This window comes from Pelecanus crispus, chromosome 1 (assembly GCF_030463565.1).
Source record: "Pelecanus crispus isolate bPelCri1 chromosome 1, bPelCri1.pri, whole genome shotgun sequence".
Classification (NCBI taxonomy): Eukaryota; Metazoa; Chordata; class Aves; order Pelecaniformes; family Pelecanidae; genus Pelecanus; species Pelecanus crispus.
In genome coordinates this window covers 65351324-65611235 of record NC_134643.1, presented here as the reverse complement: position 1 = coordinate 65611235, position 259912 = coordinate 65351324, and the positions used below count along the sequence as shown (strand labels likewise).

The window sequence follows — 259912 nt, the reverse complement described above, 5'->3', positions numbered from 1 at the left end:
GGCTGTAATGGAGAGGGAGGCTGTTTTGCAGACATTGTACCTGAAGCCTACGTAGGAGCCCCCATCCTGCCCTCCCCCAGACATCATTTTGGCATTTGCAATTGCATGGTGGGCGTTCCCCTGCGGACCAGGGATGAGTTCACATGATCACTGTCCTTCTTACCACTGATGTGGGAATGGCTCAGCAGCCTTGAGCCGGTAAGCATCCCCATGGAGGTTTCCTGCCACCGGCCCACTGCCATCCCCTGCTACTCCCCTTTCAGCCACCGATGGTTGCGTAAGACTGAAAAAACAGAGGCAGAGCCGGTGTCTTCCCACCCTTGAGTTTAGTTACTCTGGAGCTAGATGACATCTAGAGGAGCTATCTCTGGGAGATGTCACACAACAGAAGAGTGAGAAGCTGATTTCCATAGCCAAGCTGGCTACATTAGCTAATTGTCAAAATGCTGTGGACCAGACTTAGCTTGTATAAAACTGATCTAAGTGTAGATGTCCTTGCTAATACAGATGCTGGAGGGATTAATGGCAGAGGGATCACCATGCAGCTCTAGCCTGGACAGGGTTAAGGAAGCTCTGCTCTGTTCCTGCCTTTGCAGTGGAATCACTGTGAAATTGGCAGAGTCATTTGAGCTACACAGCTTGTGTGTTCACCTGTGAGCAAGGGCTGTGCTTCCCCTCCTTCCTGGAAACAATGTCATTATCCTGGGCTGCTGCGATGGTACCAGGAGACTGCTTGTTCTGGAGGGAAGGGACAGTGTGACTGAATGTTTTGGTCCTAGCACACAGTGCTCTGTTAGGATCACACATCTGCCAGTGCTCCTCTCCAGCCGGCCACGAGTGGGAACTTTTCTGTGTCAAATACCCAGTGGTTTGCCAAGTGGACAGGAACAGAGGCATGGAGAGAGGCTTGCTCCAACTCTCTGAGGTGTGTATGTGGGGGTGTTTGCTCTTGACACTGGGCAGAAAAGGAAGGAAGCCCCAAGTTCAGATGAATGTGTGCAGGACAAGGAGCAGTCATCTTTTAAAGGCCACCAGCTTGGCCCCTGGTTACTCCTCTTTGATTAGGTGTGCCTGATTTTTCCAGGGGCATTGGACTTCAGAGCAAGAAAGTGCAGCGTTTGCTGCCTGGCTTGGGAAGACTGATGAGGTTGTCCTACAGTGTTATGTGCCTACCAGCTGCATCTTGCCGCACGTTATGGTCCATGGGATCTCTTGGATATAAACCAGGAGTGAGCAGCAAGACAGGATGTTGCTGCTGGGCCCGCCTGAAGAGACGTGGTCCTGAAGATCTGGAAGTGGGCGACAGAGGAGCTACCATGATAATGGACAACAGCAACACAAGGTGGAGGAAGGGAAAGCCCCCTCAGGAGAAAATCTAGGAAGGACTGGAGGTTCAGGGAAGCACGAGGTCTGAAAGACCAGAAATCAGCTTTTCTTTACAAAGAAGCAGCAGCCCGGGTTGGGGCCTCCTTCTCTGAGGGTTTACTCAAGACCAAAACAGATGAGTGTTCTCCTTAGAGCAGGAGGTGAGATAAACTATCAACAGGCAGTAGACAGAAGAACCAAGCTGTGGTTGCTGTAACCCACAAAAAAAAAAAAAAAAAAAAAGAGAGGAAACAACAGCAGACAAACATGAGTGTGAACAGTGCAATACAAGTTGTCACCAAATGCCATTGGCGTCACCATTGACACTCCACCTCCCAAAAGGTAGTGTGCACTGAAAGCCTAAGTCCTCTGGTCAGCAGCCAGCTTTTGAGCTCGAAGCTCAAAACACGGCCCAGTTCCTGGAAATAGCAATGCTGGGAGTGCGAGGAGGTGATGGGTGAGAAAGCCATGGTGCCCTAGTCCATCTTCCATACCTTCACCTCTGGCCAGCTCCTGCTCTTGACTTGCTCCTGGCTGACAGTGGAAGCGCTGATTTCTGGGGAAATGGGCTCATAGGAACAGAGAGATAAGCTTGCAGCAAGCAGACCCATCCGGACACAGGTATCTGTGTCATGCTGAGCAAGCATACCTGCAAGGATTCCTGCCATTAAGCTGTGGAGAGAAAGAAAGGCAGTTTTGAACACTGGGAAACAGCTTTGACCTCAGGAACATGGCCATTCATTTGGACCCAAACCAACACTTACAGAAGCAGAATATGTCACACAGGAGGGGTGAGGTTATAATGAAAAGTTTTTGCTTTTTTATATTTACTTTTCAATTTGGAGTAACAAATAGCGCTATTTATTTGCATTTTATTTGCTTCTCAACTGAGAAGTTGAGGTACTTTCCCATTCCATCACATTTTCTTTTCTCCGCAGGTTTCCAGGTGAGGCAGGAGAAAAGAAAGGAGTCTAAGAAGGGAAGAATCCATTTTTCCCTTGCTTTCTAATTATTTTGTCACTTCTCTGCTCCTTGTTGATGCCTCATTACATTCCCTCCTGTTCTCAGAGGGGTGGATGGGAAGAGAGGTAAAGTTTCCATATATATGTGAGTGGGGCAACAGACACAGCTGGAAAAAGAAATCCAAAGCTGAGATGAGATGGTAGATTCAGATTTTTGTAAACTTCAGCTGTGGTTTTCCATTTGAGACTTCCCAGTAAAAATTACGTGAGTGCTTGGAACAACAGTGGTCACCCACAGGTCCTCACAAGGCACCGAGGGGGCCATCAGGAGAAGGGGATGACTTTGCCATCTGCCTGGCTTGCAGGGGAAGGCTCTGTGGAGGCACGGATACGTGCAGGGTGGTATTTGTGATCGACTGGGAACAACTACTGCTTATTCATAGCTAAATACAGTAATGACGCTCGGAAGCTAGGAAAGCACAAAGGAGAAGTGAAAGAGAAGAGAGAAGATAATGACATTTGAGAGGAAGAAGCAAGGACAGGAAAATGTGACGGCAGGCAGGATTAATGAGCAAATCTATGGGGAAGGGAAAAAGATCACTTTTTTTTTTTCCGCTCTAATTACCTCAACATCTTTTTATCCATAACAAAGGCACAGAAGATTATGATTTCCATAAACCATTCAATCTCTCAACAGCTCCAGAAGTTCGGAGTAAATATTTGGGGGAGCATCCCCTAGCAATGCCGTGTGCAGGCACGCGGTGTTATGTTGTCACGGCATCCAGGTGCAAGGAGCAAACAGTCACTGCTCCCTGCACACAGGCACAGCTCCTTGGGCAGCATCTCTGGGGTTGTAGGGGAGCTGCAGGGCCGAAGCAAGGCATGAGGTGCCCTGGGTCACTGTTTCTGGCTGCACAGTGTCCCCTGAATGGTGCTTCAAAAGTGCCGAGGTTCACGGAGGCTGAGCCGTGGCTGTGTTATAGCCCTGGGTTATACCCTGCTGCATAGTCCCTTTGAAGTGCCAACAGCCTGGGCTTGGGCAACTTTACCAGTTTATATGCTGTGGAGATGGCATGTATGTCAATGTAGTGTCCCTGCATTTCCAGCCTGTTTTGCCACTCTTACTCCATAGAACAGGGATATCTGCAGCTCAGTGGAGGAACCAGGGTTACCAGGAAGGAAAACCCTGGATGAACAAGAGGACTGTGAAAATTCCCACATGAACCTGGGGACTCTGGGGAATGGGATTTCCAGACCAATATTACTTCAGGAATGGGAGCAGTAATGGGCCCCTAGCTTTCAGATAGCTTTGGAAGGAAAAACACTCTTCAAGCACTCCTGTGTAACTGTGGAGGTGTTTGGCAGTGGCACATTTTATCTCACCTTTGGTCTTCCCTTAGATTAAGCTTTTAAAAAGGGAAAGGAAACCCTAAAGAAGATGTTTAGTTTACATTAGCCTCTAGAAAAAATTGTCCTGCGGTAAGGGGTAGTTGTGTACTGAGCAGATAGTGCAGAGAGGAGGCTGTGTCCCTGGGGGGGCTGGCAGATGTTGGGCACATCTGCTAGAAGTAGTGAGCAAAGCTGAGCTTGTCTTAGGACAGGCTGACCCTGCGAGGTTCCTCCCAGCCCAGGTTCCTCTGCTGTTACACTTACTGCTCCGAACAACACTTTGGTCTTCTTTGGAGAAGACCAGCTTGCAGTTGCAGTCAACTCATCTCAGACGTGATTTGGGACACAAGGAGTGTGTCCTGGTGTTAACTAGTAGGTTAACTAGCTTGGCAAGAAGTTATTGACTGATCCTAACTCAACTATTGAGGACACTGTAAGTTTCACAAAAAATGACTTTTCATTCTGCCCACTCACAAAAGAAAAAAGAAGTGTTGCTATGTTGAGTTATTGGTAGGTAAGAGTAGAAAAACAAGAGGAAGTATCTCACATACAGCCTTTTGGTCTAGCCCAAGGCAACGAAAGGATAAAATCAATTATTGTAGTGTACGAAGCAAGAAGAAAAAAAAAAAAACCTGACTACTACATATAGTTTGACAAGTTAACAAGAAGCACAATAAAATATTACTCTGACAGACTAAGAATTGATCAGTGGGGCTAGGAATAATACTTGTCATTTCCTACTCCTATGTACAGCATTGCGTGAACAGCTAGGCGAATTATACAGTGGACTCTTTTGAAGCATGAGCTATTGCCAGAGGCAAATGCAGAAACTGATGAAATGCTTTTATAGGGCGATTTTAGCTACTGAGTGGCAGTCCCACTTCCATTGGAGAAGTGTGGAAGCAAAGGAGTTAGTAAGACAGCTTTGATGTAAGGTGGTTTACTTTGCTTTTAGCAGCTCAGCCTAGACTAATTCAGAACTACTTAGATTGCCATGAAAGGCTTGGATCTTAAAGAAAAGCAAAACTAATAATGGCAAGACTGACTTCCAAGATGATTAGGGGGACATTTTTAGCAAGCTTTGCAAGGAATCATAGCAACCAGTTCTTGTGTCCCTAGTGTCTGTTCCTCAAGCAGCAGAATGCTGTTTGCCTTTGCAGTAGAATTTCAAAGAAATCTGATTATGGCCCTTCCACATTTAGCTGGAGAAGACAAAGTAGTGAGCAATATACCTGTCACCGGCCCCTGAGACGTTGACTATCTCCTCCCTGCTGATGTGGATGGCGGGGTAGTGGGTGGCACAGAGGCTGGCAGCAGCAGTCTGTTGGGGAGAGAAGGGAAGTTAGTGGGAATTGCCCAAGCTGATAAGGCCTGATGTGGTTGATGCCATCCAGACCTGCGCAGACGCCAAAAAAAGAAAAGGGGAAAAAAAAAAGGCAATAATATTTTTTCATACTTAGAAAGAGATCAGCGATTTAAATGAAGCTTCCTGAAAATGAAGCTTGCACTCATGAATATTCACAGTAAGCACATTTAAAACTAGACGACTATAAACACTGCTGATAGGAGCCAGCAGTACACAGACAGACAACTTGATTTTCTTTCAGAGCTGTGTATTCCACCCCCTAAACACATACTTTTGCCAGCAGTGCTGCCACGTTTCCCAGGACTGCTGCCATGCCACCAGAAATAGCAACGGTGCTATACGGTCCCACGAAGAAGCAACTGAGGGCTCAGAGGTTGTTTTCCGTGCCCTTACCTGTTCGTGAGCTCCTGGATGAAGCGAGATGCTCCCTCCCAGGCTCTTGCCACACAGCAGGACACCGTGAGTGCCGAGGGTCACCACCACACAGCGCAGGTGGGCCAGCAAAGGGTGGGCCAGGGCCGCTGCAGTCTGGACAACATCCTCCAACCTGGATGGCAGCTCTTCGGAGAGCGGGGAGGAAAAATTTGTGTTACCGCTTTAAAGGTCCCCAACTGGCCTTTTTATGGGCTGGCAGCCTATTTATGAGCACCACTACTACTATTTATGACTGCTACTATTTATAATCACTTCTGAAATGTGGTTGATACAAATTTTTTTCTTTAAACCATGAGAAACATGGCATTCTCCAGCGTTAGACTTCCATACCATACCTCTATCCTATGCTGAGGAAACCACCCCTCATGGGACTAAACATGTGTCTGTAGGGATCAAAAACTGTCATGAGGCATGACTTCCTTGTCTTAATGCTGTTGGATTTCCACCGGCATGTGGTGGGGGTCTTCCATTTCTGCAAAGGGTGGTACTGTTGGGACAGATGCCCTCAGAGCATCATGCTTCAGAGACATGTTTACAAACCAGAGATTGTTCCTGTTTCACTGATGAAGTGAGGCAAATGGGATCTCCAGTTTTGGACAAGGAACCACCTCAGGTAAACTGTGCTCTTTGACAGATCATCAGTCCAGCCTGGACCCTACAACCCATGCAGAGATGGCTGTTAAGATGGAAGACACTAAGAGTGCTTATGAATCCCCACTGTATTATAACCCAATTTGTTTGAAATGTGGGTTGGAGCAGAAAATGCTCTTCTTCAGGATCTAGCTTATCTAAAAGTGCAACTGATCCTTCTGAGAATTCAGTACCTGCTGGCAGAGGGTTCCCAAGGGTCCGATTTATTGCTCTTAGCTCTTGCAGGTTGGGGGAAATGTATGTGAGCGCTTTCCAGCTGTCTGAGAGGAATGGCTTAGAGGCCTTGTTGTCATCTGTTGGCTCATAGCACACTTCAAAACAACATTGCAATTGGTTAGTTAATTAATTAATTAGTGGTTCATGTCTATGTCAGAGCGGGATGCAGTGCAGAAGGCTTAGCGTGATCTGCACAACTGGGGTTATACATGTAATCTATGAGAAACTTAAATACTACTTCCCCCATGCCTGGGACAAGGTCTCCCAAGGTTTCCTTCCCAGTGCTCAGCAATGACGCCATTGCTTCTGGCTCTGGAGTGATATAATCAGACTTCAGGTTTGTTACTCCTCTTAGCTGGTTTTGGAGCCTCTGCCAGGTTTTAAGAACATTGCCTCCTTCTTCAGGATTTGCTTTTAAAAATGAAGGCATAACTCCAAAAGTTTAGGAAGCCTTGTGACAGGTCCCCAGCATACCAGGGGAGGGTGGTATGTATTTTATGGGAAGTGGGAGAGAAATCCTCTCAAAAGATGCTTTAGCACTTATTCTGAGAAGCAAACTATATTGCTGCTCAAACTGGCAGAAGCACACACATTTGTGCTTGCCTTGAGATAAAAGGCAAAAAGAGCAGCTTTCCCTGGCTTTCTGGCAGTGCCCAAGGACTGTAGCACCTACACTACAGGAAATGTGATTTAGCTGCAGAATGAGAAAAACTCAGAGAAAGCAGAAATGTTTCACCCATTTGAAATAGAGTAGCAGTGTATAGAAAGGAGCGCTAAATAACACAGCATGTCAGACAATAACTGGGTATCTCCAGCAAGCAGCAGCGGAGAACTCTCAGGGGTGCAGAGTGTCTCAGCACACACACTGTTAGGAGCTACGGGGCAAGGGCTGGGTGAGTTCTCCTTACCTGCTAGCTGATGCTCTCTAGCTAGTTGGCAGACATACTGAATAGTGGAAAGAGGCACGTTTCCATCAATGCAAACTAGCGGGGCCTGGCACAGGTTCTCCTTGAACTGGGACACCTAGTGAAAATCCAGGACACAGAGTAGAGACACCTTGAGTCATTGCAGGGGGACAAAATGATTGCTATTCAGAGTCAGGATGTAGGATTTTCACTTGTATTGCAGCCCTTAGGTGCAGGCATAAGCCTGAAAGAGTGATTCCCTAAGGAAAATGTTTTTTTTTCCATTTGTCTCATCTCCTCCCCTTCTTCTCCTTCTCTTGCTCGCTGCCATCAAGAGCTGGACTCAACTTTCAGGGTCCCTCCAGCAGAGAAACGTAGTTGCTGGTCCTCACTAGACTACTTTGGTACCCATGGGTCAGTCAGAGACCTACAGGGAAAGGGACTGCTGCTATTTAATGTCACCGTAGGATTCCCTGTGCTATGCCTGGCTTGACTATTCCTTTGCTTGCTGCACATGTCATTCAGATGCCCTCTGTGCACAATGCCTCCTGAGACAGGTTGTACATCACAGTGGTTTTTTCACTCCTGGACCCTACTGAATTGCGTAGGGATGGGGACAGTGCAGCAGTAGAGTGGGGAGCTGCTGTTCCCTTCTTCGGCTCTCTGAGGCTGCTCAACCACTGCCTGAATGCCAGGCCAGTGCTATAGGCACTCGTGCAGCATCCCTCCCACGTCTCTGCTAATCCTGGTGGAAAGAAGAGCTGCCAGAATGCACTTTGCAGCAGAAGATTGGTTCAGAGTTTCCACTGGCCACAAGTGTTTTGTAAAGCTCAGGAGAATTAATCTGTCATGTAATGGTTTTCTGTGCCAAGGCTTGGGGTGGGGATGGAAGTGGGAGCAATGACCATATTTTTCCCTAGGAAGTCTCCACCTCATGGGGATCCCACTGGTAAGTAAATTGCACTTAACTTCCATGTTGTTGTCAGCCATGAAGCACAGGCATTTGTTCTGTCAACAAAAGACAAGTAGGGAAGGAGGGTGCAGTGATGGAGCTTTCACTCAATCAGTCCTTAATCACTGCTTCCATTAGCCCTGACATTTTGAAGGTTTGGATGTGCTGAGCAGCAGTGCCTGTTAATACAACTCAGCATGTACAAACAGCAGGGATGGTGGGGAGGGGAGGGAACAGCAAGACTTGCTTTAACCAGTGTTCTGTCCACTTTTCTCTTGTTTTTCCCTAAAGGGGGAAATACCATTTCTGCAGGTGGACTGGATTTATTGCTGGCTTTAAGGTGCCAAAAATTATAGGTTAGCTATGGGACTAGTTAATAAAGAGGGTTCTGGCCTACATGTCATGGGATGATAGTAGCAGTGATACTGTATGGAGCAGAAACAGATAGAAGCTCCATCTGGGTCTGCAGCAACAGAGGGCTCTGGTAGCTTGCCACGCTGCTATCTCAGTGGCCAATGTGAGGAGGTTAACTTTAGGATTTCCCATGTTCCCTCTGCACACCCACTCCCTCCTGCTACAGCTTCACCAGTTGCCTTCTGTCACACATCCGTGCTCCTTCTCATAAGACAAAGCTTACAAATCAGATGGTATGCTTACGTATTGCTCCGTTATCTGGTGGTGGATGTCCATATCTCCCAAGCCGATGCTGAGCTCCCCAGCACTAGTGATCACAGCACAGTAAGTGGCTGTGCTCTTCCCCTCCAGCTGAAGGACAGCACTCATGTCCTAAAACAGGGAGGACAGTTAGAAACGGAGCATGTTCTCTTCCCTGCCACACTCAGCTCATTCTCTCTCTGCATCCACCTGAATGGTAGCAGTGGCCCAGCTTGCTGTTCTCCCTTCAACCTCCCTTCCTCCTTCAGATAAGCAACATTTCAGAGGAATCTTGGTCTAGACAATCCTGGCAGATGGCTAGTTTTTAGTATTTGCAATGAAACAGATGCCACAGGTTAAAGAAATCATTTAGGTTGACAATCATGAGGGTGACAGGTCTCTGCCATGCAGTTCCATAGGTTGCATTTCTGTCGTAATGGAAGAGTCATCTGCAGAATGGCTGCAGCACTGCTTGCTCCAGCCATCCATTCATCCATTCCCATAGCTTGTGTGACACTTCGGTGGCCTGCTGACATGCTGTGCACGTCTTGGTGGCACACTCCAGCTGGGGGTTATGTTAGCCACCTTGCTGACTGCACAGCCTGATTTTGAGGGTAGCCTTGGAGCCATTTTTGCAGCAGTGTCGCAGACATAGCTATGAGGTGTCCTTCCTCTGTGGGTCTTTTGAATGATCTGCTTGGAGAATTCAGGGCATTTCTTAGAATATACATGTGGACAGAGAAACGCATCCCCCCCACCCCACCCCTGCAGTTCACAGGGAAGTTGGAGGTTTTAAGGAAAGGGTCCTCTCCAACACTGGCAGTAATGTGTTTTGTTACAGGCAAGGACTGCTTGGCGGCTGGCCAGCTGGTCCATCTTTCCCTGGGAGACTGCTCACTTTGATAGCACAAACTGTGCTGTGCTGGGTAGAGGGGGATTATAGACCTGCCGCTATGAAGCCTTTGTAAACCAAAAAAGAGTTCATGTTCTTATTGCTTCATTTACTGAGTTGGTAGCCAGAACTAAGGCCCCATGTGCTCTCTTTGGATACCAGGGCCCTGAAGGCACTAATAGACCTTAATGGCCCTGACCAGCCTCACCTGGGGTCTCCACCCACACCCCTGGCTTGCCTTCAGCCCTGCCTCTTCACCATGGAGGTGCCTGATGCCCTAGGTTAGGGCTGCCCTCCTGGCTTTCTCTGCTCGCTGGCTGAGGGTGGTGATGCTCTGCCTTGCTGCCCTGGCTGAGCTCCTGCCACTCCTGGCTCCCTGACTTCAGGGGACAAGCTGCTGCTGAAGTCAGGTATTCCTCTGGTGCATGGTTAGAGAGGGGTGTGTGCAGCTACGTAGAGGACCCTGCTCCTCTGAACCTGGGAGGTGTCCAGCCTATGTTCTCAGTTCCAGGTTTTCTCTAACTTATGCTTTACCCAAACCAGGCTGATTTTGGCATTGCTTTGTCTATTCTCAGGGTCAGGTTTTGCATATTTCTGGCTGTGCTTAGGCCTTCCTAGAAGTTTTCATAGTTTTCCCTGATTTATCTTTCTCCTTCAAGCGCCACTCCCTGGAGCTGAATTCAGACCCCATTGTTCAGACTCCAAATGGCACATATGTCTAGCCTGTGTTTTGGGCGGTGGCTCCTTGCCTTCTAATTGTCTGTAACTAAAGGACCATTGAGTTATTCCTACTCCTAGCCTGATGGAAGGTGGCTCCCATGTCTGCCAGGGTTGAGAAGACTTTTCCTTCCATGTAATGTTATCACTTCCATGTTTCTGAGGTGCTATTACTGTGCAATGTACCATGTGGTGACAGTAGTGCAGGATGGACTCTGAATGCTCATCCTTCCCCATGGCTGATAAAAAGAGAGGAGTCTGTCCAAGACGGCTTAAGCAGTCTAAAAGCAAGTGGAAACAGAAGATGTTAATAAATCCATCAGAGTACTGTGAACACAGTGACAGCCTGTGCAGGATGTGTGTCTGTAGGAAAGCCCTCTCCTGGAAAACTTAATGCCCATCAATCCTGGTCTAGAAGGATGTTCAAGATGAAACTCAGCCACAGCTACTGCAAATGACTGTCTGGGGTTGAGTGGGGCAATCTACGTCTGCCTACTGCACTGGCACTCTGAATACTCTTGAGATTTTTTTTTAACATCTGGGAGATAAAAAGAAAGGGGGAGAATATTCTGGACTTCCCTGCCATCATCTCCTTCACCATCACAGGCATGTGGGCTTTCCCACATTGCTTCTGTGCATGGCCTTTCCTGCTGCTGGCCTTCCCACACTGCTGTTCCCACCACACTGTCTTACTAGAACAACTGAATCTGAATGGATTCATGGGAAACCCTTCCTCCTCTCCCCTCAGGTTACCACAAATTATACCTCAGTGGGTGGCGTGGGTAGCATTTCACCCCCCCGCCAAGCTTCCCCATTTGTGATCTGAAGTGGTAGCAGATTTGTGTTAGGAAGGTTTGGGAAAGGTCAAAAAGCTGGAATCATCATAAAATTTTTTTGTAATCTTCCCCTGCTAATTTCAATACCCAAACACTGGTCTGCTGCTGCTTGTGGTGGAGGCACCAGCATGATCCCTTCCTGTTGCCAACAATTGTAGACCTTTCTCTTCTGCAGTAATTCCTGCACTGCAGTTCCTCTTGTCTGTGGTGCATGGATGATCATTTCCAAATAAGCCTATTCCTTTCAAATTCTTGCTCAAGACATACTTCTATTGTGACCATAACCTGGCATTAATTCAACACTGAGGGCCAGGCTATTCAGCAGTCACAGGAGATCACTGATGCTTATTTTAGGGTCACTGTGCTATATACTAGTTAACTTCATAATTGTAGATCTTCCTTTTCCTGACCTCAACTCCCTCCCCTCTTATTTCTTGGAATGGCCCCTGCCTTTTCCAGGCAGTCTGCCCACTGGTATATTGCCTGATGTGTCCCAGACCTTAACAGCATTCAAGAGCTCCTGCTGTTGAAGGAATACCAAAGGACAAATCACAGCTGGCATGCACCCACAGGCAAACTCAAGCACTAGGCACCTGCCAAGTTTCTTCCAACGCCGCCAAAGGTTCGTCTTACTCTTCCAGCATTTGTTTGCCCACCGCCCTGGAAGAATAAATTGTTAATTGGCAAAACTGGGAGGGCTGCTTGGCATAGATGCCACATCTCCGTTAATATGTGAAGTCGATGCTGCTGAAACATAGGTCAGCAATTGGGGCAGAAGCCGTCTAGCTATCAGATTGAGAGCAATGCAAGCTTCCACAGCCCAGCTACACACTTCAACCTTGATGACAAAGGCCCACTTCCTAGGAAGGCAGATCAGTTTGGTCTCCCTATGCATCGCTATTTTGGTCTTATTTGCTAAGACCTCTTAGAACAATGCTAATGAGTGTTTCAGTTGATACAAACGGCCCTCTCAGTGGACCTGCTCACATCAACACTGGGACTCCAGAGCTGCTGACCCAGTCCTGATGGGCTCTAGAGCTGCCTTCCAGGCTTATTTATTTATTTCTCTTTGAATGTAAAATTAGATTTGTTACCTTTGCCTGTGTTGCCTCTGTATTTTACTTGTGGAAGGATTTGTTTCAGTGTCTGAATACTTTTTCACTTGCCCTTCACTTCCCAAATATTTCCCTCATCAAAAATATCCTTTTTTTCCACCTGTGTGGTTATAAACTTCTCTTTTCTCTTGCCTCTGCCTTCCACTCCACTGTCCATCTGTCAGTCTGTCACAAACAGCCAAATTGTCAGAACACAGGCAGTCCCTTACCCATGTCCTCCTCCTAATTCTCCTGCCAGAAGAATTACATCAGTAAATGCTCAGATCTCTTTGGGCTTCATCTGGCTATCAAATGGGTTTAAAGCTCTTGTTTCATAAAGTCACATATTTCCTGACACATATCTTCCATTTCTGAAGACAGCTTGCTGCTGGCAGTCATAATGATCTTCACAGTTCTGGACAATTCGGAGCTTTCAAGAGTGTGTTGGGCGTTTGGGTGGCAACCGCTGAAGCATGTGCATGCCCTGCAGCTCCTGGCCCAGACTCTTTCACTCTTTCTGCCCCATGTTAGCCCAGGCACACCAGAATACCCCAGCACATAGACATTTTTCTTGCTTATAAACACCACTATCTATCCTAAACAAGTAAATGTATTGCCATCTCGCAGTATTAAATATTCTGCCTCCAGCCTGTCACTGTTCTTGGGTGTCCTCAAAACTTACACTGAAGCTCCCCAAGGACTCTTCTTCTTCCCCCATCCAAAGCTGTACATCTGTCCTTTGCATACAATGCTTTCTTCCGCACCCAGCCCTGCGACTGTAAGAGGCTGCTCTCCCACCTAAATATGCTCTTTTGTTACTCTCTTCTGACCTCCAGGCTGTTCTTGTTTGCTCTGACTCTCCCCAGTTCTGTGGTCTGTAAGACTCGGTGTTAATTCTTGATGTCTTTGCTTTTCTGTTTGGCAGTTCTCCAAGCCCTGAGCCACTCAGACCACCTGAGCAGATCTGCCTCTATATAAGCAACCTATGGCCTCTGTCCATCTTTCCACTACTTGTCACTCCTCATTAACCCAAATGCCCCCCCATTACATTTGCTCATGCTCCCTGGGAATCGCCACTGGTACTGCCAGGAATGAGGACATTTCCATCTGCAACCGCCTCCTCTTGCGTGTTGCAGATTTTGAAAGCATTCAGCTTGGTTATTTTAACTGTGAAGCTCACTATCCATAATAGAGGCAGCCAAGGGGAAAAACCCCAAACAAACCCTACTCCAAAGTAAAAAGCAAGGATGCTTGTTTAGGCAAGTCAAACAACATGGCTTTGAACGCTGGCCCCTATTTCAATATTAAAAGAGGGTACTAACTGCTGTCAATAGTGAGCACAAACTCTATTTTATGCAGTTCTATCTGTTTTTCAAAACTGATGCTAGCAGGAATGTTGAAAATACTCACGAGCTCCTCTCATTGTATGGCATGCTGATCTTCTCTTTTAGTGTGTGTATCGTCCCCCCATCCCAAAGGCAGAGTTTCAGTTTTTTTATGCCAAGCCTTGCCCTAACAGCAGATGTACTGGCCTCCCGCTCAGGGATCCAGCTGTGGGTGACCTCAGCTGTTGTACAACCCCAGAGGGCCTAAAAGAAATGAAGATGCTAAATGTCTCTTCAAAGTAGCAGGTGGGTGCAGTGAGAGAGAAACTAGCAGCCTGCTTTTGAAGAAAAAGAAATGACTGGCTCTCATCGCACCTTGCCAGCTCAGCTGCTAACTCCAAGTCTGTTGGGTATCTCTTCTACGTTGTGTTCAGGTGGGGCTGGCTGAGATGAAAGAACTTAGATGAAAATGGGCTTGCTGAGGTGATCCAAAATAGGACTGGGCTGATGCTTTCTGGCAATGTTTCAGAGAACTGAGAGAGTCTCTGGGACCTTCTTCCATGTCCTAAGAGGTTTGAATTACTAATGTAAAAATGAGACTCAGCTCAACTTCTGGGTATCCTGAGAGAGTTATAACCATAATGCTTCTTCCAGCACCTTCTCTGCAGGTCATATAGTTACTTATAAAGCACTTTGCTTCTGGATAGCCTTGAAAGCCACGTGGGAGTTACAACCAGGACAGAATACAGCTACGTTCTTGCTAACTAGGACAGCATGAGGTGTGAGTGGTACTCCAGTGCTCTGCAACAAATCCAACATGCATAAGGGTGGGACCTGCTGGGTGCTGAGCCCTTTGAAAAAAATCCATCTTTAAAAGCCAAAACAAAGCAATGCTGTTGGGGGTGCCTCTTCCTCTGTGCCTAACCACAGCACGTGTCAGCAGGAATGTTTTGGCTGTCAGTTCCCAAATCCTTCTGCAGCTTGGCATTTGGTTAGCTGCCATGATGGACCATCAGCTGTAGGGCTTGCTGCTATACAGAAGGGCAGCTAATGCCTCACTTTTTCATGCAATGTTAAAATCTCCTTTTTCCTTTTCCCCTGTCAGCTGTTCCCAGCAGGGTCTATAGCTGCCCTTGACCCCTCACCATGCCATGGGTGGTCCACGGACCTGCACTCACGTCTGACACGGCAAGGGGTGGCTGCCCACCCTTGGACACAGCTTAACTCCTTGTCCCGATAGCTCAGTGTAGGGTACGTATGTTATCAGTTAGATCACAGCTGAAGCAGGTGAACTTTTGGTTTCGCAAGCCTTCATAGCTGATGCCACAGCATGTGTCACCCTTGACCATTATAATACTGTTTGGGCTCTGCCTCTGTATCACTGAATAGCCAACTTCTTTAAGGACAGCTTCCCCAGCATGTCTTTCCCTATCTGACTGAGAGGACTTCACAGATTGCCCCATCTGACGGCAGGAGTTTCCTGCCTCGGCAATCAGCATAGAGTAATTTGAGACACCAAACAACTTCTGAGCAAGCTTCACCACCTCAATCTGTAGTACTTTATGTCACTCAACAAAAATTGTATAGGCCATGCAAATGGCTGTCATTTGCATGGGGAAGTCCCAGGTCTGTTCCACTTTAGCTTCTTGGTTGTTTCTTGGTCAAACGAAACGGAGAGGGAGAGGGTCTGGTGACATTTAAAATGTTCTATTTTTTAAAGCAATCTTTTTCTTTTTTTCTTCTTGTGACTCAAATCCTTTATGACTGAGGAAGTTGGCTTTCTTGTTTAGCTGTAACTGTGTCAGTACTGCTCAAAGTTTTCTTTGTCAGTACTACTTTTCTTACCACTGTGGGTACTCTGAATGGAAACTCTTGCTCCTATTCATGCTGCTTTCTATAGCTAAGACAGTCCCAGACAGCCAGAGCTGGCTCTTACCTGGGGATTTCCTCCCTATAGGGTTTGTCCTTGAATTAAAGGTTGTCATAGCACAGTGAGGATATTTACCCATTGCTTCTAGCTCTTTGCATATGTGCTTTGAGAGTGCCCTGGGCAGGTCTTCTGTTAAAAGAGCTCTTTGGGCTTATGGCATCAGAGGATAGCCCCGAGGCACCTTAACATAGACTGTAGAGGCCAGAGTCATATGTGGAGATTGTAAGGATGATGTATTGTCTGTCCCTGTCTTGAGTGGTAGGGTTAGTGACTTTCAGCACGGGAACAGAGTAGGTCAGTATGTATCACCCCATTGCCCACCTAGACAACACACCAAATATGCAGCACTATACCTCCCGTGTTTGTGCATGTGTGTGCACACAGACATGTGGATATCATGCACAGATACCACCTTCCCCCCCACCCCTCTTTGGCTTGGCACTCCTGTAAAAGTAGCTGGAAATGGCAGTGGTGCTAAGAAAGCTGCTATAGATACAGTACCAGGATGACAGTGTTCTGCGCCTTGGCTATGAAGTCAACGTTGATACCTCCAATCACCACCTTTAAGAGGGAAGAAAGAGGTAAAACATGGTTGGAAGGATTTGAGGGAAAAGTTTCCAAGTCTTCTTTGCTATGCCTAGTCACTTTTCCCACCCTCTTGAAAGCTATCTAATTTACAGTGTGAAGGCCTGTGCTTATTTTGGATGGCTAGACACAGGTCTGTACAATCCCAATCAGAAAGAACAGAAATCTCTTCTATATGTTGTTTTCTGAATCATGCCTGCTCATAGCTAGCCCCCGCAAGGCAGGTGGGATGTTATTCTGTACACATACGGGTGCTGGCAGTTTCTTGGTGTGGTGATAGAGTAATATAAGAAGTTGCATGGGTCTGGTCATGCCAGTGCCCTTGAAGCCATCTCTCTTGCAACAATTTTTGACATATCAAACCTCAGAAACATTCAAGCACTTCTGAGTAAAAAAGCAAAGAAAATGGGAAAAAGTGGGCAGAAAAATGCAGTCATTTCGTGCAAGCTCCCAGGAGAAATTGCCATACCCAGTGACACTTTATGGATCACTGTCGTCTTGTCCTACAAAGCCAGAAAAAGCAGTACAGCTCCACAAACAGGAAGTTTCCAGATGCCTTGGGAATATACAGCTGTTTTTTCTTATTCCATCAAATGCTGGGTTATTGCCTCTGGAGTCACTGCCCTCTTTTATGTTGACAAATCCTATTGCAAATGGGTTTTAGGAAATTTTTCAGCTCTCTGAAGACTACCTAAAATAGATTTCCTGTACATTATGTGGCACACACAAAATCCAAGATAGTGAACAGAGTATTAGGGTTATAATGGATCTTGTTTGGGATATGCTGTACCTCTTGTAATTTTGGCAATCATGAGCAGGAGGCCAACAAAAAGAGATATTTATAAAACGCGTATGGCTCAGCAGCTCAAAATATCTCCCTCCACCCTCTTCCAGGTCTATTCCTGTAGTCACGAGTTCCCTGGCACTGAGAGCAATACAGTTGAAGTTGCACATAAGGGCACAGTAAAAGGTAAAAAGGTGATTAAAGTTTTAATGGATTTGATGGTCTAAGACTTAATGGGATTAGACCACTGTCAGTGTTTATTCCCTGTAAATGTGGATAGGGGGAGGAGGAGAGGGTATTTATCTGAGAAGAATAAAAAATACTAAACAGAAGATGTCTGCCAGTGTGAAGCAGAAAGATTGGTCTCTGGCTGAGTCACCTTTTAATTTTGGGAATAGATATAAATTTATCTTGTGCTGTCAGCAGAGAGGCAGTATATGGAGGGCAGCAGGGGACTCACTGGCTGAGGTGGGGTTGTGTCTTCTTGCCGAGGCAGGTTCCCCTTCCTTTTGGCTTTCTGTAGTTTGCTCAGGGCCACTGCAATGCAGCTGCCCACTCTAGCATTGTTCTGGATCAGAGCAAGGTCTGTTTGGCATGTCTTTGAGGAAAAGAAAAAATACCAGCAAGATCAACCTGTCAGAAGCCTATGTAGGAACTGCCTAGAGGGAGAAAGCAGAAAATACATGCTGTGAGACTTGATAGATTTGATCCCCCTATGCCATAATCCTGTGGGGGCACATATGCTGGGTTACAATACTGCATGAACACCCTGAAATTTTAAATTTTTTCATCTTCCTCCCCCTGTGTCTACGAAGATGAAACCTGTCATCTCCATTTCACAGATAGGGAACAGAAGCAAAGGCTTCACAGAGAAAAGAGAAAGTGAAGTTAAACTGGAGCTGAGAGTCTAAAAATCCTCTGAGGATCTTGGCCAGCTTTTGCAGAACTAGATGCTTAATGAGATTTTTGCCAAGTCTCTATAAGCCCATTTTTTATCAATTTCACTGAAAGCAGAGTATCAGAGGTTTTGAAAGCCCCACTTTCTGGCTGTGTACAGCTCTAATATCCAAAAATGCCTTTACCAATCTGCCCTGACTGATCAGCTATGAGGAATTCTAGAGGGCTGGCAGCAGAGCCTGGACATGAACCTGGCTCTCCCAAATCCTATGTCAGCATCCCAGCCAGTAGATCTGACTTTCTCTTGCCTGCGCCAAGAGGATTCCTGCTCACCCAGGGGTATTTTCCTTCCAAGTTTCTCTTACTCTGCACCCACATGAAGAGTTGGATAAGGCAGTGTGATGTACAACACAGTGCTCTGGGAAGCCCAGGTGCCTTCCAGTGTGCAACCCCACCACAGGCAACCGTGTCCTCAGACTCCATCACGGAGCAGGCAAACTCAGGGATCAGATGTGAGGGATCTCTTAGGGCTCTGGACCACCTGCTGTCTGTGCTGGCCTCCAATTTTTAATGCAAAAGTGGATGAAGACAGTAAAGGTGCTCCTGAAAAAGCAGGATGTAGTCGCTAAGCTCTCATCTGTTTGCAGATACCGAAGTGTTTGCCCCTTGCTAGACTGTGAATAAAGTGGCAGCGTTTTCCAGCAAGCATTATCAGAAGAGATATGAAGTACACTGGAGTACCTTTTCCGCTCCCCCCCCCCCCCCCACCATTCAATAAAAGGATACTGGAGTCCAGTGATTTCCCATCAGTTAATTCATTGATCTTCTGTAGCATAAAAGGGGTCAGTTCTTTGCCTGTGATCCCTTTGGACCTGCAAATGTAAAGAAAATGCCTGCAGATGAGAAGGACTGAGCTGAAACAGCGTCAGAGGAGAAGCACTGCTGCTAGCAGATACCTTATCTCCATAACCACATACCATAAAATGTCCTGTAAACTAGCTTCAGGTTAGATAAAACTATGGTTTAAAGCATGTTGTGGGCTCACCCATGCCCAAGGTTAAGCTGTGCTACAGTCCCCGCAGCAGTGTCCCTGAAGTTGTTTACTTCCCCAAGACCACCAGGTGAGCAAAGGATAGGGCTTAGGTAGCTTCTCACCTGGCTTCGCTGAGAGCTTGCTGGATGGCCTCTTCGATGACCTGGACTGAGGCAGCTCGCTCCTGGGGACAGGGCACTGCTATCAGCACCCCGCTGCTCAGGCCCAGCCCCAGAGCACTGGCTGGGAGAGGACAGATTGTTAGCAGTTCTCCTTGGATAAATCAAATGCTGAAGGAAAGGACAGAAGAGAGTGGGCACAGGATGAAGGAACCCACAGAGCTGGAGCTCCTGTTCTTAGCTGACCCAAGGACAGGGTCTTTTTCCAGCTACCAATCAATTTACATCTGCCTATTTCTTTTCAGTCTGTCTGTACAATAAAAGGGGCAAAGATTTTTTTTTTTCTTTTTTGAAAAGAAAACTGATTCCACTTCTGAAGGCCCAGAAGCTGTTTTTGTAAATACATTAACATACATGTTCCCTCCACTTCACCAGTGTGAACAAAACATGTGTGAGCATGCCAAGGTAGCTGTAGCTAGCTAAAAAGCTTGCTGTAAAGACTGAAATTCCCTCCTAATTTATTTTCAAAGCACAGAAGCAGGAATCGGGGAGGTGGGATGGCTTGTTTTTCAGGACACACACTTCTCCAAAGTCAAAAAAGAAAGTGCCTCATCCAAGGTGGCTTTTGTGTCCCTCTGTTCCAGGGTCCTACATGGGCCTTTTCTTTCTGAAACCCACCAATGAGTCCAGCTGCCTCCTCTTCGTCCCGGACGTGATATGGTGCCTGGAAGCCGCTCTGGCGTGAGAAGAAGGCTGGGAACTCCCTTGACTCTCCAAAAGCAGCCACGCAGACTCCCTGAGTCTCCTGCAGCAGTGGAGGCGAGACAGGCAGGTAATCAGTGGAGGGAAAGTGGACCCACCAAAAGAATGGGACTCTTTCCTTCTACCCAGCTAGAAACTGCCTTTCTTTAGCACAATATTTGGTTATTTTTATACATTGCATTCTATTCCGTTTTATCGCCAACATTTTTCAAAGCAAAGAGCCAGACATGGTAATGGGTTAGACAGAATCTGGCTTACGGAGACACAGGAGACATGCACGTCCTTTGCTTGTGCTCGGAGCTGATCAAAAGCCATGCAGCTGTCATTAGCGCAATACTGAGTCCAAGGTAACAGTGAGCTGAAGATATGTCATGAGCTGACGGGAATATAAATGAGTTCTGTTTGCGATTGAGAAGTATTGATGTTGGCTGTCACCTGAAGTGCCGGGCCCTGGTGGTTTCCAACATACTAAACATTAAAAAGTGACTCTACTGAAAATCATCTTGATTCCCATTTTAATTCTGATTTTATTTTAGTGTTTGATGGATCTAGCTTGCCTGATCCATCAGTTCTGGAGCATTGTCCCGGAAAAAACAAGTCTAAGGCCAGAGAAAGAGAGCATGGCTAGTGCTGTCTTTGGCCTCAGTTGGAACAGCTGCGGGAACGGCCCTTTGGCCATGGATAGATCTATGTTAGGGAGCAGCCCAGTGCTTGTATAGCCCCAGGACTAGAGAACTGTAAATATGGCTTCACATCCTCTCAATAGTAATTTCTAAAGATGTTAGGCTTAATACCTACCGCAACACCACTAGGCATTCTGTACACAAAGTACAACGTTACCTGCTTTCAGGCTCAGCAGCCCATGCTACCTACCAGATATTCCAGTGTCCTGCCAATATCAAGGATAGACTTGACTCCTGCAGATACAACAGCAACTGGAGTTCGTCCTAGCTCTGTCAAGTCAGCACTCACATCCAGAGCTGTCAAGGGACAAGCGGCCATTGTGTCGGTGATTGTGTTGTACTCCAAGCTGATGTGATCTGCCCTCTTAAGACGCCATAGCTGCCTGGGATGCCACTGCCTGCTTTTGTAACCCCTTAGATCCACAAACAAATATTACAGGTTTAGATCATGCCTTTAGGTGTTGAGATTGAAAGAGATATTGACAAAAAGAAGCCACATGGCTTAGGGCAGAGGTGCAGCCTTGCACTATATGTCTTGACTCTTTGATCACATCGATAAACAGCATGCAAAAATTTGGTAGAAAAGAAAGAAGAAAGAAAGTGTTACACAGCAAGGGCAAAGTTCAAGGAGATGGAATATAATTTAAGTAGATTTTGATTTTGGTATTGACATCACTGGCAAAAAAAGCACCACAGGAACTTTGCTGACCTCAGAAAACTCCCTGGTCTGGAATTTACATCACATCTGAAAGGGATGACATCTAGCAGGGCAGTGCACTTATGCTATGCTAGGAACATATATGGCTAAGAAGAGAGAATGTACTTAAAGGTCACAAACTACACTGCCAAGTGCTTCCAGAGAGGAGCACGCACCTCTAACATGGACCAGGGCCTAAGTCTCTTTTGTGGTGAGACTCTCCTTCTCCTCAGCTGAGAGACAGTCGAAAACAACACTGTGCTTGGTAGTCAGTATCAGGTTATCCAGCCATTACAAAGTGGGAGAGGTACAGTCAGCTCCTGTTGCACCAGCAAACAATATCCATATAACCCCATGTAAGCAAAGGATAAAGAGAAATTCCCACCCTCTTAACAACTGGCCAGTGCTCAAGTGGAATATTTTGAAGTTTCTGGAATGGTGACACCAGGGAGAAAGCAACCATAGTATAGTCAAGAAGAATGATAACTTTACTCTTCTGAACAGACAGTTACTGCAGGACAGACTGGGAAAAAGGAAAAAGATGGAATTAAATAAAACAGTAGCAACACAGAGAAAAGTAGAAAGTATTGATTTTCTTACTGTTCTCTCCTCCCCGATGGACACCTCCTATGCCACCTGTCACAAATACGGGGATTCCTGCTTTGTGTGCTGCAATCATTGTTCCAGACACAGTAGTGCCACCGGACAAGCCCTGTCAGGGGACAACCAGTCAGTCAGCTCCCGGGGTGACACGGAGAATACCACAGGTGGGCACCTATGGTTGTGGTCTGACACGCAGCAACGTCACAACAGCCTGCTGTCACCAGCTGGCAAGTGAAATTCTGATACAAATATTCTATTAGGCAAAACTGCAAAGGAATCATTGTCCCTGCTACGTAAGCTGTTCCTGCCCTGATGATAGCAAAGGCCTTTGTTCTCCAGGACTTTCCAACCAGAAGGCTTCACAGGCAGCTAGTGTCACCTTAAGCTGTCACCTGAAGCTCAGGACGGCCTGCATGTCACATAGTTTACGTGTAATGTGATGATGCCTTATCATGCCAATATGAATATTCTTAGCCAAGTGCTCATGGCTTGCCAGCCAATCCAGAATCACTTTTCAGGAGCCCTATTTCATGGCTGCTATTCCCTTACTCTGTTGTATTTTGACTCCAGATAGGACCACGTTTGAGCTTAGCAATACAAAAGCTCTTTACGTTATATTTTCAAGAAGTTTAAAAGCCACCTGGCTTGAAGCTGGAGAGCACTATACTATTGCTGTATAGAAGATACCACAATAGAAAGTCTGCATACCATACCTGGCTGAGGACAAAAGGAAGATCTCTCCGAGACACTTTAACTACATTTTTACTGCTCGCCAAGAACTCAAGTTCCTTGTCTGTGAGTCCCACGTGGATTCGACCCCTTAAAATACCTACAGTGGCTGGCACTGCTCCATTTGTTGTTACAATTTCTTCCACTTCTCTGGCCATACTAGAATAAGGTAAACAAGACAACAATCACAAAATTAGTGAGGCAAACAATCAGACAAGGAAACTACGTTTGATGGCCATCATTCCCAGTTTCCAGTTTTATACAGTTCTTGTGATTTCAGTTAAGGCCAGTTCCTATTCTGTATCTTCCTAATGGCAGAAGTCTTTGCACTTGAATTTGCAGAAGTGCAGAGCTCCCATTTTCAGGACAGCAATGTCCAAGCTCTGTGCTTCATTTTTGAGAAAAATCACTTGTTTTACAGGCAAATCAGGGATCTTCTCAAAATAGGACCTTTTTGTATCTATTACCTGCTATTTCTCTGAGATCATAGACCTTCACAGAAACCCCAGGTAATTCAAGCCCTGCTCAAATGACCGGGATGTATTTTTCACAATACAAGCAGTTAGATATAGAATAACAACAGTGCCAAAAAGCTGCAGCCTGAGGACACTGTAGGGCTGCAGACTAGGTCTTTCTAAGCTTCTCAGGTTTTATACTTGATCATTCATACACCATCCTTTTTAAGAGCAGCTTCTTCTCCCTTTCTGAGCTATCTGTACATACGCCAGGCAATCTTTAACTACTGAAACTCCCTCCTCCCCAAAACCAAGTTTTTAGAGCTTCATTCTAAGACAGTATGTTAGGCAGAATAATGGCCAGGTAAAAAGCAAGATGGAAAATCAATACCAAAACCTTCCTGTGTTTTCTGGAAGCAAGGATGGAGGAGAGAGTGCAGTGATTTCTGGCACGGTAACTCAATGAAACACAAGTTTACTGAACATCAATAAATAAAGGGTAGAGGTGGGAGGGTTTCTATGCAGGGTACAGAAGGCGAGCGGGACCAGCAAGTCTCAGAGTAGCTGCTCTGAGTGGTGCTAAGGAACAAATTTCACTATTGTGTTCCAATCCTTTTTGCATTACAAAAGATATACCAAAAGAAACTGCAGAGTGTTTTCAATGTCTGTACAAACTATGCAGCCGAAAAGGCTGGTAGCTCTCTCTCAGAGCAAGTGATGACATTATCTGCTGCCACATTTTAAAGGGAGCCAGAAATTAAAGGTGTTGGATAAGGAGATAAATAGGTACCCCTTATGTGTCCTTAAAAGTCCAAATACAATTGTTTTACACCGGAGCTTGTATTCTGCATGCCTAGCAACCTGACATTTCCATTTGCTCTTACAAGGGCTTTGGCTTGACCAAGAATACCAATACCGATCCATCGGTTATATGCCTTGTTCTTACAACTTTGTTGAACGAGGAACATCAAAATCCACCACCTCAGATTCTGAGGATAAGCCATGCCATGTGTAATGATGGTGCTTTCCAGGGCTACAACTGGTCTCCCCTCCATCAGGGCTTCCTGTACGGAGGGCTGAATCCTGAGATAAGCACCTGGGGATAAACACAGAAAAGTGAATTATTTGTGTGGGTATTTGCAGTAACTACAGAGCTGTTTTATAAAAGGAAAATTGTCATCATCACAATAAATTTATCCCCCTCTTCAGCTGTTCTTTGGGGTGAATGCACATTAGCTTCATGAAGACTAAAGCTGTGTTTTATGTAAGTGAAATATTTGCAAAATATCTCTACTGTTAATATGAATAATAATCCTTATCATCATCACTGAGTATTCTTCTGCCACCATTTTTGCAGCTGTGCTGTCATTGGCTCCAGTAACACTACTTTAACATCACTGTGAATGAACCGAGCCCTGCAACCATGCCCAAAGAATATGGTTTAAAAGAGTGTCAACACCAAGAATAGCATAGTAGCACCACATATTGTAAGACTCTTGTGCATCAAGACTATTGCTGCTCTTTGCTTTGCTCCCAGAACACTGCCAGCAAGGTCCCTGCTGCATTCAGATGAGGGAAATGTTTTCTACCCAGGAATCATTTCAGAATACACTACTCACCATGCAGAAATCTTCTCACCTGGGTGGTCCCACATGCCACAGCAGACACATGTCTTCCCAGGCTATAGGTTATCTTCCTAATCATCTTGCGCATATGGAAGGTCCTGAGTTAACAAAAGTCAGGTAAAAATGAAAGAAGTAATTTAGCAGTGATGTGACCAACCTGTGTGAAGCTACACATATCATCTCTTGCCTTGATCTTGGAAGGTAAACAACCCTTGCCCAGGAGATTGCCTGGAGACTCCTGGTCTTTCAAGCATAAGCCAGGGTGTCAAAGCAAAATGTTAAGCTGCGGAAATGGAGTTGGAAGAGTTCACCTGGCCAACTGTCAATGCTGGGCTGAAATTGTGTTGGAGCAGAGGAAAGGATGAGGAGTAATGAACTAGACAGAGTTAAGAAGTAGATAACCTTTTACTTTCCAAAGCTACTTGCTCTTGCTCATGACAAACTGCAGGCTCAGCCACTGCTGCCTCCAACCTGAAAGATCACAAGGAGAAATCTACAAGGTGGACAGAGGCAGAGGAACGCTATCAAGAGATGAACCTGTTTTTTCCTGGTGTCTAGGAGGAAACAAGCAGTTCAGTAAAATAAGGAAAGGAGATGAGAACTGGTAAAACAGACCGTAACTACCAGAAGGAAAGAGCAGCTTTCCCTAGAGCTGGGAGTGCTTTACGTAGACTCACGTTACATCATCCTTCTCAGTGCAAAGCCTTGGAAGCAGAGTGGCAATTCAGCCCCGGCAACAAACTCCAGAACTCCTCTAGTCTCTTAGCAACTCCTATTCACTTTAATTAAATTCATTTCCAGACAGCGAAAGAGGGGGAGAGAGCTGCAAAGCTTAGGAGACTGGTCTGGTCTGGTCTGGGCCTCGGGGCAGTTTCACTCAATGCCTGGCTGCTTCACGTATTTTCCCTGGACATTTGGCCATATCCCTCCAGCCTTTCCATTCCTCACCCCTTCACCAGGAGGAAAGGATTCCTTTCTTCAGTCCTTTGTACCTACTGTTAATTTAGATGGTAATTTAATTAGAATACAGTACTGTGTTCGTGTTACATTTAGCAGAACACAGCTCTGATCTCAGTACAGTGTGTGACACAACAGCTATACAGAACCATCTTACACCCAGGAAAAGGGTTTTTTTCCCAAATCTAAAGACCTCAGCTATACAGGACAGCTTGGGCTGTGTAACATGGGAAAAGAGGGACCCGTTCTGCTAGACATCTCAAGCCATCAAGACAGACATTGTCATAAGAAGCAATACACACCTGACTGAAACTGTAAGACTTTTTTCCACTTTCCAAATCCTTTTAAAGACAAAAATCTTAATTAAGTTTATGGAATCATACCATGACACAAAAGCAGCAAAAGCTCTTAACTTCATGGTTACAACCCCTGCCTGTGCAGTGCTCAGCTCAGCAGCCAGCAGCCTGAGCGGTTCATGCAAATGTTCTGGTATGGCTCTGCGTGTGTGTACACACCCCTTGCCCTCCGGGGCAAAGTCAGCTTTGGAATAAATTCATTAAGCCAACAAGGCTATGCCACAGATTGGTTTTGCTGCTCGTGTTGTGCCCTGAATTTTAACAAACCCACAAACTCTGAAGCGCAACAGCCAGGAGTGCCCGAGCTTGTGCTGGCCAGTGGATAAAAAACAGCTGGTCACCACCTGAAACCCAATACGAATTAGCCGATGTTCGCTGGAAACTCAGCCAACGCTCAGCCCGAGCTGGCTGAAAGATTTTTGAAGCTTGGCAAGTTTTGCAGCGAGACCTGTCCGACCTTTCGCCTTGGAACGCAACTTTGCAGATTCCCAGTGCAAGTTTCAGGCAGCTCTTAGCACAGACCGGCCTTCCTCCCTCCTCCAAACCGTCCCTGCTTGCCTCCCCTCGTGATCGATCCGGCGCATCCGACCTCATGGAGCAATGGCCTGGCGTCTCTCTTACCTCTGGGTGTCCGTCTGGCGTAGGGAGGCTGGGTGGGTACTGGAGCAGTGCCTGGGCAGCCCTGGGAGAAGGCGGGAGGAGGGGGGGCCGGCAGCAGCATGGGGGTACGCAGGCGGGCGCTGCTGGCTGAGAGAGCCCATTTATTATTAACCACAGGCGCAGCTGAGCTCTGCAACTGCTCGCTGCCTGGGGTGCGGGGGGCCATTTCATGACGGGGCGAGGAAAGCTTCCGTGATTATTTTTGTTCACACGGTGCCAGATTTTCCCCTCACTCTTTAAAAGACTATTCTCATTTTTCACATTCCTTGGCTGTTAGATTTTTTTTTTTAAATCTGTGACTTCATTGCTCATTAAAACAATGCCTCTGCAGACTGAGCCCCTTTGTACGTATTCCTAAAAAGCAGAGGAATTGCATTCATGCCTCCCCCACAACTTTGCCAAATGCAGCTGTTAAGTTCTTTCTTCTCAGGGTAAGAGCTCTACCCAGCTCTCAGCCTCCCCAAGTGAGGAAAGCTGTAGGTCTAAAGACAGTTGTGGTGATACTCCGTACGATGCAGACACTTGGCTACACCGAGAACGCAAGCTGGGTTCACAGAGAAAAACTATCGTCGTCTCCTACTGTAAAGACAATCTATTCTAGCAGTTTTAGGTTGGCTTTGAACGAGGACTTTGAAATTAATAAATCTTTGTCCCCTCGTAAAAAAGCCATGATACTTTGAGATCTAATGCATGTTTCGATTTTATGTTCTGCAGAAAGTATAATGGCTGCCCATGAAGGAATTGATTTACGGAATAAAAGACAGACATGATTCTCTGCAGCTTCCACGCGTAACATCAAACTAGCTAAAGTAATTGCTAATGTATTGCTGAAGTAATCAGTGTCAGGGAACTGATTTTACTGCAATCCATTAATCAGGAAATTGTAAAACATAGGTTGTTAAAGCAGTATTTGCACTTTACACTTGTCCCTTTCAAAAGAAGCTTCCTGCAACTTTTGTTTAACTCGACAGTAATGAATGTAATCTTATTTACTACATCCCTCCAATCTTTTCAACTAAACACATTCAAGGAAACTTCAAACAAAGCTTGCTAAGTTACAAAGACGATCCGCCTCTGACTTCTGCTATGTGGTCTGCAGGGAATTTAATTGCAGGAATGATAGCTTGCATCCTCAGATACCATAAATGGATGCTAAAGATTTTGTGAATGGCATCTTCTTCCTGGGGGGATGGGTAGCAGATGTGTTGAAAAGAATATGTGTAGGTAAAACTCTATTTTTTAAAAATATACACAAATTATAATGACATCATTTTACTTTCTGTTAGATCTATTTGGAAACACTGCAGCACTGTAGGAACCTATCTGGGCTATCACATTTTTGGCATGCTACAGGACAAGAGGATTTAGTGATCCAGCTGGTCACTCAGTTTCCAACTCTAAAGATCAGGATCATTTCAAGATGATCTTACGCAGTGGGCACCCAGTTCAGTCTGCTGTATCAGATAAGTCAGGGGTAAGAGTGTGTTGCCTGATTTGCCATTTTTCTGCTCAAACCAAGTGGAAAACCAGCCTGTTGATTTCTAGCTCAGCTTTCAATAGGGACCTGTAGGTCTCTGAGGCAAAACAGGGCCACTCAAGCAGCTCTCCGAGGGCACTCCTACAGTCTTGCTGTACATCCCAGGTTTTGGATTTGTCTTATGGGTTTATTACAATGAAAATAAGAGCTTATATGAGCAATTTTCAAGGGCTAACCCCATCTTTTGCTCTACTAGAAAAGCCACTGAGGCTTGCTAAACCAGGAAGAGAACGGGCTCGTTTGATACGGCTAGCCCCTGAGAGGCAGGCTGGCCATGCTGTTCCCAGCATATTTCTGAAATGGGACATATGGCTGATGATGGTACAGGGGCTAGGGTGACAGGACCACGGTGCATAGGTGACTGGGAGAAGAGAAAGCCCTGGACAACTGCTGGAGATAGTTTTTGTAGGAAATGGTGGGGGCTGCGTCTAACTCGCTTCCTCTGCTCGCTGCAGCATTAGCTGACTTCCCAGTCCTCTCTGCCTGCAGTGACCCAGAGAGCTTGCGGCTGGTCCTTCCCCCTCTGGGCCTCAGAAGTAGAGGTTAATATTAAACAGGTTGCTGGGTAAAATGGGAGTGGCTGGGAACAAAGAAATCCCTGTGGCAAATTCCTACTGCCTGCTGGGAGCTGGGGCCGTGGGCCACCCTTGCATTTTCTTCTGTGATTCCTACCTGAGTTACCATCTCCTCAGAAACCTTTTCCCTCTCAGGGGCATCACTACTGAAGGTATTAGGGAAATGAGACGCTCCATATTAATTTTGTCACACTGGCACGTCTGCCTTGGGACGGCATTTTCCTTTCCCTGTGTACCCGATTCGTAAGAGTCAACCTGCAGCAGTTCTGTGAGCTGGAATGTGCTTATTGGTGCCTCTCTGTTTCTAGGCTGCCAGTATCCCAGAGATGTACTAGGGACACGCAGAATCATATGGAACACACTTATTTAACCATTCATTTATTTCACCTTTGTGTGAACTGTGGTGCCTGGAACTGGCTGTCTTGCCAGGGCTGCTACGTAAGGTAACAAACAATCTGAACAATACAAAGGCCTGACAAAGTCACTCTTATTTAACCTGTCTTTAAAGGCTTGCATCCTTCCACTTTTATCAGCAGATTTTTCATGATCGTTCTAATGGTTCCAAAACAACTTTCAAGATTATCTTAACGGCTTGGTGGTAAAGTATTTGATTAATTTCTTTTTCCTAATATGAAGTATTTTTTTTTCCAGCTGTTTCTAACAGAATGCGAGACTGAACATACAAACCTGGAGCGGTTTTTTGAACTTAGGTTTGTGTTGAACATTGTATGAAAAATGCTCTGAGATGGAATTAGGTGTGGAAAATAAGTTTCTTCTTATTAATAGGAACTTTTTGAAAAAGTTCTCCTGATTCTCATGGCTCAGTTTTCCATTGAACATCCTGGCATTCTCGTAACAGTGATTTGTGGAACCAAATTTACAAACTATTTGGCATTGATTACTGTGCTGCTGCTCTCAGGAGGCAGTCAGCTGCTGCTCCCAACTATCAATGCTGCATAGAGAACCTGGATCAAGGTCTTTATCCGATGCCAGCTCCTTCTCTTGGGTAAAGGTTGGTCTTATACAACCGCCCGTGTTCATTCCCAAGAACTAAACATCGCCGTGCCCAGACCTCCGTCCACCAAATCCTGTGAAGTTCAGCTTTTGGCAATAATTTTTTCTGATGCATACCATACCTTGGTTTGAAGTCTGTTACAAGCTGTATGCATACTTAACTGCCTTTTAATTTGGAATTCTGTTTGCCCAGGTCACGGCTCTGGATACTCCAGAAGATGCCAGCAAGTGCATTCAGATTACCTCATTCCTCAGGTCATCCGAGGGCACTTAAGTCATTGTTTCAAGGCAACCTGAAAACAGATTTACTTCCTTCTGACCTGTCTAGTGCACTTCCTAAAGTCTTGCTGTCCTGGGATGGTGTCCTACTGTCTACTTTTAGAACAAAGGCTTAATTTCAGTATTTTCTGAAGTGACTCATGGGTTAGGTATGTTTGATTTTTTAAAATGCATTGTCAAACAGATACACAAAATATCAGTAACATTGCACTGACAGACTTCCCTCTTCACCTTGCCCCTGCATCTCTGCTTGTCACTCTGCCTTTTCAGACCGCGTCTAGTACTTGGCTTAAGACTCTTGGCCGTAGGAAGATAAGGACACGATGCAGATCAGACAAACAGTAGTTTCACAACCAGGACTTATTATGACAGAAGGATGTGACGTTTCTCACCCCAAATTAGCTGCACTGAGCTTTCTGCTGGCCTCACGCCAGTTTTCAGTCTGGGCTTTTGAGGCGCCACCGGCTCGTTTTTTCCTCCCCCGCCCCCCCCGCCCCGCAGCCGGCGCCACGTTGCCGTTACGTGTTCTTCCCTCCCGGCCAAGGCCCGTTTCCCGCCGCTGACTCAGCCTGCCCAACCGGCGCAGCCCAGGCCGGCAGCTGAGCGTTTCTCAAGGCCCCACCCGCTCAGGCGAGCGCTGCCGCGCTCACGGCTGACTGGGGCGAGGCGGCCTCTAAGGCCCAGCCGCCGGGCTGCGCCTGGCCCCGGTCCCCAGCGGTGCAGCCGGGGCGGCCTCCCCCGGGCCGCGGCCTAAGGCCCCATCACGCCGTTAAATTACCGAGGCCGCGCGGGGACAACGGCAGCGCCGCGCGGCGCTAACGCCCGCCCCCTGCCCCCCCCTCCCCCCCCGCACGTTCCCGCCCGGACGTTCTCCTCCACCAATCGGAGCCGCCGTTCGGCAGAGGGGGGCGGAGCCCGCCCGGCGCGAGGGAGGCGGGCGGAGCCGGTGCCCGCCTCAGCCGCCCCGCTGCCCGTTGCCGCCCGGCCCCCGCTCCGCCCCGCCGCCGCCCGGCTGCGCCCCGTCCGCCCGGCCGGAAGGATGTGCTCCCGGAAGTTCCGGTGCTGCCGCTGTGTGGGATAAACAGTAATGGCGGAGGCGGTGGCTCTGGGAACAACGGCGGGCGCCGCGGCGGCCGCGGCCCTGGGAACATCCGCCGCAGCGGCCGCGGGAGCGACGGCCGCGGCCTTCGACTTCGGGGTCGTGCCGCCGCCCGTCGTGGGGCCGGGAGGAGGCGGCTGGACCAAGCAGGTCACTTGCAGGTACGCGCTGTCCGCAGCTGGGGGGGAGGGGCGGTGGCGGTCGCCCTTCCCCCCACCCCGTGGCCGTTTCCCTCAGCGCCGCTCCCCTCCCCTCCCCCCCCGGTCACGTACGCGCAGCGCGCGGCCGCAGCGCCCCCCCCCCTCCCCCCGGCCCACCCCGCCCGGCGCCTTGGCGGGGGGGGGGGGCGGCCTGCGGCAAATTGCGCAGCTGGCCGGGCCGCGCCGCGCCCTGCGGCGGCTCCCGTCGGAAACCGGTCGCGGCGGCAGAGCTTGGGGGGAATGTAGTGTGGCGGCGGCGGCGGCCCGTTGCCGGAAGTACCGGCTGGTCTCGAGCGCGCTCCGGGCCTAGCCTGCCTGAGCCGGACCCGCGGGCGGGGGCGGTGCGGGCTGTGGCCTTTCTTCTGCCCCTGCCCTATGGGAGGGTGTTCCCTGCGGCTCCGCCGTGCAAATGGCGTGTGGCTGCCGTCCCCTTGCCGTGCCGGGGAGGGGGTTGGAAGCGTTGCTGGCTCCTTGTGAGGTGCCGTGGGCCACTATTGTGTGAAAATGTGCCCTCAGTGGTCGAGGTGAAGAAGACTGTAGAATGGAAGTCCTGTAACCGCGTTCCAGAAAACGCGATGAAGCAGGAAATAGGAAATGATTTAAGTTCTTGTCCGTTTGAATAAAAATTCAAAAAATGGAAAGGAATGTGTGATTGATATAGCAAGAATAATTTATTAAACCAGGGGATGGAAATACATCATGATAGACGGCAAAATGTAAGGAGTGCTGCTACTTGGTGTTACGTTAAGATTCTATATGCTGTGTCATTTTCTATTTGTATTTTCCTTTAAACTGTGTTTCTGAGAAATCTTTTATATGGGATTATGCAAGTCATGCTGCATGTTGTAAAGCTTGCCAGGTGGACTATTTTTAAACTTGCACTGCTGGCCTGTTTGCAGGCCGAAAGGAATCTGAGCCAGTTTTTGTGAATATAGAAATATATTAGTTTATATGAAAGCAGGTGGTAATCCAAGGTTAGCATCAAGGAGCATCTCCTGATTTTTTTTATTTATTATTTTGATTTTTTTATTTAAATAAAATTGTAAGTTACATTTAACATAAATATGTTTCTGGACAAATTCCAAGTCACTTGGAAGCAAAAAGGAACATCCCTTGGGCAGAAGGGAAGAAGCTCTAGATCTGGATGTGAGATCTAGATCTTTTCTGCATGTTTTTCCATTTGTGCCAATTGCAGGTTCAAACAGCAGTACTAAGAACCGTCGCTTGGTTTTCACGGGGAGCTTGCTTGCTGTGTCTCTTTTGTGCTGTTGAGTATGCCCTGCAGTATTTAAAGCACTCCTGTTAACTGTTGATCACTGTTTATTTTGGTTAATGCACTGTTAACGTGTCCATTTGAGAAGCACCGTTTCTCAGCTCTCTCTGAGTACTTCTGCATACAAAGAGTTTTGCCTGTGAATAACCGGGTTAATATTTGATTCATGGCAGTTAAACATAGGCCAGTGATGAGGAAATGCCCGGGAATGATGCTGAGCTCAGCTTTTAAGTAAGCTACAAGGGTATAGGTTAATGCTCCTTCTATGTAGATTGCCTCATTATTTCTGAAGATCGAAAGGCTCAATTTGGTGAAATGGAGTGCTGAGAGATATATATACATGTATTTCTCGGGTATCAGACACAATCGATCAATTTATTGAAGGCAGTGACTGCTGTAGTACAGAAGTAGTCAAGTTCATCAGGGTCATGCAGTGCAGTGAGTCTGTCTAATGAATATATTTATTTGCAAACACTCAGGACTAGTGGGAAGTTCAAGCTACTCTTTTGTAATGGTTAATGTGCTTTAATGTGAGCTTAAACAAAAATGAAGTCTCAGCTTTAGACCTGACAAACCTCCCCATTCTTTGTTCTTTTTGACTAATCCTCCCAGTTACCCCATTGCTTGCTTGCTTATTTACTTATTTTTAGTGGGCCATTCAAGTTGTAGGGAGACTAGCTTTCCTCAGACTTTTAAGTGAAATTAACAATTTCTACTTGAGCCTCTGGGAATGTGTGATAAGAATTTTGTTTTCCTAAGTTTGGTTTCAATAGGATGTATTTATATTCAAGAAAATATATTTCTTACTAGTAAATCTTGTTTTATCTTTGTAAAAGACCTTGAGAATTTAACTGTGAGATGAAGGGGTTGAATTTTGAAATGCAGGTTTTTATTATAGTACCTAGAGCAGTTTCTGTTTTGAGGAGCACTGCACAATTCTGTTTGTTCCTAGGCTTTATTTGCTTGAATCGTCACATGGGTGACAATAAATGCTGCCTGAAAAACTTCTAGGAGATAGTAGTCTTTTCAGTGTAAGTACTTCACACTCGTGAATGGTGTGAATACTGCTGTTTTATCACCACTGCAAGTTTTAGAGTTGGTAGAATAAGTTCTTGCTGCTCCTTTCAATACCTGATACGATAAATTGGTTGGCTAATGAGTATTACTATGCCAGTGTGAGATCCTTGGGATGGATGATTGATATCTTGGAGCGAGACACACAATGACTAAGATGAAGGACTTTGATTTCTCGTAGACATCTAGTTTTGCAGATGCTACCCTTCTGCTTTTCTTGCAGCTAAAGTTGAGAAGTCTCAGGGTGAAACGTAGGAATTCATCATGCTCCTTAAGAAATGATGAAATGTAATTTTCTTGCATTGCTTCTGTGGTTTAGCAGTTTTCGAGGCTTTTGTGGTGTGTAATAACTTATAATCTTTTAATCTGGAATAAACCGCAGGGAAGTAAAACTGTAATTCATAACTACTTTTTATTTAATATTCTGATCCTTTTGTTATTGATATGTTTGAAATAAGAAAAAAAATGGTGATCCTTACCAAGCTCTTCTGTCCTTGCAGTTTCACATGGATGCGTGGTTGTATTGAGCAGTGGTATAGCCAATGTTTTTTTTCCAAAGACTTGACACTGTTAGGTCCTGATATTTGTGTTTTCCAGATGTCATGCAGTAATAGTTAAGGTCATCAAGTTGACATAAATAGATTACATTTCACTTGTTTATTTAATAACTGAACATAAATAAACCCCTTAGCAACTAATTGATGTATTTTGAGAGTTGTCTACATGTTTGTATCCTCGCTGTTCTTTCTAAAAACCTAGATCAGGTATTTATCTGTCTTCTAATGTGAAGAATCTGAATCAGCAAAGTATGCCTCCTTAATTCAGTGCAACACTAGTGATAAGATGTGGAACACAAACCTTTTGTATTTCCCCTTTCTTAGTTGCTCTGTCCTGGATCCCCTACTAGCTTTTTGCTGAAGGAAGTTCTGGAGAAGGGGGGACAGGGAGGTAGATGCTATTAAGACTCACTTTTTTTTCTTTTCCCTTTTCTCGAGGTTACTAACTCATGTAGAATTTCATCAGCCACTCATGTGGCTGAACGCCCACGTGCTGTGCTAGAACAGCGTGCCCCGCTACCTTCTTCCCTGGGAATTCTCAGTCTCTGTATGGCACCTGAAGAAGCTAATGGATGTAGTTTGCTGTTATCCTGAGGTTCCCTGTCTGCCAGTCACAGCAATGTCTCCGTTTTTGAATGGGGTCTGTTGCTGGGTGTGAAACTCTAATTCAGCAAAACCAGTAGTTTAATAAACAAAATGGGGTTAGCTGAAAGCAGAATTAAGTGGACCTGAAGTAAAGAACAAACTGTACCTGAATAAGCAAACCTCTTGTGAGCTTCAAAAGCTGTGGAAAGAAGTATGGTGTATTGATTTCACTAATAGGATTACAGGGTAAAGACTTAGTATGTAGAAGGAGGCATCTGAAAGAAGCTGGTATGTCTTCGGGATTTTAGACTGCAGTTACATGTGTTTAACACTGCATTGCCTTTTTGATAAAGGCATTGCAAATTCTTTTTCTCTAGCTTATGGCAAGTAATAGAAGTAATATTATTCTAGCAGTGGAAAACAAAATCTTCAGTAGATTATTAGACTTTAAAGCATCATGGAAATCAAGGTCGTTGAAAGCTGGATAAACTTGAAAATTTTAAGTGTTCTAGTAAATTAATTGTAGCACTTTTAACATCTGACTTCTCTTCCAGGGAGCTGCAGAGATTAGCTTTATGGCCTTGGACGAGTGTTGTCTCTATATGTTTCCAAAAAATGCCCACCAGATCTTGTCTACAACTTGAGACCTTTGGATGTGCAAAGCCTGATTTCTATGACCTTTTATTAAGTACCCCGTGCAAATCAGGATCTGCTATTTTGATGAAGGCATCCATGAGTTGAAACGTTTTTCAGTGATAAAATACCAATGCAGGCAATTATTACTTCTGGGTGGTTGTTCCGTGTGTTGGTATCACTCATGTTTTGCACAGTCATGCAATGAACCGAACTGGGGAGATGATCTGGGTTTGGACCCCGATGAGTCCGCTGGTCTTATTCCCCATGCAGCCTCACCAAATTATGCTAGTATATCTGAACAGGAAAGACATAGAGCACTGCTGCCAGAGTAAGTGCTTTTTGGATGACGGCATCATAGACACTCAGAGAAAATCCAGTTATATACTTGTCTTGATCTAATTTTACTTTTTCGGATGAAATTATATGTATCCTCTGACTACTTGACAGAATGCAAATGTCAGATATCCTTCTATGTGTCACTGAGTGAGGCAGGTAACTCATGTATTTCTCAGTTTTAAGGATCCTTTTTTCCTGTGACCAGGAACAAGAGGCTGGTATTGCTGTTGTGTAAAGTTACAGTTAAATTGAATACCCTGTGTCTGTAAAGATGCTGTCTGACAGAAGTTTTGTTACCTTTCACCAAAAAAATGCACTCTTGTTTACTTTTTGACATGACCAAAGCATATTTTAGCCAAATACCGCAATTTCATATGTAAAATGTTAATTTTTTTATGACCTTAAAGTAAAAAAAAAATCTCTGCCTCTTGGGGGGGGGGGGGGGGGGGGAGAGGGGGAAGGAAGTTGGTGTAATCCTTAGAGAACTATATTTTTCTCTCCTCCCACTCCAGCCTTCTTGTTCAAATGATGCTGAGTTTGCTGTGTAGGATTGCAGGCCTTTAAAAGTGACGTGTGAATTAAATTGATCTTGTGAGTGTTCCAGGCTTGGTTTTTTAGCGTTTATAGCCTACCATATTGATGTAATGAATTGTGACAACTCTCAGAATTACACAGAATCTGTATTTGCAGAGGACTTCTAACATAAGCTGGGAAAGAAGGAAAGGGACTTGGAGCTCCATTTTCCGCTGTCTAACAAGCAGTGGGAGAGCCTAATTTTGAGGCTTATGTATTTAGGAGAAGTTATGTTGACCAAGTACTTTCTAACACAAGTCCTCACTTCAGGCTGGTGCCTTTCTCTTAGTCACTTACTTCAGCTGTAGTGGTGTCCCAACACTTTGTTGGCTTAAGTAGCAGTGTAGCTGAGCAGTGATCTGATCTAGATTAAAAATAACCATGGGGGCAGCAGAAGGAATTTCAGGTTACATCTGAAGCCATTTCCTGATCTGAGTCAGCAGGTGGCTGTGAAATCGGGTGCCCCAACACATGGGGGAAGCAGTGCTGTGTGGAAATAAGCAAAGGGTGGAGATAACTTGTTAAAAAGCAAATGTTTAACAACATAAATTACTTTTTACCCAATTGGTGTGACTCCCATTTCTTAAAAGCAAGCCAGAAATTCCAGTTAAGTTCTGGTTCCACGAGTTCGTGGGTGGGTGGGTGGTGGATGTTTTGGTGGTTTGGGTTTTTTTTTTCTTCTTTTTGTTAACAGTGTAGAGTGCTGGTTATGGAGTGTGGGGTTTTTTGTTTTGTTTGTGCAACACCCTCTTCTGTGTGTGTGCTGGCATAGCTGTTTGTGCAGCCACCTGGCAAACCTGACTAGGGTACTCATCTCTGGGGAGGATATCCTGCAGAGCCTCATCTTGGCCTTACACCACTTACTTTTATGTAGGACCACATTTCTTACCTGGTTACTATGCAGCTACAGTGTACAGACAGGTGATTGTTTTGAGTGTGAATTGCAGTCTGATGGCAAGTGTCAGCTGGTGGTTTATAAAACCACTTGGATTTTTTTGTACCTTGAATACACCACTGGTTTTGCACATGGTGGGTTATCGGCCCTCTTAAGATTCACCTCAGGTTTTGATATATCCCTAGTACTGGATTACAAATGTAGTTCTGCTTATGTCATTTGGTGAATTGTTCACTTTGATTTATCTGACATCTTAAAAATATAGCAGACTAAGTGCCTATGCGCAAGTTCATGCAATTCAACAAGTTGACGCCTTTTAAGTTTAGGAATATCGACTTGAATGTGCTGTTTTGTGAAGAGCTATCCTAATCTTAGTCTGGCCTGCTGAAAGATGATCCTTCTGTCTCTTGTGCTGGCTGCACTGCTGCGTGGCTACGCGGTCAGCTGGTTGGAGGACCTGGGTCTGTGGGCTGCATAGTTGTGGCAATACCAACGCAAAGCGGTGGAAGTGTGCAACAGGAGGAGGGCAGCACTGCCCCTTTCAGCAGCAAGATGGGCTTAGAAGGGTATAATCTGCTTGCCAGTCTTCCCTCAAGCGGTGTTTTATGTGAGACCTAAGCCCCAACAAATTTTCTTGTTTACTGGGTTTTGATACTTTCAGTGAGTTAAGAGTTTGCAACTTGGTGTCTGGCAGCCAATGCTTCTCTTTCTAAACTGAAGTGTTGGTAAATGTATTGATGGATTCAGTTCTAACGTGGGTTTGTTGGGGTTTTTTTTCTTTTTTTCTTGGGTAATACTTCAACGTGGATTGGGAAAGATGAACTTAAACTTGTGTTTTCAGTTGTGTTTTTGATGTGAACATACTGAGTCTGAATAGTTACGGTGCCTTGAACTTCAGGAAGCTTGTGTCCTCTAGGTTAAAATTTAAAACAAATTGAAAATGACTGTTCAGTTTTCTTGAATAGCTGAATTTAAGGATGCTCAATTAAACTTGCATTACTTGACATGCTAAAATTTAGTAAACTGTACTCAAAAGCTTTGAAACTGTACAGTTCTTTCAAGACAGGCAGCACAGTATTGAAGCAGGGTGGTTCTACTGATTATTTGGTTCCTATGGCAAAAACTAATGTGTGTGTTTTGTCAGATGTCATTATCTATCACAAACATGTTTTGCATTCTTGGAGAGGAGATTACTTCTGATTGAATTAGTTACAAATTCAATATAGATTTAAGTCCTCAGGAAACTTGTTTAGGGTGTGGCTGACTGATTCTTGGATTCAGTAGTGGGCTTCTCTAAGGTTTTTGTTGGTGTCAGAACACAGGAGCTGCAAGTAAAACTTTGTCCCCATCTACTTGTCCAAGATGCTTTTTGCTCTCTGTGTCATAGCCCAGGATAAAGTTGGCTTTGCAGGTTTTTTTCAGGCTTTTGTAAGTGGAAGTCCCTAAATGTGCAGTGCAGTTCACTGGAATAGCTAAGGCTTCATCTTTTCTCAGATGTTCTTATTTGTATGTTTATACTGGGACATGGTCCCATGAGTCGTTAGTGCTGTTCTTAATTCAGCATACCCTGATTTATAGAATAACTCGTCATCCAAATAGTTTGTTTACAGCTTCAGTGCTTCTCCTTAATTCACAGTAATCTTCTGTCTTACAGATATTTCATGCATGGAGTTTGCAAGGAAGGAGACAACTGTCGCTACTCCCATGACCTCTCCACTAGTCAGTCTGCCATGGTGTGCAGGTATTATCAGCGAGGATGCTGTGCTTACGGAGATCGTTGCAGGTAAAGAAATGCAGGTGACCGTCCTGTAGAGGAGTGATTTCACTCTGAGTCCCTGAGTAGAGAGCTCACAGAAAGGCAATAAATCTTCAAGTGTTTTCCTCTTTCATTGCAACTTCAGAAGTTTATAAAAACAGCTTTTTTCCACAAACTGCCTTCTTTTGCTAAATACTATAGTGTTTGATTTGCTATGCAAAGAAATAAGCAAAGACAAGGAGGGAAGAAAACTGGTTTTCATAAAACTGCTGGTTGTCAGGGTGTGTGTGTGTTTTTGTTTGTTTATTAATAACATGAATAGATGAATTAATTGAAATCTGAGACTACATTCAGACTAGCTGAACTGATGGAACTGACTGACATTTGGTAAGTGGTCATAAAAGCCTGAACAGGTAAGAATTTTTTTTTTTCCCCCAGAGTGTGTGTGTGTCTTCAGGAATTGCTACTCTGACACTTGAACTGCCATTTTGGAAAAGTAACTGGAGCGTAGTCATGTAGGTGCTAAAATGTTGCTTGTACAAAATAGCCCTACATTATGAAAATATAGTATGACTTAACCTATACCTCTAAAATTATTAAAAAAAAAAAAAGAAGTGTGAAGAAAGGAAATGGATGCTTTCCTAGTGTAACAAAGCTGTACAAAGGCTTAGGGGTGTTTGCATCATCTTAAGTTCACTTTATTAAAATTTATCAGGAGTTTTAACTTTCTGTCTTGTTGCAGCTCTAATGCATGATTAAATATTTGCATCATGACTTCATATGGTAGTTCATAGTTAGCTTTACTTTCATGTTTAATATATGGTTACTATGTATAAGAAAGATAGCAAAAATAAGCCTCTCTAGCCTTCCATCTGCCCATGTTGCTTTCTTGATCATGTAGATCAGTGGTCTCCAAACTTTTGATCATGTATGCCATCAGTGAAAAATTTTTGAGCACACCCCCCAATATATCTATATTTATTTATAGGTGTTATATATCTACTACTGTACTAATATATTATGTACATTAAACATGCACAAAAATAAGAATTTAAAAAAGGATGTAATAAAGATGAAATATTTTTATTAACAGTCCAAACCCACTTTTGCTCTCACCCTTATTACTAATAATATTTTTTACTGACAATAGTGTTGACTGAATATGTGTCATTTTTACAAAATATTAAACTAAGATTTTTTTTTAATACAGCAATTTGAAAGTCTTGTTCTAAGTTAGTTTATTTCAGTACTTATGTTTCATGGCTGTCATAGCTGGAAAAGATCTTTCACAAAGATACGTAGATCCTAAAGGAAGAAGTGTGTTGTTGACTGCACTTACTAATGCATGATAATAATTTTTCAATCCTATCCACCAATTACGCAAAGATTTTTGTTAAAATTCAGCTAGTAAATTTCCATCTTCCCTGATGTCAATCAGCTTCTTGCAGACTAATTGGAAGGTGTTGCATTTTTATATTTTTTTTACAAACGGGTCCAAAACTCACTGAAACTCTTTGTTTGGAAGACTTTTAAACATGTTAAAACTTGAAACAGATTTCTCCAAGTGTACAAGATAGGACTTTTTTTATAGTTGACACGCTTGCATCATTTTTGGCAACATAATCGTGGAAATGTTTCGGAACAACCATTTTCAAAATGTTGTCTCCATACCACCAGCTTCTTTCAAAAAGCAGTTACTTGTTCTTAAAATGTCACTTTTACCTTGAAGGGACAGATTAAGCGTGTTTACATTTTTTTAAAAAATATCTGCTAGGTAGCATTCTGCTGGTGGTGACTTGCAATCATGGAAAAGGTCAGCAAATTTGGAACACTTGTCTTTTTGTCAAAGATGAGTTAGGCGCTTTTTTTTTTTTTTTACAACTTTTAAGCACTTTACACAAGATAACCAGCAAATGTCTGTGTGGTACACAAGATTTTCATGGTTGCTCTCCATCTCATAACAAAGTGTTGTAAAGATTCAACTACTTAAAGGTCTTGATTTTATAAAATTGACCATATTATGACACTCTGAAGTGCTTTGTGTGCTTCTGGCTCCATCTTTGCTACAATGTCTTGCCTATGAATGATACAGTGAGTGAATGAGTGAATTTCTGGTGTGGTGCTATCTCTGTAATCTTACCCTGGAATTTTTTTTTTTAATACTAGTCAAAACGACGACTCCATCAGTGGTTACACTTGAACAGTTTTTCCATAAAACGTTTTCATTAAAGAAGTGATTTACTGTTAAGAATACATCTCCTTCAGTACATCTTTTTGTCTTTATTAAAGAAGTAATTTGTTGAGAATATATCTCTTTCTGTACGTCTTTTCTTTAGTGGCTCACAAAAAGCAGTTCTTTGTGTATATCATTATTGAAAGAGAATCCATCAAATATAAGCTGAGACACATTAGAAACATTTGTGCTGTCATCCAGTTGTACAGCAAACTTCCGACACTGCGACATTTGTTCTAATACTTGTTTCTTCAGATCTTCAATAGTATTTTCTATGCGTTTCCCAACAGTATTTGCTGACAAAGGAATGTGTTTTACTTTGTCACCATATTGTTTTCCATGTGTTATTTCAGTCACTTTAACCACAGCAGGAGGAACAAGTGGTCCAATGGTATGTGGCTTTTTGTCTTTCACTATTATGTAAGAGGCCTCTAAACATTTTTTGTGAAGTTTTGTAATATTGCATGACTTGAAACATCTCTGAAAAAATTGTAGAGGTTTGTCATCATGTTCTGGATGTTTAGATTTTAAAGGTCTTGTTAATTGTGATAGCCTCATACTACCATTAGCTAGTATCTCAAGGCAGAATGTACGCTGAGGGCATCGTTAATAAAAGTGGATGTAAATCTGTATTTCAAATAGTCTTCTTGGTAATCTCAATTTATGTATTTCCCCCCCCCCCCCAAGTTCTTGTCAGATCTGATTAGGTTGGCATTGTCTTTAGCTTTACCTATGAAGAGCTCATAGTAGGAGAAGTGTTAGTTCTGACATTTTCTTGTTGTTCGCTTATGCTCACATTATCAGTATTGTCTTCAGTCCATAGTTTATTTGCAGGAATCTTTTTAAGCCACTTTTTTGTTTTGTCAGAGTTAGTTTAGGTAAAACAACATAATATAATCTGTCAATCCATTTAATTGGGCATAAATAAACTGCAGTGTGTTGAAATACGCTGAAAATGAATGAACAAATGAGAGTGCCACTGTCAACCCTGCTGCATGGTGGAACACCCGCTCCTCCTTCAGGACACCTCGCACATACCATACATGGGACCCTCTGAGATATGGACTGAGTGAGGACACCGCTGTCAATCTGTATATTAAATATTAGTGAAATGTAATTTCTTGGGGTTTTAGGGAAAAAAAAAATGGCAAGAAGTTCTAGTATTTTCTTCCTGCACTGCAGTGGATTGTCTTGTGCACCCCCTAGGGTGCATGCATACCACTTTGGAGACCACTGGTGTAGAGGTCTGAAGGCTTGACTTCTAAGTTTGTGCTTCATAGCTTCCTTAGGGTTTCAAAGCTGACATTTGGTTGGGAGCATCTCTGTAATATGCAAGAACTGTGACACTTTGTTTTCAATCTGACGCAAGGTAAATGAGTCACAGTTGCTTAAAAGTTTTGTATGATCTCGAAAAATTCCCTCCCTTTGTCCTTGAAATTAGTCAGCAAATACCTAAGACTTCAAAGGTACAACTGTAATTTATTTTCCCATGTAGTCTACTAGTTGCTGGAAGACAGATTTTTGAGGGAAATGGCGCTTTCCTGTTGTGTTTGGGTGGTAGGGATCAAAGTGTTCTGAGCACCATTTTCCACAGTAAGTTGAAAGAGGCATTAGAAACTACTACAGTTCAGTGTAAAATGTGAATGAGGGAAGATGCTCAGATACAGAAGAATCACTTACGTTGGTGGGGATTTCTGGAGCCTTGCTGAAGGCAGAGCCAGTTTAGGTCAGGCTGCCCAAGGCATTGTCCAGTCAAGTGTTGATTATCTGCAAGGGTGAAGATTGTACAGCCTCTCTGGGCACCCATGTCAGTGTTTGACTGTTCTCACAGTGAATTTTTTCCCTAATATCTAATTGTAACTTCCAATTTCGGGCTTGTGTCTACTGGCTCTCATCTATTGCTGTACCTCTGAGAAGACTCTGGTTGCATCTTTCCTGTGGCTTCCCACAAGGTAGTTGAAGACAGCAGTATCTGCCCTTAGTCTTCTCTTTTTAAAGCTGAATGGACTTGGACTAATTTATCTCATTCAGTAATACTGCACATGCATAATAGGTGCGTCACCAGTTTTGGACATAACTGAAGTTCATTCTATGTAAGTTAAGAATTGTGCATGCTGCTCCATTTCCTCCAAAATCATGGAGTACCTTCTATTTCCTTAAGCAATGCTGACAGATGACACAAGTGGAAGCATGTCTCTGTAAAGGGTCATCAGTGACTTTTTCTTCCAAGCAGTTTCTAGGTCCTTCTTCAGAACAGCATGTTTATATCTTAATCAGTTTATTTCCAATCCCTTGGGCTGCTTTATGGAGGGCTTTTTTTTTTTTTTTGTGAAGAGTTGACATGATGTGTTTTAACTTTTTAGATATGAACACACCAAGCCACTGAAACAGGAGGAAGTGACTGATGTGAATCTGGATGCAAAAATTTATCCCTCAGTATCCTCAGACTTCGCATCGCTCCCTGAAACAGTTGAAGAAATTATTGATGAGATAGAAGATGAAAATATAGATCTGGCAGCTGCAGGAGTAGGTGCTGAAGACTGGGTGAATGCTGTTGAGTTTGTTCCTGGGCAGCCATACTGTGGACGTGGTAAGCTGATCACGGGTTACTAGTAAATTTGTGTCATGGGTCAACAACTTATATGTAGTGCATTTATTTTAATGCTTTTGGTTTTGTTAAATACAGCTGTTCGTATTTATTAATCACTTCAAGTGATCTGTCCTTAAGTTATGCTTGAATTTTCTGATGTGAATAGTCGGACTGTTCCACATCAAGTTACTACTGCTGTCCTGATGTTCTGAAACCAGGTATACTTAAAGACAGTCTTTGCATAACTGGCTTCTTGTTACGGCTCTGAATGACTTGGTGAATCTCCTTCTTTGAAGCTTAGTTTGCATATATGATGGAAGAAGTAAATACTGGTGCTGCAATTTCATGTCACTGCTCTGGAAAGATAACCTGCTGCCTTTGTTTTTTGGGGTTTTTTGTTTGTTTGTTTGGGGTGGGGTTTTTTGCAATCTTTCAAAGGTTTTCCAGTGGAGGTACAGATTCCTGTAGAATGAATTGAATCCTAATGCTTGCTTTCATGAATCCCATGGCAGTTCAGAGGCTGAAATTTATTCTGGTTACCTTTCTGAGACTTTGACTTCCTAATACTGTGACAGCTCATGTTGAGAATGAGATTGAAGCAGCTCGTCATATGGGACCAGATCTGCTTTCCCTGCAGAAAGATAGCACAAAGACTCAAAATTTAAGTGAAAAGTAGGCTGAATGTGTTTACTTTAGCAGAATTTCCAATATTTGTCACTCTAAAACTGAAGGCTTACGGCCGTGAGTACTCAAATAGTTGTTTGAATCCAAAATGGACACCTTGTGTCCAGAAGAGTCTGAAGTACAGTGCTCAGATACTTCTTTGTCTCCACAGTACTACTCAGATTCTCAGATCTGGAAGGAGGAATTACCTTCTTGGTGTTACAGGGTGCTGCTGGGGTCTGTTCTGATCTGATTTGAGGAAGGGAGTGGTTGAGCAACATTAATGTTTTGCTAGCATTGTTGAGAAGTTTGATTATGGAAGTGTTCGGTGTATCTGTGACTTGAGTATAGTCCAAAGGAATGACAACTTGTCTTCTACCTTTTAATATGTCACCTTACTGTCATAAAAGACAGCTTCTGTGTTCATTGAGACAAAGAATCCCTTTTTAAAATCTTCTAATCAAAATAGAATCATTTAGATTGGAAGGGACCTAGATTTCATCTAGTCCGTTTCCTGCTCAAAGCAGGGTCAGCTATGTCAGGTTGCCAGGGGCTTTGTTTAATTGAATCTCTGTCCTCAGAGATGTTCAAAACAGCATAACCTCTGGGCAACCTTTGCAGTGTTTGACTTCTTTCACAAGGAAGAACTCCTTCCTGGTATGTAATTGGATTTTTCCCTGCCTCAGCTTGCCTTCTGTCTCTTGTCCTGTGCACATCTGAGAAGAGTCTGGCTGTGGGTTTTGGGGTTTTTTCTGTTGTTGTGGTTGGTTGGTTGTGGTGGTTTTTTTTTTTTTCCTCCCCCCTATACCTTTCTGTTAGTTGAAGATAGCAATAAGATCACTTCTTAAACTGAACAAGTCCAGTTTCCTCAGTTTCTCTTCATGTGTGTCAGTCCCCTTAATGGCTGGGTGGCCCTCCACTGGAATCAATTCATTGCTAGTTTGAACAGCCAGAGATCTTTTAGATACACCTACTCCTTATAGGAGAGCTGGTGCTTTCTCCTAAATTCCTGAAGTGTAAGACCATTTCATTATACCTTTAATTCACTTAGTTTTGCTTAAGTGGTTCCTTTTTTTAGGGGCTCAGGCTTATTTTTCATGGAAACTCGTAGGTGCCACAGCATTAAGTTAAATAATGTTCTATTCTCTGAATCTTGTTCCAAATTCTCTGGTTTGTATCCTTTGAAATTTGATGTATTTTAACGTACAAACATACTCAGCTGTTTCTGTTCTGAACAGTGCTACATGATGCTAATTCCCATGGTGACTTCTTAAAAGCTGTGTTTTAAAAACTTTACTTTTTTGAAGCCGCTGTCTTTGTTAAGCTATAAAAATGAAGAACCTTGCTGTAGCGATCAGGAGGATGTGTGCAGTGTGTTCCACAGTGTATACTTTAAAGCTTTAGAGGTTATTCTTGTCAAATGCCTGGAGAAATGTACAGGTACTTGGAAACTTTAAAATGGAATCTATTTCTCAAGATTAGCTAGAAGCCTGTGTGTTCTAAATTCTTAGAAACGCTGAAGATTCAGAGTTGGCAGTGTAACCATGTATAGCTTGGGCTGTAATGCTTGTCTTTTACTATGAGACAAGACATTCTGCTAATGCAGATGATTCTTTGATTTGTGACTAAGCCTGATCTCTTGAAGATGACCTCAGGGCCTAGCAAAGACAATAGTGATGATTCTTCAGGTACTCACTTGTTTGATGTACAGATGCACCACATTTCCGTATCTGTTCTGCTGCTACTGCTGCTAAATGTTCTGGAATAACTGAGGGAGAGTAGAAAGGCAGAAATATAAGAGGTACTCTGAACTGGGTGGCTGTTTTCTGCTGCTAAAAGTTGAATGTACTTGATACTAGAAAGTGTGTCCTAGAGTAGAAGCAAGTGGTGTGTGGATTGAAGCTAATGAACTAGGTTTTTTCACTAGTATGAATTTAACTGTGTTGACTGCGAAATGGGCAGTGAGAAGATAGGGATTGGATCCACCTACTGGAGAGTAGTGGTTTTGAAAACAGCAGACAGATTCGTTGAGAGTACATGGTACTCTGTGAGGGATGCTGGATTCAGAACTACTGAGGCAATGGAGTCTTGTGAGTTTCTCTAATCTTGCTTTCAAAGAGGAAGCAAAACTGTAGCAGATACAGTGCAGTAGATACAGGAGGTAAGCATGCAGGGCTTTAGGTTATGGAAGCTGAGATACTCAGAAGTGGAAATACTAATTTAATTTTTATTTCATAGAAATACAGCTCTCACTGAGGGGAAGTGCTGGGACAGCACAGAAGACTGGGACTGGAAAACTAATGTCACTTTTAGCATGTTTTTCTCTTCCATCCTCATACTGTAGAAGTACCCAGAGCCATTATTAAAGACTGACATTCACAGATCTGTATGTTGCTGTCTAGACATCTGGTCACTAAGAACTGGTTGTACTTTTTCATGCAAGGATGGTATTCTGGACTGGGCTGGAATTTAGTAGCTGTACTGTACTTATTGACTTTAGTTGTTGTTGGTGGTGGTTTGTTCATTTTAAGCAACAATTCTATAATCTTTTGTGCCAAGATGCGAAGCTCTGCTCTCTCCTGTGGACCAGTGTAGTAACTAAGTGGGTTTCTAAGTCAATCTCTGGAGGGGTAAGACCTCAAAGCCTTTATTATCAAATAACCTCAAGTAGTAAGTCTTTTGTTGTTTGGGTTGGTTTTTTTTCTTAAATGAACAAAACCCTTACTGAATAAAGTTTTGACAAAAGATATCCTTGAGAGGAGTGCAGGTGGCTCTGGAAAATTTTTCTATTAAGTGAAGCTTCAAACGTGCCTTTTCATTCAAAGTATGCGTTTTCCAGGAAGGTAGGATTGCCTTAAGCAAAGCTCAGCCAGTCCCATTAGAAGAAGTACTGTATAACTTGACACCTTTGAAATTCACCTGTATCTGTCTGTCTAGTAGGCTTCTGCCCATCCATACTGTGGTCTACTAAACTCTCCTTCCTCAGTAAGGGTCAAACAAGATGGCAGAAGTCACGTGGATCAACTAGGTAAAAAATTGTGTAACATTAACTAGAAAAAACACTGGCAAAAATGATAGCTGAGGGACTAGAAACTGACTGGTAGTCGTGATTTTTTTTTTTTTTGTTACTTCTTTTGGAAGTAGAGACCGTGGATTTCAAAGGGAGGGGGAGGAATTTCAGTTAATAAGTACAAATTTTCATATTATGTTCAGCTACTCAGAACAGTAGGTAGAGCCTAGTATATGGTTACTTGTTACTTTTCTTCATTACAGTTCACTGGAACTCATGGGTAATGGAGACTTTTTGGTTGGGAATCTCTTACTGAAAAATGAGCAGGTTGACAGCTGACCTGTTACTCTGTCACTCACTTGCTTTTCAAAAGTATGTTTCTAGCAAACAGACTGATCCAAGATCAGTGTGAGTGACCTCTAAAGTCAGAGATGGTTCAAGAAGCAGACTTGAACTTATTTTGAGAGCTAATATTTTCCTACGCTAATTTTCAATATTTGCTTATCCCCCAAAACTGTGAGCTCTCAGGGACCTGCTTTTTCTTTTTCTCTATATGTCCAAAAGCTAACAGGCTGATATATGCTTATTGTATCTCTTTGCTCCATGGGGATGAAAACTCTGTGAGTGTGCAGCCTCTGATTCTTTTTGAGGAGTAGTCTCTCCTTTACTTTTACTGATTCAAGTATGCCTTTGATCGTTTTTTGCTTACTTCTCCAAATCTAGTGCTCAAACAGCTTATGAAATTTATACTTCCTTATAGCATAGATGACTTTTTACCCTTGTAACAGCTACTGGTTATGTAAATGAAGTTCAGTTGCTGTTCTTCCTGGTGTTTATTCTGAATATAGTAATGCTTTGTTGTTCTCTTGCATTTATTATATCTTCACTTTCAAACTGACTGCTTTTGTCTTGTAACTTTGTTTATCATCCTACTTACGTAATGATTTCAAAAGGCTGTTTGGCTTGTGGTGACACACAGGCCATGTGTTCAAGAGGTGCAGGGAGAACTGTTAAGCAGAAACTGTCTAAATGGGGAAGGGAAATGATACAGATTTCAGTTCAATTTAGAATTAAATAAGGGAATTTACTGAGGATTTTGCAAAACTGATGGCTAGCTTAGAATGCAATGAAAATGCCCTGAATTTCAGTTTCTTAAAGCTACATTTACGTGTCTGACAGGTAGACTGGATATCTGTTTAGGATAGAGTTTCTGGCAAATATCTAGAATAGAGTTAGTTTGAGAGATGTGGGCACAGCTTTTGTATCATTCATACAGATGCATGGGAGTCGAGAAGTGAAAGTCTGTTGTTCCGGCTGAACAACAATATGCTAATTAACCTGCACAGAAAGAACTACTGGTGTGGTGTTTCCATACTAGCGTTTTGTTCTGTTGGATACACCTTTATCACTTCAGCTGTGTAATTTCTGGGGAAAAGCCTGTTAACTTTAGCTGATATGGAATCAATTCTCAAAGCAGTGAGAGACTTGTAACCTTATTTTAATTGCTGCTGAACCAGAGTTTGTATAAAAATGTACTTAAGCTGCTGAGGACTAGTGAGGTTTTTCTAGTGCAGACTTAGCCTGTAAATGGATTTGAATCTGACCACTGAAACCTTGATAGCTTTAGTCTTGTCTGGGCTGAAGGATGAAGAAATTGATTGTGCTTTCTTGAGTGAGAAAATAACTGTTAGTTCAGGTTGAGGGCGTGTGAAACTCGGACTGAAACAAACCTTGGTTGTGTTTATTATTCTCTTTGGATAACTTGAGCAGGGTTACCCAAAGATTACTTTGCATTAAAACAATGTATTCTCCTTCCCAGTGCTCTAAATCTGAATGTATTGCTACTGTCCTCAATTTTGTTCACAGCTGCTCCTTCCTGTGCTGAAGCACCCTTGCAGGAAATGGTGATTGAGGAAGAATACGAAAAGCAGCAAGTAGATGTGGAGATCAAGAAGGAGCTGTGCCCCTACGCTGCAGTAGGAGAATGTCGTTATGGAGAAAACTGCGTGTATATCCATGGGGATGTGTGTGATATGTGTGGACTGCAGGTCTTGCATCCAATTGATGCTGCACAGAGATCTGAGCACATAAAGGTAAGCAAATGACTGTCTGGCGTTAAACAGCTTTAAGTTATTTCTTCCTAGCTCCCCACAATCACTTGTCACCAATTCCCTTTCATTTGAAGATGCATGCAGGTCAGGCAATGAATGACATTCCTGTTGTAAACTGGACTGTTTCCTGTCAGGGCCACATTCAAAAGCAGCTGGGCTTCCTTATCTGTGCTGGGAAAGCAGTCTGCTTAAAGATACTAAAGCTTTGTTCTTTGCCTAGTAAAACTGGATGGTCTTTTAGATTGCCTTTCTCATGTTTAAAAGCAACGCCTGAAGAAAGGAATTTGAACTCTGAATTGATTGTTCCCCACTGTCTGAGCAAACTTGTTTTAGGATACAGATTTTTCAGCTTAATCGTACTCCATTCATTATGCAAAACAGTAGAGTAAAACTGTGCTTAAAAACCTGCTTAGAGTTCATCAGGTGACCAGTTGCCTCTGTAGTCGTTTTCTTTGTCTCTCCTTTTCAGTCTTGCATTGAAGCTCACGAGAAGGACATGGAGCTTTCATTTGCCGTCCAGCGTAGTAAAGACATGGTGTGCGGGATATGCATGGAGGTGGTGTATGAGAAAGCTAATCCTAGTGAGCGCCGCTTTGGGATCCTCTCCAACTGCAGCCACACTTACTGTCTCAAGTGCATCCGCAAGTGGAGGAGTGCTAAACAGTTTGAGAGCAAGATTATAAAGTGAGGCACTTTCCCCTTTTGATTGTGCTTTGTTACTGTGGAAGAACTTAGTAAGTTGTGACAACTTGCAACAGACTTCCAAATGTAGACTGCACAGAGACTGCATTTAATGCATACTAACTTTAGTTTCAAAGTGAAATAACTGTTAGGGATAACATTTACACTCTGATTTGGTTAATGTGGATTAAGTTTGCAAAACTCGCTTAATGGTAGAAAATAACTTTCATTTATTTAGTAGCATGTTGTCCAGTGGTTACTGTTACGGTTATTGTTACTGGTCTTGGACACCCAGCTAGGAATCTGAAAACAGATTAACCAGTTCAGAATGTATGCTGCTTAATTCGTTACCACCTAGTTCATTAATCAGTTGACAAAATATTTCTCCATTTAAAGGCTGTTCTAAAAAAAAACAAAGTTCCAATCAAATAAATACAGAAATCAAACCAAAATAAATTAATTTAACTCTAAAGAAAAAGGAGTCTGTGTGAAGTGTTTTTTCAAGCTTTTCTGAGACAAGCTGACAGCTGTCATTGCCATTGAGTTCTTCAAGAGGAGAGTTTAGGTTATCTTCATGTGTAGGAGAGAATCTAGACTGAAAAGCCCATACAGCAAGTGTGCGGGTACAATACATCTTTAAAGATGGATATATGCCATGACTTGTTATATAGGAGAGAGAGCGCCCTGTAATGTGGAATTTTGCAGCACAGTCTGTTCATTCCCCAGGTCCTGCCCAGAATGTCGGATCACATCTAACTTTGTCATTCCAAGTGAGTACTGGGTGGAGGAGAAGGAAGAGAAGCAGAAACTCATTCAGAAATACAAGGAGGCAATGAGGTATGAGCACTGCAGCCTTTTGTCAAGTTGCGACAGCAGAGATAAAAGCACACCTGGAGAAGAAGGGTGTTGATGTAAAGCCCTCTCACACCTCCTTTCCACCACCACGTGTGAAGTGTGCCCTTGCCTATCTGCCCACAGATGCATGCAACCACACAGTTGCAAAGCTATTCCGGTGTTCTTTGACCTCGGTCTTTCCCTTCTTCACGTAAAATGCTGGTGGTGTAGCCGTAAGGTAGTACGAGCTTGTGCACAGCGAGCCATCAGTGTCCCTATGCATGCATCGACCCACACACGTTGTGTAATACATCATTTCTGCACGTAGGTGTTACACTGACAAAATACCTTCAGCTCCAAATGGTACCTGAGATCCTTTTGGACTACAGGTAAATGCAATTCTGAAGTCTGGTTGGGGTCTGCTGTGAGTAAGGGTTGCGATATTTTCCTTTCCAGCAACAAGCCATGCAGGTATTTTGACGAAGGCCGTGGGAGCTGTCCATTTGGAGGGAACTGTTTTTACAAACATGCATATCCTGATGGCCGCCGAGAGGAGCCGCAGAGACCCAAAGTGGGAACATCAAGTAGATACCGGGTCAGTGCTGCTGGTTTTTTGTCCTTTCTGTACAGAGAGACCACAAGAGGGGTGTGCATGTTATATCAGCTGCCTTGAGGACAGGAAACTTGACTCTTTTTTTTACTTCTGATAGACCTCTGTTATGGTGAATTTGAAGGAGGCGGTGGTCTAAAGTTTGTGAATGCTGGAGGCCAAGATAGAAAGAGTGAATTTTAAAAACTTTCCTAGTACACCAACATACTGAAGTAGGAAGGTTGGGCAGCATTAATAAGGGTGTGTGAGGGTGAATTCTACTGGAGGTCAGTATCTGCCAGAAAGAGAAACACCATTTCTTGCATGTCAAAGTATGCCGGGGGCTGAACCGTCAGCTTCTGGGAGGACTCCTGCCTTGTACCGCTTGGTCACCTGGGGAAATACTTGTGTTCCACTTGCAGGCCCAGCGGAGGAATCGGTTCTGGGAGTTCATCGAGGAGCGAGAGAATGGTGATCCGTTCGAGACCGACGAGGATGAGGTGGTGACCTTTGAGCTTGGTGAGATGTTGCTTATGCTGTTGGCAGCAGGAGGTGACGATGAGCTAACGGATTCCGAGGATGAGTGGGACTTGTTTCATGATGAGCTGGAAGATTATTATGACTTGGATCTATAGCACCTGTCAGTGGAGTGTGGACTGTCATCTTGGCTTCAGGCAGTAGTTATTACCTGTGGTGTTGTGGCAGTGCCTGTGTTTCTCCTAGGCAGGCCGATCAATTCCAGGTGCTGTTGTAATAACTTTTACCCAGGGTCTGTCTCTTCCCATCCCCTCCCACCCCAGGAGTGTTGTTTTTCCTCTGTTTAAACAAATAACAAAAAATAAATCTTTAAAATGTTAGTTTTTGTAAAAATGAATTTAACTGTCAAACAGTTAGCTTAGGTTTGTTGCTTCATCTGTGTACCCAACAGAGTTCACCCAGTTCCAGGGTTAAAGTGTTTACAGGACTTCCACACTCATTTTGAAGAGCCCAGATACAAAAATGAGCAGTGGCCATGCAGTGGGGATGTAAATTGGCTGATGGCCTTTTTTCTGTCTTTGTACCAATATTTCTGACTTCAGGCCAGATACAAATACTCTCTTTCTGGCATCAGCTCTGTTCCAGCCCCCTCATGTACACATCTTCATTTGTGATTTTGGTCTCTTGTTTACTTGCACATTACTATTACTACTGTGTAACCAGAACCAGGTGTGAACGTTCTGGGTTTTTACTGTGTTTAGCATGAAAGGAAAATGTCTTTGTGAAAGGAGAACTCTCTATGTGTATATACAGATAAATGTGGAGTTGGACCTCAAGGATGGGGAGACTCTGTGTAAGTTAAAAGTAACAAAACCATCTTTCATCCCCTCTTGGTGCATGAAGCCTAGCCTCCAATTGGACATGAAACTGGTTTAGTGGTCTCAGCCCAGTCTGTGGCAGTGATCTTAACTATTGCTTAACTTAATAGACGGCACTCCCTAATACACCAGCTCTCTTTCATGTGTATGATTAGGGTTGTCCAGGAGCAGAAATCTGGTTAGCCAAGGTGGGGTCAGAGGAACACCAGAGAGGCCCCTTTAGCTTTATTGCTCTGTAAGTTTTAGAACTTGGTGTAACCACTTAAGCCGTGAGCTTCGCTAGGAAATTGCTGTGCCTCTCAGCTGGTTCAAGGTGCATGTGCCTCTCAGCATCTGAGTTGGGCGGGCTGCCTGGTAAAGCTGTTCAGTTTATGTGCGTTACCGCTTACAAAGGCAGTCATGCAGTTTCTGGCTGTAATTTGCATTGAGATACTACTTTGTCACCAAAGCCCCAGCACAGGAATTTTAACCTTGCATTACATTATTGCTGTTTTTTTTATCGACTTGTGGATGCCCCGTGATCTGTTCTCCTGCTGCTCTTGTCCCTTAGACTGCCTCTCCTTTCACTTTTAAATGGAATGAGAAATTGTTCTGAGGTCTATAATGTATTGTTTTGCAGCTGCCTTTTGTAAGAAGCACTTTTCCCAAATAAAAAAAAGTCAAAAAAATTAAACAAGAAGTCAGTCTGTTCTTTTAAGTTTGAAGCTTCTGTGCTTCAGCTTGATTATTTTTGTGTGTGTGTTTCTGTAAATATAAAGGCATTTATGTCACTTATTCTTAACTCCTGCAGAATTGTGTCACACTAATACAGAATTTTAACTTGATTATAACCTTTCTAGCAAAGAGCCTGTAACATGAGGAACAGAGAGCTGAGACGATTGAACTGTTGAAGGAATATATGGGGCCATTAGTGGGAACAGATGTGGCTTGCTTTCCAAGAAGTTCATTCTGCACTATGGTATTAATTTTATTTGTCCTGAACAAAGTCAATGCAGTACATGTTCTATTGATAGCTTCCTGTCGTAATGCTGTTTGGACAGCAAGTCCGAGCATTGCTACAGGCTGCTTCCTGAGAATCCACATGCTTCTTTAAGCCTATGTGCATTCAGAAAGAAGCATTCTTCTGCAGAAATACATAAAGTTGGAAGTAAACTACTCGAAACCTATTAGATGCTGAGGGATATGACTAAGAAAAGTCTAACTGAACAGTCTAAAACCATCTTTAGTTTGTTCACAATGATTTGAACGTAATTTGCGCAAATGACATTTAAAACTGATACAGGGAGAAACAGAAAAAATGAAAGGTTTTTTAGTAGAACTAGCCTTTCCTCCCCTACATAGTGAACATAAGTTGTTAACATCCTATTGGAAAGCTGCATTCAAACACAAGTTTAACAAAGATGTGTTCTGGTAAGATGGAAAAAGGTAATAAACTTACCAGCCAGAGCACATGCATCAGTTTTCCTTCCTAAGGGGTCAGAAATGGTGTGCTTTACTTTCTGTGTGGGTGTATATGTGGCACAATGGTGGATGCTGCTGCTTCTAAACCTTACTTCTGTACGCATTACAGGGGAGGCTGAGAATACTCAAATAAGTGATTTGCTTTGGTGGAGGCTGTTCTGTCTAGCTGCGAGGTGACTGATGTAGTCGAGTGCATTGTGACAAGTAGTTTCTGTTGATCTCCTGCTTTGAAGTGTGCTGTGGTTCTTGTTCTGCAAGTTAAAAGAACTGCATGCATTTGTCATCAAGCAGTACTGCTGTGTGTCACTTGACTTTGTTCTTTGCTGGTGGTAGGCCTGCTTCTAAGCTTGCTGTTACAATAGGATTCCCACCCCCTACCACCCCAAACTGGAATGACTGAAAAGAGTAGGGACTTCAAAATGAGTAAAGTATGTTAGTAAGCTGCTATGTTATTCCTCTGTAAGAACAGGAATAAATTCATTAGAATTAAGGTGAAATTTTAATGTAAAAATATGGAGGGTGGCAACTTAGGCTGTGCTATGTTTTCTTTAAGCAAATACCTAAGGTACAGAAACTGAAGAGGCCAATGAGAGTAGTGTCAGGGTGAAAAAGATACAAAGACTCCATAAACCTCCACCAGCAAAATCCTGATTTCAAAACAAAAATCTTAAGAAAAAGATGCATGCTGTCACATGAAGTGCCTTGACTTTATTCCCTGTGCAAGAATATATATGTATGGTTTGATATAAAATTTTGCATCTTGTGCTAAGTGCAAAATAAGCATCTGCTGCCCATTCTAGTTGGTCTCAATGTGATCAAGGGAGCAAAGAGCACTTCTTACAACCTCTGCTGCTTTAATTCAAATCGTGATAGCACAAGGTGTATTGTAATCTTGCTGAGGGGATGCCTGGTTCATTTAATGAAATACAAAGTACCTTTTTCCTGTTACAGCAGGTACAAAATAGATTCTGTTTGGAGGATACCATAAGGTATGGGGTGTCTCATGTTTGGAACAAAACTTGTATAGATGGAATTATTAATGCAGCAGCTTAAAACAAGAGGGAATCTGCATGTAGTCCCTTAGGATTGAGATACAAGACTGCTGTAAGGATCAAGTTGCTACAAAGTCAGTTTTACTCTCATGTTCACTTCACATTAGAGAGGCATTACTAATGGAGTTAAATCCAGTTGGTGACCAGTCACAAGCAGTGTTCCCCAGGCTCAGTTTTGGGACCAGTCTTGTTTAATATCTTTATCAATGATCTGGATGAGGGGATTGAGTGCACCCTCAGTAAGTTTGCAGATGACACCAAACTGGGTGGGAGTGTTGCAGGGCCATCCTACCCTCCAGCTGATCAGAGGGACCTGGACAGGCTGGACCGATGGGCCGAGGCCTTGTTGAACCTCATACAGTTGGCCAAGTGTCGGGTCCTGCACTTTGGTCACAACAACCCCATGCAACGCTACAGGCTTGGGGAAGAGTGGCTGGAAAGCTGCCTGGCTGAAAAGGACCTGGGGGTTTTGGTAGACAGCCGGTTGAACATGAGCCAGCAGTGTGCCCAGGTGGCCAAGAAGGCCAACAGCATCCTGGCTTGTATCAGGAATTGTGTGGCCAGCAGGAGCAGGGAGGTGATTGTCCCCCTGTACTCGGTGCTGGTGAGGCCACACCTGGAATACTGTGTCCAGTTTTGGGCCCCTCAATACAAGAAAGACATTGAGGTGCTGGAGCATGTCCAGAGAAGGGCAGCAAAGCTGGTGAAGGGTCTGGAGCCCAGGCCTTATGAGGAGCGGCTGAGGGAACTGGGGTTGTTTAGTCTGGAGAAGAGGAGGCTGAGGGGAGGAGACCTTCTTGCTCTCTACAGCTACCTGAAAGGAGGTTGTAGTGAGGTGGGTGTTGGGCTCTTCTCCCAAGTAGTTAGTAATAAGATGAGAGGAAATGGGCTTAAGCTGTGCCAGGGGAGGTTTAGATTGGATATTAGGAAAAATTTCTTCCCGGAAAGGGTAGTCAAGCATTGGAAGAGGCTGCCCAGAGAGGTGGTGGAGTCACCATCCCTGGAAGTGTTCAAAAAACGGGTAGACGTGGCACTTGGGGACATGGTTTAGTGGGCATGGTGGTGTTGGGTTGACGGTTGGACTGATGATCTTAGAGGTCCCTTCCAACCTTAATGATTTTTTTTTTTTTAATGAAAGTAAAAACTATGAATCTAGCCACCAAGCCAGGAAACATGAAATTAATTATTACTCTCCCCTTAATGGGTTTAGTGGTGGACTTGGTAGTATAGGTTAATGGCTGGACTGGATGATCTTAAAGGTCTTTTCCAACCTAAATGATTCTATGATTATTAAGTTGTAGTTGTGGTGAGCCTCACTTCAGGCAAGCAAAACTAGACAGACTTGGCAGTGAAAACTGTAATAAGCAGTGATATTCATGGACACAGCTGTAGCAAAGAACTGTGGGATTGCAAATATGCTAAACTTCTGCCCCTACTTGCTGTTGTCATCCATGGGTATGTTATTTGTCACTTGCAGTCAAGCCAGAGTCAACACCTGTTTGGCAAGATCTTGATGGGATTGCATAGGCAGAGCCTGTGCAGGCAGCTGAGTTAAGGTTGATTTTAGAATTAAAGCACTTTTTCTAGTGCTGTTAAAGACTTTAAGAAGTCCTGCCTCTCTCAAACTGCAAGTTCCCATTAAAAGTCAAAGTACCCTTAGGTAAAAGGGGCTCTTGGCCTAAAACTACTCTCAAAGGACTCTGATATCCCAGTGTTGCCTGTTGTAGTTCCAGTCCTTAAACACACTTCCTTGAGAGAGGTGCTTGAAAATGGCTTCAGGAGTCAGTACCTGGAGCAATGCGTATTGCAGCCCCCCCTGCCTGCAGCCAAATGTGGTGTTCTGGGAACTGAGATGTATGAAAATCTGCCTGTTGGCAGCCCACAGCTGGGACGGGGCACCTCTAAGCAGTGCTGTGGTTAGAGCACTCACCTGGCTGGGGGAAGCTCCACTTTCAGTTCCCTGTCCAAAAGCACAGGCACTCATCACCTTCCCAAAAGAAGGCTCCAGGATAGAACTCTCTATCTCTGCTCAGGGCCTGAAAATTGCTTTCTCTGTCTCCTTTCCAACTATACTTAAACATTAACTGGAATGATTAGATAAGAACCTCAGCTTTTGTTATTTAGAGCCTGTCCCCTATGTATGAAGAAAAGCTTGGCCACATAGGCAGTGCCATGTGCCTTCCACATCCCTGGGTTGCAGTTAAGTTTGCTTTTAAGCCAGTTAGCTTCTGGGAGGTGTCAGTTTGCTCTATTTTAAAATACTTCTAGGGTTTTTTCTGTTACCCTATTATGTGGATAGGTGCTCCTTCAGTCTCATCTGGCACAGCTGTGGTATCAATGCAAGTAATGTGCCACAGCTAAGATTCAAATATTTCTTCCAAGTAGATAAAAATTTAACAAATGAGCTCATCTTCAAGCAGGATGCACAGCTCATAAAACTGTGGGACAGTAGCAGTTTTTAGAATAGCATTGTAAACAACATCACGATAAGCTACACTTTCTACAAGTGCATTAATGATGCTGTTAAGCACACCGACTTTGTATATGCTGCTGGGGGAACAAAAATGTTAATACAAGGTTCCATAGCAGTTAATGCTATTTGCATTGTCATAGCCACATACTTCCATCTGTTCTGTGATGGTGAAGGATGCAACTGCAGAAGTTACACTGTGCTTGTTTTTTTTAATCTAGTGGTTGCTATCTTACAGTCTAGAATAACATGCTCTAATAAAGTGATTTTTTTAAAGTTTATAGGTTTCTCCATGCATTACCTCATGAATAACACTGTCTACTAATACATGCTCTGAAGAACCCTTTTGTTAGCAACTGCTGCAGTTCACTGCTCATTCACATGAGGACAGCTTAAAAAAAAAAAAACAACCCTATGGAAAACAATCAGTGTAACTGCCCAAAGGGCTTGTGGAAGATGCCAAACAGAACCAACCAAAAGAAGTCACACTCCCATTTTAGTTGCATGGGTTCTTGAAGGAGTAGTAAGGAGCCTGCTATGCCTGTTAAAGGAAAGGGAACATTGCAGCTCAAAGCGCCATCACAAGCCTGTTCTCCCTGATGCCATGCTGCACAGCTTTCTGCCAACGAAGGACTTGCTTTGCAAGTAGCTCCACATGGCCAGGAGGAGAATGGCAAGAGCCCCGTAACCTGGCAGTGCTGGGCAGTTAAGGGAGAATCAGCCTGCAGAAGTCTCCATACTGAGGGTAAGCAAAATAACTTCATACAGTAATCTCTTAATTAAGGCAGTAAACCTAACAAACCATACAAAGGTTAATACTCTGCTGGTAAGATCCTTCCTCTAATTCTTGGGTAATGAAAGAGCATAACTGGAGATGAACACAATACTTTTCTATTAAGGTCTCCTGGAAGATTAGTATTTGCTGAAAATACTCTCTCTGGTATATCTGAAATAGAACCAAGTTTGCTAGCAGTTTAAGTGTGGATACTTAAAAAAAGTAAATAACTGCTACATTACAAACTACCACCACGAGTAGTTTGGATTTTAAACACATAGGAATACTAAACTTAACATTTGACTGTTTTCCTAGACCAAAGAGGTGTAGAAACTAGTTATTTGGAAGCTGAATTGCTACTTGTTCAGCTACTTTGAAAGGTAATGGTGTTTACCTTTGCTTAAATATGCAAACCAAAATGCAACTGCTAGGCTAGTACCAAATCAAGATGAAATTAAGACTTAAAAAGTAAACATCAGAAAGAGGATGCCTGAAGAAGATGAAGCTTTTTCCACAGCAGACTGTAACAAAAGGCTTGGAGGCTAGCATTGAAGGTTTCTCCCTCAGTTTATACATAGCTGAATTAACCCCTGCTCTTTGCATGTGATAGCAAAGAACCTGGCCAGAGGAAGCATTAATAATATAGAAATATTTGCGAGACTATAAATCAATGATTCATTCTGCTTTATTTTTTTGTGCTTCTGAGACAAGATTTTCCAGAAATATTTGCTACGTGGTTTTTCCCTACTTTTCAAGAGCTTGTAAAACATGGGTAGGCTGCCATCTGGTAAGCTAGCAGCGCACCAGCCTTCGCAGGGCTTCTTTGCATGTAACCCAGACTGTATTTTATCATTACAGAGCTCGAGTTCCAGTTCATAGTTACTGTTAAGCTAAGTGATGCACTTTGGTATGTGTGGACTGCCATCAAAAAAACTTCCTCTGTGTAATATTTCTTTCCTCCCTCTCCTTCCCTGTTTCCATCTACTGGGGGAACAAAGAACCCCAGCCAAAACCCCAAACCCTTCATTCAGTTCCGGTACGCAGAAGAAGTGAGCCCCCAATAGCAGAGCTTGCATTTGGGAGGAGCAATACAAAACCTTCGGTTGCTACCAAGATGTTCAGTCTCCATAGCAGTAACATACATACTTGCCTAGTGGTAGCTTTCTGGTATGCCCCATACCATTCCCTTACTGCTCTAAGGCAAGGTTACATGATTAAACCATCTTACCCCTTGCTGAGTTTTCCAGGAGCTTGAATCCCTTCTTCACGTTCCCTTGAAAATCTACAGGCATACTCTCAAGCTGCCATCAGCCCAGCACACAAACTACAGAATGCTTTTGATTAAAATCAGCACATCAAAAGCAAGACAGGGTTGGGGGGAAGAGGGGAGAAAAAAAAAAAAAAAAAAGAGTGCTTTCACCCCAGCATTGATTCATTGATTTAGGCCATTATGGGTGCCTTGGAAGCTTCACTAATCCTAGCAAGTCCATGTAGCAAGACAGAGATCACTACTGAAAACAATTCTTATAATTAGCAGAATGAAAGATAACTTTTCTCACCCCAGGAAGAAGGTTGGGACCCTAGTGCATCGTATTCTGCCTGCTATGAAACCCCAGGGATGTCTCCAGGTTTGTCTGGTGAGGAAGTCAGTACACATGTGAAATCATGTACTCTCTCACAAATGTTACTAGGTTCCTGGGGATGGGTGGCTACATGCCTGTCATCAGGACCACCCCCAAATGACAGTTTAAGCAGCAGTGGGTTAGTGCTGTCCAAGCATGTGTCAGACTTTTTAAAGCTACTGGCAAAGAGTAAAGTGCTTTTGCACTAGGATAAACAACATAGCTTAGAAGGGTCAAATCAATGCAGAGCTCTGGTGCAAATTTATCTTCTGACACAGCCGGAAAATCATTTAAGGATAGAATTAAAGGCAGTAATTTTTATAGTTCCCTTTGGTTAAGGCAATGGCTGGCAGCTTCCTGAGTCCTCTCGGCTCAGAAGTTTGTGTTGAAGTGTCAGCTGCCACGTTCAAAGCAACCTGTGCTACCAAGAGTAACAACGATCTCTGAAGATACTTACAAGCCAAACTGCAAGGTAGAGAGATCAAGAGAGATGGCTTGAGGCCACACAGCACACTTTCATCAATTGAGTAAAGTGAAATCAAACACCCTCAGAAGAATGATGACTTCCGAGTTCTTCCTGAAATCTCCCCTCAACAAAGGCACTGGGACTTCTCCACACTTGGACTAGCAATCACTGGCCTGGAATCAAGATAGATGCTGTTCGGAGGGTTCTCTCCATGAAGCTGTAAAGTATTTCGGGCTATTAGCTCCTTAGCCATTAACGTGAACACCTCTTCTATGTTTTGAGCTTCTTTTGCTGATGTCTCCAGCACAGCTAAGAGCCCATGCTTCTCTGCCAGTGTGCAGGCATCTTCAAACAGCACTTGGCGCTTATCCAGTGAATCAGATTTGTTCCCTTAAAAGAAGGCAGATAATTCAATAATTTAGTCTCTCAAAAATTCATCTTCAGATGCAAGACATTAATTCAATTTTGTTAAACAATAGATTTATGTTAGAAATAAGAGTTACTGGAAGAAACAAGATGTGAGCACATCTGAGCCACAAACATAGAATGTGGGTCAAAACTGCAGCTAATCATATGATTCTATCAAATGATGCAAAAATCCAAAAACCTGTGTTCATCTAATTACTTGCTAGAGGTAGTGGGTGCCAGAGGATTATTTGGAAACAACTGTTGATCCCTATTCCCTAATGTTTTTAAACATTAAGTAGCATTTAAGTTAAATATTAAAAAAAAATAGAAATCTTGTAGCTCTCATGATTGCACACAGTAAACCAAAGCAATGTTGCATAAAGGTTTATTCCTCACTCAACCTTCAGTGGAAGCCCCACATGTTACGGTATTGTCAAGCTACCTTGATACATCTCAAAGTGAATGCTCTGCTCTGACAATCTGGAATGTTGTTACTCTAAAGCAGATCTCCTTAAAAAAACCCCACTACAACCCGGGAAGAACCTGCTCAACTGTTGATCAGATTTTAACATGACCTATTTATACAAGTCAGTCATTTTAAGATGATGTCAAAAAAAGACAAGAATTCACACCAGCTATCTTAATGCTTAAAATGTATACTTAAGAAGTTTCTGCATGTATAGGTTAAACTTTTATTGACGCAGTTTAATCAAATCCTGTCTGGAGTCATGAAAAACCTCAGATAAAATACCTTTGTATATTTAAGTAGTTGCAGCACATGTGGAATTATCATCAGTTCTGGTACATGCAGAATCTAGCTAAAGACTACATTCATAGTTTCAAGACAACCCTTCATCAAATTCAGCTCTTGAATTTGAAGCATCTATAAACCAAGTCCCCTCTCATTAAGTCCCTTTCAGTTTTTCTAAAAGGAAAAAAAAAAACCACCCACCCCACAAAAGAAAACCACAACCCTCCCAAAAACCACCTTGCTTGAGGATTATTTGCCTTCTTAAAAAGAGCCTCCCCCTCCTTTCCTCCTTCAGTTCCAGGTGAGAAAGTTAGACTCATGCTAGAAAGGTGTATAACATGACTACGCGTAATTAAATGTACAAAGACTTCCTAGCAAAGTAAAGCAAACAGCACCAGCTCTGGGAGAAAGCACTGAGCTGGATCCTCGGCAAAAGCTTTATTTTTTACCAATTTCAGAACTTCTTTCTTAAAAAACAACCATCCCCCACCACACACACAGATGGGTCTTGTTCTTTAAATTCACAAAAAAAGTTAGAAAACCCCTACCAAGTTTAGTGATTTCCCCCACCCTTACTCATTCCAAGCACTGCAGTTACATGCAGGTCAGAATTTGTTGTTTGTTTCTTCACAAGAAGAACAGGAAGAACCACCACAGCAGAAGTAAGTAATTTGCTAGGAGCACAAGCAGAAGCTGAGGCCCCACACCTGCTGCGCTGTGGGGCTCAGCACTGCCTATCCTCAAGAGCTGGTCTGGGCTGCTGCGGCTGCATGTACTGCTCTCGGCACAGTGCCACAGCGGAACAGGCAGAAGCAGTGGAATGTAAATAAAAGCTCTGTCATTTTACTACACCAGTTCTCTCATTTACAGCTTCTTCCTTGGGGGAGGGAAGAGCAGTAACAACCTGAAACACAAAGGGAAGGAACCACACTGCTTCCTACCAGCTCCATTCTCAGAAATTTCTACCCATTCCTTTCCTCAAGAGGCAAAGTTTCTTGAACACTAGTGGAGTAAATGAAGAGGAGGAGGAAGAATGCAAGCAGTCAACTTTGTGCCATGTCCCCATCTACCGTCTTACCTGATCAGAGTCCCATTACAGAGCAATGCACATGCATATCAAAAGAACAGAGAGGAAAGATGAGAACGAGGAGTTGTGTCGCTCTGTGCATTCCCCTTTGTCTTGAATTACTGAGCCGCTAAATTCTTGCGCATCAGGAGTATAGGGTCAGAATTACTGCAATTCTAACCTCAATAAGGTTGTCCCTGCTTGCTAGACTAGCAGCAAGTTTGTTGCATTATTCCAGCAGGAAAGGAACAGTAAAAAAGTTTCACTATCTGCAGTGGGCTTGGTCTTCTGAGGACCAGGCTGCGACTTCCCTGAATTTTTTAAAGCTTAGGTCAAATGGATACAATTTCTGATCCATTTCAATTACAACCGCATTCTTCTTTAATGCATAGTTTATAGATGCTTTAAGTAGTGGGGGGAAAGGGTTATATATGTATTAATAAAAGCTATAAAATGTAATATTTAAAATTAGATTCCTACCAATTAACATCATGACCAAGTTTGCAGCACCATACTTTTCAATTTCGTGAATCCAGTGAGGAATGGATTCAAATGTGGACCTCCTGGTAAGGTCATAGGCAAGGATGGCCCCATGGGCACTCCTGTAATAAGACTGGGTTATTGTCCGGAAGCGTTCTTGACCAGCTGTGTCCCACACTTGGATCTGTAAGAGAAAAGGTAGAACTTGTAAAGACCGGAGAGTGCCGCTTCCTAGGTGTTTGCCATCAACATCTACGCTTTTGAAACCCCTTGTCTGGAAGGCAACTAGACCTGTCCCAGCTCACTCCACTACACCCAGTGTGGCTTTGATCTCTCTAGATCTGAAGACACATTTATATGCCTGTAAAGACCATCTATACAGACCAAAGAGAAAGCAGCAAGGGTAACCCCAGCTCTGCAAAGAGGGCAAGAAACCCAGTTTCACCAACTGTACTAGAAGATATAAGAGCATGACAGCCGTTTAATAGGAAAGGAAGAAGAGCCAAGAAACCCTGATGCAGGGCTGGGCAAAGCAAACCTACACCAGGGGCTGGCATCTGAACTTTCATCTGCACATGGAGGTAAATTCTAGCTAATGCTTTCTTCTGGTGTTCATCTTGCAAGTCTTCATCTTCCCTCAGATCAAGCGTGCATCAAAGTGGAGCCTTTGCAACCTAGAGAGTTTTCCCTCCTCGGTGTCCCAGCTCAAACCCCCACATCTCTGAAGGAGGGAAGAGACACCCCCCTCCAAACCAGAGCTGGCTTTCAAAGAACTCCCTGCAGGCAAAGCATGAGCCCTCTCCACAGGTAGATCCAGAGAAGCCACAGGGGCAAGCACACACCCAAATTAGGGTGACTGCATCCCCCAGGGCATCTTCCTGAGGGAGAGCTCCCCTCAGCAACAGCCCTGGCGAGAAAGGCGGCCGGCTTTTGCCTGCTGCCTTCAGCAGGGCCGAGCAGGAGACGCTGTGCGCCCCGCCGCTCCCCCTGCGCCCCACGGGAATGGCGAGACGGGAATGAGGAAGCGGGTGCTGCCCGCTGGGCTTCTGAGGGTGGGCTCCCTCCGGCCACCGACCTTCACTTTCTTGCCGTCGATGTCCATGGAGCGCACGGTGAAGTCGACGCCGATGGTGTTCTGCTGCTTCTCGTTGTACTGCCCGGTCTTGAAGCGGTGCACCACGCAGGTCTTCCCCACGTTGGAGTCCCCGATCAGGATGATCTTGAAGAGGTAGTCGAAGGCATCGTCCGCGACGGAGCTGGAGAAAGGCATGGCGGCTGCCGGGCGGGCCTGCGGCGGGGGAGCGCGGCAGTGAGGGGCGGCCGGGGAAGGAGCCCCCGCCCCGACCAGCCGCCCGCTCACCTGCCGGCACTCACCTGCCGGGACAGGTAGCGCCTGCTTTGTACCCGCCCCGGCCCTCCCGGGGCCGGCGGGAAATGTAGTCCGCCTCCGCCGCCGCCTCCCCCGCCCTGCTCCGCGGGCTCATCTGGGGCAGCGGTGCCGGCGCCGCTCGCTCCCCGCCCCCTGCGAGGGGGGAGGCGGGCAAGGGGCCCGCCGCGCCCGGGGCCAGAGCCGGAGGGCCCTCCCCGGCGGCGAGGGGCGGACTACAGCTCCCGCCCTGCCCGCGGGCCCCTCCCGCCGGAAGCGCCGCCTCCCCCGACTTCCTGAGGGCCGCGCTGGCCGCCGGGCCCGGTACGCGGGGGCGCGGCGCGGCGCGGGGCGGGCGGCGGGTTAACGGCCGCGGCGGGCGGGTGGCTGCGGCGGAGCCGGGGCGGGCCCTGCCGCTGCCGGCGCGGCTCCGCTCGGCTCCGCTCCCCGCCCTACCCCGCCCCGCCCTGCTGAGGACGTGGCCGCTGGGCCACCTGCGCCGGGACCCGGGCGGGAGTTCGCTGAGGGGAGGGAGCCGCGGCTCTTCGTCGTCTGCCTCGGCGGGGGAGCCGGCCCGACCGGGGCCGCCGCGCAGCGCAGCGGGGCGGGGCAGCCGGCCTCAGGTGAGCCCTGCCCCCGGCGGGAGCGCGGCCGGGGCCGGGCCGGGCCGGGCTGCTCGGCCGCCGGAGCTGGGTGAGCGGCGGGGAGGCCCGTCTGCCGGCCTGCCGCCTCCGCCGCGGGCCTGACCCTGCTCGGGTCGCCTCGGTGCTTGGAGGATTCCCTTTTCCTCCCAAATGGCGTCCAGCTGCGGCCGGGCAGTCCGCTTGTGGTGGCTGCGAAGGGCCACCTGCCCCCCGTGTGGGTTTGGGCCTTTCTGTCTGTTTGGAAAGATGGCACAAAAGAGTGTGGTGTTTGTGTTTTGGTTGTTTTTTTTTTTTTTAAATTCATTTATTTGTTTTGCACTTTGGAAGTCCCAGGAATGCTAATTCTGGTCTTTCCTGCTGGCTTTGGAGGACGGCAGGGTGGTATTAAGAAAGTTTATTTTGAACTTAATCTGTCTTCTTTTGACCGTAAGTGAGGGGATAAGGGAGGATGCAGAAAGCTTAACAAAAGCTTATTCAAAATACCGGTTAGCTGAAGGTAAATAGCGCTAAACAAGCAGACCGGGCAGTCTAACACCCTAAAAGCAGTCCTCTTCCTTTCTTAAAGGCTTGTGCTTCTCTGTCTTGAGTTCTGTGATTTATCTTGCCTCCTAGTTCTCACGCCCCCTCCACTACAGATTTAATGTGGTATTCTCAGAATAATTAGAAGGATGTAAGGATGAACTCCTAGTTGCATACTCTTCTAGCCTAGGGAGAATGCCAGTTTTGAATATAAAAAGGACAGGATGAGGAAAGATAAAAAGGGAAAACAAAATCTTTCGTAGTCATCTCTACGCTGTAAATAAGTGAAAAGTGTCATCCTGTGCCTTTCTTCTAGAAAGCTCGCTGAGATTGAAAAGCTCTGAGGAATAGATAATTTCAATAGTAAAATAGATATAGTAAATAGATAATTTCAATAGTAAATGCTATTAAAAAAAAGGTGATTTTAAGGTCAAAACCAGGTCTTAGCTCTAAAAAGACTCGGTATCTTAGACAAATAAGATCTATATTTGCATGTGTTGACACGAAGCAAGTAGTAAATCTCGTGCTTCGGGCTGCGAACTGATTACCTAAGGAAGGAACTTCTCCTGCAGCGTTGCACAACTGGCAGTGTTTTGCTTTCCTCAGGAGAGCTCTGTTATCTGCTGTTGCCCGGTGGGAGGGGAGGGAGAGGTGGGGAAGGAGAACAAACTCTTGTGTTTGACCAACAGACCGCGTGGTTCACAGGCCTGTAAGGACTGTGGTGCTGGGAAATTGTAGTGCCTTGGGTTCCATTCTCTTCTTCATGCAGCTTGTGTGGGGGACAGCCCTGAGCAGTTTCACTGCTGCCCGAAAGGGAGTAGCACCGTGTGATACTTGTGTGGGTGCAGAGTTTTCATTTGTTGATGTTGAGAAATGGTCTGGAACCTTAGATGGACATAGTTTCAAGACTACTTGCGAAGATGCCCCTTCCAGACTTAGTCTTATCTTTCCACAGCTCTTGCTGTAGGTGATTTCCCCCCCCACCCGCCACGTGAACCCAAGCAGCCTAGAAGCACATCCCTACTAGAAGGTGCTGCTGGACCCAGGCAGGCTGTCCTAGCTGGAGGAATGGGAGCATGGCTCAGCTGCATCTGGGCTGCGTAGATGCAGATGGTCTCAGTTCTTGTATAGAGTTGCTGCATTCGTCCTGGATGAGGAGGAAGGTGTTCAAGTGTGGCGTAGGATAAACATTACTCCGGTGCCTCAGAGGTGTAATAGCTGGATCCCTATTAGTCAGAGGATCTCCATGCTCTACTCTGTTTTGGAGGTCAGATGTGGCCTCAGTTTCTGTGAAGGTTAATGTATCCAGTAGTAGCTGGCATCTGTTTGTCAGTCAGGCATGCGTTATCATTGAGAGAACAGGAAAGGAAGACTTCTTACAGTGAAAGTTGTCTTGATGAAAGCTTTAAAGTTATTAGAAGGAAGAACAGAAATCTCAGTGAAACATAGGTTTTCAGCGGAAGAAATTTGGATAAAAGGGAGTCTGGGCAATGACTTCTAGTTTCTCCAAGTGAGGTTATGAAGCTGAACTTGAAAAGTCTTCTGTCAGATTTACAAATCATTACAAAAATCACCTGTGGATATGAAAGAACACAAAGGCATTACATTCCATCTTATTTCAGCTCCAGTTCTTTGGAGGAAGAAGAGTGGTGGGTTATCTTACCTCTCCTCAGCACTCAGAGTGTGTGTGGTGCTTGAATGTCTCTTGAAGGTGCAACTCCCACCAACTGATTTGTCTAGCTGTCTTAAGCCAGCTAGTGTGAACAGAATCAAGTTCTCCCTTCAGCAGCGCTGTTGGTATACAGCGCGTCTGTCCCTGCACTGCTGTCTTGTTGCACAGATGCAAGTGTTTGTGTAGCTGCTTTTTGAGCTATGGTAGGGAAATCTGGCTGAAAAGATCTCTGCCAAGAAAACAAAAGGGAGGCGTGGAGAGAGATTCAGCACCTTGCTGCCCAGCGGGGTTGTTTCCTGGTTTGCAGAAATGGCCCCTCAGCCCCACCAGCAGAGCTGAGGGAGTGGAGTAGCGTGGCATGAGCCAGCACTAAAAAGCTGTGTGTCTATCATAGCCTTTCCTCAGTACTGATAATACCTGGTATCTAGAAGTTTAGGCAGATGTCACCCATGCCCTGCAGGTAGGGACAGGAAAGTATGACCTGCCACATGCTGTACTAATGAGTTGGTGACAGATGGACCTATAATGTAGGGCTTGAGAATGAATAGGCAGGGAGTCTAGCTGTTGGATTTCAGCACTGTCCTCACAGTTACTTTCATTTTCCAGCTGTGCAAGTCCGCTCTTAGGTATATTCTTTCAGCAACATCTTAAAGAGGCAGTTAGGTCCAAAACCATTCCCCACCAGTAACCAAATGCTGCTCTCTTGCCTTATTCACCAGTCTATAGCCAGCCAGGCAGCTGCGGAAAGTGAGTTTATTTATGACCAGTCTGTAGTGCACCGTGTATGTTAAAAGGTGCAGAATGGTCTTTAACATGGGAACACTGGAAGTAGGTGGATCCTGGGGGAACCCCTTTAGTGATGGGCACTGAAGAGGCATCTGCTGGGAGGGGAACAGAAAAGAAGTGTGTTGGAGGATAACCACAGGGGTACTGGGTGAATGGGAGAATGGGAGTAAAAAGATGTTTCTGGGCATAGAAGGTGTCAGGGCATGTACAGGTGATGAGATGGGTAGTGATGTGAAACAAATTGGGAAGGAGTGTCATAGAGTTGTTCCTGCTGAATTCCAGCTGTTTGGGGAACACAGCTGTATTTTATACATGTGTGTTAATTCAAATATGGTTTGGTTTTTTTTTTTTCCCCCCCTTCCCTGCCCACTTCTTTCTGTTTAAGTTGGAAGAAAAATGACCTAAGCACCATCCAGCCTTTGTGGCCAAGGGCAGGAGCAGGATGGCTTTGCCTGGAAGCTTACGGAGGCAGCCTGCGAACAGAGGCCTTGTGTCCCATTGCACCCACCATCACATTGTGGTGTTCCTGCTGACCTTCTTCAGGTAGGTTGAGTGTACCTCTGCACAGAGAAGTGTTCATCTCACTGAATTTGGGGAGGTGAGGGCATGTCCAAAGAAGGAGAATGAAGGTAGGGAAATAGTCTTAACCTTTGGCTGTGATCCTTGAAAACAAACTTAAAAGCTGGCAGTACTAATCGAGCTGGGAGTCATGCAGTAGTGGAGCTAAGTGTGCTATGCCCCTGGGGAATCCAACCCCAAACAGGGCTTGCACCAAAGGTGAGGCTGACTGTGCCAAGCCGGCAGCAGTCTGTTGCAGAAGAGTGAATGTGGGTGGGTGTAGGGAGGAGCTAGCTGAAATGAGGAAGGAAGCAAACCCTGATGCCTGGAACTCTAATGCCTGTTCCGACTGGTGGAATGTGCTGTTGTTGCTTCTGAGGTCCTCTTCTCTCCTGAAAGTGCTGTTTGCAGAGGGTGGACAGGCCTCTAGAACAGAGAGGTCACTGCTTCGGATCTGAAGGTCTACTAGATTTGTTTGTTGAAAGCCTGTCTTTTGCACTAGCTGAGAACAGCTGGAATACCATACTGCCTCTCCTTACAAACTTCGCCGTGCTGATATCCTTTGAACCTCACAGCAATACTGCCACTGACACCTAATCTGTCTCTGGAAGAGCATTTGTAATGGTGGTTAGCCAGATGAGCGCATCTTCTCTTTTCTCTTTATTTTGTTTGTTTTCCTGAGGTACCTAATTGTTGTTGCACAGTCACCTTCTCTTTTGAAAATAAAAGAGGAGGTCCTTTCCAGTCAAGACCCTATTTCACAACTCCCCGCTAAAATCAGTGTGTCTACCCATAATTTGGGGGTTCCAATTGCTGACTGCTGTCTCCAAAACTGCCAGTCCTCTGCTATGCTGCCTGCTTAGACAGGATGTATCTGTATTTTGAGTCCCACCCTTTCTCACTTGACCTCCAGAGAAGATTTGACCAACCTGTGCTTGTGTGTTTTATGGCAGTTATTCCCTGCTCCATGCTTCCAGAAAGACATTCAGTAATGTCAAAGTCAGCATTTCCAGCCAATGGACTCCCTCCTGCCTAAACAGCACGGCTCCTGAGCTCCGGCCGTATGAGGTAAGGACCCAAGGGATAGGCAAGAGCAAAGAAAGATGTGGAACTTCCAGTATGCTGAGCTTGTGGTGCTGAAGAGGCCCCTTTAAGTGTCCATCAGGGATACTTCTCAGAATGTGAGCAATAAACGAGAGCAGTTAATGGGCTTACAGAGATCTCTGTAAAACCCTGGCTGTGCCTTTCTTCTGTGGCAGTGCTGCTCCTTGCTACTCTGTTAAAAGAATAGCCAAAGCAGGAGAGAAGAAAGCCATCTGAAAGTACTAGCGGCTTATCCTAAATTGATACTGAAGTATGACATTTTATCTTGCATCTAAAAGGTCTGATTTCTAAAAATGCTGAACATCCAGTACCCCTTGTCTGTAAAATCCTAGTTTCAGTGAAAGCGGTGTGAGTTTTGGCAGTGTTTGCTTGCAGAAAAGGAAGTTGTATACTGCTTGCACCTCACAAATGGGAATGCAAGAACTACCTCCTGGCTCCTACCCATAGTCCTTTGAGGGGCATGCTTGTTTTTAGCAGTGGCTTGTCCAGATGCTTTTGAGAAGTGGAAGAAATCTTATATTAACAGCTTGGTCGCAGGCCATGAGATCTATTAGAGCAGGGAGTTCCATGTCAGTTACTTGGGTGTTTGCATTAGAAATCATCAGTTATTTGAATGTTTGACTGAGGGATGATAAATGCTGACTTTTTGTCATAACTGAAAACAGTAAATTGGACCTGTAATGTGTTCAGGATTTTATAGTATGACAAAAAGGAGTGAGCATCTTGGGGATGCTAAAATGAACTACAAAGCGTTTATATTTAGTTCCTTAACTGGCATTCAAACTACTAATATATTTTGGAAGCTGTTTTGATTTTTTTTTTTTTTTATATATAGAGGATTTAGTGTTTGCTGGATGTTGAGGTGTATGTGTCTGATCAAGGAGAATGGTCAAAATGGTCCTTTTGGTATCAATTTAGGTTATGTCAGTTAACAGTAAAGTGCGTTCTGGGAAATTGATAGAACAGATGAAGGACATGAACAGAGAAGTCGTGCTATCAGTTTTGGACTTTGGTATATCTTTTTAACTACAGCTGTTCTTTATTTTTATACTTAAAAATATTTTTTTAAAGTATAACAAAATGTTTTGCAATTGTTTTGTGAGTAGGCCCTAGTATCATTTTATTAGAAGGACAACTTAGATCTATGCTTTTCAGCCTTTAAAGATTTGTGAGTTCTGCGGAGGTTGTTTAATGAATTTAAGCCTAATCACAAAAGGTTTGATTCTCTTATCTTTCTAAGACTCTTAATAGCTTGACCTCCAGGGATCTCTGTTTAAAAATTGAAAGCTACTGGTGTAAGTAGGTATTGGTGGCATCAAATGGCTAAAAGTATTAAGGGATTTATTAGTTTTCTTGGACACATGAGACTTATGCAGAAGCTGTGTCAAAGGTCTTACCAGTGTTACAACTTGTAAACTAAGTGGATGTGTAATTAGTGTTGTCTGTACAGGATGCTCTCCTGGAGAGGTAGAACTAAAACTGTTGATATTTGAGTTAGGCGCATCCATAGTCAGGTTTGGATTGGGTTGGTTGGTTGGTTTGTTTTCTAATGGAAGCATGGTGGGGGGGAAACAAAACTTTGTCCTGATTAACTTCATTCTTTCTTCAAGTCATCCTCAAAGCTTGCTATTTTCAGCTGATGTCACTAATCTTAGTTTGCGGACAATTGAGTCTTCCCCCCCCCCCCCCCTTTTTTTTTTTTTTTATCATATTGAAGGTAAAATGAAACTCAGGGTAAATGCAAAAAATCACAACATTAGTGACTGGAGTTCATTGTAAATAGTTTCCAACCAGTCTACTTCTTCCCCTTGTTCCTTTTGTGTTCTTTTCTCTTTGTGGTCTGTCATTTCTTATTATGGTTGCTGCCACAAATACTTGCAGGGAATTATTCATTTAGTGAAGACAGCAAGGTAAGTACAGAAGAGACACTGCACATAAAACAGAATATGCCTTTGTTGTATTATTCATCAAGATGCTCATCGGTGTTTCTGTGTAAGAAGCTGTCTAACAGATGCATGCTTGTTAGAAATAGGGTTTGTTTTGCCAGTCATTTGTCTTGATCCAGGTGGAACGAGCATTTCTCACTTCTGGTTTGCTAGCTTGCCCTTTAGAAGTGAGATGAAGTGGCAGTGGACATTTTCTGCAGTAGATAATGCCAGAATTGTTCTTGATTTGATAATTAAAGTATTGGAGGAATGGGAGGTTGCTGGGGCCAGATGCTGTTCTGCTTTGGAGTTCGGGTTTCCATTGAAAAAGAGTAGAATCAGCTATGCCTCTCCCTGTTTACCTGTTAAAATTTTCTCTCTGTAGCTCTGGAACAGCAGCCATTTATTTCCAAATGCAGAAGCAGCAACTCTCTTCTTGGGGACATTGGACACTATCTTTTTGTTCTCCTATGCTATGGTGAGTAAAACTAACCCAAAGCTGCTAAGCTTTGGTTGAATATTATTGGGATGATCACACCCACATTTGAAGTAGATGAACAGTATCCCCTTCTTGGACTTGCCTAGCACTAATGTGGTTAAAAAGCTTAGTTCAGGAGCAGATTTTTTTCCTTCAATTTCTGTTAGTTCTGTCCATGCCTGTCACCCATGTCAAGATGTTTGTTAACAAATGCAAGAGAAATACTGTCACTTCAGAATTCCTCACACCCCTATCACCAGTGGGTGGGAGGCCTAGTTCTCATCTCTCCAAGAGTTCTCAGCTAATTTGTTTTAAAAATAAGAAATCTAATGAACAACTATGAGCAGTGTTTCTTTGGTGGTGGAAGAAGTGGTTAGAATCGAACTGTAAGTTGGTATAACAGCAATGTTTGGATCAGCATGACCCTTCTACATGACTTTAATTCTTGCAGATAACAGATGCAAATCTCGTGGCTTTATTTAATGCTGTGTTTTGTTCTTAGGGTCTCTTTGTCAGTGGCATAGTTGGCGATCGCCTGAATTTACGCTGGGTTTTGGCTTTTGGCATGTGTTCCTCTGCTCTAGTGGTAAGTCGGAACATACAAGAGTGATCTAGAAATCTCGCTTAGGGTTTCTGGATAGGGTTTTACTTCAGGGGAGAAGGCGCTCTGTTTCTGTGTGAATCTGCCCATGAGCCGTAGCTGTACCTCAGTGGTCTCAAAGTCTGTGTTTAAAACTTTGTCCTGGATGCACTTATTGCATTGTCTAAAGCATAGAGCTACACTAGATGACTCAACTCTTCCTGAAATACCTATTTATGGATACTGTGTCAGAAGGAAATTCCTAAGTTTGAGGCACCGTCTAGAGACTTGATGAACAGCTTTTGTACAAGATTGGTGTATTTGGACTTCTGGGGAGTGTTTTGTATTATAACTGTTTTCCTAGTCCACATACGTTGTCATCAAGACTTTTGCTTCCAAACGCAATCTTTGCTCCGTTCTTGAAAGGACATGCTAACAATACTGAGCATTCATTTTACTTAATTTGTAATTGCTGGGAGGGCATGTGTCAAAAAAAAGTCTGCTTAAAACAAAAGGGTTCTTCAGGTTCAAGTCACTGCAGTTAAATATGAATCAGTTTTATCTCATTGTGGTTTTCTGGTTATTAAAGTAGTGGTAAAATGTGTGGAGTGCTTTTGATTTACCCAGCACCTAGAAACCCCACTATGGCCTATTGTGTTCCGCAAACACATGACCACAGACATGTGTCAAGCACAGTGTGCCACAAAGTGTGTTTATTTTGGCTAGTTTGGGTTAGGGCTCTTAGTAATTTGAGACCTGGCTGTAGTATTTTATGTTAAATTTTGCTAAGATAAATGACTGCGGAGGGTTTTGTGTTTGCATAGAGCCTTGTGGGTTCAGACATCAGTACAACAGCAGATCAAGAGGCTACTGTATTTTTAGTGGTGTTACTGGAAGTATTTGTCTCTTCTCTCCTGTTGTAACTATGCTGTTTACAAAGATAAAAGTCTTTTGGAGTGGAAGTGCCATGACGGCACATTTGTCTCTGGAGTAGTTTGGGCTCTGGAGTCAGTGCTGTGGTGGCTCAGCAGAGGGTGCTGTTAGCTCTGAGCTGTTTCTTAAACAATGCCAAGCTTGCTTCTGGCCTGGCCCCTTCGGGGGACCTTCTCCCTGAAATGTTATTTCTTTTTAGGACCCCACTCCTGCCTGGTTTTCAGCAGAGCCTCAGGGTTTCTTCGCTTTTTTTCCCCTCCCCCCTCCTCTCTAGGTATTCCTCTTTGGCACACTCACAGAATGGCTGCATTTCTACAACAAGTGGTTCTACTGCTGTCTCTGGGTTGTGAATGGCTTGCTGCAGTCCACTGGTTGGCCCTGTGTGGTTGCTGTCATGGGCAATTGGTTTGGAAAAGCTGGGTAAGTTGAGTTTTCTTCAGTGACTCACTTAACCTGACCTGCTGAGTAGCAGATTGAGCTGAAAGTCTCAAACCAAAAAGGCCAACTGTTAGGTCAGAATTCCAGTTATGTGGGACAAAATATGCCATACTTGTTACTATTATCTCTTTTTTTTTGTTGTTGTTTTCTGGAGCCACAGAACAGCTTGGTGTGAACACAGTTGTGTGTGTTAAAGGCACAGGTTCAAACTTCAAAAGTCTCATAGTGCAGAGTGGCTAAATTTGAATTTTCCTGCCACTGGAAAACCTGTTTCTGTCTACTTACCGCTGAAGAGACCGAATGGAAACTGACTTGTTGTAGGTTCAACTCTGTCACTTGAGGGTATTGCAGATGAGCTCTAGCCAGAGCTTGTAACCCTGTTGTTGCCAGTTCACCTCTGCTGTAACACAGACGTTTCAGGATAGAACATTCCTCGCTTATCTATTTGGTACCTCCAAGTTATTCTGTGTTGTGTTTTAAGTGACCTTTGAGTCTCTTTGAAGTGGACTGGGAGAATGCTGTAACTCTATTCATAAGTTTAAGTTCACTCAAATGTTACATCTTTGTCTTGTGAGGAGAGGTGACATTAGGAGCATTGCCTTTTTCAAATTTTCTTCCCCTTCTGCAGGAGAGGTTTTGTGTTTGGACTCTGGAGTGCCTGTGCATCTGTGGGAAATATCCTCGGGGCATTCCTTGCCTCCTGTGTTCTCAAATACGGCTATGAGGTAGGTATTGCTGTCTGGCTTCTAGCTAGGACTGCATGTCTGATTGGGTTATGAGAAACTAGTTTATTATCCTGTCTCTGAGAGGTAACAGGCTCAGAGTGTCCAGTTTCATCTTCCTGAATTCTGTGGTAGCAAGCAGTAGGCAGAATAGAAAGGGTATTCCTTTTCTGACCCTTCCAAGTTGGGAGAAATGAGCCTGAGACTTCTCTGTAAATGGGACTGATGTTATTGAAGAGCCCTAGTGTCATAGTATACCCTCTTCTCATTTGGGTGGCTTAAAGTGCTCTTCAGAGTCATCCATCACGGGTTATCACTTAACTGAAGTCACTACTGCTGAATAGCAGTGAGGTTCTGACAGGCGTGGAGGCATGGCTTCTGTAACTGGGAAGAGGCCAGACACACACTATGTTGCTGTAATGTGGCAGGCAGGCAATTGAATACCAGGAATGTAAGTGAACCAGCGCATCTTGCAGCGTGTGACTTATGAGGACAGGCTAACAGAGCTGAGCTTGTCACTCTGGAGATGAGGAGGCTTAGGGTACCAATAGCATCCTTCCAAAGCCTGTGAGAAGATTGCTGAGAAATCAGAGCCAAACGCTTTCCTGGGTTGCACGGTGAGAGAGCTAAAAAGCAGAGGGTATAAAGTGAAGCAGGGACGGTTCCAACTGGATGTTTGGAAAACTGTTTCACTGTGAAGTTAGTTAAGCATTGGAACAAGGGGCCAGAGCCTGTAGGATCTGTCTTTGGAGGATTTCAAGACCTGATTGAACAAAGCCCTGAGCAACCTGGTCTGAATTTGGTCTTAGACCCTTCTTTGAGCAGTCCCTTCCAATATAGCTGGATCTGTGGTTGTGTTGGGTGAGCTCCTTCCTCACTGCTGTCACCTTAGTACACTAGACCAGCTGTTTCAGTGTGGTCTTTCAGCCTAGATAGAACAGTCTGTTGAGGAGATGCAGAGATCACTTGTTTCCAAGTTCTATGGATGTAGTGTGGGTTGTTGTAGCTGTGTTTACTCTCTGACAAGGCTGGAATGTAAAGAAACCCTCATTAGTCAGGGAAGCCTATGTGACTGAAAGTGTGTTAAATAATAATCTTTTACTTATCTTCAGTATGCTTTCTTGGTGACTGCCTCAGTACAGTTTGCTGGAGGAGTCATTGTCTTCTTTGGGCTCCTGACATCTCCAAAGGAAGTGGGTAAGTAGAAGAGGGTTGTAGCATTTCAGTCCCTTCATGGAAAGCAGATCTGCAGCTTTCCATATAGTACTAAACGCACTGCTCGTTCTGACAGCACTTATCCTCAGGGCTCTTGTAAAATGGTGTTGCACTTCAGTTTATTTAATGGAGCAAATGCTTCACTCGCCAAGATCACACTGAATGCCACTGTGCATCGTGTATAGGGTCTGGATACTTTAAAAAGCAAAATAAAAACAACCTGGCTCTAACATCTCCATTAGGATGTGCCTAATTATCAGTCTGTCTTCACCTAGAAAATCAGTATTTTTTAAAGGAACAATAGGCAAACTGATAACTAGCTATTGTAGGAGAAAACTATGGCAAGCCTTAACTGTGCAGTGGGAAGAGAAAGTACTTTTTGTCTGCAGGGCTCCTGTAGCCGGTTAAATACCTGTCAGGTTGGATATGATCCTTCTCTGAGAAGATGTTAGGCAAGCCAAAGTGTAACAGGAAAACAAAAGAACTTTTGGGCTTTGACAGGGCCATGGAGGAGGTTTCCCAGGTGCCTGCAAAGGCTATAAAGTTGGTAGCACTAAAGCTACCATAAAGAGTGCTCATAAGAGCACTCAGCAGCCCAGCAAGCACAGTGCAGTTTCCAGGGTTTCCATTCCAGCGGAGGCATTAACAGGCAGTAGCTGTCTGAGTAGTTGCTGGTACACTCAGCCTCCATGCTCAAGGGAGGTGGTACCCAGGAGCCAGGTCCGAGGATCCCAACCACTAAGTAAGGGGGGAAATGCACTAATTTGTTGTGTCTTCCAACTAATGGCCAGACACTCAGAACAGAAAAAGCGGACGCCAGGATCAGACAGAATACTTTCAAGAGCGCTAGAAGACAAAGGGTAGAAACTGGCGACACTGCAGAACACCATCTAGAAGAGTTTCTAAGCCAAAGGAGGATGGAGGTATGGGAGAGCAAGGGAATTGCTAGAAGGGAGAATTGCTTAAAAGAAGCGAGCATAGTTTTAGAGTGGGGAGAGGGTGAACAGGCTGTGGTCCGTTTTTTCTGTTGCATATCCCTTGTAAAACTTAGGCCTCCCTGAGCTTGGAGCAGATGAAGATGGCGGTGTGGAGGAAGATGCCAACAGACCTTTAATGGGCAATGATGATGCAGATGATGATGACCGGAATTACTCTATTCAAGCAACTGACGCTGACAACCAGCCAAAGGCCATTGGCTTTGTCCAGGCTTGTTGCCTTCCGGGTGTAGTACTGGTGAGGACGCAGATTCTTGAGTGAGATCTGATTTACGTTGTTAAACATAAAGCAGACTTGTTGTGTTGTCAGCATTTGTTGACATAATTGTTAATATGTTGACCATGTGTTGTAGTTGTTGACATCTGATTTATGCTGTTAAAAGCTTGGGGTTGGGACCATTATCCTTGTGCGTGTGGATTATAACACTGTCTGGGTATGTGGTTGCATGTTGCTCTTCCCATCAGACTCCTGCTTCATTTAGTGCATGTAATGAGCCAACTAAGGGCAGCAGAGATCCTGCCCTTTTTGCTGCTGAATTTAGAAGGGAGGCCATGAGCAAGGGTGGCTGTAGGATGCTTTCTTGGTAAGGTAGCTGTGCTGCCCTGAGGAATGGGATTCTTGCTGCTAGCTGAGCATCACACACAACTCTGTGGCACTGATACTGAGATTTGGTTTTTTTAGTTGCCTTAAAGCAGAAAGCTGGCCTGAAAAGCCTTAGTCAGCATGGTGTAACGTGGCAAAGTAGGTGTGTTTTTTATAAAAAAACTGGAAGCAAGGCCTGGTGATGTGGTTTCCACATATCCTCATCCTGTCCCTTGCGTGAGAACTTGTACTTCTGCATCAGCAGTATTGCTTAATTCATGGATTTGGTTCAGCTGAAGAATTAACCTGCCATTAAAAAACAATGTTAACTTTCTGTGTCAGTGGGCTGTGTGCCCCCTGAATATTAGAACCAGTACAAGAATGGGGTCAGGGTGGCTGGCTCAGTAATACAGTGTGAGCTGCCTGGATTTGATCATGAAGCAGAACTACTGAATGGACAGTATTGTTGGATACCCTTAATGAGTAAAGTGGTTGGTTGTTGTGAGTAAGGCAACACAAAATCTAGAAGGGATGAGTAGATTGTCAGTGTTTAGAGTGCTGGACAACCACAATTCTGTTGTTAAGGCCTTGGTTGAGGGATGGCAAAAGAAAGCATGCCCATCTTGAGTTTTATGAGTTTTCCTAATATGACTAAATGCCGTATAAACTGTGTCTCTGTTTTGGTGGTGCTTAGAATGTGCTGACGTACAAAGAACCTTTAGGCAAAATTTCTTAGTGGTGGAGGCTGCCTCAGTTGATGTGTGACTTTTTTTTCATTGGCCAGAACATAAGTGGGTTACTATACAACTGATGCTGCTGTTTCTGTACTTGGGATTTTGAGGACATGTTCTGTGCATTAACCCAGCAACATGAACACCTTTGGGTCTGTGAGTTTTATCTGATGTCAGATCAGTGCCTAGCCAAAACAGGACACTATGTCAGATGAGTGAGAGACCAAATACCAAGAGAACCTCCAAAGCCTTGTCTACAAAGACTTTATTTGACATTTTTTCTGTAGTTCCTCTCCTCTCCTCTCCTCTCCTGCTGAGTAATATGGTGGAAGAGTTTTCATACAGACAGCTTTACCCTGAGCCTCTAGAAATTCAATGTTTAATCACTCAGACAATCTGGTAGACAGTTTCTAAGCATGTTGTAATAAATATCACTTTGTACAGTGCACTTTTCATGCCCAGAGGCAGGAGAACTCTACCAAACATCCCTGTGTCTTACATGTGTGGTGGAGATTAGTTTGTGTCCTGTAAGAGTGAAAAAACATTAATAATACACCTAAAAAGGATGTATCTATTAATATAAATTCAAAGAGATGACTTTGTGGAGTTTAATATATAAAAAGATCTGCTTTTTGAAATTCAAAGACAAGTGTGTATGTACACATATACATAGAGTCTCAAAAGCTGTGATTCTAACAGGTTGTTTCTTCTGCCATCATCCTTGTTTACCTCTTCAAATATGGGTTCCTGGAACTGCCGTGTCAGTCTTTATCAGGTGGCCTTACTGAAATAGTGTGCCTCATCCCTCTGCATGCTGGGCCAGCAATCCCAGAGAACAAATCTTTGCCACATGTGTGAAAGCTCTAAAGAAGATCTCCTGCTAGCTAAGGAGAACTTGAGCCCAGCAGCCAAAAGCAGGTGGTTGTCTCAGCTGCTGGGTTTGGAAGCACGTGCTTAGCTTTGCCCAAACCTTTCATTTTGTGTCCTGGAATACCTGCCTGGGGATTATGAACGAAGCTTTCTCTTCTGGTGCTGTAAGTAGATGAGCCTTCTGAGCAGCAAAAGATAGCACAGAGGAACTACTTCACATAACTTTTTTCAGCGTGATGTGCAGATGACTAAATCTCAAGCTTGTTCCATGTCACGTGGTTGGCTCCCTTCTCTTCAGAAGGTGAATTAAATTTCCTTCATTTTTTGAAGCCTGGTGTCATTTCCTCTCAAGATTACACTGAAAGCGTTTTAACCCATTGCATTCAGTGAAAAGACAATAACCTTCCTGACAGTGATTTTTTTGTATTCCTGGGTTCCCTTTGATGTTCAGCATTAAGCTTTCATAATGCTGCCTTCTTAGGTGAGATGCAGAAGCACTTCCCCCTGAAAGCTTTAGCTGAATACAGAGCTTTACGGGAAGAAGCAGAAACGCTCTTTGCGTTTCTCAAGTGCTAACTGCTTGCTGGCCCTCTCTTTGTTCCAGTACTCTTTGGCCTATGCCTGCTTGAAGCTGGTGAATTACTCATTCTTCTTCTGGCTGCCCTTCTACCTCAGCAACAACTTTGGATGGAAAGAAGCAGAAGCTGACCAGCTCTCAATCTGGTATGATGTGGGAGGAATCATAGGTGAGTGAGCAAGTGAATGACATCTTCCTGCAGTTGCCCTGCTAGTGTTTGAAAATGAAAGACAGCAAATGCAGCTCAGAGCAATCATGTTCAGTGGGATCTAGCTGTTTACTGAATATATGAAAAGTCTAGTTATGTATGTGGCTGCTTGGCTGGTTTTTGTTTGGTTTGGGGTTGTTTTTTTCTAAAACATAGAGTATGTGAGCCCCCTAAAGAGTCTATGTACAATTTAAAGGGCACTATTGTATTCTTGGACGTTATTCCCAGTGGGCATTTTTCTTTACTCACTGCGACTTCTTGAAAAGTGCTGTGTACGGAATGGTGTACCTGCTGCTTGCCACTTCTTTCTGACAGGTACCTGTAGATCTGGTACCTGTAGATCTGGACTTACTGGGTTCTGTACTGTCCCTTCTGTCCTGTATTTTTAAGAACAGACTCAGCACAGAACTCAGCAGAGCAGGCACAACTGTGTTATGTTCAGAAATAAAATGTAATTGCACTTGTTTCTGCTGGCTGCAAAATTTGACCCTGTTCCTCCAGAATAAAGAACATATTGTATATGTGTTTAGACTTCCACTTTCCTGTGCTCAGTTTCTGCTTTATTACCTTGTCCAGCTTTCCTAGAATGGACATCCTTGTTTTGGTCTGTTCATGGTCAGTTTTTTTGCCCCTCTGGCCTTTTCTATGTTAGGCTTTCTCAACATTCTAGTTCTTACCAGCAGAGCAGTTCCTACAGAGGTAGCAATGATACATAAGATGATTTTTATCAGCTATTGGCATTTGTTGCAATTAGTTGCACCTACCCTAAGTAGGTGAGACAGCAGGGAATGTGAGGCCCCTGTGTGCTAATGCTTTCCCTGTGAAAAAGAACTGCCTCTTCCTGCACTTTCTGTTAAAGAAACCATCCACAATGTTAAGCTTGCTTACCTCCAGAGTTGTGGTGATCCTAGAGCTGTGATGATCCTGTAGGGGAAGGAAAAGGAAAGCAGGAGCATTGGCTAGTTGTGTGCCACAAAAAAAGAAGTAATAAATTCCTGGGAAAACAGTATGAGTAGTTTTCCCTGCTCTGTCTGAGCCACTTAAGTTTACTGTTGTCTCTGTGTCTGGGGCAGTAAGGGCAGGAGACTCAGTTTTTGGGATTTTAGAGAGAATGTGTGTTGATGAGAAGGCAAGAGGCCAGTGCACTCAGTGAAATGAGTTTTGTTCAAGGTGTTAGCAGCCTGAGCCTGATGATGATTTATTTTTTTTGCAGGTGGGACTATCCAGGGCTTGATTTCTGATGTGCTACAGAAGAGAGCCCCAGTGCTAGCAATTAGCCTGCTCTTTGCTGTAGGCTCTCTTTTTGGATACAGCCGTGAGTATGCTTTTGCTGCACAGTGATAAGAGGTTCATTTGGTACTTTTTACAGAGAACCAGAGCACAGCCTGTTCTAATTATGTTTTCTGGTCTTGAAACTGCTTGTGGATCAGGATGGTGCCTTTTGGTCTATTTTGCCTGAAGTGTGGCACTGCGCAGAAAGAAATCTGTTCTCTGGTTAATGAGGTGGAAAAGAATTAGCTGAGTGGTTGGATTTCCCTGTACTGGTGAGTTATGGTACTGATCCTTCTCCAGTGTCAGTGAGACTTTTGGCATTGTCATTGTATCAGCACCACAACTGGCAGAGCAGGAAATCTCAGGTGTGTTCCTATACTAAGAGGAAAGAGAATCTGGGGACGTATCTGTGCTGGAATATATATATATATACACTACAAAGAGGCAAAAGCTTAGACTTCACCACTTAACGCTTCTGTAAGTGGTGAACTTGAAGAGTTTCTGCTTCTTTTATAATAAAGTTCTCTGTGATTGTTTGTTGAAAGGAGTCAGGAAAACTGAGTAGGAGGAGACAGGCAGATATCATTTCTATGAAACATCTATGAAGCTCTTCTAAGGGTAACAGTTTTGTGTCTTCAGACATGGTGTCCTGTGGTACCAGAGTGCTTTAACTCACTGGGGTGCCACTTCACTTCTCTGTGTCTTCCTCCAAAACGGGGTGGCGATAGAGACTGGCTTTTATAGAGCACTTTGAAATCTGTGGACAGAAATCACTGCCAGAGCTGGACATGAACAGTCAAGTGTGCCTTTCAGAAGCATGCTGGCTTACTCAGACGGTCTCAAAGTGAGGTCAATAAAGTATAATCCTTAAATAGCAAGGATTGGGTTTGGTGGAGTTCAGTGGAGTTTTGTAGGCTCTTGTACTAACTCATTACTTTCAAAAGTGAATTGGAAGCAAATATAAAATTATTGCTGTGAAGTTTGAAGTTTGTTCTAGATAGCAGAGCAGCCAGAGGTCCAAGAGTCTTGTGCTTAGCTCTGTCCAGCCAGATACAGAAGGCTCATACAGGTGATACAAAGTTACTGCAGTGTGATAATTAAATTTCCATCAGCCAAACCAGGAAACCTTTTCATGCTCATAGCGTGTTGCACGTAAGAGTAATAATGGCCTGAGAATATGTGAAGAGGGATGCAACTTGCCTTACGCATGGTAACTTGACCACGTGTGGGTCCTGAGTTGAAGCAGTGAGTAAGGAATTTAGGTGATGCCAGGAATTGAGGTATTTGAGAAATCAGTGTCTGAAAAGCACTGAGAGATGGTAGTGGAAAACCAGCTGCACATGCACAGTATGATGCTGTTCCTGGAAAGGCAAGCAGAACCTGTAGATACCCAAGCATGGCTTTGTAAGGAGGAGTGAGGATATGGAGGTTTGCATTTTTTACTTTGTTGTGCAGCATTGTTTAGGCAGTTGCTGGATTACTACCTCCAGATCTAATCTCTGTATTCTAAAAAAGATTTTGGAAAAATTCAGAACAAGCAGAAGGGTGATTCAAGTGCTGAATACTTTATGGTGGGAGAGATTGAGTTGTCTTAACTTCCCCAGAGAGACAGGGGGAGGATTCTCTTGCTCTTCAAATGGACTTTCAAGGATGGTAAATGCAAGCTCTGTGTCATAGAAAGAGGCTGGAATCCAGAGCCAGAAATTTTTTTTTTTTTCCAGAAAATTTTAATGCAAAGGTGACTTTCCTACTGTAAAGTGCTGTCAGGAAACTCTGGGTCTTTAGTCTCTAAATGCCTTTGTGGTAAGACTAATCTCTGTGCAAGTCTCCAGTCACATAGAAGTTATTGTTGTCACTATGTAGTGAATTGAATGGGCAGTTCAAACTGGATGTTTGCATGCTTCTTTCTGATCCTAAATAAGTGGCTTTCTCAAGTTCATTTGTTTTATTTATACTTATCTGGTCTTTCTCTTGCAGGTTCTCCAAACAGCAAACCTATCAATGCTGTGATCATGGCAATAACAGGTATCTTATCAAATGCCACTGTTATGCTAGTAGACATATATACACATTGCAGAAAAAGCAGTAACACCAGCCTCAGGTGGTGGCAATGCATTTGTGTGTTCTGCCATCTCCACTGGTTTTGCAGAAAGAGTTAAAGCTGGGGCCCAATTCCTGTTACTTTTGGAATACAGCTGTAGGAAAACTGCCTTACAGAGGGAGGTATAGAATATAGACTGTATAGAATAACGGATTGGAACTAAAGGACTCTGCCTTGGCTCAGTATGATGAGGACAGGTTTATGCCAAAACACCTAACAGTGATCTGGTACGTGAGGAAGTGTATATGTGGCAAAGTCATGAGCTGCAGCTCAATTTGAGGGTGTTTGTCTGTCAGAACCCCAAATGCCCTGTGTACTGTGAGAGGTCACAAGCTTTGCGTGCTACCAGACATACTATGCTGTGTTACGGAATTAAGATTAGCCTGCATGAATAGAGCCTTTCTTTTCAAACACTCCTACTTCAGAACTCTGTCCTGTTGTGCATATTTTCCCCTTCCATCTCCTTCACCAGTCCCTGGAGACTGAGGCTACTTAGCATGGGGGTGTACTACTCCAAAGTAGAAATGTGTCTAAATCTGCTTCGTGTTGAGGGTTTGTATATGCATGCTGTTCAAAAGTAGCTTTCTGTATTGTTTGGTGTGTCCTGACTCTTCTTGCAGAGCGTGTCACAGCTAATTACCTTGTTTTTGCTGTTGGATGAAAATGTGCTTGTTGGCAATTTCTGTGTGCGTACTCCAGGCGCACAAGGTATGCCGTGACCATGCTTCAGCTGTGAGGGTACACTTCTACCTATATTAGTCTGTGATCACTGTCCCTAGACTTAATCCTTTTCCTGAGCTTTGCATGATAGGAAATCTGTGCTTTGAAGATGTTCTGTTGAGAATCTGTCCTCACGCTTGTTCTGCAGCAAAGCTTTTTTCTTGGCACTTCCAGGATTTTTCATCGGAGGCCCTTCTAACATGATCAGTTCTGCAATTTCTGCTGACCTGGGGCGCCAGGATCTGGTGAAAGGCAGCAGTGAGGCTCTGGCAACAGTCACAGGAATTGTGGATGGAACTGGCAGTATTGGTGCTGCAGTGGGCCAGGTGAGGCTACCAAAGGAAAACAGAGGTCTGGGGAAGGAGGCAAAGAGTCTGTTGTGGTTAGAGATGTTAGCTTGTTCCTCAATCCAAAGCTGCATGGAGGGAGAGAGAGAGAGAGAGAGAGAAGGAGAGGGCTGGGGTGGGGTTAAAATATTATTTATTTATTTAAGAAACAATCAAGGGAACATGTGTGTTTTAAGCTTCCACTGGAAGCAATTTAATTAAGAACTAAGGTAAGTATTCATAGTGCTAATGTTATGGCACTTTCATAATTCAAATTAATTTTAGAGACTTTCATATCCTGAACTCCAAAAGCAAGTAAAGGTCAGCTTCACAAAGAGTGAAAATAAGTATTTTTGAAGTTTGTTTGGTATTTTTTGTTCAAAGGTAATAGCAAAGCCTTTGCTTGCAAGAAAAGATTACCTGTATAACTTGAGTAAAATTAGAATACCTATTATGAATGTTACAGCATTTATAAAGTAATTTAAAATTTGCTCTTAGTTGTTGTTCCCCTTTTTATCTATGGTTGTCTCTTCACCTTGTAAATCCAGCACCACTTGCTTTGATAGTCCTTACAGTATACTGCCAGAGGTCTAAAGACTAGACTGTTGCAGAAAAGGAGGCTGACAGTGTGCCTACTGGGGACATTCTTTCTTCTCAAATACAAGTGTTAACTATGTGGAAGAACACAGTGGTACTTTGGGGAGGGGAGGATTTAATAGAAAGATTGGAGCCAGTTCTATTCCAGGCATCCTCTAGTGCTGGTAAAATACCAAGGGTGCTGGCAAAGCATACAAGTTTCTTTTCTGGAAAGGGATCTGGGTTTGTACTTGCCATTGATTGCCTGATACATGCAATCATTCAGTCTCTATTTCATAGGAAAGATGCCACTTAGCTCCATTAAATATGGAAAATTACAAGTGCTTTCTGGATATCTTAAAGTGTACTGTTACACTCAGTGTTCTTCTTGCATTGTCTACAGTGTTTCTGTCTTTCCACACACATACCATTCAAATTTACGTCATCATAAAAATTGGGTCTTTAGTTCTGAAAAATTCCACCTGCCTCCCATTCTAACATTTATTTCAACAGAGACAACCATGATGTCATTCTGGGGGTGGGTGAATAACAGCAAACGCACAATGAACGTTAGAAATTCAGATCCTGTTTTGTGCTAATATACGCAGTAGCGAAGAAGGGAGGCCCTTGTACAGCATCTGAATATAAATCTGCTAATAGAGAATACATTTCTTTTTTGTAGCCTGTGTAGTCCTACTGAACTAGGATGTAGTTCAGAACAGACTGTAGTCTCAAGTGTCTTGCCTGCAATGAAGGGTTAAGTAGTTAGTGGTTGCACAGCTCTTGAAAATGCGTCCTGTGTAATTTATAAGCCATTCTAGAGCTTTTAGATCTGAGAGTACTTACATCCACTTATGTCCCAGTGTTCTGTGCAAAAACCTTGTATTCAGCGGAGTCAATTTGTCACCCTTTGAAACTGTAGTTCAGTTCTGTCTTTATGCTGCTGTGAGTTACTGTAAAGCTTCAGGATGGCATCTCTGCTTTGCTGAGACTGTGGGTTTTATACAGAAAGGCTGCTGTCCTGAGTCATCTCTTCTGACAGGAGAAGATCAGCTGGAAGGTTTTGTGATCAGCTCTGTATGGAGTGTTAATAGCCCACAAATTCTAGAAAATGAAAGAGTAATGCCTGAAAGTCAGGCTTATCTTCCCAGTTTGAATAATTTTTTTCGCCTTTCTTTTTAGTATCTAGTGTCTTTGATCCAGGAGAACCTGGGATGGATGTGGGTTTTCTATTTCTTTATTCTAATGGTAAGAAATCTCCTTTTTTAAAATTCTTTGTCAAAGTTCAATTTGCAATAGAAAGTTTTTGTGAGAAGCTGGAAATTGTGACTTAGACATGCAATCTATTTCTGCAGCAGCTGCAAACTCTGATGCCATTCTCAGTGGTCTGTAGTGTGCCTTTGCCTCAAGGTGTCTAAATCAGCTGGGTTCATTTTGGATCCTTTAAAGTCACGTTGGCCAACAGGAACTGAGATTGTAGCAGAGGCACAAAAATACTTGCTTTAAAAATACCTGTATGCATTTCCTAAAGCTCATACCACCTGACTGACTTCCAGGGCAGGACTTTTTCCTCCTTCATCTCCATGATAATACATAGTTCCTCATACTTTCAGGGAGCTGAAGTTAAGCTGCATGTTTGTTAGCCCTTGAAGATTAGTGGAAGAAGTGATGAGGATCTTGAAACTAAAATGAAAATGCCTTGCCCTGGTATATGATGGGGGAGAAGCCCATTCAGGCCCTGATCTCCTCAGCATTGCCACAGTGGTGAATGCTGTACAATTCACCTGTTCCTCCCTGCCAGAAGTGCCAGGAATTGTCTTTGCATCTGTGCTGACAAGGGAAAAGGCCACTTTGGTAAGTGGCAGAGGTGGCCGGGAGGAACACCGTTGAGGAGTTGAAGAGCTCATCTTCTTTATGAAAAGAAGATGATGACAGCTGAAATTGTATGAGCTTTCCTGCAAGCTCAGTCCTTCCATCTGCTGTGCCACTTTGTCATCACTTCTCTTAGCCTGTATCTTCCTGGGGAGACCTTGAACGCACATTGGAGCGCAGGATGGCTGCAGCTATGGTTGCTCTGTGCTAATTGTCCTGAATATGCTTCTTTTCACAGACGAGCTCAACAGTCCTGTTCATTTCACCATTAATAGTGAGGGAGATCAAATTGCTTCTGCATGAGCGGCGCCTGCGAATGCTGGCTGAGTGACTTCTGCTTGCCTCTAGAAGGACTGTTGGACGGACCTGACAGCTGGGACACTAATCAAAACTCTGGGAGACTTGTTTCTTACATCCTCCAGGTTTGGACTAATTCAAAATGGCTCTGCAAGACTTGATTGACCTGCCTTTGCAAGCTCAATAGTGAAGTACCAAATACCCGTCCTGAGACCACCCACATCGTGGAGCTGCTGACCTAAGCTAGACAATCCACGGGACTGGTGGATTGTCCCGGCCTGCCAGAATCTTCCACGTCAGCAGTCACACTAGGGTCTTCTGTTGGGTGGTCTCACTGCTATACCCTCTTATTTATTTCTGGATGTCCTGACCAAAGGTCGTCTGTTTAAAACTGACAGTGGAGAGGCTGTCTTGCAATGAATTTTGATGCTCTGTTGTGCCAGTGAAATCATACATTGCATTTCATGGGTAGTCTAAATTTACGATCACTTTAGCTTTTAGAAAGGGCAAAAATAATTATTTGGAATTTGTGCTGTCCAGTTGTTTAAAAAAATGCTGTTGCTCAATCTCTGCACAGACGGACCTCTGCTATCCCTAGCTATTAACTGTCACATATTCCAGTAGATTCACATGGAGAAGTTACCTCCATATTTGTTTTTAGCATTTTTTTTTTAAGAGTAACAATAATGCTACTAATCTCTGGGAAATGAGATTTCGGTTTTTAACTATTTAAGCAGACAAATAGTGTGCAATACTTTGATCTCTGAGACTAAGCCTTAATGGATCCTTTGTGTCTAAAGGATCCTTGAATGGCTTTGGGGATCAGTAATGGGACATAAATACTTTCACTGCTGCTTTGTTATTTGAACTCTGATCAATACTGACCAAAATGGGACTGTCAGGTGACCCTCTGAAGGAAGCTGGTGTCACTGATTATATACTCATTGGACAATTGCTTATCTCCAGCAAAGAGAACCAGAATGGAATTGAAGGAATTTAAGGGACCTGGCTACTCTCGGGCGTGGGCCTCCAGACAGGGACTGAAGCGTACTCATGGAAGAGCATCAATGAGCAAGTGCTGCTGTCTTCCACCATGCTCCTCTGCCTGCGGCTGCGTGGGGGACCTCAAGTGCCAGGGTTTTAAAGCTTTGAGTTGTATCTTGAAGAGAAAGGTAGATGCAAGTCAGCACTACAAACACGTGACTGCACTTAGTATGGTGGTATTTGAGTATTCCGCAGTACTGCGGTAAGCAGGGTGACCGACTGATGCCTCTAACATTTGTTGGTGATGTTAACAGGATCATTGAGTAACTTCTCAACAAATTGTTTTCTGCTTATGCCTTGGGATGTTTCATTGTGATAGGTATGTGTTAACCAGCAGAACTTCTGATCAAATAATCTAATTAGTCAGCGATGCCTGGATTGGGGGAGTGGCAGGAAAATTCTTGGAGCTGAAAATTTGAAACTTTTTAAATGGGGAAAAATTGCCTTTATAAAATGTACAGTGATTTTTTTTCTTTTTAAATTTATGAATGTCTATTTTTAGTCGTGTTGATTATAATGAGTAGAACGTTATTAGTGCCTTACGGTTTTACTGTATTGAATGGTTGCTTGGTGATGGCTGCTTCTGCAGTGATGGCTCTGCACACAGCTTTGCTTCCCGTGAAACTCAGTTGCTCCATTTTATACTCTTTTTGAGAGTCTGTTTCTTTCTTGGTGGAGGTAATTCTTGCATTTTTTTGCTAACCCTTGAAAAATTTGAGTGCTTGGGAAAACAATGCCATTAAGCTGATGAGGGACCTGAATCCTGTTCTTGTCTCTTCTCATTCCCATTCCAATTTTTGCCTGTATAATTAGAGTAGGAGACTGAGAATCTATCATCCTGTTCTCAGAATTATGCCCTGGGGTTAGCGTTCACATCCCAAGCTACTCATTAGCCCCTGTACAAATAGAATCAAAACTCCCTGAAATTTAGTTCTAAAATTAATGGCGGCACCGCTTGCCGCAGCCGTGGTGTCTGAGAATCTGCGGTTTCAAATTCCAACCTGGATGAGCTTTTTGGCCGGCTGTCTGGGTGCTAGATAAGCTTCTGATGAAAGGTGGGGTGGGAAAGGGATGTCGCCAGGGTCCAGGAGGGGGGGAGGAGAGGCAGGCCCCTGTAACAAATGGTTTCCTGTAAACAGTTCTGTCCCCTCTTGAGAAGTGTCAGATGTGTTGTGAGCGCTGCAAACACAGTTGCCCAGCAGCTCGCATGTAAGTGTGCGGCAGTGCTTTGAGGCCACCCTCAATTAGCGAGGTGTGCCTATGGCTTCAGGATTGTTTTGTTGTTGTTGTTGTCCTGGATTTTTTGGTTCTGTGTATTTCCTCGAGGTGCTCAGATGGAGAAAGGTTTTCAATCTGTTCATGTCCAAATTGATCTCACATGAATAAACTTACTTTGACTTGATCTGGGCTAATTCTTCCATGTGCTTTATTCCACTCTTCTCAATGCAGTTCTGCTGAGCGTGCTTCTCTTCCTCCTCAGTATAGGCCTAGCTCTAACAGCTGCTTTTCAGTCAACTGCTGTGAAGACCCGAGCCCTGACTAACAGTGAAACCAAACCCTCATCCCAACCTAAAAGGGGACCATGTTCCCGCATGCTGCGGTTTGGCACTCTTCCTTGATCAGTCCCATGAGAAGCTTTGTGAGAGTCCCCTAACAGAGATACCCATAACGGTGTAATTAATGGTCTTAAATAAATAAGCCAGAACATATACTTGGTTTTATTTATTGATTTGTTGATCTGCATGTTAGAAGTCAGGTGTTCTTCCCTTGAAATTAAATGTGCCATGTGGCTGCTGGCCCTGCTGTGCCTTCTCTCCTGTGGCTTGTTTCTTTAAACACAAATCCACGCCTACGCTTAGCTGTGTTTTAAATGGACACAGTGGGGAACTTTGTAATTGTGTTTGTGTTTTATAGTTTACTGTAAATTCAGCGGTGAGCACAATACTGGATTGCTGGAGAAACCCCCATGCCTGCACATTCTGGTCTCTCAACTCCAAGTAGTTTGGTGGTGCTGTGATGCTATTCCTCAAGAAAAGTAACAACTCATACTTTTACCCCTTTTCTGTCACTTCCCCCGCCCATGAGGAACTTTCCAGCCTACTCTGGAAGTACTCTAAGGAGTAGAGCTTTGCCTGAGTATCTATTTGCTACGGTGTCCTGGTTTTCTTGGAGGTCTGGAACCCAATGGTATGGAAGTCTGCCTGGTGGCAGTATCACAGTGCTCTCCAAAGGGGGAAGAAATTGGGCTTCTCCTCTTAAGTGCTGGGCAGCCTTAGAGAGGACGTGAGCTTCTTGTCCTCGCCAAACCCAGAAGATCAGCTTTCCCTTCTGCAGGGAAGTGGGAGGAGAAGCAGTGGCGTGTTTTAAGGGTTACTGTTTTCTCCCTGAGATAAAAGGAGGAAGTACCTCTTTCGAGATAGTCCCGCAGGTCTCGCCAGTAAAAGCACTGGCTGTTCAGGGATGTTTCGGACACACCACCGATCAGTTACTCTTGTGTAATTTTGCCCCCTACCCAGCGGTGGCCAAAGTGCTCTGCCAAACCTATTTGCAGTTTCTCCCCCCTTCTTTTCTAACTGAAAGTGCCTACAGGGATGTTTTGGGTTCTGTATTGCAAAAGTTTTCTAAGGCACAGCATGCCCACCTTCCTGCATCTTTGTCAAGCCTTATCTAATCCTTTTAGTAAACAGCCTACTGTTCTCTGAAGGCTGTAAATACAAGCTCTTTAGACCACTTTGTGGGGTTGGATCTGGGGGGGGGTGTGTTATGTACAGGCCCATGAAAGCATCTTGGTTCTATCAAAGCCTTTTTTAAATGACAGTCACCGAGATGAATATTTAGAGTAATGCAAAGAAGAAGAATTTGGGCAATTGCTGTGAATGTTCCCTTTGGTTCTCCTGCGCTGGTGATTCTGTGTACATGTCTGGATCCCCGGAGGTTCTCCTGGAATGTCTCCTTTGGCCTCCTCTGGAACAGTGTACAGGTGTCTATGAAAACAAATGCAGTGGGCAAATCACACGTACCCCTGGAGCATGGGAGCAGATAGCAAGCTTTGTGGCTCTCTTGTTGGGTTTAAGATTACTGCCAGGAGAAGGAAGATTTCTGTCTGAGATTACAGAAGCCCAGGGAAACTGTCTGAGGACAACCTATCTTGTTTCGGAATAGTTTTTAAAGCAGCAGATGGCAGCTGATGGACCTCTGGGTGGATTGGTGAAGCCTGTGTCCGTTGGTGGTGTTGCTCAGTTGTGAAGGATGGGAAATCCATACACCACCACCTCTTGTCCTTGTGGACCGCGTAAGTAACAACACAATCCAGAGTGTACCAGTGGAATGACAGCAGATAAGGATGAGATTACTTAGATGTGCTATTTAAATCTTCTTTGCTTATAATGTGGTAAGCAAAGTATTGGGGATGTGGGATGAATTGATTTCTCTGGGCTCCTGGATTTTCCAACACTAGCTCAGAGAACTCCTACACCCAGAGACCTACATCCTCACTCTTCTTCCCGTTTGTCAGGTGGGACCAGTTTCCAGAAGCTCACTCATCTGCTCTGGAGTGCATGGCAGAGAAAAATGACGTTGGGCTGACAAAAGCTGGTGCTTGCCTGCAGCGAGTGCCAAAGATGACAGAGCAATTGGGTAATAGTTGACTGCGCTATTCAGCCAGAAGGATGGGAGTATCCGAGAGGCAATTTCATCAGGCCTGGCTCCACTATCCATTCACCTCTTCTTCAGCCTCCTTGCCCTCTACTGTAACTCTTGCATCCTTCTGGGAATATGAATGTTTTGTTTCTTCCGGTCAGAATCAGGTTCATCCCAAGACTGCTTATGAAGGCAGGGCAAGAAGTAGGACAGACGGCAACGGGGCTGCGGTTCCTGCTGTTGAATGCAAAGGAGCTGTTACATGAGGAGAGGCGCAAAGGTGGGAGCCCTGCCTGCAACAGCAGGCATGCGTCAGCGTTGCGCCAGCACAGTGATCTCTGAATTGGCGCACACCTCCGAAACGTTAGGTGAGCGCGTGTGCAGGGCTGGTAGGCTGTCTGCTGGAGGTGGCTTTTCACTGCTTAGCTTTGCGTCTGTGCAAATTTTGTGTTCAAAAACAGGTAGATGTGGCACTTCGGGACATGGTTTGGTCTAGCCTACCCTTGATTGGCTTAGAGTAGACTTGGTAGTGTAGGTTAATGGTTGGACTGGATGATCTTAAAGGTCTTTTCCAACCTAAACAATTCTATGATTCTATGATGCTGTTCTGGAGCTCCCAGGCCCTTTTTTAAACACCATCTTGGCCCCATGTGCTCAGGCAGTGTCAGGGCTGGTTTCCCTGAGGGAAGGAGGAGGGCATCGGGAGAACGTGGAGCCGTGGCCCCAGCAGCTGGGTGCCACACTGGTTCTGAGGGTGTCTGGCCTTTGCTCCCAGATGGCGAAATCCAGATTGCTTTATGCACCTGGTTCTGCTGTACTTTGCCACTTGCTTCGGCCGCTCTTTTGCTATCAGTTGGATGAGGATCTCTGCCTGTCTTCTGCAGTTTTCTCAGCTGCTTCCTCTTCGTAGGAAGGGAACAGGGAGTTGCTTTTGGGGGTTTATCAGAAGTCAAGGCCTTGGTTTGCCAGACTTGCCCTGTTCTTCCTACTTCTGCTGTTTCACCTCAGGTTGCCTGTTCAGTCTCAAATGTGCAGGCCTGGATTCCTCCCTCTTCTGTCCCCAGTCCGTTTTCTCTGCTCCAGCCTTTGTGGTAGCTTGTCTCCAGGACTAGAAAAAGAGCCAGTATTTTCTGTGCTAACAAAGTGAGCATTGTAATGCAGTTGCAGAGTGGGTGGATGTGATTGCCGACAGACATATTCCTTCTGCTAGGGTGTGGATTAAAGCTCAAGGTGACTTTGTTCCTGCATAAATTCACTAACTTTCCCCGGGGAACTGAAGGAGCAGGGGTGGGAGGGGAGAAGTATGATAAATGAAAGTGTCGGAAGGAAATGCACTTGCATAGCACGCACTACCAAAGCATAAATGTGTGCTCTGTAAGGAGCTTTCAACATAGGTTAAGGTAGCACTCCATGGATTAAAAAAAAAAAAAAAAAACAAACAAACCAAAACCAAAACCCAGGATGACGTTCAGCTGAGAAGTTGAGCGTGGCTCTCTGCAGGCTGCTATCCCAGTGTAATTGCCTGGGTGAGTGGATTAGCAAGCAGCAGCGTGGCTTGTTCAGGGTTAGGCAGGCTTCGAGGGCAGCGAGGAGGGCACTGTTCCTCACAAGAGGATGAGAGGGAGGCAGGCAGCCTTGCTGCTCTCTACCAGTCAGACCTGTTTGACACTGAAAGCTCTGGCAGACGGGTTTGTCATCGCGTGCACTCGCTGGGAAGGGTCCCATGGAAACAGTTCCTTTCAGAGCTATCACTTGCCCTTATCTGCTGCGAGGTGGGTATGGTGACAGCAAATCACATCTTGGGACACTTCTGCTCTGCCTTTGTTGCCATGGGAATCAGTGTCTTCCGCAGTTTTGTCTTCTGTGGAGAAAAAGAGAAGTGCTGTTACCTCCCCTGGCTCAGCCACCAAAATGTGCCAAGGATGAGGGGAGTTGTGGTCAGCCATGTCGTGCCTGGAGCAAAACATCTGTGCTGGGGATGGGACTGCGAGGTCGCTTGTCTTAAAATCTCATCCAGCCACGCACGTCCCTCTGCGGTAGTTACCGCGTCTGCGTTATAGGGCGGCGATGCGGGCGCAAAGCGGTGAGGCACGCTGGCCCGGGTGGCCCTGCTCCGCTTGCCCCGGGTGTCAGGCGCAGAGCTCTGACCTTGCCAGAGTAACAGGGCTGGGACCTGCCCTTGCGCCCGCTTCGCGGTTAGGTAGAAGGATCTGGGTCATGCAGACGTCTGACACGCCAAAACACGACGTCGTTCCAAAAGCCTGGCACGGCCCAGGGGTTCGAATGCCCGTCCAGCGGGGACTCCGGTGGGGTCCCCTGCCTTTGCAGGAGAGGGAGGCTGGGGGGGGGGGGCAGAGGTGTGGCCAGACTCAGGGGGAAAGGTGCTGCATTTCGGCTCCCTCCCCGGGTGACTGAGCAGCCCCCGGCAGGGATGTGGGAGCCGTGCAGCCGGTCCTTCATAACCAGGAGGCGAAGGCACTGCGGAGCCTCCGAGGGGACCCAAGGAGTTTCCAGGGAGCGGGAGCCTAACCCGGGATCTGCATCTCCCCTGCGCTTCAGCTCGTGGCCAAGCCCTGTCGAGTGTGGTAGGCAGAGAAGGGAAACTGCATCTGCAAAGGGAGCCTTAACTCGCAGAAGAAACCGTTCAGTCCCTGGAATTTTCCACGCTGTACGGGGAGCCAAGGCTCTCGCTCCGAACTATCCTGAGGTGATACGAGAAATCAGCTCGCTTCGGAGAGCTCCCCGCCTTCATACCGTACGCCTCGTTCCCTCCTCCCAGCCCTCGCTTGTGTCATTTCTTTAGATCGTAACTGATCTCTATTTTAGCTACGCTTCTCGAGTGGATTCCGATATTGAATTAAAAGATATTTATCTGCCCAAAACTCCTATGAAAAAAAGTGGTGGTGTTATTTCCGCGGTACAAATGAGGAACTGAGTCAGAGGGAGGCTAAATGACGCGCCTGAGGTTACCCAAGAGGGCCGAGCGCTGCTGGGAACTGAATCTGGCTGTTCCTCTCCCGGCTGCCAGAGCCCTCGCCCTCCGCGGCGCCGGACGTGGGGCATCGCCCCGCTCTGCCCCCGGCCTTTCATCTCAGCCTGGGCCCTTGGACTCTGAAATGAGCCATAAATGCAATCAGGTTTGTCTTCAGCCCTAAACTTTTGGCACTGGAATTAGAAGTAGAATTTGAACCGGTCTGTCTAAATAACCGCACAATTAAAATCCAGCGCTTTTGCTTTGACTTCGGTCTTTGCGGTGCCACCTTCTCCTGGGGAAGCGGCTGCGATGCCTCCAATTGACAAAAGGTTCGTATTTGTGCCAAAGTTGACGTGGGTTTTGCAGCTAAAAATACTGCACGCTTTCAAACTGTGCTGCTTCATGCGATGCAAGGAGTCGTCTATGATGATCGGTCATTCAAGTTAGAAGCAGTTAAATGTAGAAACATAGATGAGAAACGTGGAATTCTGGAGCAGCAGGAGAAAAAAGGCCATAGCAGTTTAACCTGGGATGGAAATAAAAACATACAATCCTCTCTCAAAAATGTGTGCAAGTGCTGTGTTTTTAAATATAAAAAATATCGGTGTAATAAGCTGTTTTAAATGAGTCATTAAAAATGCAGGAAGTTTCACTTTCTCGTCTAATAGATGTGTGTTTCTGTGTTTACCCGTTTGCATATGTATGAGTATATACACATATATAAATACATGAAATGCTCACACTGATAGAGCTCGAGCAGTTTTTCTCCATATTTCTCCCTCTTCAAGTGGCGTTGTTTAGTCTTCAGGGATACTCATCACAAAATCCACTTCAACTTGTGCTGCGCTGCTAATTTAACAGAAAGGGGCTTCAATTACAGCTTGAAGCTGTTTTCGTTGCCTTTGACCTCTGTCCGTGAAAAGGCCTTCTTGGAAGTTGCCAAGAATATTGAAATAAAATGATGGGATAAAACCAATGAATAATAGAGGGTGGGCAACTAATGAGTCACCACGAAATAGCGTCAATGGAATATGCTGAGATCCAGCTCGGCTCTCTCTGGCTACCTATGCATCATTGCCGAGTTCTTCGAAATGTGCCACTACGAACGGCTGATGCAGTCAGCTAACCGCAGTGAAATGGTACAACTTCAAAGCTCTGGGAATAACAAAACTCATGTCTGCCACTGTCTGCTTACTCAGCCTTGAAACAAGCTGCTATGAAAGCAGCGGAGAGCGATTTAGGCTCGCAAACAAAATGACTCGCAGGCTGTGATGTGTTAGAAATTAGTCATGTTTCGGTCGGTGCTTCTGATTTTGCTCAGCAGCCGTCTGCGGTGCCTCGGACTCCGCCTGCCGTCCTGGAAGTCAGGCAAGATGGGAGACAGCAGGGAGCGATGGGGGCAGAGGGGCTCCTCTGCGAAGGAAAATGGAGCCCTCTGAGCCGCCCCACCGCACGTGGGGAGCGCACGCTCCGGCGCTGGCAGGCAGCCCTCGGTGCCGGCGTGGCCGTGACCTTGCCTCTGGGCAGGGCTTTGCGGGGTGACCTGCTGCTGAGGGGTGAGGTTAGCCGGCGCTGCCGGCCGGCAGGAGTGGTGAAGGTTGGGAAGTGCCGTCGGACAGGGCATTTGAAGGCATGTCGTGGTTTAGCCCCAGCCAGCAGCTCAGCACCACGCAGCCGCTCGCTCGCTCCCCCTACCCCGATGGGATGGGGGAGAGGATCGGAGGAGTGAGAGTGAGAAACACTCCTGCGTTGAGATAAGAACAGTTTAATAATTGAAATAAAGTAAAATAGTAATGATAATACTAACAATATAATAATGATAATAACAATAACAATATACAAAGCAGGTGATGCACAATGCAATTGCTCACCACCCGCTGACCGATACCCAGACAGTTCCCGAGCAGCGATCGCTGCTCCCCGGCCAACCCACCCCAGTTTATATACTGAGCATGACGCCATATGGTATGGAATAGCCCTTTGGGCAGTTTGGATCAACTATTCTGGCTGTGCCCCCTCCCAGTTTCTTGTGCACCTGGCAGAGCATGGGAAGCTGAAAAGTCCTTGCCTAGCATAAGCAGTACTCAGCAACAACTAAAAACATCAGCGTGTTATCAACATTCTTCTCCTACTAAATCCAAAACACAGCACTGTGCCTGCTACTAGGAAGAAAATTAACTCTATCCCAGGCGAAACCAGGACAAGGCACAAAGGGATGCTTTATTGGCCTGGGGTTTCTCATTCGGCGGCTTCCCCGGCGTGGACACCTCCTCAGGGAGGTCTTTTACCTTTGCCAGAAGAAAGGAGGGAAAGGTTGCCCCATTTTTCTCAGGCTTCAAAACCGCTTCCCCTCCCCAAAACTGTAGGGCTGGTGGGGGGCTGCTTTGGTGGCGTTTTTCTTTCATGTGTCTGGGGGTGGGTCAGCCTGATTTTCAAACACCTTTGTCCAGCCTTTCCCTTATTGTGCAGCCATATACGTCTGCCGCCAGGCAGTAAACCAGCAGCTAAAACCAAATCCCTTTCTGGCCGGCTCTGTTAGCCCCCCATCCCTCCTCCCCGCTGCCGCGGGGCTCAGCCTGTGAGCCCACGAAGCTGCTGGCACTTCCACCCGCTGTCCGCGAGAGTGGAGCCCCCATTTTTGGCAGCGTGTGGGATACCTGCGCTGGGGCGAGCTGTGCTGGGAAGGAGCCGAGGGAAATGAGCCTGGGGGTGCAACACCATGCAGAGGTGGCACTTCGCTGCCCTCGCCCTCGGAAACACGGTGCCCGGCGGACAGGGAGGGAAGAACGACGCTGCGGCAGCGCTGGTGCCACGCTGGGAATGTAAAGGGCCTGAGCAGCGGGTGCGTTGATTTGTTGGGATATATTTTCCCTAGCGCAGCGGGCGTCCTGGGTTGTGAAGCGTGCTGGGACTGCCAGGTGCTCTGCCGGAGCCCGGTTCTTATCGATCGCTTTTTCTTTCTGCCCAGCGCCTGGTCGCAGGGGACACAACCCGAGCAGCGGCGTGGCCGAGCACAGGGGATGCCCGCCCACCCACCCGGCGCGTCCCCTCGGCGCACCCGCCGACAGACACGCGGCTGCGCGGACCCCACCGAAAGCTCGCAGCCGTCAGGGCAAGAAAACCTGCGTTGGCTCCGGTCCTTCAAATAAGAGCTAGGCAACACTGATGGATGGGAGCAGAAGCTGCAACGGCTGCTTTTAATCAGCGGGAGGACATCTCGCAGGTGAGGCCAGCTCCCCGCCGGGGGGGCCTGCAAAGGGACCCCCTCCGAGGGGGTTACCCAGAGCCGCCAGCAACGCCCCAGAGACCCGTGTTGAGGTTGGGCTGCTTTAATGTTTCGCAGGTGCAGGTGCACCTCTGCAACGCAGGCAGCAGCAGCGGCGGAGGCTGGCGGGAGTCAAAAGAGAAGGGGTTTTACAGCGCGTGCTGCAGGCGCTTTTTGAAATGTTAATATCACACCATCTCGCTTCTACTTTTCTGAAGCGGTAAAGCCCAGCTCGAGCAGAAATCCTCCGTTGGAGCTAATGAGAGTCATGCATATCAGTCTTTTCAGCAGCTAGGAATTAATACAGAATATTTTATCCTTTAAAATGTTGGGCAAACATTAACTAATCCCCTCAACACCCTTCTGGGGTAGGTAAATATGACTCTCTCCCAGGTGCAGAAACTAAAGAGGAAAAGTTATGTGATTTGCTTAAAGCCATAGAGGGAATCAGGTGGGGGTAGAGATGGCGGGGAGGTTTTTTATAGCTTGTGCCTGTGCTTGGGCTCATTGCAGGTGCTGCCTCTCAGCCAGCGTTGTTTTATGAAGCCAGTTGTGGTGGCGGTAGGGGAACGTGCTGGTGCCTCCTCGGCACGGCGAGGAGGGGAGCAGCCGACGCGTGTGCAACGCACGCCTGCCGCCCTACAAACCAGCGATGCTCCGGGGCCCGCCCAGAGCACGGGCAAAAGGAAGGGCATTTGGGGACAGGGTTTTCAGGGACTGCATGGCTCTGCAAAAGCCCTCTCGCTTTGAAGTCGGTAAAGTTTTGGCTGGTCGGCTCCAAGGCAGGACTTAATGCTGTGAAAAGCTCGTCGCTTCCAGGCCTAGCTTGCCATGGGTTTGGGGGGGGGGGGCTGCCTCTCAGGGGGCTTAGCCCGGAGTCTCCGGCCTTTAAAGTGGGTGATAAATGTTGTCTGCAGAGCTGGACTTGTTTATCTTTGGGATTTACATAGCAGATACAGTGGCGGGACAGCCCTGTGTTTGCAGACCCCCAGGGGAAGCTGCGCACCCGCTCCTGCCAGCCCGGCCCGAGGAGGGGGCTGCTGCCGGGGGTGTGGGGGTGTTGGGGTGCCGCTGCTGCTGCTGCCCAGGCTCAGCCTTCCCGCAGCACCCACTGGGTGCCCTCGGGTGAGGGTGGCTCTTGGGAAGCCGGCACCTGGTGCTCCTTGGGACGCTTGCCTCCTTTGCGGCAGGGATTTTACATGCCCTCGTAGCGAGGGGTTTCTCTCATTGTGCTTAATTGCACCACGCTAACCTCTCCCTGCTTCCATCCCCGTGGCGTGTTGGCTTGTCTTCTTGCTTGTTTTCTCATCTCGGACCTGGCCAGGGCTTCAGTTCACAGGTGATCAGATAAAATTCAATGGAAACGTTTGTGTGCGGAGCCGCTCTCGCCTGCAAAGATAAAGGTCACCCATGTGCCTGCAAGGTAGCGCTGGGGTTTACCCAGTGTTTACCCAGTGGGCTGCGACCGTGGCCGCTTCAGGGCAGCCGCCGTCCTTGTTTGTCGTCCCCCGATCCTGTTTTGGATCGGGTCCGAGGCAGGGCCGCGTAGTCGGGGTCTGTTCCCCCGTGATGGGCTGCCGGGGAAGGCTCCTGTCTCTGCCGCGTAGTGCCTGGGCTCTTTTAATCAGAGACACATGGTTTATTATTTAAAAGAATATGCTTTCCCGGTCATTTGTTAGGATCTTGTATCCGAGAGGGCTGCAGCTTGAGAGCCTTAAATTAAGCCGTACGAAGGACATTGAGCACCTCGGGAAGGGGGTGCTGCAGAACCGGTGCCTATTGTTCTCGCCCTGAATTGCGGGGAGGCTCTTTCCCCGCGCCGGCTCTTTTACTTGGTAGCCAACTAATACACACGGCGGTTTGTTTCTGTCTCCATCTGTTCCAACTTCAGTTTATTCACGGCTCTGTAGGTATTGTATACTCTGCTGCTGCCTTTTTTTTTTTTTTTTTTTTCCCCTTTTTTATTTTTCTTGATGGGAGAGCCTCCCCTTTTCATGGTTCGCTTATTCATTTTGTAGGTCTCTGGCTTCCTTGTCAAGTTTTCTCTTTTGTTGTATTAATTGGTCTTAAATCTATAGTCAGGTGCTGCACGCGTGCTTCCCGTGTACACCTTAACCGTCTGCTGCGTTTCATCTCCATGGCACCCAGGCCAAATTCCAGCTCTGGTAATGACATCCTGCCTCCCTGCATTTTCCGTGTGCTTTTAATTGGCTTTAGTTCACTTTGTTTGGTTTGTGGGGGGTTTTTTTCCTTTCTTTTTTCCTTTCTTTCTTTTTTTCTTTCTTTTTTTCTTTCTTTTTTTCTTTCTTTTTTTCTTTCTTTTTTTCTTTCTTTTTTTCTTTCTTTTTTTCTTTCTTTTTTTCTTTCTTTTTTTCTTTCTTTTTTTCTTTCTTTTTTTCTTTCTTTTTTTCTTTCTTTTTTTCTTTCTTTTTTTCTTTCTTTTTTTCTTTCTTTTTTTCTTTCTTTTTTTCTTTCTTTTTTCTTTCTTTTTTTCTTTCTTTTTTCTTTCTTTTTTCTTTTTTTCTTTCTTTTTTTCTTTTTTTCTTTCTTTCTTTCTTTCTTTCTTTTTTCTTTTTTTCTTTCTTTCTTTTTTTCTTTCTTTCTTTTTTTCTTTCTTTCTTTCTTTTTTTCTTTCTCTCTTTTTTCTTTCTCTCTTTTTTCTTTCTCTCTTTCTTTTTTCTTTCTCTCTTTCTTTTTTCTTTCTCTCTTTCTTTTTTCTTTCTCTCTTTCTTTTTTCTTTCTCTCTTTCTTTTTTCTTTCTCTCTTTCTTTTTTCTTTCTCTCTTTCTTTTTTCTTTCTCTCTTTCTTTTTTCTTTCTCTCTTTCTTTTTTCTTTCTCTCTTTCTTTTTTCTTTCTCTCTTTCTTTTTTCTTTCTCTCTTTCTTTTTTCTTTCTCTCTTTCTTTTTTCTTTCTCTCTTTCTTTTTTCTTTCTCTCTTTCTTTTTTCTTTCTCTCTTTCTTTTTTCTTTCTCTCTTTCTTTTTTCTTTCTCTCTTTCTTTTTTCTTTCTCTCTTTCTTTTTTCTTTCTCTCTTTCTTTTTTCTTTCTCTCTTTCTTTTTTCTTTCTCTCTTTCTTTTTTTCTTTCTCTCTTTCTTTTTTCTTTCTCTCTTTCTTTTTTCTTTCTCTCTTTCTTTTTTCTTTCTCTCTTTCTTTCTTTTTTTCTCTCTTTCTTTCTTTTTTTCTCTCTTCTTTTTTCCTTCTTTTTTCCTAACGTGCCCCTCTGCTCGGTGGTGGGGAGAAGTAGACTTGAGTGGTAAGGGGCTCCAGGCTGCCAGCACCCACCTGGGGGCAAGGCGTCTGGCAGCAGGCGGCAATCCTGCCTGCAAGGAGCAGCCACGGCACAACTTGGTGACTGGAGAGCAAAACGGGGAAAACATTAGGTTGGAAACAAGATGCACATTTTCAGCACTGAAAGCGGTTGCATGATTTTCGGAGGCACGTAGTGAATTTTGCCTTTCCCTGAAGTCTGGGAGGATGTGGCTTTCTGAAACGAGTGCCATTGCCTCCTGGCTGTCCTTCTGTCCAAACAGATCAGCTGCAGTTCCTGGAGGAGGGCAGAGCAACTCCTGATAACGTTTTACCTCTGGCCTTAACGCTCCTAGATCTTGATAACTTCGGAGTAAAACCCGATGTGTCCAAGTGATCCCAGAGCATATTGTAGCTCCAGGAGCCTCGCTGGTGCTTTCGCCTGGCTTACCTGACACTTTAATAGCACAACAGTTGTTAGCTTTACAGCTGGGTTACGAGAGCATGAGACTGTGTCTTGTGTTGGAAATTGCTCTGTGCAGCACATGTTTTCCTGGGGGAGACAGCAGGTTCTTGCTACTCTTTTTTTTCCATCTTTTTTTTTTTTTTTTTTTAATGCTGGATTCTCATTATTGTTGAAGAGATTCTCTAATGCTCAAAACTCGCTTAAAAGCATGGCCTGAACTTCTTATGCACTTTGTCTATTCCTTGCTGGCCTGGAAGCCTTCTCTTCTCCCCGCTAATCCTGTTACTTCCAGTGACAGCCCCAGCCGTGGGGGTGAGCCTCTGGCAGGGCCCCGTCTCGCCCGCGCTCTCCGACTGGGAGTCCTTAATGGTACGCCCTGGCTCCAGTTGTCACGCCGAATCCTGTACTGATGAGTGTGGGCACCCGGATGGGAGGGCCGGCAGGCTGGATGGATGTCCTCCTGCTGTTACTGCTTGCTGCTTATCATCTAATTTCAGTTTTACTGGAACAACTTGCGCGGTTTCATGTCAACGCCTAGACCTCTGCTACCTCGGTGTGGTTAGCTGCTTGTTTGTATTGTTTTATGTGGGGCAACCTGTCAGGGGGTTTATCCTTGGCTATCACCTTGGTGGGAGTTCAGGGCAGGGACCCTGTCGTGGTTTAGCCCCAGCCAGCAACTAAGCACCACGCAGCCGCTCGCTCACTGCCCCTATCCTGATGGGATGGGGGAGAGAATCGGAGGAGTGAGAGTGAGAAACACTCCTGCGTTGAGATAAGAACAGTTTAATAATTGAAATAAAGTAAAATAGTAATGATAATAATAACAATATAATAATGATAATAACAATATACAAAGCAGGTGATGCACAATGCAATTGCTCACCACCCGCTGACCGATACCCAGACAGTTCCCGAGCAGCAATCGCTGCTCCCCAGCCAACCTCCCCCAGCTTATATACTGAGCATGACGTCACATGGTATGGAATAGCCCTTTGGGCAGTTTGGATCAACTATTCTGGCTGTGCCCCCTCCCAGTTTCTTGTGCACCTGGCAGAGCATGGGAAGCTGAAAAGTCCTTGACTAGCATAAGCAGTACTCAGCAACAACTAAAAACTTCAGCGTGTTACCAACATTCTTCTCCTACTAAATCCAAAACACAGCACTGTGCCTGCTACTAGGAAGAAAATTAACTCTATCCCAGCCGAAACCAAGACAGACCCGTTCCTGCATCCTTCCTAGTGCTGTCCTGAGGGCCCCACTGCTGCCCACAGCGGGGCCTCTGCGTTGGGATTCCCATGGGCATCTGCATGTCCTACTTTCAAGCATCGCCAAACAGGAGAAACGTCAACCATGTCCTTCGTGAGGGCACTGGTCGAGAGCCTCAGGAAGGGGCCATACTCTTCAGGATCCCCCCGAGCCTGCCTCCCCTCCTTCCCTTTCCCAGCCGGAAACCCAGTGTGCTCTGCAGATCGTGCTGTGAACTCTCGGAGAGGACCAAAATCGTCACTGTCCCCATCCTCCCCAAATCCAGCGTGCTCTTTGTGTGGATTAGAGGTTCCCAGGCACTTTCTGAGGCCACATGCAAGGGCTGCGCTTTGGACCACGTGCCCCTCCATTTCCTCAGCACTGGGTGGAAGCTGGACGCAGAGCGGCTTGTAGGGGCAAACAGTGCCGGTGGCCAAGGCGAGGGACTAAATTGGACAGCAGGGCCAGGTGCCCAATGAGGGCCTGGGGCCAAGGCGTGTGCTGCAGTCTCTGGCCAGGGCCACCACCAGACTCTTGCCAGCTCTGGCTCTGTTATTAGGTAAATTTATCCATGCTCAATTAACTTCCTCCCTTTACCTTTCATACAATCTTGTGTGCAGGTTACAGGATGGATTGGGACTCTCAGGTGCTTCTAAATGTTGGTAAAATGTGTATAAAATGAAATACCCCCACAGCTTTGTGCCTGTTGGCACCTGGCTACCCAGTAGCACTCTTACAGCTTTCACAGCAGCCTGGGTGCACAACCTGGTGCTGCTGGTGCCCACCAAGAAGGCGGGTGCCTGCTGAGGATGGCAGCAGCACCTGCCTCTTACACAGCCTTTTGTAGCAGGTAAAATCTTCCTGGTTGAGTGGAGGAGCAGCGGTGGAGGCTGGGCTGCAGGCAGCCACTCAAAAGCAGGGCAACCATTGGCATCACCTTTGCCTTGGTGGGCAAAATGTCCGCAGGACTTCAAATGCCTGGTGGTGGTTTCAGCTGCTTTGGAAATGCCAAAGGAAGGATTGGGACTGTGGGAGTATTCCAGGGAGGGTTGCCACATGAAGTTATGTCACCTCCTGGGCTTCTGTGAAGCAGTGGAAGGACCGTCAGGGCTTGACCTTGCAGAAGTCCTCTTGTTCTGTTCTGCACAGACTTTTCCTTGAAACAGCAGTAAGCCGCCTGCACTCCCGTCCTTCTAGCGGTGGCAGATAAAGTACTCGTACCGATGTCTCCCCTAGCAAACCAGCATTGAACGTGTAGGGAGAAAGACCAGTTCTTATCAATGAACAAAGCAGTACAGCTAGCAATAAAACCGCCATCAGTGAATAATCCTGCAACCCCCAATCCAACAAAGTCCTTAGAATATTATATATTATTTGTCTTTTGAGCCTTAAGGTCTTTGTGAAGATGGTGGCCCACCTGGCAAGGTCTTAAGCATGCGCACATGTATTGGATTTGAGTGGCAAGGTTTTGGGAGCAGGAGAGTTACAGGGGTGGCTTCTGTGAGAAACTGCTAGAAGCTTCCCCTATGTCGGATACAACCAATGCCAGCCAGCTCCAAGATGGACCCCCTGCTGGCCAAGGCTGAGCCAATCAGTGACGGTGGTAGCACCTCCATGATAATGTATTTAAGAGTGGGGGGCGGAAAAACCAACCCGGCACAACTGCAGCTGGAGAGAGGAGTGAGAATACGTGAGAGGAGCGACTCTGCAGACACTGAGATCAGTGAAGGAGGAGGGGGAGGAGGAGCTCCAGGCACCGCAGCAGAGATTCCCCTGCAGCCCCTGGTGAAGACCATGGTGAGGCAGGCTGTGCCCCTGCACCCATGGAGGCCCACGCTGGAGCAGATACCCACCTGCAGCCCGGGGAGGACCCCACGCCAGAGCAGGTGGATGTGCCCGAAGGAGGCTGTGACCCCGTGGGAAGCCTGCGCTGGAGCAGGCTCCTGGCAGGACCTGTGGACCCATGGAGAGAAGAGCCCACGCTGGAGCAGGTTTGCTGGCAGGACTTGTGACCCCACGGGGGACCCACGCTGGAGCAGTCTGCTCCTGAAGGACTGCACCCCGTGGAAGGGAACCACGCTGGAGCAGTTCGTGAGGAACTGCAGCCCGTGGGAAGGACCCACGTCGGAGAAGTTCGTGGAGGACTGTCTGCTGTGGGTGGGACCCCACACTAGAGCAGGGAAAGAGCGTGAGGAGTCCTCCCCTGAGGAGGAAGGAGCAGCAGAGACAACATGTGATGAACTGACCGCAACCCCCATTCCCTGTCCCCCTGCGCCACTCTGGGGGGAGGAGGTAGAGAAAAGTCAGTAGAGAAGTTGAGCTTTTGAAGAAGGAAGGGGTGGGGAGAAGGTGTCTTAAGATTTAGTTTTTATTTCTCATTACCCTATTCTGATTTGATTGACAATAAATTAAATATATTTCCCTGAGTCGAGTCTGTTTTGCCCATGACGGTAATTGCTGAGTGATCTCTCCCTGTCCTTATCTTGACCCACAAGCTTTTCGTTATATTTTCTCTCCCCTGTCCAGTTGAGAAGGGGAGTGATAGAGCGGCTTTGGTGGGCACCTGGCGTCCAGCCAGGGTCAACCCACCCTGCACATGTGCATGTAGGAAAGTGTCTGCCCTGAAGTTTTTAGAGTCCAAGTGCACAAGACAGATGTCAAGGGGCAGGGGAAAGGAAGGGCTATGGATCCTGTTTCCCTGACAGGGAGTAGGCTGATTACAGGGCAGACTTTTTTAATAGTATTTGGAAGCACGGAGATGTAGGGAGGAGGTTTCCCTGATGAGTCACTTGCTGGGACGCTTCATAGCATGGCCTTTGGTGCATCTCTGCATGATGAAATGTCCTTGAAAATTTAGTCTTCGCCTTGCGAGGCTTGGGAATTCAGCACCAAGTTTCTGACTCTGAATTTGTCTTTTAACCATGGCAGCATCCTTCATTTGCTACAAGGTAAGGCTTCTAGATCAGCATTGTGTCTGCCCCCCACCCCCCTGCCCCATAGCTCTAATTTCTGTACTGATGGAACAGTTTGTGAATGTAAATGGGTTTATTACTACTCTCACTCCTGTGAGAGAAAGAAGTGTTTTAGCATTTTACAAGTAGATGGTGTGGCACAGAAGAAGTAAGTTTTTTTTTAACTCAGTGTCAGAGAAGAAAGCGTTAGCATGGTGTTAGCATTGCCTCAGGTGGGCAGGATCCTGCCTCCCCCGCAGGAATGCTTACAGCAGGGCGCAGAGGTCCCCTGGTTAAGGACTCAGTCGGTGCTCCCTTCTCCTGCCCCGTTCCTCATTCCCACAGATCGGATCAGCCCTGTGTGCCACAGCCTGCCACCTGATTTATGGGAGCCATAAACTGCAAAGCAGAAAGAAATAAAAATACTAAACACTTAGTTTTTTAAAAGGCCAACTGTGCATTGAAGTCTTGGTGATAATTTGCTCATAAAGAAATATTATGCTTCAGATCACAATCTCAGGCTGCAGATGGAGGCTGAGATCTGGCCTGAGTCTCTCCCACTTAGGCTGTAAAAGGAAGGGAAAGGGATTAAAAAAACCCACATAGCACGTGGGGATTAGGCTTGGCTATCTTGCTGTCCATCACCTCCTGTGCCTGGGAGGTCGTGTAGAGAAGCGCTGATGTTCTCCAGAATAGAACCTCGTCCTCTGCTGGAGGGACAGCAGGCTCAAGGAGATATGGGAGGTGAGGAGAGAGGGAAGGATAAAAATCCATGAGCAGCAGTCAGACAACTGAGATTTATAGTCTGTGTGGAAGTGTCCAACACTTGGGTTGAGGGCTGTTCCCCTTGGACTAAGCAAGGGGTGTTGCCTACTTTAACTGTAATATTGTCAGCCTGGCCAGGCCAAATGCTTGTAGGCGCTGCTTGGGGAGCACTTGCCTAATAATGGTTGCTGAATACCCATTTTTGCTCAGTGCAGATGGATGTCTCTGTTTCCAGTGGTGAAAGCCAGCCCCCAGCCAGCACAGCACCTGTAAGAGCGGAGAAGCAGTAGGTACGTGAGCAGGTTAGACCTTAAGTGGTGTCAGCGTTTGATTACTAGAGAGGTCTCCAGGTTGCCCCAGGCAGGGGCCTGCTCTGGGCGGATAAAATTCCTTTCTGGTTAAGCTTCCTCCTGCAAACACTGTCTGTGCCTATTTACCTACTGGGCTTGCACTGGTGACTGGCACCCGGCGGCTAAAAGCATGCATTTCTCCAAAGGAGATCAAGGATTTCACGGCCAGTTCAGTGCAGCCGTATTTTCTCCTATCTGATCTTCTCCACCTTACCCTGTCAAAACCACCTATTAGTCCACTGCCATCTCAAATGAATCTTGCTGTGACAGTCCAGGGTTGCAGGAGGGCAGGAAGGTTGTCAGCAATTTGTTTGATTTTTTTTTTTTTTCCTTTTTTCCCCTTCTGTCCTTTCCTTACTTCCTGCTGGCAGGGAGGCTGCTGGCAGCGCTGCCTTGCGCCCTGAACAGCACAGAGCTTGGTTCCCTTTTTCAAGTCTTCTTCCTACAAGAAACTTTGCTTTAAAAGAGAACCTTACTTTTTCAGATACACATCCTGAATGTGGTGATGTAGGGCCATTTATAAAGACATGGGAACTGGGAGGAAGTTGTCACTTCTGGTTTTTTTTCCCTTCTCTTTTTTTTTTTTTCCTCTCCCCCAATAATTGAAATGAACAGATTTTCCAGGAAGCCCTAACTCTGCTCTGGGACTCATAATATTCATGAATTCTACTATTCCAGCTCTGTTCCAGGTGCCGCCACAGCAGTGTTGATTTATCACCTCCCCTTGGCCTGCTGGCCATGTTGCCCCTGACATTGCCCGCTGTGCAATTTGTGGTGCTTGCGATGAGAGCGCCCTGCTAACTTGTACACAGCTTGGCATCCCTGGAACCCCCAGGTCCTTTACAGCTGGGCGACTACTCGGCCAGTCTGTTCCCAGCCTGTGCTGATGCCTGGTGTTATTCCTCCCCAGGCCAGAGCTTTGCACTCCCCTTGCTGTGCTTCACGAGGTTCCTGTTGGCGCAAAACTTGAGTTTCTCGGGGTTGTTTTGGATCCTCAATTTGCTGAGAGTATGATCTTGCTCTCATGCTACATTTAAAGGGTTTTTATCAGTCCTTGAGAACTATCGAGTTCAGCCTGGCTGTGTCTTAAAGGCTTACTGGTGATCTCAGCAGACACATGTTAACTGTAACCGAAGGGGCAGGGTACTGCATTTCAACACGGACTTTCTTAATTAAAATAAGAAGGCTTTAACAAAAACAGATCCAAGGCTTAAGTAGGCTGGTTGAAAAGGGAATCTGAAGTATTTAACTTCTCCTGCAGAGATGCCGCTTGGGCAATTCCCCAGTTGCCGGGGTGGTCCTGGGCTCGGCAGCGCCTGTGCTCCTGGGGCAGGAGATGCTCCTGCCCTCCTCGTGCAAACAGGAGAGTTTCACACACTCTTTATCAACCCCAGAGAAGCAAGGGCATGAGTCTGGTTTAACTCCCCCTGGGAAAAAAAAAAATCACTTTTACCTTGTAAATTAATCCAGCCAAGAGTGTTCTCTCCTCTCCAGCCCTTTACAGTATTGAACGTTGTAGGAGAAACCTCTCCGGGAGAGAGGGCTCAAAGGCTATTTCTCCTCTATTTAGAACACGCAGTCCATTACCTTGGAGAAATCAAAACTTTCAAAGCTTCTTGCTGCCCCCATCTTTCCCTTAGTGTTTCCTGAAATGTTTAACAGCATCCTCTTTGCCTGTTTCCCAGAGACTGGGTTCCTCTTTGCGGTCAAGGTTTCTCTTTCCCTCCTCCTCAGTCACTGAGAAGCAAAGGCCTTGTTAGTATGTCTTTGCAGGGAAAACAAATGATCGTGATGGCCAAAACACACCATTTCTTCTGGTAAGTGGCTGCAGAAGTGGAACATTGTTCCTTTCTCCAATTGTATTTGCTCCTGCAAATGTGAGGGAGAAGGGATGCTTTGTCCCACCGGACACGAAGTACACTTGGCAGCGTGGTGAATTTTTAGTGATGCCTTTTAATAATACACAGAAAGAAATCAGCTCTGAACTTCATTTCCCCTAGACCCGGCCTTTGATTAAAAGGCTGCAGGTGATGTGTCCTTGCAGATCTGGCAATAGGCACTGGTACCATCTGAATAGCAATGAACATCTCGCCTCTAATAGGGCTAAAACAGCGGCCCTTTGAGGGTCAGAGCAATAGTTGCATGTTCACAGCCAGTGCCAGAAGTGGTTGATGAATCACTGATCGCTCCAATAAAATGCTCAAAAATGAGGAACACTTCCAGTAACTTTACTTGGATGTTCTTAACTCTGACCTTCAGGGAGTGCAGATATTTACAAAGAATAATGCACAGATATTATAAATGCACAGATTAATTATAAAGTATGTAAATAAAACCACTTTAAACAGAACTATATGCTCTCTGGACATCTGCAGGTCTGGATAAGCAAGCAAGCACGCTTGTGCATCGTCCTTTAAGTTGGTGTAGGCTTGTCTCTTGGTTATCAGACCCAGCACTGTTACGTACACCGGTTTGGGCAGGGCAGTAGCTGCAAAGTGAATGAAACCTGTCTGGCTCTTTTGCTCGTGAGCCTGCAGGGAAGCTGTGGGTAGCAGAGGATGTTTGGCTGCTCTGCTGGTGGGGAGGTAGTTGCAATTGCTGTGTAACCCCTTCTCGCTGGGTAACTTGATCGCTGCAACAGGCGTACGCTGGGGTAAGTAGTGCCGATCCCAGGTCAGCCAGGATTCAAAGCATGCCACCTGCTCAGCGACTCCTTTGCTTTGATTTTCCTTCTGGTGTCATCCTACCCAGTGATACCTTTGAAAGACTACATTCGCAGCTCCATCCATCAGCGCTTCTCCCCCAGGCTTGATCAGTGATGGGCTCTCGTCTTCCTCTCTGCTTTGGTTACCAAGAAGCTCCTTTCCTCTGTGCCTTTCTCGCAGCTCCTCTGCGTGTACCCTGCTGCCACCGGTGGGGTAGGCTTTCTGCCCACCAGAGGAGTGACCATGTTCCATGTCTGCCAGGCCCACTCTCCCTTCCTCTGCCTCCGAAGGAACGGCTCCCTGGGAGCAGGGGTCAGCGCAGCAGGCGGCGGATAGAAAATCGTCCCTGGGATCTCCGAGTTTCTTTTGGAGGTGACCTCGCTTGTGTGGGCTTAATGGCCTGACGAGAGACTGGCTGCAGGAGCCACAGCAGTCCCCTTGCACGTGACTGTCCCCCGCTCCCCGGAGAAACGGCCCCACTGCTCTCATCTGATGCTGAGGTGCAACGCTGAATCTGTTACCCATCCCCGCTTGTCCAGCGGCAAATCAATTAATTTTCCAAGTGACATAGTCTATTGAACACTTCTTTAAATTAGGGCACCAGAGGCATAATTTAGATTAGGGTTAAGTTCCAGCTGCAGGGAAGACACTTAAAATGTGCAGCACATGTGCTGACAAACCCGCTCATCTCACTGGAAAGCGAATAAATCTGCCTTCTCGGGGGAGAATTTCCTCCTAAACCTGAGGATTGTTTCAGGCTTTGCTGGGGTGCAGAGCTGTTCTGTCACGAGAGCAGGAAGGAGCCGTGGCCTGATGGAGACGGGTGCAGCAGCTGAGCAGAGCTGACTCCTCAGGCACCGGGTGGTGAATCATAGAATCGTTTAGGTTGGAAAAGACCTTTAAGATCATCCAGGCCAACCATTAACCTACACTACCAAGTCTACTCTAAGCCAATCAAGGGTAGACTAGACTAAAATGAGCACGGTCTCACAACCCAAATGCACAGCGGAGTGGTGGAGGTCTCTGGGCAGATGGGGTAGGAGATGCTTTCACTGAACTTTTCTTTTATTCCTAGAAAACCTGTGCAATGTGCTTTTCAAGTCCGCTCTTCCAGAAGAGCAACTAAACACGTGCTGAACTTTGATCAGGCAAGCGTTGGCGTTAATAAGTTACAAACTGACCTGAGAGCTCTGCGGGAGCTGAAGGCTGCCTTGGAGAAGTTCCCTGCTTTTCAGTAAGAGGCACCTTGTTACACCCCATCCCGTTCTCATTGGCCTCATTAACTCAGGCAGCCTCTCCAGCTTGGATGCCAAAATGGCTCTTGCAGTCACTTTAGTTCAGCTCCGGTCTGATGCAACCGGCCCTCCAGCTGCTGAAATGCCGCTGTGCAGGAACGCCGGCTCAGTGCAGGCACGGGGCCCGGCAGGGCAGAGCTGCCATGTCCCCATTTGCCCGGGGAAGCAGGGAGGCGTCATGGAAAGGGCACAGAGAAGAGAGGCCAGCAGCTCTGCCACCAACCCACTGCCAACTCTTTCCCCTTTTGCTGACTTTTTACAGTCCAAGATGAAGGCCTTTTGCTTTATCTGGCTTTTTGCTTTAACTACCCTCACAAAGTATCCTCTTAGTGGGTGGCTTTGGGAGCAGCTGCCTTGCTTCTGCAACTTAGACGTTGCTGGGAATCTCCTGTCCACCGAACTCGGTGCGAGTCCTGCTTAAAAAACACGAGCATACTTTACAAGAGCTGCTGAAGCTTCACTAAACTCAAACTCAAAGAAGGAAGTGATACTGTTTAGACATCATGGTTTCCACCCCCCCCCCCCTTTTTTTTTTAAAAGTAGAAATTTTTCAGTTTTCTTTAGCAAAAACTTATTTCTGAACAAAGCTTGTTTGGAGATCTCCTTGCTGATGGCCATAGGAGCTTTTTTGCAACAGCTACATAGAATTTATTTAAAATACACCAAATATAATGAAAAATAAGATGAGAAACTGAACTTTGGATAGAGCCTTCCTCTTTAATGTGCACTCCTTAGTACCAGAAAATGTCAGAAACTGGTTTTCCCAGCACAAAACTGAGAAACGGGCTCTTCAGTTGTATGTGTACAGCTGCCTCCTTACCATCCCTGTCCCTTCTAGACACCCTTCAGGCTCCTTCAGCAGCCTCCGTACAGTAAGTCTCCTGGTGCTCGTTCCTGGACCCTGCTGCTCTCTGCACCGGAGCGCCCAGCGCTGCGGTCCCAGCGGTGGAGCAGTTGCGTGCATGCCAGGGCTCCTTCATGGTCCCAGGCGCCACCTCTCAGGACTAAGCTTTTCCCTCGGATTTGGACCTTACCTTTATTTCTTTGCTTACATCCCGTTGGCAGTATTGTCCGAATGAGACCCACCTTGTGGTTGTTTCCGTGCGTGGCTGAGATGGCTTGTGCGAGCAGTGCCGGTGGGGAGGTGTGAGACAGCCAAGGGCTGCATCCGGATGAGCGGTGCCTCTCTCCGTGGGTCACTTGCCGGAGCCGGCCCATGTGCTGTGGCCACCGTGGGGCTGGGCAGAACTGTGGTCCCTTGGGCAGTGGCACGGGCATCACAGAGTCACCCTGCCCCCCGCGCTGGAGGGACCTGGCTTTCCCCTTCTTCTCTCCATCCCGGTCCCTCCAATGCCAGCGTGCGGTGGCAGTGGGAGGAGAGCCGAGCGGTGTGCTGCAGCTGGGGACTGACCCCTTGGGAGAGCTTGGCAATCATGGATCTGCCCTGAGACAAGGGACTCTGGGTCCCGCCACCAGCCCTGCAGGATCTGGGGGTGGGGTGTAACACCGCAGCTGCAGATGTGGCTTGCACAGGGGGGGCCACGGCCACTGCTTGACAAAGCAGTGGAGGTTTGGCAGAGGCGTCTGTGCTGCTCCTGAGGCCGGGAGGGATGCTGGGGGCACAGTGGGTGCTCAGTGCACACTGAAGTCCATGTTGATCTGCTCCCTAATGCAGCCTAGCAGGGCTTGCCAGCCCTGCACCAGCAGTGTGGGGCGAGGGCAGCCCTCCTGCTCCCCTCCGCAGGACCAGGTGACCATTCCCCACCTCCCAAAGGCATCTCAGGGTCAAATCTCTGGAGGGAGCAGGAGATGCTCAGGAGGGGGCTGCCGGGTGCCCCGTGGGCACAGAGAAACAAACCCCCTGGGTCTGTCTGTCCACGTTGCCTTGCTCCCTACCTGCCCTGTGGGGCAGAAGGAGTGGGAGCCCGTGTGCCAGACGGGCACGTACGGCGGGGCGAGGGCAGGAGGCTTTTCGCATGCAAGGGCTTCCTTCAACAAAGCCGTTTCTGTCCTGCTCCCAATATTTCTGCCTGTGCGCTTGGGGACCGGGCGGGTGGAGGAGCACAAAGGACCCCAGACAATAGGGCGAGCGGGAGCATTCCTCACACCCATGGCGGCCGGCGAATGAGCTTTGTCTCCAGCCGCTGCCTCCCTCCGTTTCGGGGGGCAGTCGCTGCCGTCCTCCCCTGCTCCTTTGTTCCCGCGCTGCCTGCCAGGGGTGAGACAGGCAGGTGAGCGGCGCGCGAGGCAGGGGGCTGGCGACGTGCTGCGGCGGGTGCATATTAATAGATTTCTCCAGCCTGTCGCTGGGTGTTTGACTTGATTCATGAGACTCCTCCGTCTTGGGGACGATGGATGCGGCCGGGAGGGAGAGAGCGGGGAGAGAGCTATTGTCTGCCCGGCCTGGGGCCCTGGCTTCGGTGACTGCCACCGCTGCCCCGAGCCGCAAAAGCGCTTTGCACCTGTCCCGACGTCCTTCCCGCCCGGGGTGTCCAGGGCAATGCGAGGGGGGACCGGCCGATACCCGCACACTGTGCGTGTCCCTGCGGTGTGAAGCCGCGCAGGGCAGAAGGCAGGCGGGCAGGCAGGCAGCATCCCCAACGCGCTGCCTCAAAGTGCAAAAGCAGTCGCGTTCCAGTTGCAACGGGCTGCGTCCAAGCAGGGCTGCTCGTGCAAGTGAAAACGCTTCCACCCGGTGCCTTAGTGGCATCAGAAATCCAACATTTTTGGATCCAAATCCAGGGAAAAGCCTTTCTTTTTTAACGGCAGCCGTAGATTTTACACTAGATTTTATGATTGGCTGTGACTTTTGAACAAAATAAATACGCAGCTGGTGGACAGATATTAGCCAGGCAGAAATCAGCTTCTGTCTTGAAAAGGCTGATTCAGGTTCAGCATTTGATAATGCTCATATGGAAAGGGGGTGTGTGGTAATACCAGGGAAGGAAAACAAACAGGACGGAGCGTCCTCCATCATGCTGACAAAGACCTGGATTGTACATGCACATAGGATTGTTTGCATATTCAGCTGACTCTGTCTTCCCTTTTCCCCATCCCCGAGCATCGGTGGTGCCTGAGCTCCTTTGGGAGCTCTTTGAGTCGGGGGGACAAATGTGCGTGGGGGAGGGGGGGGTGAAGGAGCACGTGGAGGAGGGATGAGAACAGAGAGGGTGCTGCTTTCGGGGGCTACAATGGAAAGGGGCTAGCTTGTGGGATAAAGCTCCAGGGATAGGATTTATCGGACTGAATGTAGGAAGCTCCAGCTGAGCTTGTCTGACCGCTTTCCTTTTATATTCCTAACATGCAGCTCATTCCATCCTGAACTAGACATTGAAAAACACATCTAAATCGCGCTCCAGAGCAAAGTAAAAGTCCCAGGTTTGATTTTTTTTCTTTATTTCTTTTTTCTCAGCTTTCAAGGAATGAAGTTGAACTGAGGGGGAAAGGAGCATTTATTCCCAGTGGGTAAAGAGAGAAAGCCTGCAATTAAGGATTTTCTCCAGTGACAGCACTCCCCAGGTGCCAAACCCCACCTCTGAATTTCCAGTAAACCTACCGGGACTACAAAGCAAACAAATTGAGAAATGTCAAGGTATATTTACTCTCCTGTTAACCTGCTGCTCCTGCTCCCTCTCTGGCTCACGTTGGCAGCACGCAAGGGCGCACCCCGACTCTGCATCCCGGGAAGAGGGCACGGCTGCGAGCCCGGCCAGGGAGACGGCACCGAACGAGGACCTGGCTCCCAACTCCCGCTCTCTGGCCATTCCAGCATGGGAAGGGGGTGCTGGAGGGGAGCCTGCGTTGGGAACAGCGGTGCTCGGGGGCTGTGCCAGCTCTTCGCGCTCTGTGCTCTCAGTGAGGCAGAAAATTGGTTGTAAAAGGGAACTCGCACACACCTGTTTGCAGCTGAAGCCGGAGGAGCTTATGTTAGAGGTCACCTGGACTTGACTGCTGCCAAATATTGGCTGCACGTGAGACGGGTTTCCTGAACATCATGTTTTACTTGGTGACACATTCAGAACCTCTGGGAAGAGGTTTTCAAATAAGCTTGTCCTCAAGCTTTTTGCAGGTCTCTTTTTTTTCTTTTTCCTTCTTATAAAGAGAAGTAGGCAATCACAGCATTTTGATGAAGTTGCCTTTTAGCCTCTTGCTTCATAGTATGTGGCCTTCCTGAAGAATCAAGAAAATGCTGATAAATTGGGTGTAGAAGACTTGCCTGCCCGTTCCTTTCCCCATCTAATGTTCCGCCCTGCGCCGCCCTCGGAGCATGTCCTGCCCCTGGTTGCTCTGTTAACTTGTCTCTACTTACAACACTCTGTACATAAAACATAAGCGGGCGCTTTTCGCTCAGATTAAAATCATGCTGTGTAAAAGAAAATACAAATTAGCTCTGGCCTTTGGGCTCCTGACAAGTTTCCAGCACTGCTTTCAGCACCACAGAGATTGTGTAACTCCGCGTCCTCCGTGCGGTGACGTCCATCATGAGCTGGGCTGGCTGCCGCACATCCAGGTTCAGCTGTTAATACTTCAAGCAGCTTTTGGCACTGAAGGAGGAAGAGAGATTGCCAGCAGCCGGGTGAAATGCAGGAACCTGTTTTTTTCGTGCCAGGGGACAATGATGTGGGAAGGGGTAAGAGGAGGAGGATTTCCTGGGTAATTCCCCAAATCTTGATCTTTGTGCAAATACCTCGTGGTCTAATGTGTGCCGAGCGACTGGGGAGCCCAGAGCTAACGCGTTGTGGTTTAACCACGGTACAGGATTAACCCTCGAAGGAAGAGTACAGGAGCATCTTACACAAACTGTGGCTTAAGTTTGCCAGATCTTTTACGCAATAAAGCACAGGATGCTCTCCTGCCTCCTCCAGGGATTCAAGCCGGGTACGCTATGTTACACCATTTCAGCATTGCTAACAGAAGGGCTGAGGCTGCAGCTATCACGTCGCATTTTCAGCAGAAACCTTTAAGTCTCGGCGACTTCCTCCAAGGGTGCTGAACCAAACGCTGTCCAGACCCGCGAGTGAACGAGTTGCAAATGACATCACTGGTTCGAAAGGGCGCGTGGGCACGACGTGGGCGAATGTTCCCTGCGCTGGGTGTTTTCTAAAGGTCTCTGAAGCATGAGGCATGACTGAATGACTTGTGTTTTCTTTAAATGACGAGTGGGTGAATCTTGAATCGTTGGGCTGCTTTTATTTTTGTTAGATGTGTGTGGGCTGACAACATGACTCAGTATTTTCTCTGCAGATGCAAAGATCACATTGCCAATTCTGGGTATACTTCGGGCAGTTTCATGCAGGGAACTGGAACGCTTTTTTAGTCCAGAGCTTTGCTTTTTGGCAGCCTTAAGCCTCGTGACAGGAAAATAAATAAATAATTTTTAAAATGAGTGCTTTTCCAAAATGTACGAAAATACACTGAAGAAATGACCAAACATGGGGAAACTACCTCTACCCCCATGTTTTCCCAACAATTTATCTGATTATTTTCATGTTATTCTGGAAATGTCCATCGATGTCTGATTTTTCTTTCTGATTCTCCCTAGTCTCAATTGCTCCTGGGCCAGCTCTTTGTCTGCTGAGCATCATCTCTGGTATCTGTTTAACAAGCCGTGCCCTGCCAGGTGAGAGCCACTGTCCTCTGACTGATGGGTGCAAGTTCTCCCCCTGCTCCCAGGAGACAAGTAGGCATATTTGTGTGTACATGTATGTCGTTCAGCCAGTATCCAGAAGTGACAAAAGTCCCAGAAAATTTCCCTTTCTCCCTTCTGGCAGCCTCACGGCCCTGCTCCCCCTTCTTTATCCTCCCTGTATGCCACCTACAGCGTATGGCATGTGCTTTGGGAGATGCACGAGGCCAGGCATGGGCTGTGGATGTTTTTATTGTGCAATGGTGAGTGCTTTCTTCTCCCATCCCCTCTTCTCTGCTGCTGAGCAGAGTGCTGGCAGTCTTGTCCTTGATAAGAATAGGTTGTTTGCCAAGACTCTTACCTCTAATCATAGCCCAGTGTCCTAGAGCCACCGATAAACTAATTTTCCCTGCTGATACCAGCCCTCAACCCACCATGAACCTTGCTGAAGATCTGGAAATGGCTAGACAGTAACAGACTTGTGGGTGAAGGATGTAATATGGCAAAGGTTGTCTTTTGGGAGATCAGAAGATGATGTGCCTATAGATGTATTCTATAGAGCATGCAGGATGAAATGAACTCCATAGACCCTGCTTTTTTGATCTCTAACAGTAACATTAACCACAGAAAAATTCCCACACTCAACCCCTAGCAGCCTTGGCTAATGTGATCTGTACTTAGCACCATGACCCAAACACCACTATGATCCTAACTCTATACTGGCCCGTACAACAGTGAGCCATACCTGACGGATAGCCAATTATAAGTCACATGCACAAGCATGCACTGTAGTGCTGGGGGACCATATCATCTTCCTATCGTTCTAGTTGCTCAGTCCTAAGCTCTAGTCCCTGTTCCTGACATTTTCTCTAGCCTCCACTGTCCACCCATGGCAATAATTCACCCCAAACTTAAGGTTGAGTGCATTTATCGTCCCTCCAGACCTCATGGGAAGCCACCTGACTTGTTTAGCACAAATGCCTTTGCAGCCCTGTCCCAGAATAAGAACTGGGTACCAGATCTTATCATACCTCTGCAATCTTCACATTATTCAGGAATAATCCTAGACTTTCAGCCCTTTTTACCTCAAAGCCTGATTCCAACCTTAACCATAAGCTATCAGCCAACAGTCCCCCAAACATAACCCAAAGCCTTCTGCCTCCCCGAGTACCAGCACTCAGGCTTGCCTTGAGGAGCAAAGAAAGAGGTGGTGCTCTTTAGTCCTTGGTGTCCCGGTCTCTAACGCTGACTTTAGCATTTATAAACCTGCTGCTCTTTACATACAGGCCTGTACCTCTGAGTGCCAGAGCCATTCACCCCTGCCAGCCCCAGCCCTCGTGACTGCGTTTCTAAGGTCTTTGCTGGAGTCCGGGCTGGGCGCAGCCAGTGGGGCTTGCTGGGTGTGGAGGCTGGAAGTTGTGTTTGTCAGGACTTGTGCTCGACGGGCCAGGGCACGTTTCGATGGAGTTAAGGGTGGAAAGATTTTTTTTTGAGCGTGGCTTGAAGGGTCAGCTGGCTTGCTCCAGCTGCTGAGGGGATGGTAGGCTGGGTGCAACCTAGAGCATGAGGCAAGGGGGAGCATGACAGTGTCCGTACATCAGTGAGAGAGCAGGGAGGCATGCGACCACAGAGGAGCAGCAGTGGGTCAGGGATGATTAGAAAAGCCTGAGAATGGCTGATGTGTTTCAGTGACCCCGTTCCTTTCTTTAAACAAGCCTCATTGCTCCTGCCTGCTTACTTCTCACTGCCCTTCCACCGGCTCTTTGTCACCTTCCCCACTCCTTATCCTCCTGCCTCCGGATCTCCAGAGCTACTTGCTCCTCTGGAGCTGGTCCTTCAGCCCTCCCCAGCCCTGCGGCACTGCTGCCTCACCTGCTTTTGGCAGTCAGATCTCATCCAGGGGCCAAGCATATGAACCCTACATTGCTCATTACAAGGCGCTCTGCACCCCGTATTTCACATTGGCACCTCTTGCCGGTTGGGAGCCGAGGACAGAGAGGTCTATAGCCCAAGGTCTCTTCAGGTGTCAGTGTGTTGCTGTGAATAATGAGCTTGCTTCTGAAGTTTTTTTGGGGATTGGGCTCTCAACTGGCTTCATTTATTTGTTTACATTCGAGGCTGGCATTGCAATTTTTGTTTCTAAACTGCATTTAATAAGACTGTCATATAAAAGCTCTCCAAATTTCTGGGAAGAATACTTATTAAAAGTGGTTTTGTAATTCTTACAGTGTGTGGTCTTTGGCTTTTCTGAACTTTTGCTGTGTTACACTGAAGTGTAGTTTAGTGTAGTTGGAAAGGAAGCTTGGAAAGAGAAAAGCTGACAGAGAGCGGATCAGACTGAGAGGGAGATGGAGGTGGTTTATGCTTCTGCTTTTTTACAACAGACGAAGTGGGTATTCCCTTCCTGCTTAAGGAGTGCCCACAGCAGACTGAATCACACACCTGGTTGTGAAATAAATCACAAGAGCGAAAGGATGTTTGTGGCAGTAGAGAAAGTGCTTATTAAACGGCGAGCTTTGCTTTGCATGCTTAAGCTCTCAACTTCTTCCTTTTCCAAAAAACCCTAAATTTGTTGCAGTAATCAAGGCTGGTGAAGGGAAGGTCCCCATGGAGCACTGAGACCAACCTGCTTCCTCATTCTTTGCACTCTCATCGTTGGGCAACTTTCTTCTGTGTCAACTGAAAACTTCCTCATCCAATCCAGTAACACTGGGCTCACCCTGAACAAAACAAGGTCTCCTCCCCACGTAACGCATGTTAGGCAGCCTCACCCCTGCCGCTTACGGGAAAACCCAACGGCGTGCTTTACCAAGGTGATTACGGGATTTTGTCATTTGCAGACACCTCCTGAAATACAACATGTGTGTATTTTTATGGCCACTTTGGATAAAGTTACAGCTGCAGCTGGTAACTGCAACTTCAAGATAAAACTCACCACGTGACAACCTAAGAAACAGCAAACTAAAGAGCAAGAAATTGTTCATTTTCAGACTCCAGTGTGGCCATGTATGCTGACGCTTCGTTGCACAAACATGGAGTAATGACTTGAACAGTTGTCTCTTAGTAGTTGTTATATTACCTGTAATTCTTTCTGCAAGAGCTTGCAGGCCCTGCCGTTAATACGCATCTTCCTGGGTGTGCTCTTGAATCAGATTAATAAACGAAAACAGTATTTTTCATGAGAAAGCCTCTTGGTACGTATTATTTCCAGAAACCCTGAAATTATCATTTGTTACCTTACTGGTGGTTTTTACCCCTATTAAGCTTAACGTCAGCTTTTTAGAGGACTGATGTGTCCATGGCCAAATTCCGAGTTGCTGAAATCCTGGGATGTGTTGGATAACGAAAGAGTACCGAAACACCCACTAACAACATCCTGCAGGTCACAACCGCATGCAGTTTCTAAATAGGTCAGGGTTTGGTCTGAGAATCTGGTATTTCTTGAAGATGTCCTTTACATTTCCTCTATTTCTCTATTTCATTCTCCATTCAGTCACATAGCCTGGCATGCTGGATTTATTTGTTTTACATTTCTTTGCTGTCCAATTTGCTGCCAAATCATCATCTCATGTTGCTGTCTTATATAAATGTTAGCATTAGCTAGCTTCACAATAACAGCCTGGAAAGGAAACATTTCCTTCTGAGCTTCCCCCTGCCAAACAAACGTACAGTGTATGGGTTTTTTGTGGCTACCGGTGGTTAAGGGTATGGAATGTAAAATTATAACGCTGTATGCACACTTCGTTTATTACAGTTATGATCACCGTTAACATGTGCTTCAACGTATTTACTGGTTCACTTTTAAATTGGTACGTTCAGTGTAGAGGACGTGACTCCCCATTCCTTATAAATAATCTCCATGGGGCTTTGACTCTGGCTGCCAGGAGGTAAAAAAAAAAAAAAAAAAATCTCCATTTTAAACTCTACTTTTTTGTCCTTGATGGCATACAATGAATGCATCAGTGTTACTCCTGTGTCCTGAAAGGAAGGGTGATGGCACGGAACGGTGATGCAAACATAATGCAGAGAGCTTGACAGGAGATAAACCGACTGCAAACCCCAGCTCAAGAGCATGACAACACCGGCCTGTCTAGACTTCACAAAATCAGAGGTGCCTCGGCCCTCAGATCCCTCCAGGAGCGAGTGCCACTGCATGCCCGCTGTAGGTCCGTACGGCATTTGCTTTGCGCACCGACGAGCGGGGGGGGCAACCTTCTTCAAAAAAACGCAGCAAACGAATGCTATTGCACTGGCGTTCTGCGACCCTCGGCTGGGCGTTCAGCCGCTTTTATCGAATCCACGCGAGAAGAATTACGTTCAACCCAAAGACGATGACCCCCCTGGAGCGGACCCGCGCGGGTCAGAAGCGAGCAGGCCGCGGCCGGTCGAGGCCCCGGCGGGGCGGGAGGCGGCAGGCCGCGACACCTGCTCGGACCGAACGCTGCCGGTTGCGCGGCGCTGCCAACCGCAGAGGCCTCTCCGGCCAGACACCGGCGCCGGCCTCCCGCTCCGGCCGCCCAGGCCCAGCGCCCCCGCCCCCGCCAGCGGCCCCTCACCGCGGCCGGTGCCGCCTGCGGGGGGTCCCCGCTCAGGGGGCACCAGGGCGGCCGGGCCGGGCCGGGCCGGGCCGGGTTGGGCCGGGCCGCCGGACGGCACCGGTCCGCGCGCGCCCCCGCCGCCCGTGCCCGTGCCCCCGCGGGGCCGCGCCTCGCGCCTGCGCGGGCGGCCGCGGCCCGACAACAAAGTCCGGCCCTTCGGGGGCCTTCGGCGCTGCTCGGCCGCTTCCGCCGCCGCCGCGGTTACATAAGGGGGAGCCGGCGCGCGCGGCGGCCCGCCTTCTCTCCGCCCGTGTCCTCGCGGCACCCTGCCCCTCCCCCTCCCCGCGTGACACCGCCCGGGGCGGGGGGTGGGGGTGGGGAGGGGCAGGGCCAGCGCGTGCCTCCCCCGCGCCCCGCCCCGCCGGAGGGAGGGGAGGGGCGGGGCGGGGCGGGCGGCGGCACGTGCGCGCCCCTCCCCGCGCCCAACGGGAGCCCGCTCCCCCCCTACCCCGCCCGCGCGCACGCTCAGTTCCCGCCGCTCGGCGGGGCCGGGGCGGGGCGGGGCGGGGCCGGGCGGGGCGTCCCGCGGGGCGCAGGCGCGGCGGGGGCGGTCGCCGTGCGGGGAGGGCGGGGGGAACGGGGCGGGGGGGTGTGGGCGGTCCGTGTCCCTCCCCCCCCCCGCCCCCCCGCTCCTCCTCCCGCCTCGGCGGGGGCCGGGTGACGCACGTGCGCGCGCCCCCGCGCGCTGTTGTCCGCTCGCTCCCGCGCCGCCTGCCCGTGCCTGCCTGCCTGCCGGCGGCGGCGGGGCGCGCGCGCGGCGTGTGGGGCTGGCACGCGCGCTGTTGTTATTGGTGCCGCCGGCCGCGGCGGGGGGAGGGGGAGCGGGCGGGCGCCTCAGTCAGTGAGTTCTTTAAAGATGGCCGGAGCGGCGGCGGCGGCCGCCGCGACCCCTGTGTACTGCGTGTGCCGGGAGCCCTACGACGTGAGCCGCTTCATGATCGAGTGCGACATCTGCAAGGACTGGTTCCACGGCAGGTAGGCGCCGGCAGCCGCGCCGGGCCGGGCGGCGCGGGGGGCGGGGGGGGCGGTGGAAGCCGGCGGGTCGGCCGGCCGGCCACCGGGCACAGGCGGTGGCACTCACCCCCCCCCCCCGCCCGGTAAGGGCCGGGGGGACAATGGCTGCGCGGCGGCGGCATGGGGCGGAACGGGCTCCCGTCCGCTCCGGCTCCCCCCCGCGGCGGTGGCAGCGGCCGGTGCCGGCGAGGGCTGCGGTCCCTGGGCACATGGGTCCTCGCTTGCGAGGGGGCGGCCGGGCCGGACGAGGCGGCCGGGCGGGGGGAGCCCGGTTATGAAAGAGCAACAGATGCGGGGCTCCCGGGCCGGCGTTTTCGCTGGCGGGGCCGGCGCCACCCCGAAGTTGAGCCGGCTTCGGGGAGGCGTCGCGCCCCCCCCACCCCCCCCCGCCCCGCTCCCCCCGCGGGTCTCTCCCGGGACAGGGCGGCCTCTTCGCGGAGGGGGGCACCGCGCCGGCTGCCGGGGCTCCCCCCCACCCCAGCCGGGCCCGGGCTCCTGGCTCGCCGTGCGTTTTGTTTGGGGTGGAGGGCTGCGGGGGGCGGAGGAGGGTGGCCCCGCTCCTCTCGCCGCTTTGACGTTTCCAGCCCGCTCCCCAGCGGCCGCCGCCGACTCGCGTGTGTTTTTGCGAGCCGAGCGTGCGAATAATAAAGGCCCGGCGGCAGCCGCCCGGCTGCGAGCAGCAGCGGGAGGAGGCGGCGGCGGCGGCGATTCACGGGCAGTTAAACAAAGGAGCAAGTTGGGGGCCCGCGGCTCAAGCGGCTCGGCCGGGCTGGGGGGCTCCGAGTTGCCGCCCCCATTATGTGGGGAGCCCCGGCGCCGGCGTGCGGGCCGGGGAGCTGGCGGCGGTGTAGGAAGTGCCTTGTGATTGACAGCAGGACATTTAAATACCCCCCGCGTAACAAAAACGGGCTCCCGGCGAGACAGCCGCCTCGCCCTCTGCCGGCGCGGGGCGGCAGAGCCCGGCCGGGCCGAGCGGAGCCGAGCGGAGCCGGCCGCTGCCAGGGCCCCGGGTCCGGCGCCCCCCCCGCCCCCGGTCCCCGAAGTTGCCCGGAAAGCCGTGACCGCAGCGGGGCTTTGCACCTCGCCGGCGCAGCCCAGCAGCTTAACAAAGCGGTGCGCCGGGGAGGGCTTCCCGTCGGGGAGAGGTGTCCTGGGCTTGCCTTTCATCTCCTGCGCTCAGCGCTTGCAGCAGAGAAACGATGGTTGTGTGGTGTCCCCCGCCCCCCCCCCCCCTTATTTTTTTCTTTCTTCCCCTCAATGGCAAAAGAAAAACGCTGGTTAAAAGTAGGCTGTCTATCTAGGTGTTACTTAACAGTAATTATTACACATGGGTGTTTTCTTGCCACGTTTTAGGATGAAAGGAACGCTTTCAGTATTTCAGATGTTGACTTCTACGTACGTTGAGTTGATTTGTTCTTTGTATATGGGCTTCCCTCGACTCAAACCACAGTATAATAGAAACTATGAAAAGGGCTTTGTAAACTGTAAAAACGGGCAAAGCAGAATTGTCGTACCTTTAAAACCAACCCCTCGTTAATATTTTTAACTAGACTACTACTACCCTCACCAGTACTGTTGTTCGAAGCTAGGCGCACAACAGCTTTTTTGGATTATGGTAGCTTAATACAAGTTTGTCAAAACTTGGTCACTGCTTGTAGTAAAGGTGCAGACATTGTCTGAAGGTCTTTGTACGGTTACAGGTTCTCTCTCTTGCAAGTATTTGTCTGCATTTGTGTGCTGCTCTTTCAGTCTGTCTTGGCAATTGCTCAGCTCACATGCAGGCTTAAGTTAAATGCCAGTCTTGTGCACTAATGTTACTGGGGTACAAGTGAAGTAATTTCTGAAATTGTTACAAGGAGGCAAGTCTTGACTGTCTGATACGAAGGTGGGACAGACTACTCTGTGTAGCATTCTCAAATCTTGATCTGCATAAAGATCCACAGTGTTCCTGTGCTTGAGCTCTGTCATGCAATTGGTAGAAAAACTGCTGGCACTGAACTGCTTTGATGGTCTGAAACCGTAAGTGTGGAAAAGCAGGACCTGGCAACAGCTGTATTGCTCTGGGATTTAGCTGCATGCGCACCCAGTCTCGTCACTAAGGGGCAGGATCGTGGGAGACCCTTGTCCTCTCCCAGCTGTGGTCTGCTCTGGGAGTGCCTTTCTCCTTGGTCTAAGAGTATCTGAAGACTGTTATATAGCTTGTGAAAGAAAACATACACTCTCAAATCTTGACTTTTTGGTGAACTCCTTGGTTTCATGCTTTCTTGATCCCTCCAGCCTGTGGAATGGGATTGATGTGACTTCATATTAAGAAACATGTAAACCCCATGCTTACTTAAAGCTGTGGTGTGCTAGCATGATATGTAGTACGTATTATTGGATTACTGACTTTTTGCTGCTTTCCTATGTATAGTCAAGAGAGTGCCTTAGCAATATGCTGGAGGCAGTACAAAGTCCGTTCTGACAGATTGGCACTAGTCCCTTTAAATTTTATGTGATATTTTTTCTGGGTGTTCTTGCACTATCTGTCTTCAAATGACTGTACTTGGGCTTACTATCAATATGTTATCAATATATCAATATTATCAAACATGCGTTTTATTGCTTCTGGCAAATATTTGTGTAAAAGGAAATATTTTGATATGCCTTACAAGGTTGTGAACCTATATTCTGGGTTTTGGTTACTCTACGAGTGGGCCTGATGTCCGGCCGTAATACTGTGTAATTACCTCCTGCTGAACAAAAGAGCATAACATGTGTGTCTGTGTGGTGTTGTAGGCTTCATCACTTCCTTGAATGGCTCACAGGAGTGGAGAGACTACAGAGACTGATATGTGACAAACTGTCAAATCTTTCAGATGGGCAAATCCATTTATATTTTAGACAATTTCTGTATTTTCCTGGTCTTTTTATCTTCTTTAAATGAAAATGTCACATTAAGCTGCTTCCCCCTTTCTGGCTTGCCTAGAATATACTCCAGCTAGAATACAGCAGAAAAACTCCTTTATGCAGCTCTAAGTGTTCAACTTCTTCGTGAATCGGTTCAGTAGCTCTTGACACCTATTTAAGTTCTTGGCTTCATCTCCAAATGATATGTATCATAGCATGATACTTCTCGTTCTGTCCGTATCCCTTTGTTTTTTGATGCTCTACCTCAGTTACTAGGTTAACCACATACTGTCATCTTTTCTTGCTTTTGTTTTCACTGTGATATATGTAACCTTATGCACAGAATATCTTTTTTTTTTTTTTTTTTTTTAGCCAATCTTGCAGTCAGCTCTGTTCTTGGAGCATGTTTGTGGAGTTTGCAGAAATCCTATTGTCAGCTTTGAATTTTTTGTCCTTTTTTCTGTCCATGATACCTGCGCTCGACTAGATTTATGTGCATTGCATAGATGTCACTTATTCTTGTAGACTAGATTTCAGACAGGTCGGAACAAACTTAAGTTTAAGCATGTAATTCGTTTTTTGTCTGCACAGCGTGATGTTGTCTGTAATGCTTCAGGAGTAAATGATTGTAGAGTAAGCTTTTTAAGGCTGTTTGCATTGTAAAGCTGCACTGGTACTGTACTGGGTGTAAAGGAGCATGGAGAAGTCAGTCAGGCAGAGAGAGAATTAAAAATGCAGGTGTCCCTATGAAGTTTTCTGTGTAGCACTTTTCCAAAGGGTGTTTTGTTTGTCAACAAACATACAGTGAACTAGCATGTCTCAATGACAAATAGGGTAAGAAGTTATCAAATGTGTGAATGTCAATTACAATAATGGTCTCTGCCTTTTAAGATGTCTGTAACCTTTTTAATGTATTTTTTTAATGTTGAAAAAAGATTTTTTTTGAAACAAAGGAAGTGTTTTATTCTTCAAAGCCAGAGCAGTGAGGGATAGGAAGGGAAAGTTTTTTTTGTTTTGTTTTGTTTTGTTCAAAATTAGTATTTTTTCCTAAAATTTCATAAAGGTGTCAGCTTTGGTGTCTACCCCTCAAGGAGAAGAAAGAAAGAAAACAGCCCATCCAGCTTTGCTCAGCTTGCATCTTTGGTGTTTTGTGTAAATGAAGCTTAAACTTAGAAGCCATAAATCCATTTTCTTTTACAAATTGTTATGTTTACGGGAATAGGCATTACATTTGAGCAGGTTAGAGGCCAATAAAGGAAACGCAGCACTAATCTGTTAGTAGTATATGTATGTACTTCTGCTGCAAAGCAAAATCAAATTGATTAAATTTATATGGAATTGTTTTTAAATTGATAGCTCTTGCTCTGAGGATTAATTCTGTATTCTGTGTAGCCTTCTTGAAAGAATTAACTTTTTTTTCCTTTCTTAGAGCAGTTCATTGATGGTATATAGAACTTTGCCATTAAGTGTTTGATGTTTTTTACAGCTTTGTCATTATTAAAAAACAATAACATAATTTGAAAAGAAAGGTGATTCACATACATTTTGAGGATGATTATTTAAATTGCAGATGTCTTGAGGCTTTTTTGTCAAATGGAAAAAAATTTCAGTGGCAAAATCGCATCTGAGCTAAGTTCATGTAGAACATAGTTTTCCTGATACTGTATAGATTTGAGCATGTCTTCATTTGGTCTCTGAAGAAATACAAAATTTCTCAACCACTCCTTAATCTGATCTCAGTTTCAAAATCAAGGTTCCCTCTTGCAGCTGTTAGGTTACATGGTACAGGTCCCTCTTAATGCGCTCGTTTGTACTCTGAAGGCAGGCTTTCTCCTTAAGAAAAGAAAGAAATGTGCATGCTATAGTGACTACTTTTCCTGAATTGGTTCTTTGTTTTGGAGCTTTATACATGAGGTTCTGCACGATGGGCTTCGCCAACTCTGTGCTGCTGAAAGAGGCTGTCCCACTCCTGGCTGCGTGCTGCTATAATTTCTCTTTCGCTAGTTTGGTGCTTGTCTGATTGGTTGGTAAGTGAACTCTGCTCAGAAAACTGACAAAACCCATTCTTGTGCTGGGTTAGCTTTTTGTTGGGTTACTGAGCTGAACGGGCTCATCAAGAGCTAGGATGAGTCCCAGGCTGTTGCAAAGCACTAGTGAGGACTGTGTCGCTGGAGGAGATGATAGCGGGTGGGAAAAGACAGCGGCCTTGCCCATTTTTCTTCCTCACTTCCCGCTTTGGGATCAATGGCTCACCCAGTTTTGTGGAACCGTGTTTTTGTGTCTCAGTCACCATATGTGGTTGTGCTTCGAATCCGAAGGCCTCGGCCCAGACCCATCTGCTCATCTAGTGGGGTCCCTAGCAAGCAAGGCATTTCCAGTGCAGCTGCAGCGTTGCAACCCCAGAGCATCATCTGTCTGCAGAGACAGGCGAAGCTCCTGCGTCTGTCTTAAAGGGACTTGGAGGACAAGGTATGGTGATCCTCATATCAAGAAACATGGAGACTGCAAAGAGACTGTTACAAATGCCTTCTGGCGCAGGCCTTCTGTTTACAGAAAATTAAGGCCTTGTAATTATAAATATTAGGGGCCTGAACTGAATCAACAAATCATTGTCTGGTCGCTAGAGCTTTGGTCTGGCATCAGAGGCTCTTGAGCTGACTTTCCAGCTTTTATAATGTATAAGCCTTAAATTCTTCCTGTGGCAACTGGGAATGTGTTAGGGAAGTGTTGTAGACCTCAAGGGAAGGTTAATGTGTTTGTTAACCTTACTTTTCTTTGGTTTAGCCTTGTTTCCTCAGAGGTAAGATGGAAGCCTCAGCTTAAGTCCAATGAGCTGTGTGTCCTCTGCCAAAGAATTAAGTGACTTCACCTCTTCTAACAATACAAAAGCTGAAACAGTTTTGGTTAAACTGAGAAGAAACTAATAATAATAATAAGGATGCCAGACTAGCACTTGTGTAATTGGATGTCTGTTTCCAATCCTTTTATATTCTTCATTTGAACAAGCCATTTTTTCCGTCTCGGTTCCCATCTGTGAAGTGGGAAGACTTATTAATATATATTAAAGTAGGTGTATTCTACCATAATAAGCACTGTAGAGAAGCAAGTATTCAGATTTCTTCAGTTGTTGAAACTGTGTAATAACATGTAGAATTATATTTGCAATTTTTTTTTTCTTTACAGTTTTCTTGAAAAACTGGCTTTATTTGAAGTATGTATCCTTTGAAAGTTAACACTTCTTTCCATTAGATCTGTAATCTGGTAAATTTTTTCATTTGATGTTCTGGAATAAAACATAATAGATGTTTTAGAATGTGCGTTCCGAGGTAGTAACTAGGACAAAGGAAAAAGAAAAAGTATTGTCCAAAAAAGATCTGTAAGAGAACTGAAGGGTGCATAATTCAGCTTTTTAAATTAGAATTGCAATAAGATTCTAGTGAGTTTCTAAACAACTGTTAAATGCTAATAGTTCTAATTTCTAAAGTACAAATTAATTATTGCCTATTCAATGTTACTTAAAAGAGACAAAGGTTCAGAATTAGTGATTTAGACACTACCTTTAATTTTTTGTAATGTTGTAGTTGATCTATATCAATATTTTTGGTATTGTTTTTTTCTTTGGCCATTCTTGACCATGCAAACGAAGGTGCTATAAGTCTTTATGTGTAATTTAGCTGGCTAACAGTGAATTTTTTTATTAGCTAGTTAATTTATGATGATTTTATATTAAAAAATGTCATTTGTTGATGCTTACGTAGCACTTTAGTATCTTCCTTTTCTTTTGTTCTATTTAATACATGCTTGTTTTGACTGAAGAACTAAAATGTTTTCAGAAGGCTCTGTTTTGTGACTTCTGTATCTACAAACTACAGAGGTAGGAGAAGTCTGGGCAGGGGGCTGCTGCTTGGTACTCTTAACTTCTATATATATCTGGTAGGTGCTACAGTGCAGAGCACGAAATATATATTTTAAGCTTTATCTTGATCTGTTTATAATGCTGAGTTCTCTTATGGCAACACAATGGCAATAAAATGGATTAAGCCTTGTGGTGGAGTATCACTCTGTTAACTGCCAGTGGGCAAAAGCACATTAATTTTGTTTTCATTCTTCATTTGTGGTTTCTAGCTTTTTTGTGGACAGTTTTCATATTCATTAGCAGATTTCTTATGCTCAGTGCAGTTTTCCGTGCACTTTCTATATCATCTTCTGAAAGATCGTGCAATACAGTGTCTCCATTCTGTTTACATGACAGTTTGCACGAGTTGAAGATGAACTCGTACTCTTCATGTAAATATTTGTACTTTCCCTACATCATTTTGAAAGAAGATACCATTGTCTCAAAACAACTTGTCAGTAATCAATAAAGACTTTCATAGGTACAATGTGTGTGCCTAAAACCCAGGAAAATGCTGAAGTTTTACATTTGTCTCATTGCTGAAGTATGAAAATTCAATTAACAACATTGCTATTGCTTTATTAGCAATGTAGGAGAGAGATTTTAGTGAAATGTACAGCTTTTAAAATAGCCAAGCTATTTTTCATTTGTCAGTCCTTTCTAATGTATTGTAACATTAGCTCATGAATACACAGAACTAACAATCTATAGAGTATGAATAGTCTTGAGATGTCTGCTACATGGTGGTAATGTGGATTTATGTGGCTAGTTACATCTCCTCAGGTCAATTCTGCTTTTGAATGGAATTAATATTTAATACTGTTTTCTCCATTACTACAGCATTAACTAAAGTAGACTTTTAAACTCGTCTTTCTTTTTGAAAATATTGAGTTCATTGTTGCTCAGGCAGGCATAAATGCTGATGTTTGCCACAAAAGCAAGAAAGCTTTTTTTAAAAACCCTCCCACATCATTCTGTCTTAAAAGCCAACTGGAGTGAGGATGGCTGCTCTGAATTTTTAATATATTGTGGTATGAAGTCTATTTATTTTCATTTGAAACTGTCAGCTGACATTGCAGCTAGCCTGGGAAATTCATTTCATAAATTTAATTGTGTTTGTTCCCTTTGCATTAATGCTTTATTCACTTAAAGGCTCTTAAAGCACTATTCATGAAAATGAGTGCAAGGAAAGGTGACTTTCTGAGAAATGAAGTCTTTGATATTGAGGATATAGGATAGATCTGATCTGTCATTCTTACCAGTTATCAGGCAGTATTTTCTGAACAGACTGACATTTTCCTTTTGGGATATTGATGTTTGACGGCCGATAAACAAAGGCCAAATTGGGTAAATGAAGAGCAACCAAAGAAATTGCTGTGTCTTATTAATTACCCAATAGTACTTGTAAAACTCCTGGTTGGCTTGCTCAAGGTACAGGTTTTTAGTTTTGTTTCAATACCAGAAATATTTGGATCTTTTCACTAAAGGATTATATCGTGCTGTTGACTTGCAAAACTCAGTGTCCCAAACAAGCGGAAGTGAAATGAGGCACTGCAACTTAACATACGGCTTTCAGGGGTACTGATGGGCAGGTCTGTGAGCTGCAAAGTGCAGTACGGGGCAGTCTAGGAACAGTACCAACAGCAAGATAGCCATGCTAATGTGACATTGTGCCCAAGCAAATGTTGCCAGCCTACCTCTCAGGATAGTGTTTTCCCTTTTTATTTCACGATGGTGTGCTGTGTTGACACACCACAGCCTCAAGAACACGCTGACCTAGGCATTTCTCTGTGCTTTATTGCTTATGTAAGATAGGACCAAAAGCATGTTAACAAAAAAGGTGTACACATGTAGTCTGTTAAATCTCACGTTAAGTTCTGACTGCAGTATTTGTCTGCCTGGAGGATACATCAGTGTGATGCAAAGGTGAGCAGCAACTTGCTGCCTCTGATGCTGTGCCTTCCTGTGTGAATTGCTAGGACCGCTGAGGGCATCACTTTGAATCTCTTACCGCTGCAGTGAAATGTGCTGCTCTGATGTAATGAATATAGAAGTAGTTTAGAATACTGTTCTTATTCTTGCTAAGAACGAACAGGGCAGCCGTAGTAGTGAGTGTTTGGACTAGCATCCTTGCTGAAAAGTGTCTTATTTAACTGAGTGAAAGCATATGCCTTGGCTGTGGCTTACAATTCCAGTGTGGTCAGCTGGCTTGTGCTTGGAGCATCATGAATGTGCTTGGAGCATCATGAATCCTCCGGTAAGAAGGATTTAGGTATGAATTAGAGTTAGGAGTATCATTTCAGTAGATCAGAATTTTCTGAAGTGAAGATTGTAACTCTTAAGTGCTTCTGCAAATGTTACCTCCTGGCTTTTATATTTTACTGGTAAGGGCAAATTCTAGTTTCATTTTGTTTTTTTGGAATTGGTGTCTCGGCTAGCATCACCAAATGAGAACGTACTGTGCATTCTATTTCCTGGCCCTTATTTGAGTGTGGAAATAACTTTATTGGCTAATGAAAAAACCACAAAGCCTCCACTTTATAGAAGAATAAAACTTTTTACTCCTCGTTAGTTCTCGTACTGGATACTGAATAGACTTATTACTATAAGAGAGATCAAAATCTTCTATACTGGTGAAGGGAAGGGCTGTTGGTACCAGTGCTTGACCTGTCAGTGTGAGGTGCCATTACCTGTTTCTTACAAAGATGCCTGACATATAAGTGGTCTTTTCCCAGAGGTGGTTTCCTTACATTAAGGAACAGATCCGGGATATCTCTATAATCCTGTTTGTTTATTGCACATTAGTGGTCTTGTGCCTTTTTTCTTTCCCCCCAGTATGTGAATGTCAATGCATGTCTCCACCTTAATTGGCTGAATCTTTGTGCTCCATAGGGTAGCACTGCATCTAGTTATCTTTTTTTTTTTTTTCTTTGATGCTACACACAGTCTTAAACAGGGATGTTATGTGGGGAGAGGGACAAGGAAATGAGACAAAATCATGAAAAAGTAGTAAAACATGGGAAAATAAAGCTTTAACCTTTAACTATGGTTGGATGATCAGTGGAATGATTTTGAGCAAACATCTTATTCATCTGGACCAAAATTCCATGAAACAGGCACTGGTACATTTACATCATGTAACTAAGAGTGAATTGCAATGCATTCCTTACTGCTTTTGGTGCATGTGTACTGAGAATGGAAGTGAATGCACCCCTGCAGTATGTGATGTCAGTTCCCAATGCAAACTACATGGAAAATTCCCAGGGAGTTGCTTGTGGACCATATAGCAGCTTGAAGCAGGAAAGTCTCTACCTGCAGTTTTCCACACCATGCCAGGGCAACACTAGTAAAATACAATATGCTTTTTATAACACATGCTATTAGTAAATGTTTTGAATAGCCTGTATTACTGTTGTATTTTTTGTACAGCTAATGGGGCATTTGGAGACAGAAGTATAAGGTAAATGTGTTTTATATACTGGATTATTATTGGTTAACACAGTATCGTAAAATTCTGTTTCTTATAATGACAACTTGAGGAAGCTAGACAAGTCTCTTTCCAGTGTGAATGTATGTATTGCTCTGAGCCTTTGAGAGATTCATCAGCTTTCCATGAAGTTTGTGCACCATGATACTTTGGAACAAGGTTTTTGTTAGGAAATGTTCTCTATCCCTTAATATGCTTGCCAGCATCATGTATACCCTCATATGTGTTTGGAAGAAAAACTGTAAATCTCTAAATGGTGGTTGTTGGAAACTTACTGGCTATATTGGAAACTTACTATATGTTAAGAGGCTGGGAGTAAAGCAGGTATTTCCTTTTCAAAACTCTGTACCAGACACAAAGTAACTGAATGGGACTTCCGGTTTTCAGGTGTCTGAAAATCAGAACTGAGATTAGGAGATTTTTGTGTTCTCATGGGATATCTACAAAGGGAGTAAGCATCATAGTGAAGAAGAGACAGTCTTCTAGGTGAAAAGCTGGATGGAGAGAGGACAGGAAAGTGAAGACAATGCAGAAGAAAACAGATAACAAAGAATACTTGGAGAATATTAATTTGTACTGTAAGAGTCTGAAGTTTTAAATTTGAATGTTAATTTGTGAGTGAAAAAAGCCTCTGTGCTAAAATATCCCCTGCAATGACCAATTACTCTGAAGTGTGGAAGATCCCATGTTCTAATGCAGCCAGTAGGCTTGCTTATGCTGATAAAGATGCATGGTTGAGTTTTTGATTTGATGGAAACTATTTTATGGTGTGCAGAAATTAAGAAGTGATGATCAGCATTAATTTAAATTTAAAATGTAGCTTTCTGTATCTTTCTCTGAATGGAATCTAACCTGAATCAAATGCATCAAGTCCAACCTTAATTCTTGCATTTTCTGAAGATAAATACATGGTTTGTTTTATGTAACTCTATGGTTTGAACTGCTAAAAGTAAAAACTGTCTTTTTAAAGAAAGCTGACTCCAAGTGTATTTGAATTGATGTACTACAAATTACGTTGTAAGGTTGGGGAATTCTCACTCTTCAAATAGCTTGATTATTTTTTCTTACTATTTTTAGTTTTACTTAGTTTCATAACCAGTGCTATGTAATACAAACAAACAGATAAATAAACTTTTCTTCTGTAATTGAATTGTAAGGAAACGGCTTAATACTTCACATTCAGTGAATTACTGAACTCATTAAAGGCTCTTTAGAGGTCAGTGATTTCTAAATCTTTATCTAGGAAACACTCGTGGTAAAGGATTGTTCTCGTGAAGTATTTACTACTTTTTGCTAATTATTAAAGAAAAACCTTCTCAGCGCTTTCAGGTTACGTTAGCAGAGATCATAAAGAAGAGAAAAACATTACTATCAACTTCAAACCAGAAAAGTAACAACTGTTAAGTATTACTTGTACTCCAAAAAGTCTAGCAGGTATGAGTCAGGTTTTAGGCAAATTTAAAGTCCTTACCAGTTCCTGAAATATTTAGAGAAATGGACAGTTCTGTCTTTTTGGTTGGTTGGTTTGTTTTTTTAAAAAAAAAAAGTGCATTCATAGTCTGGGGATAGGCTCTTATGTTCCTGTAGGAAGCACTATTAAATCAGAAGACTAAGAAATAAAGTATTTCATAGAATCATAGAATGCTTTGGGTTGGAAGGGACCTTTAGAGACCATCTGGCCCAACCCCCCTGCAGTGAGCAGGGACAGCTTTAACCAGATCAGGGTGCTCAGAGCCCCGTCCAACCTGACCTTGAATGTTGCCAGGGATGGGGCCTCCGCTGCCTCTCTGGGCAACCTGTTCCAGTGCTTGACCACCCTTCATTGTAAAGGATTTCTTTCTTATATCCAGTCTAAATCTACCCTCCTTTAGTTTAAATCCATTATTCCTTGTCCTGTCACAACAGGCCTTGCTAAAAAGATTGTCCCCATCTTTCCTATAGGCCCCCTTTAAGTACTGGAAGGCCGCAATAAGGTCTCCTCACAGCCTTCTCTTCTCTAGGCTGAACAATCCCAACTCTCTCAGCCTGGCCTCATAGGAGAGGTGCTCCAGCCCTCAGATCATTTTGGTGGCCCTCTTCTGGACCCACTCCAGCAGGTCCATGTCCTTCTTGTGCTGAGGGCCCCAGAGCTGGACGCAGTACTCCAGGTGAGGTCTCACCAGAGCAGAGTAGAGGGGCAGAATCACCTCCCTCGACCTGCTGGCCACGCTTCTTTTGATGCAGCCCAGGATACGGTTGGCTTTCTGGGCTGCAAGCACACATTGCCGGCTCATGTCCAGCTTTTCATCTGCCAGTACCCCGGAGTCCTTCTCCGCAGGGCTGCTCTCAATCCCTTCATCCCCCAGCCTCTACTGAAATTGGGGGTTGCCCTGTCCCAGGTGCAGGACCTTGCATTTGGCCTTGTTGAACCTCACGGGTTCACACAGGCCCACCTCTCCAGCTTGTCCAGGTCCCTTTGGATGACATCTCATCCTCCTGGCATGTGAACTGCACCACTCAGCTTGGTGTCATCTGCAAACTTGCTGAGGGTGCACTCGATCCCACTGTCTGTGTCATTGATGAAGATGTTAAATAGCACCGATCCCAGTACGGACCCCTGAGGGACTCTACTTATCACTTGTCATTTGTATGTCTTAAGAGCTACAAATGGTTGTGCTGTAATGCATGCTCACTGTATGCATTTATTCACTAATGTCAGGAACAGGGACCAGAACTTAAGATAATCTTGTCAATGTCTGAGTGCCCTAACCAGAAGATTGTTTGGGTCAGGTTTCTATTCTGGGCCCATAATTCTTGGATTCTTTTCTGCAGAGTAAGAGGCCCTAAGTGGGGGAGATAAAGAGTATCTTTACATAAAAAGTAACCTGAAGATGAATATTCCCTTGAGATGTGTGGGCTTGAACTCCCACAACCTGAATAAGCACTGCTGCCATCTCACTGGGAAAAACAAAATAACTTCTCCCTTCCCCAATCCCAAGATATAACCGTGTTTTAGTGCCCAGTTCTTTGAAAGTATGGCAGCTGTGCTTGCCTTCCGGCTTAGATGCCCGGGAATGTGGTGCACGCTGGCTGGGTGCGCAGGGCGAGCAGAATAGATGGTGCTTTTGGAATTTTCAGGTCAAGTGGTAAGGCTCCAGGTGAGTCTACGTACTTCTGTGGTTAGCTGTCTGTCTTGTGAATTTAGATAGGCTTTAGGGGCCAGCATCCTTATTTGGATATTGCCCTGATACCCTTATATAGAAATTTTGTGTGTGTGTGTGTTCTTGCAAATTCTCCCTCATTCCTCTCTACTCTGGATTTCAAAGTAGTTGTTCCTTACAACTGTTCATTCCAAGGCTGCATCCTGTTGTACTTGCTATTTTAACTAATCCACTTAGTATCAATTGATGTGGAGCAAAAGTACTCTGGTAGTTTTACTTTTGGTTTCAAACCAGATCTATAACAATGCAGTGAAAGACCCAAATTAATCTGGAAGATTGTGATTTAGTAAATAACTTTCACAGAACTACTGAGGTTGGAAGGGATCTCTTAAGATCATCTAGTCCACCCCCGCTGCTCAAGCAGGGTCAGCTAGAGCAGGCTGCTCAGAACTGTGTCCAGTTGGGTTCTGAATATCTCCACAAATGGAGACTCTGCAACCTCTCTGGACAACCTCTTCCAATGTTTGATCACTCTAGCAGCTAAAAAAGAAATAAATACATTATTTTTTTCCTTGTGTTCAGATGGAATTTCATATGCTTTAATCTGTGTCCATTGCCTTTTGTCCTGCTACTGGGCACTACTGAGAAAAGCCTCACCTTTTCCCTCTCATCAGGGGAATTTATACATGTTGATATTTATACATGTTGATATTTATACATGTTTATACTATACACATTGATAACATCCTCCTGCACTTTCTCTTCTCCAGGCTGAAGGGTCACAGTTCTCTCAGCCACTCCTCACCTGAAGGATGCTTTAGTCCCTTAATCATCTGACTGGCGCTTAGCTGGACTTGCTCCAGTATGTCCATGTCTCTCTTGGGGATCCCAGAACTGGAGCCAGCGTTCCACGTGTAGGCTCACCAGTGCTGAGTAGAGGGGAAAGATCACCTCCCTCGACCTTTTGGCAGCGCTTTTCCTAATGCAGCCCAGGAGGCTGTTGTCCGCCTTTGCCACGAGGTTGCGTTGCTGGGTCATGATCAGCTTGTTGTCCATCAGAGCTACAAGGTCCTTCTCTTGCAGTGCTGCATTCCAGCCTGTTGGCCTCCAGCATGTAATGGTGCAGATACCCTTGCAGACAAAGCCTAAGACCTGTAATAATGTGTACTTTCACTCTTGAATTGCAAAGACATAATTTACTTAGTTTATATCAAAACATTTTCATATAATCACTTCTTGTAGCATTGATACCCAAAATAAAACGCTTGGATGTGTTGCTCTTTGGCAGACTTCCTGTCTTCTCTCATAGAAACAATTAAGCAAAATTTGAGTCAGAAATTTTCTCCTGAAGAATTAATTTTGTGTTTTTCACAATAAGTGAACCATAATGTCTCCTGTAATTGTTACAGGAATGGTAAATGTCTATGCTCATATTCAGGGGACCTTTTGCAGTAGGTCCCCTGCTTCCCGCTTCATACTTTTCTTGTGCATTTCTTTGAGCTTTCTTGTTCAAATGTTATCGGTGTTTATTATGAAGAAGAAGGCATTGTAAGACCTATATATACATACACTAGAGTGATACATAGATTACATCTTTTTTCCCCCCCATCTAAACGCTGTGGAGCTGAGTAGTGTAGACTGTGAAGTAAAGGTTACCTCCAAAAGTGTTTTTGTTTAAAATCTAGAATAAAATATGTGGATTTATGCTTTTGCAAATAATTTAGATGACTCTAAATAGCTTATAATAGAGTAAAACTGGTTTCAGTAACCTGGATCTGAACTTCTTAGAGTTTTAGATTAAAATCAGTATGTCAAATTATATCCAGAATAAAAATAATTGATGCAGATAAAATTCCTTCTTACTGCTCATATAACTCAACCTCCAAACTCTAGCTACCTTTGTTCTGCACTATTTGAAGTTTTCACGTGGCCTGAAAATTATTGTGCTTCATTAATTTAATCTGAATAGGATTGAACCGTTGCAGTTCTGTAGATGGAGTAATGTGCAAAGATAACTTCTTGATATGTTATGGACTGCATGGATGCAGTTTTGGCCAGTATACCTCTCTGAACCTCTATAAGCAGCTGAGAATCCAATAAAGATCTCTAAATTATGGGCATTATCTAGTTGATTGAAGGAGCTTATTCTACTTGCTGCTCTGCCAGCCAGCCAATGTAACATCTGATATTTAAACTCATTATCTGTGTATCTGAAACAGTTTGCTTGTATCATAGCTTAAATAGAAGTTAATGTAATCAGCTACTCCCATCTGCGTTTGAAATGAGGATGGTGAGCTAGAGATGATGAGCCAGTTTGCTCTCAGATTTCTTCAAAAATGAAGCGCCTGTCTCTGCTTGCTAGTGACTACAAGTCTATTTGCTGTATAAAAGTAAAGTATTTCAAAGCTATAGGAGCCGTCATGTATTATTTTATGTTGCGGTGCAGAAATTATATTGTTTACTAAAAAGCTTACTACAAAGTTCTTAGCAAAGTCTGGAAAATACTGTAAACTGGAGGGGGAATTACACAGTTGAGAAGCAGAGGAGTTTAAAAATGTCTCTGAGGTTTTTTTTTTCCCTTAAAGGAGGAGAACTATTTAATGAGTTGAATTTTGAAGTCAATAAAAGATTCATTTCAGGTACAGCTGCAGAGACTCTGAATGCTGCTGCGAGTGTTCAGGCTACTTAGTAGGAGGCTCTAGGAGGTCTTTAAAACTAATCTGGTTCAGAAATTTTTAAACCAGTTAGGTGATACACTGTATTCGGTGTAAGGAGGCAGTTAAAAGGTGTGTAAAGCAGGCTGAAGCCAAGTTTGCTGTTGTTCCAGTCTGTAAAAGCAGCAAATCAGTCATATAGTAACCCAGGAATAAGGGATTTGCAGCAATGGAGTCTTAAGGTTGTGCTAATAGTGGTTACTGGTGCTAGAACATGGGGTATTGCCTAATGCTGTTAGCAGAAGGTCATATTTTCAAATCATGCCTGATGTAATTTTCCAGTGAAGAGACACAGTTTAAAAACAATCATTAGCTTCCTAATCAATTCCCTCAGGCTAGGTAGCCATTGTGGGTTTGTTACTGTTTACCTCCGAACCTTTTTTTTTATCACTGTGCTTGAGAACAAGACAGATCTGATGGTGTCTACTGACAGCATTACTCAGGATGTCGAAAGCTTTACAGACTATGCATTGCATAACATAACACAGTACTGATAGTACTTGTCATGCTTCATGATCTTTTGAAACAGCTCATCTTTATTAGGCAACCTGATCTTTCTAAACAGCTCATCTTTATTAGGCAACCGGAATAACCAGCTAGTACTCTGTCTGTAGGAGGCTGCGGTCCATGCCCTTTGTTGATGAGGAGCAGTCAACACTTCTAGCTGTTGAGAAGGAAACGGAACTGCTGAAGACATACCAACGAATTCCCAAATGAATTAAAACCTGCTTTTAATATGCAGTGCAGATGGCCTAAAAGAGGTGGTTGGCCTAATGTCTAGTATTGAAGAGATCTGTTTGTTACATAAGAATATGATATTACATAATATAATCTGTTCAGCTTGGAGAATTGAAGGCTGAGGTGACCTCATCGCAGTCTACAACTTCCTCCAGGGGGGCAGCAGAAGGGGAGCGGCTGATCTCTCTCTGGTGACCAGTGACAGGACATGAGGAAATGGAATGAAGCTGCATCAGGGGAAGTTCAGATTGGACATTAGGAAAAGCTTCTTCACCAGGAGGGTGGTCAGTTGCTGGAACAGGTGGAAGTGGTCACAGCACCAAGCCTGTCAGAGTTCAAGGAGTATCTGGACAATGCTCTTGGTCATATGGTTTAGTTTTAGGTAGTCCTGTGAGGAGCAGGGAGTTAGGCTCGATGATCCTTATGGGTCCCTTCCAACTTGAGATATTCCATGATTCTGTAAATATTTTTTTTGTGAGACATGGGTGTAGGTAATTCTGGAATTCAAGAACTGCAGTGAGTGAATATGCAAGAACCATTAGTGTTTTCTACTCAGTCTCTAAAAAATAAACTCCACATAGTATGTCCTGTTGTTTCCCAGCAAGCTCGCATAAAGTGATACGTCTTTTATTGAGAGCAGGTAGATACCTTCACACTTCAGAATGGGCATCACATTTCTCTCAAATTAGGAGCTGGGAATTTAGCTGAAAATTTGTCCTTCTGATATTGTCCTGCTTTATGGAAAGCCATGTTTGATGTGGTTTAGAAATGTGGCTTTCAAACTGTTTGGGTTACTTGTTTATTTTTGGGTTACTTGTTTATTTTTCTGATCTGTTCTAGTTACTGTTGTACTTCAGTGAATTACTGGAAAGCTGTTTTGTAGGCAAATAACATTGGTAGTGGCACAAAGTCATACCTCTGCCTGGTAGCTGCCTCAGCTATTCTTATAGCTGGAGCTACAGATAACTGGTCTCAAGGAACTGGTAAAACTAAACACTTCCTCAAAGAAAAATTGGGATACCTAAAGGCAGTCAGACTAAGACCATCTTAAATGCTGTGCTGTCTAAAAAAAAAACCTTGCTTCACTTAGGGCATCTAGTGCCAATATATGCATCTCTTGGACTTAGTAATGTCTTTTTGGATGTTGTGCAGAGTATATAATTAATTTCTAGGAAGTTTTTTAGATGCAGGGAGGGATGTTCCCTGCAATCTAATTGGTAAGCTATTGGCAATTTATCTATTAGATTGTAGTAGTTCTGAGTATTAGAGAATAACGAGAGTGAAGTTCAACACTGACTGGGTCTAGCAACTTCCATTGCCAAAAGCGGCAGTCCTACTTCTCATATCCCTCTCTCCAGGTTATGGAGTCCCACTCCCTCTCATGGATTGGCTCTGATAGTTGTCCCAGCTGTGCTGTAAGCTAACTTGATAAACAGGCAGAAAACGGGTTAGGTTAGTTTCTGTCATTTAAGCGAGTGAAAACAGGTTGCCTTGTAGCCAGGCAAGTACCAGGGCCATTGCATGGAAGGGGAATGGGAGTGCTTGCTTGGAAGGGAATGCATAACCTGCCTCTTCCGGTGGCTGCAAGCTGTTAGACCAGTGCAAGCTATACCAAGTCATTGATTCCTAAGATTTGGTTGTCATTTTGGATTGAGCCTCAGTTTCTCTTCATAGGCTGTTTGTGATTCAGTTAATTTCTCTCTTCTTTCCTCCCCTTCCAATGCCCTCTCTTAGAAACAAGTAACTAGTATGTCTATTTTTGTACAAAAGGTCCTTGCTACCTAATAGAAAACTCTGCACTGGAACTGAAACTTGTGTTGATTGTAGTCCAAGGACTTGGGATGCCAGTAATTCTTAAAATGACATCATATGCAATGTTTCATTAAGATGACTAGAGAGAGTGATAATTAACAGGAGTCTGTATGCAAGTTGGAGCTGAGGACAATTAAGACAAAAAGCTAAGAATGTAAAAGTTGAGGCAAACAAACATGTAGACAATATATAACAAAAAAAAAAAGCTTATTTAAATTTCATCTTTTATATCTTCGTTTAGGAAAAGGGGTGGCCTTCACTTGCTGTATTACTGTTGTCATAGTTGCTTTATTCCTGAATGAGTAAAGTTTGATTAACTTGTCTACTGACTTCCCTTTTCCACCCCCTTGTTGTCTCTATAGTAGTAGAGCTTAGACTATTTCTTCCTCTTTCTGTTAGGGAAATAATGGTAGCAATTTTGGGTAGTAGTTTGTTCTCAAATAGAATACAACCACACGCAGGCACTCAGTTAAGATGTCTGTTTCAAGAGAGCTATGGCAGCTGTTTTAAATGGGTTGAAGATTTTGTGGTTTGGTGTATTTTAATTTTCTTTTTTTTTTTTCTTTTCATAGAATGGAGACAGTGTTGGTTCTGCCTTTAAAACCTCTCTGGTTTGAAGGTATTATTTTAAAGTGCCTTTTTTGTTGTTTTTTTTTTGCTTGGTTGTAAGGTTTTGGTTTTTTGTTTTGGTTTTGGGTTTTGTCTCATTGTAACCACAATTATAACAGAATAGCCCTGTCTGGGAATTGAAATATGGCAAATTATGTAAATAAGATGCAGTTATCTGTTGGGGGCTTCTGCTAGGTTCTAGAATATCATAGGGGGAAGAAGTGGACTTTTGTTGGCTTGGAGTCTTGAGGAGGAGATAAAAATACATAATGGAAAAACTTTCTTAAAGACCTAGAAAACCTTTGTCATCCATGTATAGGTAGACAGTTAATTTTTGTCATCTTTCTTCCCCTTCCAATGCTCGCTTTCTTTGAACCAAATAATTAATATGTGTATTCTTCTGTGTATGTAAGGTACATGCTACCTAATAGGAAAACAAAGCTGTTGTAGACTGCATTATAAGCAGAACTAAAATTCATGTTGGCTGTGGTCAGATAAATTGGGATTCCGGTATTCCTAGAATTACTTGAAATCCAATGTTAAACCTTTTTCCTGCATCAGTTGTGGGAAGGACAGGATAGCTCTCACTTATTTCAACATGCTTCTAGCAGTTGCAACTCCACTAAGACACAGTGCCTAAAGTAAGATTCGGCTGTTGTTTCTCCTTTTCTTTGGTGTGTCAGTCTGGCCACGCTGGGAAAATAAATGGAGAAAGATGGGAGCCTGAACTGCTACAGAGAATCTTTCTGAATTCCTGAGCCAAGTGCTTTGCTTCATATGTCAAGAGTTGTACCGATTACTGGTTTTAAAGTGCTAAAAAAATTTTCTTCAGGTCAGATTGATGTACATTTTTTTCTTTCCTATAAATGTTAAGTCTTGATTCACTTGCTGGTGTCATCTTGGTTTATCTCATCTAATTGGTTTCACACTGAAATAAGGCCTTCAACTACCACTGCTGCTTTTAAAATGCCTTTTCTCTCTGTTCTCACTGGCATGCTGTTTAGTTTTGAGGTCTACTGTAGTTTTCTTAAATGTTGTTTTTCTGATCTTCTTGAGGCAGTTTATTTTGCTAACATCCACACTGAAAGATCTGGGCTTCTTCAGACCCTAATTTCTGTAAAACAATGATTTCAAAAGGACAAGGGACAAAAATTAATTGTAAATACTCTTTTAAAGCAGCTTGATGCAATCAGTCTGGTTCGGAAGAATAAGTAGAAATCTCAGTTGGCATAGGAGGGAGGGAGAAATTTGGTATGTGCTTAATAGATGATACTAAACAGAAGGAATACATCAGAAGTACTTTGGTAATGTTAACTTGGCCTTGTCAGGAAATCATCATTAGGAAAAGTACTTCTCATAAAACTGCTACACGTGATCCATGATGGTTGATGCTGTTATGAATTAAGCTGGGCTGTGTGTGTCTTCCTAACAGTCTTACATTGTAGTGAAAAGGTGTTTGCCTTTGGTGTATAGTTTTGCATGTAAAGTTCTTTGGATTTCCTGAGCATGTACTTCTTTTGACTGCAGTTTGAACAGTCATTTTACTTTTTTGCTTAAATTTCTAATAGTTACATGAAATTATTGTATGGAAAATAAGCTCTCCACACAATCTTTTCATAAATGTAGATGATTAGAAGTAAGATTATGCTGATTATACAAAATATTCAGTTGTCAAAGTATTTTGTAAAAGTAACGGCCCTTTCTCTCTTAACTTCATTCTAGCAATTTCAATAAATCAAACTTACTGTACTTAAAATCCAGATCTTGGAAAAAAGCATGTGTTCAGTTTCAAAAACATATAAACTCATTTTCAGACTGTCCTGGAATTTCAGAATGGAAGAATCAGTGTACAAGTACTGTACGTCAGTGTTGTTTCCCTGAGATTTTAGGTACCGTGGTGATTATGTTGAATACACGGCTGCATCCCTAAATGTAGGTTGAAGTTTTCCTTGTATCTGTAACTGAACCTGTATAATTATGTAACTTGATAGCTTTGTTCCATTGGTCATAATTTTCCTATTAGGTTTATTATTTTCCAAATCCATTCTGTGGAGTTGAGCTTTCTTTGACAAGTTGTTATGTACTGATTTTATTTATTTTAGCCTCTTTGCTTTGAGGGAGTAAAAAGCACTGTTACTTGTGAGAGAAATAATGCATACTGATTTTCTGGTATAATGGAAGAATGTGCGTGAGTATTGCCATTAAAAGTGTCTTATGCAAGGACAGCACTAGTATAGCTATCAAACTCTTTATTTCTGGAGGTCCAGGAGGTCTGAGCCTTTGGAAGGCCCTTTGGAAATCAAAATAGATCATAGACCTGTCTGCATGTTTGTGTTACTGCAATACCTCATTTCAGAGAAATATTACATAATTTAGAAGCAGTAGGGTTCAATTACATTAGGGAAGTCTAAACCTATATAATGAACACTTATATTTTCAGTGCGCAATGTGATGGTTAATGTAGACTAAGATCTCTTAGGACTTCGGAAGTGTCAGAACAGATGCCTCTGAGCAATCAAAGGTCAGAGTTTTATGTGTATTATGGCATGCAGCATTGTTATTCTTGGGATTCTTATGTGTGTTGTAGGATCGTGCAATATTGAATAAGTTAGTGTATTTTGAGGTATTTGGAGAGTTGGCCTTGCATGTCATTTTTCTGTCCTTAAGAATTTGGTTGGTGGTATGTGTGTGAGTGAATATGTACTAAAACTATGTATGCTGTTGGGCCAACATTCATATATTCTATACAAATCTAAAAAATGTTTTTGGTTGTGGTTTGTTTTTTTTTTTTCTTCCCCCTGGAGAAAATTGGTAGCTCAGAGAGAGTCTATTTTAAAATTATTTTTTAAAAGTGTGTTTATGCATGCTATTTGAATTCTGTTTATACCAGTTATTCCTTTTTAAAAGGTATTTTGTTTTGGAAAGTGAATATAGCAAAACCAAAAGCTCAAATATTTTTATGTTGGGTATTTTTTTCTGTAATTTATTTTAAGGCAGTATGGTTCTGTATCTAGTGTACAGAAGTTTGTCACTTCTTTAAAATTATTTAATTGCCAAAGTAGATCTTTGTAAGTCTAAAATTACTAGTACTGTGATTCCAGAATTGTTACCAGGCTTATTGTGGTAAGACTAAGAGATTGCTGGTGGTTCCTTGCACTTTCTTGTGTTGTTTTGCATTTTTTGGTCAGTTTTATTACTTTGGTGTAACTGCATGCATTTTGAAGGGGGGAGGGAATCTAGCTGGCACTTGAGGTTCAGGTTTTAAAGCTCATTACATTTATTTTAAGTTTTAGACTCTCCTTCAAATAAACTTCATTTTTTAGCTGTTTTTGCCTTATGGGATTGTATGTTGTCTGTAAACAGTACTGTCACACTATGACTTTGTCTTTCTATTCCTAATTAAGTGTTTTGATATTGTCCCTGAATGAGTGACAGATATGGCTATTTGGTTCTGGCAGTGACATCTTCAGTACTTCCATTGTTTTAACTTGTAAATATTGCCTACTTGGCATCCTTTTCCCACTTGGAAAGAATAGGCTTGAATTAAATGACTAACTAGAATACCTTAACATTTGCCAAATTGATTTCCTACCCCATGCTTTCCTTTGCGTTCTTGGGAAGGAGTAGGAGAAGCTGTTCTTTGCATAGCTTGCAAGCTTGCTAATTACTTTTGACAATAAATGCAATAGTATTTTGGGTTTTGTTACACTCAGCCAGGTTAGGACTGAAAGTAGCAACCGCAGACATTGTTACAGGTAAAAGGAAAAGTTTCCTATAATACTTGCCTACTCCTTACAGAGTTACTTGCTCAGTGTATTGATAGAAATATCTCTCATCCGTGATGATTTGAAATTCAGTAATAAGGCCTGATACTAAAAAGGCAAGTGTCAGTCTCTTTCTGTATATGTGTATATTGTCAGTATAAGATTGATAAACAGACATCTCATTCCTATTGTTTAGCAATCATTTTTAGAAAGACAAAATAGTGTAGAGATGAAATAACAGAATATTTTCAAATATCGTCTCTTGAAAGTAACATTAAGTTATAGATCTGGTAAATAACTGCATATAACTGTAACATTTTATTTATTTTTCATTTATAGGAATCTTATCGCTAGGGTTTTCTAAAGCCTATCTGAAAACATGAGTTGAGTGGTGATTAATTTTTTTCCCTTGGATCAGCTTGCTGAACTGACCTGTCATGTTGGCTGCCTGATGGTTTAGATCTGGTGAGAGAGACAATGGAAGTCCATGGTCAGACAGCTGGAGGAAGGAGGGTGGGACCTTTTTTTCAGCAGCAACAACTGCACTCAGTTTAATATGATGTGAAACTGTACCCTGCGGTAGTGACTTTAGTTTTCAGACAATTAAGACTCTCCTGTTACTAATGAATCTTTGCTACCACTAGAATTTACTTATTTAGTTCCTCATCCCTGTTAAGAAACAGTAGGGACTTGCTATCTAGATCTCTTCTCAGCTGTTCTGTGGATAACTGGAAATTGAAAAATTATTTTGGGGATCTGCTTTGTCAGATAATGGGCAGGAGTTAATAGGAAATATGCCTATACCCCTAGTAATCATCTGTAGGCCTGTACTGCTAGTAACAGGGAACATGCTGTAATACCCCTAGTATTTTTTCACTGTTCTAGGATTTTTGTTAATCTCTTCCTACTGGATGTGAAGATGTGTGCTTTTTTTTTTTTTCTCCTTTTACTGGATGAAACCTGCAGTGCTCTCTGAGGCATACCAAGGAAGGGTTATGGGTGCTGATGCAAGGGTGGACTTGAAGAACAGGATGTGCTGAGTTCTTGTTCAGAAATAGAGTAGCAAAGAAAGAATATTACCCATAGTGTTTATTCACGGAGATAGAGGGGATCCTGAAATGTAATTTTCAGTAATTTTACAGCTTGGAAAAGATGCAAGGTATTCTGCCTAATTACACATGCTAGCAAGAGTCCTGAACCTGCATTTTTGCTGCACAATGACAGCAAAAAATTCAAACTGTTCAGGTCACACTGTTGAAAACCAAGAGGTCATTGGGCCTGAACTTTGTGTGTCCCAAGAAGAAAGTAAGAGACTTCGGCTCAATTTTGAGCTGTAAATCAATATCTAATTGTAAAACAGTACCTAACTATCTGTTGAAGGAAGTAGCAGGCGTTCCTGTGATGGCCTGTCATATTTCCTCATCTGCTAGGTGAAGCTTATAGGTACAAAGTGTCACACTGGTGTTGAGAGAAGTGGAAGCTACTGTGGGAAACTTCATAAGAAGTACAATTGCATCTAGAAGGAAGAGTCTGTTAGATTGTTTTCCACATGCTACTGAAAGAGGTGAAAAAGGAGCTTACAGAATTGAAGTAATGTGGGAAAGGAACAGAAGTCAGGATCCAAGAGGATGGTGTCTGGTGTACAACCCAGCTTCTTGACAAATTAACTGATATTTTCCATGTTGAGGATGATCCATCTGTTTTCTGCAGTCCTTTTATTAGTTCATCAAGAATTGCTTATATCTCTCAATTTTCAAGACTTGTATTTTCCAGTATGCCTTGTGTACAGGAAGTCTCAAAAATTTCCTGGTAGGAGTATCTTGCCGAAAATTGATAATCTGGCCTGTTAGTCTCTTTAGCTGTGACAATTAAGTTGGGAAAATGGGCGTCCAAACTTTACTTGTCTTGACTTTTGTAGTGCTATGTGTGTAATCATTCCCTTTTAATACTTGGAATTTTATACAATGGTAGAGTATATACCCTACCTCTTTCAATTAGATAAAATAGCTTTTCAAGTAGTCGTGTCCCTTTAAGGACACTGAAAGCAAGGCCTTGAATCAAGAGTGCTTTGGATTTTTTTCTTAAACCAGGATTCTTTCAGTCATACCAACAGAGGCAGTTAAGCAATATCTAAAATGTTGTGGTCATAGAATCATAGAATCGTTTATGTTGGAAAAGACCTTTAAGACCATCCAGTCCAACCATTAACCTAACACTACCAAGTCCACAACTAAACCAATTAAGGGTAGAGTAGCAATTTCATGTTTCCTGGCTTGGTGGCTAGATTATTTTTTAATGGAAGTAAAAATGAGGAATCATTAAGGTTGGAAAGGATCTCTAAGATCATCAGTCCATCCATCAACCCAACACCATCATGCCTACTAAACCATGTCCCAAAGTGCCACGTCTACCCGTTTTTTGAACACTTCCAGGGATGGTGACTCCACCACCTCTCTGGGCAGCCTGTTCCAATGCTTGACCACCCTTTCTGTGAAGAAATTTTTCCTAATATGCAATCCAAACTTCCCCTGATGCATCTTGAGCCCATTTCCTCTCGTCTTATTGCTAACTACTTGGGAGAAGAGCCCAACACCCACCTCGCTACAACCTCCTTTCAGGTAGTTGTAGAGAGCGATAAGGTCTCCTCCCCTCAGCCTCCTCTTCTCCAGACTAAACAACCCCAGTTCCCTCAGCCGCTCCTCATAAGGCCTGTGCTCCAGACCCTTCACCAGCTTTGCTGCCCTTCTCTGAACACGCTCCAGCACCTCAATGTCCTTCTTGTATTGAGGGGCCCAAAACTGGACACAGTATTCCAGGTGTGGCCTCACCAGTGCCAAGTACAGGGGGACAATCGCTTCCCTGCTCCTGCTGGCCACACTATTCCTGATACAAGCCAGGATGCTGTTGGCCTTCTTGGCCACCTGGGCACACTGCTGGCTCATGTTCAGCTGGCTGTTGACCAACACCCCCAGGTCCTTTTCTGCCAGGCAGCTTTCCAGCCGCTCTTCCCCAAGCCTGTAGCGTTGCATGGGGTGGTTGTGACTGAAGCGCATGACCTGGTCCGTGCTTGATAATGTCAGAAGTAGGGAAGAGAAAGCCAGACTGGATTGAAAGCAAGCAGGTATTAGACTGGAAGGTGCAGCAGCCTGTGTGGTGACTGACATGGATCCAATACTTGTTCATAACGCCATGCTGCTGCAGAAGAGGTGTCAGGTGCCTTGGGTGGCTTACTATGTAGAACTGTGCAGTCTTCAGGGAGAATGCTTCCTGTAAATGTTTTGGACTTCTGCAAACTCATTGTACAAGGCATTCCAGCATAATTGTGAAATAGTTGTTGAATCTGTCATACCGAATTATCTGTACTCATCTCTTAAATTGTAAATTAATAGCAATACTGCAGTAGAGAACAACCTCTGCAGGATTTTTTTTTCCCCTGTGAAAGAAGCCTTGTTTTCCCTTTACAGAAAAGCAGAGGTCCATTGGTATCTATCAGATATGTTAGACAGTCCTCTTCTGATTGTTTTTGATTTACACTTGTTCCTTTTACATAGCCACAAATATAATAATCAAATGGAAAGTTGAAGCTAAATCAAAAACATTCACCTTCTAGTGAGACTTAAGTCTGGAAAATTGGTTCCTTGAACTTTGAGTAGCAAGGCAGTTCTTCAGTTGCCAGGGATGGGCGTGTTCTTTCATGTGAAAAAAACTTAGCACTTCCCTGATTCTTCTACTACCTCTTGCTGACCTTGCCTTGATACTACACACCTTGGGGAAGTTAGGAAAGTCTGACCACTCAGAGACTGATATCATGGAGTCTATTTTCAACTAAATTTTTCTACCTTGCTACTGCTTCTAGAACCGTTTCAAGTAAAATTGGGTCTGTTCAGGCCTTCCACCTTCATGAACAGAATTAGAGATGTATTTTTACATAGTCTCCTCAGTCGGGTTTTTTGTTATTATATTTTATTTTCTATTTTGTAATACTGTAAACTTTTCACCATTCCTGAGGATTAGTCTACAGCCTCCCTGCAGGAGATGAGCAATTCAGAAACTAGGTAATACATACTGAACACATTTCAACCCAAATGGATGGTGAGGTGAAGGATAGTAATGATATTTCATTCAGGAAAACATCAGTGAATTGGGAGTGTTGCTGTGTTTGAGTATGTTAATGCTTTCCAGGCTCTCTGCTACCTCTTGGTGACCTTGCTTTGATGCTTGAGGTCTGAAGTTGCACTTACCACAGTAATTGATTGCTTGCTAGTAGCCAGAATGATTAATGTCATGTGTGTCTGTGTACGCTGGAGAAAGGGACTCAGGAAAGTGGCTTGTAATGGTGATGTATATGATTGATACGCTCTGTGGCGTCCTTGGCAATGCTTGTTCTTGCAGGTGCTGGCACCTCATTTGCCCTTTGCATCCGTCAGGTATCTGCTACTAGGTTCACTTCCAGTATCTCCCAGTTAGTGTTTTGCCTTTCCAGTTAGTTCTGAGTTTAGAGCATAAAAGAGTAGACCAAAAATGTTCGCTTTCTTTATTGAATGGCTATTCCAGCTATTCTCATACCATTCCAGTGTCACCTGCTGTCTCTGTACACAAAGCTCCATGTGCCTTCGTGAAAGGTTATGGAATTAATCAAGTCAGAGAAAATGTTTAGTACTTGACAGAATTCCTGCTTTATTGTCAGGCTATCCGTAACATTCTGTAAGAGGCAATAAAATTAACAATCTTAAACAGAGTATGACAAACAATTGTCAAAGTTTGAAGGTATTTTTACTATATTTTGATGCAAAGTTCTTACTGTTAGTGAGCAAGATAATCTGATTGGGGTGATGATGAATGTATCAGATAATGATCAAGAAAAAGGAAAGGACATAAGTGAAGTTTTCCCATGGAGCACTGTGTTTCATTGAATATATGTGCAAACGTGATCAAGATACAGTCCAACAAAAATATCTTTAGCTGTTCAAAAACCAGAAATTTAGCTAAAATAATGGTATTCCTAAGGATGTATAAAACCAGCCTTCTCATTTGGGGCTTTTAGAGTGTACATTTTAAAACAGTTTTCTTATAATACATAGGATTACGAGTCACTCATCTATTCTATAAAAAGAGAGAGAACACAAGCAGAAGGAAATGGGACATGCATTTTTAAAGAGTGCTTCTGCCTTCCTTTTTGTTTATATGTCAGCTGAATTTTCATGTAATAACAGTTCCTGTAGTTGCGTCTTAAAACAGATACTAAATATTGCAAGAACTGTGATGAACTGTGGCAGCTGAGTTTTGTATTTAGATTTTAAAATAGTATGTATATAAAAAAGCTATATAATTTCTAAATTTCATGTGGTATGTAGCGAATGGAGAAGTAGAAGAACCAGCTGAATCTGTTTACAGAGAATGCAGAATTATGTACTTCTCAATTGATAGTTACATGGGAGATGCTCTTCAGTTACAGATTTTATTTGCTCGCTGGTGCACTTTGAATGCTAGACTCTTTAGTTTATTGTTTTGGCAGCATGTACTGACACTTACTGGAGCGTGTCAGCAGTTTTGGCACTAGGCTGCTAGGGAAAAGACTTCTTGTAGCTGGGTCATTTCAAAGCTTCAGTGTTTAAGCTGTCATTACACTTTTGATATGAAACGGATTACCTGAATGGAGTAGTGTTCAGGTTCTCATGTTACTAGAATGCATTGAATATAAGTACCAAATATAAATATACCAAATGGTGTAACTTTTGTTTGGTGTAAATGTTCTGTGTTTGTAATCTTGCTTCTGTATTATAACGTCAGCAATTTTATAAGTGTCAGTGAACTTTTGAGAGAAATAACTCTGCCAGGATTGCCTAGAGCAAGTAGGGATTACTCTTTTTTTTTCTTGAGAACTTTGTGCAAAAGCACATCTTCTCCAATTAACCTCTAGTGTTTCAACTTCTAAGAGAATGTACTTCATTTTGGCTTTAAAATTGTGTACTGATATACAGCAGTGTAGATGTTTTGTCATGAAATCTTGAGATACGGCTGGAAGTTAGATCATCAGCACTGATGGCTGGAGCACTTTATGTTAGCAGATCACTGCATCTATTTCCTTTCTTGCTGTGTGGTTTCTTCTATTTTTGTTTTAAAATAGCAACAAGTATTTCAAAGAGTACTTGAGAGATGTAATGTTTTCCTGGTGCACACTTTTTCCCAGATAAAACAGTCAAAGTGGAATTAAAATTGAAGATCTTTATAACAGTTGTGACACTTCTACAAAATGATTTGTATGGTCACTTGTGTAACTTGCATAGCTAGTACCAGTAGTGTAAACATTTTGGGAAGAATATGAAAGTATTCTTTATTGATTTATCTTGGGGGGTAGGAGTCAGTTATGTGCTTTTTGCAGGAAAAAAAGAAAAGAAAAAAACAAGAAAAAATGCATGATATCTCCTATAAATTGACAGCACATAGACTTCAGAATTTTTTTGAAATAATAACTTTTATACGGAAAATTGCTTGAATGATTTTGCGTAAACTGTTTCCTGTAATTAGGATCAAAGCTTTTTGGGGGGATGAGGGGTAATGGTATATATTGTGGACTCATTTTTAGAGAAATTTCATTCTTCCTTCCCTTTTATGATTTTTTTTTTTTTAAATGACATTCTTTGTTCAGTGATAAATTATTACTCAAAATTTATGTGGCAACCCAGTAGTTGAGATAATTTGGTATCTCATTATGATTTTGTAGACTAAGCATGTTCTGGTAGAGACTTAAGATTTAATTATTTTTTAGCTTGAAAAAATAAATCTTGCATGTATTATTAACATTTTAAAAATATTATTCCAGCTGTGTTGGGGTAGAGGAGCACCATGCTGTTGACATTGATCTATACCATTGTCCCAACTGTGCAATTCTCCATGGGCCTTCTCTAAGTAAGTATGGGCTATTAAAATTTTATTTTACACTTCCAGTCTGTTTTCTCTCCATGTACAATTGAAAAAGACTGTTCAGAAGAACATCCAAGATGAGTTTGATTATTTAGAAGGTACTGGTTGTACATGACTAACTCTGAGCTGATAAAAAAACTACAAACCAAACCATCCTGAAAGGTTCCTTGATCTGGAGATGCAGATAGAATAAAATAAAAACTGTATCTATAGATTAGAGAAATCAAAGTGCACAGAGCTAGAAGGAAACAATCTGGACTTGACAGAGTGAGAGAATGAAAATTAGGGTATCAATGGTTTAAAAAAAAAAAGGAAAATCCAAAAGATGGCTTAAGGTTCCTGTATTTTAATCATCAAAATTCTAATATCTAGGAAGGCAACTTTGTGAAAACGTAGGATTTAGCTGTCTTACCTTTCTTGATGATTGTAGGCTATATGCCACAACAGTCCAGTGAAATCTGAGAATATGAACTTCCTGTGGGTTTTGTTTTGGGTTTTTTTCCTATTTATGTCCTTGAGAGTTACACAGCTTTGAATTTCAGGTTTCTGATTTATCAACAAGTTTCCACCAAGTTCCTCATGCAATTTTATGAGTTCACAAAAGAGACTATGAAACAGAGCAGCAAGAGAGACCTCTTCTTTGGTTCTCCTTTCAGTAGATAAATTTGCTGTAGAGATCTGCAGTGGAAAGATGGTAACGCTGCAATTCTGAAGAAAACAGTTTTTGTCTTTCTGTAGCTACTGAAAGGATACTGCTTTATCCAGCTCGCTAGATTTTTCCCCATGACTTCTGTTCTCAAAAGGAAACAATGTAAAAATGAATTTCACCTTTCCAACAATGAATTAAGTTTCAGCCATGAAAAATGTATATATGCACTGTGTGTCTTTAACCTCCAAGCACTAAGTCATGGTCATTTGTGTTTCCTAATGTGGTTTTTTTTTTCACTTGAAGACCACATAATGATTTACAGTCAGCAGTGACTTAAGATCTAGAATCCTTTCAAAGCTGAATTTACTTTACCATGTAGAAATAAGTTTAAAACCACTGCACCCTCACTGGTAGTCTTCTGGAGTATGAACAAAGTGATAAATCATCACTTACTGATGTAATTAATGTATGTTACATGATATGTATCTTGTACAGTATGTGAGTTCAGGGTTAGCTACTTCTAGGTTGGGGGCTAAAAGGTAAGATAAATGCTGTTTTACATGCTTGTATTTTTTAGTATTCCAGTTGTCATTTTCAGTTAAAAATCTGCATGTCTCCTGTAAAGCAGAATACAAATAACAGCCATTTCTTTCCTCACCTTTCTGCCTGTTTTTTCTGTGGAACAGTGGGACTAGCAGGAGGAGTAGAAGGGGGATCATATCAGACTTTCAAAATAATAAACTAGTAAATTTGAAACTTCTTTTCTCTTCTTGATTTGGGAGAACTAGGATGCTTTACCATGATGCCTGTGAATAATGTTTTTTGTAATGCAGAGGCTTCTAGCTGTAATGTGAGCACTGTCTCACCTGCAGCAATTTGACAGTGAGATGAGTGATTTTTGTGTTGGAAGTCTTTTCAAAAAGACAAGAATCTGTGGTAAAAAATTACCCTCATTACTTCATATTGCCTCAAGTAAGTAGATCATCTAGATTTAGTATAAGCTTCAGACGTGTCACTTACCAACCTAAGCAGAGGTGATATGTTGAAATATGTCTTCACCTGGGATTGTATTAATTGCTCTCAGCTAAGCTGTCACAATCAAATCTATGATAGTTTGTAGTTTGGGCTCTACTTACTTTAGTGTTTAGTGAGACTGATAATGTCTCATGACTTCAAGTGTTGCAGCAGTGCTCTAGAGTGCTTCAGTCATACGAAATATGTATGTAAGTTAAAAAAGCATTTTTATTTCCAGCTTCATATTCTAAAATCCCTTTGTCTAAAGGAGTTTTGAAAAAGACAAAAATTCAGCTGTTTAAGAGGGCAAGTATATCTGTGATTTCAGCAGACACTTGTGTATTTAATCTCATCTAATCAAATGACATAGTGCAAAAAGTTTACTAAAAATATACAAGAAACACATACTTCATACTATCAAATGGATGGTTACTTTCAGTATCCTACAAAATTATTTATGTAAAAATTCCAATAATGAAAAGAAGGCTACTGCATGGTTAGATGTAAAGATCAAATTAATACAGGAGAACCGAACAATTTCTTCTTGTATTTCAAACAAAGGTAAATCCTCTTCTTGATATGGAAGAGCAACAATTTTACAACACCTTTAGTAAGCAGCCGTGTGTGTAAAATGCTAAATAGTTAATCCTAAAATCCTAAATAATTAAAAAAAAGAGTGATTAAAAAAAAATAGTGATACACTACAGATTTTTCTTAGCTTACTTGGTTTAGAGTCTTCATATTATATTTTGTTATTTTCTAAGTTTTCTCAGTGATCCTTAAGTCTGAAAATGCTCTGTTTGTGTGAATGATGGGAGTCAGGTCTGTCACTAGACTCTAGAATCCGGATCTTTAAGAGAGCATGAGGTACAGTAAATATTAACAGGACTGTGGTTGTCAGGACATTACTTTTTAAATCTGGTTTTACTATCTCAAATTCTGTAAATACCATCCCACCTGGGTTTTTTTGACTGTGGTAGTAATGCCAGTGTTTGATCTGAGCTGACAATTATGAGATGATGTACCAGGCCTCAGAAGTGGTATTCTATGATTTACTGTATGCTCCTCAAAATGTTTCAGCCTTCCTATGCTAACATTTCTCTTGCCTTTTTGGTCACTGGGAATCACCTAAAGGACCGCTTCCAAGACTTGAGGCCTCATTGTACGGATGTATACCTCTTGGTGGTCCCCATTTAAAGTCTAGCATGTGACCTCTGAGACAAACAGACCAGTAGTGTGAGAAGGCAAGGCATAGCGTTTGCCTAAAGTAGGTACAGTTACTGGCCCACTGTTTTCAGTGTAAAAGGCATGTAATTTAAAAATAGCTTTCTGCTTACTTTTCATGAAAACTTCCAGCGCACTCCTTTCCTTCCTCAAGCCCCCTGCAACTGTCTAGTGTGCTTTTGGTGTGTGTATTTTTAGTATTGTCACAGTGGGTTGTGCCTCAGTTTTCAGGAACAGCAAGGCTGAACAGTAGTTCCTTCACTAGTTTGGAGTGATTGGGAGGGGGTGGTGTTATATGTGCATTTCAACTTACATAGTTATTTGGTTTTTTGGTTTTAATTCGAGCATGAGGATCCATTCAGGTAAATTACTTTTCTTGCAACTGTTACTGTAATGTCTTAAGGGGTTATAAAAGCTCTAGAATTAAGAGATATGTAAGCGGAAAAAGTTTTCATTACTGTTTTCTGTTCTTCAGTGTTCTCTTACTTACGGAAGGATGATGTACATTGCCAAGTACTAAGTAAAGCAAAAGAACAACTTTAATTTCTAGTTTTTAAGTGTTGGAAAGACAGATTTTTAAAAGTTTGTTTCATGCTATAAAATCTCCGAAGCAGCTGTATCATCTTAGAATTTTAATGAGCTGTTAAAACAGCAGTGAATTTATGAGAAACTACTCTGTTGCAAATAAGTATTAGCCACTAATTTCTTGTATTATTGTTTATGATGGAGAAAATAGCTTTGAAAACTTCATAAACCTAGCTTCATTATTTATGAAGTTTTACTGTATTTGGGTAGTTGGCTCATTAAGCAGGTGCTTCAGCACTGATTCTCAGGTTAGCAAATAGCTATAAATGTCAGTTTATTCTCTTAAACATCTTCTAAAGGGTACATTTTGTCACACTGTGGGAAACAGCTTATCAATAGGAATCATTACCTCTTATGTGTAATGACTATAAGATGTCAGTTATTCCTATATAACCAACTGTTTTTTTCTGGAGAAGCAGCATTTTTTTTTCTTTTTAGAAGCTACATTTTTTTTTCTTCTCAAATCCCTAGCTTCCTGTTAATGTTAGCTGTGTTTTCAGTATTGCTAGCACTTTTTTTAGATTTTGGGTGCATCATGACTTTGGTAAACTTAAGGATGAGCTCTTGGATAAAGTTCAAATTTGTATTAATACAGTTGTTTAGCTGGGTGTTTATTTGCATTGCAGGCTGCTTTGTATATGCCTGTAAAACACCGTTTTTATTGACAAGTAACAGTAACTTTCCCCTCTTCTGTGTTTCCTCAGCAGATGTAACTAAATTTCTGTTTAATATTAGTTAAATTATAGATCTGGTCTCAGTAAATCTTCTTGGGGCAGTCTTCTAGTAGCAAGTATCTAATGCTGTGGAGCAGAGTTTGGCTTTTTTAGGAAAAACTAAAACGCAACCTAAAAATTACTGTACCCTTAGTATGTTTCTTAGTGTGGCAAATGATACACTGTTAAGTCAATAGAAAGGTAGCAAGTTCAGCACTGTTGGGGTTTCTTTGCCAGATGATGAGATGGTGGTCCTTTTTTGCTGAGGCACCTGTTGGGAATTTAATAGGGCTTCTCAGCCTGTTGAATGTTTGAGGACAAGAGATACAGGTTTATTTTATACACAGAAAGTACTCCAAAGTGCAAACAGATAGATGATACAAACAAGGGCTTCCTTTCAAAGCAGTGAGCTTGTATTCTTTATAAATGAAGACACAAAATGAGTGGTTGATTAAGATGAATTAATGGAAATACCCATTATGAAATAATTTGTCATGAGATAATGAAAATTTGAAGACAGGCAGTAAGTTCACCATGATAATCATAAGTTACTTTGTCCTCTGCTTCACTTAAGGCCAAAAAATTCAAATGGGGAGGCTGCATACAGCTTACAGTGTTCTAAAGTACAGCTTTTCAATATATAAAGCGGGTTTATAAGAAAGAAGACAACTTTTTACCAAGGCCTATAGGGACAGGACAAGAGATAATGGTTTTAAACTGAAAGAGGGTAGATTTAGATTGGATATAAGGAAGAAATTCTTCACTCATGAGGGTGGTGAAGACACTGGAACAGGTTGCCCAGAGAAGTTGTGGATACCCCATCCCTGGAAGTGTTCAAGGCCAGGTTGGAGTGGGGGGTTTAGCAACCAGGTCTAGTGAAAGATGTCCCTGCCCGTGGCAGGGGGGTTGGACTAGGTAATCTTTAAAGGTCCTTTCGAACCCAAACCATTCTATGATTCTATGAAAATAGTTGTGGGGTTTTTTTTTTTCTTCTCATTTGTGTATTTGTCATGGGGAGACCAACACAGCAATTTTTATGAGTATGTCTGGTTTTTCATTTTCCTCAGCCCTTTACGTACAGGGAGCTGTAAAAATGCAATTTAGCTGCTATTGAACTATCAGTTTCAGATTCCCAAAATTGTAATAGAACATTATTTTATCATTTGTCCTTTATTAATATGTTGTAATATGCCTTAAAGTTCCAAACAACTCAGAAGTTGATTTTTTTGGGGTGCAATGCTTGCATTGTATGTATTGTGCTTGCATAGTAAAGATCTCAGCTGCCCAAACCAGTTTATGCCCAAAACTGGGGCTTATGGAGACATAAGCAGTGGATAAAAGAAAGGTGGTTTGGTTTTGAACAGCATATGGTAGTGAATAGTAGCAATATTATCAGACTGGATATGGGTATGCTCATATGCTCATAGCACAATGGGATTAGGTCCTGTTAATTCTGTGTTAATACATAAAATGAAGTCTACAGATCTTGAAGAAGTATGATTCTTCTGTTTGTTTAAAAAAAAGTCTGAGCTTTAGGGAATTAAAGTCCTATTTCTAGTTTTGTTGCTGACTTTTTAGATTTGGACAACTTTCAGGCTGCTGCTGTTTACTTGTGCTGCACTGGATATGAAGTCTTAAATCGTGTGTAATGTGCACTGAGGTTCTCACACAGAAAGAGCTAGAGAAGTATAGAGGATGGCTGTCAGGTGTTCTGAAGATTTCATTTGTTGCAGATAGATAGAGTGTCACCTGCATAAACAGTAAGGTTTGTTAGTCATAATAATGTGACTGAGGCATGTCTGGCTCACTGATGGGATGACTGCTAATCTCAGCCATCTGATTTAACTAATTCAAAGCTTAATCCTTTTGAAACCTACAGTGAAGAAGAGGAGGAACTGGCACAGACATGACTACACAGAGTTGGATGATGGTTCCAAACCGGTGCAGGCTGGAACACGGACCTTCGTTAAACAGCTGCGGGCTCGCTCTTTCCCAAGGTACAGGAGCTTACTTACACATTTCAGCGAAAAAAATAGAGAAGTGTTGTCAGCTGAGTGTATCTTAGAGCAGGCGACTAATATTTCTCTGCTTCAGAAAATGAAGGTCGAGGATGACTTCCTTCTCCTTTAGAATCCCCCCATCCCTGTTTCAGATGGATACATTTGCCTTTTCATGCATTAGCTTGCCCTGTTCAGTTTTGCACTGGGGTATGTTGTCTGTTGGGACTGCTGCAGGGTGATATGAGGGGTTTGAGTTTTTGTGGGTTGGTTTGTTTTTGTGGGGGAAGTAGCAAGAGTGGTTGGTTTTTGGTTTTCTTTTTTGTGCCTGAACTGTCAGAATATTGTCTGTCTACTCCTCTAGCCGAGGAACAGTCCTCAGTTTCATTCCAAATAACAGAACATTTATATGAGCTGGTATCCATTCTCACATGCTTTAGAGGAAAGTGGAGAAATGTGGTCCTACTTTCATCCTGAGCTGTCTGTGATTGGCTGTCTCACTGAAACACAAAGACTTACAATTCTTTGAGTTTGTTGTTGTTACCAAAATGTACTTTAACGCCTTCTCTGAGAATTCCTTTTCCTGAGCCTCTTAAATTACTGCGTTCAGCCATATAGAAAGACTGTGAGTTCCCAGGTTATGCATGACAGTAAATGTTTCCTTGCTCATTTAGGTAGTTTTCTTTGTCTTTTAGTTAAGTGCTTAATGTAATAGTACTGGGCCCACTTCTTTTGGATTCAAATGTAGCCATTCCCATCTGTCCTCCCCCGAACTGTGACATAATTTTTTTTTCAGTAGTGCTTGGAGGATGCTTTTCTGCTGATATTCCATTATTTCTTCCACCAGTGCTGATGAAGTCATTTTGAAAATGCATGGAAGCCAGTTGACACAAAGATACTTGGAGAAACATGGGTTTGATGTTCCCATTATGGTTCCTAAATTAGATGGTCTGGGGCTCAGACTTCCTCCGCCAACTTTCTCTGTTTTAGATGTGGAACGTTATGTAGGTAAGAGTCACTTTGGAGTACTTACAAATGATCCCATCTGTAAATTAAAATAAACATTTGCATGATTGCAAGAGCTTCCAGGGTGCTAAACATATATTCTAAATTGTATTACTTCTAACCAGAAGACTAGCAGAGAGTAAAAGTAAAGCTGTGTTGGGTTTTTTTCCTTTTTTTTTTTTGTGTGTGTGGTAGATATGTGATAGGAGTACAGCTTTACTTTTCATCTTTCAAACATGTTAATTTTGGTGCAAGCTAAACATGGAATGCTGGGGTTTTTTCTGCTACATGTAAACCAATAAAGTATACTGACTTTTAAGATTGTTCTCTTTGTGAGAATTGAATGACTCACTCTTATGATTAATAAAGTTTAATCATTGGTTAGGATATTGCAAAACTTAATGTTTTGGGCTCGGTAAATTGGCATTTCTGAATTAAATCTTTCTTCCTGGAAAATTTCCTACCTTGGCTCCCTTTGGCGGGGGAGCTAGAGCTTCCTGAGGACCATTTCTTTCTTATTAGATCTCACGACACTCTGTTTGACTGATTGAAAAATCGCATGTAAGGGTGCAGTACAGAGAAATAGAGACTGAGCCAACTGCAGCATGAGATTTCCTGTAACATATAGTGCAGTTGAGAAGTCTGTATATGTCCTTGTCTGTGTTCTTGTGATAACCTAATATAATGAAGTGTGCTGAAAGCAGATTTTCTGTCCATCAGCATTTTACAATGGAGGAAATACGTAGTATATGGAATGTTGTTACCATTATGATGATTATAAACAGTAATATGTTCTGCTTTAAAGTGTAATTATCGTTTTGATACTTCTGAATCCTTTCTTTTGGAATACTGCCTCTTCAGATTCAGAGAGAAACTTGGTCTTCTCATTCTCATACGCATATTTTGACCTGCCAGGTTCCCCAGTTTAGGGAAAAAATTGGAATGCCACAGATTTACCTTTCTATTATTGGAATTAAAAATAAGAAAACTGAATAAACACTATTCCAGCTGGAATTTATCAAGGTGATACTAACTTGCGATTTAAAAGAATTACGTTTATAATGTACATCTAGATACATTCCAGCATTCCAAAATTAATTGTCAAACTTGGCTGTTGTATAACTAAATGGACATAAAACAATTGCTGATATAATGCTGTTGTCAGCCCTTTCTCTTGGCTTAAGGTTGCTTCTTGCTTGTCTAGCTCTACAGATATATCACTTTAAAATATGCGATGTGTAAACCAATCCTTGTCTTGAGAAATGAAACACGCTCATGACTTCATTATTCAATGAAATTACTGTGTGCTTAAAAGTTATGCATGTATATAAGGAGGGTGGGGGTGAGCTTGTAGAATGTTTGCAAAGGAGTACCTTCATAGTTTTTAATGTTAAAAACTTACCAATGATGGCACAATAAACTTGCACTAAACGTGCAGTTTCCTAAAAATTACAAGCTGTGAGCAGTAGGATTTCTTATTTGTAAAGAATTCTCAGTGGTCCTTGTGTTAAATATTCAAGTGCTGTGGTGATGATTAATAGGAAGAGTGAGGAATTAGATGTGCCTTGATAACTTTCGCTGTCCTAGTCTTTCCAATTGCAGCCACAAACCCAGGTTTTTGTTTGTTTTTTTTTTGTAAAACTGGTTGCAGTCATTCTATACTGCTCTCTTTCTTTTTGGTTAACCACAGGAAAGGGGATTTATTTTTAGAGTGTTTTCAGTTCTGTCCTTAACTGATTATAGCAATTAAAGTTAGACCTAATAAAAAGTTGGTTTATACTGATCTGTCTCTGTTCCAAGAGAATGCTGGTAGTGATGGAGTTTTTGTGCAGAAATGTTTTGATAAAGGCTACAAAAAGTTAAGTTTCTCTTAAACACCTTAATTGGCTGGTTTTTATCTGTGATAGGTTTAAGAAAGTCATCCTATTTTTCACAGGTGGCGACAAAGTGATAGATGTAATAGATGTAGCAAGACAAGCAGACAGTAAAATGAAGCTCCATAATTATATTAAATATTTCACAAATCCTGACCGACCAAAAGTGTTGAATGTGATCAGCCTGGAATTCTCGGACACGAAGTGAGTATTGACTTCAGTTCCTTGAACGCAGGAAGTGGTTTTCACTAAGTTGAACAGTATGTGTAGGAATATAATGTCTGTAAGTGGGAAAGATAAGAGGCTGCGTATTTTATGTAGACAGCTACTGTGATGTAATGCGGGTCTAAAACATTTTTATTAATTCATAAGTAATAACTTTGTAGGAAACAAAAAATTAAATCTGTCATTTAAAAAGAGGTATGCTTACTCTTGATTATATTTATGGTTCTTTTTTGTTTGTTTTAAAAGGATGTCTGAATTAGTGGAAGTACCAGATATTGCCAGAAAGCTTTCATGGGTGGAAAATTATTGGCCAGATGATTCTGTCTTCCCTAAGCCTTTTGTTCAGAAGTATTGCTTGATGGGTGTCCAGGACAGCTATACTGATTTTCATATCGATTTTGGAGGAACATCAGTTTGGTACCATGTTCTCTGGGTATGAAGGCTTCTTGATTTACGACTGTGCGAAATGAAATTTATTCAGTGTGCAGCTTTTTGCCATGGCATTATCACCTGTTTAGAATTATCACCTGTATGAAATTTTGTGCTTAAAAAGCCAGGGGAGGAGCATGAAAGTGAATGACTGATTGTTGGTGTTGCATTTTTATGCTTTTATTTTAGCATGCTCTTGGTGACTTCTAGACTATAATTGGTTGACTGATCATTTTAGTACACTGGTAGGTGATATAGTGAGGTTTTAGTATGAAAAAACGACTTGAATGAGAACCATTGACATACTGAACTTTTTATTCTTGCAAACTTTCATCATGTATACATCATAGAAGAGCGAAAGTGGTTCCATCTTATGTTTTCTCATTTGGCATGTGTGCACATATCCGTAAATTGTTTATAAAAGCTGGATTTTTTTAATACTCCAATGAAAAGTTTTGGTTGGTTTCTTTGTTTCTTTTACATCACAAGACACCAACTGGTTAGCATACTATTGACTAAGTTTTTGATGGACTACAGTTGTGAAACACTGGGGCGAGGAAGTCCCAGCATTCCATAGTGGAAATGTGGAATACTTACCATTTAGATCAATCTGTTACTTTATTAGGAATGACTCAGAGGTTGTAGTATGCCTCTAGGAGGACATTCATTTATTTATTTGATATTTTTGTTTAATAGGGTGAGAAGATATTCTATTTGATCAAGCCCACTGATGAAAATTTGGCTCTGTATGAGTCTTGGAGTTCATCTGTCACCCAGAGTGAAGTATATTTTGGGGACAAGGTTGACAAATGTTACAAATGTGTTGTGAAGCAAGGACACACTTTATTTGTTCCAACAGGTAAGATTTTACCCTTAATACTAGGACTTAGGATGTATAATCACCCAGGGTTGTGTTATCAACATTTGGTCTCTCCTAAAATTTTGGATAAGAGAATAATAAAAAATTCAGAAATTTTGATTTTCAAAACAAGTAATTAGCTTTTTAGATTGCCTGACAGTAATAACGCTTGTCAGGGAAAGAAAGGGTGTTTGTTACCCAAGTATAAGACAACAAATTAAAGCTTAATTTGGATATCAGGGAAATAGTTCCAATTCATAGAACACACATTGTTCACCATTTGGTAGCTATCCAGACTGAGTTCTTATCTTAATTTTATAAAACAATTTTGTTTTTACAGCTTTTGAATATTGTAAGACCTACTAGGCAAAATTATTACAAAAACATCACACAGACTTCTTATGCTGTAGGCTAGAGGATTAAAAATAAAAGTTTTTTGTTTGTGGGTTTTTTTAATTTTTTGTTTTCTGTCAGCAGAAAATCTAAACTGTGGTTGAGCCTGTGGAGACTCTCTGAATCAAAATGAAAGTGTCCCTAAATAAAACTGAAGAATATATAATTGAATTTATGTGTTCACTCCTTTTATTAAAAATAAAAGTATATTTGTAGATATAGTTTATGAAACTAGAGTTCAAAAATTAATTTCAGCGGCTTCCTTTAAAAATGATAGAGACATGGTCTTTTTCTGATTTTCCTTAACAACATTTTTTGTAGCTGTCACATAATAACATCTGATAAATTGCAGGACATTTTTAAGAAACAAGAAACACCAAGCAATTAAACTTATTTATCTATTTAAAAAAACACAGAAAAATCCTCCAAACAAAACACATACCCCCCCCAAACTCCCAAATACCGTAAACTTAGAAGTCTGTAATAAATCAAACCATATTTTGCCAATAAAGCGAGTGCCAGTTAATTTCTTGTATTTTCACTTATCCAGCCCATCCATATAAATACTTCTTGTTGCTTTATTATTAAAGATTTGTACTGGGCACTATCTTCTTTTTGCGGGGGAGGAAGCTTTAAATACATGAAGAAGGAAAATGTTGCACGATTCTACTTCTGGAATAAGTCTTGAGGGTTTTGTTCAGTACCCTTATTCTGTCATGGACTTCCTAGAATCATAGAATTGTTTAGGTTGGAAAAGACCTTTAAGATCATCCAGTCCAACCATTAACCTACACTACCAAGCCTACTCTTAAGCCAATCAAGGGTAGACTAGACTAAACCATGTCCCAAAGTGCCACATCTACACGTTTTTTGAACACTTCCTAGACTACTACATTTTTCTCATAGCTCAGTTCTCTACCTGCAAGCTTTACTGTTTACTGTTCTAGTTCATGGCTTGTGCAGAATAAATACTACAAGGTAAGGAGCTATATATGCACTTAGCATTTCTGAACACCCAGAGTTTTTTAAAACGATATATTTTTGGCAAGAGATTACATTAATTTTCCATTTATCTAAGTGTAAGGTCATACATCTGTGAACAAAGAATACAGAATTCCAGAATGAAGAACTCTATTGCGACCCATGGATCTTTGAAAATAGTTAACTGCTTCCTAAGTAATCAGCTAAATCTGAGCTCTCACTATAATGTGGCCAGAAAGAAAAAGTGTCATAAAATGATAATTTCTAATGTGTACATATATTTGTGTGTGTATATACACAAAAAATGGTACTTCTTAATGTAAATGTGTGTATACACGTGTGTGTGTTTATACACACATACATGTTCATACACATATGATGGAGTATAGTGTAAGAACTAATAAACTAGGTTTCAAGGCAGGTGTTTAGAAAATGGGAAATTCTGTAAGACTGATTAAAGGCTTTAAAAAAACCCTGACCTCTACTGAAAGCCTCTTTTGCTGTTCCTGCTTGCACTGATGCTAGCGGATGTCATAATTATTTTATAATCTCTGAAATGTGTTCAGTGTGATTTAAAATTAATCTTGCATGTAGATGTATAGCACCTACTGGGAGGCTCTTGAGAATTATTTAAATATTATGCAAGATATTTTGTGTGGCCTACACCAAATTTTCTTGCCTTGTTACATAGACCTTGATCAAAACTACAGCATAAAAATAGCAAGTAGGAATGTAAAAAAAAAAAAAAAAATCCTTTAGTTGATACAGGTATGCCATAAAAATCCTTGATGTTGATGCAACAGTGAGGAGGCTTTCTTGTCAGTTTTATCAGTGTCTGGGGAGATGTGTGTTTAAAGGATTGAAATACATGTATTCCTTGGAGAGTCAGAGGTATTCATCTACTGTGATGATGATGATAAGAGTGGAAAAATTGAAACCATATTAAGAAATGCAAAATGCAACTGGTAATACAAGGCAATCTTCATTGCACTGCACTTCTCAAAGAACAGAAGTAAAACTGAACAATGTATAATATTAATTAAAAAAAAAAAAACCCTTAGGTTGCATGCACCATTGTATTCTACATTCTCTCATATACCATTCTGTAACTTACTTCCTTCCCAGGCTACATAGGAGGCATGTTGCTTAGTCAGCTTCATGGCTAGGTTTCACGTCTTTTAACGTGTGGTACCACGACAAATGGAACTGGTTGTTCTTAACTAAATTAGGGCACTGATATAATGGTAGTTTGCAATATATAGTTGCTTCTGATTTGGTCTGATCTTGTCTCAAGTTGGGGAGCTTCCTGTGTTTGTACATCTTGCCTGCACTCAGCCAAACAATGAAATAATCTGCAAATGTGTGGCCAACTCATCTTTTGTCAAAAGATCACCTGTATGCACGCAAAATCAGAAAAAAAATCTTGAAGGAAGAAACTCTATTTGTAGTTTATTTACATTACAGCTGTACTGTATAAATTTTAAAGGTTACTGTTTTTAATTGGGAAGCTAATATCATATGTTCTTTTGTGTACTTGAAATTTTCCAGTAGTAGTCAGCCAGATTGATAGGATAATGTTGGCCATGCTTTGCCGTGTTGAATAGTGGAGTTCACAAGGAGAATATTTCAATTATGTGACAAATTTATATAGTCAGAGTGCCTAAACTGGGTTTTCAACTGATAATAATTTCACTGGAATTTAGAATAATTAATGGAACTACTTCTGAATTCTTATTTGAGAAACTTCAGTATTGCTAAATGACTTCTTTATGTTGTACAAACAGCTCAGTTACTGCAAGCAACATGTACACATTTAAAGTAATATAATTTCTGTTTTATTTTTATCACTTTATCTTTTGTTCAGTATGTTTTTCCTGACTTGCTTATTTTTGTTGATTGGAGGGAAAACTTTTGGGAATTTTTACTTGAGAAATCACTGGTGGTCTTGCATTACCCCCGCCCCCCATAAAAAATGTCTTAATCTTAACTCCTTCAGAAAACTAGAGTTCCACTAGATTTCTGAAACACTGCAGTTTACATGTTGTTAAAATTTAATTACTTGTTCCCGGCACAGCATGCAAATTTGTTTGCTTTTTTGTTTCCGGGTACAGTGTTTTTACTTATATATGTATTTAAAAACAGTCTTAGAATAATTTATATGTATGAATTAACCTTCAGAATCTGTCATTTCAGGCTGGATTCACGCTGTGCTCACATCTCAGGATTGTATGGCTTTTGGAGGAAACTTTTTGCACAACCTCAATATTGGCATGCAGCTCAGGTTAGTCTCAGCTCGTCCTATACCTTTTCCTCATTAAGTAGGATATTCTTTTAATAGATATTTTTCTTCATGCTCTTAACCAGGATCAGCTCGGTACAGGCTCTCAAACAGACAATAGTGTGGCATTTTCAGTTAGACTGTATCAAGCACATACTCTTATTTCACTTCTGCAAAGTTTGTTTCAAAAGCAAAATGAAGGGTATGCAAGAATTTAAGTGAATAAAAGGAAAAAAAAAAAAGAAAGAAAAACTCTACTTTGGAGATTAGTGTAAGCGAGTAAAACAAAACTGAGCCAAGCCCAGGTGTGCAACACTGAGTTGAAATGAGCATCCTCAAGTCAGCATTGCTCTAAGGGCAGCTGTATTTAGTTTTTGTCCAAGATGTGGAGCTGTCTTCTAAACATATTGTTTTTATTTATTACAGTGGAATCCTGATAAAATTCCATCTGTTAAAAGATCACACATTGGGTTTGTATCCTAGTTTTATGAAGTCCAACTTTATTCTTAGAAGTGCCGCAGTCAAACTTGATAAGGTCAGAGCCTGGATGAGACCAGAGTTCAATCTTGTCTGTGGTCTTGTTGGGATTTAACTATGTGGTACTTGGCTTCTTTTCTTTATCATGGCCATGGTTATTTTATTTTATTTTGGACATTGTGTCAATTTGAATGATTACATAGTTGAATAGTGAATTTGATAATTAAAATATTCACGTTTTGTGATATTTCTATTTATTCAGGTGTTACGAAATGGAGAAGAGGCTAAAAACTCCAGATCTTTTCAAATTTCCTTTCTTTGAAGCCATCTGTTGGTTTGTGGCCAAAAACTTACTGGAAACATTGAAGGGTAATCCTTGTTTTGTTTTAAGAGATATATGTGTATCTGCACCTTTTTTTTTTTTTTCCTTTTCTCTCTTCATTGATAATGGAGAAAATTATACTGCTGTTGTGTGAACAGAGTAAACATTTTAAGCTGGAAAACCAGGCTTGAATTCCTTTTTTTGGAAAAGTCAGATTATTTTTTAACCAGATTTTAGTGAATGCTGCACTGTGACAGTTCTAGATCCAGCAGTTCTGGGTTTCAGTAAATGATCTTTCTGAAAACTACTTTGATTAAAGGTTTCTATGGTAACTTGTGCTGTGCAGAAATCTTAATGCACTCGGTGATGCATGTAACTAGCACTTTGTAGCAAGCTGCTGGAACCTTTGAACTATTTTATTAGTGTTTTTCATCCAATGCTGATGATATAGGTGGTCAATGAAAATATTCTAGATTATCAAGACAGAGTATCTGAGATCATGGCACAGTGCAATTATACTACCAGCCAAATAGGATTAATTTGCCATTATCTGAAGAGATCTCATTAAGGAAGATAGAAACTTATGTCAGTGGCATTGGTTTTTCACTCAGGCTTCTTCCATATCATTTAAGATCTTTGAGTACCCTTTGGTAGCCTTTTTCTCTTTCTTTCAGGAAATGACTCTGTAAATGATCCCACTGTCTTAGATCTGTGTGTTTTTTCTTGGTAGCTTCACAGCTGAAGGAAGAGGTTTTCTTGCACTTCTACAGTTTTCTTTGACCTTTTCAGTCAAACTATCTGTTGTCTTCTGCTCTTCATTGTGAACAAACAGCCAGACCGGTCATCCCCAGGGTACTCAGGCCCCTGAGCTAGAGGATAGGGATGGGGACCAGAATGGAGCCCTCATAGTCCATGAGGAAGCAGTTAATGATCTGCTACGCCACCTGGACGCTCACAAGTCTATGGGGCCAGATGGGATCCACCCGAGAGTACTGAGGGAGCTGGCAGAGGAGCTTTCCAAGCCACTGTCCATCATCTATCAGCAGTCCTGGTTAACAGGGGAGGTCCCTGATGACTGGGGGCTTGCCATCGTGACGCCTATCTACAAGAAGGGCCGGAAGGAGGACCCGGAGAACTACAGGCCTGTCAGCCTGACCTCGGTGCTGGGAAAGATTATGGAGAGGTTCATCTTGAGTGAACTCAACAGGCAAGTGCAGGTCAACCACGGGATCAGGCCCAGCCAGCATGGGTTCATGAAAGGCAGGTCCTGCTTGACCAACCTGATCTCCTTTTATGACCTGGTGACCCGCCTGGTAGATGATGGAAAGGCTGTGGATGTCATTTACCTGGACTTTAGCAAAGCTTTTGACACCGTCTCCCACAATATTCTCCTTGGGAAGCTGGCAGCTCATGGCTTGGACAGGCATACTCTTCGTTGGGTAAAAAACTGGTTGGGTGGCCGAGCCCAGAGAGTAGTTGTAAATGGAGTTAAGTCCAGTTGGCGGCTGGTCACGAGTGGTGTTCCCCAGGGCTCTGTTTTGGGGCCAGCCTTGTTTAATATCTTTATCGATGATCTGGGTGAGGGGATTGAGTGCACCCTCAGTAAGTTTGCAGATGACACCAAACTGGGTGGGAGTGTCGATCTGCTCGAGGGTAGGATGGCCCTGCAGAGGGACCTGAACAGGCTGGACCGATGGGCTGAGGCCAACTGTATGAGGTTCAACAAGGCCAAGTGCCGGGTCCTGCACTTTGGTCACAACAACCCCATGCAGTGCTACAGGCTTGGGGAAGAGCGGCTGGAAAGCTGCCTGGCTGAAAAGGACCTGGGGGTGTTGGTAGACAGCTGGCTGAACATGAGCCAGCAGTGTGCCCAGGTGGCCAACAAGGCCAACAGCATCCTGGCTTGTATCAGGAATTGTGTGGCCAGCAGGAGCAGGGAAGTGATTGTCCCCCTGTACTTGGCACTGGTGAGGCCACACCTGGAATACTGTGTCCAGTTTTGGGCCCCTCAATACAAGAAGGACATTGAGGTGCTGGAGCGTGTTCAGAGAAGGGCAACAAGGCTGGTGAAGGGTCTGGAGCACAGGCCTTATGAGGAGCGGCTGAGGGAACTGGGGTTGTTTAGTCTGGAGAAGAGGAGGCTGAGGGGAGACCTTATCGCTCTCTACGACTACCTGAAATGAGGTAGTAGTGAGGTGGGTGTTGGTCTCTTCTCCCAAGTAGCTAGCGATAGGATGAGAGGAAATGGGCTCAAGCTGCGCCAGGGGAGGTTTAGATTGGGTATTAGGAAAAATTTCTTCACAGAAAGAGTGGTCAAGCATTGGAACAGGCTGTCCAGAGAGGTGGTGGAGTCACCATCCCTGGAAGCGTTCAAAAAAACGGGTAAATGTGGCACTTTGGGACATGGTTTAGTCTAGTCTACCCTTGATTGGCTTAGAGTAGACTTGGTAGTGTAGGTTAATGGTTGGATTGGATGATCTTAAAGGTCTTTTCCAACCTAAACGATTCTATGATTCTATGAAGGGAAAGGTGTCTGTGAGGGCTTTTATAGGACAGATGCATCAGTTCCCATGAGTTGTGTTAAATCATTTGTATTGGTGCTTATCAATAGACATCTCAACAGATGTCTCAGTAGACGTCTCTGGTCCTTTCCAAACTTCTTCATCTAGTCCTGTAATTCCTATATCTGTACCCATGTAGAATGGAGCTTGAGAGAGTGCCTGTCTGACTTCACCTTCTTGTCCTCAAATATTCTGCCCTCTGCCTGCTCTATTTAATCTTAATAATAAATGTCATATTCCAAATGATGTATTTCAAAGGAGAGAAATCAACCTTCAAAGGAGGCTGCTGAATTCAGGTTCTGCTTTGGAAGAGATCAGAATCTCATGTAACCTTTTTCTAAAATGAAAACAGTTACAATTATTGAAAATGATCTATTTTCCTTTCAGCAAATGAAGGCATTGAACAGCCCTTGTTTCCGAAATGAGCATTTAAAGTTTCTGGATGAACCTAAAGCAACTCGGAAATCTTACCAAATAGAACAAATTTGCAGAATATTTTTCCTTCCAAAAAAAAAGAGTATTTTCTTCTTGAAAGCTTGCTTTGGTTGGTCTCATACCTGTGTATTTACAATTTATAAACTCGTCAGAAGACACAGGAGCTGTATTCCTGATGGAAAATCAGTGGGATATATGTTTCTAAATCATCTGGCTAACTGTGTCATGTCCCGTGTCTGTTCCCCCCTGCTTCTCCCTCCCCTTTTTATCGCATTACTCCTTGAGTATATAGACTAGGAGCCTCTTATGACTTGTGTCTTAGGGGAGGGGTATGAAGCTTATTCTCATGTTGTTTTTAATCTATGGCTTAGGAGATATTTTGTTGCAGAACAATGCTATGATCTATAAACCCATCATAAAAAAATCAAAACTGAGGTTTCCATGGCTAGAGTGAAGATTATGTTGGCCTTTGGCATCAAGACTCATGTGAATCAAGTGTTTACCCAGTCAGAATCCTTTGTTTTATAAGTAAGGGAAGATAACAGTTCAGTTGTGAAATGTAATGGTGATGACCAACTTGTAAAATGCTCAGTGCATGGTTATTAGTAGTACTTTATGTGGAATTCAGGTCAGCACAATATATCTTTCTGGTTCTTTTTACAAAATTATAACAGGGTCATAAACATTTTCATTTTGTCTTTTTATTGGCAAGAAGTGTTTTATGATACTATACATGCTATGGCATTCACTTAAACTATTTTTCTTTGTTGTTCTTGGGGCTTCAGAATAGGTAACTTGTTCATCTATCTGATACTCATTCATTTTGATTACTCTTACGTCATGCAGTCTTTTCAATTGCAGCTAAAAATTCCAGTCTGTGGTGCTGTGTTGTATTCTCAAAATTTTATCAGCTGAGTCAGCTGGTGGGCAGAGAGACTTCTGCTGCAATTCAAAGGCCTGCCACTCCTTCTTGTACCCTTTAAAAAATAAGAGGCATCTTAGTAACAGAACTCTACCTTTTTCTGCCAGCAGACTAATACGTTATCCATAAGAATAGTGTTTTATTAGTGTATTCTTTTAAGGGAATAAAATAAGCCAAATAGTTCTAGTGTTGGTCCATTTGCTATTGACAAGTGGAAATATTTGTCAGGAACATGGGGGAAGGTTGCAATCTACTTTTGACTCTTTGTGGAGGATTTGTCTTTTCCCTTCTTTTTTTCCCCATGAAGGAAAAGAGAAAATGGAAAAGGAATTGCAATCACTTGGGAGCACCATCTTTCTTAAGAAGAGCAGCTTCTGTAGCAGAGTGATTTCCACCCCACCCCCCTTTTGATTTTGGGAGGAAAAATGATGTAAACTGTGTGAGGGAGAACTGTGATATTTGGAAGGGTGACAGAAAATGTTTGGGGAGTGGAAGTGTGCTAGTGTGAACCGTTTGCTGTATGTATGTGAATATGCAATAGGAATTCTAATTTAGAGATACATCCCACATCCTTCTGGTCCCCTTTGACTGAAATATTTCTGAATGAAGTAAAAGTGATTTCTTTCTTCAAATATGTTTTCTTTTGCTCTGTATTTTAGATCTGTTTTGTTCTAATTGACCTTTAGTATGTTGTAAACTATCCCTAATTCACCCAAGAGTAAGAAAAAAAAAAAGAAAAAAAAAAGATTTTACGTAGAATCACTTTAGGGTTGGGTTGGGTGGGTTTTTTTGTTACAGTATGCACACAAATACAGGATGTCATGTTTCATTTGCTTGCACAGTTTTTCCTTTTTTGTACTCTTGCATAATGGCAACTTTATTGGCTGAAGGGTAGATATCATTCTATTGCTTTCACTGTTAATGTGTTTCTAAAGTGGTATCTGTATCCTTTTTAGAACTGAGAGAAGATGGTTTCCAGCCTCCAAGCTATTTAGTGCAAGGAGTGAAGGCTTTACTTACTGCTTTAAAATTATGGATGAAAAAAGAAGTAAGTATAAGTGATTTTATTTGCTATTTTGGTGAGCTCTGTTTTGATTTAGAAGTAAGTAAAGGTCTGTGCCCTTTTAAAGTTTAGGATTATTTTTAACTGTTAATGGGTGCTGAAAGACTCTATGGAGAGTATGTACTGCTGATCTGGGGAAGAATCATCATGACAATTTTATATTCCATGATGCTACTAAAGTCTTTTTAGACCAATTAATAAACTCTTGTATTGTAGCTGACAGAAGTAGAATCTTGCTTCACCTTAGGATGGGATAAGCGTGCTAGAGGATAAGCTGATAAGGCGGGGCTTTTTTCTAACAAATCTGTTTATATAGTTGATTTATTCTAGTCTGAGGCAATGGAAGGATGGAATGCCTTGATATTTAGCATTTTCTGTTACTGTTAGTGCTTTGGCGAGCACATTTCAGGTACATCTGTATTGCTGAAGAGTCAGTTTAGATTCAGATCAGGATATTAACTTCAGTTGAATACTGTCCCTGTTGAATGTCAGCTGACTCTTGTAAAATCATTAATGTGTTGTCTATGCTGGCTTTGCTGGTGCTCTGCTCTCCAGGAAAGCTTATTTGTTTTGGCACAGCACTGGATCTGGCCTAACTCCATGTGTTTTTTCATGTGCCTGGGTTAATAAGCCCTCTTGGAACCTGGGAAGTGCTGTTTGCTGACAGGCAGTTTGGTTCTGACTGAGCTTATTAATTCTAGTTTGTTGCTGGCCATGCTGACTTGAACTGGCTCTTGGAGATCTGTTTGGTCTTTCTGTCCTCAAGTTCTCCTTGTATAAGAACTTATTATGCAACAGGTATGATATTTGCACAATGCCGCATCCAACATAATGAGCTTTGTGGAACTGAACACGAGGTGCAAATGCAGAGGTGGTTACTCTGTGTGGAATCAGCTAGGGTCCAGCCTGTGTAGCATTACTGATTCCAGGTGAACCTTTGCTGACCCTTTGTAACACCTCTGAGTTAGTTCTTCAGTGTCTCTTTGTGCCACTCTGAATCAAAGGTAGCTATTAAGCAGTGTAGCAGTATTTACAGGATGTTGTGCCTAAGCTGTCCAAGCTATCTCTGCATCCGTGGCATGGATAATAAGCAAGCTGAGTAATCAGGCTGCTGATAACTGAGATCAACCATAGCCTGTATAAATCCTTATTTTAATTTGAAATTGGATTGGACTTCCTCTTTTCTAGATTGCTGTAGTATAGTATTGTAGCATTTGTGTACTGTCTAGTAGCTGATTAAGTAGTTTGATTAATACTTCGTCTAGAATATGATACATTTCCTACTTTTCTGTGGAAAAAAATTAATTGCATGTACTGCAATCTGAGTGCTTATTAATGAGACCCATGAGTATTCCCAAACCACTGGCTGAACAGACACTTCAATTGTGAAGAAACCGCGCAGCATCAGTGATCTAGCCACAATGTTGTCTGCTGTCCACCAGCTATCATGTTCTGTACCTTGTGTTCATCTTTTCTAGATACTGTTTCATAAGTGAGCTAATCTTTTCTTTGCAGCAGGCCATGTGCGTGATAGGATTGTAGCTGTATCCACATGAAGACAGGAGGAGCTTTGTACGTTGCTACACAATCTGCTCATGCTGGGGATTTCAGACAGAATCTGAAAAAGAAATGACAAATGAATACTCCACAAATGAGAAACCTACTCATGAGGTTTCACATTAGTATCATGGAGTATGTCTTTTCAAGACATGTGAATTACCTTAGTGAATTGCTTTAAACTATTTGCTGGAGAACTTCAAACTCATCTTTAGCAGGACAGCAGTATCTTCATTTCCGCAATATTTAAAAACTGCCAAAAATTACAAGATGCTGAGAATAGAGATTGAGTGCTACTAAAATTATTTTAGTTTTCATATATTGATTTTAATTCAGTTTGTGCAGGGCTTTTATCAGTTACATGTATCCTCTGATTACTTTGGTGCAGATCATCAGTCTGCAGCTTAGTTGATACACACAATAAAGATGATGGCCTATCCAGTCATCCGAGTTCTTGGATTTTAGCTCTGGCTTCCTTCCAGCTTGCATAAGCAACAAGTCTCAGACTCAATTTTTCAGATGTTTGATCCATGAAACAGTAAGATTATTTTGAGCAACTGTTCTGTGTTTTTGAAAAAAAAAATTAATAGCTGTTGTAGAAGAAAAAAAATCAGGCTTTTTTGTAAGGAGGGAGGGATGTGGGGTTAATTATTTTTATTTTATCTTTACTTTTTTGTGTGGTTTCTTTAGTATTGATATACTTCATTGTGATGCTAGTTTCCAAAGATGGGTGGATTCATTTGCCAACCAGGACTTTATAAAATCTGTATCTCTTGATTTAAGACCAGTTTCTTTTTCCTCTGTTTATTTCCAACATTTACATAACGATTTATTGAAGCTCTTGAATGAATCATAGCTTTTTTTCATTGTTTTCTTTACCTGACATACTTAGGCCATTTTGAACAGAATTCCTCAGTCCCAAAGGCTGCTTGTTCCTTTTCCAAGAGGCAGTATGCAGAGACAACTTAAAAACAAGTTATTTAATAATGATAATAATTTTTCAGACATGGTGTCTGTAGGTATTCATATTTCCTGCCCATCCTTTCCTTCTGTCAGACTGTTAGGTTATGTATTCATTTGAATTTGTTCGCATATTTAAGTTGCTTGGATGGATTTTTTTTTTTTAAATAATTACTTTGCCACAGCTTAATTGAGAAAGCTTTGGTGTAAATAGATACCTTTTATAGTAGCAAACAAGTGAGCTTGCCAGTGGAACTTACTTTGCACACAGAGTTACTGTAAATCATACTGGCAAAATAATGTACTTCTGATACAAACTATGTTTGCATTAGGAAGGCTTTTCAGTATTTTTAAACCAGAGAAACTTTGAAGTCAGTGTATTGGAGGACTGCATCAGTCACTTCCTCTTGAAGTCTTCATGGACAGGAAGGCTTCTGGAAGAGTGAAATCCTTAAGTAGAAAGGACTGAATGGTCCTAAAATGACCAGTAACTTGCTGGAAAAATTGTACAGTTTAGTGACGGAGGTGCTGTGTTCCCAAGCGTGAATGTGTAGAGGTGATGTGTTCAAAGAATGAACAATGGTAAATAATAGCAGCCAATTTAATCTTTCCTGTAGAATTAATGGCACTGAAAAGAATGGTTATACCATGGTTATACATCTGTGGTTGTTTTTTTTGGGTTGTTTGGGGTTTGGGTTTGGGATTTTTTGGGGGTGGAGGTGGTGGAGAGGGCATTCATTTTAATGACTGAGAGGAAACCAGGTTCAATGAAATGCACATACAGTATCAAATTGCTTCTAGCAATAATTTTGCTGCTGAATCTCATTTTTGAAATGTGGGTAGCTGATACTGTTTGTGGGATATTTTTCCATTTAAATAGTCGATTAAGGGGATAGCAGAATTCATGTCAGTTATTCTGGTCTGTGTGAATGCAGTTTTGTCTGTTTAATTTTAACTAAAAGTGTCTTGGGGCAGATTTAAACTGTACATACAAAATATTAAACATATTTTTTACTAGATCTAACTTTAGAGTGTTCGGACTTACTCAGATTGGTGATAAGTAAATAGAAAACCTGTCTCTGATACTGTTTCAGAGGATTAAAGGGAACATAAACTGTTATAGCATCATAACTTTTTTATAGGGAATATTTTTTAATTACTTTCTCCAACCTACCAGATTTTAAATAAGCTAAGGTGGCAATTTTTAGAAGTCAAATGTGAGGCAGACATCTAAAAAATCTGCATGTTGGTTACTCGTTATTATTCTTGATTTGCTTCTTAGATTAAATTTTAGCCACAGTGAAATTTCCGTAGTCTTTAGCTGTTTCAAAGGTCATTAATGAGTTTCTGAAGTGTGGCTCTATACTGACTATGCTAAAGGAAAATAAAGAAGCTGAGTACTGTACTGAGGGGAAAAAAAATTAAGTGGTTGTCAGTATGGCTTTGTATTACCCCTCCTTTGGATTCTTAAAGATTCTAAGAGAAGCTGTGGGATGGCCAAACTTGAGGCGCCCTTATGTACCCTGGGCATCAGACACTGAGGGATATCTGCTGCCTTCTAAAGCTTGGACTGGAAGCTTCAGTGTGTGTGTGTGTATCCTGGCAGTTTGCAGTCATTATTAAAGAAATTAATCTGTTTTTTTTCTTTTTAAATTTTTTCCCTGTAGATTTGTTTAGTTTGTATGACTTCCGCTTTTATCTGAGAAAATGAATTAAGTATCTTTTCTTCCCCCTTCGCATACAGCTTGTAACAGAACATGCCTTTGAAATTCCAGACAACATTAGGCCTGGACATCTCATAAAAGAGCTCTCAAAAGTGATTCGTTCTGTAGAGGTAAGAACAGAGGCAACACTACATAAGCCTGCAGGAAAAAAAATCTTTGAATCAGGGAATTCCTTAGTAATTACACTTCTGATTGACTGTATTCACCTTTTAATTTCTTTAACATTCATTTAATAATAGAAGATCAAGAAGAGAACTGTTGGGAATACTAACCTATGGGTATTTCAAATAAAGAAAATGTATAGCAAGGGTGTTTTATGTATTTAAAAAAAAGATTTTTTAATGGTGAAATTATTTGTAGGTCGGTATTTCTAAAATGTTCTCACTTAAAACTACTTAAAATAATTACTGTGAATATGTTGTTAGAGAGTTTAATTTGAAACTCTGTGCATATTGCATTCTCCTACCCTGTTGTTTGTTACTTCTGGTCCAGTTGTCACCTCTTTTGCTCTTTTTCTTATGTTTTGTCCCTATTTGTTATATAGTCAGTGGGGTTTTTCTTTCTTTTTTTCCCTTCTATACCAGTGTTTTGCTCCTTTATTCCTTAATGAATACAAATTCTTGAAAAATTCTGACATTTGCACGTGGAGAGAACAATTCAGAGAACTGAAATGTGATCTGTTGGGTACAATACATGTCTACCCTACGCTGCCTTCCTGAATAAAACCTTATGTTTTGGTGGTAACTTTTGGTGTTAAGCACTACTATTATGGGAGAGTTTAAAAGCCCCAAATGAGAAAGAGGTACAATAGAACCAAGCTTTGTATGTCAAATCTGTAGGAAATATGTAGTACTTCTCTAAAAGGTCTAACAATTTTATGTAACTTACATTTAATTAGATGAATAAGAAGCAGCACTTAAATATGTGGATTTATTCCTCTGAGACTGTTCTGAAATATGTGTTTTTGATTAAAGGAGGAAAACAGCAAACTAGTTAAAACTCAGGGAATTCTTGGTGTGTGTCCAACTTCACGGTCTTCGCATGAAACAACTTCCCCTCACCACTCCAGACGAAGGGTGAGGAAACTGCGAGACCATGCTACCAAAACTCCTTCTAATCTGGACATCCTGGAACTCCACACCAGGGAGGTACTGAAAAGGCTGGAGATGTCACCATGGGAGGAGGCAAGTATTAAGTTATGTGCAAGAAAAACAAAACCAGAGTAGATTTCTAATCTCTGTTGGAAAAGAAAAGCTTTTAACGTAATAAGAATACAGGCTACTACTCTTTGTCATATGAGATTTAGATAGATTTGGTTTTCGTTTCTTTCTTTTGAGTTTTCCTGATAGGAATTTCTCTCTTCCTTGATAATTTTTTGTGGAGGTTCCTTCAACCTTTTGATTCAGAAGGTGCCCTGAACCTGCTACCTACTTCAAGTATGGTTTTTGAATTAGGACTGCTGTAGCTATCAAGTGCTCCTTTGAGTCAGTTCTGTGAAGAAAAAGGAGCTTGCAAAGCCTTGATTTGGTGAGGCCCTGAGCCGCACTGCTTCTCTGTGTGTTTTTAGATAGCTGTTTCTTATAGTTCAGTTACTGTAATTTGATTAGCCTTGTTTTTTGGTCATGTTCCTATGTCCTGTATGACTGTGCATTCCTACCAGTAGGCCTAAGGCTGCCTTTGGTCTCCATTGTGGGGCTGCGGACTTTGTGGTGGTACTACAAAGGTATCATGGAGTGAATGAGCGAAATGTAGTCTCTTGAAAATTTGGCTTTTTTCAGGTTTGATGACCTTATTTCAAAAAACAGCAACAGAAATGGGAGAGGGAGTGAGAGAATGGAAATAAGTAGCTTTCTGAGAATAAGAAAAGCTGACAAATTTAGTTGGGGCGGGATGGACTGTCATAGTGGAGAAATACTGATTTGGGCCCTTATACTGATCTTCATAAGGCATGAACAAGACATTCATTTAGCCCCCAAAGACAGGAAGCTGAACATAAAATTTACCACAGATAGTTAACCTGTGCAGTTCATTGCTACAAACAAATGTTTAGGAGTGTTAGTCATTGTCATTTAATGTAGAAATATATTGTTCATGACCAATATTGACTTGTAAAAACAAATAATATTTTACATGTTCCTGGTTGGGCACATAAGTGTATCGCCAGTTGCTTCAGAGTATATGTCAAATGTAAATTGCTTTGAGCTAAGAAAGTTCTATTTATGGCAGGTTACTTTCCATTATTGATGTTTTACTAAGACAGTAAATGGGACATAATCAGTACTGGGATACTAATTCCAGGGACCAGATACCCAATCCAGGAGTTACCTTATCAGTTCCAAGCCCACCTTTTGGCATGCTTGTGTGTATTGGTATTTCTTTGTTTTGAATGCAGTGATAATTCTCCAAAGCAAACATAAAAGGAGTGTTATAGTGAAGTTGTAGTTGTTTCAGATGTTTCAGGAGAGTATAGATGATTCAAGGAAGGAGAAGATGCAGTCTACTGGTTTTTTACATGCAAACATGTTTTGTCTGAGCTTTCTTCAGTTGGTTATCAGGAAGGTAACCATCCTGGTGCTGAATTTAAGCTTTTGTGGAGTGCAGAAAAAACCCAATTGAATTTACAGAAGGGAATAATAAGCAGTATTGCTTTTACTTCTTTAGGATACCGCAAGCTCAAAACTGAATGGGAGATTTAACAAGCCCTTTCAGCCATCTTCTACAGTACCTGAATGGCGAACAAAAGACAACGATCTTCGCCTTCTGCTGTCAAATGGAAGAATAATTAGGTACAAAGGGTTGATTGTGGATCACTTGTTCCTACTCATTATGGTCTGGAGCATGCTAATTATTAATAATATTTCTTTTCTGTTTGTGGAGCTTTTACCAGTAAGATTCATGTTAGGAATGTAGAAGGAATGCTGTGTCTCTTGTCCACCAATAGAGCCACGGTTATGGAGTGAAGAGGAGGAGATTCTTTGCATGTTCCTTTGTTACAGCATTTCATTCAGTTGCTCAGTGGAGTTTGTACTGAAGGGAATGCTTCAAAGTAGAAACGGTTGTTTTGTATCCATCTATTAGAGTGATTCTCATTTAAAATATTCTGGTGTAAAACTTTGCGCATTTTTATGGAAAATACAGTTGTACAGGGTGTAAAATGGGGATACATACAATTTGGAATGAAGAGATGAACATAAGAGAATGTGTCCTGGTTTCGGCTTGTTGTTATTGTTGTCTTTCGAGAGTGTGTTGTAAATAATGAAAGGAAAACAGTTGCTTCAGGTTTGTAAGAGTAATGATTTTTTTTTTTCCCTTGCGGGACAGAGATGAGAGACGCCCATTTACAGATCGAAGTCTTTACACAGCAGATAGTGAAGATGAAGATGACAGGACAAGGTCGAAAAAGGCGACTGTTAAGGTAGAAGACCAACCCTCAGGATCTGAAGGAGAAGGGAATGCAGATGCCCAGAAACCACTGAACAGTAAGCTTGTCTCTAAGTCCTATCAGTTGAACATTTTGATGATCTTGAAGAGGGTCTAACTATTGTGAGGTCTGACTGAAATTTTACCAAAGTATAAAGAGGATAAACTAATAGATCAGAGAAGTAACATTAGAATTTATAACAAAACATTTGTCAAATATTATCTGTCTACTGAAGAAGCTAACAGGATAGAGTTGAAAAGTAAAACTCACCTTTTTGTGTTAGTGCCATCTTGAATAATATGTACAGCATTTTTCAGAGTGGAGGTTTAATTTGTGTTCTAGATGAGTATTTGTTCCTTTTGGTCTGTTTCATAGTGTAAGAATGTTGATTTTTCTTGACCAAAATATACTTCAGTGTGAAAAGTTCATCACATCATTTACTGTAGAGAATAAAAGATCATAACATGCAGCTAATTTTAAACCTATCTCATATTTCACTTTTCTGTTGCATTTGGTGATTATATATTTGATCATACAGTTTTGTATGTTTTGCTAATGAATAGGTTTATTCCATACAAGTGATCAAACATAATTTAGCATTAATAAAATCTTATACTTTCAACCTTTGCAGTAATCTGCAAGGCTGAGGAAGAATTTAGGTTATCTGTAAAACACTTTAACCCCGCTTCCCAATACTTTAAACCATCCTTCACTAGGTGTTAAACTTTTTTGGTCTTTCTTGTAGCCTCAAGCTTTCCTGTCAAGTGTTCAGAAGCGCTGATCACACAGTGTATTAGTAAAATATCAATATTGATGCCCGTTTTCAGTGCCTATTTTTAATAGCACTGTCTGTGTGCAGTGGCAGATTGGTCCTTGACATAGCTGTTCAGCTCTCTGTTTAATTATAAAAGTCACATCCTTTCACAGTAGAGCTTACAAGGACTCAGAGGGTGTGTGTTAGGAAACTGAGGTCAACACTTAAAACATAACAAGACTCCTCTAGAGACTTACAATTCCCTTAGTTTCCTGCACAACAATTCGTAACAATATTTGAGTCCATCGTCAGCCTGGGTAAAATATTTAATTATTTTTGTTAACAAAGCAATTTGTAATCCCTGTTGACTGTGCTTCCAAAGGTCACAGAGAACAGTATTAAAAAATTTGCCCAGGAAAGAGGTCCCTCTTGGGTACTCAAGAACCAACAAGGCAATTGGCTTGTTGAGTGCAGGCTTAGGCATATGTGGTGTTTTTCCACTTTCAGAATTAAACTAAGAAAATTAAACTAAGTTTTACACTTGAATCAAAGATTAAGTCATACAGAGAAACGGTAGATTTTCTTCAAAATTGTTGCTCTTACTTGATACAGAATGAATATGGCAGTGGGCTAAATGTAAGAAATGCACTTAGAACTAGAAGTGAATGTTGAGGTTGTTCTTCCAGATCAGGGCTATCGCTAATATTTTTAATTGAATAATGAGAGTCTTCAAACTTCCCTATTAAAGATCAACTACATTTGATTATTTTGCCTTAACTGAAGGTCGAGAGAGGGAGAAGATACTCTTTTGCAGAGAATTCCATAAAAGGAACTACCTGTTTCTATAACAGCTGCCACCTTCCATTGTTCTTACTGGGATTTAGGCCAAGAGGCAATGTCGACAGAGAGATGCCTTTAAACAGATCAAACTCTATATAGCTTTGTGTGTCATGCCAATGTTCTGGTTCTAAATGGTGATCCAGTGTTATCAGAGAGACAAAGATCAAGTGCTGTGCTTAACAGAGCAAGATACTTTGTGTGGATGAGGGGAAGGTGATTTAAGATACTTTTTTGAATTTGCAGTAGCTTAGCCTGATCTTACAGATAAACAACTGCTTTCCTTCACACGATTTCTGGAGTATTCCTCCCAGACTCTGGAAGCATGCGGAGCTGTAACTTCATCTGAGGGTAGACCGGTTCATTTTAAAGTAAAAATAGTAATTACCAAGGTAATTCACAAAAACAACAAACAAAAAAAAGCAAAACCCAACTTGTATATTTAGACTGAATTTTTTTAAAGCTCAGTTACAAATTACGTGCATGGATGAAGAGGTGAGGGCTCCTAATAATACATGATGTGTTGTTGGGAAGATCAGTAAATGTATCTCAAAAACCTGTATGTGAAAGAGAAGGGGGAGAAAACTGTAATCTTTTGCAAGGGAATGTAGAAAGCAGGGAGGGAGTGGAAAGCAATTTGGAATTTTTTTTTTTTTTTTTTTTTTTTTTTTTTTTAAGAGGAGTATAAAGGAATGCAGCTTCCCTGCCTTTTTGAACAATATAAGGCAGAAAGAAAACTGGGGAGGTATTCTCTGACTGCTTTGCACAGAGCTTGCAAAATAAAGAAGTGTTAAAAATGGACAATGGTTTGGCTGCATATAGGAATATTGGCATAGCCAAACTGGATCAGACCTGAGGCTCATACAGTGTGTTATGTCGTATATGCTGGTACCCAGCCCCAAATGAACCAGGAATGTCTCAGTAATGTTGGGTGGCTTTAGCTGTTCAGTCTAGATCATATTACCAGGTAGTAGGCAGATGATAAATAATTCGTCTCTCTTAGTAGGGCATCATCAGTTAATCTCTATGAGAAGGCATGAGGGCTTATGAAGCGTGACACTCTGTATTTAGCATTGCTTTTATCAATCTTAGTATTATCTGTGTATAGCTAATTGTGTACATGTCCAGTTTCTTTTGTCTTGCTGAATCATTTGCCACCTTATAGGAAGATTCACATTTCTTCTTAATGGTTTTGTCATTTTAATTAGGATTTTTCAGTTACTTAAGACAGAAAGAAGAAAAATTCCTGAGGAGCCTTCATGAAGTTTGTGTGTTTTTAAATTGTGGTTCATTATTTACACATTGATTTTTGCCTAAGATCTGAAGCTCCACATGTGAGCATATTTAGATACCCTTAATTGTTCTTGCCCCTTCCTTTAAATTGTCTCTGAGTTTGGAGCAGGTTTTTTTTTTCTTTGAAAAAGGCAGTAGTCCAACGGAAAATTCATTTGAGCTATATAATGGTATTATTTTCTGTATTGTGCATGCTCTTGCTTACCCTAGAATCTTGTTTGCCTTTTTGAAATGAGCTGAAGGCTTGAGTTATCATTAGAAATCCCTTGGGTTTTCTGAGCTACGGTAATTTAGAATATTCATTTTATTGTCACATGTTGAGCATTACTTTATTTAGCTTAACTTGATACACAGTGTTGTTGCTCATTTACTGTGTTTGGATATTCCTCACAGTTCTTTCTAATACTATCTTAAGTTTAATTAGTCTTCTCTACGTTTTGGTCCCAGCTGTTCAATTTATTCACTTTCTGATAACCTGTCTCATTCTTAGCTTTCTTCTGACTCTAAAAATAATTTCCTCTTATGCAGTGTTTAGAAATTAATAATATCCCTTGAAATATATTTGATGTGTATTTATGAGCTTTGCCGCAGTCTGCAATAGGAACAAAATCCTACTAGAATTGCAGTGTATATAGGGTTACAGGTACACTTTTTATGCTTGCATAATTAATGAGTTGTGAAGAATTGCGTTCTGTTTATGTAGTTTCATATAAAAGTGTGCTGAAAGCAAAGCAACACAAATCGGAAATTAGCTCTGGAATGAAGACAAGTAAAGCTAAAATGTTGGTGTGCTTCTACCATAGTTTTATATGACGCTATAAGTACTTGAAAACTTGAAAAAGTTATGTTGTTTTCTTTATCTATTACCTTCTTGACACACATTCATAAATTTTTTATTCTATTTGGCTTTCTCCAAAAAACTCTTGCTAGTTAAACTGCATGTTGTAGTCTTTCATAAATTTGTACTTAATCAAGATTTCTGCCAGCAGTCTTGACTCAGGTATACAACCCACTGACCTTGAGCCTTGGATTCTGAAACAAATGTGTTTCCTACTCATGGTTGTTTGGGACATATCCTGTCTTTTAAGAGTACATGCTGCTTAGAGCTGCTCAGCTACTTCATGTTTGAGCTCTTTCCGCACTTAAAAAAGTAAATCATGTGGACTAGGTGGCTGATTTGATTGATTGCTTTGTCATATGACAGTGTTTTTGATGTCTATTTTGACACCTCATTCTTTGATTAGTACTTTATCTTACTACTAGCAAAAAGCATGTCTAAGGTTGGTATTTCCTCTCCTCCTCTTCCTTTTCAGGTCTTTCTGTGATGAAGATCAATGCAAGTACATTGTATATCATCACAGTAATATTTTAATCTTCTTTAACAGGTCTGCATTTTAACCCTGATTGGCAGCTCTGTAGTAGCACAAAACAGGCAGAATATACCAGTAAATTGTGATGTAAAAGTAAAATTGCAAGCAACACAATGATTTTTTCACCTTTAAATCACTTCATATTCTCTGACTTCCCTGTTTAGTGTTTCTAAGTGCTTTTATTTTTAAACAAGGAAATTCCAGGGTCAAAGAGTCTAGGACAAAGTAATATTGAAGATTAATTCTATTAAACTTTTTTGGAGAGCCATTTCTCTGACTCTAGCCTATATACAAAAGCAGAAATTGCCCAAGGTGCCATCTGTGGAGTATGTGCTCTGTGGGAGAGAAAAATACATGCTCCTGCTGCACCTGATTTCTCTTTTTCTGGCTTCATCCAGTGAGCTGCTTGAGGGGTCTGTTGGTCGACAGTAGGCAACTCACCAGAGTTTTAAGCAAACTTGACTTGTGAAACAGATCAGTGTGTGAATGTGCTTTTGTTTAGACTGTTAAAAACTAAATATGTGTTTCTTGTTCTTTACTTCCAAAATAATTGTTAAATATTATATGTAATAAATGTTGGGTCTTATATTTTAATTTTTCTCTCCTCAGTGTTCTTTGAAAGTGTGAAATCAGAACTCAGGAATGGATCCTCAGAGTACTCTGATATTTCTGATTCAGAAGAATCTGAGCCTGATTGCACTACACAGGTATAGCTAGAAAAAGTCACAAAAGTTAACAAAGCAATTAAATATAATTTTGCCCATTCACTTCAAATTTATCTGGTCAAAGTTTGTGTTAAAAGAGCAATAACAAAGTATTTAATTCTTGTTCAAGTTAATATCTCAAACTTACGGTTCTGCCTCATTTTTCATTTATTCTAGTGTTGAGAAAAATTACAAGATATGCTATCTTGAGCCAAATTTCATGATCATCTTTGTCATTAAAGTGGGGCTGGCAAAGGATGAGCCCTGCTCTGGAACATGCAAAGTCTGAGAAAAGTTAGATCCTAGTTGCTTTGTTCACTTCTTCCATAACAAGTCTAAATTTCATCATTAGAATTATGGATATCTACCACACAGTTTCATTTTAGAGCATGGTTAAATGGAAACAATCTTGTAGGCCTTCACTTTTTTTAAATAAGCTGAAGTGGCTAAATCCTATTGAGATGTGTTAGACTATTTGAAATAAATGGGAATCCTCCATTTGAGGGTCTAGATTGTAGTGATTTCTTTACAGCTAAATGAAATATAAATGCACACACACACACACTTGTACATGTATATATGTTTACATGCATGTATTTTAATACAACTTTTAGTGTTTAGAAATGTGTATATGTATATACAAATGTTTTTATGATTTTTTTCCCTTGCAAAATTGTGCTCTGATTGCAATTTTAATTGGATAGCAGTAAAATGCTAGTAGGGTGGCGTGATTACCTCAAACTTTTGTTCTGTGCTTCTGGAAAGCTAATGCTTTGGTGTTTCTTTCAATCGTCAGCCTATTATAAGACTTTACAAGAAGTCTTCAAATTCCTACTTTTTCCATGGTGGTCAAGATCTGTTTTCAATATTTGTTGTCTTCCATCATTACCTTATCTAGATGTTGGAATAAGTGATAGGAACATTCATGATGTGGCTTCTTCTGGTTTCCTGAACTGCATTGTCAGCAACTTTGGCTTAGCAGGTTGTTTTTTTTTTTAAGACACAGAATCAATAGTTATTCAGAAGTGATACATTTTTTCTTCACAGGAGACTGTAGCCGGTTTTGGATGACTTCGTCATTGAGTGAAATGTTTTATATTAATGCTATTTACTCTCTTAGTTCATTTTGGATATATCATTACAAAAGACAAATTTAAACATGCAGAAAAATGATTCCATTCGATACTAGTAGAAATTAAGAAGCAGAAGGATAGAGAAGGAACTATCTCAGTAGCTCCTGTAAATCCTTTTTATGTTTTTATATTGCACCGGAGATCTTCACAAAACAAGCTAATAGCTTTATTACTAATATTGAGTCATAGTTATAATTTAATTGCCCGTTTGTTTCACTTTCCGAGTGTCAAAGATTAACAAGCTGCTCTTGTGAATGACACTATTGTATAAAAACATCCCTTGGCGATACAATGCACTTCACTCATTCCAGTTCTGTTTTTGATGATAGGGAGAGTGGAGTCAGTCTTGAAGGATTATGATTCCTTCATGTCCTAATCTTCCATTTTCAACACTTTTATTGATTGTCATGTATATTGCTTGGCTTGAAAAAATAATTGTGGTGCTCTCTGTACTTGTTGAAAATAGATTAGTCTGAATTACCAAGCTGGAAATATCTAATGTAGCCCTTGCTTCACATAAGGGCATATTGAGTCACATACGGTTGCTCCACCTTTGAGAAGCTCTTGCCCATACAAGCTGTAATCTCAGCAGGAGCTGAAAAGCCCTTTTATTCATTAAATGAGGCTGTGCCATTGTAAGGGAGGTAACAGCTGCTGTGCTGCTGTTTCTGCTGTGTTCTGCATTTACCTGAGAGCTGCTGTCACTCAGAAAGTTATCTTTTGTGAGAGCAGGAACCAGAAACAGTTTGGGCAGGTTGCGTCCCATTATATGTAGTAGGCATCAATTCTGGCTGCTGCTTGGAACCATACTTCCGTATTTTTTCCTCTACCTTGAATACAGAAGATAAGAATAATCAATGCTCTGTTTAAACAGAATACAATGATTTGTGCATGGTTTAATATGTGTGGTGTTTTCTGTAACAAAATGGATTTTGGAGATGCTTTCTATACTGCTGGAGCGTGTACTCATCAGTGTTAGAAAATTTGGCTGTATAGCAACTCAGCTGCTATATTCAAATTAACTGCATTCTGAATACTATATATATAAAAAAGTTGGACCTGGAAGCTTTTGAATTTTTTACTTAGCATAAATTAAGGTAGTGTTTCTATTTAGGAGGCGTGGTGACCATTCTGCATACTGTTTCCTTGTGTTTCAGCAGAAGGATTCCTCCACAGAGGAGTCGGAAAGCTCAGGTGATGAAGAGAAGCCGGAAGTAACATCAAATTTCAAAGAGGAATCTAAGGTCACGAGAGACCTTTGTCAAAATACCCAGAAGCCATCCAGAAATGAAACTCCCAGTAAAAAGTAAGCACATTGTGGGCATTTGTTTATAAACTGTTACACCTTCTTGCACATATTTATGGTTATGCTTTTATACCAATGTAAAAATAATTCCTTCAGAGAAATTGAGGGTTCTGTTTTGAACTGCTTAATACTCCCTTATTTTTCTAGGGAATGTCCTACCTCGACAAGTACAGAAGAAGAAGCTATTCAGGGCATGCTTTCTATGGCAGGATTGCACTATACGACATGTTTACCAGGTCATACTCAAAGCACAGACTGCACAGGTAAAAGAACCTCTCTTCAGGAACACAGAAGCTACCCCAGGAGTCGGCATAAAGATAGACAGCCATCTCAGAGCCACAAAACAGTAGAATGTGGTAGGTGCCTGAACTAATGACACTGCTGCTCTCTGCTCTTGGACAAACTGCTCAGAATAAGCACTTAAAGTTAAATTTTTAGATTTGTAGTCAAGTTTTAAAGCAAATCAGACAACATTTAAAAAGGTGCGTTCTTTGGTTTTGGTTTGGTTTTGGTTTTTCTTCCTATAAAAAGTAAATGTGTACTTCTGAAAACTGGGACAAACTTAGTTTGAGAGGTCATCAGAATACATCTTCTAAATATTGCCATCTAAGAATTTTGTGGCATCCTTACAAGAGTGGCAAAGTTATGGCTAGATTGAAAGTGTAGTCTCCTTGTTGAAAGTGTAATCTTCAGAAAAGATTGACAGAACCTTCATGGTTGCAGCTTTCATGGCATGTTTGTTACTTAGATATCCATAGGAATCTGCTTGGTGATTTTTCATGTGTCTTTGGAAGGCATGTTTGGCTTTACTCCTGAAATTCTGCTATGAATGCAGTGCATTACAGGAGATTCTAATCTTGACGAGGAGAATTCAGAGGTAATTTTTTTTTGTCCATCGCATTTTGATGTCTGTGGAAAAGAGACATCTGTTAAATGCATTTTGGGAACGACAGGCAGCAGAACATTAACGCTAATTCTCTCAAAGGAATCAAAATCACTTCTTGGAACACAGAGTGAGTCATTATGTTTGAAAATTCTTTGTTTGAGAAGGAAATGGAAGAGGATTATAGCTTTGCTGATGTGAAACAAATAGAACCCCACCAACAAATAGGGTGCTAATTCAAAGAACTAGCAGTATGTTGATTTTTGCTTACATGGATAACAGGAGAGCCTAATGTGATGTCATGGACTGTGTTCTGGTAATTGAAGCTGTATGTCCTTAAATCCCACCAAATAAATAAATAAACAAACCCAACAACAACAAACCCACCCTAAGCAGCAAAACACACGGACACATACAGTGCCTTTCCATCTTTGTAACTTTACGAAAAACATAATATCCAGGTTTCTAAATTGTGAGTTGACTCAGGCCAACAGCTAAGCATCCACACAGCCACTTGTTCTCTCCTCCCTCCCTGTGGGATGGGGGAGAGAGTAGAGCAAAAGTGAGAAGATTCATGGGTTGACATAAAGACGGTTTAGGTGAAGCAAAGAGGAAATGAGTGGTGCAAAGGCAATCACTCACCACCTTCTGCAAGGAGACTGATGCCCAGCCAGTCTCTGAGCAGTGACTACCTTGGAAGACTGCCTGTCCCCCAGCCTCTTCCTCTACCCCAGTTTTTGTAGCCAAGCATAACATTATATGGTATGGAATATCCCTTTGGCCAGTTCAGGTCAGCTGTCTGGGCTATGTCCCCTCCCAGTCTCTTGCCCACCCCTAGCCTACTTACTGCAGGGGGCAGAGTGGGAAAAGAGAAAGCTGTGACACTGTGCAAACACTGTTCAGCAACAGCCAAAACTTTGGTGTGTTGTTATCAATGCTGTTCTAGCCACAAATCTAAAATATAGATTTCCTAACGTATGGACTGTTAGGAAAAAATTCCATTCCAGACAGACTGGAATCAAACTCCACGGCTGAAGATGAAACTCTGCTTCTTAACTCATGGATTTTGCAAAACCTTTCGGTCTCTCCAAATTCAACTTGAATTGGTGTCGTGGGATACCCTTAATTTTACAAGTTAACTGTATTGTAAATGTGTTTTCAATGTGGACACTTCTTCTATAAGCCTATCAGCATAGATCTTCCATATGTTGTACCTGAATAGCACATCAGTGCTTAGAAACAATACAATCAATAATACCTGAAAATTAAAGACAATGTCCATCTTTGCATGAACTCCTCATGATACAAAGCCATGGTAGAAAACTGTAGTGTAACAAAGCAAGTAAGCTGTCCTCAACATCAATGCTTTCAAACTGAACGATTATATTTGTCTGACCTTCTTTCTGTGGTATATGGATCATTAATTAGGTGTATTTATATTGTGAGATTGTTTTCCCAATTTAGTATGTAGAACCGAGCAGCTCTGATAACTTTTATTTTGTATCTAGGAAATGTTTTCCATTGTATTTTCCTTTCTTTCTTGTTTTAACTTTAAAGTTATTCAAATGTATAATTAACTTTGTATTCCTAGTTTTTGATTTTAAAATTTAAGCTTGTTGAACTTCTCTTTAGGTAGGTCTGTGAAGGAAGAGGAAAGAGACTTGGGGACTTCAGCATGGGCTAGACACCTGAATGAAGCTTCGAGGATTACCCCTCAGGTAAAACAATACTTTAAACATTTTGAACACAAAAATTTTTATAGGAAAAAGAGATCATGAAATTGTAAGTATAGAAAGCATGGTGGACAGGTCTTTCCACGCTGCATATCTGATAATAGATAATTCTGATGCTGGTAACTGAGTATTACGTTTTTGTCACGCTTTTTTTTGTTGCTGCTGTTTTGATTTTTTTCCTTTCAAACTCTCTTCTGTCATAGTGGCTAGTATTAAGATGCTCAGGGCAGTATCTTGAAAAATAAAAAAATGTTTTATAAAAAAAAGTGTGAATTTACATTCACTCTAACAGGGAAGCACTGTATTGTTTATTCGTTGTTATTCCCAACCAGAGCATCAGAACAAGTGGAACCTGTTGATAGTATTTATAGTAAAGATACTTGCTTAGGAAATTGGTACTGCCAAACTGATACAACCTTTCAGCAGCCAGCAGGTAGGAATATTTTTGCTTTCTGATGTCCAGGTGGAATCCAGCAAGGAATATATATATGAAAGGTTGTGTGTCTTACACACTGAACTTTTTTAGTATTTCTAAACTTGTCTGTATTAGAAGTATTAGAACAATTAAACAATTAAATAGAACAACAGAACAATTAAAGTTGCAAAAGAACAGTGCTATTTAATAGCTGTATTTTAACTGCATGCTTTTTAGGTTTTTTTTCTTTTTGTAAGAATATCTAACTACATGATACTTCTTACAGTTTGTAATTCCCAATTTAGTGTTTGTTCTCTCATCAACTGAATATTGAAGAGAAATTGCCTGTTTATGTAGTCAGTGGTTATGGTATGGCTTGCTATAGTGGCCAGTTTAATCAAGAGCAGTTGCATTTGTTTTGATCACTGCAAACTAAAACCAAAAAGCAAAGAAATTGAGTACACTAGTGTGTGTAATTAATCTATAGCATTGCCCTTAAGCACATATGGAAAAGCTTGTACAGAGATACTATATTGTATTTTATTTTTAAGAGGTATCTATACTAAAAGAAATGATGGAATCATGAAGTGGTCAGACACTGGTGGAACGGAAATATCTTTTTCAAAGATACAGTAGTATAATTAGAAAAACACTTTTTTCTTCTCCTCATTTCCATACTAGGATACAAGTAAAACTCAAAAATATATCAAGAAAGAGGGTGCATCAGAAGCCAATCATAAGGTTCAGGAAAACAGAAGTATAGTCCACAACAACGGCTTGAGTTTTCAGCATGGCAAGTATACACGAGACTCCAATCTAATTCAAGGAGAATGTCGGCTGAGTGATGGCAGCCTTAGCCCTGACAGGCCATATGGTGAAACATCCTTGTCTGTACCACTTCATCCAACAAAGAGGCCAGCATCAAATCCACCCCCTATCAGCAACCAGGCGACAAAAGGTAATGTGTATCTCTCTTGTCCTCTTGCCGGGGGGGCAGCGGGGGAGGAGAAAAAGACTAGGAAGAGGAGAGCTTGTAAACGTCAAAAAGAGCTGTTAGATTCAGAAACTGAAAAAAGAGCAGACTTGGACCTTGAGGAAAAATATAAAATGGACATTCTGTGGATACTCGAATTTTGGCACAGAATGTGTGGAGGTGGAATTAAGAGAGATCTGACTGGGTGTGTGGCCAGATGAAATTTTCATAGTTACCATTGCACCTTTGCAGGTGTATGTGTTACGCATTTATTACAGGGAACAGAACCACAGCTATACTCCGAAACACTGCCCTGAATCAGATTTGTTTGTTGAAGTGAAGGTTTAAAAGCTGTGACACTTCAAAAAATAGTCTGATGATCATAATATTTAGTTTTTAGCTTCTAGTTTATTTTCTATAATTTACTCAAGGGAATAACTTGAACAAAATTCAGGAAGCTCATTTTAGTTTCTCCCGTACCACACCCACTGCCCTTCCCTAGACTGGAAACATTTGTTAATATAATCACTTTATTTATAATAATGCTAGCCAGAGTTTAGGGAAAACAATTCCTGTTTGTTTACAATTCTGATTCCCTGTTTGTTTGTTTTTGTTTTTGGGGGTTGGGGTTTTTTTTTGAAACTGATTCATGTGAAAATTTTGCCTGCTTCAGCTTGAAGGCTAGGTTTCATCTTTGTTCTATGATGATAAAAATTTGTTCTGAAATTCCTGATCTAAGTACTTGTTTTCATTTTTCAGGCAAACGTCCAAAGAAAGGAATGGCAACTGCTAAACAGCGCCTTGGGAAGATCCTGAAGCTGAACCGGAATGGCCATGCACGCTTCTTTGTTTAATGTAGCTGCTACTTCTACTACTGCTGTCTTTCCTACACAGACCAGTATTGAGGTCAACAGAGCCTGGAGCTGCTGTTATTCCTCTGCTTGAAGCAGACTTGCATGTACCATATAAAACACTGCCTGATGAACAAAAACAAGAAAGAAAAAAAAAAAAAAACAACAAAAAAAAAACCAACCCAATGCTGCATTTTCACTGTGCCACACCTGCTCAGCAATAACCATATGGGAATGGGGAAATCTTCAGAGAGACATGGACTGTGAGAAGTAGTCTCTCATCAGGGCTTGAATATCATTTGTTGCTGGTAGTTTCTGACCTAATTAATGAGGGGAAGATGATGAAGGTGGTTTATCAATAATTTATTTCTGATAGATTTTGACAACTTTTAAATTCATTTAAAAAACCTATTTATTTGGAAGACTTTTTTGTGGGGGTTATTAATTTAGATTTAAGAATGTGAAAGTTTTTAATTGTTTGATAATGTATGTTTGGTGCAGTGGAGAGCCACATTAATTGTGATTAGTCTGGACTCCTAAATTTGATATTCAGGTTATAGTCTTAAATAGGGTTGAGATGCATTATTAATTATTTTTTAAATTAAGGCATATGGAATCTTATTTTTTTTTTCCTGCTTTTTGTAAGCTATTGGCTGGGCTTCTGTTGACTTGCAAGTTGCATATTCTCTGCCAGCTTGATTATTTTTTGACCTGTCCTCTTTTATACAGAATTATTTATTTGATGGACTAGAAGAGACTCCTAAAGGCAGAAGAATCTTCTTATGTCAGTCCAGTAGCTAACTTGTTTTAAACTGCACCCCTTTCCTCCAAATTGGACTGCATGCTTTTCCTCCCGATGATCTATCTGTGATGATTTTCTTCTGTAAAAAGGCTCCCTGAAATTGTATTTGTACATGTTATTTAAGAGTTGGTACAAAGGAGGGAAACCTAATATATCTTTTTGGAGGAACGGGGAATCAGTTAAGATAAATGTTTCTTCAGAACAATTACTCTGAAATAACTCATATATTGCAGTCTTAAGATTTGGCATATTACTTAATGTAGCATGGAAGAAGCATTAAAATATTATTGTACTTTAAACACATTTTACTGAAGAGTCAGGAAGGCAGGAGAATGTGTGTTGCTTTCAAAGCTGGGTGAGACAGCCAATTAAAAGTCTTAACTGGTGCATACATAAGCATTAAGTAGCTTACTGGTATCAGAATGATCATTTGTGTCAGGCTTCATACAGAGCTGATAGCAAATGCCAATTCTGAATTATTGTAAATAATTTTGATTTAAAATTTGTATTTTTCTGTAATATAAAATTAAATATTTAACTTTTGGGGGACGGGGATGAAGGCGGAAAGGGGAATACTTTTACTTGATTCTGGAAAAAGGGCATTTTGCAGGGTCCAGCCAAAATGAAAACATTAATATGCTAGTGACAACAATATTGTTGGTCATTTGGGTTTTTTTTTGGTTGCTAAGAGTAAAAATACTCAGGCATAGCTATCCAAGTCATTGGACTGATTTAACTTTCCATACCAGTTTTTCCTTCCTCCATATTCTATACTGGAATTGTTTTCTCTTGTTGTGCTTTAAAAACAAATTCAGTTGGACTTTTCAGAATATTTGTGCAGAGTTATTTTTATCTAGGCTAGATTATGAATCCCTTTACAAATTTATGGAAATAGTTCTGATGTCAGGTGGTTTTGATTGTTGTAGAGTCAAAACTATTTAGCACTATGTTAACCTGTTTCTAAATTGAGAAACATCAGAACATGATGCATCTGCAAGTAAGTCAGGTAGCTTTCATGGCTTTACTTCCTCTGGAGCTTGAAAATTGTAACTTAGGAATGTTTTTTGCAGCCCATTCTTTTACATTGTATTGACTTGACTTTATAGTTTCGTGTGTGTGCATATGGGTGAGGTTTTTTAACCTTTTTTGTTTGCTAATTATGGTTTCACAAAAGCATGTTTTCAGTCTTTTTTTATTTTTTTTTTTTTTTTAATTTAATGCAAGTTGTCAACCTTGTTTAGACTATTGCGAATGGAGGTAACAAAGGATTTCTAAAAAGCAGAAGATAAGCTAAGAGGTATTCTACAGGTGCTGAAAGTGACTATAAGCATTTGCTGTTCTCAGGTGCTATGTTTTCCAGATGGAAATAGTTAAAAGAGAGTATTTTAACTATCTTCTAATATGTTCTCACCAAAGTCAAAGAAATAAACTATGTTGTCAATAATAGTTAAAATTATATACCCATATAAATATTCTCTGTGCTTCAGCTTGAGGAAACTGATTAATGCCTGCCAGGCTTTGGAAACTGTTGAACTGTTGCATATTGAACCAAACTGTTTCCTTTTTGCTGGCTACATAATTTTTAAGAATAGAAAATTCCAGTTTAGGGCAGCAGTCAGATTCAGAGCAGCGTGAAGAATGAGCTCTCTCCTTAAAGTCAGATTTTTGAGAACACTTATGAAATAGAAGTATGCCAGAATAGAATCTGGAGTAAGGAATTTTAAAATATGGAGTGTGCTTTCTTGTACATGTGACTGCCTTATACACAGTCTCTTTTCTGACCATCTGCATTATTTATCTGTAGCTTACTATTGGAACACAGATGTGGCTGGACCCATATATATTATTTCTTCTTGGGTTTATTCTTTCTTTACTCTTTCTACCTTTTTTTCAAAGTGGCTCTCCGCTGTCATGAATTTATGTAATAGTCTCTTCATAGGCTGTCAACAGGCAGAGGTTTATTCCAATTTTCTTCAGATATCCATGCTTCCAGCAGAAGTTAATTCTGAATGTTCCACCTCAGAACAAGTAACTTAAAAGAAATTGACATGATGAGCAGTATTTAAAAAAAAAAAAAAAAAAAGAAAAACCAAAGAAAAAAAAGGGAAAAAAAAAGTCTCCTGGTAGCTCATGAAGAGGATGTGGTGACCTCACTTGTTTTGTGTACTTGTAGGTAGGGGTATTTTTACTGTGTTCTAGATGAAAACACTACTGCACCAATCTTTCTGTAGATGGACTGAACCTTGTGGTGTTGTAGTGGAGAGAAAAAGCCCTATTTTTTTCCTTGCTGTCTCACTTGGGGTGGAAGAGGGAGGGAGTAGGGAATACCAACTGGACAACAAAGAGAATTAAGCCTGCTATGGTAACTCGTTTTCGAGGATAATCTTTTTTTAAAAGCCAGAGAACTTGGATTTGGCATAAAACGTAATTGTGGGGTTTTTTTGTAGACAGAACAATAGGAAATGAAATATTACAGGGGTTTTCCCCATTCTCCAAGTTCTCATGTTCCTGCAATTAAAAAAAAAAAAAAGAAACAAACATGAAAATGGAAAGACCACCTAGAAACTATATCAAAGACTCTTCCAGCAACTTTCCCTTTTCTTCTCCTGCTATACTTGCTAATAAACCCTGGCTACAAGGTAGCCTTCGTTGACCTCTGAGGTAGATTACCTATGCAACCTATAATACTCTACATGAATCCATTCTTAAAGACAATTTTAAAAGGGTTAGGTGTTGAGAGTTAAAATTGTTGCTTTCTGATCACATGGGGGATTTGGGAGGGGTTGGGTTTTGGTGGTTGAAGTCTTTGTGTTACCTTTAGTAGAGAGGTAAGAGAGCACAGTGTCATGATCACATTTTAGAAGCTTCAGCTGTCCTTAGGCTTTGCTATATGGCATAAGCTGCTTTCATTCGCAAGGCCATGAAGCTGTATATGTTGAAAATTTTTGCAGGGTTTTGGAGTCAGAGCTGATGTGAATCTTGCTACCCCCTTTTTGGTAATTGTGGAGACTAAACAGAACTGAAGCTAGAATGACCTGCTACTACAAGCCTATACCTAGTGCCCTGTTCAGGCTCCACATGCCCACCTATCCCTTCACACCCCCACCATGACCCCCAAATCTAGTGTCTTTCCAGAGTTTCATTCACTTAATACTTCCAGACCATTAAAAGCTGTTAGTAGCTCTGGGGTTGAGCGAGCCCAGAGCTACTCTTTCACAGAAGAAATATAAATGGAACCAAGGGCCTTACTATTTGTGGTTAAACAAGATTAAAAGCTGCAACATCCATTTTTCCAAAAAAAAAAAAAAAAAAAAACAAACCCAACCCAACAACAAAAAACACCCTAGTGTAACCCTCTTTGTGGGAGCGTATGAGTGATAAATCATGCAGTGGATGGGAAATACAAGTAGCACTGATAAGGAAATGCATGTTCTTCATAGGCTGCATTTCCGTTTGGAAAAAAGACTTTTTCTACTTTTAATATAAATTAAGCCATAAGAGTTTCATGCTGTGGGAAGGGAATGAAAGGGATCACTTTAAGAGATTATATTGATATGTATTGTCACTTCTGCTGGGAAATGTCTATTGCTGCCAATGCTTTGGTGAATCTTTTTTTAAAAAAAAACATGGAATTTGAAAAAAAAAAAAAGAAAAAAAAAGGGGCTAGTTCTTGGCTATATTTACTAGTTTTGTAGTAACGTTTTGCTGGCCCGTTTGTCTTTTCCTCTCCTTTTTCTACTCTCATAGTCTAATTTCTATCTTTCCTTCTTCTATCTCTGAAAATATTAGCTTGTCTGCTCAGTAGGGGTCGGTGTATGTGTGTCTTCCTTTTTACAGAAACGCACTACTGTGTTAAGTATTTGGCTGGGAAATGGGATGCTGCAGCTTTAAGAGCATTTTTTTCAATTCATAACAGTATTTCCCATCCTCTTTTGCCTGCAGGCAGGGAAAGTGTATGTACAGTATTTATTTTGTTTTGATTTTACTTTAAATTTGTAAGTTTCTATAAGTAGTTCACATTGATTATTCTAGGGGAGGACAAGTGGCTTTGTTTAAATTTGTATTTGATATTCATAGTTTCCACTTTCTGTACTTTAAAATACTGAAATTAAAAAATTGTATTGCTTATGTTTTGATTTTAGCACTCTAAAGCGTTTAATTTCTTCAGACTTCTGCTCATTTGCTTCAGTGTAAATACAGAAAACTGTACAGAATATTGTGAGGAGAAGAATGCTTTTCTAGGTCTAATCTTTGTGCCCTTTACTTGTCGTATTTTAAAGAAGAAATTTTCTGGAGAAATGTGAGAGGGAATATTCTCATACTGTTTTTTTTATTATTATTTTTTCAAAGGGCAAATCTCATTTCAATCCAAGTATATTATATGGCAACTAAATGCATTTTGTGAAGATGTGTATATTCTTTTTGAATCCTAGTATAAAAGGGAGGAAGGGAGGTGGAAGTTTTGTGATCCGTCATATTAGCAGATCTAGAACTGTAAGAAGGGTGTCAAAATTGTATTTTCATGTTCTTGCTCTTGGTTTTTGTTCAGATTTTTCTCATGCTACTGATGACTGACTCATCTCTTGATTTCTTGATTCCGTGCCCAGCCCACCCCCCCCGCCCCCCCACGTGTGTGCAGTTTCTGGAAGAAGAGATTTCTCTTTCACAGTTCCATGTACTTTGTCATACTTACTTTTGTCCTGGATGACTTCTCTGCTGATGTCTCCCACCACGTCATCTTCTGGTTTACAGTTGTCAGTGCTCCCTGTTTTGACTCCATGTGGCAGTACAGTGGTTGCATGTGGGTACTCTACTTGGGGGTAATGGAAGCACTACAGTGTTGCACTCCAACTTCATGTCATGCATTTTCTTCTACAGTGCTCCATGCTACTGCACTGCTTCAGTGCTGTGATGGGCAGGTGCTTAGATTCCAGTGATGCTCATGTTATGAGAGCCTTAGATAAATGATGCAGCAGTAGCACTGGAAGAATCAGGTGGCAAAAGGTGTTTGAGCATCCTCTGCAGCTGCTCAAGTTTACTTCTTAGTCTTGCTTCTAGTTCACACAGAATTATGGTTGACCGTAATGACTAGGAGATCCATTCATGGACCAGGACTTCATTGTGCGAGGTGCTTCACAGACAAAAGAACAAGAATGCTGACCTCATCAAGCCACGTACTGCTTAAGTATAAGATTGAAATAGTTTAAAAAAAACCCAACAAACTAGTAAGTTCTGTGGCCTAAAGTTTAAAACATGGTAGTGTTGTAGATTTGGGGGGCAGAAACTTCTGTGCTGCTGCAAAAACAAATTTCATTTGAGTGGAGTAAGAAATCATGAGGAAAAGTCACGATTTAAGTACAAGAGATGAAGATTAAATATTTGTATGTCCAGAAATCAGTTCCTGCTGTGTTTTGACATGCCTTTACATCTTTTCAGTTAATGTGTTAAAACTGATTTTAAATTTGGTTAGCCAAAGATTTGCCAAAGATCTGAAAGAAGTGTTTGTCTATCAGAGCAACCATGTATTTTGAAGAAGTCTTGATCACTGTGATTGAAGAACAATGCTACAGCCTACGCATTTCCGTCAGACAGACTCATCTGGATTTGTCACACTGAACTCCCTGCTCATTCTAACATTTTAGTCTTAAAATAAAGTGATAGACTTAAGAGAGGACCTCAGTGGGCCACAAATACAAGTTTCATACCCGTATAAAAACCCATATAAGCACCTTTACTATTTGTTGTTTTGTTTTTGCCAGCTACGCTCCAGAGCTTTTCTCTGTGACTGCTGTTTGGTGGATAATATGTAGGATAATACACTGGAATATATCTGAAATATCCAAAAGTGCTGCTTTAAATGCTACTGGATAGCCTTCAGCACCTGGAGCCATATTTCCGTGAAAAGTCAGAGTTTCTGGTTTTCTGCTTTTCTGTTTGGGGAGGATTGGCAAATACTGGATTATTCTTTCCTAATGGACAGATGGATTTTAAAGATTTCAAGGCTACCAAATATGGCAAAAGAATTTAATTTCTCAAGTCAGGGAATGGGCGAGATACCCTTCTTGGTATCTGAAGGTTAAAGTTGTTGATTCTGTGGTTTTTGTTTGTTTGTTTGTTTTTCCCCAACAGTATTCTACTGCTTTTGAGGTAGAGTACCCCCTTGTAAAGTGCCTACAAACTTGGTTTTGTGTACATTTAGTGAAGTTCAGCTCTTTTTCTAGAGGGTTTGTCATGACCTGCTTAAGTTGTGAAGATATTGTGGTGGTGGCTCATTAGTTAACACATTCGACCAAACCTTTTCTTGTTTGTTTTGTTTAGATATAACTTTGGATTGATGATGGAAACCCGAGTAGTAGAATGAATATGGTGAAGTCAATCATGCTGAGTGTTGGTTTCTGTAGAAAGGTTTTTTCTTTGTATAGAAGTATTTCTACTGGGAGCCCTTGAAATTACACTTTTACTGCTGGTAAGTAATGTCAACTGTCTCAAGCCAAAAGTTAATGAGGACTGAAACTGTAAAACCAGAATGTTATTGTCACTCATTCTGATACAACCAGGAATTCTAAATGCCTTTGTTTCTACAATGGTCAATGACTAAAGTCTTCACCTGCAGAAGAAATAGCTGGTGATCAAGACAGTGAATAAAGTCTGTCATAGCCAGAGCTCATAGTATTTCACCTGACAGCTAGCTAATAGGACAGTTTGCTTTGTCTACACTAAGGTCTGATTTCTCTGAAGCCAATTATATTAAGTCTTTAGAATAAGTACTGGAAACTTTTGAAGAATTGTGTTTGGCTTAATAGATCTATTTATCTGTACTGCTCCTGCTGTATTTGCTTTGGTCTTGGAAAAAATACTCTACTTTGGAACATATAAGTCAACTAAAAGAACAGTATACAAAGAGTCTGTTTGTTTGTGATGCTTTGCCCCAAAGTTTATTTCTCCTAAGAAATGTTTTACTTGCTGCAATGAGTGTGAGTAAAGTTCCCACCCATACTTGGCGAATGTGATATTTATCTGGAAGAAACATTTGCCCTTGAATCGCACACCTTGGTGGTAAGTCATAAAGATGCAAGTTGGCTTTTTGTTCTGGTAAAACTAAAAGCCACCAAAACTCTAGAAACTGCTCCTCTGGTCTCCTAAAATAAGATCTGGGCTGTGGAAATGTGGTTTAACTGGGCAGCTTTTTCAGGCTAGTATTAATTTGAAAAAAGATACTAAATCATGTGCTTCATTCTTAAGTTGTTGATTTCTAGTTGCAGATGTTTTTCTTTTTTACAAAATATCTTTGAATAGATCCATTACAGGTCTGGCCCAGTAAGGATTTTCCTGTGCTTGACCAGCACTCATAGAAATTGTTTTGAATTCCTTCATGTGGTGGTTGCTGAACACAGCTCTTGCCATGTGGTTGAAGTGCTTCTCCTGAAGAGGCAGCTAACCCCTGTGTTCCCACCGAGTTAATACCTATCCAAGGAGAGCGTTCAAAGAGTGTATTTACCATGCCAACTGTGCTAAAAGTGATGTCATCATCATCGGTGGCTCCAATGAGGTTAGCACTGAGAGGAACCCTTTTGCTTCTAAGTGTGTCCATATTCAGTCCCGGTCCACTGGGAGTGGGGAGAAGAAAAATCTGTGAGCTGTGCAGCGTGCTACCGCAGAATGAGTTGATCATATTCCAAAGACTGCTGGACAGCTGTGCCTGTCATAAAATTAAGCATCACAAGTGATGCTGAATTGCTGTAGTCTTAGGAGGGAGACCAAGCATTAAATGGGACGTGGCATCTGAATGATCTCTTTCTCCCCAGGCTTTTGCAGCAGCTCAGAGAAGAGGCATTAGTGAGATGTTTTGGGAAAATGCAAAAAACATTGTGCAACATACCTCTTCTGTGGCTATATGCAATTATTTTAGGCACTGGTTCTGTTGATCCATTTTCTTCAATATTAAGAGGATTTCACTTAAAGGAGTTCGGTTTGTACAGAAAGCAGAAAGAGATTTCATGTTATACATCCCACAGCTACTGTATGAGTGAGGTTTGTAAGGGCAAGTGATATGTATTAGACCAACTGACATATTTGGAGAGTGGGAAATAAATGTAATCTTTAGCGTTCGTGGTTTGGATGTAAGACATTTCCTCTCCACACAAACCTTGCCTTATGTACTCGCAATACAGGGCCACTGCTAGAAACTGGTAGCTTATAGACTGCTTTCAGTAATGTTGCCATAAGTAGCTTTTTTATTTAAAAGTACATTTTAAATAGCACTTGCTATAGTAATTGAAGGGAAAAATGATGTCGTTTGGATGGATTGAATGCATACTATACGTAGTGTCTAGGAGGAGATGTAGGAATAAGGCAGAATTCCCTGAGGTTAATGTGTTCAGTACATTAAAAAAAACACAGCAACTTCAAAAAGAGGACCATTCACAGGATTACAAAACTGAGGAAATCAGAAATGCTTTAGCAGGCCACAGGATCTATATATGTATTTTTTTACTATACTCAAACTGTCTTCAATCATGGCAGGTACCATATCAAGTGTGTATGTATGTATACAGATATATATATTTATTTCTTCTGTCCCATGTTTTCTGTTGCCTCTAATTTCAAAGAATTTTAAACAGCATAGAATGTCAGCTACCAAACTCCAGTAATATTAGTATTTTTACCATAACTATGAGTAAAGGAATGTCTTCACTAATCCTTTTATTACACATTTTAATTGACAACAAGATAGTGCTGTCAAGACTCTTAAAATACTGTATTTAAATTCTTTTCCACTTGATTGGGACATTCAGAGATTTCTAATTTTCTTTTCTGCACTGATGCCAACTCTCACTATATTTTACAGTTCATGGCTTGAAGAAAAAACAGAGTATCATTCTGTGCCGGACTCTTGTGGTTCATTGAAAAGGACTCTAAAAGACACACAACACAAAAAGAAATCTCTGCTCTGTTAAATGTTCTGTGGAGCCTGTACCTCCGGTCATTAGCTGAAGCACTAACGCACAGTTTATAGTATAACTTGAGATATTAAAGATGTGGTGTTGACTAATCAGATCAAAATGTACATAGTGGTAGAGAATGGAAGGGAAATGATAGGTATAAAATGAGGTAATGTTTTCTTAATTAGCTGCAGGAATGCTAGATTTTTCACTGTTTCACCTGCATGGAGGAGTTACACTGAATGGGCTTTTTACCTGAAATACCAGACTGTCAGGTGATGGAAATGGCTGCAAGTAATGGGGCCAAAATAGGGTTGATTTCTGACTAAGAAGCACCACAATTTTCTATTTCTAGGGATGAATCTGCTTAGATTTGCACACCTTGGCTTCAGTCCTACCCTTAATTTCTAACCAGTTCAGCTGCTGAAGGTGCATACACTGATTTGAATGAGGTCTAAAGTAATGCCTCAGCTGATGTAGTAACATATCTTTAAATATGTGGCTGTGCTTCTAAGGGTTTTCAGGTGATGCTGCAGTTTGCTCTTTTGGCTTCCTTTGTCAAGACTTCTGATGATTCAGAACTCCCAGTGCTCTCCTGAAAAAAAGTTGTCTTGGTGCTTCCCAGCCCAGCCTACTGCGGGAAGGAGGCAGGGTGATCCTCTCTGCTGCCTGGGAGTTGCGTTCTCCTATGCAGGAATTCATTTAACGGGAAGGCTTTGGATTGTGCTGCTATACCTTAACCTTTGTTTTGCTAATGTGATGAGGGCCTCTGGGGCGTACTGGTGAGGGAAGGGAGCAACGAGCCTCTGAGTAAGTGGCCAGCCAGGAGAGGAATGTGCGCCCTTGAGGCGACTGCAGCAGGAGTCTCCAGGCATCACCGAGGCACCTGCAAAAAAGGCAGAAGGGATTTCTCCCCTTTGGACTGGTTGACGTGCCAGCTCCTGCGGGGCTGTTCTTTTCACCTCTTTCCTCATGTATTCAAACCCTGCCAGCCCATGTGGCGAAGAGCAGGGAAGTGGTAGGACCCCAAAAGATGGACGTCGCCGCTTTCCCTTGTGCGGGGGGAGAAGCAGTAGCCAGACTAAGAGCTGACCAGTCTCACCGGGGTCGTCGTAGAGGAAGGCTGCTGTCCCCAGCCACTGCCCGCTGGGGGCTGCGTCCAGACGGCGAGGGCTCTGCTGTGCTTCCCTGGGCCGGGGGCCTTCCCTGTCCTTGGCACGGATGTCGGGTTTGGAGAGGTTAAGCACGTTTCTGTGATAAACAGGACAGAAAATAATAGGGAGGTATCCAAGCTGAAACCTGGAGTGGTGTGAGCTTTCTTATAAATGCAACCCCTGGGGTCAGCTTGAGTTTGAGTATTTTGAAGGATTATTTAAATCTTGCTTTTCTAAATCAGTCTGTCGCTTACACTGCTGGCATAATATGAAGTGAACCTCTCCATTTTGCAATTTTGGAAAAGCTTTTTCTAAACCACTGTCATTTTGCCATGTTTCATTCCTCAGCTGTTTGAATGAAATTGAGTGGAACGTAGCTTTATCCGATGTTTCAGTCACCTAATAATGTAGCAGCTTAGCCTGGAAAGCCATGTTATCACTGCAGCACTGAATCATCAGTGTTTCAGTCACTGTTGTAACAGGACAGAAGGAGGTTGAACAGGCACGTTGCCTTTTCTATAAAAACATCTAAACCAAATATCCAAACCGTGTGACCTCTTTGAGAATTACTTAAGATCTCTGGATCTCTCTGCTTGAATTTCTTTATCAGCTGCCAGGAAGACTGGATTATAATGGATCCAGATTCTGGCTGGTTTTGCAAAGGATCTGAAGGGAATATTTAGTGACCTTTTATTTTCTTTTTTTTTTTTTTTTCTTTTTTTAGTCCATTTCACTACTCTCTTACGTTTGGGCTTGTATTCTGTGGCAACCAAGTTTGATGCGAGTTAAAAATCACAAGTCTGAAAATCTTAAATGGATTATTTCTATAGATTTTTAGTTTTTGTAGCTGAAGGCTACTAAATCTTATTGGGCATTTTAGGGAGCTATATTGATTTTTATTTTTTTCTCCACTTAAGTTTTTGGGTATGCTTTGCAGTGTTACTGCATTGAAGTACTTAGTCCTTTTCACTGATGTAATTCTCATACGTAAGCTAAGACATCTCTGGCCTTCCTTTTCTACATTTTTCAGAGTCTTCAAATCTTTGAGGGCATTTCTGGGTGCAACTGTTGCTAGCTGATTTTCCTGTCTAAGATTGTACTGATATCTTAAGGTGCTAATTAACGATGCAGTGGGAGCCCAAAGGTTGCCATACCTGTGAATAGCCAATATAATTCAACAGTCCAAAGGGCTTTCAAATCAACACCATCAAGATCATCATCAATAACATCAATAGCTGGGAAATTAAAAAGGTGTAACAGTAAAATTTAGAAAAAGAAGCTTTTCTCTCTTGGAGGTGTTATGGCAAGGGACTTACAGATCACTTTCAAACATGGACCTGCCTCACTATTAGTTCATAAGGCGTCTTAGAGGTATGCAGAAGAAAAGATACGTATTTGTGTGTATGTGTATGCAGCTCATTTACTCCATGCTTTTCCCAGAAGCAGGGATGGACTGCTGAGGCAAGTATAGTCTACACAAGAACGCAGTCTGACACAGGGCCAGCCTCTCATCTCTGGCATAATCCACTTCTCTCTCTGTGTGACAGCACCTGAGCAGACTAGGTTTTGGAAGCCGATGGTCTGCGCTTCTTATGCTGAGTAAGAGACAGTGATCATGTAGAAGCAGCAAAGGAAGAAAAGGAAGGGATGCTGAAGATAGAGGGGAAAAACAGATCCTCTGATGTTATGTAGATCTGCTATTGTAGAATTCCATGCCAAGTCATCAGAAGGATATCCTGGACAAAACATTTAAAAAATGAGCCTTTCTAATGCAAGGTGCTGGGTTTAATAGTTCTGACATGAGGCATTTTGGCTATGTACTGAAAATGGGCAGGATTAACAAAAATTTCTATTATTCCACCCTGAAGACAGTGTCTGATGCCCTGTTCTGATTCAAAGTACGTCAAGTCAGTTTTTAACAGCAAGGCTCAGAGCAGAGGGAGGTCTGACACCAAGATTTTGTTTCTGCTACCTAGCTAGCAGAGTGTGTATAAAGAATTCATATAAATTAATTTATTCATTTATTTACATATTCATATATTTCTATAACTTCATGTTATAAAGAGATCAGAAGATACTCTGCAGTGCCATAATATCATGTCCTAACGGCCAGCTAGAAGGGGAGTGGAGACCATTGCTAGTGACAGTCTTTGCAAAAACTCTTGTATTGTTTTCTTTCCCACCTTTTGTTTCGTTTAGGTGTTACTGATTGTTCACTGATTGTAATGTAACCTTTCTGGGACAGCAGCTGTTGGATGCTGCATGCTTTTGCAGTGCCTAACAAACTGATTTCGTTAACGCCTTGAGCCAGGATTATTTATAATTTAGCTTTCTGTAATATTTTTATCCATGCTATTTGAGTAGAACAGAATTTTCCACTCTATCCCTTCCATCCCAGTCTCAGAAAATGATATGGATAACTCTCCTTCCTCTTTCCCTCTTCCTGCCCTGCAGACTCAGCATGGAGAAGGCTGTCTTGAACAGACATAAATAGTTAGGAAGGATGTATTTCTTTGTCTGTGGGTCATACAAAAGAGTGGAATCTGCAGCAAACAAAATTATTTCTTCTGCTAGGAAGAAAATGTGAAACTCCTGATTTTTATTGAAAAAAAAAAAAAAATCAATGCGAGGTGTAAGGATGTGTTCATTCCTTTTAGCCACATCTGCAAGCAGTGAGGAATACAAGCCTTTACATCACTCTCAGAATAGACGGTTTACTTTCTTTTTCTGTTTTAACATGTGTTGCTTGAGTATAGAAGAAAAGAAGAGAAAAATGTCCAAAAGAGTGCTTTTTATTTTTGAGGTCAGAGGGGAAATTAATACAATATTAATGACCACCAGGAGGAGCTCAAGACACAGCCTGCCTCGGTAGCTTCTTGCTTCTAGCTTGGCGGAATTTCACCAAAGAACGAACTTCAAGTCAAAGCACGGTGCGGGCAGACATCCCCTTAAAGCTGTCAGGGCTGGCATTTGACATAGGGATGCACAAAATAAAACTACATCTGGAAAAGGCAAAGCGACCCTAACCAGAAGGCAGGTGGGACAACTTGCCATGGGCAGATGCTGGGGGGTTAGAGAACGTTACGATCCATCGTGCTGCGAATGGCCTCATTTATAGAGGGAATCCCAGCCTCAAACTTTACTTCCAAAATCTCTATTTTTCCCTTGGCAAAAAAAGTAAGCCGAGGTGGCATAAAGACCAGCCGGCAACCAGAAGCGGGGAGTGTTCACATGATACAGAGCTTTTTAAAGTTTTAGTAAAGTTCTTTATAGGTGGGTGGGTAACTCCACTCCGCTCGCTAATGTGAATGTTCCCAGCTATCCAAGGGTGGCAGACCAAATTTGTAAGTAAAAGGCTGGTAGTTTTTACTGTGGAAGAGATGTTTGATTTCAGAAAGCACAGATCTTCACCTTGCAGCTGCTGAGTTTCCTCTGTCCAGGACAAAGCGGGACAGAACCACCAGCATTGAAATTGCTGAGGAAATGATTTTAACAACCTTCTGCAAAACTCCAGGGTGAATGAGAAGAACCCACTGTCTGTCACATCTGTTCTGCTCTCTGTCTATTTTTGTACTCATTTTAAAATCCAGTATTTAAAATTGCCTCAAGATTAACCAGTTCCCGTTTCACTGAGGCAAGAGACTAATGTCTGTAACCCAGTGACTGTGAGCACCTTTCTTCTTGCTAAAATAAAGTAACACTGAACAGAGTCCTTTTATCACGGCCATGTTCTTATCAGACCATCTCCCTTTATATTCCTTCCTTCCCCAGCCATTGTGGAAACAGACATCCTGCCCAAGGCATCGAAATCCACAATCTGCTGCTTCTTCTATGGAAGCCTCTGGATTTTTGCCAATGGCCCCTTGAGAAGGTCCCAGATGTGACTGCTTTTTCTGTGCTACCCTGAAAATATCCGGTAGAAACAAAGGGCTGCACTCACCACAGTTACCGCTTTGGAGGCCAGCACTTCCTCCACTGTCAGGGATGTACAGTGGGAGATGTTAGTCATGATGTACCCCAGAGTAACTATGACTAAAATGGCAGGGTCACAGTCAAAGGGATGTTCCTACAATAGAATAAAGCCAATCTTTTTATTGCATCTCTCAGCTGTTCCTTGAGTTTACCTCTAGTTCCCTTGAATCCAGGAGACGTGTATGGGATGTCTTTCCCACAGCATTCTTCTGCAGGGAGAATGCAGATTCCTTGCCACCTATGTTGTGTGTGAAAGGAGATTAGGTTTTGATACTGTTTTTCTTAAGGGGAAGAAAATTTAAACAATACTATTTTTATTTCAAAGTAACATTTACTTAAATAGCAAAACAGCCAATGCCTTAAAATAAAACCAAAATGTTTTTTGACTGACTCAATAACTTTTTTGGGAGAAGGTTGGAGGAGAGAGGAAGGAAGTGGAAATACCAACTTGTGACAGTTTTTGTGGCTTGGGTTTGTGGGGGTTTTGTGCTACTTTGGTGGGCTTGGAAAATTTTAGTAGTCCTGTCTATCAGAAACACAAAATTGTAGTCCTGGCCATGTTGAAGATACCCATGAGGAATCATGGGGATGAAGGTATAGCCAATGCATCTTGCTGCTGGGTTTCCCTGTGTAATGTCTTGTAACCTTTTTTTTTTCTTGCTGCTTAGATCTTCCCTGCAGCTTCCCTGCTTTGATGTAAGTTGCCTAACTGCCAGAATTCCCATAGCCTAAGAGTGTGTGCTTGCCTCCATAAGTGTTTGTGCATGCAATAAAACATTCAGAAGGGTTTTAGCCTGTTCATCAATTTTTAGGTATTCGCTCATTGAGGGAGGACAGGTGAGAATCCAGTGTGATCTCTTGTGTGACTCCGTGCGTATCGGTTAAAGGCTTTACTTCAGTATCACAGCAAAGAAAAACTTCAAATGTCTCTTTATTGGGAACCATCTTGCAATGTCTGCCACTAAAGTGAAGGTATTGGAGGAAAGTGAAAAGAAGAGAAGAAAAAAGATGGATCCCAATGAAATCCACACAGATCATGCCTCAGCCACTCTAGAAAGCCACCTGTTCTTCAGTTGGGCTGAGGAGTTGTTACCATTGACTCTGCTCTGCAACTTATTTTCCTAACAGAAAATAATTTGAGAAAGTTGATGTTGCGCTTGTCCCTTGGAGTTTGCAGTGTCTTTTAGAAGAATGTTTATGTAGAACCTGAAATGAATACAGCTTTTCAGGACTGCAACTAATTAGGTTATTCTCCCTCATGTCTCCTCACCAGTCTGCAGGTAAATCCAGCCAGCTTTCCAAGATCCAGATCACGGCTGTCCTCAGGGCTGTGCAGTAAGTTTGTGTCATGTCGGGGATGTGTGGGCATGTTCAGTATGTCCTTCATGTTTATTTCCAGAAACACAAGTGTATCTCTGTGGCATCTGTTCTGTTAAATATTGACTTTCTATCAGCAGTACTGAAGGTAAGGAATCTCCCTGGAAAAATCAGCTCACGGGGATTTGCATGGCATTTCTATGGCTGGAGCACATTTTTTTTTAGTTTGTTTTTTCTTTTAAGTAAATTGGGACAGAGATGCCTTTTGAAGTGTCTCTTCATACAAAGCAGGAACATTGCTTGGACAAAGCACGAGGGCTGGTACTCAGTCCTTTGTATGCAAGACTGATAAAGCAGAGTACCTTAGTGACTGATGATCTGAGATCCATTTTAAATGGTGTCTGCCTTTTTGTTATTACTCTTCAGAAATATCCTGACCTTGCAGACTTACAGACAGGCTTTTCTTAACAATATGTGCAATGTCAGCACCAGCCAGGAACATATCACCCTCTGTAAGGAAATGTCCTGAAATAAAAGGCCAGAGGTGGCTTGAAAGGGTCAGTGAGCTTGAGTCCAAAGCATGATGAAAACTTTCATAGGAGAGGAAAACACAAGAACTAAATATGATGGTGCCTGAAATCTAGGTGATAACACCTAAATGGCTATGCAACCAAGAAGGATGTAAGTATATTCATGCCTTTTGCAAGCACAGTGGTAACACAATACCGGGCTACAATGGTTCTGTGTGGCAGGGACTTGACTTTTTTTGTGTCAGAAGGAAGACTGCCTAGCCTGGTGTTTCATGTAACACACTGTCAGATGCCATTAAGTAAGCCCTGTGACTGTCCCCCTACCTATCACGTGGGCCTATAGCATATCTCCTAAGTAGGCATCTTCAAATGAAGTCATTTACTACTGAGGATGTCCCATATCAATTGGTCATCTTTCTGACAGCTAACCGCTCTCGCTGTTTCAGCACTGGTGCCAAGTGTTGGGTTTTGATCTACAGGCCTGGGTCTGTGCAGCTGTAAGTGAGCATAGGTGCTTATTGGTGAAAATACTTAAGACAGGGAAAGGCAACTGGAGCTGGTTACGGAGATTTTCTATGTAGGAAAAGTCATGCCGATAATTTTGGCAAGTTTGAGTAATTAGATTGTAAGAGGGGCAAAAATAGGGATATTTGTTAGTTAACTGCTTTGCAGAAACTGTCTTTCTAACAGCAGGGAGAACATTTCAAGGAATGGATGTACATATAAAAAGCAGTGTATTGTAGTGCCATGTCAGAGAATATAGATCTTATAAAACAGGAGCTGGAGTACCTTGTCTTTAGACTTCTGCTTGCAGGTGGCTGCTGCCGTGCAGGTGGTGATCTGGTCCATGTGCTGGCACTACACTCTTCACTGTGTTTCCAGAGTAAAAGTAAGCTCCAGTGACGTTGCTGGCTGTGAGATAAGTTTGTGGATAGGTAGTGGAGAGCCCATGTCAGTTGATGGGAAGGGTGGGTCTCGAAGGGCTGACCCATCACTTGGTGAATTCCTCCTTAGCCAGGCTCCTCTCATCAGCTTGTCTTTGTGGAGGTCCCAGGTCTGGGATTGCTGCCAACTGCATGAGAGGTAGCAGTACACGTGTTAGGGCGAAGCAGAGAGAGGGCTCGGGGGCCTGGCAGTCCCCACCTTCTGGGTTGCAAGTGTGTATGTGACTTGGTCCAAGCAAACCAAGCCATTGCATCTTGTAACCAAATATTGCGAGGGGCACTTTGTGTCTCTGCTCTTCCTCCCTGCAAATGGTAGGAGAGAGGACATCCATCTCCCAGAGAACGTTAGTTATGATTTGTATCTTCATAACTGAACTCTGTGTGGGCCATCAGGTACACTGTGCCCACAGAGCTATTGATTATGCTGAATTTCTCTTTGTTCTTTTGTTTTGGAGACTTTAATACTAAAGGCAAGTGTCCGTCTGATAGCTCCGAGAACTGTAATCTCTCTATCCCATAGGAAAGAAAACAAATGGGCCCCCTCTGCCCGTTTATTCCTGAGTACTTCTGCCAAGGCTTCAGTGAGGAAACCAAGCATGTGGGTGGGCGCTCTTGCCCCATTTTTCACGCACTTATGTTCCCCAAACCACAGCAAAGGAGAGACATGCTATTGCCTAGTGTCATAGAAGTAATGCTGTGCCAAAGACACCAAAAGCAGCTGACTGCAGAGCAGGGACCTCTGCCTGCATCCCCGGGTCCCCAGCTTGGCAACCTGATAGTTGGCTGTGGTTATTTCATTTCTAGGAAAGAGGCTGATGCTATTGACCCTGAGCTATTATTTGCCTAATGAAATACAGGGAACTGGGCGGGGGGTGGGTGGTGGGTGGTGGGGGAAGCTAGATGTGAGGATCTGCGGCTTGCTGTCTTTCCTCCCTCTCCTTCCCTGGAACAATTTTGCAAGAATGCCTCAGCACTGCCAGAACACTAGTGCTGATGGCTGGTAGCAATGTCCCCGCTCCAAGGGTGCCATATCCTGAAATGCTCTGCGTTGTCTGCAGCCCTTACAGTTTGAAACCACACAGGTGGAGCTTTCCTGCCTGACAGAGCCGCTACGGTCTTAATACTCCGAGGACCTTTTGCAGCAAGACAGTGTTTTGCCAGATGCCCTCAGCCATTCATTAATGGTCCTAGGCAGCCACTCACCTCTGGGGCACTGCCGGTGACGCTGAGCCTGGCTGTCACCTCGGCTTTGTGGCCCCAGCAGAGCATCCTGCCCATTTTGACAGGCCTGTGCAGCTTGGAGCATTGCACTATAGCAGGCACCAGGAAGGTATGGCCCTGCCCTCGTCCTGCCTGCCTTCTCCCCAGGGTGCTGCCAGGGCTTGGCCGCGAGAGCCGGCTGACCTCAGCCTGTGCTGCCGGGCCAGGTGGGCTCTGCCAGACCTGCCTGCTCCAGCAGCTATTGCCACTGAAGGTGGAGGGAGGCAGGTCATGTATCAAACAGATTTCTGGATAGCATGGGGTCTTTTTCTGTCAGAAAACCCAGTTGAATTTGCAGATCACAAAGAAAATGCCGTCTGCCTCATTAGTGAGCTGCAATCTGTTCCTTCTCTACCCCCTCACTTATATTCCTCACCAGGGATTTATTGTTCCTTTTCAATCTGATGTTTTAATCTCCCACTCCCACATCTTTGCCCCTCTCGTTTCCCTTTCCAGAGCTGCTGCTCTTACTTTTGTCTCTGCTGCCCTTGCCAGCTGGAGTGAGACACTTGCACGGTGTTGCACTCAGAAGCGCCTTTAACTGCCCGCCACTGCAAGCTGCCAAAAGAGAGGAGATGCCCTGTAAGCACAGCAAATGAAAATACTGCCACAAGGCTGCACAAGTCCTGCCCTTTCCACAGCGCTCCTGTGGCCAGGCAATTAAAAATACAAGCTGGCAGGCACAGGCTTTGGGGTTTTCAGGAGACATCATAAACCAGGGGCCTGTTGTATCTGTGCTTGCCCTGACGTCCGTGTAAGACAACTCACATCAAAGCAAACCAAGGAAGGAGAATGTACGTATTTGCATTGCTGTTGCACACACAGAGTTTGGCCAAGGTCTGTGCTATCTTCATCCTCAGCAAGTTCTTGCTCTGAAGAACCTACAGCAAAGCGGGAAGAAAAATGGCCCTGGCTGCTTGCTTTGCAGAGGTAAATAGTTGGTGATAGCTGAAAATGAAGCCTTTAGTGACAAGGCCATCTTTCCCTGCAGGTAGAAGCAGTCTGAGAGAAAGGACTGAGATGTACTGCACTTGAAGAGCTCCCAGAAGAGCTTGTTGATTATGTATTTTGGGACACGTACCCGTATACCAATAACCTAAATAATTATGCCTAAGAAGGCCAGCGACGTGGGACAGCGGGGACATACTGTTTGCGCTAGAGTGCCAAACCTACACCCCTCCTCTGTGTTCCAATGTCTTCGGCGTGTGCTGTACAAGTCCCTTCTCTCCTAGATAGGGATGCGTTTCCCGCGGTTTGTCCTCTGGTGCCTATTTTTCAGCTTTCCCTGCCGAGGGGACACAAGCCTCCAGTGATGCCATCAGTTGGAAGTGAGCGAGCAGCCGCGGCGAGCCCGCGTCACCCCAAGCTTGTCCGTGTTGGCTCCGCAGCCCCGGCGGCGCGTGCCAGGCGGTGTGCAGCTGCAGGGCTTGGCGCCAGCGGCGAGGTCTCTGCCTGTGCCGCAGAATGCCTGATTCAGCAGCAAAATCCCCGAGCTGCCTCCAAGCCCTCCTGGAAAAACCATCTGCAGGCATCCTGCTTGGGTGGGAACATCCCGCGCTGGACGTGCCTGCCAGCTCGCCCCGTCTGCCGTGCGGCATGCAGCTCCCCAGGGATGGGGCAGCCCCCAAAGGCTTCACCTCAAGCATCCCGGGCTCCTCGCGGCTTGAGGACATGAACGAAGTGCAAGGGTTTGTGTTCCTCTTTCCTTCCTTTCTTGTCCTGAAGGTCTAACCCAAAGCCCACTGAAAGCTGTGGAAAGTCTCGTGTTGGCTTTCCTGTGTCTTGGGACTGAAATTGCTGCTTGCTTCTCTGTCAGCTGCACGTCTGTAGTGTTCTGCTAGTGCCTTTTTAAATTATATTTCCTAGGATAAAACAAAAAAGAATATAGGGGAGGAGGGGGGAAACTAACACAATAAACCTCTTCATCTAAAACAGCAGTAGTTGGCTGGGGAGGGATGAGATAGTTACAGCGACTGCCTGAACGCAGTGGCCTGGTATCCGCCATACCTGGCGCCGAGTGGCCACAAAAGCATCTTAAGTAGAATCAGTTAAATGCATCTGGGATAATCTCTTAGTGCTGTTCCTACTGTCTTCTCTCTGTTGATATGCAGGATATGTTGTGTCTTCTTTCTGCAAGTGCTTTATGGAAGTACAGCAAGAGCTGTTTCGCATGTCCACGCAGTTGCACAGTGTATGGCACATTGGTCTGGGGCTGATATGAACAAAATGCACCATTTGATATGAACTGGAAACTTTTTCCCAGCTTTTTGCACCAAACTTGTGTTAGGATGTCTGGCAGGTGGCTGCTAAAGTGACGCCAGGAAAGGAGAGGGTGGCTGTTTGACAACTTTGATGACTGTGATGGGTGAGTCCAGTGAGCAGCACTGACCATCACCTCCCTCTTTGTCCCCATGCCTCTCCAGGGCTCAGCACCGATGGGCCAGGTCAGCTGTAAGCTGGGGCTGCGCCTGGGTGGAAAGCGGCTGGCCCGGACCGGCAGCTCGTGCTGGCTGCGGTGAGGTCTAGGGATGCTCAGCATCGCTGCGGCCTGAAAGCAAGCGCTTTTGGTGGCCCAGAGGTCCAATTCTGAACAGGGCTGAGGAGTATTCCTGACACCTAGTTAACTCACCTTGGCTGATCATGCTTCAGTCCCAAGCTTTGACAAGCGCAGAAACCCAAACTGTGGGCAGAGGCCTTGTGTCTCTGAAAACCCATCTTTGTGTGGCAGGGGAGGCCCGCGGGGTTCACCGGCACTGTGACAGGGAACAAGGGCTTGGCCTTGGCTGCACAGTCGCTCCCCTTGGAAGTGTTTTTCCATCTCTGGAAGCAGTGCCTCAGCTGGTGCACATTGTGCTGCTCCCAGTGACATGTGGAGGCTGTTACGTGCTTACATCAATCACAGCATGCCAGTTTATTTTCTTCCTACTTAGCTGTTTTGCAATGCCTTCCCGATTCAATTGCTAATATTTTTCATAATTACATTTGAGCAGCTGCATCACTCTGGAATTTGTACAGATGTCCTGAATTTTGCAATGTTCTCACTCGCACGGGGCACCTCTCACAAACCAGATCCTTTTGCTCTACAGAAAGGATCCTGCAAGCCAGCCAGCATCGCTAATAGTGCCGCAGCCCCTGCCAGAGCAGTGAGCCTTCCTCAGGTAAACAGCCTCCTCATCCTACCTCTGCCAGGTGAGCGGTAGTCGCCCTGCACAGTCCCCCTGTTCTCCTTGTTTTACGTGGCAAGTCTGCGGGGGACAGAAATGAGCAGAGGTTTGAATTGCCAGTGCCTGCACAGCAAGTATCCCCAAGATGGAGCTGTGTGGAGAGGGCAGGGGCCAGGGATATTCTGGCCAGTATTGTTTTAAGGCACCCAGGAGAGGAGCTGAATTCAGGTCTTCCATGTCCAGGATGGCAGCTCCTTGGTGCTGGCCATAGGAACCCTAAATCCCAGTGCCTCACGTGGCTACGGCCCCATCCTGCAATGGAAGGTCCTCCCTTCCTCTCTCCACATGTATGCTGTGTCCCTGCTGAGCCACAACAACAAAGAGAAAAACCACGTGGTGTTTCTTCCTTTGAGCGGCCGGCAGTAGAGCCTTGCTGGGCTGCCCTGGCATGGTGCTCAGTGCTGTGCACAAAGGAAACCTCCTTCTGAGACGCCCCGCAGTGCTCAGATTTGCCTCTGAAGCAGGAGACGCAGTGACCTCTATTTCAACATGAATAATTGCAACTGTAGTTCCTGCCCCTCCAGTGATGCAGGTCTTTATTAGACCTGACTGGGGTCTGTAACCTCTGCTGGCTGCAGGTTCTCCCAGCTGCTGGCATGCTGTGTGAAGTGCTGTTTGTATTTCCTTCTATTCATGCTAACCTTACCTGCCATGAATGATGCAATCATGCGGACGAGAAGAGATCATAGGGAGGTTCAAAGTCCAGGATGGAAAAAGGAGAGAGAGAAAGGGGGGGGGGGGGGAAGACCCAAAAATAGAGTTTCTAAGGCTGGAGGTCGTTTGGGTGTGGGGCTCAGGGGACATCAGAGACATGCTGGAGCCCATGCTGGAGCCTCCAGGTTGGAGGGGCATATCCACTTTGTGCCTTTCACATGCCTGTAGCTATCTGTGCTTAAGCCATCGCAGCCCGCAGCTGTGGTGAGCCCACTGACTTCAGGGAAACCTGGAGTGAAGTGAGTCTCTGGGGGCTGGTGCAGCCCTGGTTGCTGGAGAGGGAGGGGTGGCAAGCACCATCACCAAAGGCAAGTACAAGCTTATCTGTGCAGGGAGACATGAGGCTGAGCTCCTGTGGGTCTCAGGAGTGGTAGACGATATGGCTGTGGATGACAGCCATAAGCGGTGGCTTGGGATGTTCAGGGCGGACATGGGGAGAAGTTTCTCCCAATGGAGGGTGGTGCAGCACTGGGACAGTTTACCCAGCGAGATCAGGGACTCTCTGATGTTGAGGGGTTTTAAGACTCAGCTAGACAAAGCCGTGGCTGGCCTGAGCTAGTGTTGGCAACAGTCCTGCTTCTTATGGGAAATAGGACCAGAGGCACCCAGAAGTCCTTCCCAACAGATAACTACTATGACTGTACTTACATTAAAATTGAATAAACATGCCCTTGTGTTGACTTAACCTTCCCAGTGAGGGTGTTGATCTGGTTTTGTTGACACGCTCATTCCTAGAATCTGATTCTCACTAAATACGAGCGAAAATGGGAGGTGGCCTGTATGTTACCTGTAAAAACATGCGAGCTGGGTTTTTGGTTAGTTTCTGGTGCCATCCTTCAGGCTCTGCAAAAGCTGGCAGGGGCTGCACACTCATCCCTGTGATGACCTGGTGTTGCGGTTTAAACTGGTAGGCAGCTAAACACCACACAGCCATGCACTCACTCCCCCCACTCCCCCATGGGATGAGGGAGAGAATCAAAAAAAAAAAAAAAAAAAAAAAAAAGTTGAGAAAAAGACAGTTTAATAGGACAGAAAAGGAAGGGAAAATAATAATAATATACAAAATAAGTGATGCACGATGCAATTGCTCACCACATGCCGACTGATACCCAACCAGTTCCTGAGTAGCGATCCCTGCCCCCCGGCCAACTCCCTGCAGTTTTATATACTGAGCATGACGTCATATGGTATGGAATAGCCCTTTGGTCAGTTTGGGTCAGCTGTCCTGGCTGTGCCCCCTCCCAGCTTCTTGTGCACCTGGCAAAGCATGGGAAGCTGCAAAGTCCTTGACCAGTGTAAGCAGTACTTAGCAACAACTAAACCATCAGTGTGTTATCAGCATTATTCTCATACTAAATCCAAACCGCAGCACTATGCCAGCTACTAGGAAGAAAATTAACTCTATCCCAGCTGAAACCAGGACACATGGTGCCAAATGTCACCCCATAGCAAGCTCTATAGTTGCAGTTATTGGATTAAGACTCCTCCTTGTGATCAGGAACCTAATGGTCTTCAGCGCGTATTTCTGCTATGTCTTCATAGCACTTCAGCTTCTGCTGCAGGTGAAAGGGGCTGCAGCTAGAGAGGGCTTGGGGAGTCTGGTGCCAGATGTTTATTCCCTTACCTCTTCTAAACCATGAGATGTCATAATGTGTTTCTGCTTCACTGCAGGCACAAGACAGGACTTGGGGGATTTGTGTGTACAACTGGAGATACTCCTTTCAGACCAGGGGTTAAAGCTCTGCCCAAGCTGCTCCCAGCATGGAGCATGCTCCCCTCCCCTCTGATAACTGCCACCCTTAACCAAACCTTCTCCCACTCCCATGCCCCACCAAGACCCTCGTCTGGCAGCTGCTAGCATAGCCCATACCCACAGTTGGGCTAGAGAGGTCCTGTAAGTGCTGGCAGGGATGACCCTAAGTCCCATTTTCCTTCTAGCCAGAGGGTTTGCTGGCTTTTTACAAGGCACTGCTCCCTCCTACCCAGGACAGGCCACCAGAAACTCTGGATGTCCATTCCTGTATTCTCTCACGGGGGACGAGGTAGTGGTTCTGGTCAGAGAAAATCCTCCCTGTCCCTCTTCCCTCCATCAGAGGGAATGGTGAACAATTAATCTGAAACTCTGTGTAGTAAAATCTAAATCCCCATAGCCTGAGAAATTCTGGATAAGAGCCAGAAAGGGTTAACAAGGAAACATGTTCCCTCCAGTACAATTGTATATTTGGCTTATATTTTAATAAATGAGTAACAGCTGAGCAGAGAGGCCAAAAGGAGAGAGTGCCCCCACCCTGAAGTCCGTTCAAGGCAGAGTTTGGGCTGCATGCGAGTCAGGTACTGGAGTGGGCATTTAGCACAAAACACTGAGGATTAACTATGAATTCGACAGCTATGTAGATAGTGAGTAGCAATCAGAATAAGTGGCTAATGCAGGTGTGAAGGGTTGGGTTTTTTCAATGTTTAAATTTTCTTCTGAATTCCATGAAGGCAGGAAGAGAAGGAACAAAGCCAGGTGCTGTGGTCAAGCCTTAGGGGAGCTGGAGGCCTGGGGTGATAAATCAGCAGCACTGCAGTGAGATTAAGGGGGAAACTAGTGTAATATATCAGGCAATATGGAAAGAGGAGTTTTATTACTACAATCAGCTCTGAAAGGATTCAGTTCCAGATGGTTAAAGTGGGGGTAGATCAGGAACCCCCATCAGATAGGGCCCACCATCTGACATCTGATAATAGTAGAAGCAGAGGAGGCACCAAGAAAGGGTTTCACCTGGAGAGAGCTGTCTCCATAGCAGGATAAAATAGTTTGCATTAGTGGAGAATTTCCTCTTTGTGAGGAAAGCTGGTGATAAGCATGGCCATTTTGTCATTTCCCTCCATTCAGGAAACGTGTCTTGTTCTTGCAGAACGTTTCTGGGAAGGCCTTAGGATTAGTTGGCTGCTCAAAAGCAAATGTGCCAGGTGGTTCAGGATGCTGCTGCTGTTGGCCCAACATTGATAGGTATCTTAGCCTTGATAAAGCCCCCCACCGCGGCACCCCCACAGACCAACAGCCCCAAGGATGGGTGGCAGTTTAGCACCCACTACACCGTGATGGGGACCCGTGTTCCCCAGGGAGTGGCTTGAAGCTGTTAAACTTGTTTCCAATAACTCTCCAAGCAGTGGCTAAGAAGCACTACCTTTTATAGCTCTTGGCCAGGGCAAGAGGTAAAATAAAGACCTGGTTTATGGAGAAATTTCTCCCGCAAGAGCAAGAGCTGTCAGGCGTGGGCACTGCCCAGCTCCACGTCAAAGGAGGCTAACCCTCAGACCACAGCACTGATACAGAGTGACAAATCGCTGGCAGGAAGGGGGATGTTGCTCTATTATGGGATTATTTTTTTTTTTTATTTGAAATGGTTAAGAAGAATTCTCATTTGGGGAAATTTTGGCTGTACTTTGCTACAGCATTAGACTTCTCTGTTGGGTCTCTTCTGGTGGAAATGTTTAGATTTATTTTTGTTTGTGTTCTGTCTTACGCAGCTAAGAAAACAGTTTCAAATAGGACAAATTGTCTTGTTCCAGGGAGGAGGTCTGATCTGGAGAGTGAAAACAGCTTGCTACTTGGAGAGCTGTCCACAAAAGAACAAAGCCCTAAGGACAGTTCCCTACACTGTGCCCCACAAGATATTATAGAGCCAAGATGCAGCCTCGGGAAGCACTAGTATGTAAGACAGTCTCCTTAAGTGGCTTTTTTCCTGGGATTTATGTGTTCCAGTGCCCGGTCCTCTGGGTGCTGCTTCTCTGGGTCCTTTGGGTACGATGGTCAGGGAGGCAAGTGCCTGGGGTATTCCCTTCTCCTGCTTATAAGAAAGAGAAATCATGTTAATTCATTTCACAGGGGTGTTGGTGCACCTTTATGATAGTCTTTAATAGCTGGTGCTGTAGAAGAAAAGTTGAGTCTATTTTAATCAGGTGTGCGTCTTGCCCATATTTGTGTTTTGCGTGTTACTAGCAACACGAAAGGAGGAAATGTTCATGAAAAAGCCAATGTTCCTGCACAACATTCATGGAAAATCAGTTCTGGATGCGCAGAAGTGTGAGTTTCTTGTGGCAGCTGGATGGAGAGTTACTCTTGGATGCTTAGAAAAGTGAGATGACATCATACGATCTGTACATCTTGTGAAAATGAATCAGTGCTACTATTATTAAAACATCTCCACTTGTAATGGCTGCTTTGGCAGACTGGTTGTAATGAAGAATTTTAAACTTGGTGTGGGATATAAATCCTGGTAGGAAGGAACTCTAAAAACAACAGGAATTTTGCTGCTTGAAAACCAGACTCAGCTTAATCTGATTTCTAGCCAAAGAACCAAAGTGTGGATTCAACACTTTTAGGTTCTCAATTAAAAGGTCGTCATCGCATCATCAAGAGGTCCAGACTCACCACATCATCAGTCTGTTTTCCAGAAAAAGTCACTCTTGTCCAAAGAACAACTGGAAATGCCTAAATGAGATGATAAAAGTGGTAAGTGTGACCTGAGCCAAGACCCATTTTGCTGTCAAGGCTTAAAAAAAATATTTTCATTAAGAAAGAAATGCTAGGAAATGGCAGTCTTTTGACAGACGACTCATGAGACTAAGTTTGTGAAACTCTGTAGAAAGAGGAGGCGGTGGAAATTATTCTGACATTTACACCTAAGGCAATCACCCTGGATTTATTATGCATCTCGGGCTGCAAGCCTGAGTCTGATTTATTAACTACTGTCCCTTTCGGTTTCTTATCCAGGGTGGTAAACCAGCTGTAGAAAGCTGAAAAGAAGTTGAGCTGCATGTCTTGTCTTTTCAGTCTGTTTCTTGTGTTCATTTTGGTCTATAAACAAACACCTCTCAGGTCTCCTAAATAGATTTTCTGATCGAGTTCCCAGAACAGACCACCACCAGTCTCATTAAAGCTTATTTATGCTACTTTCATGCATGAATAAAAAAGCTCCCATTCACTGCTGATTTTATTTAGTTAGATCCTGTGCCTTGTGGTGGACATTGAATTGGAGTGACATTTTTGGCACTAAAAAAAAAAAAAAAAAATAGTTGGACTGCAGAGAACAGTTTGATGCCTGCATCTTTTGCAGTATGAAAAGGAAGGGGTTAACCTGTTCTTGGCTGTATGGTATTGATTGAGGCCCACGCAAAGAAAATACAGCTGTAAACAGTTAGGAGTATTCCCTAGTAGCTGGGTTTTTGTTTTTTGGGGTTTTTTTTTGTAAGTAACTGGGACTCTGGAGGTATGATCTGTTTCCCAGGGATGCCACCCGCTTCTTGCGCGATAGGAGGAGGAAGGTCACTAGTTGCTCTAGGTCTCAGCTCCCCAGCTGAGAATGTTACTTTCTCCCTCCTCTGCTTTTTCCAACTTGCTTGTTTATCTCGCTAGCTTTTCAGCAGAGTAACATCTACTCCGCCCGTGTGCCGATCACGATGGGTCCTGCTCTCAGCTGGGGCCTCTAGACACCACTAGGAATAACAAATATGGTTTTCCCTTTATGCTTGCCTCCTTCATCTCCATCCATGCTGCAGTACCTGTGAGGTAAGATTAACAGCTAATTAAAGAAAAAAAAAAAAAAAAAGAAATCAGTAAAGATGAAGAACAAGGGAGTAAAGATCCAGCAGGTGTGAAAAGTTGTGAAATAGGTTTGTTTTCTCCAGTCCTGCTGGCTGACGATCTCATGCAAAGGTACTGCATTTGGGGACGAGAAGGATTTGAGCCTGTCCTCTAAGTCAAAAGGGTAAACAAAAAGCAGCCTTGTGTGTTTCCTTTGTGCTAAGCACATTGTGAATATTCTTAAGCATTGCCACAAGGATTAACATCTCTGCATTTTAATGTGCCTGGTGCTGGAATGTAGCTGGAAAGCAGAGCAGGCAGGAACGGTCTCTCCAGGCAGTGGGCTCTGCTAGGTGTCTCTTTGAAGTGCTATTCAATAGCTTTCTGTTACTCTCCCCCCCCCCCCCCCCCTTTTTTTTTTTTCCCCTCCACTCCTTCAACAGCTTCTGGAACAAATCCTGGTAGATTTCTCATTTCTGAAATTTACTGGACTGGACTGTTTTATCTCCAAATACTTTTGCATGGCAGTAGTATAAAAAAAAAAGCATGTGGACAGAAGTATGGAGTTTGGTATTTACTTTGGATCATTAACCTGTCTGTAAATTTGATTTGAACGCTCCTTTTTTTGTTCCTCCCCCCCTCTTTGTGTAGTTCCAGAGCCCGCAAAGAGACGCTGTGTTTTGCTGCTTCGGGATCCCAGCAAGAAATGGGAGTCTGATGGATTGTAAATGCACCTGCTTTGTTTAAAACCCAGCAAACAGATAAGTGTCCTTTTAATTATCTCACAACGAGATTTTAGACATAGCTGTGTACAACATTTCTCTTCAGTCCGGTTTCAATTTGGTGAGCCCTCCGCGTTTCACTGTTGCAAATGGATGGTCTGCGGTTCTCCTTTCGGCTGAGAAATATCAGACGATATCGGTATTTCATGTAGGCTAATTAATTAGCATCTGAGGGAACTGCAGCTGATGGCTTGGGAAGTTCCCAGGGGTCTTTCCCTGCCCCTCTCTGGAGCCACCATCTCCAGCAGCCCTGTGAGGTTTTGGAGCTCTGAGGAGTAGCTCTGCAGGACCAGACGAGGCTGATGTGACCCATCTGAGCCTTAAGGAGTCCTCCGGGACTCATTAGAGGTTTAATAACTAAACTTGGCTGGTTTGATTGAGAAGATGCTTGTGCAGGCTTGGCGTGATCTCAGAGAAACCAGCTAATGCTGCTGGCAGGAGAGAGGGCTTTCTGCATGTGCTATTCATATGTGTGCCGGGAAAGTGATAACCTCTGCTTCTTCCTGCCGGTTTCCAGGTGGGAAAATAGCCGGGGATGGGGGAGAGAAGCCCTTAATTATACTGAGTTTATACAGAGCATACAAAGAGGTATCGTGGGTGAGCGGTAATAAGAATTGTCTCCTGAAAGTTAGGGGGACATTTCTATCTATGGGTGGAAGATACAGACTATCAAGAAAATAATTTCTGGCTGCTTAGATATGCTTCTATAGGTGACCGCTGCCTGCTCTTGGACACACCACTGCAATTATTAAATAATTTAAGACATCCATAAAATATGGTCTCATGTACAGTGTATCTTTGCAATAGTAGACAGCCATGGGGCTGGGGCAAGTATTCACTGTGCCTGCAACTTACTGCATTAGAATAATGAAAAAAACACTAAAGCTGAGCGTGGGAGCATTGGAGGGGATGTGTGGCAGGAGGAGGGACAGGAGCCAAATTACCTACTCCAAACCTGTCTTGTCTGCTCTACCAGGGTTAGTTAGCAGTGTAAAATGTCTACCTTGCTGTTAAGAAAACTACAAACAGGTTTGCTACAGCAAATTAGACTGTAGTAACTGATGTGAATTCATCTTACCTACCTAAGCAGAAGGTGAGTTTTCTTGGTGAAGGCGCCAGCCTGGGACTGAGAGAGGCTGGAGAGACAAGACAGTGAAGTAGGAGGTTAATGAGGCGCGAGAGAACTGGATCCAGATCAGCTCGTGTGATCCCTGGAGTGTCTGAAGTTCCCTCTTTTCTAGGAAAAACTTCATTCCTGCTGTTATTACCAAGAAAGTTTTTATATTAATGGAAGAAATGACATGTCTGATATTAATGACTATGCTCTGTTTTACAATTGTAAACAGTACTTATTCCTGACTCTTCAATACTCTGATAGCAAAAAGGCTTGACAGTATATTAAGAAGCACTGATAAAATGAAGCTCTAGTAGGAAAATCAGGGTTTGTTCATTCAGCAAGGATTGATAGGAAGTTAAAAAGCTTGTGTACCCCAACTAACAGAGCTCTTTGCTCCTCAAAAAAAACCCCAAAAACCCCAAACCCCAAAAAACCCCAAAATTTTTAACCTCAGAGATCATCAAGGTCTCAATTATTAGGTTTGCAACTTGAAATCTGCTTTCTGCCAGTGTGCTGATACCTATGTTCCCCAAAATTAGGTCCCAGTAAATTAACCCTAACCTGGCTAGTTCCAGTCTGGGCATCAAAGCTGAATTTGGAAATCATATCCTGAAGTGTGGCATGCAACTCGTAATGCTCTGCGCTCCTTGGCAGAAGAGACAGAAAACACATACAGTCCCTCTCAGAAGCTGTACTGATGTGAGAGATGATACTGAGTGTGTCATATGCACCTGTGGTTTGGTTGGTGCAAACAGTTGGGGAGAACAGATTCAACAGATCTTGACAGGTTTCTGTGAAAGATCTTGTCTAGAAAAGACGACCTCCAAATCCCTAACTCTTTCCTCGTCTTACAGGTGAGCCTTGAAGACACTTGGGAGACCGTAGCTCCTGAACGCATGACCTCCCCCTGGGATTAGAAGAAAGCCATGGGGAAAGACAAGAAAGAAAAGGAGGCTGTCTTTCTGAGGAAAAAGATAACTTTGCTGCGGGCTTTCTCGCTCCTCATCGGCAGCATGGTTGGCAGTGGCATCTTCATCTCCCCAAAAGGAGTACTGAAAAACTCCGGCAGCGTGGGTTTCTCCCTGGTTGTCTGGTTTGCCTGTGGGCTCCTCTCAATGTTTGGTGAGTGGTGAACTTTGTCAGTCTTTGCTTAAGTACCTGGGAGGTGGGGGAGCCAGCACATTTTTATGTATAAAAGGGTGGGAGAAGAATAAACCAAAAATTCCCTGTTCCTACTGCAAAAGAAACAAAAGTTTAACAAGCCTGCGGGGGGGTCGTCACCGGGGGTCTTTAGTTCAAATGATTCCCCCAGGGTGATTGAGAAAATCCCAGCACTTATGGTCTGTGAATATAAAATCATGTGCAAGTCCAGGGCAGAGGAACGACAATAACTGCAGATGGAGGTAGCATGGTCTCTGCCTGGAGAGCTGGGAGAAAATGAGAGGACTCATTCTATAAGGTGGAAGGGAGATGCAGACATCTTTTTAGGGCAGTTGTGGGCCCGAGGGCTGTGCAATGCTTTTCATAGGCGCTGTGAAAAGGGCAAGAAGTGGCAGTCTTAATATGCCATAAGGGCCCCCCTTTCTGTTGGTGAGGATAGAGAAGCACCACAGCAGATTGCCTGGGGAGCTGCAGAGTATCCACCAGCCAGGGGTGGGTGTCTGGGTGTCTGTCAGAAGTGGTTTGGGTATGTCTGATGCTGCCTTGGAGCAGGAGATGGAGCAGATCAGTTGAGCCCTGCTTTCTGTGCGTTACCTTTGGCTCGGTTTCTGGCACTGAATACCAGTCTTTTCTTCCAAGGGTTGACTTTTCGATGACAGTTTCATTCTAGTTCTTCTGAAATAATGTAACTCTTAAAGTTACAATGGATAAAACATATGGCTTTTAGTTTCCTTCATTAACTGTATAAAATCACCATCTCGGAAACGCTCTAAAGGTGCTGTTAGGAGAACTGCAAGATCTCACAGCTCTGGGGAGAAATCTGATGTTTATTTTAGTAGGTGACTTTAAAGTTCTTCTGTTATAACCTGTAAAAAAAACAACCAAGAAAGGAGAAATACCCCATGTGGAAAAAGCCACTTTGGCACTGTTACACGTACACACAAGTTTAGAAATTGAGACATTCAGTTGTTAATATGGCAACACGTGTGGTTCTTGCTCTTAGCATATGCATACTGATATTTTGCATTGCAGCCTATGTGTGGTTGTTTGGCCAATGATATACTTCTGCTTAAAGAAAATCTTAAAATAGAATGTAAGCATGGTGTTTCTTTTAACTGAGCAGAGCAATAAATGATAACGTGTGTGCTGATCACATAGCCCGAGCTCTGCAGTTGGAAAGGTTTCTCTCGTCATTGCATCGTTTGATAGACTCTGCTAGAAGGGTCTTGGGAGCCTCTTTATCAATTTATTTTGTAGCCAGATTTGTTGGTTTGTTCTTCCCTTTTATCAGCTTGATTACCTCCCCTGATCATTTCTCTGACACTTTTTTTGCAGTACATTAAAAAGGCTTGCTTTTTTTCTTTCAAGTACGGCGTTTATATGAGCCCCATAGCATGAGTTCAGCAAAACACTTAAACGCACGCTTGAAGCATGTAAAGAGGCCCACTGGAATAAATGAGATGAGGTGTCTGCCTATATTCAACACTTTGAACAGGGATTCTTTACAAATTTGCCAACAGAGAGGCGGGAAAAATTGAGGTCCTCACCATTGGCATGACCTGAATATGACACAATCGCCATGGGACTTGGAGGCGTGGCCATATTACCATGGGTTCCTCTGTGCTCTCCCTCCACAGCCACCCGAGCTGGGCAAAGACGTAGATGGCACAGCTAAAGATGGTCTTGCCCCATAGGGTCACTTCCCAGCAGTGCTCAGCCCCACTGCAAGGAGGGTTGTGCTCAAAGAAGTGAAGTGTTTTATGATTTCTTTTGGTGAACAAAGGATGTTTAACCTAGCAAGCGAATCCAGTGTAGGCAGGGCTTAAGATTCATACTTAGACACGTTCAAATGGCATGATGAATTGCTCTACAGAGAAAACACAGATGGGATTTTTTTGGCACAGGTGGAGGCATACAGGTTTCTATCCATTTGCCTGAAAGTTTTAAGCTGTCTTCTCTGTCACGCCTCTCCCAGGGCCTCTCGCTGTGCCCCGGCGCAGGGGTGGGGAGGCGCAGAAGTGCTTGTCGAGGCAGGAGCAGGCAGTGCCCAGGTCTGTCGGTGCACTCGTACATGAACATGTGAGAAGAGACCGACTGAGCCTGTCATGCAGACGCTTCTCTTGCTCTGCACCATCAGGGCTGTGTTTTCCTCCGGTGGCAGGTCTTCCCTCTCAGAGGAGATGCCCTTCCTGGTCCTCTATCCGGTGTCTTCGAATGAAGGAAGGGATTTATGTAAAGATTCAAGATAAGGACGCAGGAACGTGGTCTGTGATCAAAAACGTGATTGAAATGACCAGTTCAGCCACGGCCTGTCAGCTGAGCTGCTGTAACTGCCTTGTAAGCACCATTTCACCAGTCTAACGGTGAGGAGAAGTGAGAACCCAAACCTCCAGGACATTTTTCAAAGGAAATGTCTTGTAGCTTAGTGCAACATTTCTACTACACACCTTTCCATATAACTTCCGTGAAAAAGTTGTATTATTACCAGAAAATAGGGAATTTCTTTCCTTCTGACAGAGAAGTCAATTACTTCAAAACTTACTTCAAAACACTGTAGCACACAAAAATAGGGAAGAGCAGTTCTGCTAAACCCCTTCTTCTTCCTCTAATTCACTGCTTGTTTTAAACGGATTCATTCAATCCCTGAAAAGTCACACAGAAAAGAGAAAATTAATGGGATGATTTACTCAGTGCATTTCTACCTGAACTTTTCCAGGCGCCTTGTGTTATGCAGAGCTTGGAACAAGAATCACCAAGTCTGGAGGACATTATATCTACATTTTGGAGACACTAGGACCTCTGCCAAGTTTCTTATTCCTGTGGGCAGAGTTTTTTGCTATCAGGTAAGAGATTTTCTTTGTTTGCCTTTTGCTGGATGTTGTGATGATTTAAAAAAACAAAAGTTACGGTGCCAGGTAACAGTCTAGGCAGTTTGTAAAGGAAAGAGTAGAAACAATCTGAAAAACTTTGAAAGATTTTCAGTGATAAAAGGAAGAAGGCATAATGAGTAAATAGTTACACATGTTCAATGTGATCTGTACTGGAAGAATATCTCTGTTCTCCCCTGGCAGCTGGTATCCTCCAAGAGCCATGGTATGTTTCAGAGACTGACAATAGATGCCAGATTTATTTCAGATCTTTTGTTTTCATTGTGAAACTTTTTTGGATTCTCCTGTGGAGACAACTTTCTGGCTTAGCCCTGAGTTAAATAATATTTTAGAAAATTGTAAATTACTTCTTTTTTAACTTGAAAAGGAAAGTCCTCACCTCTCAATAACCTGTGTCCTTCATGTAAGCTGAGATGAAGCAGGACATATGAACCACACTGCATTGCTCAGTATGATTAATCTCAACTTTTCCTTTCAAGCTGGGAATTAATCTTTTTGCAGCATGTGATTTTTAACCCATTTACCAAGAAAAACCTACAAAAAAGACCCTATGGGAATTTACCATCTGCATGGGAGAGCATGATTAAGCTGGGTGGGGAAACTTCCCCCCCCCCCCCAAGTTTTGTGCAGTTTTATATCATGCCGTTTTTTGGCCATCTGCAGACCACAGCTTGTGCTTCGTTCCCCCCCAGGCCTGCCAACAGCGCCGTGGTTTCTTTGGCATTTGGACGCTACATGCTGGAGCCATTTTTTGCCCCCTGTGCAGCCCCTGTCCCTGCTGTGAAGCTCGTGTCTCTCCTGGGGTACTGTAAGTACTAACTTTTATGGGACTGCTGATCTCGGAGCCTCTCTGCCCCAGACCAGGGGCACTTACAGGGTGTTAGCCTTTGGGAAAGCTGCGGGATTGGGGCCCCGTCTTACCTCCTTGGCCACACAAAACTTCCTGATCCAAGGCACTCATTTGGGGCCACTATATTCTCCAAGAAGGGGAATGGGCCTCCTTGTTGACCAGCTGGAGCCCTAGGTTGGGGTCGGGGGGATTGTGCCAAGTATATCCTTTCCAACCTTAATGATTCCCAGTTTTAACTTTCATTAAAAAAATAATCCAGCCACCAAGCCAGGAAACATGAAATTACTACTCTATTGGTTTAGTGGTGGACTTGGTAGTGTTAAGTTAATGGTTGGACTGGATGATCTTAAAGGTCTTTTCCAACCTAAACAATTCTCTGATTCTATGTGAGTAGAAACTCTTCATGTATAATTGTGCAAATGCCACTTGGGTTGAGGGTGTAAGGCTCAAGGTTTTGGACTCCTGTCCTGGTGCACCCAGCCTGTGAAGCTGTCCTGCCTGCTCCGGGCTGGTGTGTGCTGGGACAGGGACCACTGTGAAGGGGGCTGCTGAGACATCCCTGCAAACTCACACCCTCCCCTCCAGGCAGGCGTGCATGTCCCAACAAGAACCAGGCTCCTGGTCCCTCTTAGGAGCATAACTCCTCTTCCCCTTCAAACGCTATACACTGGGCCACACCTGTAATGTTTTCTGACATCTCTTACCCCGAGCACCCTCTCTGTAAAGACGCAGCCTTCTCCCTGGCATCCCTAGAGTGAGGAGCGCTGCTGTATTTTTCCCTGCATCTGTTGAGCATGGGCTACAGCTGCAGCAGTGTGGTCTCCTCTCCAGACATGGTCCTCACCCTCAATTCCTGGAGCGTCACCTGGAGTGCCCGGCTGCAGACAGCTCTCTCCATCGTCAAACTCCTGGCTCTTGCACTCATCATCGTGCCAGGGATGATGCTGCTGGCCCAGGGTACGTGGGTACGTGTGCTGCTGCGTGGCTGAGGGAGGTTGCTCGACACGCCTGCCTGTCACGGCTTTTGTCAGCCCCTAGTGACCAGTGTGGCACTCCTTCAGCTGGCAGGAGCTTTCTCTGCCTGTGTGGTGGATGTGAATTAACTGGGAGCTGAGACCAGGGCAGTTGGCACGAAGCTGCATCATTGCACAGGGCTGATGCAATGGGCTCAGCTGTGCTTTCTCCAAAACTGAGCGAGTCTCAGTGCCTGCGGCTGTGTGAGCCTACCCAGGGTGATACAGGCGTCTTCCTCTGCACAGTCTTTCTTTGGTGTCAGACTTGCCTGTTTTAAGCGTGGCTCAAAATCCTTCCAAAGAGGCACAAATTCAATGGACATCAGGGATGTCTGACAGCATCCCATGGTGACCCGAGCCAGCCACAGTTGTGTAATGAGTTACCAGCCCTCAGCTGGGCCCTGGTAACTGCATCTCTAACCTTCTGTGGCTTTTTACCTGGTTTTTACCTCCTAATTGATATGGGTGGTAACTTAGTAAACTTAGAATGGACTTGCACGGGATTGCACACTGACATCCAGAGTGGGGGAAAAATACCCTACCAGTACTATCTTCTGGGAATGATGCAAGAGTATTGGCTTTAATCCAAACCTCCGTCTATAGAAAATCCCAAGGCATTCCCGCTCGAGGGATGAAGCCTGCTCCCTCTTCACGCTATTACCTTCCTCTGTGGAGAAAACAACACAGGCAGTAGGCTCCACGTTCATGTTTCTTTCTGATGTCTGGAGCTGGCTCCTTTGAACATGCAAAGATCCCCTCAGGCTGGCAGCACTTCTGAACGGAAGGACTGCCCTGCAGCTAGAAATCCTGAGCCATTATTGTTAGCAATGCCTTCAAATGACAATCTGGAGCCCTGGCACCCGTCCTCTGTCCTCCGCCGAGGAGGATAAGTGCTGGTGACATCTGGAGGGAGAATTCACCACGAGACCCCAGTATGACAGGTTGTATTTAATGTGACTCATGGGGGACTGTAAATCACTCATTAAAGTATTGCAGACAATAAATCCTATTTATGTGCCATCACTTTATCAGCAATCATTTTAGAACATAAAAAGACTACCTCGATAGGCCCACTCCCGTATTTTGGTTTAGTTTTCTTCAAATCTCTTTTCTTTTTTACTTGTTTTTTTTGTGCTTAAAAAATCAGTTTTGTGCTTTTAAATCAGTTTTCCTGATTCCCCTGCCTTGTTCTACTTTTTTTGGTTACACTCTTGTCCTTTCCTCTGCCATTACCTTCCCATTGGCTCAGGTTTTTTTTTTTTAGAGATTTGCTGTGCCAGTGTTTCAAACCCAAATGACCAAATCTGGTCACAGAGCTCCTTACAGAGGAACCTCCACAGAACTGGCCTGACTTTCTCCATGTGCTCCGTGCCATTTCATCCCTTTCCTGGAGAGGCCCAACTAGGCGAGCGCCACACCTTTTTACAGAGACTGTGATATGGAGAACTGAATATAGATGTAGAACCAAATCTTGGGCCATCTGGATTTGAAAATGTTGGAAATACAACTCTTTTTGACTGTGTTTTCTATTGGTCTTCCTTTGAATGAGACGCAATTAGGTGTTTCTCCCTTCCCTACATTTTTCTGGGGTTTGATAAAATACGGTTCATACCTAAAACCCTGACTTTGATTTTGTTGTTGTTGTTATTTCAAGCAGAGAACTTTTAGGAAAATTGGGGGAGTTGGTAAAACGAGGTTTCTATCTGAGCCACCTCTACTTTTTTAAATTTTATTTGCTTTGTCCTCTGTGTCCTCAGTTCCTCCTCCTGCAGGCAAGCCATGGTGGCTGGCAGGGGTGGCAGGCAGGGAGCGTGCCCGGAGCAGGGAGCCAGGCTGGCGGTCCCCACTCCCTGCTCCCACTCCCTCCTCCGCCCAGTTCCCATGCTCCGGCCAGCATGGGGCTGGGGTCAGTGCTCCGGCAGTGGGATCAGGAGGGAGCACAGCGAGAGCTGAATTAGCCGCCTCGCTGGCTGCACCACATCAAAGAGGAGTGTGCATCCAGCTGCTTAGGGGGCTGGGGGGGCGGGAAGAGGAGGTCAACCTCACGAATTAATTTTGGGCCTAAAGAAAGGATAGGACAACTTGGGTCCCCTCGTCTCCACGATCTCCCGTTCCCACAGCAGGTTCTGTCTGAAACAGAACCAGCCACTGCTGTTGCCCTTCCTGAAATGTCTCCTGTAGCTGGACGGGGAATGGATTTGTTCTGTCACTGTTTGTGAAGTAAACACGTCAGCACAGCACTGCAAATTGAAGCCATGAAACAAATCTGAATACCTGGCTCCAAAGAAGTTACAAACACTCTTCCCAGGTCTGGGCAAGAGGTACCAGGGGGGTTATCCTGCGGGAAGGAAGCCTGTCTCTGATGTTTTCCTGCCCATGTCTGTTGTTTATCTCTTCTGCAGGCCACACCGAAAACTTCCAGGACGCTTTTGACAGACAGTCGCTGGTTTTGGATAAGCTGCCCCTAGCTTTTTACGCAGGCATGTTCGCATATTCAGGCTGGTAGGTGTGACGGGAGGGTGCTTCATGGGCAGCAGACTGGTGCCTGAGACATGGCTCAAACTCTCCCTGTATCTTCCCACCGTGCAGGTTTCAGGCCAGCTTTGTGCGTGAAGAATTGGTCAGACCTGAACGGTAAGGCTGGGAAGAAGTTGTCTTGGGTTACCAGCCTCTGGGGTACTGCGGCTTTCCCAAATGCAGTATGGGAGGAAATAAGTTTGTGGGTCCACCTAACCAATGCCAGCTGCAGTCTGCAGTAATACTGTGCATAACAAGGGATAACAGCTTGTTCTTTGTGTGCCTCTCTTCCCCTTTCTGGTAGAAACCTCCCCCTGGCTGTCATCGTGTCTGTGATCACGGTAATTGTGGGGTACATGCTCACCAATGTCTCTTATTACACGGTCCTGGGAACGCAAGATGTTCTGGCATCTCCTGCTGTGGCTGTGGTGAGTCGTCACCCCTACCGTTACCTTTCTTTAGTGCAGTTGGCTTATGCTGAAGGGGTGGTCATGGCAAGTGTTTCGGAGACGGTTTTCCTATAAAGTGCTTTATTGCTTTGTCATTTCTCTGGATTATTGGGCAACAGTGACTTCTTCTAGTCTTGCCTAAAAGATAATGAAAAATAACCTGAAAATGACAGTAGAAAAGGCAAGATTTATATTTTACTCCTTCGATGGAGGAAGTTTTCTTTCTTTTGAATCTGACTTTGTCTAGAGATTGCCACATGTTCCTAAAGTCACACTTGCTCTTCCTGCAGAGCTTTGTGCAGCGAGCCTTCAAAAGCCTTATCTCCGTGGTCCCTGTCCTTGTCGCACTGTCCTGCTTTGGAACCATGAATGGAGGAATCTTCACGTTTTCAAGGTCACTTCCCTAAGAATTTATTACTCATTTGGGTAACTGAGTCAGAGGGAAGCACCAGCAACCTGTGCAACTGCCCACCCACGTGATGGCATTTTAGCCACTCTTGTGGGAAAAATAAGGCCTTTGACTCCCAGGATGTGAACTACAGGATGATCCCTGTTGGCTAAGAGTCTACCCTTTCTATTTCTGGCCAGGTCCAGACTTTGGTATCTAGGGCTGGTCACAAACAAAGATTTTTATCTTCTCCCCTCACCCTTCAGTTTAAATCCCCAGTTTAAAGTGAAACATCAATGTTTCTGGTGAACTAGAGGCTTTGTTGACGTTGGCAGCTGCTCAGTGAGATCGAACCTTCTTTTGCTGGGTTCACCCAGCTGCTCTCCTGCAGGGCACAGGGTGCCTCTGTTGTGAGGATCTCTGGCCAAAGGCAAACTCTCCCTCGAGGACTTTGCTTTGAGGTCAGTGACATGTTATTGGGGATGGGCTATTTCTAAAGCAATAGCCAAGGCTCAACAAGACTTGTTTTAGCAATAAGAAAAGCTTTGTTCCATGGAAAAATTATCTTGCCAGCTTCATTGGCTACTACATTGCATGTCCTCATGGGATTCTTGAAATCGGAGAGGAGGGCAGAGCTCACAGAGAAGCACATCGTGCTGGTCCCGAGGACCTGAGCGAACTTTCTGGAGCTGGTGCTGTTTCACGGTTTTGATTGCAAAAGAAACAATCAGTTGATATGAAAGGGATGTTTCACAGCGCGAAAGCTAATCAGTTATTTGATCCACTCTCCTGAAATCCTGTATTAAATACAGGCACGGAGAATCCTCCCTGTTAGCTCCTCTAGATTAGTGGTTTTCTTTGAGGATGAGAAATCCCTGGACAGCACAGAGGTTCTGCGTGTCCCTATTGCCTTTCTCTCCCCCATCCTGGCACGATTAACATAATCACTGCAGAAAGGCCGTATAAACAGTGATGGGGCCTCCCTGGCTGCTGGCCAGCCACACCCCTGCAAAACCACAGAGACAGCGATAAAACCAGTTTTACACTCATGCCCCAGCTGCTTTGGCCATGTTCCAGCCCAGCTGATGCTCTGGCATGGTTTGTTTGTGGATATTAAATTCATAAAATTGGATGCAATGCCTTCTCCCTAATTGCCCTTTCATGAGTCAAAGGAGGGATGGAGGCAAGAAGCTCGCTGCTGTCATTCTGTAGCTGGTCTTGTGTGTAGCTGGCCTCTTGGCAGTACGCCAAACTACATTTTCCAACAGCTGGCCAGAGGATTGAAAATCCTCTACTATTTGAGGAAATTACTTTTTTTTTTTAATATATGTATTTATTTATTATATATAAATATAAGCATCAAGACTGACAATCCCCTTTCATTAACTCACCAGCCTGTCTTATAAAGAATTGGTTTGTGACCCCTCCACTTCCTACTGGAAAGATTAACCCCTTCTCTAATGGCAAGAAGCTTTCTTGCTTCTGTTTCCAGCCTGAACTCATTCATGGCCACTTTGGGATTGCCCAAAGGTCTCTGCCAGTGGGCTGCCCAAGGGGATGCTGCCAGTGGTCCTGCTGGTGGGCTCTGTAGTGTGTTGAACTAACTGGTCCTGGGAGAGCTATGGGAATTTAACATTGGGTTTTTCTTCCAAATGCCCCAAAGTGCAGCTAAAGGCAAAACTGTGGCCTTGAATAGCAGACCTGTGCTGGGGGTGGGGGGCTGTGTGTGTACCTTGTGGCCTCAGGTGAGTCCAGCGACCGATCTCATTTCTAGTCTGGATGTGGGATGCTAACGCATAGGGCTCCCTGTCTTTCCCTAGGACTCTGTTTGTGGCTTCCAGGGAAGGACAGTGGCCTCCGCTTTTCTCCATGATCCACATTCGAAGGCATACACCCCTTCCCGCTGTCATGTTAATGGTAAGGAGATCTGGCTGTGTGACATGCCCTGTTCTTGCGGTCTTGGCTTTCTTGCAAAGCCTGGAGAAGCTAAGGAGTTTTAAAGGGTGTTGAGACACTAAGTCAGCCTCTGAAAAGTACAGTAAGTGGAATACTGGAAATGGCGGCAAAGTATTAAGTCCCCTCATGCCAGTAGTGGTATCCAAACCCACTACCTCAATGTCCCTGCCCTGTAGCCTTGGACACCTTTTTTAAAAGTACTGTCCCTACCATCTGCCACAGTTTCTGCTTGATATTGTCCCATGAAAACACCTCTGCCAGGCTTTGGCTGTTTGGAAAACTGAAATTCCCAGGTGTGGTGGAAATGCAGGGAATGAGCATTTGCACACATGCTCTCAGTTTTGGTTTGGATTATTTCTGGCAGTGGTCCAGCTCCATCCTAACTGTGTGGCAGTGCCTCTTGCAGCTTGGCTGACCTGCTAAAAACTTAGCAAGTATCTTTGTCGGTAGCCTTTATACTGGCAGGGCAGGCTTGTGGATCGTGCATGTTTTAATTGCCCTGCTTAGGACATAAAGTATCAAAGATGCTGTTGATCTTGAAAGGATTGCTTCTTTCTGTAGCACATCATAATAGTGCGTTTAGGCCTTTTGCCTTCAGTCTGTGACACTGTTTTGTAAAGCTCTCTGACCTCTGAAATGTTGGGGCTGTGAAGTAGCTGCCTGTGATTGCAGGGGGGCTGGAGGAGGTGATCCATATTACCCTTTCTAGTCCGAGGACCGTAGTAAGGCTTTAATGACTGTATTTCATCTTCACAATGCTCAGTTCCCTTTGGTTACTGCCATGGTGTGTATCGGAGATATCTACCATCTAATGAACTTCTTCAGCTTTTCCCGATGGCTCTTCATAGGATTAGCCACCCTCGGGCTCATTGTCCATCGCCACCGTCACCCGGAGCTGCAGAGCCCATTCAAGGTAACGCATGGCCTATATCTAACAGCCAGGAATGTGCAGGCTTGTCACTTCTCTCTCTCTTATTTGCTAATAATTAGAGCATGACATGGCTATGATTGCCTTTAGGCTCTAGGGGGTCTCAATCCCTATTGCTCAGTGAGGCATGTAGGGAGCCTGCAAGGAGGGACCCTTGCCTGGATGTTATTTCAGTGGTAGGAAAGTCTCAGCTCAAGCTGAGAAGCAGAAGGGTGTCAAGGCTTGGGGGAAAAGAGTATGGCTGGTGGAACCCTGGGAGCAAACCTGACTTAAGGGGAATCATCTCCTGGCATAAAAATATTATATAGTGTAAAGAAGCTCACGTGCAAGTCTTGCTGCTGCAGGCACTGAGGATGCGCGCAGCGCGTGTGTGCGTACCATGAAGTCTTTTGTTCAGCAGTCAGCTAACAGCAGCTAATGGCCAATGCGGTGTGTGCCTCTGTAGAAAAGGACCTGCCCTCCTGCCCCAGGGAGGGGGAGGAGAGCGGCTTTGTGAGCCTCCAGCCGTGTGTGACCTTTGTGGGCTGCCCGTTGTACCAAGAGCCCAGGCGGCTGGTGGGGTTTGAAGAGCTGCCTGATACTTAAACAGTGTCCAGACTTCTCCCATGCTGGTTTCCAACCAGTGCTGCTGGTGCACCTGTTGTTTTCCGGGTTGCTGGTGGGACAAGTTTGCAGGAGAGGGCAGGATTTACTGCACAGGCACCGCCTTGTGTGTGCACCTGCAAAGCTCCGGCACATTTGGACTGGCGACCATAAGCAGTGAGAGGCATTAAAAGTGGGCAAAGGGAAGGGAGGAAGCAAGGGGGTTCAGTTCCCCCTCCTCAGTGGGAAGTTGGAGGATGCCTTGTCCTCTCGTGCCTTTCCTTAGCCTCCAGCTGGGCCGTTCCAGTGGCCCTTCTCACACTGCTCGGTGCTGTGATCCTGCTCGTGGGGAGCAGCCAGTCCCCTCACGTCCAAGCTGGAGCTGGTGCTGGAGCAGCTTTCTTGCACTCGGGTCACCTTTCCCGCTGCCGGATAACATGCAGAAGGCGTTTGACCGCGGCGGTGCTCGAGGAGTGCACAGTTTGTTCCTGTCTCTGGTCGCGCCTGCACGGTGCTGCCAGCCAGCTCCTGGGGAGGAGAGGAGACCTCCGAGGCCGCAGGCACCGGGCAGCCGATCAACGAGAAGCTCGGGGGGCAGAAACGCTTCCCACAGCTCCCAGGGCTCCTCCCCGAGCCACGCGAGGCCTGATGCAAAGTTTGGAGTAATTTTTCTTGTCGGTCTTTGCTGGAGACGGTGTGTTTAACAGAGACCTCGAAGCTTCCCAGTTTGTTGGCTGGCTGCACTCGTGTACTCACCCAGAAACAGATTTTGCCTTTTTCTTTTAAACCACGCTTCTCAGGGGAAGTTTATTAGTGGATAGCATGGGTGATGTTTTCAGCTGCTGAGATTTTGCCCCATTTTTGTTTAGACAGATATTGAGGTTTTTAACAATTCCTAAAGGCAGATTAAGTGAGGGAGGGAAGTGCTGGGGTTTTGTTCAGTTTGGTTGATTTTTTTTTTTTCCCCCCGCCTTCTCCCTAGTTTTTATAACCACTTCAAACCCGAAGCCCAGTTGTCTGCAAGAGGGAAGGGCTGCGTGCAGGTGGCGTGGGCATGTGCTGCGCTCTAGTGGCCAGAGAGAGGTCGTCTTCTGCCACTAGCTTATGGAGAACAAGCCTTAAAATACATGTGATTGTGCTGGTACTTCTTCTCCCCTATAGCATTTTGAGGTAAAAATGGTGAGAAAACACCGGTAAGAAGAGGAAGCAGTCCTCTCTCACACCTCGCAAGCAGATGTGTGGCGTGAGCGTGTGCACGTAGGAGAGGCTGGCAGGGGATGCTCTGGCTGGAACGACAGCAAGAGCACGTAAGTTTGGTGGCTGGATGGCTGCCATCGCTAGAGCAACTGATCTCTTCCAGCTCGGCATGGTCAGCATCCAAAATAAGATCTCTGTTACTGGAAAAGAGATTGCCACCCTAGATGAGACCAGCAGCTCCTTCGTTCTATCAGCTATGGTGAGGAGTAACTTGGCTGAGGTTGGATCCAAAGACTAAGGGAATGTTTCACAGTTTTATTATTTATTGCAGTCTTCCAATTTACTCTCCAAATAATCCAGATGAATTGGCTTACCCAACAGGGTAAGGCTGAAGTGCTGACTGCTTCTTTGGTCTTTCATCAGGGTGTCATTGAAACTCATGTTCTTTATGCAGGTGCTATGGAGATATGGAGCCTGGTTTATCCTGTTTTGGTGACTCTAAGTCTCAGGCAAGCTGGAGGCAGGTCAAAATGAGTCACAGGTGTTATAACCAAAGAACAGTTTGTTTCAAAGCACTGCTTCTACTCTTGGCTTCAGATTTTCCACCAGCGGTTGCCAAAGGTGGCAAGTAGGTACATGTGCATGCACAGGTGCAATACATTCAGAGAGCAGTGGGGTATAGGTGACTTCTCCACCCGCTTGGCTTGCACTTGCAAGTGAGGTGAGACTTATATTAGGAAGGAGGTATGCACCTCACAGGGCACACTGGGCTCCGAGGGTGGTAAGAGTCAATTTTTATTCTATGCATCCTGCTTGTTCACAACTGATTGTACAGAAACAGTGTACAGGACAGATACATGATTTTTCTCATCTTCTTCAAGATGGAGAAGTGTGTGCTGGCACATACGGAGGCTGATTTGCTACAGCTATCGGTTTTGCCTGAGAATCGTCTGTGCTCTTTTCACCAGGTTCCCCTGTTCATTCCTGTCTCTTTTACCATCATCTGCCTCTTCACTGTGGCAATGTCTTTCTACTCAGACCCTGTGAACATTAGCATCGGATGCACCATGGTTTTAAGTGGTTTTCCAGTCTACTACCTCATAATCCATAGGCAAATGTCAAATCGTTGCCGTAGCCTATTTTGTAAGTATGCGTTTTGAGTTTCAGTATTGTGGACCGAAACACGCTCAGGGGTGGGGATGTTGGTTTGTTCCCAGGGCTCATCTCTCATGCAAATTGCCTCATGACCAACAGACCTCATGAAACCTAGATCATGAGCCCTGCCACCCCTTCAATGGCTTTCCCAAGACACGGCCTCTGCGGCCAAAGAAGCGAGGGGGAGGCTGTGCTGTGGGTGGGCGGCAGCCAGGCAGGGGCTGTACCCTCCTGGCTTCTGAATATACTGATAAGCCAGCCTGATGCCCTGTTTCAGAAAAAACAGGGCTGAGGTCTACCGATGGGGGGAACCAAGAGGGCCACTTTCACTACCCAGCCCTGGTTTCTGCTAAATTTTGTCATACCTTCAGGATCACCACCTCTTGGTCAAATTTGGCTGACACTGAGCAACAAGATCAAAAGTTAGGATGAAGAGACTGATTGGCAGACACTGTAACCCTGTGCACAAGCATACTTGCTGAAATGCTGGGAAGAGGACTGGTGGGAGAAGATGGTGCCACCTGTGGGCTATCTATTTGATGAAGAGGCCAGGATGGTTTTGGGCACAGATGTGGCATCATTGTAATTGAAATACATCGTTGTAATAGAAATACATCATTTTAAATGAAATACATCTCCACCCCATGCAATATCTAGCACAGATTTCCTTGGGGAGTAGTCCTGGTGGCACAATAATTTACGCAGAAATAAGAGCCCGGTTTTGAGTTTAATTTATGATTTCAGTTATAAATCTTGTTTTCTTTTGATTTGATGTTGGGCTGAGGTGTATCGGTAACCAGTGAACAGAAGAAAACACACAGCAATAAAGGAAATAGATGCAGTGATCTGCTAACATAAAGTGCTCCAGCCGTTAGTGCTGATGCTCTGATTTTCAGCTGTGTCTCAAGATTTCCTCCAGACTAAACTTCCTTCCTTTTTATCCCTCTTTCAGATTATCTTACACACAAACTACAGTTACTGCTGGAAGTAGTTCAACAAGAAATCAAGACTTACTGAGAAAACCATCAGAACTTACAGGAGAAGATAAAATCTGCTTATTCCGTTTTTGATACCTTTGATCTTACCAAAAGCAGGCCATGCTCTTATTCTTTTAATCGCTGCAAATGAGGATGAGCCTGAGCCAAAACCCTGCTGCAAGTGTTCCTAAGCTTGCCAGTCGGGATCGGGATGAGTATGTCACATCTGTTTCTGCCCTTTTCTTTCTTCGCAGAACAATCTAGTTCTCTGAAATGAGCTTGCTTTGCCTGCTGAGTGTCTTCAAAACCAAGATCCCGATTTTGCAGCCTAGCCCAGTCCTCAGTAAAAGTGTGTGTGTGTGTATATATATATATGCACACACTACTTTTTAATTTCCTAACTTGGCAAATAGAAAAAGGGAGCATGTTGCAGAACTTAGTCCAATATATGGAAGCCAAATGCAGGTTTCAGACTGAAGCATTGTAGTAGCCATGCTGTGGACAAAGCATTATGAAGAGAAATGGGTGGGGAGAGCAAATTAGAAATAAGGTAGATGAATTGGAAAGGAGGAGGTGGGGGGATAAAACTTCATTCACCAGGAAGTGCAGATTCAGGTTAATGAGAAGATATTTGAAAACCCTTTGAAATTCAAATATGTACAAAATAAGGTCAGAATGCTTTGCTTTGATTATTGTATAAGCAGAATAAGTTTATTTTGCTTTGAAACAATGTTTCAATTTTTAATTTTATTTTTCTACAATGACATCTAGAAATGTACAAACACATTAAAAAAAATCAGCTAAATATCCACAAGAATGTGACAAAATAGATCCTGATCCCTCCCCCAACTCCCCAGCCCCCCTCCTCACCTCGTACTACCAGTGAAGCTGAAAATTCAGATTTTTGGACCAACTCCAGTGAAATACAATTTCTCTTTTAGTTAGGCAAAATGACTGATGAGACTTGGGCAGATTCCTTAATAAGTACATCTTTTGGTGCTGTAAGAAGACATGAAAGACTTCATGTCAGAGCTTTAACTTTAAACCTGCGGTCAAGTGACTTGCTGAATCGATACATAAACGCTCATTTGAACTATTGACATAAGAAAGGTTTCCGTTATTGGATTACTTTGGTTTACATTATTAATGTGGCAACATTATGTCCAGATAAAACAGCAATTAGCTATTTCCAATCACTTAATTGTTAATCTTTTCCTAGAAGATGAGAAGTAGTACGCTGAGACTCCTCTAATGACCGCTGGAAAGAGGAAGAGCAGAATGTGGAGCCCTTTTAATCTTTTGTATCAAGCATTTATGTACTTAGAGTAAAGCCAGAATAGCCTTTACAAAAACCAGTGTAATCTACCCAAATATGTAAAATTCACCATCAAGATTTGGAAATAAATAAGTGTGGGGTTTTTTTCCAAAACAATTGAGAATTATTAGTCTTGTTATGACTGCTTTCTGTTCCTGTGCTAAATTAAGCTGGGAGAGCAGCAGCGCGGTTGCAGGGCTCATTTCCCCCCTCCCTTCCCACAGCTTAATTTACAAGCTGCTGGACGCTGTCCAACAGGAAACCCAGTCTTATGGGGAAAACCATTACAACCTACAGAAGAAGGTACCAGCTTTAAATGGCAGTGTGGTTTCAAGCAAGATCTGGAAGCGTTTCCAGGCTCCCAGACATGGGTCGGGCTTTGCTGAAGCTGAACCCCCCGGCACACCTTCTCGCAGCACCCCGTGGCCAGGCCCCGGTGTGGGTGGCTGGGGAACCAACCTGCAGGAGACCTTTCAGAACCAGGCGAGCCCCATCACCCCAACATAGCCTGAGTCCACCCTCTTAGGTACGGGTTTGGGGGATTTTCCACATCTTGAGGTAGAAGCATGAGGTGCTGCCATCCTAGTCCTGTGCTGCAGGACCCCTGTGAGCTCAGCGTGCCCACGCCATAGCATCAGTACTCACGCATCAAACCTTCGACTGGTCTGAAATTGCAACAGAGCTGTTGCCTGTCTGCAGATAGACACATAGACTCTTTTTTTTTTTTTTTTTTGTCCATTTCCTCTGAAGAGAAAAAGGGAACAAGAATTGAAATTCCTGGGGGGAAAATAAGTACTCCTATCTGCTGGACCATGGTTTCTTTACACATGATAAATCATTTGACATATGCAGGGAAACCACACTTGCGTGCCTCTGCTGACTGTGCAGGAATATGATCTTGCAGGGCTAGGTATAGGATGTCTGCTCCAAGGCCTGTCAGATACTAGAAATGCAGACAGATGTAGTACCGTGGTTACATTGACAGTTAGAAATCAGCGGTTCATGGATTACGTTGCAATTAAAAGTGATAAAAATAAAAAATATGATGTTCAGAAGGTATCAGTGTACTGTGAGCTCAAGTTTCCTGTTTGTGGCAAGTTGTTTGTTCTTAGAGACGGTGGTATGCTGCTCCCAGCAAAGCTACGTAAACATTTTCTACCAAGTCAGCATGTTTTTTCTAGAGCTGATATCTCATGCCTACTGAAGGTCTTAGCTTCCGTTCAGAAGAGTATTTTACTAGAGAATTCACTTATGCAAAAATAAACCTGAGGGACCTGATTCTATAAATCTTATCAGTCAAAGGGAAGCATAAAAGCTGTGCAACTGTGGAGATGACAGCCAGTGTCCTGGTTTCGGCTGGGATAGAGTTAATTTTCTTCCTAGTAGCAGGCATAGTGCTGTGTTTTGGATTTAGTAGGAGAAGAATGTTGATAACACACTGATGGTTTAGTTGTTGCTAAGTACTGCTTATGCTAGTCAAGGACTTTTCAGCTTCCCATGCTCTGCCAGGTGCACAAGAAGCTGGGAGGGGGCACAGCCAGAATAGTTGATCCAAACTGCCCAAAGGGCTATTCCATACCATGTGACGTCATGCTCAGTATATAAGCTGGGGGAGGTTGGCTGGGGAGCAGCGATTGCTGCTCGGGAACTGTCTGGGTATCGGTCAGCGGGTGGTGAGCAATTGCATTGTGCATCACTTGCTTTGTATATTATTGTTATTTTCCCTTCCTTTTCTGCCCTATTAAACTGTCTTTATCTCAACCCACAAATTTTACTTTTGTTTTTTTTTCCCCGATTCTCTCCCCCATCCCACTGGGGAGTGAGCAAATGGCTGTGTGGTGTTTAGCTGCAGGTTAAACCACAACAGCCAGATACTATGTGGGAGGTCAAAAGCCAGTCAAGAAAGGCCAGACGGGGAAGAAACAAAGTTCAACTTCATAATCACTTTTGTGGTGTGTTGATTTTTTATTTTTTTTTTTTTTAAATGCTATGTCTTTAAAATGCACTCAGAGTGCAGCCTTTCCAGAAACTAAACCAGAGATTTATGTGTTTCAGCCCCTACTGGTCTGGTCTGACTAGATCATCAGGAAATAAAAATGTTCTGGGCAATTCAACTGCACATAATTTGTGTAACAAGAAAAAAAAAAAGTTTGCAGTTGAACAAATTTATGTAGTTAGTACTACTTGACCTGTCGTTAAGCTTTATGCTTCAGAGCTCTGCTGGGAAACGCTGTCAGCCTTTTAGACTGAAAGGCTGGAGGTCAGATTGGGAAGCTCCTACCCCTTCTCTGATTTCCATGGGGGAAAACAGACCAGAGGCTCAGACTTTAAGGTAAAGGAATAGAAATACTCTGGATAATGCAGAGCTCTGCGTGGGCTGACTGAGCCTGCCCCACAGGGCTCTGCGCATGGTTTGCACTCGTTTGGGTCGCTCCGTGCGGCGCTGCGTCCTGCAGCCCCCCCGAACAGCGCGATAAACAACACAGAGTGTGCTGAGAGATGCACCCGCTTTCTGCATTGAGATTTGGGGTTCACTTTGCAAGGCAATGCCAGCTTTTGGCTTTCAAAGAACGATGTTCAGCAGGAACTGCTCCTGGCAGGAATCTTGAAAAGAGAAGGTCCTGAATATCCCTGGCCACTGGAAGGATGGGGAGAATTGAGGCAAGGTAAGTGCTGGTGCGCAACGACAGGATGATCTTAAAGGTCTTTTCCAACCTAAATGATTCTATGACAGGAACCAAGTGATAGGGATAGACTACGCTGGTTCGTAGGGATGTTGATTTTACTGATGCATCTGCCAAAAACATCAGCTGTGCCTGGCCGCTCTGCTCATGCCTGGCAGATGCGCGTGCGTGTGATGCAATAACCAGAAGGAAACGTTACTCAGCTCCGTTTCCTAAGAGGCTAGCGGAGAGGCATCCATGACGTCCCACGGAGAGAGACTCTGAGAGAGACAGGAGGTACAGGCATGCAGTTGGGAGTTCACAGGGAGCTCGCACAGGCCAGTCATGTTTTATTTCTGAAGGTCTTATTGCACCCGGGAGACCTTTCCCGCACGGAGCAAGGGTTCAGAGGGCTTGTCCTGCTGGCGGGCACGTGGCTGATGCCCTCAGCTCCCGGGGGTGACGGCTGGGTAGCCTGACGGCAGGACTGTGAGTAGAGGAGCCGGGGAGGTGGTGTGTGCCGGGCTCTGACAGCTTTCCTGGGGTGCTGCTGAGCCGGGAGGGAGGGCAGGGAGAGAGACGGAGGAAGTTGGGGATTTCATGGCTTGTGGGCTTGGTTTTAAGGTCTGCTGGAAGGATAACTGCTTGCAGTTAGTCACACCGTAAGCTGTGTTTATCTCTTCATTAATTCACCCTTTCTTCCACATGAGGAGGAAGTGTGTAAGAGAAAAGGTGGCATGAGGTTGCTTTTTATGTATAAAATTTCCTCTGTGTAAAGCTATTCCTGTGGAGATATAAAAAGCAAATTTACAGGGTATCTCTCAGTTGCACAGGACCAGATAGCGAAATCTTCAGCAAAAGGTGAAGGATACTACCTGTCTTGCCAGTGAAATATTTCTGTCTGCTTTAGTAAGTGTTTTACCTCGGTTTCTTTCTAGTTGGGGTTAGTTGGTGAGAGGAAAATCCCTGCAATGGGCAGAAACAATGGCAAGTGAAAGTGAAAGTAGGGCACAACTGGACGTTTTGGAAAAGCTTGATGGTGTTAGGGCAGACTGGGAGCCCTGGGTCTCGGCAGGGAAACTGGCAGGGGCTAGCATCCACCTGTGGAGTGGGAAGAAAGGGAACAGGGACGGGGGGAGCAATGGAGAAAAGGTGCCTGGAAACATCATCCCCCCCCCACTCCCCCACTTTCCTGTCCGCTTCCCCTCCACCCCCTCAAATCCCACACTCGTTATCCACAAACTTCAAATTCCCTTGCTGCGGCAGCAGCAGCAGCACACTGCTGGGCGGAGTGGAGAGAAGGAGCAGCCGCGTCCAAAAAAAACTCCCGGGAGTGCTGGATCTCATGAATCTCCTGCAATGGGATTTGAGAGAAAATGAATTGGGAGAGTTTTTCTAGGAACAGGCCTGGCTGGTGTTACTGCGTACAAAGAGCAACCATGGTCTGAAGACAGCAGTGGAACAAGCTAAGGCTGCAAGGGAGACTGGGTCCTTCCTTGCTCTTTGTTCTGGCAGTCTAGGGGCTGCCAAGGCTTTGTTTGTGGACCTTTGTACTGTAACCAGCTCTATGAGGGAGCTCCTCCTATAATGATTTCCTCTGATTAGCCTGCTTTGAATACCCGTGATCCCTGCCAAAGCATGAAGGGCATCAGAGCCGGATAAATTATCATTTCCAGTTTCTATTTGAATCCTGTGTTCAAATTCTTCTAGCAGCTCTGAGTAGCTCAGCCACAGACCCTTGCAAATTCCACAGCAGGCAGGTGGGCAGGTCTTGGCTGCGTGTATGTGCTCCACAATAGGGTAATGTTGTAGGAGCGGCAAAGTGGTGAGATGCATAGAAAAAATGTTGTCTGGGTCCAAAACTGGGACATTCAACGGAGGCTGAAGCACAGCAGCAAAAGTAAAAATCCTCTGAATTTGAATTATTGGTGGCTACCTGTTTCAGCTGCTTCTTTGTGTAGGTGCTGTGTCTCCGGGGTAGAGTGTAGAGCAGAGACTTTGCTGGTGAGTGATTCCCCCCCACCCCACCCTGCAAGGAATTTGACCTTGGCTGGATGCCAGACGCCCACCCAGCCGCTCTCTCACTCCTTTTCCACAACAGCAGAGGGGAGAAAATAAAATGGAAAAGTTCACAGGTTGAGATAAAGACAGGGAGATCACTTACCAGTTACTCCTGTGGGCAAAACAGACTTGACTTGGGAAAAGTTAGTTTATTGCCAATTAAAATAGATTTGGATGGTGAGAAACAAACCCAAAAATTAGACCAGTGCCTTTCACCTATTCCCCCTTCTTCCCAGGCTCAACTTCACTCCTTCATTCCTGACTCATACACCCCCTCGCCCACACTCACCCCCCAGCAAGCGACGCAGGGGGGATGGGGAATGGGTGTTGAGTTGACCTCAGTCCATAAGAATTGCCCTCTGCCACTCTGTTGTCCTCAAAAATTTCCCATGCTCCAGCACGGCTCCTTCCCATGGGCTGCAGTCCTTCGGGATAAGCCTGCTCTGGCCTGGGCTCCTCTCCATGGACTGCAGTTTCCTTCAGGGCATGTCCGTGTGCTGCACCATGGGGTCCTCCATGGGCTGCAGTGTGGCTATCTGCTCTGCCACGGTCTTCCGCAGATTGCAGGGGGACGATCTGCTTCACCATGGTCTTTTCTATGGGCTGCAGGGGAATCTCTGCTACAGTGCCTGGAGCACCTCCTCCCCCCATTCTTCACTGACCTGGGTGGCTGCAGGGCTGTTTGTCTCATATTTTTCCTCACGTCTCACTGCTGGGCAGCTTTCTCAGAGGTGCCACCAGCTTGGCTGACGGGCTCAGCTGTGTCCTGCAGTGGATCTGTTGAGCCAGCTGTGTCTGGCATGGGGCACCCCCTGGTCTCTTCTCACAGAGGCCACCCCTGCAACCTCCCACTGCCAGGACCTGGGCACCTGCACCCGGTACAGTACCTGTGAGCGGCAGCTTTGCTTTTCTGAACACTAAAGGAGGGGTGACGCTATCAGCGCCTTCTGAAGGCATTCTGACTTCTGCAACTGATCATGCACTGCCTAGAAGCCAAACCTTACTCCTGTTAGCCAGGTGGCACCACTGGCCTTCACATAACGAGCTGAGTTTATTGGGTCAAGTTGTATTTTCTTCCAATGTATATTTTAGAAATATATATATTTTAGAGAAAAACAGTGACCCGGGTCCAAGCCACAGAGGTCAGGGTCATTTCTGTGGTGCTTACCATGCCCCATAAATGTACAAACATCAGTTCCTTGGTTCTGGGTCAAACCTGCACTTCCCAGCTGGAGGGGTCTCCTTTTCTGAGAAATGATTAGACTTCTGACCAGATCAGGGATATCATGTATTTTGACAGCTTTGGAAAAGACTCATACTTTAATCTGGATTTCTCTTCTGATGTTAGGGCCGAGGAAGCAGCCAGGCGTCGGTCAGCTCTTCTGCACCTGTGGTGTCTCCTAACTCACCCATCTGCTCCTGAAATGGACTACGCCTGGTATTGGCTTGATGATTCTGGGCACTGGATTGAATATGGGGAAGAGGTGAGATCCATCCGCTGGTCCTGCCAAAAGCTCTTGTTAAGCCATCTTCAGAGAGTTATTTAGGGCATGTTGGCATGCAGCTGGTGTGTTTTACGCGTGCCGCTGGTGCCCTTGCAGTGCTGCTCTAATGCCCTGGTAGATTCGTCTTATTAATTGTCCCTCAAAGCAGTCCTTCCACTCTGTGAAAGCTTTCAAAGGACAGGCTTTGAAAATGGGTGCATTTTCCAGCGATGACGGCTGTCTTTTGGCTGAAGCTGACCACACAGGCTGAAGGCTGCTTTGTTGCTGTTGTTACAAGCAGCTGTTCTCTGTGGGGTACCCCTCTGTTGCTGAAGAACAAAACGCTTGAAGCCTTAGAGACTTAGTTCAAAATGGCAACCCATGATACTAGCCTGGGGAAACACTGGTATTTCTGCACAGTGTCACCTAAACCAAAGGCTGGTTTCTAACAGGTATAATTTCCTTGTTCTTTCTATAGCATCCAGATCACTGCTCTGCCACAATAACATCTGCAGATCTGGAGAAGGAATTTCTAGCTGACCACAAAGGCATTGTGATATTCAGGGCTGGTTCTCAGAAGTACCAGTTAGACTTCAAAGGTGAAGTATCTCCTTGTTTTAAGTTCATTACATCGTGTAGCTGGCTCTAAGGTAGCCTCCTTCATGCAGAGTTCTCACCCTATGTCTGGGTTTCTTTGAACAGGTCTTTTTCCTCCTGTAAGTTTTCTCCAAGCAGAACTTGAGCAGCATGTACATTTCACTGCAGTTTTGAGATGCCCTGCTCGAGCTTCTAGACTTGCGCATCTGTAGTCAAAAAAGCATCTCTGACAATATTGTATATTCTGAAGAAGAGCTGAGAGTAAACACTTCATGGCATCTGGCTTATGCATTTGGGTTTATACAACTAAAGAGGAGACATGAGAAAAGAAAAAAAATCAGCACTGAAAAGTCAAATGGTGAAGAAGTGAGTCCATGGTAGACATCTTGCAAGCTAGTTATGGGGAGAGAAAGCACACAGTGCAGCAAAGGAAAACTTAGGGGTGGTTGCACAGAGAGAGAATGGGAAAATGAGAAATGCTTTTCTGTTTCTAATTTATTTACCCATCTTAAAATTCCTGTTAGCTTTCCAAACTTTAAATCTGTTTCCTGGCATGAATAAAGACAGTGGTGTTTAAAGGAGGAGACAATGGATAATTAGCCATGTCACACAGCATGGGCTCTGTGATATTGTTACAGGACCAAGAAGAGAGGGCAGACTTTCCTTTTAGCACCATGTAACAATCCCACACTGCCGGGAAAGCTCGATTTATGGCCTCCATCGTATTGAAAACTCTTCCCTGCTGTAGGCCTGACATCAGATGTGGTTTTCTCTGGCTGACAGCCTGGATGTGAATGCATGTGCAGGTGCAGTTGGTGGTTGGTTGCCTTTGAGCTTCACAACCTATGCTAGCAGGTGGTTGACCTTGATGATCTCCAAGCAGAAGCAGCACAAGTGGAATGGTTTCGAAGTATGGAGTGGGGTGGGTGTGGTAGAGAGAGCACCACCATGCGGTATTCAGGGCTACCTCCTCTCTTATTTTTTCTAAACACATAAGAGTCCCTGGACAACAAATTATCTAATTACTGAGTCATTGTGTTTTTCTTTCAAGACATGGTCCAAACAAATTTGAGGTATGAAACTCAAAGAAAAGTTGCCCGAGTGCCAAAATTTATGTCCTCTCAAGGTGGAAAAGACAGAAGGTAATATACATTCATTATTTAAGAATGTCTCTAGATGACAGCACCTTTCTGCTAAGAAGTTTCTCCTACCTGTCTAGAATTCAATTTTAGATTTCTTACATTCATTTTTTAAATACATTTTGCTGACTGGTTTAATGGCAAATTTTGCAGTGACAGTGTTTGTAAATTATGCAACACTTGTGAAGTGTGCTGGAGGGATGTTTGGTGGCAGTCTCTGGCAGTTATGAGAGACCCCTAGAGTAGATTTGTTCTCTCTGTGAGAGCAAGGCCACATAGGGCTGACACAACTGTGCCAGGAATAATTTTATTCCTTGATTTCTGCACTACCAATACTAAATAAACAGTGCACAGAGTAGGAGCAAGGGACTGCCAGTCCCAAGAACTGTGGAGCAGATAGATGCCATGCCCTGGAAAGCTGAGGATAAAATAAAACACAGAAGCAAATCCCTCTAAATGAAGTGAACGGGATGCACGTATTTGGGATACCCTATCTTACGGCTTTTTTGAAGGAAGTTCAACTTAACAGAATTTGAGCATGTCTGCTGTAAAAGTTAGCTGTGCTACTGATTTGTTTTAAAAAGAGCCGCCTTTGCTTCAGAAACTCACCAGCAGACAGTGCATTTGAAGCCAAGGGTTCAGTTTAAGAGTTGGTTCAATCAAGGGTGGGTTGATTCAAAAAGAAAACAAACTGTAGCTCCTGAATGGGTGCTAATGCTCCTATTGCCTGGGTTAAAACATGCATGCCAGGAAGGCATTACTCCTGGAAGCTGTTAAGCACTGACTGGTGCAGTAGTGTCTGCAGGGCACAGCTGTCCACGCACAGCCTCCTGGCAGATGCAGGCCACCCATCTGGCTAGTGATTTAGAGAAGAGTAGCCACATGGACGGAGAGGGCTCATGCTCCAGTTTCCTAGAGGTTCAAGCAGCATGCATGGAGGGCTAGCTGGGAGCAGTTGTATAAACCACCTGGCTAGGAGCATGTTACTTCTCATTTGAAGCTCTTCTACTGGTGTCTTGACCTGCCAAGAGATGCATTAATGCCACTAGGATATGTGTGGAAATCTAAACTGGAGAAAGAGATAATAGTTATGTGGAAAGTAAAACAAAAATGAAAATCCAGGGATACCCAAAGGCTGCTGTAGAACCAGTGGCTGGATCCTCCAGAAGGGGGATTTGGTTAGGAGTATCATGGACTGACTTGCTCCTTTTTCTCTTCTGCAGCCAAAATGTGACTCTATCATGTTCTGTCTGTCCTCCACAATGGGACCAATCTGCACTGCCTGATATTGGGTTCAAGGTAGGTCTTTCCAGCTCTCCAATGGGTAGGGAGAACTGTGTCCTATACTGTTTTTTCTAAGAACGTGACCCAAGGCACTTGAAATGTTCCTAGCTTTTAAACATGTCTTATAAAATAAGCCACTATGAGGTGAAACAAGACTGACAGTTTCACATTCAGAATAAACCTGTGTTTCCTGGGAGGCTCTCTGAGACCCTCTACATATACCATGCAGGAAAAGAAAGGCCCTTTTGGCCATTACTGGTCTGACCTGTCCTTAGCACTCTCCCAAGGCACCTGGGCCTCTGATATACTGGTTGAATTGCATCTTAACGGGTTGTTGTAGTGTTTCCTCCATTGATTTGAGGCAAATCCAGTTGGCGGCCAGTCACAAGTGGTGTTCCCCAGGGCTCTGTTTTGGAGCCAGTCTTGTTTAACATCTTTATCAACGATCTGGATGAGGGGATTGAGTGCACCCTCAGTAACTTTGCAGATGACACCAAACTGGGTGGCAGTGTCGATCTGTTCAAGGGTAGGAAGTCCCTGCAGAGGGATCTGGACAGGCTGGATCAATGTGCCGAGGCCAACTGTATGAGGTTCAACAAGGCCAAGTGCCGGGTCCTGCACTTTGGTCACAACAACCCCATGCAACGCTACAGGCTTGGGGAAGAGTGGCTGGAAAGCTGCCTGGCCGAAAAGGACCTGGGGGTGTTGGTAGACAGCCGGCTGAACATGAGCCAGCAGTGTGCCCAGGTGGCCAACAAGGCCAACAGCATCCTGGCTTGTATGAGGAATAGTGTGGCCAGCAGGATCAGGGAGGTGATTGTCCCCCCGTACTCGGTGCTGGTGAGGCCACACCTGGAATACTGTGTCCAGTTTTGGGCCCCTCAATGCAAGAAAGACATTGAGGTGCTGGAGCATGTCCAGAGAAGGGCAATGAAGCTGGTGAAGGGTCTGGAGCACAGGCCTTATGAGGAGCGGCTGAGGGAACTGGGGTTGTTTAGCCTGGAGAAGAGGAGGCTGAGGGGAGACCTTATCGCTCTCTACGACTACCTGAAATGAGGTAGTAGTGAGGTGGGTGTTGGTCTCTTCTCCCAGGTAGTTAGCGATGAGAGGAAATGGGCTTAAGCTGTGCCAGGGGAGGTTTAGTTTGGATATAAGGAAAGATTTCTTCATGGAAGGAGTAGTCAAGCATTGGAAGAGGCTGCCCAGGGAGGTGGTGGAGTCACCATCCCTGGAAGTGTTCAAAAAACAGGTAGACGTGACACTTTGGGACATGGTTTAGTGGGCATGGTGGTGTTGGGTTGATGGTTGGACTGATGATCTTAGAGATCCTTTCCAACTTTAAAGAAAACTCATTTTTACTTCCATTAAGAAATAATCCAGCCACCAAGCCGGGAAACATGAAATTACTACTCTACCCTTAACTGGTTTAGTGGTGGACTTGGTAGTGTTAGGTTAATGGTTGGACTGGATGATCTTAAAGGTCTTTTCCAACCTAAACGATTCTATGATTGAAAATGTTGTTTGCCATGCTAAAACTAGGGCTTAGCCCTGCAGGGAAGGAGGTAGAAGGAGCTAGGTTGTCAAATTAAGGTGAAACTGGTGTTCTCTCTTCTCCAGCCTGAATACTGCTGTGCATTTCATCTTTAGGTTACTCTGAAGTAAAAATAATCTAGATGCAGAGGTGTGTTCACTGAAGGAAGCTTGCGTGGGATTGCATTAATTTCCCTTAGTCAGTGCCTGAGCTTCCAGCATGGGGAGTGGGGGTGAAGGTGGGGAGAGGATGAATAAGTGGCAAGACAGGAGAAGCTTGTGATTTTAATGGCAGGGCTTTTACTCTGATGTGAGGAGGTTGATGAGTCTTTTGGAAGGACTGGGAGTTGCTACTATCAGTAACACCTTATTTTTGGTGTTTTTAAAATTTTCAGTTGGTACAGCTCAGTTACACTTCCCATGAATATGGAAAAATTAAGAGGCTGTTTGAGAAGACGATGAAAGATTACTACATCCACCAACTACAGAGGATCCAGAACCCAACACTTTGGCAAGTTTTTCAGTGGTTTGTATCTATTTTATTTCATTATCCTGATGGTCCTAGAAGGCTGGTATTTCCTGAGCTATTGTCATCCACTGTCTGCATTAGGAGTTGCCAAATCCAGCAGCGCAGCAGAGGTGAGACTGCCATGTGTCTGTGTGCCTGGGTCTGGCTAGTAGAGAGGTTCAGCACGTGTTCCTAGTAGGTGCACACACACGCACGCATACACACAAAACATATGAATACGCACACAGCTGGCCACAAAAACCAACACAGACAGCACAGCACTCATGCAATCATAAACAGCACCAACGGCCTCATCCTGTTCCCTTCCTCTGGCTGATTGGGATGAAAGCCTGTTACTGGAACATACATACAGGTATGGGTCCCTCCAGGAGCTGGTCTTAGACACTCAGACTACCCATGTGCTGGCCCCTGGGTCCTCCCGTCTCCAGTTACGTTCCACATAGACACACACACACACATGCAAATGGATCTCTATAGACTCCATGGTGTCTTCAGTGGTTGGTCTGGACCTCCTGGTCTCTCCAGTGAGCAAGCTCAGACCTTCTGGTCTCTCCAGCATCTGGCCTAGATTTATAACTGTTCCAAAACCTGGTTCCCAGGCCAGCTACCCTCCTCACTGGCTGTCCAGCTTGATATTGGCTAGTGATCACACACTGACACACACACCCTTGCTTGCTGCAGTTACTGGTGCTGTGGACATGTGGCTTCCGTGACCCACCCCAGTTGCTGCACCCAGACCCCCATACATGCACATGCATACAGACTGGAGAGTCCATCACCCAGGTAGGAGTTAGAAATGGAGTTTAATGAGAAGATAGGGCAGACTGCACTGATCAGGCACAGCGCGTGGCCAGACAAGCCTACTGACCAGACAGTTGCCTGTTTATACACAAACAGCCCTTTTTAACCGCTTATCCACCTATTTTCCCATGTTTGTTCCTCAGACCATCTTGCTCCCTCCCTTCTCCCACTTACAGTTCCTCTATTAAACATCCCATTATAAGCCTTGTGCAATCCCCAAATGCTCTTCCTCTCTGTCCCGTAACAAGTCCCGTAGTCTCATAGGCAGTACCCTCCTTATGTCCGTGAGCTGCTCTGGACCCTTTCCATTGCTCACGGTGCTGGGTGTCCCCCTGGTCCCTGGGGCTGAGGGTCCCCTGGGGCAGACCTGGGAAGGACCAGGGCTGGGATTGCTTCCTCTGCCATCGGGTTATTGGGGTTGTCTCTGTGCTCTTTTGTGTGTGTAGAAAAGAGCCTTTTATTGCATAACTGAACAGGTTGTATGTGGGGTTCTTGCTAGTGTTATTCAAAAAGAAAGTTCTCTTCCTTCACCATGAATGAGCTGTGGTATCTCAAATTTATTATTTTTGTTTTAGTATCTCTCTCTCTCTCTCTCATTGCATAGGAATTAAAAAGTCCCTTTTCTTTTTTTTAATGTGACAAAGATGGGGTAGAGATTATACACTCTTCACTGTGGCTTCATGCAGCTCAGTTTTATAACCATATTTATGTGTTCAGGATTTATATAACCTGGGAACTGACCAATTCCCAGTCAAGAGATGTTTGTCTCCCTACTCTCTAATGTGATATGAAGTTGTGCATGACACAGTCCATAGCGATGTTGAGAACTTTTTGTTTTGCTGAAAGGAGGCAGCCGTGCAGCAGGGTACCAACAGAAGTGCAAAGCCGGCAGTAGCCCCACTGAGAGTGCTTTGTGTCACTGCTCCTCTATGACCCAAAAGTAGGAGGGCTTGAGTTGGAAAATTGTTCTCATTTGAACCATGGTAACACGTCATTTTTTTTTTTTTTCTGTCCCTAGGCAAAAGGAACAGATGAAGAAGCTCAGTAAATCAAAATGGGTGGATGAGCGGTTCTTGTTCCACGGGACAAGTCTGTCCCACATGCCTGCCATCTGTGAGCAGAACTTTGACTGGAGGATCTGTGGGACTCATGGGACAATGTATGGAAAAGGTACAAGTGCAGAAGTGTGGCTTCAGGAGCCATAGCAGCGTGGGCTGCAGACCCTGGCCAGGCTGGTGGATGGGTGCAAGGTGACTGACTGTCCCTGACCCCCGCACTCCTGCCATTAGGGCACTCTCACCTGTGTGCATCTGCATCGCTGCAGGCAGCATCAGCAGCAATCCCCTTTCAGGAGGGGCTGAAAACATCCCTCTTTGCCTCAGGTACTTGCTGTTCAGCAAAGCTCTTGGACAGGTGGGACTGGCAGGTTGGTGGCAAAATGTGGCTAGAGTCTGTTGATGCTTTAAAATAAGCTGATGTGGAAGCACCTGGTGAGGATGTGTGTAGAGCTACCTGGGGCTGCCAAGTGCCGGTACCCGATGTTTGTTCCCTGGTTGATATATTGTCTTACATGTGGCTTTTTCTGGTCCCTAGGAAGCTACTTTGCAAGAGACGCCAGCTATTCTCATGAGTACTGTTCCCTTCACAGTGGTCGCTACACTATGTTTGTAGCTCAGGTTCTTGTTGGAGACTTTGTTCAGGGAAACCCTGAATACCTTCGCCCTCCACCCAGAGCCAGCAATTCAAACAGACTTTACGACAGCTGCGTGGATGACCCAACAGACCCTTCTATCTTTGTCATCTTTGAGAAACACCAGATTTACCCTGCCTATATCTTGGAGTACAGCAGTGAGGCCCAATGTATGATCCTGTAATGAATGGTGGAATTGTCTTTGAATTTACACTGAATAAATTACACTTTATTACATCTTTTTTTAATGTTTGTTCAATTTCAGTAGTAGCTTTAGAACATTTTGTAATGCAGTGAACTATTATCAATCCCCCAAAGAATTTTGGAGCTTCGTTTTTTGGTATGGGCTATTCTTTTGCCAGCAGAAAGTGCTAAACTTTAACCTCCACTGTATCTCTAGCCTGGGATGGGTGCGTACCTGCCTTGTGTACCTTGATGCAGTGACACCTGCTGCTGCTGAAAGCGGCACCGCTGAGTATACAGTTAACTTGATCCACTGATATAGTCACTTAGGCATTATTCCTGCCTGTGATGGTGCTGATATGCCAAAGCGAGACAGGGTGGGAAATGCAGAAGGAGGAGGAAAAGTGAAAGTACCTACATCATGGTGCACAAGAGCGGAATCATGGCCTGTCGTTCTAGTAAATGGCAGGAAGGTCCTGTATCCTGAAGGCTTTGCAATTAATGCTGACAATGAACTTTGCTTTGTTTCCTGGTCGCACCCCTGACAGCTCTGTTCTTCTATGTCAACTCTGCCCATCCCCGGGACACTGTCTTTGCCCTGTCCCCACTGGGTTTAGGTCAAGAGAATCAGGGATATTGCAGCTGCTGAAGTTAGACCCCACCACGCCACGACATTAACAGTGAGGAAGTCCATGGCGAGCTGGATAATGGCACAAGGCAGCATCCCACTGGGGCTGCAGAGCCAGGGCTTGCAGCAGTGAGTGGCAAGGCAAAGGGGCTTTGTGAGGGGTGGCTGCTGGCACGGCCACCCCCCTTCCCACCCTGCAGACTGAAGTTGGTGGTGGCTCTTTTGAATTGCCCTGCTGCTGCCTGGCACTTCTCCGGGTGGTTGAGAAGCGTCCCAGCGGTGTGTGCTCCAGCTGGGATGGATGGGGGAAAGCTTGGATGATGGACATAGCACTTGAAACTTGGTGGGTGGTGGGATAATATTCAGGATGAAACAAAAGTTAATGGTTTATATTAAACCAGTCTTTCTTTCTGTATAAGCTGTTGTAATTCAGAAAAGGAGCCACAAGTGGCTCCATTGTCCAAGGCATGTGTGGGAGGAACCAAGAGTATGGATGTGTGTAGGATCTCATGAGCTTTCCTAAAGCCTGCTATCTTCAGGCACAGTGTCCTTAGAAAATGTCAGAATTGCAGCTGACTGCAATGAGTCCCTGAGCTGCCATACTTAGTGTACTTCCATGTCCCATCTCTTCTTGCAGGAAGCTGAAGCCTAAAGGTTGGTGTTTTGCAAATTAGTGATCTTATCGTGTCAGCCAGAGGTGAGCAAAGAGCTTTCCATGCAGTCAGGAAGTAACGGTGAAAGTCACTTTAATGGACTTTTTCCTGAATATATAGTATTTTTTAATTAAAAAATACAAAAAACAAATGGCAGCAAGTTACCTGCCACACACCTTTCTCAAAAAGGAAAGTGGTGTACAAAAGTTAATTGCTTTCCTCTGCTGTCAGTACCACTGCACTGGAAAACTGCAATGCTTTTGGAGAGCTGTTTGCCTAGGATTTGTCAGCTGTCATAGATCTGCAACCTGTGCTTTGCATGAACATGAATCTGGGCATTATTTGTACAAATAATACAGAAATTCTGTTTTAAGATGTTGATTTTATAAATAAATAGAATCATATAGAGATCTTTTTCAATTTATGGACTTGCTGCCTGGCTGTGGCACCCAGTGGGTGCTGTGCACAGGCAGCCTTCACCCCGCAGTCACCCTCCCCTTCCTGCCTCCAAGCTGCGGACTCATGAGGATTGGAAGGGACTGAAAAACAGCCATTTCCAGCTGTCACCCTGCCTTGGTCCTTGCAACGTTGCGTAAATTTGCTCCAGGGCTTCATCAGCTTATGGGGGGGCATTGCCTGTGCAGCCTTTGGGCAGGACAGGGGCTGGGAGATGGAGGGTTTGGGAAGAGTTTTGCTATTGGAGAAAATGCTCTGTGGAACGATGCCCTTGCACAAACCATCTTTCCCCATTCTTCACCACCATGACAGAAGAAACCATCCATCGTGTGGGAGAAAGCTGTGTCCAGCAAGGTGGATCGGGGTGTGATTGCCAGCCTCTCGGGGGCAGGAGAAGGTAAGCGAGAGCCCGCTGAGGGACAGGCCAGTCCCTGAAAAGGGGATTTTTTTTTTTTTGGTCTGAAAAAGAGGAAACCAGGCAGAGAGGAGAGGACAGGTGCAAACATGCAGAGTTTGGAAGAACAGAAGATTTTTCCAGTAAGTAAAAGCTATTTCTGGCTGCAGGAAGAGTTCACACAACCTTCAGCAATTAGGGACCGGGCATTATATTGAGAAGATCAGGCAGGGGGCTGGCGTGCGCAGCTGCAACAGTGCTCTGTGGTGTGGGACTGCTCAGGTGTAGCTGCTGTTGGCTTTGTAGGTGTTGGAGTACGAGATCTGAAGCAGAAGCGCTCCTTGGGGAGCCCACACTATTTCAGGGTCACTGTCTGCAACTCTCAGTTTGTGTCACTGCCGAAAGGAGTCATCCCACCTCCGGGTGTGTGTTGCTGCTCTTTTCCCTGTGGCAGTACCGGTGACTGTACTGGGGTGGGGAGGATCAGATGCAGAGCATTCACCTACTTGAAAATTGACTTAGCCAAAGCCCCCACAAACCCCAAACCCACAATATGGTGTTCAGCAAGAACAGTTCCCAATTCTGCTTGTGCCAACACCAGTAAAGAAGTGTGTGTGTGTGGGGGGGCTGCATTATAGATTTTGACTGGCATAAGATGATACTGAGCCTCTAGTCCAAGCAGGGCTTTGAATGGTAAAAGATTTGGGAATATTTTGGTCAGTGAGGCACTGAGAGCAGAAACCACTAGTAAAAGTGAAAAGCAACTTAATCTGTGAATACTTCTTCATGGGAGTTTTGTTCGGTGTTATAAATGTGCTAAAACTTCTTCCAGACCTGAACCTCCTGCTATCTCTGGAGTACCTGGGTGCCTCCAAAATACTGATCAGAAAGCATTCCTCAGCACCCTTTTAGAGGAGAAATGCTTGCAAACTGGCAGCAATATGTGCAATTGTTGGCAGGCACTAAGTATGGATCTGATCTGTGGGCTTTTCATTTTATTTTTTTTTTCCCCTGAAAAAAGTGTTTGAAGAGCTCCCTACCCTGTTGAGAAAAGGTTAAATGACTTCTGACTCAGATACATGGGACTGACAGTTTGAGAGTCATGGGGGGTGGGGGTGGAAAAGGTCTGACCTGAGGAATGCTATGAGCAGCCAAACTGATTTCTGTGGCGTTTGCTGCCTTCCTGCCAGCCGGGCTGGTGCCAGCCCCGCCGGTGTCAGGGTGGGCTTGTCCTGGAGCCTCCACGCTTCACCAAGCTCCTTCTGCCGGGGGGTAGGGAGTAAGGCTGCCCTCAACGTGAGGTGAAATGATCGCTTGGTATCTTGGCTAATTACTTCCCCACCTTTTGAATATATTTCCTGTTAGGAGGGTGCTGTGGGAGCACTTCATCTGTGCCGCCATGGGGAGGTTTTTTTGGGGAGCATGGCAGCTGCAGGAGACCAGAGGGAGAGGGCTCTGCTGAGAGACCAGCTGCCTCCACAAGAGTCCCCACATGCAAAGCTGTTAGCTCAAGTGATATTTTCAATGCAATGCGTTTCTAATTGATTTTCTTGTGGTGCTCTTAGGACTTCACAGTGTCCCTGGTTTTAAGGCTGTTGGTTACATATTCATGCACCTGTTCTAGGCTTTCTATTGAAAAACACCTCAGCAAGTTTTCAGGCTTTCTTTTAACTTACTGGTGCCAAATTTGACTTTTCAGCATTTTTAAGAATCATTTTTAACAATTTTGATGGAATTTATCACAGGTTGATTGAACTGTAGAAACGTAATTCTTGATTGAACATGCTGAATAGCATCTTATTTTCCAAAACACTTAAACACCTAAAGATCAACCTGAGCCCCATAACCCGACACCACCACTGTATGTGCCAGGTGAAGAAAACAGATACTGTTCTCGGCATGACGTGCTCAATAATTGCATTATTTAACAAGACTGTTTCTGGATTGAGGGAATAACGATCCTGAATCAATGTGTAGCTGTGGTAATGATGGGGGGCTGAGGGTTTGGGGGAGGGCAGGGTCCTCAGCTAGGGGCTGCTCCACTGCTCAGGGAACAACTTCTTCTAATTGTCCTCTTCGTTTGCAGTCCTGTTTCTTTTGATGAAGCCTATTGTCTGGCATGTTGAGTCCTAGACGCTATTTCCCAAAACAACTCAAACTGTCTTTCTAAGATTGCTTTTACATCTAGCTTACAAATAGGAGCAATAGGAAAGGCTGACCTGATTCTTATCCATCTGTTCTTAATAAGCTTAGATTTTCCTTCTAGATGCTTTACTGCAACGTCAGAGGACCCATTAATCCGTGCTCCAGTGCTCAACCTGTAAATATTGGGTAGGTGTCTACACATGATATCCCTGCCACTGGAGCAAGCTGTATCTTTACGCATTCCCAAAGAGAAGCTTTATTTCACTGTGTGTTCTCTGAATCATTTTTCTTGGGCTGTATCTTCAGCTCTGGTTTCCTTAACTATTTTTTTTCCAAAATGGTTTTCCCTTTACTAAGTCCAAAGCAGATGTTTCAAGTTGCATCGGGCTCTGCTTTCTTTAACACCTTGTACACTCTTTCATTCTTGTTTCTTGAAGACTCTTTCTGACTGCATTTTGCAGATAGCCCCTTGGATCTTCCAGTTTGTTTTCCTTTTGAAAGTTCCTGTAGGTGATTTTTTTTACCTATACACTGTGGCATCTGTCTGAAGCTGTGATCTGTTCTTCTGTGTTGAAGGCCAGCTGAGCTTCATTTTGTCTCTCAGCTCAAGCAGGTTCTTCTAAGAGTCTTCTCTGCATCCTTTTTCCTCTTGGATCCTCATACGATCTGACCTCATATTAATGATTAAACAACCTCTCCCTTCACAGAACTTACTTGACTGAAAGTCCTCACATTCATCATAATGTCTTAAAAAACTGCCTTCTTTTTTTTTTTTTTTTTTTTTTTTGACTGAGCAACTCAAATGCCTTACTAACAGAATGGCCTCTGTACATTTCTTTAGAGTAGTCTGAGATCTGATTAGTTTCACTGCATGAAACGGTAGGCTACCAACCAAACCTTAACTTTGTGACAGCACTATCAAAAGTACATTTTTCCCATCCGGACATCCTCCAACTCCTGCTGTTTCTGTAAAGTCCGAGTAACTCCGTGATAAGTCCTGCTCACCGGCTTTTCTTTGCCTTCCCAGATCAAGCTTTGGATTTGTTTTCTTCCCCCCACCTCCTCAACTCCTAGTTCTACTCACTCCTGTTAACATGTGGCGTCTAGGCAGTTTCCTGAATCTGAAATATAACTAACAGAACACATAAGTAAAGCAAAAACTTCATTATGTAGCAGCTGGGAAGGCC

The 259912-nt window shown here is 43.7% G+C and overlaps 6 protein-coding genes across 9 annotated transcripts; 4 read left to right on the top strand and 2 right to left on the bottom strand.

The window, feature by feature from the left end:
• Positions 1 to 1707: 1707 nt before the first annotated feature.
• Positions 1708 to 24740, bottom strand: LOC104038583 (uncharacterized). The gene is made up of 18 exons (XM_009492992.2): positions 24656 to 24740; positions 24018 to 24132; positions 22566 to 22740; positions 21850 to 21961; positions 20743 to 20849; positions 19786 to 19912; positions 19111 to 19231; positions 18742 to 18827; positions 17519 to 17643; positions 16191 to 16250; positions 11934 to 12000; positions 10691 to 10785; positions 8899 to 9027; positions 7293 to 7407; positions 6342 to 6479; positions 5476 to 5642; positions 4949 to 5037; positions 1708 to 2037 (listed from the first exon to the last, which is right to left on the bottom strand). The coding sequence occupies exons 1-18, from the start codon at positions 24738 to 24740 to the stop codon at positions 1842 to 1844; spliced, it is 2109 nt and encodes a 702-aa protein (XP_009491267.2). The 3' UTR covers positions 1708 to 1841.
• A 6386-nt stretch (positions 24741 to 31126) lies between these two features.
• Positions 31127 to 53742, top strand: MKRN1 (makorin ring finger protein 1). Of its 2 annotated transcripts, none has more exons than XM_075712443.1 (8): positions 31127 to 31299; positions 38922 to 39050; positions 43620 to 43846; positions 49386 to 49612; positions 50100 to 50314; positions 51038 to 51148; positions 51602 to 51716; positions 52157 to 53742. In XM_075712443.1, exons 1-8 carry the CDS (start codon positions 31127 to 31129, stop codon positions 52367 to 52369), a joined length of 1410 nt encoding a protein of 469 aa, XP_075568558.1. In that variant the 3' UTR covers positions 52370 to 53742. The 2 variants fall into 2 exon arrangements, with proteins under 2 accessions (XP_075568558.1, XP_075568551.1); XM_075712436.1 differs by having other exon boundaries at positions 51602 to 51740.
• Positions 53743 to 61059: 7317 nt separating this feature from the next.
• RAB19 (RAB19, member RAS oncogene family) lies at positions 61060 to 64910 on the bottom strand. Its single transcript, XM_009488896.2, has 3 exons — positions 64716 to 64910; positions 63641 to 63824; positions 61060 to 61325 (listed from the first exon to the last, which is right to left on the bottom strand). Exons 1-3 carry the CDS (start codon positions 64908 to 64910, stop codon positions 61060 to 61062), a joined length of 645 nt encoding a protein of 214 aa, XP_009487171.2.
• A 4159-nt stretch (positions 64911 to 69069) lies between these two features.
• Positions 69070 to 87742, top strand: SLC37A3 (solute carrier family 37 member 3). The gene is made up of 14 exons (XM_009491695.2): positions 69070 to 69170; positions 70139 to 70253; positions 72600 to 72692; positions 73195 to 73278; positions 74480 to 74625; positions 75272 to 75368; positions 76478 to 76562; positions 77632 to 77813; positions 80364 to 80505; positions 81758 to 81859; positions 83794 to 83841; positions 84812 to 84963; positions 86722 to 86787; positions 87650 to 87742. The coding sequence occupies exons 1-14, from the start codon at positions 69070 to 69072 to the stop codon at positions 87740 to 87742; spliced, it is 1506 nt and encodes a 501-aa protein (XP_009489970.2).
• Positions 87743 to 122730: 34988 nt separating this feature from the next.
• KDM7A (lysine demethylase 7A) lies at positions 122731 to 197720 on the top strand. 3 transcript variants are annotated; one of them, XM_075725619.1, is made up of 20 exons: positions 122731 to 122851; positions 152762 to 152847; positions 158927 to 159044; positions 159892 to 160052; positions 161986 to 162127; positions 162395 to 162581; positions 163274 to 163436; positions 167004 to 167091; positions 167828 to 167934; positions 172762 to 172853; positions 177130 to 177219; positions 178084 to 178293; positions 179771 to 179895; positions 180431 to 180588; positions 185394 to 185491; positions 187782 to 187927; positions 188075 to 188287; positions 190447 to 190528; positions 191640 to 191916; positions 192691 to 197720. In XM_075725619.1, the coding sequence occupies exons 1-20, from the start codon at positions 122733 to 122735 to the stop codon at positions 192783 to 192785; spliced, it is 2757 nt and encodes a 918-aa protein (XP_075581734.1). In that variant the 5' UTR covers positions 122731 to 122732; the 3' UTR covers positions 192786 to 197720. The 3 variants fall into 3 exon arrangements, with proteins under 3 accessions (XP_075581734.1, XP_075581806.1, XP_075581660.1); XM_075725691.1 differs by having other exon boundaries at positions 187779 to 187927; positions 188075 to 188283; positions 190443 to 190528; XM_075725545.1 differs by having other exon boundaries at positions 187779 to 187927.
• A 26318-nt stretch (positions 197721 to 224038) lies between these two features.
• Positions 224039 to 246690, top strand: LOC104027007 (cystine/glutamate transporter). The gene is made up of 13 exons (XM_075719205.1): positions 224039 to 224234; positions 226990 to 227116; positions 227854 to 227969; positions 228843 to 228968; positions 231427 to 231526; positions 231614 to 231658; positions 231846 to 231969; positions 232281 to 232384; positions 234199 to 234295; positions 235098 to 235247; positions 238010 to 238188; positions 245113 to 245155; positions 246561 to 246690. The coding sequence occupies exons 1-13, from the start codon at positions 224039 to 224041 to the stop codon at positions 246633 to 246635; spliced, it is 1482 nt and encodes a 493-aa protein (XP_075575320.1). The 3' UTR covers positions 246636 to 246690.
• Positions 246691 to 259912: the final 13222 nt, after the last annotated feature.

What these genes read in the sequence shown, in the direction of transcription:
- MKRN1 (XM_075712436.1), top strand. Translation starts at nt 31,127, where the DNA reads ATGGCGGAGGCGGTGGCTCTGGGAACAACGGCGGGCGCCGCGGCGGCC. An exon ending in GCTTACGGAGATCGTTGCAG is followed by an intron (nt 39,051 to 43,619) that starts GTAAAGAAATGC and finishes TTAACTTTTTAG; the next exon opens with ATATGAACACACCAAGCCAC. An exon ending in TTTGAGAGCAAGATTATAAA is followed by an intron (nt 50,315 to 51,037) that starts GTGAGGCACTTT and finishes TTCATTCCCCAG; the next exon opens with GTCCTGCCCAGAATGTCGGA.
- LOC104027007 (XM_075719205.1), top strand. Translation starts at nt 224,039, where the DNA reads ATGGGGAAAGACAAGAAAGAAAAGGAGGCTGTCTTTCTGAGGAAAAAG. An exon ending in GCAGAGTTTTTTGCTATCAG is followed by an intron (nt 227,117 to 227,853) that starts GTAAGAGATTTT and finishes GTTCCCCCCCAG; the next exon opens with GCCTGCCAACAGCGCCGTGG. An exon ending in GAATTGGTCAGACCTGAACG is followed by an intron (nt 231,659 to 231,845) that starts GTAAGGCTGGGA and finishes CCTTTCTGGTAG; the next exon opens with AAACCTCCCCCTGGCTGTCA.
- SLC37A3 (XM_009491695.2), top strand. Translation starts at nt 69,070, where the DNA reads ATGGCTTTGCCTGGAAGCTTACGGAGGCAGCCTGCGAACAGAGGCCTT. An exon ending in TTCCTGCTGACCTTCTTCAG is followed by an intron (nt 69,171 to 70,138) that starts GTAGGTTGAGTG and finishes GTTTTATGGCAG; the next exon opens with TTATTCCCTGCTCCATGCTT. An exon ending in TTTTGTTCTCCTATGCTATG is followed by an intron (nt 72,693 to 73,194) that starts GTGAGTAAAACT and finishes TTTTGTTCTTAG; the next exon opens with GGTCTCTTTGTCAGTGGCAT.
- KDM7A (XM_075725691.1), top strand. Translation starts at nt 122,733, where the DNA reads ATGGCCGGAGCGGCGGCGGCGGCCGCCGCGACCCCTGTGTACTGCGTG. An exon ending in AATGAAACTCCCAGTAAAAA is followed by an intron (nt 187,928 to 188,074) that starts GTAAGCACATTG and finishes TTATTTTTCTAG; the next exon opens with GGAATGTCCTACCTCGACAA. An exon ending in CAGCAACCAGGCGACAAAAG is followed by an intron (nt 191,917 to 192,690) that starts GTAATGTGTATC and finishes TTCATTTTTCAG; the next exon opens with GCAAACGTCCAAAGAAAGGA.
- LOC104038583 (XM_009492992.2), bottom strand. Translation starts at nt 24,740, where the DNA reads ATGATTAGGAAGATAACCTATAGCCTGGGAAGACATGTGTCTGCTGTG. An exon ending in TAGAGAGCATCAGCTAGCAG is followed by an intron (nt 6,480 to 7,292) that starts GTAAGGAGAACT and finishes GTTGTTTTGAAG; the next exon opens with TGTGCTATGAGCCAACAGAT. An exon ending in GTCTCAGGGGCCGGTGACAG is followed by an intron (nt 2,038 to 4,948) that starts GTATATTGCTCA and finishes TTCTCTCCACAG; the next exon opens with CTTAATGGCAGGAATCCTTG.
- RAB19 (XM_009488896.2), bottom strand. Translation starts at nt 64,910, where the DNA reads ATGCCTTTCTCCAGCTCCGTCGCGGACGATGCCTTCGACTACCTCTTC. An exon ending in TCGACGGCAAGAAAGTGAAG is followed by an intron (nt 63,825 to 64,715) that starts GTCGGTGGCCGG and finishes TTTCTCTTACAG; the next exon opens with ATCCAAGTGTGGGACACAGC. An exon ending in CTTGGTCATGATGTTAATTG is followed by an intron (nt 61,326 to 63,640) that starts GTAGGAATCTAA and finishes CCTTCTTTTAAG; the next exon opens with GGAACAAATCTGATTCACTG.